Here is a 288,358-nt window from a genome sequence, read left to right as displayed (position 1 = left end):
AAATCTTTCATGTACATCGGATTGCCTTCCGATGGCTTGTAGGTCAGATAACTCCATACCCTCCAACATTTCTCCAATGAAAATAGGGACATCCTAAGGAAAAGCGGGACATTCCAGGATCAAATCAGAAACTGGGATGGCTTCTCTAAATCAGGGACGTCCCTAGAAAAAAGGGACATTTGGAGGGTCTGTAACATTGGTGCTGGTCTATCTCCTATTGTGAGAAAGACCACTGATAGACACAGCAACAGATGGAGGAAGCTAATGGTGGCTGAGTTCGGAAGGAGGGAGGGAGACAGTGAGTTGTTGTTAGGCATTGAGAGGACACTGGCAGAGAAATATAAAACAGTAGAGAATACAGTAGAGAATACAGAAGCATCAAGAGGAAGCATGAGATGATGTGTCAAGCTCTATGCCTTTCCAAATGTGTTAACAAACTGTGTGTAGCAGAGGGGAATGATGATAGGTGTGTGCAGAGAGTCAGAAAAAGAGATAATATTAAGAAGCTGGGACAGGACAATGGATACTGCTGGGCTTAAAACAGTGGGGAGAACCTTTGAGTGCTGGGGAATGAGAGGTGTGTACAACACCCTGATAGGAGGTGTGGAACACCATTTGCTGCTCTGCCTGAGGCAGCAAACTGTCTAGGGCCAACCCTGACTGGAACCCCTTCAGAGCTTTGTAACTGAGCAAAGCGATTCAAATCAATGAGATCCTGTTCACTTTTAAATATGAAAGAAGATACAGAAACTGGGGGGGCATGACAATGTAGCTCCACATGATACAGAAAGATTTTGCTGTGTGGGATCAATAGAGCACACATCAGCTGGCAACACCCAGAACAACTTGGAATATTAATGCACTTTCTAAACCACATAACGTTGAAAACAACAAAGGATCAGTTTCACACCTACAGAGAAGACACAAAAATGTGCCAGCAGCAAAGGAGTCGGCATTGTCAAAAAGCAACCCAGGTGGCACTTTTGTTGCAGCAGGATTTGGAAGTGAGTGCTGCTCAAAAATTGCTGAGAGCTTCCTGGTGGAAGCTAGAGACAGGCAAGAATAGGCCCAGCAAGAGGCAAAGAATCTGGGTAGGAGGAAAGACATGTCAGAACAGGAGTAAGCCCAGGGCTTGTGATGAGCCATGGAGATGTGCTGAATTTATGTGCATTCCATTTCAAATATGAACAGCTAGAACAATGTTAAACATTTCACAGTTTTACAGATAAGATACACTCACACTTGGTGTTATGTGTGTGTGTTGTGGGGAGGTTGCATATATTCCCCAGCATCTTCAAAGCTGGGTGGAAATATTGTTTTGAATTCTGATCAGTGGCTGTATGTGTTTCAAGTTGAGAGCGCGCACACACACACACACACTTAAGGCAGTGCATATGTTTCTCAGGGCAGTACATGTGCTTCTATTTATCCCACCTTATCCTCACAACAATCGTTTGAGACTAGTTCAGCCTGTGACATTCCCAAGACTCCTTTGACTTAGCAGAGGGTTGAATCCAGGTCTCCCTAGTATGAGTCAACTTCATAAACCAAGGTTTGAAGAGGATTTGCTTCATTAAATCATGGTTAAGACTAATGACAGGTTTTTTCTTCAGGTTTGGAGAAACAAGAAACTGAGGTTAGTCGAAGCAGAAAGCAAAAACTTCCAATCTACTATTTGCAGCTTTTACTGACGAAATGAAGGTGTTGGAAGGAACGGCAGCCAATGAGATGGCTGTTTCTTTCTGTAGCTGAAAACATACATAGTCATGCTCATCTGTTACCAATGAGTAATTATTTCAGCATATATTTTCAGCATTTACATGATCAGTTTGTGTACACTGTTTTATGTTCTCTATCTTCAGAGCTCAAAACAAAATTCCAGCTCCTCTCTTTAACCTTGCTTGTCGTATGAACAGCTGCAAGGTTAGTGTTGGGGGGGGTATCAAAGATCATTGATTTTCCAAAATAGTGCTCATTATCCATGATTTGGTGCCTTATTATGCTGGTCACAATGAATGTAACACCACAGAGATCAGCCAAGTTCACCCTCATATCCAATTAATGTAAGTAAGGGGAGAATCTAGCCTGACATTTCTAATATTAAACTAAATTGGAAAAACACACTTCTCACCCCCCCCCCAAAAAAACTCCAAACCTTTCAAGCTCCTGATGTATGAAAAGAAGGAAGAAGGAAGGTCAGCCTCACAGTTGTTTTAGCTTACCATTATTCTTTTGTCTTGACAAACATCTCTCTCTCTATTTTAAAGGAGAAAAGCAGTTTATTCCTATGTTGTGTGGGCAGTCAGTCATAGAAAAGTGGAAAGGAGAGGTAGGAGGTGAAAAGTAGCAAGGAGAGAGGCTGGATGGAAAGAAGTAATAATAATGGGGAAAATGTCACATTAAAATTTCAGAGCTGCTGCAGCAGCAGCTGCCTCAGCCTGGGGGGTGAAAGAAGCCAGACAATAGCAAAAGGAAGCATGTAGCATCTTGCTAGCATTCCTGTGGTCGGAACAAGCCTATGCAACCGCTGGAAAATTCCACCCTTCTGCAAATCTTGTCTGTGATTATTGTGGGCTTTACTTCTTTTCTTCTTTTAAAGAAACTTATATATGGCCTCAGACCTTTCCTGCTGCAATTACATTAGACCCTTAAGAAGCTTTTAGGTATTACAGGAGCACTGGGAGATCTCCAGTTCTTTGGGGAAATTATGATTGGCAAAATGGGATTCTCATGTAATAAATACATGAAAAACTATGAAGTCACAGTAAGGCTTCAGTTACAGGTAGAGCTGATTATTGCCTCAAAGAAGCAGGAACTTCATACCAGGAATTTCTAATGTTTTCTTTCTTTTCTTTTTTAGTCCACTGCTACTAGTCACCACTCTGCTGCTTTGCAGGATATCTTTGAAAGAAGTAAAGGCTCAGGAGTAAACCCTACACAAACCCAGAGTGGAGTCCCTAAGAAGGGTGGCTGGGGCTTTGTATGCCTCCTTCTGGAAAATCCTGCAGCCAAGCTGATGCCAAAGGCATTGCTCTGCTTTCCTTTGGATCACATCAGCAAGGCTGAGAAGGGGGTCTCACCTCCGTACACACTGCCCAGGCTTGTGTCTCGGGGAGGCCACTTCGGTGTAATGCCAACCCAGTTGTTTGACCTCACCCTCGGAGGTTCACTCCATTGTCTCTCAAGACAGATGGATGTCAACAACTGTTCACCAGAATTGTTCTGAAATGATTACTGCAAAAGAGTCTTAACATCCTCTAAACAATAATTTACAATGTTCTCTCTAATAGGTGGTTGGTTGTGTGCTTACAGTATTGCAGTCAATATGGAGGCATTGCAACACACATGGGAGATACCCACATGCTCAGGTGTGCCCCAAAGTATGTAGAAGCACAAAACATTTGTTTGTTCTAAACAAAAGTGGGCAAACACACGCAGAATGGGACATAACCTTCTCATTAACCTCTAGAACTCACAGCAAATGGAGTGTCCTTTAGAAAGGAAAGGCAGATGGGGAGGAGACTGAACTGACCAGCCTGAGCCCCAGCATAGAGTATCCATGAGTATCCACTCCACTCAGGTCCTTTTTCTTCATGAGGACATAAGTGGATAGAAGGCAACTCTGAACTTCTGGGTGGAAGGCTTGGCCACTGGTCAGGGATGATTGGAGTTGCAGTTCCAATAACATCTAAAGGACACTTGGCTTCCTACTCCTAATTTAAGCATCCAATTCCACCACTCAGAGCAGCAAAACAAAATGGAGAAGTGAACCCCTTTAACAAGGCTTAATATATGGTTGGCATTTGGGATCAGGTGCAGGAATTTTCAGGGGATTATAATATTATTATTTCTTCTCTCCCACTCTTTCTCTTATGAGAGCCGAGAGCAGCTAACAGCAAAGCTAGACCATTAAAAACAACATAAAAGCACAGTACAAAGTATAGCTGACAAGTCAGCATTAAATTATACAAATACAAATGGTGTTACTCTTATGCTTCAAAGCCGTGTTGGATCAAATAAGTCTTGAGTTGCCAACTGGATGCATATAATGGGACAATCTGATCTCATCTGGCTGGGAGTTATGGCCCATACGTACTTTCAACTTCAGATATCGCTCTGTTACCATTTCCCCATGTTCCTATCCACTTTCCCATATCTCCCTATATCAGACACATGTTCTCTCTTTGGTGGGGCTGGGGCTGGCACAAACCAGCAATAGGTGGGCCTAGAGCCAAAGTAGCAGGACTGGAATCAAAAGTGGGTGGGACCCAGTGGCGTAGCGTGGGGGGTGCAGGGGGTGCCGGCTGCACCGGGCGCAAATCCACGGGTTAGGGGGTCAAATTACTTGCCTTGCCCCGGGTGCTGACAACCCACGCTACGCCACTGGTGGGACCAGCCCCTTTTCTTTCTTTTTCTGCCACTCCTCTTAAACAACTTCCTGTTGTTTCTGACACCTTGTTTCATCCTCCTTGCCACACACATGGCATTAGGTCCTCAGGGTGTCCAGCCTTGACTTTTATAGAAAAGTTGGAGCTGTGTTTTGACTTCCAATAGATTCCCTCTAGAGGGAAGAAAACCCAACAACACTATTGAGTATTATGGGAGGAAACACTTATAGTCTTGTATCAAATGTAATTGCTCAAGAGAAACCTGCAAGCGAGTCTTTTTAAAGGATAGGGAAAATTGTTCAGCAGCATTTATCATCAAAGCCTCCGATTATAGCAGAGAAATGTTCAGCTTCCACAAGTAGAATCAGTTTCAAGATGAATCTGTTCCTTGCAGCAGGATTAAAAAGATTTTTAGGACATTGTGACTTTATGGATGGGGCCTAATGATGCACTGTGAGACAAATTGGCATGTGGACTTTACAAATGAGAGTATACAAAAGATATTTTTTAGCTGGGGAAAACACTTACACAGTCCTGCTGTTGAAAATGCTGTAGCAATCAGAACTGTGGCAAGGGATTACTGTAAAATTCCCAAGCAGTACTAAAGGAGCAAAATAGTATTATTATTATTTTTTAAAAAATAAAAATTACAAAATAAAAGAAGAGGCGATCCATCTGGGACATGGTCCTTTATTATCACTGTGGAAAGAGATCACATGTTCCTGCTGAGTGCAGGTTTAAACATACATGAAGCTGGGAGTGAAATAAAAGGGGCAATATTCAAAACTCAGGAACTCAGAATGGTCAAATTCATAGCACCAGCAAGAAAAAAATGGAGTACCTATTCCTTTGCACAGATAGTATTAACTCAAGACTATATGAGTAGGATAACCAAGCCATGGCTTAATGTGAACACACGAGTTTGCAGAAGAGAAGATTGCAGTGTATTTGTTCCTCCTGGTCATTCTGCTGCTGTGCTGAGCTAAACCATGGGTTTGCTTAGTGCATCATCTGAACCTGGGCTCATGGTTTAGCTCTCTCCAGATGAATCATGACCAGGAAAGCTAGACCATGAGCCCAGATTCTGATGATGTACTGAGTTTTGTTTTTAAAGAAAAATGAGCAGATCTTCAGAAGGTTGGTATATCATTAGAAAGGAGATTAGCACGTATGAGGATGTGACTGAGTAAATAGACCTTCCTTCAACTGGAAATCTATAGAGATGCTGCAGCAACACCAACAGTATCCTATTAAAAGTGAGTGGGGGGAAAAACTTGTTTAAACTATATTGAAACAGATTTCAGAAGCTTTAAATGCAGGGGCAGGAGCCATAAAACTTCTAGAAACCAAAGTAACATGCTGTGAAAAGCACTGCTCAAGTTTAATAGTGTCAGACCTCTTCCTTGTTGCCTTTGCCCAGAGGTAGATTGCCAACTGCACCATTTGGAAAATCTGGCACATTCTCAAAAAGAGGCTAAGTGAACATCTTTGATTGTCCCATCAATAAGTGGGACCGTAAAGCTGTGTGGAGATTAGTGTTACCATAAACCTAGTCCTGAAGGTCGAAAATGATCTTTTACAGCAACCTGATGATATATTTGCCACATTAACAACAGGTGGCAAACAGTTCAACAAGATTTATTAGTCACAGACCACTCTGCAAATGGAAGTGGAAGAAGATGCTAAGGCATACCTCACATTCAACATCTCCAAAGGCCTGAATCAGTACAAAAGGCTTGTGTTTCGTACCACATCACTTTCTGATATCTGGCAAGAGGTAGTGGATCTGATTCTGCAAGGAAACCCCAGAACACAGTGTTAGGTGAAAGGGTTGAATAATACTGAAAGCCTTGGTTGCCCAGGAAGGTGCATTATGTGACCCATGAGAGCAGCAAATAACCAGACTGTAGAATGGTAGCGGGTTACAATCAGGCCAAATCTTTACTGGCAGCAGCAGGCGGGGGGGGGGGTGGCATGGCATTGGGTCCAGGATCAGTTCATCATTCCACAAGCCCCATGTTGATGGAATAGATCCTTTAGGTTTGGACCGCCCCAAACCTGTTACATGGGAGTCGGCCAGTATTGAACCTTGCCGTGATGCAAGCCAGGCAAGCAATGTCTCACTGAGCAACTAGGGTGCACATTCCAACTAGGCAGATACCCTTACATGAGCTTGGGGTATCAGGTTGAGAGGGGGAAAAATCATTTCCAGCCCTGTCAACCAGCAACCCAAAATTGCTCAGTGAAGGATCTAACCCAAGGGTGGGTGGGCAGGAAGCTCTTGAGGCAAAATGGCCCAAACCTCCAGGGGAAGCAGCCTTATATAGGCTTTCCTCTCCTCCCCCTGTGCAAGGGCTCATGGGACAGCTTTTTCTCATGAGCCCATGCAGACAGGATGTTGGGCAAATTGCCTAGTGCTTTGCTGCAACTTATGGGCCACAGCGCCACCTGGCAAAGGTTTATTGGGCATGGAATGAGGCATATAGTACTGAAACATTTAGAAGAATATAGCTTATGAGACAACAGCAAAAAAATGTGATTGCCCCCAAAGTTTCATTAGCTAGTGATACATAGTACTATGTTGGCTTAACATGCCAATAGGAAATACCAAGCAAGAACAAATTCCACTTCATTCTGAACTGCAACCATAAATGATACTACCTCATGGTGACCAAACCACATCATTCCTCTGCTCACATAGAGCAGTGAAATATGACCTGTGGGCAATCAGCCTGCTTTCCCACCCCTACCCCAATCTTACAAAATGGAAAATGAAAACTGTGTTGAGAGTGACCTTTATAGACTCCACCGTGTGAATGGAGAGGTTGTGGTTGGGGAGAATCTTTGCAGCTTGCAGGCCTAATGTTAAACTGGTACATTAGAGAGGATTTTGTCAAGATTAGTATTTTTTTTCCTGCGAAGTCAATCACCCTAGTGACTCTTTTCCTTTTCAAGGAAAGAGCCTTTCAGAAGGAAGCCTGTAACAAGCAGGCCGGAACTTTACCCTTTGGGGATTAGTACGATTTAGATCTTTGAGAACTGAAGCCAAATCCTAAAGGGGGAAACAAGTTGAGGCCCACTTTTTTAACACTCCTAGTTGCGTGAATAATCCTGCTTCCACAGTTGTGTCCAACTGCTTGATTCAGGGCTATAGGCATGAGTAAGAGCTGGCTCACTTTAAACTCCTCCTAAGCCTATGGGAGCATGCTGTGTAAATCAACAAGGAAGGAGGGGAACGAGTATTTGCAAATGTTAATATATGATGATAGTAAAATATGTTGTAAGTATGACAGATAAGATCAAACAACAGACATAAAACAGTTAAATCCCAATACTGCTAGCAGTTTGGGGAGAGCCCAGGGGCTTCAGTGCTAGAACAAAAATGTAAAATCTCTCAGCAGTGTGACTTATTTTCAAGATAAAAGAAAACAAAGCATTTCCCAGTGTTCTTTCGTTGAGGAAAAAGGGGAATGAATAAAACCCTACCTGAGGATAACATACAACCATCCAAAAGGCTATTGAAGACTAAAACTAGATGTGACAGACCAAATACTGATACAATGGTCTGTTGCCATCCCTTCTAACTAGGCCGTCATTCTGATTGCTATCCCAGGTCTCAAACAACTTGTACTTAACAGAGATGTACAGATGGTTCAGATATTTGCAAATTGCTCTACATGGAGTATTCGCAGTCATGCCCTGTGGAGAAAATAATGTTTGGCCCACATTACCTAAAGCTGAGGTAGCCAACTTCGTCCCACCCAAATGTTATTGGGCTACAATGCCCAACATCCCAGACCGTTGGCTATGCTGGCCAGTTGGAAGTTGTGGTTTGATAACACCTGAAGAACACCATGTTGACTAACTCTGATCTATAGATATTAATGTCGTGTCCTGACAAGAATATGCATGAGTAACAAGGCGAAAATGTGTCACCATGATTGCATGTATTAATTGTGATAGGCATTGGTTGTAGGTATGGACATGCCATGTCAGATGTCTCTAGGGTGCCTCAGGCCTCTCCACATGGAGCAGTTTACAAAATATAAACACAGTTGGACATCAGCTTCAACCAGCATACATTCCAGGGTTCATGGACCATTAATATAAGTCCTCCTCTTGCTGCTCCGTAGGCTCACATGCTCCATTGTTGGAGCCTGAGAGCTCCATTACATGTAACTGAAAACAGCACACCCGTGGTAAATTTTCTACTCAACAGGTGTAATTTTTCAGTGGCAAATTGCCTGTGGTGTGCTTGGTCAGATCCAGCATGAGTCTTACACCTACATTTGAATACAGGGGGTATCTTGATATACAAACTAGCTCTTGATGTCCCAATCAATTGGATGGTGGAAAGGTGCATGCTGGGATCTCAGTGATCCCATCCTGCATCCCTTCTTGCCCCATAGCTAATTAGTACTGCTAATTGCACTCCAGCTCTTTGGAGAGCTCTAGAGAAATGCAGAGAAAGGTGCTGAAGGCAGTATAAATCCCATAGGATTTAAGTGCTGGCCATCTTACAGTGGGTCACAGGGAAGGCCTATGTAAGACATGTGTGGCTTTCCATGTGTTGTCTGAGAAATCAACAGAGCAGTTTACCTGTTTCCAGGTTGATCTCTCCAAAGGCTATGTGGCCTCCCTGACCTCATTAACTAGGGACATTCTATGTAAAGTTGGTGGCAAAAATGCCTAAAGGTTAGAGCTATGCCTCCCTGGTAGAGTTGGTGCATGTAACAAGCTTGAGGATTGGAAGTACACACCGGATCAAGGAATGGAGCTTTTTCCACACTGATGGTGATCCCCACAGTGAATGTAACATGTAGACCAGTTTGTATATGTTTTAAATTGCTTTAAAAACTTTAAAATTTTACTTTTCAACATTCCTGTAAGATTATCATGAGAACCGATGAAAGCTGACATTAATTAAACAGCCCCCTCAAAGCCATGGAAGGATGAGTAGAAAAGCATGATGTTACAACTAGTCATCTGAGTTCATCCTAGTTTGGAAATTTAAAGCCAGTGGTTATTTCACCCCCTGCCCATCTCCACCCTGCCCAAAGTTATGAGATACTTCAGGTGAAATAGCTTCAGTTCACCCTGCAGTGGAAAAATGAAACATTTCAGAAACATGAAAAGGTTTCTGTTTTGTTTGTTTTTAAAGAAAAATGGGCAGAACTTCAAAACAGGAGGTGTCCTAATTTTTCTTTTAGGAGGATGGTCCACCCCTGTCCTTAAAGATATGAATCAAAGCAATACTTTGAAGGTGTGACTAATGGGTTGCTACTTATATAGCAAACTATGCATTCCTTTGTTGTTCAGGGAAACCTCATTCCACACCCTCTAATAACTACATCTCCCAAGGTAACTGTAAGCAGAGACTGGGGTTAGATTCATGAGATTGCACAAAGTGTTCATAATGGATGCCTACTTGATTGGCACTGGAGACAAAACCTTATACCTCTAGAGCTAGTCTACCTATTCTGACAGGCTCACATGCATTAGTCAAACAATAGAACACTTATAACTTGCTAACCCCTTTCACCAGTCAACCTTTCTGCTGTCAGTGCCAGCCCTGTCTATCTAGGCATGTCCTAAGCAGTTCTATCTTCACAAAAGGGGTGAGGGACTGGAATGAAGGTTGACTTCAAGAAGACTGACTCCCACATGTGTGTATGTAGGATTTCAACCTTCGTTACTTTTCCCCACACACTCATTTCAGCTCTAGCATGTAAATAGCCTTACGTGTTGACACTATTCACACAAGAGAGCTATATGATTGTCTCATCTGATGTAGCCATTCCCATGTTGTGGGTGCTCCTGAGAACCTTTATTGCAGGCTCCCCTGAGGGTCTAGTTAGAGACAACAAGGCCATCCATTTTATTTGGTGCTAACTTCCTAACTCTCATAAGTTTAGAGAGAAATATGTGGTGGGATGGCTAAAAGATCCAATACAGATTTTAGGAAATAAAAAGAGGCTCATCCCTAAGTAGCCACTTTTGTTTCTGCCTGAGGAAAAAATGCAATAAAGTACTAGCCTTCCCTTGCCACGTGTGTATGTTTAAACTTTAACTCACACACACACATATATATATACCGTACACACACACACACACACACACACACACACACACTTGGGGCCTCTTCAGACTAGTGTTTGTTTGTTTGTTTGTTTGCAGGTATATTCTGCAACATGTCCCTGATGGAATAATGGTGCATTACTAATGGGTTTATACTAGATTGTCTGCACAGCTTTCACTTTATTAGTTTTTCTGCAATGTTTCCTGAATGATATCACATTATTGCCATCCGGAGAGGCACTCCTGTGCTGTAGTGCAACAAAAGCAGGAGAAAAACAAACAAACATGGAACAGTTGTGGTTTTAAAAGTGAGAGGGTTTTAGCAGGAAATACAGGGCATGCCCCAACTGAAAATGCAGTATGTCTACTCCAAAACTGTTGCAGGCACAAACAGTATTGAAAGCGGTGATATTATGTATCACTACCCTGAAACCATCGTGAGCACAAATAATCATGACTTCGCAATCAAAATATATTTGGAGGGGGTCTTGCAGAGATACCATATTGGTTGTTCAGTGAAATTCATGGGCATGTATCCATGAATTACAACAATGAGTTACTATGCAAGGAACATCTTGTTGCTTGCAAAATTGCACTCCCTACACAATATTGGGTCAAGAACAATCCAGTTTGAAAATCAGGTGCCTTGCTTCACATTCTGGACAAAAGAAACACACACACACACGCAGACACACAATGGAAATACAGAATGCCTGGATGCCATCCTAGGTTGCTTCAGGCATTGAGGGGTTATTAAATCAGCCCTCAGAAAGATTTGTATTGTGCATTTCTGCCTCTTCCACACATTGTGTGGGAGTTAATAAGTAATGGGATGAGCATGATGGGATGAGGGAAGGCCCATAGGGTAAATGATGGAGTGGTGTAATTTAACAAGTCAGTGAAAGGAGCTGTTAAATCATGGCTAAATTATGCCGGTGTTTGCCAGAAGTCTTTCCCTGTATTCAAATGCTTTTTCATAAAATATTGAAATTTCTTTCAGCAAAGATAAATGAAGACTCACAGCAGCCAAGCAACTTAAAGCATTGGACTGAAGCCCTTTCTCCTTTTTTAACTGCATGGGTGAGGCAGCGCCATGGTGCATTTTCAAGGAGCTGAATCTATTGGGGGAGGGGACCAGTCCAGGACAGAGAGATTTAGAAGGCATATATGTGAGAGGATTTCATTTATTGAGTCTCTCACAGCCTCTGAGTAGAGCTGAGCCAAAAACCGTTTTCTTGCACTGCAAATAATATACTCACCTCTGAATCCTTTGAAAAGTATGCCGTTCAGGAGTCAGATTCCATGACCAGACCACATCAGCCAATCAGAATTTCTGTTTCAGTGCATTTTATTCAGTACTTTTATTTGACTTCAATCCACAAATCAAAATCCTCTGGGCAGTTGATAAGAATTAATAAAATACCTAAATACAAATAATATAAAAACTCAGCAAAAGCAAGCAAACATAAAATACCAAAACCAGCAAAAAAGGTCATATAAAACGCACTCCTTTAAACCACAAAAAGCTATTTGTGCCCAAATCTATATGAACTAAAATTCATAATTAAAATTAAAAGACTTGGAAGAATAAAATGGTCTTCACCTGGGACTAAAGAAAACTATAAAAACTGGTATGCATATGAATTGCTTGATAGCAATACCCTTCTCCTGCAGAATGGAATTTTAATTTTTCCTATTACTGTTTTACACATTTTAAGTTGCTGTATATTTTAGATTCCTTCAGTATTGTTTCAGTCATGTGTGTACTCTGCCCAAGGACTATTCGGAAAAGAGTAGATTATCAATTTTCTTATTCTTCCTGGAAGTCTTTGTTATACTGATCTGTAAAAGTGGGCAGATATATGCAGAGTCTATTCTCTATTAACTTATTAGCTTTTCTTTGCTGTAATATAATGATTTCAAATGCTGCATGATGTTTTTAACAAAAGATGTTGAAAATAAATAAATATAACGGAAGTACCAGGTGAGCCTCTCTGAGGAGGATGTTCTACAACTAGGGTGGGATGGGGAAGACAAAAAGACCCTCATAATAAAATATGGATGAAATGAAGATATAACCCAGTGTTCACCTCAAGAAAAGCCTAGCCCTTCAGCTGCTGCTACTTGGTGCATATTTATATGTGAAATAAATAATTCTGGTATAGAATGGACCTGCACGGAAGTTTTGTCCGATTGCATCACGGCAGTGCCTTTCCTTATTTTTGTTACAGCTCAGAGTAAAAAGCAATCTCTGTCTTGCAAAGAATTGCTTTGGATTTTGAGACCTCGGGGAATTAGACTAGGCCAGGTAATTATCAGGATGCATCCAAGAGTTGAATTGAAATTGACTCAATGGGCAGAAAGCAATACAATGCATTGAGATAAGAAAAAGCAGAATTAGAAGAATAGCTTAAAAGAGATTGCCTGGCCTTTATCAGGCTTGCAGACTCTTTTGAATTTATTTGAATATATATGCTTTAAAGATTATGTTTTAAACTGTCATCTCTAAAATGCTGACCTCTTTGTAAATCAACTTTCCTTGTGAGTAGTATAAACTCCTGTGTACCTAAAAAGGTGAAGGGGGGGAGAGAGCCACCCCTCACTCAAATATTTATACACACACTTTTTCTGTTTTGTCCTCATTTGAATTTCACATTTGGTGGTAATGAGATTCAAACATTCATTGTTGGGCTAAATCCCATGAAAGATATCAGGAAAAGATGAGAGTGAGATGGACAGCTTGGGGCTCGCTTTAAAAAAAAAATCAAAGTAGTACAGGTTTTCAAAGCATAAAGTTGTCTTTAGAGGCTGCCATGGAAAGGATGTCAGACAGGTTTTTGTTTTTTGTTTTACTTAATTTATGAATCACTTCCCATGATGCATCCCAAAATGATTTATAATATAATAACATATATAAAAAGCTAATGTATTATGAAAACATTTAAAACTATTGCAGATATAAAACAATTATTTTAAATATATATATGTAATTTTTTTAAAAAACAACAGCATATATGATCAGTTCTCAGCAAGATTTTAAAAGGATAAAGATTTTAGAAGGTTTATTGAAAGAGGCAGGTCTTCAGCAGGAGCTGAAAAGAGAATGTTGTGTTTATTTATTTGTAGATTTATTTCATTAAATTTATACACTCTTTGAATGCAAAACAACCAAACAAACCTCAAAGTGGTTGATCAAAAGAATAAAACAATAAAATTATTAGCAAAAGCAATTAAAAACAACAGTTCAAAATATCCTAAAAATTAAAATCGGCAGTAAACTGGAAGCAGATTGAAAGACGTATGAACATTCTAGATGACAGGGTAGTCTTGTCTAGGGCCAGTTCAAGACATTTTGCTGCCTGAGGCAAAGGAAAAGACGGTTCCCCTACCCAAAGCACATACAGAAGCCAGTTGGATTGGCAGTTGAATCTCACTTCAATACCAGTAAAAGGAAAATATCTTCCACTGAACTTGAGGCAGCCAACTAGCATAGCGGGTACAAGGCAAGTCACATGCCAATCACAGTTCTACTCCTTCCCCAGTGGCGTAGCGTGGGGGGGTGCAGGGGGGGCCGGCCGCACCGGGCGCAACATCTGGGGGTTAGGGTTAGGGGGCGCAAGTCCATGGGTTAGGGGGCGCAAATCCACGGGTTAGGGGGCGCAAATTACTTGCCTTGCCCCGGGTGCTGACAACCCACGCTACGCCACTGCCCTTCCCCGCCCCTCAGTAGCTGCCACCTGAGGCCACTGCCTCACTCTGCCTCATTATAGGGCCAGTCCTGGACTTGTCTAAACAACAACAACACTATTATTTATATCTTGCCCATCCAGCTGGAATCCCCCAGACACTGAAATGAGTTTCAGTGAAGGCACCTGCCTGATATCAATAGGCAGGAAGTTCCAAAAAGTAGATGCTGCCACACTGATGGAGCGATTTCTTAGAAATGTGTAGCAGGTATTATATGTGAGTCTTATGCCAGTGTAGTCCAACTGCACTGGGAATCAGCCAGTTGAGTTGGATATATGCTGGATCCTAACTCACTCATCCCATCAGATCTGGGGTTTGGATTGTTCCCCAAGAGGCAAAAATATAAGGATAATATTGGGGTGCTGGATTGATGCTGATTAGGAAAGAGCTCTGGGTGCATATATATTCCTCTCATTCCCCTTCACTTCTGTATTTGAAATTGGAAAGACACACATTATAAGCCCATTCCTTCTCAGAAGGAAACTGCTTTTTTCAAAAGGATGCTCTGAAACTTCCTGTCGCTCAAGGAAGTGTAGAGCACAAAACAATCATTTAATTTTCCCTCTTTCCATCTCAAGCAATTACTCAACTGCAGTCAATGAGATTTTGCAACAGCTTGTGGCACAGTGCTGCAGGAACCAGAGTTTTAAAAAGAGGCTGGTTCCACACACACCCATGGGCATTTGCATTATATTGGGCCATTTACTTAGGAGAGAGCTTGACCTGAATTATGTACTTACACTTATTTAAACCTGCTATTGAGGATGATGGATATTTTGGTTCACTTTATAGCCGGCTTCAGAAATAAAGTTCTTTCACTTGGGGGCAGAAGGAAACTCGCAAGGATTTAATTTTAAAGTAAGTTATTTGGAAGGGGAGATCATCTATTATTGAAGGTGAAGTGCCAGGAGGAAAGATGGTGACAGAGATTTTAATTCTTTGCAAATCCTGCAATTTCATTACTTTCCTCATTGAATATTTATGTCGCAATGCAACATTAGCACTAGCATCTCTGGGCCTCCCAATTATTATTGCTAGATAACTTACAGGCCGATTGACAAACTAGTGAAGCCAGGGTGTTTGGGAATTGAGCCAGTTTAATCTTACAGGAATTTCCATTGATTGAACTAGTTTGTAGATCTCAGTCCTGGCTACTTTTGCTAGCAAGCGAATCATGAAATGATAGAGGCAGGGTTGCACTTTTAACATGATGTATTATTGTGTAGTAGTGGAATGATTACTTGCCTTCCCCTCACTCCATTCCAGTTATTCTTTAGGTTTTCGGGAATAAATTCTACAATTAATTATGGAATTGGAGTCTGCACAGTTTGCAGTTGCTTCAGCTCAAATGGCTTATGACAGGGGGCATCTGGAAGTTTGAGAACATCCTAAAGGCAGCTACCAGTGGCGTACCAAACCACAAAATGGCAGGATGGTAAAAGCTACCTCCAGTAAATAAAAATGGAGCCTCCTAAATTTGCATGACTCCCATTATATGTAGCAAAATGTGAAATTGATACACTCTCAGCCAATGCATCTCCTTTTGACTTCTACCACTAGGAAGCAGCAACAACAATAATGAAGGAGGTAAAAGGTGGTCAGGTGACAGCTTTGCCATAGTTGATGTCAGGAGCGCTAGTTAAGAGCAGACTGACATGATGGATAACAATGTAGGGAAAAACGACATGTAAGCATTAATGAGTCTGAAGAACTCACCCAAAGAAAATACACTATACAGGAACAATTGGCTGGGGGTGGTAGTATGGTGTTAATTTTAGTAGTGCTGTGGCTTTTCTTCCTGAGCTTAAACTTAAAAGAAGGGGATAGAGACAATAGAGTGGCTTTTAAATTGTTGGCAGGAAGGACTGAGTTGGTTGATGAGATCGTGAAGAAACCTTGACAATAAGATTTTAGAATTCTTGCTTCCCACATACACAATTTTCACACAAGAATTCAATGGTAATAGAGCTTTGAATTTAACCGCTGAGAATTTGTGTAGTGTTTTGATGAAGGTGGGCTACTATGCATGACTTACCATGGCAATTGTGCATATTTCATGGTCTTTACAGATTCCAAAATAGTTGAAAGCAAACTCCCCATGTTGCTCCAACATCCAATCCAAGGTATGGTTAAATTAGAGGGGGAAATCAGAGGGAGAGGAATTTGGAAGTCCCAACCTTCACTGCATTACTAGTCAAACCAGGTAGGATGCCAAAAAGTCTTGCTACACCCTGGTAAAAAGGAGATGTGGTTTGGGGTTTGAAATAGTAACAAAGTTTTATTAAATACAGTTAAAGGATCTGCACGCAGGTGGCAACTGCTAGGTGAGCTAAACAAAATAGTGTGAGATCCCATAAATCTGAGGCACTGGAACTATGCTTATGTCTCAAATTTTGCAACAAACTGCCTTGGCTCAGGGCCTCAGAATAGCTACTTATAGCTCATTCTTGCTGGCACATCAATTGCGCTGAGGAAATTCTGTCCTATCTGCATGCCACAAGCTGTGCCAAGAGAGTAGAATAAGTCAGAGGTGGCTCTGGCGAAGCATAATCAGTTTGCCTGCACTGAGCACCGAGCAGAGAGAGCACTGCAGGGGGCACAGCAACAGCGATGAACAAGGGAAGAGAGGTGGGCCCCCAAACCTTTAAAGCCCCCTGAACACTGAACAAGTACAATGTGGAACGTGGTCACAGTGTAATCATGGCAAATCTTGTTGCATGATTTTAAGCATTTTAATTATTAAATGTAGCAGTGGATAAAAAACTGATGAAGCCTCATAAACATAATTGGTATTTATTTTCCCACATGGCAACACCAACTGCATTATGCTTTTTCACACGTACCCATTTTGAGTTGTGACAAGTGTACTATTGATCTTTTGTGCTCTCCTAAACCTGCTTTTCATTTTAAAAATAATGCAGCTTGGGTTCCTAATAAGTTTTCTATGTATTATGGATACAGCCTGTGAAATATTAGCAATTTGTGCATGTTATGAATGGGTGACAGCTCTAGATAAAGGTCTGTTAGTCTGTGGTTTATTAGGGCAAGCAGTCTATCAGGGTCACACCAATCTCGGTCTGCCTTCAGCCAGCCCTTACCTGCCTGCATCCTTACTTACAACAAATAGGGGATATCTCTGGCTGCCATTGGCTTTGGTTCCCACTACTATTTGTCTTATTGTCTTCTTCCCTAGCAGTCTCCATGGGCACCAGTTACCACAGCTACTAGTTATCCAGGGAAAATGCTAGGGGCATGACCAAATTATTTCCAAAAGGTGTCTACATGTTGGATGGGATTTCTGTTCACATTTATCAATTGATTGCATAAGAGATAGCATGGATTACATTTGACATGCCATAACTGTTGCATTTTTATTCTTATAAACTAGCAGTATACCGAATGAAACATCAAGTTTATCAGGACAAAACTTAGTAATGGAACCCTTTATTAGAGATAGGACCAGAGCAGGCTCTACTATTAGACAGAGAAAGGTAGCCACCTGCTGGGGAACAGAAAGAGATTGCAAGGAATTAGCGGACATTGCTGTGCATGCCATGCAACCTGTCCTGCTTCCCCTAAACTAGCCTGTTGCACCTTGAAAAACACTATCCTGTCACTAGATTCAGCTTCCAGTCTGGTTGGCTTCTGTACGTAGAATGGGGAGGAGACGCCATCTTGTTATTTGCCTCAGGCAGCAAAATGTATTGGGCTGGCCTTGGACAGCTCTGAGAGTGAGATGGCATCTGTACTTTATGATATGTTCCAGATCTTGTAATATGAAAAATAATTGATGCAGACAAAGTGGGAAGGGGGACCATTTGTAGTTTGTAAGAGCTTTTACTGAGAGCCTTACATTTATTTAAATTCTACTAATGCTTACAATTGATTCTGTGGTGAATAACTGTGCGACAGAAACCCCAGGACTATAATCCCACAAAAGCCAACTTCTACTAACTGTTATGCATATTTATGTTAAACTGCTCATTTTTGTTTAATTACAGCCCATCATACTTCTCAAAATTCAGTCAGACTTTAACTATATCCTTAGGAACAAAATAGTTCTTTGATTACAGATAAATTAGAAACTTTTATTAATTAAACAGAGCACATTTATAGTAACTGCAGACAATCTAGGAGAAAAGAGGTTTAAGCCTCCCTCAAAATTCATTTCTCTCGCTTAGTTCTCTCATTCAGATAGGCACGCTGCATGAGTTTACAAGTTGTTATTTTTGAATGTATTAACACTCTCAGCAATATTCTTCTTGGAAAGATTTGGGAGGCAAAGATTAAAGCACAGATCTCTGGCAAATTGCTTATTGAAATTAGCTGTCTTTTGCGAGGAAAAACTGCTCAGATTCAAGCTAACATCCAGTCCTCCAGCAATACATTCTGACTTTCATATGAGAAAGTGCTTGCCTGCCTGCCGCTTAATTTTTATAAGCTCGAAGGGAGCGCATTTGCTTGGAGATTGCATGACAAGCAGAAACTGAAATTTAGGAGCTTTACAACATTTTTACTGGCTGATTTGATTTTTATCACAGCGACGTGTATTTTTTTTTGTCCTTACAATCATACTTTGTTCTGCCTTACTATTTCACTGGGACAAATCCAACTGAATTAGCCATTTTATATTACAGCTGTCAAAAAGAGAAGTGTACTTTGTACCCTAGTGAAGGAAATTTTACTGTGCCATCAGTGCTATTATGAAAGAAAGTCAGAACAATCATTCTCACCCCTGATGATTCATAGGCCTTAAATCCAAAATGGATTGTTCAGATCATTCAGGTTCAGTCTCTTGCATATCACAGGGTGACTCACTGTCAGTCGAATGCCATAGAGGGCCTGGATTTTTACAACTTGAATAACTCAATCTAAGATCAATAGATTTGTGTAACACATTTAGATCATATGTGTAATTTGCACAGTTTGCACAGATCTATACTAACAGCCATGACTTCCCTTCAGAGTATCCTAGGAAAGGCTGTTGGGAATTGTAGCTGTAAACTATAGTTCTGAGGGAAGTTGTAACTGTTAACATGGTGTAAACGTGCTTTAAATTATAGTGTGGATTTGATTATGGAAAAAAGAGTGACAGAAGGATGGAGGGAGATATCGGATTGATTAACAATTCATAGTTCTGGATTTTTGGATTTCAAAAGTTCTCTTAAACAGTAATATTAATAGGTGCAAAATATTACACTGAACTTAAATGGAGATGTTCTGAAGCCTCTATGTCCAAATTAGGCTTTACCAACTTAGAATCTTTACAACTCCCATCAGACTCCCATGGTTGTTCTGATTGGGGCTGAAGAGAGTTCTAACCCCAAACACCTAGCAGGCAGCAGTTTGGGGAAGACTGGTGTAAATGGTTAGTTCAAAATGTGGAGTGGATGGTGAGCTCAAATTTGAAAGTCGCAGAAATGTTGAACAAATAATTTGAGAGCAAATGGAGGATGGAAGTTATTTGAAAACGCTGAGTAGGGAGCCCTGAAATAATTATTCAGCACCACAACCTCAAAAATGCAATCCTCTTTTTATATTGATAGAAGAAGAAGAAGAAGAAGAAGAAGAAGAAGAAGAAGAAGAAGAAGAAGAAGAAAGATAACCATTTGCTGCAGCTACACAACTACACATTCAGTTCAACAGGGAATAATAATTATATTAAGTAGGAGGAAATATGCAACTTGCAGTGAACTGAAATAACTAGGAGTTTTAAACAACTATAGTGTAGGCAAGAGGTTCTGCTATGTGTTTTGTGCATGGATGTGTGCATGTGACAGAGAGCAAGAAAGAAGGATTTAAAAATGTTGCAAGAGGTTCAAGAAACAATTTGAAATTTATAATTCCATGAGTTCAGGTTTACGAATATTTCATTTTATCAAGGGGATCACAGAGTGGGATAGTGTATATCTGACTACAAATCTGGCCTTTCCCGACATCTTCCTTGGAAAAGCTCCCAATATATTTTCCCCTTAGGAACTTTAAATCATTACTGATTGCATTACGTTCTGCAAGGCTGGAATGCTTCGGAGCACCCTGCGGATTTTTAAATCAGTCACCTCATGCTTAATAGATAGCCCCATGTAGAAAGATGTGTAGGTAACAGTACTATTGCGTAAAAAGGTTTTTTTTTAAAAAAAGAAGGTAAAGGACCCCTGGACGGTTAAGTCCAGTCAAGGCGACAGTGGAGTTGTGGCACTCATCTCGCTTTCAGGCCAAGGGAGCCGGCGTTTGTCCACAGACAGCTTTCTGGGTCATGTGGCCAGCATGACTAAACCACTTCTGGCACAACAGGACACCGTGATGGAAACCTTCCCGCCGTAGAAGTGCCTATTTATCTACTTTCACTGGTGTGCTTTCGAACTGCTAGGTTGGCAGGAGCTGGGACATAGTGTAATATAGTGGCAACAAGAGTAAATACTGGGAAGATGTGTTGTGGGTAGTGGTTAATGAGCTGGGGTTGTGGGCAGAATCAGATTATATTTGACCCCCCTCCCAATCTGTTTGAGCACATCTGCTCCTCCTACCAACCCAAACACCAGCTCTGCCTTGATTGGCGTCAGCTGTCAATGGGCAAATGGGATGCCTGAATACTGCCTGCACATGTATCCTGTCCAATGTACATAGACAAAATGTCCATAGTAAACAACCCCCCCCCAAAAGGGAGCAATTGCATGATTGTTGCCTGTACACATTGTATTTCATGTGTGTAGGACATAACTGGACATGTCTTCACCATGTGAATGACCAAGGCTGGCAGAGGCAGGGCCAGTGTTCTGGATGGGCAGGGAAGGTTGGCCGGCATGGTCTTCTCCATGCAGTGGTCTTGTAAGGAGGAAAGTGCCTACCTGCCCCAGGAATAGTAAATAATGGGATAAGTGGTTGCTGTTATCATGTACCTTACACTCTGAAACATTTTGCAGGATCTGAAGAAGGCTGAAAGTTCAACTGACTCCTACTTCTTTTTTAATCTAACTATGATGACAACTTTAATACCGGCATTTTAGATTCTTCTTCCTGGAACCAAGCAGAAATAACTACACCAAACTTGGGGAATGTCCACCATATTCTTAAACACTAGCCAGCCACTGTGCTTACCAAAGTGTTGTTAAGTGGTATCTGAAGTCTACCGTAATTCTGCCCTAGTTCTCAGTCACAAGGTGGTGGAGTGGGGAGGTCTGTTGAAACCTATGCCTGTTCCCAGACTACAAATGTGCAATTAGTTTCACAATACGGTCCAGTTACAATGCCCTATCATGAAAAGAAAGCCTGGCAGTATCTCCCTTGGCAAAATTTGATTTGCCTTAGATAGTGTTAATTTAACCCTTCAGAGCAAACTGTCAAGTAGGGTTATTTTTCTCCAAAATCTGATCTCTAAGAAAGAACTGGCTTAGAATTTATTTATTTTTTTGCTTCCTTTCTTTCCTTCTACTATGTCTCTGGGCTTTCTTTAAATTCCCCTCTGCTATTTGCTGTGTCTGGGCAAGCCCTTCATGTCTGGTATGCACCTTAAGACAGAATTATCAGGGGAAGTGATCATTAGATAGCAGGTGGTAAAGTCTCTCTCTCTCTCTCTCTCTCTCTCTCTCTCTCTCTCTCTCTCTCCTCTTTCCACTGGTATTCACCCCCACTCCTACCTGCCACAGGCAGAGCCTGTGCAAAGACAGGCACCGACACCACCATACAAGAAAACATCTGATGATGCATGCAGCTGGAATACAACCATCCTCACCCATCAGTTGTTGTTTTTGTTTCATATTAAGACAAGCAAGATCTTCAGGGACCATGACTATGACCATACTTCTGCTGAGGGACTTCTGCTGGTATATCTCTGGCTCAGCCAGGGTGTGGGATAGCATAGCTCAGGCAGGAAAGTCCAAATCTACCAAATCTAAACTCTTATGTCCAGCTGGATCTTGGATTTGAATTGTGCTATAACAGTAACACATTGAATTTAGCTCAGTGATGGACTGGAATAATAAGCAACGTGATATACGTAGGACTGCATCTGAAGATGGTGTGGAAACTCCAGCTGGTGCAGAATTTAAAGGCCAGGTTGCTCACTGGAACAAGGCAGTTTGAGCATATTACTCCGATCCTGGCCCAAATGCACTGGCTACTGCATAGTTTCCAAGCCCAATTAAAAGTGCTGGTTTTGACCTATAAAGCCTTAAACACCACAGTACATCAAGGACTGCCTTTCTCTATATTAATGAACCTATCTTAGGCCCTTCTTCAGCTACCTCCCTCATGAGGGGTCCATAGAGTGGCGACACAGGAATGGGGACTTTCTGCTGTGGCTCCATTGGTGAAATGCTCTCCCCAAGGAGGTTTGCATGACACCTTTGTTACATATCTTTAGATGCCAGGCGAAAATATTTCTCTTCAACCAGGTGTTTGACTGATTAACCTTCTATGGCTTTTAAATGTGTCTGTGGGAGGGAGAGTTACTGGTTTGTTTTACTTTTGCTTAGTTATGTATTTTGTTTCTTCATGTTATATTTTTAAGTTGTAAAGCACTCTGTAATCTTCAGATGAAGGGTAGTATACAAATTTAATGAATAAAAATATAATACCCTGCCCTCATACTTCCATATGTTTCAAAGAACACTGGAGATATGGAAGTTGGATTATGTTGTGTGTTTGTGACATTGGGGGGTATAGCCCCTCAAGATCTTCTTAGCCCCAGCTAAAGTCTGTCCATTAATGTTTTTCTTGACACAAAAACAGGAGAAAAGAACTCCCCATAGAATTCTGCATCTTCAAAAGGGTCTAGTGTTTAATTAGAAGCAAGGTCTCTTCCTTCAATGCTCCTTTGGGATTCCAGAGGTAGAGTCAAAAACTGAATCTTCGTCTGAGAATGTTCAAGCAATTCCTGAACCAAAGCCTTGAAGAGCAAAGGAGCAGCTTTCATCAGACAAAGCCCAAAGATGTCAAAGATTTCCTATAGAGGGATCCAGCAGCTGCTTGTTAGGAAGGTCAGATGAATGTTAGCAGAAGTGGTGCAGTTAAGATATTTCAAAGCCTAATACCCATGTGGGTGTTCCAATTTGAATTTTGTAATTCATATTTTTGTTTTGGATTACAATTTACAAAACAGAAAACACAAGACAATCAGCTGGAATATTTTTACAAGAGCTATTCAAATAGGTTAACAAGATAAGACCAACCGCAGAGTTAAGCTGAGTAATTATCTATATGCTTCAGCTTGCATTCTAGAGAGGAAAATGAACCAACCCAGGTTTTGTCCTTTACCTTTTATTCAGTCTAAACAAAGGGCTTATCCACACTTACTTCCCCCTCCCTCCTGTGCTTTCCAAGTACTGTCCACACTTAATAGCTCTGTGTCTGAATGCCCTTTTCTTTTCTTTTTTGTTCTGTAGCTTTCCCTTTCTGTGGAAAACACAACTTTGTATTTGCTCCAATTCAGCTTTAGAGAGCGGGTTTTCTCAGGGAAAGCTGTGAAGCAAAAACAAAAGCAGGGAAGTGCTCAGACATGGAGCATTAAAATGCAAACTTGTGCCTGGAAAGAGTGGGACAAATGGTATGTGTGGATGAGACCAAAGATGTGTTATTTTTAAGTGGAACAATTAAATCCCTTCTGTTTCATTATCTATATATGAGTCAGAAAGAAAGGACATAGGGGGAAAGAAGGAATAAGCGGAAACTGACAATGAATGAAGTGGCCAGCCAAGTGTTAGGGAAGGAAGAAAAAGAAGAATAAGTGGGGGGTGGGAGGGAGAGGAAGATGGACTGAAGAAATAGTCCAATTCTTCAAGTGGTTGCTACACCTTCTGACCCCTTAACTTCTCTCACCCTTCATATATCCTAGTGCCTATTAGAATGCTCTCTTGTAGCCAGTACTGAAAGGCACAGGAGCCAAGTTGCATATTACAGTTGTCACCCTAGCAACAGTATCTCACACCTGAGTTTGACAGCAGGGTTGTATTACTGGCCTTTAACAAATGGATAATGAGGGGCACCACGGAAAACTTGAAGCCTCCCAAGCGTTTGTAGCAGTTTAGGTCAGCATGTGAGGCAGGGGTTGCAGAGGAGAGGAGAGGATTCAAGGAGACAGTGTGCGATTTCCCAGGATTGACTTGATTTCCTGATTGGTACATTTCAACTCATTTGTAGGCTTCTCCTGAAAAGTGCTAGTGAAAGGGCCAGACATCTAAGTACATGCAGTAATGAGTTCATGGAAAAAAGATAATGTATGCTGGAGTGTGGAGCTCAGGTTACCCCTCTTGTCACAACTCTCTTCATTATGAAAAATCCATCATTCTGGCTCCATTGAATAGGTAAACTAGCAAAGGATTCCAAGACTCCCCAGCACGGAGGCAGATTTTATCTTGCCTGAGGCCAGACTAGCTTAACTTTGGAATGCACGTTAAATCCAATAAGTGCAGGAGTTAGTTTAGTAAGTAATTTAAGAAGACAGTACACTCCCTCCTCCCTCCTCACTACCTGTCAAAGTCCTGTAGAGGAGAATAAAAGAGCTGTCGAGGCCTCAAACTCTCTCCCCCACCACCATAAAAATGCAAGATATAAAGTAAGATGAACACAAAAAGAAATGTCTGGGGTTTGATTTGTGGCTTCAGTACACATTCTATCATGCTGCCTAAGCTTGGTTTTGATTTGGATACTGAATAACCATGCTTAATAGTCACAAGAAATGTTCAATTTTGATTATTTGGGCCTTGAGCTTAAATCCAAGGGTGCTTTTCTAGAAGCAGGTAATCTCTTCAACTCAGGCCTTTTCTGACTTAGCAGAAGAGTGCTGTGTGAGAAAAATGACCCAAATCTAGAGATGGTCTTCCATTCGTACAAGATTATTTGAAATTGTGTCTCCTAAATTTCTATATTTTGTGAATAGCAAACCCTACAGACCAGAATACATATAGTTTAATATAAACCCATGTAGCAATGTGCATGCAGTTCTCATTGAAATGGAAACCACACACAGCAGTTGCTTTCAAGCATAGATACTTTGAATCTTCAAGAACACAGGATGCCTTGCATTCCAATGGGGACGGCATGTGCTCTAGCCCTTAGGTGCTACTTTCCCAGTGTATGATGGTCAGATGCAATGGAGGAACCAAGCTCCCACACCTGCTACTGGATTACTCCTTAACTTTATATAGATAGATACAATATTTCTTATAGGGCAATAACTATATCAGTAAAGGTCTTGTTTCTTTTTTAAAGGAAAAACTTATGTGACTTTTTCTTTTCTTTTCTTTTGAGGAGAGAATTCCAGACAACTGTAACTGCTCCACTGTGGAAGGCAAAAAAAGTAAAAGTGCCAATGTCCCCTCTCTGAACATATTATTAAAGGCATGGAGATGCTATATCCTTTACTTAGTAAGGTTTACTGAATGCTTTGTTCACTATTATCCATTTTAAGTCTGTGGGCCTATAGGAGAAATCAGCCAATACTAACCTCATTCCATTGCATTTTCTCCCTCTTTTAAGAAGAAATGTTCTCACTTTCTTTCTAGCTTTTCCTGCCTGTCTATAGCCTTAAGCAAGTTTCTCCAGATAAACCAGCCTATAATAGCATAGGAGGTTTTAACAGTCAATCCAATATATTAACTGCAGCATAAAGGGTGTTACTATTCAGCCCCAGGACTAACTGTCTCTCTGGGGTTCTTTTAAATACTCCCCCCTAAAACAACACTGTAAATGCCCATAAAAACTCACAAACCTTACTCAGAAATATGATGAAGAGGTAAAAGGGAAGTTATATTGCTTCTTTTAATTAGTTTGCTGCTTTTCCTCTACTCACACTGGGTATCAGTAACAGAGATAACAACCTGATCCTGTCAATAGTAACATCACACACAATGCATTCAATTAATATTTGTCCCATCCAATATGCTACTGTCCATTATTTTCACATACACCCCTTACCTTCTTTTGTCATCAATGTCATCTTCTCTTTCTTTGGCAAGTGGCAAAACTCTAAACAGTTCGGGTTGTATCTAAAGTAGTGCTACATGAACACTCTTGTCAGTGCACTCCCAAATCTGTTCTAGGGCTTCCCCCAAAATTAACTGAATACCACTCTTTGCATCAGCCTTCCTTGATCCAAAGTTATACAAAGTTAAGATGCATGTGGAGGAGCGGGGACGCAAACCCAGTTCACCAGATTAGGAGTCTACCGCTCTTAACCACTACACCACACTAGCAACAATTGGAAGGCACCAGATTAGGGAAGGCCACTTTACATGTTCTGGCTCAGCTCACCCACAACCTCACTAGGTAGCCTTAGGCCAGATTTAGTCAACTTTTTCAGATCCAGGACTCACTTTTAACCCAAACATGCACTTGGGGACCCATTTCTTAATCAGGTTAATCAATCTACTGTACTTTATTGGCATAGAAAAAGTGAATCATATACATGGATCAGAGCACAACACAGTTAACAAAACATAGTAGGAGATACTTTAGGATAAAATCTTTCTTAATCTTCTGCCATGTATTTGCATGGTGTTAGTGGTCCTGTTGAGACCCACCTTGGATCAGGCCTCAACTCACTAGTGCATGCCAGTGAGAGCCAGTGTGGTGTAGTGGTTAAGAGCGGTAGTCACGTAATCTGGGAAACCAGGTTCGTGTCTCCGCTCCTCCACATGCAGCTGCTGGGTGACCTTGGGCCAGTCACACTTCTGTGAAGTCTCTCAGCCCCACTCACCTCACAGAGTGTTTGTTGTGGGGGAGGAAGGGAAAGGAGAATGTTAGCCGCTTTGAGACTCCTGAAGGGGAGTGAAAGGCGGGATATCAAATCCAAACTCTTCTTCTTCTTCTTCATGCCAACCCATCAGCTGAAGACCAGCACCTTAGGCAAACCACTGCTTATCAGTCACTGGGCTCTTCTCGGTTAACATGGTGATAATAATTCTGGCGTATTTTACTGAATTGTGGTAAGAATGAATTGCCACAGAGATGGATGACCGCAACTATTTTCAGGCTCTCTCACTTTCACAGGTGTTCATTCAGAGGTCCATCCCAACTTTTCTCCAAATGTGTCTGCACAAATCCAAACAAAAAAATAATCTGAATGTTACTCAAAATATTTCTAGACATATTTTCTCTGAAAACAGTAGAGCAGAGTGTTTTTATTATTATTAAAAAGAGGGAGGGCAGTGGTTTTTAATTTTTGTCAGAGCAGCCTCTGGCTAGAAAAGAGGCTCAAGTCAAGAGCAATGAAGCACTCAGATGAATATACAAAGCTTAATCTTTTTCCTTTGCTCTTCTAGACAAAAAGTGTTGCTCCCTCCAGGCATACATTTCTGGAGTGCAAACTACAGAATCTGCAAACACCTGCTTCCTTTTTTCATACAAAGGGGTTGGAACCTCAGCTGGTATAACTCAGGGTTGTTTTGAAGGGGGTTTGGGTGATTTGGAATTCTGGATAACTTACTTTTGCTCTTCCATGTGAATACTTAAGCACTTGTACACTTGAGTTTTTAAGTGATACAGGATTGGATGGGGAAGTGTCTTCAGTGACAGCAGGAGAGCAATCTGTGTAAGAAATGTAGGCGTACAAAGCTTTTGACACTGAAAAGCTTTTGCACTTTTAAAATGAGCTATCCTTCATATGAGCATGAAAAGTCATTCTGCAAAATCTTCTCACTTGTGTATTATTAGTATCTTTGTAGAAAGGTCATCATTGTTAGAGATGATGACTGTCAAGGAGGGAAAGGGATACTCAGGGCAGAAATATTTCACAATTTGGAAAGCTTTTGAAAAGCTTTTGAGGCAAGGTTTATGATAGATCCATTCCCTGATCCTGGCCTCTATTGTATATAGAGACATGGTGAAGTTATAGACAAAAGAGTTCATGATGCTAAATGTGTCACTTGAAGTCAAGGGTATTCATTTATCAGATGTTCAAAGGGCAGGTCACAGCAATACAAGTAAAAACAAATAAAAGAGGTAAATCAGTTTATAAATAATAATAATAATAATAATAAATAAGTAAAACTATTTAAAACAAAAGCCACGTCATATTGATTAAATAAGACAGAAGAAGTACACCACACACACACACACACACACACACACACACACACACACACAATACCTGAATATGCAAAGCCAGGGTAAAGGAGTGGAATCTATATAATGAAGATGCTAGATGCATCTCTGTGGGGATGGAATAACACCCTAGTCAAAAATATTGATAGCTGCTGAGGGGTCAAGAAGAATGAGCCTGGTTGTTCTCCCACAAATGTCATCAACTGGGGTGTCCAGGGCAGTTTCAGTGTCGTGAAGCTGGGGCAAAATGGATCCAGATAATGGTTGTTTTACTTTAAATGCTGGTGTGATGGGTGGCTTGGAATCTGCCATTTGAGAAGGGTCCTAACCCTTTCCTCCCTTGCCACAATCCCAATTGAAATTGTCTCCATGCCATAAATTAGCTTCTCAGAAGGCAATCTTCTCTATGAACCTACGGAAGCTTGCCATTGGGGACAGTTTTCCTTCAGACCATGATGGAGGCTATTAACAGTATTTTTTAAAAGAAAGGAAAAGGAAAGCAAGCAAGCATGACACTTGGCCCAGAATCAAAAGCTTATTGGAAATATTGGCTCACAGCGTGCTGTGTAAGTGAAAAGGGAAACTGCTGGGAATTAACTGTGTGGAAACCCTGCAATATTCACAGTGGGAGTTCACATGCACTGTGGGAGAAATGTCCTCAGTTACTAAAAGACACTAAGCCCTCCATTCTCCTCTTAAGCAATAACAAAGAGGGTCAGAAACTTGGGTTGAGAGACAGCCCAACCCCCACTCCTCCCTCTCTTAACGAAGAAGAAGAAGAATTCAGTCTCCCTTCCAACGTTACTCCTACTCAGAGTAAACCCATTAAAGTTAATGAATGTGTCTAACTTAGGGTCATTCATTACAATGATTCTACTTTTAGTAGGACTAGCACGGGCCACAATCCTGTAGTTCCTTGTGTTACACATAACACTTGTGTTGGAGAAGCAAAGTAAACTGTAATTGCTTTCCTGGAGAGTCGGCCCTATCACAAGCTAAAATGAGGCAGCCACCTCAGCCAGCAAATGTCAAGAGGAAGGGAGTGACAAAACTGTCTGTGTCACATAGCCTGCACTGCACTCCCTAAGCTAAACCTGGTGCCTTTAAGTGCAGTGGAGCTGTCCCATTGCCACCATCAAAGCTAGATTCAACCGCCTGTCTGGTCAGATTTGTTACATGTCATGGGAGAGGCGGCATCTTGTCCTTTACCCCAGGCACTAAAATGTATTGGGCTGCCCCTGTTTCCCTAAGCCAACAACATTAACCCACCTTTCTCATAAGAAAAAGTGAGTGTACACTGCTGCAAGAGATATTCCTCAGTAGGGAGTCATTGAATCATAGACTTGTAGAGTTGGAAGGGACTGCGAAAGTCATTGTCCAACCCCCTGCAATACAGGAATCTTTTTGCCCAACGTGGGGTTCAAACCTATGACTCTGAGATTAAGAGTCTCATGCTCTACCAACTGAGCTGCCCCCAAGACATGGTCAGAGACTGCTGCTTGGACTCCCAGCATGCTGGTTCATGTGACACTTACTTTACTGACAGTTAGATAAGGAAAGGATACTTGATGGTTGAGAGTTTGCTCTTGCTAACTCGGCTCAGTTAAGACATTTGCCCATGTTCTCCTATACTGTGTTTTTTATAGGGCCATCCACTCCTGAACTGCTTGGAACAAAGAATATGAATGTCACTGCTTTGTCCTGCTACTGAGTGAATCTGGTTGGCCACTGTGAGAGAAGAAAGAAAGACAGTGATGCTGGAAGGAAGCAACCAGAATATTCTAATGATATGCTATGGGGGGGGGGATAATGCCAGAATGGTTAGATATGCGTCTGACATGCATCTTGTAAATCTCACTGTGTCTTGCCTACAATTCACAGTCCCATAGCTTACTATCACAAAGGTGTGTTTATCTTAGATAAATAACTTTTGGATGAAGTCTGCTATGGAGCACTTTAGAGCTATTGTAGGAGGGATTGCAAGCTTTGCAAATCCTGTGACCCTGCCTGATTGTGCAAGTCCAGACACAGAAGAGTTTGCGTGAGATGGTGAAATGAAATATACCTTGGAGACAGTGAGTGATGTCAGCTACCCCAGGCTCTGCTTGATGCCTCCTCTACAGCAAAGCTTCTGCAAAGCATGTCAATTCATGTTTGCTACTTAGACAAAGAAGGGAATTTAAATTCAAAAGGTGGCTTTCTTTTCTTTCTGGAGATTTAGGGATGGGCTGTTGCTGCAAAACACGAACATCTTTCAACTGGGCAGATTCAGAGCAGGGTGATGGGACTGAAGAATGGGAGGCCGAATTTTGAAGGGGAGATGAAAACAGCCATTTGCCTTTTCTTAATTAGACGTGAAAGGATCTAAGTGGATTTGCATCCCAGGCAGACTTATCCTATGCTTGTTTACTCAGAAGAAGGAACCACTAAGTTCAGTGGGTCTTACTCTGAAGTAATTGGACATAGATTCGAAGCCTCAGGCAACAATCCTTAGCAGTCTTACTAGACAGGACAATTGAACTAATTGAAGTAATGTCTATATTGATATTTAATTTCAGTCCCTTACATCTAAATAAAATTAATTACTTTTCAGGGAAATTAAATCTATCAGGAAGGAAACAGACCCCAATTCAGCATCATTAATAGAGCATCAGCAAAGGCGATGTGCAAATAAGAACAAAGGCTATGGAAGTGGGATGGTTTTGCAGACGGGTAGAATGTAAAGTGGAATTTCATAGAATATAGAGAATTGTGCAATGAATCATATGTTGAAATTTTTTAAAGGCCTTCAAATTAGCATCTCATTTCATATTTCATCTCATTACAGCTACTACCACTCTTGATGTGATTAACCCAAAATATAATTTGCCTGTGTTTAGTTAATCACTACTAAAAGTACAATGCTGTTATTTACTAAGAGAAACTTTCTGACACAGTTCAGATGTTTCCTCACCACAAAGCAGTCAAAAATGCTCTTGTAGTATAGTCTTAAGTACAAGTAAGCCTTCTTGAGCAACATGATTTGCTCTCTACTGTGTTTAGGATTGCAGCCACTATATATATATATATTAGGAGTGTGCACAGGCTCCAATATTCACCTTGCATCTATACATTCATTTATTTTTTAAAAAATCCTATCTGTTTCAGAATTATTCTGTAAACTCTCCACTTTGATCTGTAATTTGGCTCCTGAGCCACTCTTGATAACAAAGCTTTTTGTTCCCCCATTTGAAAGATGGCTTTAATTTTTACCCCTTTTGGTCAAAGTGGATACAATTTACAGGCACAGGAACCCTTCTACACAAATAGCTCCTGGGACTGTCTTGTTTTGATGGTAGGGTAGAATGGGAGGAAAAGGGATTCATTCTCCTCCATAATCCCTTTTGAGGGAGTGAGGGGCATTGGCCTTTCTTATCATGAAATAATTAAAAGGTGGCCAAATGGTGTATATCCTTGCTTATACATTTTTTAAAAAACTTTGCAGCTTATTTACAGAATACAGCTGCTTGTATTCTCCTATACGCCTGTTGGATTGTACAAGTCTGCAATAGGCCTTACACTGTGAGATTGTCTACAGCACTGCCTGCAAAGTTTGGGGGTGCTCTGGGTTTTAGTTTATTTTTTAAAAAAATTAGGCAATGTTTTGGACAACCTCTTGCAAAGCCTGTGGGCCTAGAAAAAGATATAAATATTGTATAGGTAAATTTGGAATTGTATAGGTAGAGAAAAACACAGAAACAGAGCACTCTGTGGCTGTGAGGGGCCTTGATCTGATGCAGGGCTATTGACATTATGCTTCAACTCAGGAAGGGGGAGAGAAACCCAAATCACCCATATTCACCTTTTTATTCAGTGCCAATGCACGCCCCTAGCATATATAATCTGAAACTTTTGAAGGGAGCTGTAATGATAATAGGAAATTGTGGTGTAAACAAACAGTGGTACTTGCAGAAGTGAGTGCTGGTGAGCCATGTGAAAGCTGAGATTGGAAATATCAAAGTAAAGCCTCTGCTGCCAGAACAGCATGATTTCTTTATTGGTACACTACATTCTTTCATTCTGGAAGATAAGTAGTGTGTTCTCATAAATGACAGCCAAACTGAACGTTACAAATGGCACAGGGGCAGAAGCTAATGCCATGCCTTTTAAAAGCTTATGAAGCTTTGAATCCTGAACTGCTTCAACAGTCATACATCTAGAGTGCAAGTGTTTGGTAAATACAGTCCCCATTGCAGGTGTAAAGACAAGAATTACCTAGAATCCCAAGTGCACAAACTCTAGGTGACTAATCAAAAGAAATCTGGAAGATCCATGGGGTGTTAATCCAAAATTACAAAGAAGTGTTTCAGGGTCTAGGCAACTTATTAAACCAATACTCCATTACAATATATATGCAGGTACTGCCTGTAGTTTATGCACCACAGAAAATTGTGGTGATGCTGAGGAGTAATGTTCTGAATAAAGTGATTTGCATTATTTATTATTTTAAATTTACTAATCAATTGTCACATGAAAGGTCTTCTTGCAACTTACAACTTATTTATAAGCATAAGTAAAACTGCATTATAAGCATATTCACACACAACCGCCCCACATGCAATTAATTTAAATATTACACAAAGCAATTTCTGACATATGTCAGGAGTGCTCTGATGGTGTTTCCTGCTTGGCAGGGGGTTGGACTCGATGGCCCTTGTGGTCTCTTCCAACTCTATGATTCTATGATTCAGTTTCCCCACCTTAACAGCAGTAGAAAGCATATAGTAGAACACTAAAAGCAAAATAAAATAATCACAATCCTTCAAAGTGTGGTGGAAAGGTAAATTTTTGCCTGGTGGTAAAAAGATGTCAGCAAAGGCACCAAGCAGACCTCAGTGGGGAACATTTTCCACAGACAGGGAACCACAGCTAAGAAGTCTTGCTTCCATGATGCAATGGTCAAAACATAACAATTATTCAATACAATAGTTGTGTAAAAGCCTAGCAAAGACCAGATCAGAATATATTTAGAACCAAAGGACACAAACAAAGCACTGCTGAGGAAGCATTTTCAATTGCCTACAGTAAAAGAAATCACAGTAAGTTACCATGAGCAGAATTCTGTACAACCCTCAATGCCAGCAGTGGATTTAGCCAATTCAGCTGGCAGAAACAGATTTACAAAATCACCATTTGAGCACAGGTCGACAACCTACAGCCTCAGAGTCACATGCAGCCTCACAAATTCATTGTATGGGAAGTGGTCATAACTGAGTGGTGGAGCAACTGCTTTGCATGCAGAAGACCCGAGGTTCAATCCCTGGTATCCTGAGGTAGGGCTGGGAGAGAACCCTGCCTGATATCCTGGAGACAATTGGACTATCTCTGCAAAATTGTATATTTAAGGATTTGCAATGCTCCTATCATTAGCTGAAACAATTTTAAATTTATTGAGTTTTGGATCTGCAAAATTGGTAAATAAACTATCACGAGGTGTTTTCTTGAAGTCTATTCCTTTTAGTTGTTCCATGCACATCTAAACATTTTTTTAAAAAAAAGAAGAAAAGAAAAGAGCATTGTTTGGGGGGCGGGAATTGTCAATGTAACATAGGCATATAGAAACACCCATCTTATTCAGCATCCTGTTCTCACAGTGGCCAGCCACTTCCCTGTGGGAAACCTTCAAGCAGAACCTGAGCACAAGCTTATTCTCCCTGCCTGTGGTTTCCAGCAACTGGTATCCACAAGCATTACTGCCTCCAAACAAGGGTAACAAGTGAGTCTCTCTACAACGGCAACACAGCTAATCCTGCAAAATTGGTAGCTGCCTCTTTCCCATTGTAATAATTAAACGTAGCTGCTTTAACTTCTCAAAAATTGCCTTATGGACTGCTATCCAGGAAAGAGCAACATCATAATGGCATAGTTACTGTTGCGATGTTTGGAATAAACATTGTTAGATAATTGGCTGCTCCTACAATTTTTGTAGATCAAGCTTGTTCTTTCCTTACTACAGCTGCAACCTCTATTTGATTTAGCATCGGGCTTTTGCCTTTCCTTGGTTAAACTTGTGCCCAACCTGTCAGACATGGCATATTTCAATTCTCCATTATTCAGTTTCAGAATTCACTCTCAACACCTAAGTAGAACTTATTCCAGTGCTTCATTGTTTTCCTGTCTATTCTGTTCCCTCACAAGGATTGCAGCTGTATAAGAAGTAACACTGTAAACAACTTAAAACTTTGGCAGGATTAGAATAATACAATGGTACCTCGGGTTACATACACTTCAGGTTACATATGCTTCAGGTTACAGCCTCTGTTAACCCAGAAATAGTGCTTCAGGTTAAGAACTTTGCTTCAGGATGAGAACCGAAATCGTGCTCCAGCGGTGTGGCAGCAGCAGCAGCAGGAGGCCCCATTAGCTAAAGTGGTACTTCAGGTTAAGAACAGTTTCAGGTTAAGTACAGACCTCCGGAACGAATTAAGTACTTAACCCGAGGTACCACTGTACTTGTAAAGTTCGAAATACAATGGGGGAAGTCAAGGGATTCAGAAAATCCCAAATGTGAAGGTGAATGATATGTTTAAATTGAAATGTACTGTGTAAAAATTAATTTATAAATATTTATATTAAAAAAGAAGTAACACTATCAAGATCAGGGGTCAGCTATCTTCCCCCTGCCACTGTGGATTCCCTCAGGGTAAACTATCAGAGGGCAGAGTCAGAGAAAGATCCTCTGGTTTAACTGATCTGGAATAAAGATCACACTGTTTGGATTTCCACCTTATATTAGAATTCCCAGTCCTGTGCAGATCTACTCAGAAGCAAAGCACTGCTAGACCATATCTGGGGAAGGGCAGGGAGAATCTATGCTAAAATAACTTAGGAAAAGGTTTGTTGAGTGAAATTGGCAAGCAGGGGAAGAGGTAAGCACAAGAATCCACAAATTTGAGTTGTCCTTGGTGGTTAAAATTGTGGGACTTCAGAAGCCCAGCATGAGGTCGAGGGTGAGCACTACCTTCCTCTTCCTGAGATAAAATAGAGCAGCCCCAAAACCCATCTCCTGGCTTTGGAAGTGTGTCTGAAGTCCAGCGTGTCTGACCTGAATTCTCCTCCCTTCAAAACTCAGAAGGAGGGCAGGAGGTTAATCATTTTCCCTATCAAGCTGAGCTTTGGAGATACCCCCAGAGGGGACACCAGTGTTCACCACAGAGAGCAAAGTACCGGTAAGTTAATTTGTTGGCTGGTTAGAACATCCCTGCCCATCTTTCCTAAAGATCCACTTCTCCTACTCACAAGAGGATTTAAAGAGAAACATTTATTTTGGAATCTCTGTTTTGTTTTATAACATATAGTTCTATATGTAATCTCTTTGAACAAAATGTGAATTAAGTAAATATATATAGGATTGGACTGTTAGTGTTTCACTTCCAGAGCAGAGGGCTGCAACACAAGTACAGTGAACTGTACTTGAACTCTGGGATTGTAGCTCTGTGATGAGAAGAAGAATACAGTGGTACCTCGGGTTAAGTACTTAATTCGTTCCGGAGGTCTGTTCTTAACCTGAAACTGTTCTTAACCTGAAGCACCACTTTAGCTAATGGGGCCTTCTGCTACCGCCGGGCCACTAGACCAGAATTTCTGTTCTCATCCTGAAGCAAAGTTCTTAACTCCTATTTCTAGGAGTCTGTAACCTGAGGCATATGTAACCTGAAGCGTATGTAACCCGAGGTACCACTGTAGTTTGAAATTCCTTACCAATTTGGGTTCATTCTTCATTTGCAGCTGTGTTACTTTGCAATGAATAAATATATCTGCTCTTTGCTCAGATATGTGCTGTTGTTCAAGGCAGCTTTACCAAACAAGTTAGGGCAATCCAGAGCTGAATGACGCTCAAAGCAGAGCATTCCCAAAGGCATGCCTTTAACTGGCATTGGATAAGTCAGCATGTGTCTTCATGCCCTCAGAAAGGAAAGGGTTTGGTTTATTCACAGTTGTGTTCCAAATTGCAGGTAGACAGCCAAGTGTAAAGCCGCAGCAGAACATATTATAGGGCGCAAATATACAGAAAGATTTGCGTGGATGAAAGGACAGGAAATCAAGTGAGTGAACTGTTGGTATCAGGTTTTATGCAGAATGAAGAAAGAGTAAATATTCCAAGCAGGAAGTGATGTGATGGCAGGGGGCTTGAATATAATGCCACTTAGGGTCCTAGAATATCCGCTCAGCTGGGGCTCCGGGGGAACAGCATTTGCCATGTGGCATGGATGTGACTGAGCCTGGGGGACTGCCATCTTCTGGCACAACTGGAGGAGGGAAGCTCCTTTCTTTGCGGGCCTGACCTGCAAGGCCAATTGGGGCAAGGGCAGGAGCACCCATGCCATATTTGCTGACTGTTGCGGGATTTTCCATCCACCCACCCAGTGTGTTTGGAGCCCATGCAGTGGAGGAAAGGGCCCATGAACCTTGAAGCAGTTTACTCAGTCACTGTATTTGGGACTACGGATGAATTTCCTCCTGCAAGCAAATTAGGCAGCTTGCAGGTTTTCACCCCTATCTCAGGGATGTGGATTGTGGGGTGTCCATGGTAGATCATGGTAGACCGTGGAGCCCCCCCAACAAAGCTCAACAAGGCTTCCTAAAAAAAGGTCAACAACTTTGACTTGGGGAGAGTAGATCTCAATCTCTTGAAGGCCGGGCATGCCTGACCTATCTCATAGCAACTGTCACAACTTTGGTGGATAAGGCATTTGGCTGGATACTTAGTCATGGGGATTCACTGTTAAAGGGGTCCAGGAGGGGTGATTCTGTCTGGGAGCCCACATCTATCAATGGGCCAATACACCTCTCCCAATGGCAGCCTATGCTGGGTCGTGGCACCTGGTTCATGTTGGGGGTGATTCCTCAGGACAGGGTCGACCCCATTGGGTTCCTGTCAGGCAGCATGTGGGCTCTCTGGTGCTGGATGCATGCCAAATGCATGCCCAATGACTAATTCAACCCAATACCAATCTCCTGTGTTCATTTTTTTCATCCTCCCTGCACTAGCTAGGGACATCAGGCACCTGTGGTGGAAATCAGCTTAATTTTTTAGTATTCTTTTAGTCAAAGTAGCAAAGAAATAATAATAAATAGCATTGCTGCCTCAGTGCAAGATACTTTTGTTTTACCTTTATACATAATAAACATTTGTTGTGCAAGTTTTTGCATATATTGTAAAGATGGCAAAGGATGGCTGAAATATACGCAGTGTTGCACAACTGGTATTACACTCATATTTCTTTAAGGTTATGATTTCTGCAGAAACCAACCAAGCACTTTCAGATTATGGTTTGTCCAAAAAGCAAACAGTTTGTTTAATTCTCATTGTTTTTCGTCAAATCCGCTCACAATGAGGGCAAATGCATTTATGTATTTAAAAGATTGCTATCCCACCACTCCACCTAAATAGTCCAAAATCATGTTAATATTCCAGAAATAACATCTAAGCAGATTTCTACATGGCTAGGAACTTCACATGCCATAAATTTAGAGATAGCTAATTTCACTAAGCTTTCTCTTCTCAATGCTTAAAATGTTTATCATGATTAATCTGAAGGAAAACTTGCTCTGCATTAGTTTGTTATTTTGCTATGAGGCAAATTCTAGTGGTTTACAAGACGAGCAAACTTTGCAATTTCTTGAGTGCCTCGGGTGATAAGGAGGTGTATTCTACTATGATTCAATTACTATGTGTGATGCATAGAGATGGGTTTTACATGTTGAATCTGCTGGCAAGATATTAAAGGCATTGGAAGGAGAACCAAACAAACCTGGCCAGTGAGGTCTGCTGCAAATTACTGTTACTTTTTCAAAATCAGTTACTATCAGTGCTTTCGTATGTGTCAGCTATAAATGCGCTCTTTCCCCACCCTCTCTCTCTGTGTTTGCTGTGATTAGCATTAGCCTGATATGATATTCCATCACCACCCCATATGGCAATTTTTTACACCCCTTCTTTAAAGGGTGCAAAAGAGTTTTCAAGGGGGGAAGTGCCAAGGGAAAGAAAATGTCTCTATTGCTGAGGCAAACAAGCCAGTGCTCCCTCACTCTCCTCAAACCGCACATAGTTGACCTGGGGCAGAATGTGAAATAGGATTGACATTCAGATGTGAATGGTATCATTCCACACAACATCTATTTCCATTGGATGTGCATACAGATATGCAGAGCTGCCCCAACTAGTCACACAGAACAAGTTTTGCCGTGCAATCTACAACTAACCTGAAACCTGTCTGCAGAGAAAGATTTCTTAGAAAAAGAAGGCCAGTTCGCAGAATTTTCTCTGAATATTCTGCACAATGTGTGCATGTGTGTAAGTCATCCTAAATATCCCAGAGTGACACTAATTCCAGGGCATTGCAAAATGGTGGTCAGGCTGCCAACACATACACAGCAGCAGCAGCAGCAACAAAATCTTGCTCTGAAAGAAAGCTGCACTTCTGCCACTGCTAATGGTGAGCTCCACCTCTAAGAAAAAATCTTGAAAACAAGCCTTATGAGGAACAGTTGAGGGAGTTGGTGGGGAAAGGAGACTGAGAGGAGATATGATATCTAAAGGGCTGTCACATGGAAGATGGAGCAAGCTAGGACCCAAACCAATGGCTTCAAATTACAAGAAAGGAGATTCTGACTAAACATCAGGAATAACTTTCTGATGGCAAAAGCTGTTCCACAGTTCCACAAGCTCCTGCGGGAGATTGTGGACTCTCCTCCCTTGGAGGTTTTTAAGCAGAGGTTGGATGGTCATCTGTCTTGGGTGCTTTAGCTGACCCTCAGGATCCCTTCCAACTCTACAATTCTATGATTATATCATTATCTGCCCAATTACTAGGACAGGGGCAATATTCTCCCTGTTTTGGAGTAATGGCAGCAGAACAACTACAATTGCCTTCAGTCATTTGCCCTCTAACACCATGATGCCCTCATGTTTACTGTGTGATTCCTTTTTTATAATATTTTTTATTAAATTTCTATTTTACAATATTTAAATACATCCTTGTACTCTTTACTTATTTGCTCATATGAGCTTATCGACTTCCCTCCCTCCCACCTCATGGTTTTCATAATTCATTTTTACATCATAGCATTTGTGCATCTTCCAATTTATGTTTCACTCCTTCCAATTATCACAATTTTTTAAATAAATATAAAAGGTAATAATCATTAACATTCCAAGTCTTCTTACAGCAACCCTGCTAGTGTTGTTAATTGCATACAATTGTCCTTTAGGTAGGTAATGTACAAATTTACTCCAGTCTTTTTGAACAGCTTGATCACACTGGTTTCAGATTTTCCTGGTCAGTTTTACCAGTTCTGCATAATCCATCATTTTCATCTGCCACTCATCTATCACTGGTTTTTCTTGTTGCTTCCATTTGGGGGCTAAAAGAGTTATTGCTGCCGTTGTTGCATACATAAACAGTTTTTGGTCTCTCTTTGGAATCTCTTCATCTACTATACCCAACAAAAATGCTTCTGGTTTTTTTTAACAAAGGTACTTTTGTACATTTTCTTTAACTCATTATATATCATTTCCCAATAAGCTTTTAACTTACTACAATTTCACCACCTGTGATAGAAATTTTCCTCCTCTTCTTTACATTTCCAACATTCCTTGTTTCTTGTATTATGCATTTTACCTAATTTAGATTCCTAACTAACTCAACTCAGGGATGAAACATGATATATACAGTAAATAAATTATTTGGCTTATTCTCAGTACAAATGTTTTATTGTGTTTTAATATTTTGTTGGAAGCCGCCAGGAGTGGCTGGGGAGGCCTGGCCAGATGGGCGGAGTATAAGTAATAAATTATTGTTGTTATTATTACAAGATGTCCTCCACACGAAGGGATGCTTCTTTTCTTTCCCATAGTCTAGTGGCATTGTCATCCAGAACACACTTTTGCAAAAGGTGCCAAATTCCCACTTATCAGCATTGTAGTTTGAAAAGTGTGCCTTGGAAAGTGCTAGTTTCTCAGTAGTGGAGAAAGGTGTGTTATGCTGATGAAATCCTGCACATTTCATCATGGGAGACAATAGGTTCTCAAGGAACCTGTTGTTTCCCATGATGAAATGTGCAGGATTTCAAAGAAGCAATAGCCACAATACAGTTACACTTCGTTTCCTAACAGCTGAATAATCACCTTATGTCACCATTACAGAGTCCCACATCCATCACAGTGCCACATGGGCAGGGCAAGGCCTGCAGACTAAAGCTTTATTTTTAGGCCTTGGAAGAAACATAGGAATTATTCTGTCCTTCTGTGTTCACCCTCAAGGCTATTTCAGTTCTTAGGGTGGATGATTCATCTAGCAAGCGTCTTTTTTATCCTAAAGATATTCAAACGCTAATCGATTCTGTCCTTTCCCAGGCCTTCTAGATTACTTCATATTCCACAGCTCTTTCACAATGATTTTCTCATAAGAGATGACAATGCAGGTTACCTAGTTTGCAGATTTGAAACTGAGATGCAGATATTTATTGTTCAGGTGTTTGTGCAGTTACAGATCATGACATACTGCCCCAGGAAAACCTGAACCTCCCGTTTTCTCACACAAGAGCACAGTGGCCATCATGGATGCCATAATCTCACACTTTGATTTTGCCCAGGAGCACAGGCTAGAAGAAACACAGCCTGGTTTTTGGCCTCATCTTGGAGGGGATGTCATGATAGTTATGGAATGGCTACACAAAAAGAGCCTCCTTCTGTCACGTTATTGCTGTGTATCCAGTTCTGTTCCCAAAGCAGGTGAGCTGTGGCAGCATCAAGGATCATTGACAGTGAGCAACTTGCTCCAACAAGGGTTGGAAATGAACTGAGGTTTCTGGAGCCCCTGCTTCCAATCCAACAGTGATACCACCCTTTCCACTTTCTCAGATTTTTAGAGGCCTTCTGTTAGTTATCAATTTAGGGTCTATCATGGGCCAAAGATCCAGAGAACTAGCTTGGTTTGTCATCTAGCCTGGTCAAGAGAACAGAAACATTTGCACACTGTTTAGTGATAGTTTGACTGGCATAAGAAAGACATTGCCCTAATAACACATAATAATTTTGTGTGGTAAATATTCAAGCATTAGCAATGAACTGCTCTGTGATTGTCATGGAATATCTATGGCAGAGAAGGGAACTCTCAGATTAGTGTCTGGATTGTTGTACTGCTTTCTCCAATTTAAAAAGTACTCAGGTAATTGCTATTCCCTCATTCAATAAAAGCTATTCTGAGGGACTCTGACATTTTCAGTAGCTGTGAATGAGCACTCCAGCTTCCCCACCCCCACTGGAATCTACTGCATACTGGACATGCAAAAAAGTAAAGAAAAGAATTTAAGAGGTCTGCTGGATCAGGCGAATGGCCTTAAAAGCCCAGTGTCCTATTCTCACTGCCTATGCAAAGCCCAAAAGCAGAAACAGGCTTTAAAATTGAAGGAATGAGAATGGTGATGGGGTAAGGTGTTAGATTCTGACATGCCTTGTCTCACTGCTTGGCAATCTAGGCTCCTCACTCCCCACACAAGGCCATACCTTTTGCACACCTGGCATACCAAATAGCTTGTAGGAACCCATTTCCTCATGAAGATTAAGATTTCTGGATCTGGGCCACTGCACAAAATTTTAAGTGGGTGAATCACAGGAACTATGGATGGGAGGGGTAAGATCTGAAAGTAAATCATGTCCTTCCATATATACAAGCGGCAAGGTTTGATATTGGGCTTAGAAGTTTCTAAAATAGTAAAGTCAACACCACATAATCCTGTTGAGTCGTGTGCTGTTTGGTTGGGAAGTTTACAGTTCCTTGGACTGTAGGGTTCTATCCCTGTGTTTAATTTTTTAAATGGTGAGATTGAATGTTAGATTATTTCATTTGTTGCTCATTACAGGATGGAACACGATTTTGTTGGCAACAGGAAAAAAACTGCCAACTTTGGGGAAAATCTTGAAAGTAATAGTCTAAATGATTACATGATTATAGCTCCGAGAGTAGTTGCAATCACTCAGGTGGCTGCTGTGTGGCATCTAAGCAATGTGGCATCTGAATTTCTAGGTATGCCTGAGGATTTCTGTGATTCAACTATCTTTTCTAGGAGATAGACAGCATGGGTGGGTAAAGAAAGGATGCAGCAGTGCTTTTATAATCATGTCCTTAAAATCCAATTTGAGAAACCTGAAATCATGCATCTTTTGAATTTATTTATTTTATTGTATAAAATATGCCTTAAAAATAAAACAAAAGTCAAAGAGGAAACATAACCTTCACAGCAAAAACCTGCTGGAATTATACACATACAGAGACACACCGCAGGTAGCAAAAGGCAGCCAGCTAATAGGCCATCTGGGCTTCATGGGGGAAAATGTTCCACTGTACTGATGCAGTCACTCTCACCCATGTCTTTTCATACAGGCCTCTCTTAGCAGTGGAAACACAGAGAAACGAGTTGTCACCCTTTTCTTCAGTTAGAATTTCAGTTAGGCGCATAGGAACCAACTCCTAGGGGCCAAGGGGTTTTTGCTCCCCCCTAAAATAAAATACCATAATAAATAATGTCCCCTCAGTTGATGGGCGTTGCCATTTAAATGGTGTGCACGTACAACATAATATGATCAATTATTCAGGTCAGGGCTTACCTCCCCCCCCCCCCACCCCCAATGTTTTGTTCAAGTTGGCACCTCTGGTTAGTCAGTTCTTCCTTCAGAAGTGGTGGGATAAGTTAAACATGCCAACATATATTGTCAGACATATCAGTACATATCAGTCTCGGTTCAGGTCAAATCTTGGTAAGGAGGCCAACAAATGTATCTGAACAGGCCTTTCTTGTTGTAAATTAACACTAGAAAGAAGTTCCAAGGCTAAGCTACCAATAAAGCTCTGTCTCAAATTGAGCTGTGTACAAACTTCCCACCAAACTAAATCAATTAGACTCTAATAATTGGAGCCTACGATTATAACCCCCTTTCTGCCTCTGCATGTGTGTTTCCTCCATGCAATGTGGATCTTTTGCATTGCATTATTATCATTTCCCTCTGCATGTAAGGAGATCTACTTTTAAATTCAGTTGTAGCTTCATGGTTGTTGTTGTTGTTTAGTCATTTAGTCGTGTCCGACTCTTCATGACCCCATGGACCAGAGCACGCCAGGCACTCCTGTCTTCCACTGCCTCCCGCAGTTTGGTCAAAATCATGTTAGTAGCTTCGAGAACACTGTCCAACCATCTTGTCCTCTGTCATCCCCTTCTCCTTGTGCCCTCAATCTTTCCCAGCATCAGGGTCTTTTCCAGGGAGTCTTCTCTTCATGGTAGTGCATCTCTATCTGTGTGTAGGGGGGGGGGACTCATAGTAAATATAAGCTAAAATCTTCCTCTGTGTATGAGGACCAGAAATGTTGGTAAGAATCTTTAAATAATTAAACATGACCATCCTGGCTTATCTTTAATTAACGAAGAAGTAAAATCCAAGCACCTTTAGGGCCCTAGGATATTGTTCTACAATTATATTACAACCCATCCTTAATTGTTTCACTTGAAAATTATTTATCTTCCTTCCTTCAGAGAATCCCTTCTGAGACCCTTAACACAGTCACCACAACTACTAGCTCTATAGGCTCTATTACCCTGGAGGTGTTTGGGGACTGCCTGGTACATTTAGTTTAACAATTAAAGCAGCCGGCACTGGCTTTCTGAATGAAATCTATATTGCTGTTCAGTTGCTCTGTTTTTTTTATGAGGCACAAGCCTCAGAAAATTGGCTTGTGGTTGATTCTATGCAGATGAGAACCAAAAAATCCCACCTCGCCTACGATTATTGAACAAGGATGCTAATCAAAGGGAACCTCTAATTGCTGCTCTTAAAGCAAATGGCTATAATTCGATGAATCACAAGCTCTGTTTGCAACCCCTAACAACCGGACTTGGCAGTCAGCAGAATGGAGAGTGATGTTTCAAATTTTCCAACTTTCAGCAAGTAATAAACTGCATGTCTCTTGGGGCCTTTCAGGCAACCTGGTAGATTCTTCCACAATTGGCCTTTCTATCAGCGTTGGTGAGCTATAGACTGATCATATGATGTGTCACCACCACCAGTATGCTTTTACTAACCCAGAGGGCTGTGTTGAAATAAGTCCACATCATGCACAGAGGCAGGTGGTATAAAAAATGCAAGCTTCAACTTGCCATTTAGCTTCCAGTGGTGGGACTAGATTATTCACAGCACTTTGCAGGGATATGTAATTCACAAGTTTTTGAGGCAATTTGCTTTTATGTGACCCAGGCAAATTAATTTAGCACACACATGTCACAAGTTATAATCTATAGAATGCAGAACATTGGGGGACAGTTTTGAGTTTCTGCAATACTTTTGGCAAATTTCACCCTTTTAGAAAAATCAGCTAATTTGAACCAATCCCTGGAAATGTATTTTTAGCAATCCAAAATGCGGATGTTTTGTTCAACCTTAAACACATATTCTGTGCACTGTGGCTTGAAACACAGCGAATCTATGTTCAAACCTCATCCCCCCTACTTTGTGCATGTTTCTAGAAACTGCTTTAGGATGACACAAACCCACAGAGCACATTCCTAATAAATAGCATTATTCTGTCTAGAATCAACAGCAAAAATGCAACATGCATATAAATCAACATATAGTACAATGAAAATGGGTAGTCTGTGGTTAAATGTAGATTTCAGAACTTGATCCTTTTGGATAGGATTCTTTTTCTTGTATGAATGTGATACATTCCTTGCTGTAGGGAAGTAGCAAAGTGTCACAGTTATATTTTAATAATTGTGTGGCACTGAAAACCTGCGGCAGCCACCCGAGTAACATATATATTCTTTTGCTAGAAGTAAGATTACAATTGCAATAGAATGGAACTGGATACTTCCTCACTCCTGAATAGGCAGCTCCTTCAGAAGACAGTTTTTCACCTGTCATGAATAAATTCAAGGCCTGGTTTGGGGGATGAAAAGCCTTCATACAATTACTCTCCAGCTGTTTGTTGTCTGGATTTACAGTGGACAATTCCAAGAGATGTTGTGGCCCTGAGCTTTCCTATATTACATGTGATCCTGCAAACCAGCAGCCAAAGTAAATAACTTGATTTCATTTACTGGACAAATGTAGAGGTCAAAACAAACAAAGCTTCAGGACCACACAAGCATATTTTCCCCAAAGGCGAACTGTGAAATGTGCTTGGGAGAGATGGATTGGTAAGAACGTTTCTTGATTGACATCCTTCTATAAGCAAATATCGTATACTGTGCAATAATAATTTAATGACATCTGGGTAATTTAATTCTTCACAGCTTCAGTGAGCTTACGGTTTAGTTTTTAGCAGGATGGCTTTGCTATCTATGTGCCCTGTATTCCATCTGTGTTGGCTGCTGTAATACTAATAAGTATAGACTGAACATCTAATATTTGACCTTTATCTTGAGCTAGATGGTTGAGAAGTCCAACCCAAGCCAATAGGTAGATTAACGTATATTTTGGGTTTATTGCAATTTAGGATGTAAGAAGGCATTTCATTGCAATCAGCACTGTTTCTATTCCACCACAGTTCCGCTTCAGCTAAAGCCTACATTGTTTGTCTCACTATGCACTATGGCCAAAGCTTACATACTTCATAATGCCTTTAATTACATAATCAATTTCAATGCATTTCTATGGGATGGAAATGTCAAAACTAATACAGGGGGAAATGCAATTATTTCCATAATTTTTGCAGACTAAAAAAACAAACAAACTATGAAAGCAACTACTGCTCATATTCACTTGCATGATTTCCATTCCTGACCTCAGATGACCATGAGAATTGCAGAAATTTCCGCTTCTGTTTCTGTTAATATCTAATTCAACGTAACAGTTATTTCTATGGGACTCTAAGAATTTGTCCAAGAAAACAATTTTGTACTCAGTTCTGGAATGTGGGATTAGCAGGACAAAAATGTCTACAGTCCAATCCAATACGTGTCGTTTCAGCGTTAAACCCCATTGATTTCAATGAGGCCCGCCCATTACATTTCTATGTCAGAAAGCTGGGAACCAGTGTGAGGAAAGGACTAGACATAAGCTAGGGGTTCAATACAATTGAGGGGTTCCCCACTCCCAGTGTCTCTCTACAACAGTATAGGTTTTGGGGACGGAGGAAGTAGAGGGACCCTTAATTCATAAGAAGAGTTTGGATTTGATATCCCGCTTTATCACTACCCTAAGGAGTCTCAAAGCGACTAACATTCTCCTTTCCCTTCCTCCCCCACAACAAACACTCTGTGAGGTGAGTGGGGCTGAGAGACTTCAAAGAAGTGTGACTAGCCCAAGGTCACCCAGCAGCTGCATGTGGAGGAGCGGAGACGCGAACCCGGTTCCCCAGATTACAAGTCCACCCCACCGCTCTTAACCACTGCACCACACTGGCTCAGACCAACCAATGATTCCTTCCAGTTTTAGCTAAATCATGCCTCCGACAATTATCCTTTTAAAAACAGCAGCTAAGGGAGCCATGATAAAGGTAGAGTGGCTGAGCCCACTCTGCCATTTTGTTATTCAAGCACTGCTCTGTAAGTAGTATGAATCACTTGTCTTATTTTGTCTTCACGTAATTGTTATACTTAGACTCCTTTGTAGGTTTATATGATAGTAATGTAAACCAGCAGAGCCAACATGTGGCCTTGAGATGCCCCTGAACTCCAAATCCCATAGGCCTCAGCCACCATGACCAATAGTTGGTCAAGAATGGTCAGAATTGTCCTCCATTGTGGTGCAGTAGTTAAGAGTGTCAGACTAGGACCTGAGACACCAGGGTTCAAATCACCACATGGCCAAGAAGCTCACTGAGTGACTGGGTGCCAGTCACTGCCTCAGTCTAACCTACCTCATAGCATTGTTGTGAGTATAAAAATGCGGGGGGAGAGACCACGTATACCACCTTGAGCTCCTTGGAAAAGAAGGTGGTATATAAATGTGTTAAATAATAATAATAATAGTCCTACAGCATCTGAAAGGCACCAACTTTGTGTTCATGGGTCCAAGAAATCCTGTCACGAAATAAGGACTAAACGTGTTGCAGATAAATGCGAGAGAAATCCTCACTAACACCGCAATTTCCTCTCTAATAGCAAAATCTCAGACTGAAAAAAGACCCCCTGCTTCACTGGAGACAGTCAGCTTGCATTTGCAGGCTCTTAAAAGGATCCCCTTCAAGAGCCACTTTTCTGCAGGTTTGGCTTTACTTAAAAAAGGTATGGAGTGTAGGGGAAAAGTGAGGTTTGCTAACAGATATGCAAAGGTGCACTTATCCCTGGAGGGTGAGGTTCTGGGTGGGTGGAACCAGGTAGAGAGATTCCATTCCCTATTGGTTAAGTTATTTAGGTAACTGGAACCCTCCTGATGCATAAGACAAATAAAGACTCACACTGATGGACACCACCTTGAATGGGCAGACATTTAGTCCTATATCTGAGCTGCTTGTTGTATTGTTTTTAAAATACTTTTAACATGAGTTTATTGCTTTCTTTTTCTTTTCTTTTTCAGTGTTCAATTGATTTCTCTTCCATTTCCCCTGCCTATCTGCATGAACATTATAACCTTGATTGAAATCTATTCTCTTCTATTTTTATTTTGCTTTTTTTAGAGCAAGTTTTTTTAAAAAGCAAAAGGTAATTTATATTATATTTTCTCTTCCTTTTTCTTTCTCTTGATTCAGATTTTTTGTTTGTTTGTTTATTTGTTTTTGTAATGGCTTAAAGTAAAAGCCGAGGTGCCCCAGGCCTGGAACTAATCAAAACTGATCAAAATACAGGTGAGTTACTATACAGTTTGATTATATTTGTTTGTTGTTGCTGCTGTTATCCTTTAATGTAAACATTTGCTGATAGTTAAGGAAAGGACAGAATAGGGAGTTATGTTACTGCAGAGCCAGGACTGGAAAGGATACACTGTGTCTCAAAGCCTGTATATACTTAATTGGAAGTAAGCCCTGCTAAAAAGGAGAGATGTATTTTCAAGTAAACATGTTGAAGCTGCAGAAAGTATAACATGAAATGAGGTGCAGGAAGAAAAAGAATATGGAATGCAGAATGTCAAAACTGTTGCATTTTACCTTTAGGAATCCATGCAGTCCCAATTTAATTAGCAGAGAATAACATGCTTATTTATTTTGTATATACACATTCCTTTATGGTGCTCATATAGATGTACCCCAACAGCCAAATTCCAAATTTCGTTGAAGGCAATGTACTGTGTCAAGCATCTGTGCATGTGTCCTTTTTCTCCTTAATTTTCATTTTGGGTACACTCACAAAACCTTTACTGTAAAGAGACTTGGCCTGAATGACCCAGGATTTCACCCTTAAGAAAGATTTTCAACACATTCCATCTGTAGCTGTGATGGTGGCGGGAGGCAGGGAATACCCCCCCCCCCAAAGTGCCCAAGATTCTGTGAAGAGATAATGGCTATGAGAAAGTCAAAGCAATATGAATTACAGCAGTATCAACTGATCACCAGTCTTGTTAATATTCTCTCCTTAAAAAGACCCAAGGTTTTAAATCTATATTTATTTGTCTAGGATTATAAAGTACCTTGAATTTAAACAGGGATAAATTGCTGTTTTCATTGATGTTAGAATGTAAGCAGAAAAAATAACTGGCAGAATGTCTTGATCTGTATGGGGAGATTCTCACCCCCACCCCCTGCTCTCTTCCCCCCAAGTGCTCATATGCTATTCCCACAGCATCATATAATGAAAAGGAAAGGAGAAAGACCTCCTTAAAACAGCTTTAAAGTTTTGGGGAATTGATCTTTCAGAAAGCTGCCTAAAACCAGCCAGTTCATTCAAGAATGGTTTGAATAACCACTCTGGGCTCTTCAAAGCCAGCCACATGAATCAGGTTAGAATCAAAGAATCATCGAGTTGTAGAGTTGGAAAGGACCCCTGAGGGTCATCTAGTCCAACCCCCTGGGGTGCAGGAATCTCAACTAAATAATACATGGCAGGTGGCCATCCAACCCTGCTTAGAAATCTCCAAGGAAGGCAGTCCAATTTGTGCAGCAAGCCCCTCAAACATAAAAGGTGGAAAGATTTTCGAATGAAAAAGCTTGGCATTCCAATGACTTGGCTTGATGTATAATGCATGGACCCTTTCAAACATTCATTCCATTATATAAATGAATGGAGGGAGGTTGAGACTGCAGGTTGTAGGTTGAGGTTGTGGACTGCTAGCCACCTCTGATATTCCCAAGATGCCCATGTTCATAGGAACCTAAACCCGCATTGGTTTTCTAGACACACATACACCTAAGCATACATTCATTTTCTATGCATGATGCATCGGCTGCAAAAATTGGAGTGTATAGTTTACAAGTAGAATGCCTACACATGTTTGGGTATATGAATCATAGAATCGTAAAGTTGGAAGGGACCCCACGGGGCTTCTAGTCTGACCCTGTGCAATGCAGGAATCTCAACTAAAACATCCAAGATAGATGGCTTAAAATCCTCCAGTGAAGGGAGAGTCCACCAATGTCCAACATCTCTGATAGGAGCATATGCTCTTGTGCGAATGGTGCCTTGAACACATAACAGTTAAAGGTTGGGGTCAGATAGCAAACACGGCTTCACCCCTCCATGCATTCATTTCTCCAAGGAAATGGACAACCTTGTGGGGCTTATTTTAGGGGATGACACTGGAGAGGCCTCTCATCAGGAGAATATGTATCTGTAGCACTTCAGACACATGGAAACAACTGAAAGTTCAGCACATGAAATATTGTCCTCTCTGAGCACAGAAGACAGCTTTTGGGAAGAAAGCTGTCTTCCTTTCTTTGAGCATATGGTAGCTCTGCCTAATAAATTAGAATATAGCTTGCATTAATGTGCCCAGGAAACATTGAAGATCATTCAGAGGACAGTTTTTAAGTTCACTCAGACCTTTCCGATAGAATTTGATTTGAAATTTGGATGCAAATGTATATAGTAATAGTTCTTTACCATCTCTTTTCAAAACTCTATTGGAAACTAATGCAAGATTGTCTAAAACAGCTCTGATTAAGGTCTATCAAACAGGTATGGTTTAGTACACTTGTTTAATGATCCTGCAAAAAGGAATTTTGGATGTCAGCTCCTTCTGTGGAATGTGCTTCATCACATCACCACAACACCCATCTTATTCTTGTAGCCATTATCACTTTGGTAACCTGCAGTTTGCTTATTAGGTAGTTATTGGCTGGGAGCATTACTAATGTCCTCAGCTTGGTTTTCATTTTATTCAAGTTTCATACACCCTAAAGGCTTGGCCTTGGAAAGGGTTAACGCTTTGGGAAGCAAGCTGAGAGTTTGGGGGCTGATCTCACCCAAGACCCGTAGAAACATGCCTAATGAAAATGCATTACAAAGAAGTCAGGTTTGCAGGGAGGAATTTCAGCAGACAGGTTCCTTTTGTTCTTATGAAGTTCCCAAAAACCTCCAAACAAGTCTTAACATACCCAAGGGAGAGGACTTGCAAAAGCAGGTCCGTACATTAAAAGAAAAGCCTTCAAGCATTTTGAAGACCTGTATCAGCACTTCTGTGGTTTAGTAACTCAGGATTTAGAATCTTTACTCGCTATCACAAGATCTCATTATCTCTGCAGGGGAATATTCACAACACAATCTGTTTCTACCAAAGCTACTTTTCTAAACATTTTTGCAACTCAATCCTATCCACCTATACTCAGAATTATGCCTCACTAGGGGTGTATTTCTAAGTAAATGCCAAACATTTATTTCTTAATGATTTAAAAATTTAAGAAGGAACTCTGTCAGTATAGATGGCTTAAATTGGCTTCATAGATCTTGGACCCATTTATTAGACACTATAAGGAACATTATTTGGAAACATTTAAAAAGAACCCAATCCTATACACGTATACTTGGAAGTAAATGTGCATAGGGTGTGAAAGAAAGATGATGTTGATGCAATTTCCTTGAGATTTAGGAAAAATGAACTCTGTCCTGTGCTCTGGAATGAATGCTCTATAGGACATTTGAGTTTGTTTTCTCTGCTTCTCAGTTTGATCTCTATGAAATGGTAGGAGCATCCCTTTTTTGCTTCACAGCTAGATTTTGGATGTAAATTGGACGGCAATCCTATGTACACTTACTTAGGAGCAAGTCCCATTAAATTCAGTGAGGCTCACCTCTAAGAGAACCACTTTGAGGTTTGTTTTTTACAATCAAATGGTCAATCATTTTTATGAAATTAAACAAATAAATATAGAGGACTGGACTGGACTGTTAAATCAATGATTGGGAATTATAAAATGTTAGTTAAGGTATTCGTAGATATAAGGTTTTCTTTCCTCCTATGTAAAGTGGAAATGATTATTTCTTTTCTCATGGTGATTTTTCTGACATCATTTTTAATGCACTTTTTTGGTCCCACCCTTTCTTGTGCTTTTCTGTTCTTTTATTTGTATTATTTGGAAAATCAATAAAGATGCACCTTTAAATGGAAGCTGCTATTCAACATCCGAGAGTGATTGTTAAATAAAAGTTTCCACAATTAAGTCCACAAGCTGTGAAATAAAGCAAGCTCGTCTTCCCACAAAGGATGAAAATGATGATTTGCTCTCTTTGAAATTCATTTGAATAGCGCCATTTTAAACTTCACTGTATGAATTACCCTTCTATGTCTGCGAAAACTTTGAATGTTCCCTTGTTCATGAATTTTCTTCCTTTGATTACTTTTCCCTGTAAGATCTTTGGGGTCATACCCACATTTTCTTCTGTATTTCCACAGGGTGTAATAAAACAGCAGTTTTATCTCCAGTGGGTTCCTCAGGCATATCCACAAAACAAAACCAACCCCTGTCACAGGTGTAACAAATTTTCTACCACAATAGCAGATTGTGAAAACAATAAAGTAGGTGTTGCTTTCAGTCCATAACTATCCCAATACTTCTGTCCATACCGCTCTGTTTGCATAAGACTGTGGTCTGCCTTTTCTATTACATTGTGTCACATGTCTATTACATTGTACACTGAATTCTTGTGCGACATTTTGGTAGCTTGTTGAAAATACAGAAGTAACAGGATCCATTACATGCTAGACCCTTTAGGCAACTGATATCCATGTGGACCCCTACCTATTGTGACTGAAAATGAGATACAGTAGTGTGAAAACATCAGCCACCTGAATTTACCCTAAGAGAGAAAAGATTCCAGGCAAGATTAGAAATAATCCATTAGGTTTTGCTGGGGGCTTGTTTGTACTGTTATCTAACTATTTGCCTACAGATGTTCATCCATTTCAAAAGTCGGTATTTCTGAATTATTATAAATGTGAGGACAAATGCACAGATGTGAAGCATCTGATCCTCAAAACTAGACGACAAGTCCAACAAATGAATAATAACCGCAAGCTTTCCCAGAGATATTGTAATGATCTCTGTTGCAAAGATAGCATACGGATAATCCTTTAAGTGCTTCAGAATTTCTTGCCTGCTGATAGAGTTCATGACAAAAGGATAAATCTAAAGAGGATGAGAATACAGAGAAAAACAAATCCTCTTCAATGTCCCTGTGTGCTAAACAAAAAGATGATGTACTGGAGGAATAGTTTGAAATGGGGAGGGGGGGAGTATCCAGGCATAAAGTATATTAAGTAAACAATAAGGGGGCCTGATACAAATCTTCCCCAACTTGCTGCCCTTTAGAAGCCTTGGGCAGAAATGTGCATCATCCATGATCATTGGCCAAGCTGATGGGAGTTTCCATCTAAAACATCTAGGGAGTGTCAGGTTGAGGGGGGAGAGCTGTACAAATACTGCCTTTAATGTTTTCCAGTGTTAATTTTCACTCAACCTGTGTCTGCTACTGACTTTTTTTCTCATGACATGTTTGTTTGCCCCAGTCACCAAGGTACACAAAGAAAGTTCCATGGATTCTGTTGTCCTTCATTCCACCGGAGTCTGTCTCATAACAAATCAGATTTCAGTGGAGTGAAGCGCAAGAGGCATGGAGTTGAATCAGCTGAGCATTCACACTGACGCCAGTGAGGAAGACTCTTTAGAGAAGAAAGAAACCTGGTTAGGTGAGCAGTCCCAGCAGAAACTGAGCATGCTGGGGGAAGTGGCAATGAAAAGAAGAGTGGCATAGAACATTTTAATTGCCTGTTTGCACTTTGAATATATTTGGGGAAAACATTTTGAAAATCTACTGACATCCTGTGTATTATTATTTTTTAAAGTAAAGGTCTATAAAAGTTTGCAAGCTGCTTCCTTGAGACTTAAATACCTTATGCATTTTGTATTTGAACTTGTCTTCTTTTTGCAATTTGCATTCTGTGAGGGTTTTGTTTGCTTTTCAACTTCACTTTTCCAATTGGGAGGCAACCAAGCACCTTCATACACTTGACTTTCCTTGCTTCAGCACTCTCAACTTTCTGGCAAAACTCTCTTCAAATATGAGAGCCATTTATTTTGTAAAAAAAGCAAATGTAAATAAGCTTTACATTGGAGGGCATTTCAGATTTTTCAAGTGGCGCACAAGATGTATAATTTTTAAGGTGTCAGTGTAAATTTTGCAAAGGTTAATGCAGTTAAACATTTTCGACATACACAAATGTCACATCTCCCACTAATCATTCAGCAAATGTAATTGCCTTTTCATAGCTTTCAACTCCCTGAGACACAGAGTGGGAAAACAAGGACAGGCAAATTTCAAACAGACCAAATAATGCCTTTGCACTGTCAGCATCCATTATTTGCCCTGAAAGATTTAGTGCTCAGTTCCAAAAATGTATAGGCCTGTATTCTTTTCTCCTACTTCCTTCCTAGTCTTAATTTTAGAGCAATTTTAAAAAAACTGAAAAGGCTGCAGCTTTGTGATATTCCTTAGAAACCCAGACCTCAGCAAGAATTCTGTCATTGCAGACACCCACTTTCAGTTTAATGTGAAGATGTTGGCACTGTTTTATTGAACCCATTGTCACATTGCAGCAGTCCAGCCTCACATATATTTGTGACAACTAAGCAGAATTACCAATCCTGAATGTCCCTCAAAGGCAGTACATCTGCAGGACCCTGCCCCTGCCTGCCCCAATGATACGAAAGCTCAAAATTAAATAGTCAAAGTTCTCAACTGCTAAATAGAATTAGGCTAGAGATACACAGGACTTGGACACAGATGCCCAGTATGTACATCTGATCCCTGAAAGCCAAATTTGCCTACTCTAAAGTCAAGCTGGTTCTCACCCATCTAGGTGGGGGAAAGGAACTATAGTCTGTGGTGTATTTGATTCTACGGTGAATCTCAATGGAGTATAGTTCCACACACATTAAAGCTAGTTTGCAGAGGGAATCTGCTCCTGAACTTCCAGTGGCAAAGCAGGTATATTGAGTCCTGATTACATGGACACAATTCTCAGTTGCAGGTATATGTGTGCGTTCCTATATGTGTGCGTTCATAGAGATAACATTTCCACAATGTATTTGACATAGACCACCATATTAAACTTACTACGGTGAAATCAGTGGGGCTAACTTCTGAGTAATGTGTTTCAGGTTAGGGCATATACATCTGAATGATCTGACATGAACTGCAATGTCACCTCACATCATGAAGCAATATTCATGTATTGATCTCTTTGGGTCCATAAAGCAACATCTGGCCCTAATTGTAATCAATGGGTGGTTTTAAAATGCTTGGAATTTCACTTGAAATGAATAAGAAATTGATTTGTCTCTGTGTTTCACATATTTACCATTTGTATTCTGGAAAGGTAAAAATCACTGACAATCTGCTTTTAGAAGAGATCTTCTTGAAGCCCATACATCCCTCAGCAACCTCCCCTGCCACTGATGATTTGGTATCATCTAAGCTCATGTGCTTTAAACCTTTGAAGACTTTACCTCTAGACACTCATGAGTGGATGGCATAATATTTGAGAATAGAAGTATCCTGAGAATAATGTAATCTATCACCCTTGTCATAGATTACCGTATTTTTCGCCCCATAGGACGCACTTTTTCCCCTCCAAAAATGAAGGGGAAATGTGTGTGCGTCCTATGGGGCGAATGCAGGCTTTCGCTGAAGCCTGGAGAGTGAGAGGGGTCGGTGCGCACCGATGCCTCTAGCTCTCCAGGCTTCAGGAAGCTATCCGCAAGCCTTGCGCGCCCGGCGGGAGTTCCCGCGGGCGCACAAGGCTTGTGAGCAGCAGTCTGCCGCCCGAAGCACGGGAAGCCCTCTGGAGGGCTCCCCATGCTTCGGGCAGGTGTGCGCAAGGCTTGGGGCTGCAGCCGCGGCTGGGGGGGGAAATAATTTTTTTTTATTCATTCCCCCCCCCAAAAAAACGAGGTGTGTCCTATGGGCCAGTGCGCCCTATAGGATGAAAAATTCGTTCCAATCCACAAACAATTAAGCCACCATACTCAAGTCAGTCACCACAACACACTTCACTGTGCCTTATACTGTAGGAAATTTTAAGCATTTATTTATTTATTTTTAAATTTCTATGCTGCTTTATATTTTTAATAAAAATAAAAATCTCAAAGTGGTTTACAGCATATTAAAGCAATAAAGCAATAGCTGGGTGATGTTCCTCCGGCTTCATGAGGAGCCTCTTCAGTAGGGCTGGGTGAGTCTGGGCCTCGCCCCCTAGGCCAGGTGTAAAGGGCCTTGCGAGTAACCGGCCTTCATGCCCCACAGCAGAGGGATGTTCCTCTGGCCTCATGAGGAGCCTCTTCAGTAGGACTGTTGTGTGTGTCCTGCTCCCTAGGCCAGGTGGAAAGGGACTTGCAAGGAGCGGCCTTCATGCTGCACAGCTTGGCAAAGAATATTCATATGAATATTCATATTTATGCATTTGCAACTCTATTGAAGGTATATTTTTTGCCATTAGAATCCACACACAGAGAAAGAATTTTCCTTGAATTATTACAAGCATACAGACAAAAATAAAACTTGAAGAGAAAATATTTGCCTGTTCAAAATGATAAATTGATATTTTGATTTGTGTGGAAGAGTAATATACCTACATGTTTTCAGGTTTTTAAAAATCTCATATATATATATATATATATATATATATATATATATATATATATATATATATAAAATACTTTTTTAAAAATCACTCACTTTCTGTTTTAGTCCTTTCTAAAATCAGCAGTACCCTTTATGCCCTGTGGATTTTCATCATTTTAACAAAGGTAGCATTTCACATATGCGTTATCTCCATGACACTTTTTTTTCCCCCTATAAGGCATCACAAACAGGCTACGGAGGGTCTTACAAGGTTGCCCTTGGAACTGATTTCTAGCTAGAATTAATTATGGGTTTAATCAGAGCAACACTTTGACTTTTGATCCACCTTTTAGTGAAGCAAGATCTGAGAACCAGAGATAAGCACGTACATGACTATGGATAGCATAATAATTTGTATATAATTACTCTCTAGTAATCCTAATGTCAGAGCTCCGTTCTTCCCAGAGAGTGCCCAAGCAGGATCTAAAAAGAGTTGGGTGGAATGTAAATAATAACCACAATTAAAAAGAAATTCCTCAAACCAGGTTATTATCATCAGAAAAGATGCACTCTTATCCACTAACATCGTAAAACATGGTGAAAAAACAAAGGTCTGCTATTGCTGCAGATGCAAGGGGGGGGGGAGAGACATTCAATTCTGTTCACATTCAAGGGTGAATGTATCAAAGTTGCACTTTCTGAAACAATATGAGAACTGAAACACAGCCATCCTTCAAAATTTGCAACTATCATAGTTTGCTATACAGTTCTCCAAAACAAATACATTAGGGGACAGTGCACCTAAAAACGAATATACTACTGAAAATAGCACACAAAAGTGCACGGTATTATGTACAGTTGTGTTTATTAGGAGAAATGCACACTGCAATACTGAGGAATTTTCATGTGAACATGTTCTTTTTAAACACACACAAATTGCTGCAGAAATATGAAGAACTGGTTTTTAAGGTTGGAAAAACAAGGAACGGCATGAATCGAAGCTGACAGGTCCTTCCATTCTTAGCGACGAGATCCTGACTTCCATATTGTTACTCTGTATGGCTGGGACTGAGCTGCATTACTGCTCACCTTTGCCCAAACAGTCCTATTCCTTACACCCAGCTACTACCATGGCAGCCCACAGGCCTAAGTAGATCACAAACCCAGTAGTCCCTTTGCTGTTCTGTTTATCTCTTTGCATGCTTCAAGTGGGCCAGCATAGATGCCCTTAAACAGACCCTCCAAATTCTCACTTCTTATTGGTTGCATGTATCCACAGTCACACACAGACACACACACACACACACACACACACACACATGTGCCCTGCCTCCCCTCCACAAAGATGGCTCTGCAGTACCTTCTATGGGGCTTAAAGGGAAGGAGTGGGATTGCAGTCACTTGATCTACTGCCCCATGGAGTCTTAAGGTATCTGCTATTCAGAAAATAGGAGAGCTCTTTCTTGGATGGAGTTACTTTCTTAACCTCTGTGTAGATATTGCTTAGGACACAGGTGACTAACCTCCGGTCCACCAGATGTTACTGAACTTCAGCTCCCATCAGCCACAGACAAAATGGCCAACGGTCAAAGATGTAATGAATAAATAAAAATTAAAAATTGTCCAGTATCACCGTAGAGACCAACTAAGTTTGTTCTGGGTATAAGCTTTCGTGTGCATGCACACTTCTTCAGATACTGCGTCAGACCAACACGGCTACCTACCTGAAGGTCAAAGATGTAGTCCAACAACATCTGGAGGTTAGCCGCAGGTTAGCCATCTCTGACTTAGAGCCAGACTAGATGAGACACCATCCACACAAGTAACAATTACATGAATAGCCTTTAAAATGTCAGTAGAAGACACTGGGCAGGGGGGAGATGGAATCCAGATCCAGCCCCTGTGCCTGCTATTTGCATTGGAAGAACTGCTCCTGTCCATTCTTCCAAGACAAATAGCAGATGCAAGGGGTCAGATTCAGATTAAGACTGAAGGGTCTTATCAAATTTGGCCCTTAAGAAAATATGCAGAGAAAATATTCCTGGGAGATCATATATGTTTCTGCAGAATAATTTACACTAATAAGCTACTTTCAGGAAGGTGACATGGGCAGCCTAGGGAGGGTTAGACCCAATGAAATTGAGAGCAAAACATGTATGTTTCACTGTGATTCAGAAGGAAGATGAGGAATTTCAGACATTTCAATTCAGTCGTTTGCCTTTGAGCTATTTATGCACATTGGTATTTCCATCCAGAACAGGGAGGGAATGAGACAAGGTGGTGGTGAGGTCCCTCCTTTGGTAAGGAATCCACACACTGGCAATTGCAGCTTAACCAGTGATACTTAATTTGTTTTCATTAAGGCAATAGCAAACATTAGAATTACAGAAACTGAAATCTGACACCAGTCCTAACCGCTGTTGTTTAGTGCTGCTATTCAGAAGTCTCCAGTGCTAAACAAAATTTGTCACTACAGCCTAAGGGGGACTTGATACTAGTAACTGGCTGAGCTCACATGTCTTTTTTTGAAAGCTTGACAACTGCTAGCATTCTTAGATCTAACTTCACAGAGTGAGCATTACCCATACAAACAGAAGCATGACAGACTTTTGAAAAGGCAGAATCCTTTCACAGAAGGTCACACAGTGTCAGGATTAGGGATTACACAAGAAATTGTGACTTTATTCATGTTGCCCTTTCATCTATTTTAAGTGCTTTTGATTTACCAGAACAGAGAATCATTATAGTTGAGCTCTTACTAACTATTACTCTTCCCTCCGCAGTTATAATTGCTGATAAGGATGATTATGATAAAGATTACAATGCAGCATTGTTCTTCAGGCACTACATCCTGTATATGCTCAGATGCATGTGTAGACCACTTGTGCAAGCCCAGTTAATGTCAAGGAATGGATCTGATCTAGTCATACTTCATTTTGTGCAGGGGTAGTCTCTAGGTGTTGTGGACTATAGCTCCATCATTCCTAACCAATTATGATTGGGGCTGATGGGAGTTGTAGTCCACATCTGGAAGGCATCATGTTGACTACTTCTGCTTTAGCATATGCTGATACTCTCGCCATTGAAATGAGCAGAGAAACTCTAATTGGTGCTGCTTCGCCATCACAGCACCAATGCCTGTCAACAAACTTCTAACAGTGTGGCAAGCATTCATTATAAGTGACTTGACACGTTGCTGACATATAATATTACAATGCAGCACACAAAAGAGAGTCGATTGAAAGAGCGGTGTGCAGTGGGAGATGTGGTGGACAATGGTCAGGTCATTTCTAACCATGTCTGGGTCACCTTGCCTTCTTGATCATCTCTCAACCAATGGGCCCTTGATTGCACTAGTGACAACTCCCAGGGTTTGAACATTCTGCTACTGAATGCCAAATCAGTTAAAAGAAAGAAAGAAAATCTGCCCTCAATATACTAATAAAATATTCATCCCATGACTACTTTGAAAATGAAACCCACAGTTGCCATGGTGACCTCAGATTAGAATGCCTAATCCTAGGCAAGAACTGAAGAATGGGGGCAACTTTAGGAGGCATCAGGAACCAAATGAAATGAGATCAGGGCCACAGGCTGCTCACCTGTGGCTTAGACTTCCCAGATTCTTCAACCTGCAGAATTTGAATGTTCTGCCCCAAGAGATTAATGGATCCAATGGTTTTCTGATGGCCCAGAAAATATATCAGAAGCATATCACCCCATTGCTGAAACAACTGCATTGGCTCCCTATGTCTATCTGGGCCCAATTCAAAGTGCTAATTATGACCTACAAAGCCATAGCGGAACTTTACACAACTAGGTTTCGATGGGAGGGGTTGTAGCTCAGTGGTAAAAAAGGTAAAGGACCACTGAATGGTTAAGTCCAGTCAAAGGCGACTATGGGGTGCAGCGCTCATCTCACCTCAGGCCGAGGGAGCCTGCATTTGTCCACAAACAGCATTAGGAGTCATGTAGCCAACATGACTTAAACTGCTTCTGGTGCAACAGGACAACATGATGAGTGCCAGAGCACATGGAAATGCAATTTACCTTCCCGCCTCAGCAGTACCTATTTATCTACTTGCATTGGTGTGCTTTCAAACTGTTAGGTTGGCAGGAGCTTGGACAGAGCAACAGGATCTCACCCCATTGCGCAGACTTGAAACGCCAATCTTCTGGTCAGCCAGTCCAAGAGGCTCAGTGGTTTAGACCACAGCACCACCTGCTTCCCTTTACCAGTTCAGTGGTAAAGCATTCAAAGTTCAATCCCTGGCATCTCCAGGAAGAGCTGGAAGAGACTCCTGCCTGAAACTCTGGGGTGCTGCATCCAGTCACTGTAAACAGCATTGTGTTAGATGGAACAATAGTCTGACTTGTTATATGGCAGCTCCCTTCATTCCAGTGTATCTGACAGACGATTTTCTACAATGTGAGACTGCCAATTAATTTAAATCATATGCAAAAGCTCTTTTGGCCCTCAAATTTGCTACTCATGAAGGGGAGAAGGCATTCTATTTCGACACCAATGGTAAGGTAAGCTGGGAAGACGTGAAGAATAGAATTTCAAGGTCCATGAGTAATTATCATTAAATTAATCCACATATGTATTCCCAAATGCCATGTACTTTCAAATGACACTTTGTTGATGCTGATCTTCTGAGCAGTTTTGAGTCCTTTCACTAGAAACAGATATACAAATGATATGCAGTACTTATGGCAAGTGATGTGTGTCATAGAATAATTAATGGAAGAAAGTGAACAATTGTATAGAGAGGTCAACCCTAGACAGTCTCAAGGGAACAACATCAGGCTTTAATGTCAGTGATACAGTTCGCCTTCTTCTAAATTATAATTCCTAAAACTCTGCTCAGATCTGTTCTGTGTTACTCCTACAAATGCTCAGATCACATTCATTTGCCCACGATGAACTGATTAGAGCTCCTTTGATTTAAACCTTAAATAAAATGTTACATTATGCTTGGCATTTCGCTTTATGCAGCGCTCCCAAGCAAGCTAGGATGAAAGGCCCCTTAGAAATGTGGGTTTGATTGATAGACTGATTGAATTAATTGCAGACATTCTCTTAATTATACACTTAATTACTGACACTATGTGTCAAAAGATTATGTGGCAGCACCTGCAGGAGACCCTTTGCAGCTCCCATCAAGGCCAGCTGTGCCAAATTTCGAGGAAACACAGTGCATTGCCTGCAGCTTATATAAAAGGGGGAAATCATATTATTTTAATAATATACAATTAGAGTTCACCGTTGCCATCCCCCAAATATGCACAATCTCCACTCTCTTTGCAGGGACAGGATCTATCACATCAAGAACAGAGAAAACACAAAGGGTGCTAATTATAGCTCCATGTGACGAGGCTTTTCTCTGGATGATTCTTAAGTAATTTGGACTGGAAGAGGAGGAAGAAACAACCAAGGCTGATACAAGATGTAGCAAAGTAGTTGCTAGATAAATGACTGTTGTTGGCCAGCCTGTGCAGCAAACTTTCTCTGCAATGCTATGTTTGAAGAATATTTCAAGTTTAACTGGCATGGGCGGAGGGGTTACCACAAAGATGCAATTCTGCAAACCTATGAGTAGAACCGATCTGATCCATGTGGGGTGCATCAGAATGTCTTCTGTGCAAATCATACACTTCCATATGCATACCATTTCCACTGGCAACAATATGGAACTGGAAGCCAAGCTCCTTCACTGCCTCTTAGTGACAGGAACAGCCCTACCATAAGACAGAATGAGGCAGCTGCCTCAGGAAACAGGTACTGAGGGCAAAAAGCAATAGCAAGGTGCTAGAAGACAAAGATGTGTGTGTTATATGGGCTGCCTTGCACCTTCTTAGCTAGCTTTCCTTCAGGTGCAATAAAATATGCTGTCCTATCACTGGTGCTGAACTAAGGTCGTATCCAGATCATGCATTTAAAGCACTTAAAGTGGTCTAATAGTGTTTAAAATGTATGGTGTGGTTGTGACCTAAGATATACTGCAGTGCAGTCAGGTTCTGTATGTGGAATATGGACGCCATCTTGTCTTTCACCTCAGGCAGCAAATATAAGTGAGCCAACTCTGCTTCTGCTAGCAACTGTTTCTTAGCCATGTTCAGAGCTTGAGGACTGGATCGATTTTGCAGTCCAATGCAGGACACATGTTTATATTTCCCCAACAAACACTTTTTGGCCTCATCCCTGCTTTAGGATGCCAGAGAGAGAGAGAACTGCAGATTGCTTCAGTTCTTTCCTTACAAAGCCTTCATGAATAGTGACAAATGTGCCCACCCTATCCCTGCAAGTGAGCTTCATTCACTCCAGAATGAACATAGCCGCTCCATGGCAGCGAGCTGCTGGGTCAGAAATGCAGCTTTAATGGTACACGCTTCACAAGAGGGGGGCATGTGACCCAGTACTGCAGACAAAGGCTGCTATGCTTTGAGTTATACAGGATGAAGAGGGGAAATGTTGCCTTCTAGCCCTCCAATGGAAAGCAGCAATGTATAAAACACCATGATCAAAGGCAAAGCGAATGACAGAAAATAGGATGAGATTGGAGGGGGAAACAAGATGAAAAGTGCCATTAACAAAACACAACACAGAAATTGCAGTGGTGTTTATGATGTAGCTTCCTGTCTCTTCACACTCACAGAGACTTGGAGCAGCTGTTTGCCTGTCTCATTAAGAGCCTTGTGAAAGAGAGAGCAGGGGGAGAAAGGCCCATACAAATGAATGACTGCCTGCTTGCCTGCCTGCCTCAAAATAGAACTGGAGCTATATTATTCTATCTGGGAATGTCTCTGAATGGTGAGCACTGCTTCAAAGACTCTGATGCATCTCTCAGATGCCCTTTGCCTTGGGTTGTGCTCCAAGAAAGAACAAACATACATAATTCTTGTGCAGCTTCTCCCGTCCTCCTTAGCTCAAACATTAGTTAGAAATATGGGCATAAGAAATTGCCATACCCTATACCAGACCCACTATTCTCTACTCTGAATGGAGTCTCAGGCAGAGTTTACCTCAGAACACCCTACTCAAGATCCTATTTAACTGGCAACAGATACTAAGGATTGAAGCTGGAAATGCTAGCATGCAGAACATGTGGCCTGCCACCGTAATTTCCTAATCCTAGGCCACTTTGTAGATAGATAGATAGATAGATAGATAGATAGATAGATAGATAGATAGACTTTCATCCTGAATTGCCTGGGAGTGGAAGCATGGAATTACACATCACCATTTGTTTATTGCTATACTACTTTTCCACAAAATTCTGCTCAAAGTGGCTCATAACATATCAAGCAAACAACAATACATATAAACATGTTGGGTTTGGTGTTTTTTTTAAAAAGACACCTCAACTAAGAACAGGTACAAGTAATCACAATGTCAATAAATAAAGCTATGAAACAATACAGTGGTATCTCGGTTTAAGAACAGTCCTGTTTACGAACTATTCAGTTTACGAACTCCGCAAAACCGGAAGCAGTGTCCCGGTTTGCGAACTTTACCTAGGTCTAAGAACGGAATCCAAACGGTGGAAGGGCACTGGCATCAGAAGGCCTCATTAGGGAAAGCACGCCTCGGTTTAAGAACGGTTTCGGTTTAAGAACGGACTTCCAGAACGGGTAAAGTTTGTAAACTGAGGTACCACTGTATATAAAAAATAGAAGAGCCTGTTGGATCAGGTCAAAGGCCCATCTAGTCAGGCATGCTGTGGAAACCTGAATGTCTATGGGAAGCCCCCGAGCAGGTCCTGAACAGAACAGCTTAAGTGGCCTTCTCATTTTTTCTGTCCACAAATAAGGCAGAGAAGGCCATTATTACACAGTTCTAGTTTCAAGGCTACTCCAGTATTACTTGACTCGGAGAGGCATTACTTCCAATGCCAGCATTCCTGGAGCAGTATGGAAGTGAGTGCATAGAAGCAGATGTCACTCCACGCTTGCAAAGATAGATGTATATAGTGATTTATGGTCTACTTTTTCATGTGTCTTCTGATGTCAGCATAGATGAGGAACATGCACCTATTTATTTAAAAGGCATTATAAGAAATAACCCAAAGATCTAAAGACCAGCTCTCTGAAATATGTGTCCTACTGGATAGCAGACTATACTTTGCATTAAATCCAGGCAGTTTCAAAGAGTAGGTTCTTTTACTGCTGCCAGAGAACCTGGTTGATATAAATCTCTTTCAGTGTTTATGCAACACAGCCAAAATGGTGACATATTCATTTACTCCTCTGATGATAAGCAGCTACTCGGTATGACTCCAAAAGCAAATGTTTATTGACTATAAGCTCTGTTGAATTAAATCTTAGGCTGGACCCTAACAGATCAAGATTCTGTTCATGACATACATGGGGGAGAGGCCTGGTCAACAACTTAGATTTCTGGTAGCCACTTTGTGGGATGCTGATAAAGCTGTAGATCGCCAGCTTCCATTCCCCATTTCAAAGTGGGCTGTTGACAAGACCTACAGCTAACATTCACAACACCCTTTTATCTGTAGCCTGGCATCTCGGATTGATACCAGGTTTTCCTACGGGACTGCAGAGCTTCCAGTTGTTGATCCCTAGACTAGAGTAATAATTACGTAAGGAACGAGGTAAGGTCCCAGTGAAATTGGATCTCCTTTTGTAGACTAATTATTTATAGAGATGTCAGCAGTGCTTGCTGGACTCACATACAGCTTTAGATGACCCTAATGCTTATTTCAAAGAAAATCTGGTCTGCCCAGTCCTCAAACCTGCTCTCTCATACACATATTTGCACTTCCAATTTCCACCCCCTTTCCCTTTATAAAACTTGTCTACCAGGGTAGCAGAAACTGCATGATGGAAGGAAAGAAAAAGATCTGGTCTCTCCTTCTCCTCTCAGACACTCTGGAAGCATACCCTCCAACATTTTTACCTTAGAATCCGGGACATGGCCCCACTCCTTCATGAGTCACGTGACCCATGTGACATTGCGGAGCCTCAAAATGTACATTTTTTGGACAAAACATGTGAGATGTGACCTTGCATGATATCACAGAGCCCCCAAAATGTGTGAGAGCACAGCACCCCAAACTGATTTGATAGGTATTTGTTAGCCCATGCAGGGAAACATTGATAACCATTTTCAATTGTATCCACTGTGTTCTTTTTCCAAAAGAGGCACATATTGAAAGGGCATAGATCTCAGGCAGTTTGTGAATATATGCATCTTCTTACTTGAGTTGTAAGCATACGGTCTGAACTTGACAGGTTCATACCTTGCCCACAAGTGCATACTCATCCTTCAACCTGATTATTTATTTATTAATATATATATATATATATATATATATATATATATATATATATATACTGCTATATCATAAAAATATCAGTGGGGTTTACAACAATGCCTATATAATATATAATAAAATATAATAATATACTTAAGAATTATGTTAAAATTTAAAATCAAAGACCATCTACTAACCAATAAGGAAATATATTTTCTTCATTGCCTACGTAAGCCTGGTGGCATGGTAATGTTTTCAGTGGATGTTTAAAGATTGAAGCAGAAGACACTTGTTGAAAGGCTAGCATGTAGTATGGGAATAACAAGGGAATATCTTTAAAGCTGAAAATGTCAATGCTGAGTCTCTACTTGCAGTGTTATCCAGAAGCTGGGTAGACCTGGATGTTAGTTAGTTGGCTGTGGAGATTCCTACTTGGGTAAAATATTCTTATCTTACGAAATTATTTGAGGAATTTCTATACCATTCTCCAATATAGAGTTCCAAGGGAAGTTTTAAAAGCATAGTATCTAAGGAATTTCAAAAAATCCAAACATTTCCCCATGGACATGCAAGATTTCTCAGGACTGTCCTTAGGCTGCCGCTAGATTTTGATCAAACTAAACTGAAAGATCATGGGTGTTCTTGGTGCAGACAGAACATCTGAGGAATGTCAAACCATGACACCACTCATGATGCTCACTTCTGAAATGACTGTAATACAGGGACATTTGTCCTTTAATGGAAAACCCCAAATAACCTATGTTAAGGCCATGTTGCTTAAAAAAAGGAAAGCCTGCATTTCCAGGCCTGCTGTGCAATTTTCTGTGAAATGGACAGAAAGAAAATGATGGGCAATATGCAGATGAGAGAGTGTTTGTTTTCTACCAAAATGAATGCAACTTGCTCATAACACCTGGAGTCTCGTTAATTTACCTGTGACATGTTGCTACACTTAATTGCCTTTGACAATTAGCAACATTTCAACACCTCTCCTAATGGCCCAATTAGGATCATGGTTGTCTCCTGTGCACTAGATAGGAGAAAATAGATGGGCCAGCATCCAATGTAAAAAACAAAACAAAAAACAAAGCTCTGTAGGTAATGGAAATGTCGCAAACACCAGCCATTTCAGTTCTGTTTTAGTCAAATTAAAGGCAGGTGTAAAACTCAGTTTGTTTCTTCCCATGGATATGCCTTTCTCACTGCAGAAACCTATGTTGGGAATGCTTCATTGTTCAATTAATTACTAGTGAAAGTGCTGAGTCTTTGCTTCTCTCCACTTAATGTTTTATCGATCACTTTGCAAAGTAAACAAACAATGTGATGTCAAATAAATCCCTTCTCCAGGATGGGGAGGGGGGTTACAAAGGGAGGAAACTGACCATTTCTTGAGCATGGGCAAGCCAGTGACTGTCTAATAGGAATGTTTACAAAGGAAGAAAAACACATCTTTCCCAAACAAGGTAAGAGATGGTTGAATTTTGTGGTTAAGAGGTGGCTGAATGGTGTCCTAAACTTATGTTGCATATTTCACTCCACTGTGGGTCGTAGTTATTCAGTTAAGTGTGTAGTTGGTGGAAGGATTCAAACGAAGCTGTGGTGGCTGGTGTCCATTGACACTAGTAGGGCATAAGGCAGGAGGTCAACAGTAGGTGGAGCCAGAGCCAATGACTATTGCAAAAACAGCCAATGGAACACAGAGCCAATTAATTCTAGTTCTATACATTCTAGTTCTCCTCCCTGCTGAGTTCTACAAGGACAACACCGAATCTAAGGAGGAGGAAGTTGACTGGTAGTGCCATCCCAGGACTGGTTGTAACTAGGAAGAAAGGCAGGCAATTGCTGGCTGAAGGCGGATTGAGGTTGGTGAGGCAGTGCCATTCAAAATGCTTGGGAGAAGGACACCATGTCTATTATTTTTCTCAGCTTGAATAGCAGTTTTTGCACATCTAGACCAGAGTGGGGATCTTGCAGCCATAGGATGCACATGGCCCACACAGTATATCATGCAGTCCTTGGTCTAGCATACTTCCTCAGTCTAACCTACCTCACTGTGTGGTTGTGAAGATAAATGGGGGGCAAGGCTTGTGTATGCCATCTTAAATTCCTTGGAGGAATTACAGGATATACATGTAATTGATTATCGTAAATAATAATGTCATTCACAGCAGATATTGTATTTCTCCTTTGAAAACAGGTGTAGGAGACTGAGCTTCCATTTAAATCTGAGATAAAATCTAGTTGTGCTCTGAACTTGCGAACCAAATTTAATTGCTGATATCTCCATCTTCAAACAAGGGATCATGCTTTAAACAAACTAAATGCCAAACAGTAGAACAAAGGTTTGTCTTTGCTTGGCAAACAATGCTTCTGGGATTGAATCAGAAGTGTTCAATCCTAGGGAAAGTTCAGGAGGTTACAATGCAATCCTGTACCATGTCTATTCCAAGTAAGAATGTGCATACAGTATTGCAGAAATTTACAAACTACATTTATCCTGTCTCCCCCCCCCTAAGAAAATGTTGGTGGATGTTTTTAACAAATTCAGAATATTCAGACATGTTTGTTTAAAGCTGGTGAAAGTTCCTCCAAAATCCAGAATAATTTACACACAAAGTATGAATTTGTGATGATCACTGCTAACTCCAGGAAATGACTTGAAATTAAAACTAAACTTGGCCCAGGATAGGCGTCAAGATACATGTGAGTAAAAGCAACTCTGTGACATTTGTAGTTGATCTGGTATGACCAACCCCAAATGTTCAACCATATAGTCAGACCCCCCCCCCAAAAAAAAATGAATCCAATTTTTACACTAATGACATTTTAAAATGTCATAAATATTTTCCTTCTGGCTTCTGAGCCTTGAAAAACAATGCCGCCAGATTTTTCAACAATTTCTCTAACAAAATCAATGGGCTTTAATCCCAGTATGGAGAAATCAATGGTACCTCACTTTGAGTCAATGAGCCATATATCCTACTGCTGTAAATCGGTCCAAGTTCATAAAAGTCATCATACGATGGCCTTGTCCACAGCACATAAGACAAAATTGCATATTATCATACTGTGATTTCTTTTTGGTGAACACCTGATCTTTCTCAGGCATGTATCTGTCTGTCTGATCATCTTACCCTCAGGATATTTATTACATGCTGGCTATGGTCCCTGAGTTTCTGAGCTGTGGTCTGCTGTCCTCATCACTTCATCACAGATTTTACTACCGACACTGCCCTCATGGGATGGACAAGAAACAGAGCATTGTTTCACTAGATCTGAAGCTAGCTCTAAATTTATGTTAGTCTGGGCACAGGCTGTGATCTCAGTTCTTCTCTTTTATCTTTCTTAATCCCCTAGCTGGCTAATTCAACCAGAAAACTGCTTGGATTGTCTATAACTCATGTCATAATGTTACACAGATATGGAAGTCCTACTGTTTGAAATGTGTTCAGCTTTGGTAAATCAATGCCATATCAATTATGTACCAATTCCGTTTGTCCCTTGCGGCATCAGCCTGTTCTGCCCAGCGCTCTCTCCCACCTCACTCCTTGTTTCCCTTTGAATTTGTTTTGACAACCAACCTTGAAGCCCTGGAAGACTGAGAGGCAGGGAATCTGTGCATCTGTAAAATACACACATAAATGAACATTAAAAAAATCTGCTTTATAATGAGTCAGATCATTGCTCTGCCTAGCCCTGGGTAGTTTATTCTGACTGAATTATAAATATTCTATAAATTCCTGAGTTATAAACATTTTATAACAGCTGAAAGAAGTATTCAAAACATAGTCAAATTCAAATATTTGAACCACTCCATGAGCTTTGCTGAAGCTAGTTCTTCTGGATTTCTCCCTCTCTCCTTTGTCACCTGACAGCATTCATTCCTTCAGGCAGAAGCACAGGAGGAGTGGGAAGCAGAACTACTCCATTGGCTATGCTTACATGAGGCTCCATCAGGTTTCGCTCTCTAACCACTGGAAGCAGCTGTTTTTTCAGACTGCAGGAGATGGATCAATGGGTAGCAGGACCACTCCATCAGCTCCATTCGGCTCCTTCTATCCTTATTCCAACTAGTCAAGCTCTCCTCAGGTATCACTATCAATACATGAGTCTACCTACCTGAGAGGGAGAGCAGGGGTCCTTGGCCCCACCCCTTCTCACACATCAAATTGCCATGCCTGCAATGGTGCCACCATGTGCCATCAGAATAACAAGGGTAATGTACTGGAGGTGTTGGGCTTAATAACACATCCCCTTTCTGCCCTCCTCTTGCAGTTGGAATTCTGTAGGGTAGAATACCTGAAAAAGGCTTATGTAAATTTAGGAACTAGTGCCTAACTTTGCTTGTTTTCCTTTTCCATTCTAATCCCCCTTTCCCTTTTGTTTCACATCCTTAAGACTGTAACCTTGATGAAAGGGATTGTCTTGTTTTTATTGATCTTATGTAAGCTACCTTTAGCTCACTGAAACATCAATTTACCAAAATTAGGGGTTTAGACATTTAATTTTGTTTGAATGTGAGAGTTAATTAATTTGTAAGTTCAGTACATCCTATTAAATTCAAACGTACATATACAAAACTCATATAGCCTAGAGAGATTCCAGAAACCATGCATAAAGATGAACAAAGTTAGGTCAGTGCCGTTTCTAATATTGTTAAGGCAATGCACACACACCACACACCCCGGATCGTCAGAAGAGGTAAACACAAGAGTTGTTTTCATATTTATTATTAATATATTTATATAAATAGTTCTATTTTAATAAAATAATAATTAACAATATAATATTTATATAAAATATTATAGTTATATAATCTTCCATAGCACATAACTAAAGGCAACATCGTTTAGTAACTGCTGTTTATGCTATCTTTGTGGTCATTGAATCTTTAAGTTGCTAAATATTTTCTCTGGGAAAGTTTCTGTGGGTTGTATCCATGGTTATAGCTACACCCCGCCCGCTCCCAAAGCTTATTGGTCCAGTGTAGATTCCCATCTATGGGAAAGGAAAGGAGGCTATTTTCACCAGTTCCCCTTCACATAGATACTCCACCACCACCCTCTCTCATGCAATTTTTCCCAATCCTCTAGAGCATCTTGGAGAAGGGGAATGAAGGCTGCAATGGAGGAATATGTGAAAATTAACTCCCTTTCTCATTCCAATGATTCAGAAGCCCCCACTGGATCAAAGGACCTTCCATCGTTGGTGGGACATAAGTGAATACAACCCTACATTCTTAAGATCTCCATGCCCCTCAGGTCCAGAACTCAAGGTTAGGTAGGCCACAGGGACCTGAACCACGTAATTCACTGGCTGGGACTAAAGGCTATAATGCTTTTAAACCTAAAGAGAATTAGCTGCTGAAAAAATGTGCAGTCTAAATACAACCCCAATGCCATTCTACATAGCTTGCGAACATTTCAGCCATCCCTCATGCTATCGTATAATCATGGGTCAAGACATCCAGTAGCCCTGATAGCTGCAGTGCCAGATACATAGCAAATAACTGAAGCGTTTTGCTTTAAAAATGGTAAATTCTGCTCACTGTGACTTGGGAGTGATGGTTCATCAAAGGCACTGCAAACTGAAACCAGCACGACAGCCAAATTTGCCCCCTGTCTTGCTTTCCAGAGCAGGAGGGACAACAAATTTAGAGCCTTGCTGATGCTATGCTGAGATGTAATATCAAGTTACATCCATCACAAGCTTTCTGCTCTTCCTACTTGGTGTGGGGAAGTTGCAAACAGCGATTTCTAGCTAATGGAGCAATCTGACTACCATATATTTAACATTTTAAAAAACCAAGCTTCTTCCTTCTGTATGGCAACCCTAGTCACAACAAACTCCATAAGGGCACTTGGCAAATAGGACTGTAAATGTTTTGTGCCTTGCACCCTGTGAAACAACCCATTTTCTGCTTAATGCCCATTTGGAATGAGTCACCTTTTTACTTGCTCAAATTTCACAGGGACGACTGAGCGTCTCAGCAGTTTGAACTCAATCAGAGCAAAGCAGCAAACCGGCCAATATCACCCAGTGTACAGGTCAGGGGGGGTTAGCCCTCTTTTAAGCTGCACAATAACCGTGCTTGCCCCCTATTTCTCTTCTGTTTTATTTATCATGTATCGTTTCTCCCAGTTCTTGGGCTCAGACAGATTTTGAGTTGTTTTCTCCTGTATAACGCACATCTCACTTTTGATGAGTTTGCTCTTTGGGGGCACAGCAACATCAAGCGCGGTGACATGAAGCTTCAGGGAATGCTTACCAAACGGGTCAGATGTGTGTGGATGTTTACTCTGATTTGGTCTATTTGATTGAGGGTGTTGCCTAAGGCAAGGCTTTCAGTAACAAGAGTTCCACCACATGGAGTAAAGACCTGGCTGTGACAAACAGTTTGAACAGCTTCTGACGTTTGCACTGATTCGGGAGGCAAAGTCATTAATTTCATTCTCTCCGTGGGAAGAGTAAGAAATGTTACTGCAGAAAAGGGAGTCAATTCTCATTTCCCTCACCCAGCCTGCATCCATACATTTCAATGGATCTGCTCCCGATTTACCTCTTTAAGAAGACCCTTAACTCACCAGCCATAAAACTCATTGGAAGTGTCTCCTCAGGAAAACTAATAGCCCAAAGGGAGTTTGGTTTATGAATAAAACAATGTTTTATTAAGTTGCTATTAAATTTCAATCGAATGGCACTCAGAATACATTGGAGCAGACATATTCCGGCAAGTAATTGGCTCCCCACATCTGCCTTCCTTTCTAATTGGACTAATTATGGCAGTGTAGGATCATGTTCGCTGCTCCACAGAAAGCAGGAAACCTTGATTTACAGCGAGAGGAGCGGCAATTAGAGGGAATTAATTCATAAGGCAACATCTAAATAAATCATATTACGAGTAGACAGCAATGTAATTATTGTGACTGGTGGTTCCCTTGTGGGAAAACATCACGCTTTCAACCCAAACGGAGCTCCTGAACTCTCCCAGGGACCCAGTGGAGCATCTCCAGGTTCGGTTTAGGTTACTGTCGCCTCTCAAGACCTAATTGATGCACAGTGTCGGAGAGAGGATGGCCTGGCACTGCTCCCCCAGCTGAGAAAAATAATCAAACCCTCAACATTTGCGTGTTTGTCCTTCAGCTCAATTAAATACATGCTCATCTAATGGAGATAATATATGCTGATGCTGGTAGACAGGAGACATGTGATGGTTGTTCTAGTATAAACCCCAGTTTGCTTTCTCTAATTTGTACATTCTGTGTGGCCAGGGCAGGGGGAAAGGATGTTATTAACAAATGCATAGAATGTTAAGCTCCAAGTTTGTAGATGATTGCCCCAGCCTTTCAGTTAATAATTCATCTTATTTCATATGCACTAACAGTCTGTGGTCCTACATCGTTGATGGAGATCAGGCACCTCTCGCAAGGCTAGCAAGCTGTGAGAGCTACTCTAGTAATGGTTAACTCCCCTTCATCTGCTTGTTATGATTATTCCTTGCTGTAGTATCGCTCCCAGCTTGTCATTAGGGGGCTTTGATGTACTTCTCGTAAGCGTCTCCCGTAAAGAATAATATCTTGTTCTCATCTGTGGCTTGTTTTCACACCTGAAAACCTGCCCAGTGCCTCTTTCTTGAGCGTGGATGGTTTCTTTGTCTGAGAAGCAAACAATGTCTCCCAAAGGCATCTGTGCCCTATTGATAAAGGGAAATAGGCTATGTATAGGCTACCTCAAGGGAGGTTGTGGTTTATATATGAAGGGAGCCTCAGGGGACCCCCAGCTGATATAGAATGGAATTGTACTATTCCTCACATTCAGATACATGATATGTCCTTTCTTCTGATCCTCTTAAAATATTTACACATGGGCCTACCTATTGTACATGTCATTTCTTTTCAAGTGACGCAAACCAACCACCTCTCTCACAATACATTTCTGGCAGCTTTTGTGCCATGCATTGTGTACCCAGTGCAACCTGGTCACATGTGGGAAAGCCTGAAGCTTGGCATACATCTGCTGCAGAATCCGGTCTAGCTTTGTAACATTGTAACTTTGTAACATTTAAATGTGTTTGGGATTTATTATAATATTTTCTTGTTTCCTTGTCTTATTTTCCGTGGATTTTTTTCACACACCACTCAGAAATGTGTAGTAGTATGGGAATGTGTTAAGTAAAATAAGATTCTAAGTAGTGTACCAAATGCATTGTATGTGGAACTGCAAATAGTACAAAAAAACTTACTTTGAATTATATCAGGTTCACCTGTATTAGAGCCACCTCAGATTGCTGCACTCTATAACAAGCCAGATGCAGTTTTCACTAAGCAAATTTTGAACAACAGTTCTAACAGTGACCCTCAGTTTAATAAAGTTTCATTATAGCCCCCAATGAATGGTCAGATGAAATTTTAATTGCCTCAAAATGAATGTGCTACAGAGCATTTCCACAAAATTAAGCCCTAAATAGCTAAAGCTAACTACACTCTTTGATTGAATGATGATTCAGGACCCATTTATGCTGTTTATGCCTTTTGGCAAACACCCCCCAATTTAGCCTTAATATAATTAATAGATAAACCTTCCTGCTTGCAATAAGTTCTGAAATTAGAAAGTAATCTTTTCATACCTACTTGGGATAATGAAATAAGAGCCATATAATCTGCATAAAGAAGCACTGGAATTTTGTGATTACCAGTTGAGTGGGAGGGGAAGGCGAAGGGAGCTCCTGAACTACATCATTTCTCTAAAGATTAAATTACAGAGGGGCAGGACTGCAACCCTGGTGTAAATACCAGATCAGAACGAGAGCCCCTGAATTAAGTTTGAGTTTTAACTTGAGTATAACAGCAAAGCTGTTATATAGGAAACAGCTGCCACTTATCTAATGAAGCAACAGTTAGTTTTTTCTCATGGACTCTGTTGGTCAATGGTCAGAGGCAGATGAGAGATGAATAAATGCAACATACAGGGTTGAATGCAACACTGCTGTATGAATGTTCCATTCATGCAAGGATTTCTAGCATGTGCTCCCCCACTGCACCCCTTAAATCTGTTATAGGGGTTCCCCTGACCCTCTACAGAATACCTTGGGAGAGTGAAAGGCACATACAGGGCTAGGTGAGGGAGGTTGTCCTGTTGTGTAAGCAGAAATTCTTGCACTGATGGCACATATAATCATTGAATACTATCCACAGCTTTTTGGGGTGTGCAATTATAACATATGCTTGAATAAGATAATTTTTAAAAAGAGGTCTGCTCCATTATACTATGCCCCTTGGGAAAACTATCTATTTAGGAGACAAGAACTTATTTGCTTCAACCCACACTTCTATACATTCTATCTCCCCCCCCCTTTTTTTTTTAAAGCATGTATTCTGGCAGAAACCATACAAAGACTTACTGGGTGATAGTTTTGAGGGTTACCCCAACTGCCTTTCTTAAAAATCAGGACTAAAATACTAGATACCAAACAAGACAGCAGTACTGCAGTTTGGGTTTCCTCAACTTGGTTCCTTCCAGGTGTTGTGAGACTACGACTATCATAATCTCTGAGGGATGACTATGCTAGATTGGGTTGATGGGAGTTGCAGCCCACAACATCTAATGGGTGTTACATTATCTACTCCTGGATTATAGATCTGGAGGGCAGCAATTGGGGGATACTATTCCAGATGAATTACATGTTGCAAACAAAATTACCACAGTTGGAACCCACAATGCTGGGTCAGTATAAAAAATGGCAGGCAGTAACACACAAGTGAGATATAAACCCATGACTTCCCGATTCATAGCTCATCAGTCTCCTAGTCACAGCTATACTATACTAGTTTTCAGTAGATAATTACACCAGTAGATAACTCTGCTGTCTACATTGTGAGATTGTGCAAGCAGGAAAGCACCAGTATGGAAATCTTGGAAGAGGGGAAAAAATATAATGGGAGTCCCAAGGGATTTTAGGTCACAGAATAATATGCTTTATTTACCACTGGGCAATGCAGGAAGAAGAAACCACTCAAGGAAATAAGGATATTTCATTGCACCATGGATAGTTTAGTTGGCACAAAAATGCATTGATTGCTTATATCTGCAAGCAGGCCCGCATTTCCAGTCACCAGGATGGTGTTGTTAACCTTTAGTGATGTGTTTGATATTTCCACTACAAATTAGTAGTGGGGGCATCCCTTCGTATTTCTTATAAATGTTAGGCAGTCATTTTGTGTTATAGTGTGTCACATCACACACATGAGCATGATGAGAATTAGCATAATATGATGCTATCGTTTATGTCTGGAGCCTGACATGTCATAAATCCCTCTCATCAGGAAAGCCAAGCTTCACATCTGAGCAATTATTCGCTTTTAGCAGACGCCTGATCCATTAGGAGTTGTGGTGCTAAATTGTCTGTTCGGATGGGTGGAAATGTATCCATCATGATTTGCTGTGCCTTTCTTGCAGGAGAGAGACACAGTCTTCAGTTACAGGGTCCGTATGCCACGTGCCACATGAGATGCTTCACAAGGACCAAATCTTAAAACTAGCTCTGAAATGTAGCTTCCTAAACCTATAAACCAAGAGTTCCAACTTCCCTCTGCTGCAAAACCTCCCTTAATTTCAGTGACAGTATAATCATAGAGACAATGAAAATGGGTGGGTGTTTGCAGCTGTAAGGCTGGGTTCAACCAATTCATTCTGCTAGTGGAAGCCAACACAAGGACTCCAGCTAGCACAATGGGGCTTTCTCACCTGCTGAAACACCTCTAGTGATATGTAAATAAAGCCCTACACTAGACTACACATCAAAAGTCCATCAGAGCGCCTGAAAATGTGGTTCTCACAGCAAAGGACTGTTGGAATCAGCATTCTCCTATAAGTTAGACCAATCCCATTACAGTCAGCAGAATGACAACACTACAAGTCTGGAAGGGGGGGGAAGCAGGGTAGAATCCAGCCTCCAGATTTATTTAACTGTCCTCTTCTTGAAAGGTAGATATTTTATACCATCTCCTGTTAACAATAATGTTCTCAACAATTACAGAATAATGAGATTCAGAACAGAACAAAAGAAAACTTCCAAAAATAAATACTCACAACAGTGTTGAGAGCATTTTCAAGGTAAATGGCACAGCTAATAATTCACACCCATGAATCTTTCATCATTGCTGAGCTGAAGGCTGAGACAATTGCTAAACTACAATTACCAACAACAGATTTGCATTGAAATAGGAATTGCAGCTAGTTCCATGTCCTTCCTCTTCCTTCCAAAGCAAAAGGTGGAGTACAGACAACAAATGAAATGTTAAAAAAATAAAAACCTGCATAACATATTTTAAAACATATTCTATGATTCTCATGACATCAAATATCAAACAGAAAGAGGAGCTCACCTAACTGAATACTTCCTGGGCAATTCTGTATATAACATAGTAGACATGCTTAAATAGATTGGGAGACTGGAGATTTGTTAATGATACTTTAGGTCCTGTGTATCTAAGTCGGGATAGGGAACCTGTAGCCCTTGCCCTAATATCAAGTGATGGGCAGCAGGGTGGGGCTTGGACAGAGACGAGTGCAAGACAGGGGAAATGTGGGGGAGATGAAATGGGTAGAGTGATGAAAGGAAAATGGGGACGATCACTTCACACCCCTGGCAACAGCATTCTGCCCCTCACCTGGCAGCCCCTTGGGTGGGAAGAGAGAAAGAAAGATAGAAGAGCATTGGCAGCTTATGTGTATTACCTGATCTGTTTCCTCATGCCTGCAACCTCTGAAATCCTGTTCAATGAAACTGTCATCTGCACATGTGCACTGATTATCTGAACTGTACACATCTCAGCTTAACCACAGCTTGCATTTTCAAAATGGATGGAAACTGGCTTGGGGGGAAATGCCTCGAACAGAAGTAATTCTCAAGAAAATACAGGATACATATTAATTGTGGCTAATGGCATGTGTACTTGGCTTCAAACACTAGCAGTGGCAGTGTACTGGAGCCAGAGTAAAAGTTCAACAGCAACAAAGAATGAACATTCCCATCTACATTGCAATGTTCTTTGGGTTGGGCCTGTTGATTTGCCTAGGAATGTGTATCCTCTTCCCACCATAGCCCATAACCTTGTTGATGGGAATCTGCACTCATGTTTTCCATAACAAACTAAAAGAAAATAAGAATCACAACATTTCAATATGCATTGAATACATATAGATGACTTAGTGGTTTGGAAAAAAAAAACACATGAAAAAATATAGCAAATTGCATAAGCTCCTGTTCTCAAACCAATTTGACATACAAAACTGAAAGACAGAGTGGAAAGCACAGTAAAGCTAACTCACAGAGAAATAATTTAACAGAAGTGAGCATTGTTTACATTAATTCCTAGATTCTCCAAATGCAATTAGGAAGTAAAATGTGCATAGATATTTTTTAAGCATCAAACTCAATTGGATTGTGACTCTTCTTTTCTTTCTAGAAAAGAAATCCAATGGATTCATGATCACATATTTATTATTGCAGTGTTCAAGAGATGAAAGGGAAGTCGGCACCACCGCATTCCTCTCCCCTTCAAGATTAGGAAAAGTGAAGGGACTGTGAACAAGAGGAGATTTTTTTCCTCGCCTCTGTTGTATGAAGCATATTGTTTTTCTCTAAAGTGAAATAATCTCTCCCCATAACAAGAGCACAACAGTCAAGTCAATGGCTTCATCTGTATTTCCCATCTTATTTTCTGCTTTATGATGGCAAATCACCTTTATTGACACTGCTTGAGCTGCTGGAAGTGAATTTCCCAACAAAGATATTACAAGCAAGATATTACCTGTTTTGTTTTCTTTCCCCCCAGGAACCTTAATAGCTACAGTTTAATCAAAAGCTGGAAGGGCCCATTGACGTTATGGTGTAATTCATGGCAATGATGAGCACTGGTCTGAAACATTTCACTGGAAAGGAGAAAGGTGAGCTTTGCCTGTCTAGTCACTGATGCTTTCATTTCATTTCAAAGCTTCCCAATTTGCTTACAAATTATAGTGTTTTTCAAAGCAATCAAACCACTGGAGAACACTTCTTCCCTGCTGTATATTAACAAGAACCACTGGATGAATCGCCGAAGAAAGCAAAACGTGGGTTGTTCAATGAATATTGAAATAACAGAGACAGTTTAATTATTCCAGTTGGTGAAGTTTAAGATGATTAAATGCTATTGCACAGAACTGATAACAGGGATGGATCACAAAGCTTGATTTCTTGAATGCAGCCCCACGTGCTTTCAAATGCCCAGCCTCTTGGCATCTGTGTTGTAAGAATTAACTAAGAAATGAAATGTAGCTACACACACTCAAACTCCTTTGGGAAATATCTCTTGTTGGAAAAGCAAATAACATGGTAGAACTCTGAGTTACTTGTTAGAATAAAATGTGAAGGAGAAAGCGTCATTAACCACCCTCTGTACAAATCCCCTTCCTCATTCCAACTACTTAAGATTGAAACTTCATAGTGTTCTACTTCTACCTCTTCCATCCCAAAAGTGTCACAAAATTTATGTTCCGTTTATAAGAAGTACTGTGGGAGAGGAACAAGCTTATACAGCCTATAATAATAATAATGTCATGTGGGAAAGAGTTGTCTGACTGGAACTTGAACAGCAGCCCTCTTTGTCTAGAACCTTTACCTGAAATAAAAATATCGGGCTGAGCCAAAACGACTCACCATTCTTTGGCTGCATTCACATGGCACTCCACTTGCCCAACATTTCCCTAACTCTTAATTTCTGCATAATAGTTGAGCTTCCATACAACATCAAAGCCACTTCTGGCAAACTAATAGAATATAGCACAAATTTAGTGCTCATTTTAATGTTATTTGATTTCAATAAATATCCATTTGCAGCCACCTTAACCTGGAAAATTGTGAGAATAAAGTGGCAAAATTTGGGGTAGTATACTGGCACATTCCTGCTGGGTTTTTTTTTTGGGGGGGGGGTTAATGAAGGAACAGAAGCACACATGTACGGAAAGGGAGGGGAGGGGAGTAGCAACATTTTACACTCATTGTTGTGTGACCGTGCCCAGTGGTGTGAATGAAATATAGCACAACATACTGGCACATCAGTCAAAAAGCCACAGTTCTGTAATGCAACAGTGTGAAGGGAACATTAAAAAACGGGAAAGAAGCACTAGCATTATAATCAGGAAAACCAATGTGATATTGCCCATGTCTGAATGCATCCTTTGTTAATTTTTTTTGCCAATGTGGGTGGTGCAGTGAGTACTGTTTTGGGGGGAATTTTTTCATTCCTTATGAAAATGTTTGCTTACACATTTTAATTATCTTCTCTTGCTCTCAGTGACATAATCATACAGCCAAATCTCATTGGCTGTATCATGTTTTGACAATTTCCTGTTCACTGTAGCCCTATATAGTACATGCATTTTGTGTGTAAGGGAATTGTACAATGACTGGGGAGCAGGAGCTGGCTTTTAGTCCTTCCCTGACTTTGTACACACTTTCTAAAACAATCTGTAAGGAAAACTCAACATTTACGCTTCTGCTCACATGGCATGAAACAGTGTGAACACAATATCACACCTAGCCATCGTTGCTTGTTCCTAGAATATGAGCATTTATTTACCTGGATATGGCCAGTAGGTATTCTGAAGTGTATTTAGCATAATGGTGATTTCACCCCTATAGTGGATTATGAACATTCATGGGCTGTAGAATGAGTTGTGATTGGAAAGAAATCCAAATGTGATGTTCATATCACACAGGCAAACCCTTGTTACTTTCCTCTTCCAAGTTCTCGTCACAACCTTCTGTCTCCTAATAGATGAGGGGAAGCAGTAGGACTTTCCCTCTGGGACCTGATAGAGGCTGTTAGCAAACTGCCTGCGACTCTTTCAAATCCTTGCTCACACCTCGCTGCCATCTGTTCCTTCTCAAGTCTTGTTTTCTGCTCTAATTAGAAAGCTCAGGACATTTTGAGACCAAGGGGCAGACAGGTGAAGAGGCACATCTGGACAGTGTCTCCTCAGATGAAATATGGCAATCAATATTGCTGCATGGTCTCATCATTTCCAGGTCAAGGGCAAATGGGAGAAGAGCACTCTTGGCACTTCCTCTTGAGTGTGTTCTGCGAAAAAGTCAAAGTTCAGAGGAGAAAGTCCAGGTTCCTCATCCCCTTAGCAGGTGTTTTCAAAATTCACTTTTGTTGGAATGTCCTGAGTTTGGCTCAGTCACCTTGCATCTGTTTGCTTCTGCATCTCTCACATTCAACCAACTGCTTTAATTCCCACCAGGAGAGAGGCTGGAAGCTTTAACAAAAAAATGTTGTGATAATTACCTTGTCTGCATTTCCCCCTCTAGCCAGCATGAGGTATGGAAAGGGATTAATCTGGATTAACTCCACCATATTATCCCAGTTGCTTGGCATCAAACAATTATATACAACTCTCTCTTTGCCCCCAAGCATGCCCAAGGCTGGTGCCTGATACAGAAAGGTGGGGAATTCACAGAATCAAAGAAAAAGAATCTACTCCTCCAACATCATACCCAAAAGCAAAACAAATAAATTCTGAAATCTACCACCTAAGTAAGATAGGCACTTACATAAGGTCTTGAAATTTTTCTACAGATCAAGATACCCTAAACTCCCTATGCATCTTAATGTATTGTCCAGCTGTTCTTATAATCATTTTCCCCAACACCCAACCTCCATTTATACCGTTTCAGCTTAAACCCATTATCTCTAATCCTCCCGTTTACAGGCAAAAACTGTTCTATTCTTTTTTAAGCAGCCTTTCAGATATCATTGAAAACCAAAAATTAAGGCTGCAAACCTACTCCAATAGAAATCCATACAACGCTTATATTGATTTTAATAGAACAGAATTACAATCTTTAAAATGACAGAGGATTTTCGTGTTGTGCATTAGGTTGTGCAAATTCATTACATTCGTAGCAGTCAACTTGGCATGTTTAATTCAAATCTGTGACAGACAAGGATTTGGAGTGACCTGTTACAAGAGAATGTTCCCTAAAGCATATTGAAACTGAAAGTCTACAATCAGAAACTGGACAAATCCAGGCCTCGCTCAAGCAAATAACATTTTTAGTAGTAATCAGTTCAGTCTCACTGAACACCCGAAGTCCTCAGTCATACACTCAGCAGGTAAAAACTGTATATGGAGCCTTGATAGCATGTCGGCTCTAGTTAGGCTTATTGCCAGGAATTTATTATAAGGCGATTTTCTTACTGTGTGATGAAGGAACACTGATTGGTCAAAAGTGTTGCCAGAGTACATGAAGGAACAACAAAGGAGAATCCTCAATGAACAGTATGTAGATGAGAGGTTAAAAGAGACTTTAAAGAATTATTATAGTAAATTCAAATATATTAGCCCTCTTCAGTTATTCACTGTTGGATATGTGAAGGAACCTGCAGGAATGCACAGAGCTAATTCTGCCCCCTCAATGATGCACACTGGCAGCACTGTGAGGAAATTGCATTTGAAAATTTATCTAAGAGGAGAGAGGAGAGAGAAATTTGGTACAATTCTCATGCTTGGGGTGGAAGGCTTTTCCTTCATTTCAACTACTTCCAGCATGGCCAAGGGGCGTTTGTGTATTTCCTTCCTCCCTTCCTTCCCCACATCTCTCTTATGGTCTACTTTCTACTGCCTCCCCAGGTGCCTGAGCTTCATGATGATGGTGATGATGGTGATTTTACTTCTCTTCCTTCACCCTGAGGTCCCAGAGTGGGTTGCAGCATTTAAAACAGTATTAAAAGCAATTTACAACCCTAAAAAATAAGGTGGGTCCCAAAAAATTCAGGGTAAAGAGGTGCGTCTTCAGTTGTATAATGAAGGCACCAGATGCACCTCTGTGGGGATGCAGTTCCACAAATTAGGGGCTGCCACAGAGAATGAAGATGGCATCCTTCCAGTCTGAGGGGCTGAGTTCAAGTCGGTGGTAGGCTGGTCCCTTCTGAGCCTTGGGGCCCTTCACCAGTGCATGACCTGGCCAACCACTCATACTAGGTCTGTGGGGTATGGACTGCAGAGTGGAAGGTATCCCACACTTATGGCAGAGCTACCAAGCATTACTATGTGAGCTTGCATGGTTAATGTTGTTGGGATTAAACAAACGGATGCTCCAATATTAGCATTATGAGAATATCCCCACCATCCTAACAGAACACATGCCTTGAGTGCTTCTTAGGGAAACCCACTGCTCACTAATTTGCCTATTTGGTTCACAATAACAAATTTACTAATGACTAATCAGCAAGAACTTTGCAAGTACAGTGTTAAAAAAATAAAAGCGAGATTCCTTAGAATTTGAGCTCAGAAGAAATGGCTTGAGGCTCAGCTTGACATTCAAGCTATAAAAAATGGAAAAGGTTCGGCTCATCGTACTTCCAGATTGAAACAAATGTTTTGATTGGCTGCAAAATGCAATGGCACAGGCTGAGCTGCAATAAATGTAGAGAATTTTGTTGAATCAAAGACTACAGGAAAGATTAGGTCAAGGGCTCTGAGCAGGGCCAGATAGATGGAGGATGGGATGTCAAAGATTATAATATCAAGGACTCAAGGCTTATACCCGAGGATGATTTATCCTTCAGTTTCTTCCCCATATAAACTGCTACTGGAATAATTCTGTGCTACAGGCTTATAACGGCAACCTGGTGCACTCTGCTTGCTCATGACTAGGAGTTGGGTGCTTGAAATTTACCACTGCAACCAGCGCCAGAGTTTCAGATTTACAGCATACTGAAAGAAAACCCTATTAATCTTTCATCCTTCACTCAGCTGTAAATTTGGATCATATTTAATTCAAAGGTTTCAAGGTCTCTCCTGTTCCTGCCATCATCAAGAGGCCTATAATATAAAACTTTCCTGAATGTGTGGGAAAATCAATGCAAAAAAAAAAAATGTTTAGCATTGAGAAGAGAATGGGCTCGTGTTCTTATCTCCTTTTATTCTAAGTTAGACCTGAGCTGAATATTCACTCAAGAATAAGTGAAAGCAGGACTTTTGCAGATGTGTGTGAATTAACACCCCCCTCCCCCCATGTTTAATTTTTCCTCATTTCCTCATTTCTTTTCACAGCAGTTCACAAACACTGTTCTCCAGTTCTGCTACAGCGTCACTACCAGCTTTAGCAACTTTTCTTCACTAGGTGATCTCACTCAATCATAGGTCATGTAATGAGTATGGTGGCATCACAATGCTGAGTAGTCCATAAGAATTGGCTATGAGGTCAATACAGTGCAGGAAAAATTACCCTTGCTCTGAATTGCCTTTGCCTATGAAAAATAAAAAGCATGCCGAAAGAGGCCACAAATACCTAAAAACCCACCAAACTAAGGGCCCACCATCAATTCATTCAGTTTCTTCTATATGGCTTTCTTTTGCCTTAAAAGTGTGGCTGCTTCAGAAATGTCAGGAAGACACAACCTGCTGCATCTTGCTTTATCAAGGTGCAGGTAAACTACAGGATTGTTTCCCATGGAAGAAAGACTCATCCTATTATTAAAAACTTTCTGGCTAAACATGTTTCTTTAAATGCATATGCCATGTTCTTCAGATAGCTTGTAATTGATGATCTGATTTATAGCATAGGTGGAGCTGGCTGACTGGCACAGATCCAAATGGTAGAAAATGCCCTATTTTTGCATGATTTCCCTGGAGGCAAACTTTAAACAGTTGCATTTACAAACAACTTGATTTCATATTAACCCAGATTTGTAATTGCTTCCTTGGGAAAATAAAATCAAGGTTTCTGTAGCTTCTCTCACAGAACCTCAGGGCATTAATGCAAGCAATTAAAGGGAAGGTTTTAAAGTGGGAGTGGGGGTTGCGAAGAGAGCAGCTGGAGGAGGTCAAACACATTGTGGGGGGAGGGACTGGAAGGAGTTCATAATATAGTTATTTGTGGGGAAATCATCACCAGAATTTCACAAACTAAAGTGATTATTTAAATGCTTTTCCTCCCCAGAGAATGCTGATAGTTGCCTTAAAAGAATCTAATATTAAGACCAGGAACACAGTCTAGAGGATTATCCATGGAGGTGTGATATACAGTGTGGAGCTTTCTGTCATTTCTGAATCACACACAGCATCCCCTGACCCACATTGCAAGTGGCTTTAAAAAAATCTCAGTATTTAAGCAGGGTTGGTGAACTTGTGGCCCTCCAGATGTTGCCGGACTACAACTCCCATAATCCTCGATTGCTGGTCATGCTGGCTGGGGCTAATGGGAACTGGAGCTCATCAACACCCCTGACTTACGGGATTGGGAAACTAGGCATGTAGTGGGTCCTGTGGGAACTTTGCAAAAATAAGATGGATGGATAGATAGATTAGATAGCAACATGCCCACACAAATTGAGGCAAGAGACCAGATGGGGGTTAAGGGTCACTCTTTATTGACTAGAAGGATCTGCAATGAGCAATAACATTGCCCACATACGTGTGGTTAGAATGATACAATCTAATGAACAATGGAGATGGATCTACCTTCCTTTGGACAATATCCACCCACCCCAGCTCCATGCACTGGATCAATGATCCTGGATCACTGGATTATTGCCTGCTCACCTAATAGTGAGAACATAAGAAGCGCCTGTTGGATCAAGTCCCATCTAGACCAGCATCCTTTTTCTCCAGGACTTAACCATCCAGGGGTCCTTTTCCTTTAACTTTACCTCTCACGGTGGCCAAAGATATCTGTGGGAAGCCTACAAGCAGGTGAACTACAAGGTCACCTGGCTTCCCTACCCTAGACCCACTGGCCAGCATTCAGTGGACTATAGCATTGAAGGCCAAAGGGCAGCTCCTTCCCCCCCCCCCATCCCTTTGAGTTGGCTGGTGGACAGATAGTTGGGTTACCTCAGGGTTCTCACTGGTCTCACTCTTGAGTGTGACCAGATGAATGAACCAGTCAGCCAAATGACATAACAGCAGGCCTCCTTTCATTAGAACAGAGTTAGCAAAAAAGTGCACCCCACAAGCCAACCTTTAAATAACCCCCCAAAATTCCCCACAAAGGAAGCTTGCCCTTTGCCATCGCTAAGTATTCTCTCTTTACACCACCACATCCCTTTCTTCCACATCCCATTTGCTAAGGGTTCACTAATATTAGTGTTGTTTGACCTTGCTTCTTTAGTATTTTCTATTATGTATTTATGGCTTTTTTAAAAGAATGTCCTGTGACTATTTGGTAAAAGGCAGTATAGAAATACCTAAAGAAGAGAGAGAGAGAGAGAGAGAAATATCTTTTTGCTCTATCATAAAGACACAGTCACTAAAATGCAATTGGAACCAATGGGATATGAGTTCATTGTTCTGAATTCCTGAAATGTAATATCCTGATGTGCTCACTTAAGGCCTATGTAAGTAGATTTTTCCATTCATTTCAGTGGTGGACTCAGCTCGGTTTACACTCCCATTTGGGAGTGAATGGGAAATTCTGTGGGCAGACAACCTTTGTTATCAACTCTGCTGTCCCATGAAAAACAGTCACACACAGAGAGATATTTGGCTGGTGTCTTTGTGCTGTGCTATGGAGTTAGGAAAGGTCATCATTCCTCACTGCTCCTACTCCAGGGTGACATGTGCCACTCAACAGCATGCTAGTTATAGCAAAAACTGGAGACAACTGCTAGTGTATGACAATGCTCTTGAACCATCCATGGAGCCAATTCCTGGCTCTCACAGTGTTCATCAGCTATTGCAGTGGCTCACCTTCTAACCCCTTGAATTTTATTGGGTATATATGGATCTTGGTTTGGTTTTGTAGCTAACAAATCTATAAAGAGAGAAACACCACTGAGCACAAGTAATTTGGCTCAAGCAAAGTGGCAACCAAATGTGTTATATATACATTTCCTGAAGCCCATGAATAAATGTGTATGCAAAGACGTGCTTTTTTAAAAAGAATGAACTGTGCTTTTAATGACATCTGTGCCTTTCATTAGAAAGTCACAGATGAGTACAAAATGACCTTGGTGCCCATTTAGCATATAATTGCAAAACTGTGAATGGTTTCACAATGTTGAAGATTAAGCATACCAAATCAGAACGTACTTTGTATCGTCTTCTTTTTCTCTCGAATAGAAGTAACTGCAGACAGGGAAGATCATTTTAAATAGAAATAAGAAGAACCCAAGCGAAAAGAAAAGGAATGCCTTTTGTTAGATGTTTAAAAGCGGTCAAAGAAAGACACGAATTAGAAAGTCCTTCTAAATTTCTTCTCTGTGGAAATGATCAATTAACTACAATTGTGTGTTCTTTCGCTGAAACCTGCTGGTGTGCTGGCAGAAATGTGCTCTGAATGCTCTTAAAACTGTAGCCAAAAAGGAAGAACTCTGCTGTGTTCTTGAGCATTTGGAGGGACTACTTCATGTGCACGATTCCATTGACAAAGCGGCAAGCTGAGCTGTGTTATTAAACAAATAATACTTTCCCCCTATTGGCGATGCTTCTGGAGACTTTATAACAACTTCTGTATGCAGGACAGTGTTGGTTTTGCCAGCATGATTTGAAGAACTGCTGGTACAACAGAGGCACAGTGAGCCAAACAGGCTTACATCATGCCTCTTCCATGTGCTCTTCTTTTGCATCTTTGACCACACTGTCCTTAGACTCATTTAGCCTCACTGACCCTTTAATATGGTTGGTGACATTATTTCATCAATGACAACAGCGTGCTACAACTGATGTGATGACCCCAAAGACAAGTGTGAAGAAAAGCCACATGCATCAACCCCACAGCCTAAAAAGAAGTGAGGTCAAATGAGGCTAAGAATATGAAGTTCAGAAACAAAGTGCTGGAAAGATGTAGCAGTATGGGAATAAAAATGGTGCCATTGCTGAACAACTCTGAAATAACACGAATATTCAGAGAAGTGTGTATATCAGTTCCATTTATTTCACTGGGAGACATTTAAGCAGGTGCCAAGGTCGTTAAAGAAGCTGCACATTCACAGTGATTATGTGAGTGTTTCTTGAGTCCTGGCATATTACAGATGACTCTCAAGAACAAGCAATCTCTCTTCCAGGACAGTATTTCATTATTTCAATGCATTGATCTAAACTCCATGGTTCAGGGTTGCACATAGGTTCCTGCATTTAATTAGCTAATCAGGATGAATTGGTTGCTAAAGTGTCCCAAAATTATCCATGAATCATAATGAAGAGTTGTTTTGCTTATGATCCTGTGTATTATTTTCCCCATGTGAAAGCAGTTGGCAAATTGCCCACTTGGCTACTGCACTACAGTATTTCTAAATTTACCTCGAGTAATGCCAATAAAGAAAATCAGGCATACAAATTAAAAGATTGTACATTTCTTATATTGTCCATCCAATTCCCAAAGAGCAGCTTTTCCAAGGGAGCTGGGTGCAATACATTTTCTAAGTGTCTGCATATCAGATCAGGACAGAGTGTTTAGTTATGTCATCCCCAGATTAGATTCGAAATGTAGGTGATGTTTCCCTAACTTCATAGTTTTCTGAAATTTTTGTTGACTCCTGCAAGGGGAGGGAATGAGCAAAAAACACTCAGAATGTGGGTATTAATATGGAAGCTGCAAAATATGTGCCCAGCTGCAAATATTCAACATGCTTACAAACCTACATCTTCAATGTCCCAAGCCATCTTTTTTCACATCTATAGCACCGTACTTACACTAATATTTTGTCACCTACGTAGAACCACCTTAACAATGGCTCACTTTGAGCATGACTGAAGTTGGGGAAGAATTTTCAGCCCCAGGCGATAGAAAGTGAGACATGAATTCTACTAAAGGAGAAGAATCTTCCAACAACTCCCTTCTCTGATTTAGTATATCTTTTCCCAGACATTACTAAGTGTTATTTTTCAAGGACAGCGAACCTGTCCACTCTCTGGGAAGACCTTCTTAGAGCTATTAGACACATTCTATCTAGATTTAAGAAGCCAAGTAACTATAACAACTTAGACAATTGGAAAAAAAGAGGCTTCATTGTTTTATTTTACCTGGCACATGTCAGTGTTGCTCCCTAATATGCTTTTATTTATGCACAGTGATTAAGTGTGCTCTCAGAATGATTTTAGAAGCAGTCATAGTGTCTGGGAAGGATAATCAAAAGTTGAACTAAAATTTCCCAGATGATGTATTTCTGGAAAAAAATGGTGTGATTTTTCTTTTTCTCACCACCACCCACTAGAAAATGGGTCTGCAGTGATAGCTTTGAATATTTTCCACCATTTTTTGTGGCAGTGGCTACAAAATGCTGCAGGTCCAGGACATTGTGGAGAATGCAAAACAACACAGTTGTCTGCTGTAGCAGCAACAACAAAAACTTGGGGGGGGGGGAGAAGCTATGCTACTGTCATGGCTAATAGTGGGGCCCATCCATTGGATAAATTTGGTGAAATAGTTCCCTCCACTCCATTTTTCTGTCCACAACAGGATGGAGACTTTCAAGGGATCATTTGTGCACAGCTCTAGAATACTCTCCTGCCTTATATGTTAGCTTAGGACTATGGATTTCCTCTCCCTGAAGGCTGGCTCTGAGCACTAACCCATTGGATCAGACATATTTTATCATTATATCAGAGGACATGACCTTATATTAGAGCCTCCTATAAATAACTGGGTTGGATCCAAATTAAGTTGGGCACACTTAGTTCCCATCAGCAATGATGGAACAAATGTCATGAGAAGTGCTTTGATGGAGCAGATCAAAAGCCCATGTAGTCCAGCATTCTGTTCCCAACCACCTATGGGAATGGATGCTTATGAGAAGCACAAAAGTAGGACATGTTTGTCCCCTTCTATTGGTATTCAGAAGCATATTGCCTCTGGTTCTGAAAGTAATGTATAGCTATAATGACTATTAGCCATTGATAGTCTTACCTTCCATGAATTTGTCCACTGATTTCAATGGGAACTAAGTGCAACTAATGGTATGGATCCAACCCACTGTTCTTTCCTCTCATGTCAGCAATCCTGTTTTGCTTGGTGAGTCATATTCAGTCACCTGAGCTCTATCAGCTCACAAGCAGGAGACGTTGTATACATTTAGACAAGAATTATGTAGTGGAAATAAGAGACAGCTGTGTTAAATAATAGCAATAACAATGGCTTTCATTCCTTTCTAATGTGCATTCAATGCTTATTCATGTACAAGAAAGACTTTCAAATCATTTGCTGAACAGTTCTACCTTCTGTTCGCCATAATGTTGACGTAAACCTGAAGTAACCTCATTATCATCAATGGAGTTAATTAATTTCTACTTGCAAACCACACAGAAAGGGAACAAAATGCTTGCTATGTTTTAAATACATTTAATATACAAACACACTATATCCTAAATTCACATTTCTTCAGCTAGCATATTCAAATGGGATATTTGCTTAATGTTATCACTAGTCCCTGTTCTAAGGCTTTGATTCAAGCTTCTTCATCCTTAAACCTTTACTGTTTCATAAGCTAGTCATCATGAGCCAAAACAAGACAGTTCAGTTCTCCTACTCCCCATGTTAACATCTTGACTTAGAAGGTACGGAGAAGTGTTTTATTACTGAGGTTCAGTTCATGCCTGGCTACAGGAATATGGAAGCTGCTTTACCATGGTCCCACACCACTGATATCAGACATTATTTACTGAGGACTGTATTCAACACAGCCCTAAGTAACAGTCCCACCATTGAAAGGAATTCCACATGTGCAACAGGATTCACCCCTCTTCTCCATCTGAACATCCCCTAAATCTGTTCTGAGGTTACCCCCCCCAAACCCCCAGAGCAGATGAGGAGAGAACAATATGTGTGTGCGTGCGTGTGTGCGTGCGTGTACAGGGCAGGAAAGAGTCCTGTTGTGCAAGGAGAAATCTTGATGGTTACTTAGCCAGAAAAAAGAAACGGCATCTGTCACCCCTCAGTTACACAAATAGTTCCTAATAGGAACATAGGAAACTGCCTTATTTCTACAAGTCCTACCCCTCAACCATCTAGCTCAGACTTTGATTAGCGGGGGCTAATCAGATAGAAGAGTTTCCCAGTTCTATCTGGAGGTGCCAGGAATTGCAAAGCACTGCCACTGATTTAGGAATAAATGGCAGTTTATTCCATTTCCCCTAGGTGTTAATTTCCACGTTATATTTGAGCTTTCATGTGATGTAAAAATGACCTCCATTGGTGCTGATATTCATGTTATTTGACTCCATAAATAAATCCATTTGCAAGCCCATTAACCTGGAAAATCCTGAGAATTCACACAGTTCTTTCCTGCCATTTTCCTGGCTGAATGATGGAGGAACAGAAGCACACATGTGTGGAGACAATGGAGGAATAACAACATCCAATGACAGTCACTGTTGTGCCACACCACACCCACTGGTCTGAATGGAATTTAGCAAAACATCCTTTTATATCAGTCCAAAAGCCACATAACACAACAGGTACAGAAGTGCTAGCATGATAACCAGGAAAATGCAATATTCCCCATCTCTGAATGTACCCTACATCTCCTGTTTTAGAGTTTTATTTCATTACTTTGTCTTTTTGATGATGTCTGGCACCGCCACCTACAATGCCTGATGTTGCCTCCTTCAGCAAATTTATTTTTATTTGTGTTTCAGATGCTCTTCACAGGATTGCACCCTGAACTGCCTGGCTCCAGTCATTAAGTATTGCAATGCTATTGCATCAATGATTAGAACCATTTTCAAGTACACTGCTGATACACAGTTGATGCAGCCATAAGAAACATTCTTTCTAGAGCACCAGGCTTAGTCAGGAGGACGGTACCGATTATAGGGGGCAGGAGCCCAGGCATTTTCTGACTTTAAAGAATTATTTTAAAACACACCAGTATGCTTTGCATATTATTAAGTTATATCCCAAGTACCTAGAGAGCACAAGGGGGCACCTTTTCTGGCAGTTTCTGTGCATCTAAATAAGCAATTATGCCAATAAAACAAACACTGATTTAATGTCCCATAAAGCATGGAATGGTGACCATTAAAACTAGGCATTATGGACAATTTACAGAATTATCTGTAGATGTACAATAACAAAGACACTGAAAAAGATATACATTCACCCTTGAAATGTCACTGTTTTGCAGTTTCTTTGTTCTAGCAAACAATGGTAAACAATGTTCCACTGACCTCCAGTGGGGACAGTTGGAAAATGCATCACTTTCATTCCCAAGGTGATGAGGAAAATGTCTTCTTCTTCTTTTCATTTTCTTTTTAACCCTCAGAGTAACACTAGCCAATGCCATGTGGGTAGAGATGCACTCTGCAAGCCCACTCGCACCTGTACCTTACCTTAAATGACACAGTTCTAATCCATTAAAACTAATGGTGTGGATGATTTCAGGCCATTACTTCCCATAGCAGTGACAGCAAGTACACAAAGAGAATCCAGAAGACTGTTTCTGCAAGGCATTTACATGATGGATAGGAGTGCTGGGGACACTGTTCTGAGGCAGACAAGTGCATTAACATAATGACACATATCTCTTGGCTTGCTGTTGAGCTAATGCTATGACAATACAGCAGTGTGGTTCATTTGCTGCCCTGTGCAGTTATATTTCTGTCCAAAACAGAAAGATTGCACTCAAAATAAGTTTCCATCAGGTTATCCCAAGCTATGACCAAGTTTTCCATCTACAGTAAATTGTATGGTGGCCTTGAGGGACTTACAGAGACCAGCAGCAATGGTAAACTTATTTAAAACTAAATAAGTATTCTCTGTTAGTCTATTGTAGCAACACAGGCACAACACCTGTCATTGCTTTTCTGTTATTGGACTACAACTCCCATTATCCCTGACTATTGAGCTGGCCGGCTGGCTGGAGCTGATGAGAGTGGGAGTCCAGCAACATCAGGAGGTCCACAGGTTCCCCACATCTGATCTAGGTGAGATCTCAAATCCTAGAGGACATGGTAGTCCATGATGTAGCTTCTTGTTATGGCTGGAGAAAATTGAAAATAAGCAGCATTTTGACCTATTCATTCATTTACTCACCAAGATCAAGACCTGAGACCAGAAAGGCACTTGGTGTTATGGCCTAGCTGAAAATTCACACTTCTCCAAATTTTGCAGAACAGCTTTCCAACCAAAGCATATGTACAAAAATGGGAACATTGGGAGAAACAGTGCATAAAACTGTGTCAATTCATTAAAAATACATAAAAATGCTGCTTGCAAAAATGTATACACTAGGCAAAGTTGCATTTAAACTGAGTATATTAGAATATGCACTACAATGCTGATGAATTAAAAATGATGATATTTTTTTAAAAATCACAAGGTGATGTAGAAATGTGATAAAGTGAATTTAAGATTGGTATTTCTCCCTGTTTCTAATTTGTCCAAAGTTAACAGATTCACCCATCCCTAAAAGATACTCATAATTTCCTAGAAGGCACCCACAATTTATGTGCTATTGACTCGCAGGTGACCGTGTATATATGTGGCACTGGGGAATAAATAAATAATTCAGTTCTAACCTGAAATGGTGGGAGAGAGCTGGAAAGTCCTTGTGGCTCACAAGGAGACCCTCCCCAGAGCCCGAAGGGGACAGCAGTGAGCCAAAACAACAAGTGCTCCAAAATGGCATGTGGAAGCTCTTGCTACTGCTGTACTACCCCACTTAACAGCTGTTGGGCAGGAAGCTGCATGTGCTGCAGCAAGCTCTCCACTTATGTGAGTTTCATTTATGCGTGTGGAGGCCTGGAATGTAACCCCCACTTAAATGGGGAGTTGCCTCTACTAGAATGGCACCAGATGCACTACTAAAGGAATGTACATATTATCTCAGTGTAAACCTTTCAAAACAGGTTGTATCCAAAAGGATGCATTTTGGCACATATATTTCTTTAGCCAAGCATTGCACCACAAAATTTGGAGACGTTCAAAATCCAAATTATAATTTTATTTCAATCTGCACATCAGTCTAGTAGGCGCGGATCATGGTAGTTTGCATCAGAATTCACAGAAATGGAATCCATCACACATCCCTAATCTAAACCTGACTTCATTGTGTATGGGTAAAGAGGAAATGAATCCAGAATAGTTTGGATAAAAAAGTTGGGAGGGTATGATACCTCCTTCTTTATTCTGACAACACAGACCAAGGCATTTTGCCCGCCCCCTCATTCTTATTGTTTCGTTGCTACCTTATTAACAACATTGGAAGAAAGGTGCTGAGTTTATTTGAAGCAGTGGTGTTAACAGAAGAGTCAACATTATTATTAATAATAATTATTTTATGAACCACCTAATTTTAAAGTAAAAAATAATAATACCTCAGGCCACCATCTGGAGCTGAAGAGAAAGAGAAGACCTGTTGACACTTTAATAATGATAGGCTCTGGAAAATCCACTGAAAAATGTGAAAGATATTTCAGCTATTAATATATCATCTCAATTAAAGTTGCAAGAATAACCTTCAGAATAAGAAAGGGAGAAAATGTTAGAATCACACTACAAGCTCTCACCTTCAATAAGACAGGTGTGTAACTCATCACTTCACTGCTATCTCTTTTTCAGAGGAAAGAGAAGCAAAGCAATAAGCAGCTATTTACCTCCTCCTTCGCTGTCAGCCGAGGAACACAAAGTCCTGATTATGGAAGTGGAGCAGTTGCATATTTCCCTGTGACGGGCTCTGGTAATGCTTGAAGAATAGGGTCCCTAGATTTATTTGGGGACACAATCTGTGGCGGCGGCAGCAGTTCAGATAGGGAGGGCACAGTGTGGGCAGTGAGAGGGATGGAATAAACATTCCATGCTGGGATGCCTGGCTACATGGGCACCCTTGCTCAAATTTCTGTAAAGAAAACTAAAAGACACCTCCCTGCATCTCGTACCCTTCCGGGCTTCCTCCTCTTCCTCTCTTCACTTGGGGGAAGAAGCAATGGTGGACTTGGATACTATGACACCCTGTGCAAGGCCAAAATCTGGTGACCCCTCCCCCAACCCTCTTGCAGTGAAATGCACTGGTTCCCCACCCATCCCTATCCCCATGATGCACAGGAACATCAGTTTAATCACTTTTTCAGGATCATCTTTTATACTTTTTAAGGTTTTTTTGTATTTTAGCTATATTATTTTAATTTATATTGAATATATATATTATTTTAATTTATATTGAGCCCCATTGAGTCCCGGCCTGGGCAGGACAGTAGTAGTAGTAGTAATAGTAGTAGTAGTAAGAACAACAATGATATTGTTGGATCACAAAACTTAATTTCACATATATGCTCATGGGGTCTGAACTAGTGGTGACTGAACAGGAATAAGACCTTGGGGTAATGGAGAACTCAATGAAGATGTCAACCCAACACCTGTGAAAAAGGCAAATTCCTTGATTAAGGGGAGGGAGCGACTCCCCTATGAAGAAAGGTTGCAGCACTTTGGACTTTTTCGTTTAGAGAAAAGGCAAGTAAGAGGTGAAATGATCGAAGTTCATAAAAGCATGCATAGCATTGACAAAGTGAATAGAGGCAAGTTGTTCTCCCTCTCTCATAACACTGGAATTTATCTTTTCTTTTTTCTTTTCTTTTATTAAAGATTTTCTCGTTTTACAGAAGTATGTGTAATGTCTCTCGTATTTTTTCAATGTAGCATTTTTAGAAATCCATTTCATTTGTTGAGACATTAGGGGGAGAAAAAAAGGGGAGGGAGGAGATGGGTGGGGGTGCGGTCGGATGGCGATGTTTCTATTATGCTTAATGTATGTAGGGTTTGGTGTCAGCGTTGCTTGTGCTGTTCACTTGCATTCCTTTGGTGGTGAGAGAGGTTGGGGTTGGCCTAGGGTGTGGTTGTTTGTTCGTGATTGGCTGTGGTGATCTTTGTTTTCATGTGTGAGTGGGGTGGGTGGGTGTTTTGGATCAGGTTAGCCATATTGATTTGTATGCTGTTGGTGGATTATTGTCATTGTCTTGTTGGGCTGTGTATGTGATAAAGGGGAGCCATACCGGGGTAAAGGCGTCTTCTTCTGTTTGTAACGCTGGAATTTATGAACATCCAACGTAGCTGAATGTTGGAAGCACATAGCTTTGGAACTTGCTCGCACAGGAGGCAGTGATGTCCACCATAGGCACCAATTCCAAAGGGCCCAGACCCCTTCTGGTCCCCCCAAAATATTGGGAGGATGCCCCCCCCCAAAAAATTACTGTGCTGAGCCACCCCAGCCTCCACTGGACTAGATGGCCTGGCACAGCAGACTCCTCTTTATGTTCTTATGATCAAAGTTCTTGGTACCAAAGTTTCTGTAACTCTTAGCCCTCCGCTACCACAGAAACATAGTGGCAGCTATGTAGCCAGAAAGAAGGTGAAGTCCTGTGGTTTATGTACAAAAAGAATCAACAGCAAAGTTTTCTTTACCTTGAACCCTGCCTGGTACACTTTGGGAACAGCGGTAAACTTGTTTGGAACAAATCCCTGCCAAATTGCCAGGCTAAAAAAAGAAAGAGCTGAACCTTCGAGCTGCGCTGCATCATTCATCATTCAATCCAGGCTGGTTGTTTCAAGATACTTCAATGTCACTGAACAGCAAATGATGCAACAGGGGCATATTAGCTAGAAAACAGCAGCATCCATCCATTGGTATCTATTCTCAGGATGTACTTTACCCTATGGTGTACAACTTTTTGGGCCACATTGTATTTATTGCTTTCTCACTTCAAGAGATTGAGGTTATTTTCTATGTTTAAAAGAAGGAGCTCTGTAATTTCCTCTGGCATTTGTTGTATGCACAATAACTACTTCTCACCAAATAGCTCACAACGTGGGTGTGTAAGTGTGTGTCTTCTAGCTGCACTGAAATTATCTGTAACTTTAAAGTATGAAACTTGTACAGAACTTTAGGAAACTTTAGAAAATACCAGACTAGCTCATTGCTAGCATTTTTGCACAGATAAAGATTCTGAAAATCAGACCAAACATATGTGACTACAGTTGTAATTGTATATAAAATCATTTGATTACAGCTGGTTGTGCTAATGCAGTCCAAATTTAAATCCTGGGTTTTGATTCTGCAGAGTTTGTTCAAATTCCAGTTTTCCATAACACACACACACACACACACACACACACACACACACAATCCCACTATGAACCAGAGTTGTTCTAGAGAAGTCATCAAAGGATGTGGATTCAGCCACACTGCTATAGAAACTGTTCAGATCATATTTACCTGGAAAGATTTTGTTTTAGCATAATTTTGGCGAGAAGCCAACACAAATCTGAGAATCAAGAGCAGGTAATATCAGGTGGAAATATCCAATCAGATTCTGGAAGGATCCCTGCTGTTCCAGTATCCAGAAGAAAGAGGAGAGAGATTGATAATGAATAACTAGGGCTACCATTTTATTAAATGAGATCTGCAGCGATTTCTAACTGTGCAAGTACTGGCAGAGGTGGGAGACAGCTAGCAGCCTCCTCATCAAGAGCTAAGCTATGGGGGTTAGCCTGAGCCTGCCCTAGACTGGGAGCACTTTATTACTTGTCCCCTGCCCAGCAGGTCATACCTTTAGGTCTTGAAGGACCTTCAACCTAACATTCCCCCAAAGTCCCATGGCTTTAGTGCAAGCCTCAGAGGAGGTCCCTTTCTTGCCCCCTGGACCCCACAGCTCAAAGGGACCAGTCTAAGGAATCCTAGCATCTTAAAGGTGTCTCAGGGTGCTCATCACTCTCATACTACTCTGCCTTCCCCCATATAAAGAATAGAGTGTGGGAAGGGAACCCCAAGTTTCCCATGGCCAACAAGGCTACAGACAAAAAGTCCTATTCACCTCCCCCTCTTACCTCTACTGCCATCCCAGGGCATGAGGGTGGGTGCTTCAGGGACTGAGCAAGAGGGACAGGAAGGGACAGTGCTGGGGCTGGTATGTGGAAGCTTCATGTGTCTGCAACACTACCCCCCATCCGATTCACTGCTGCAAGGCAGCATCTTTCTCTTCTTTGGCTTCCAATATATCCTTTGGTGGGATGTGCTATAGAATGCACTGAAACTTAAACTAGACATTTGCTCAGCAAAACGTAGTCTTAACTGCATGTTGATTGGGCAAGAGCACTCCTGAGTGGATGGCAGTGACTCAACTCCTCCAGATCTGTCAATTATTTCTTGCAATTATTTTCTCTCCATCTGCTCTCCAATACAATCCCCCCCCCCCAACTGAACTCACTTCTAGTTTCAGAGTCTGACTGAGGGGTAATCAGTGCAAAGAAATTTTTGCAAGAAAGAATTAGTGGGTTAAGCGCCCCACAGATATCTGCTACAATGACCACTCCCCACATTAAATGGGGGGCGCCCTTTGCATGGTCACACACAGCCCCCTGGACTCTATGCGGCACCATTAGCACAGGCTTGGCTTCACCTTCCCCAGGTGGGATACCTGGAGGTCTCCACCTACCTCAGCCAGTTGCCCAATCCCACCTGGGGAGGCGTTGCCAAGGTGATCAGGCCAGGTAGGGGGAAGGACTACCTGCCCACACAATAGGGGGAGGATCTTACCTGGGAATTGTCAGTTGGCTCCAGAGCTTCTCCCACCCTACCCACCCTCAGTTAAGACTTCTTTTGCAGGTTAACCTTTCCTTCACAGGTACGTGGGCGCTGCTGAAGGGCCGGAAAGAAATTCTCCTGCATTGGCAGGTTTGCCTTTCCCGTGGCAAAACGTCAGAACTTTGGCGGTATCAAGCCTTGGGCAGAATCCTTTAGTCTATCTTCCCTAAATGGGGGGGCATGCAGCGATGACCCACATCCCCCTCCTCTTTGCGGCGGCAATTCCAGGGTTCCCTGTTAAAGGGGTCGTTTGAGGGGAGGCTTTGGCTGTACGCCTAGAGGTTGTCATTGCTCTCCCCTGTGACGACAGCATAACTTGGGTGGGCTCTCTCTGCTTGAACATATGTTCTCCAGAGCCAGCCCATCCCCCCCCCACTGAATAATCCTGATGTTCCCCAGATCCCCGGCGGGGGACTGGGAGGGATAAACATCCAATGCCTGAGCCAAGATCTACCCACATCTGAAACATAATAAAGTTGTGGCCAATTTTAATCCCATAGCACGTTATCTTGAGTCGTTATTCCACAGAGGGACCACCCAGGGTCTGGGGGACTCCACCCGTCCACACAAATGCCTTCCAGGTTTCACCTTCATATTATAAGAGAGAGAAAACAAACTGATTTGGTGACCTGTGTTTCATCATCATATTTAGTTGACCTCTGTGTGTAGGAATAATTTGGACTAAAGTCTGTACATTTTGACTCAAGATTCTTGAGGAACCACCAAACAGAGTTCATGGTACTTCACTGTTTGGATATTATATTGCTGCTTCCCAGCATGTGTTAGTGCAGCAAATTCCAGCTCTAAATTAATTAACTCATTAGACTGTACTGTGCTTTATTATGATGTTTGGTGAGTCCTCTTGGCAGCCATTGGGGGAATCTCACAGTCTTGATCCAGAGGTGCTAATTTATAGGACAATATTTCATCTTGGCTCCATTGATCATGAAACAAAAGGGCCACTGTGATCTCATCAGTCTAAGTAAAAGTGACATAAGAGGATTTTATCAAATGAAAGCAGGGACTGATGGATGGTGATCTTTACTAAGTCAGGAAAAGTATTGATTCTGGCCAATATATTATCTTTCACATTAATATCTCACAAGCAAGAGCAAGTGGAGACACAGCAATACTATTAGTGTTTTCTGTGTGATGAAGAATAGCAAGTGGCAAGATTTCAATGAGGGCTGATGCACAGGGACCCCAACTGCCTTCTCGTGGAAATGCTAGTTTTCCCTTGTCTAGAGCCCAGCAAAATTCCAGCCATATCCCTAATCTTATCAGAAAAGTAGTGATATTACACCTTCTACAGAAAGAAATGACATGGCATAGGAATAGGTTTGGTATTACAGACATTGAATCCAAACAACAAAGGGGGCAATATCCTTTTAAAGACCTATGGGCCAGATGTCCAACAACTGCAGCACATCCACCCATCTATCTCATCCCCAACCCATAGATAGTAATCCATATATAATTATAAGGACTTAAAGCTAATTTCCATTGCAAGGAAACCCCAGTGTTTGCCAAGAACTATTGGCGTTTACTCCAGTGGAACTAGATCACCTTATGTTTAACCAAGTTACTTTATAAGATAACAGGATATCTGTGCTTACTTTCAGCTTTCTTCTGGATAAAATGCTGTATTTCAGGAAAATGCTTTTGAACACTGCATCAAATCTATTTACAAAATGGAATATATAACACACAAAAACATTCCATGCTGCCATCTGCTGGATCTTTGTATGCAGCAGATATAGGACAACAATTGCTGTTGTTTTCATTGTTTCAGTTTGGGGACCTGCCGTCCAATTTTAAGAAACCCTGGCCTAAAATAACATGTTGTTCTTAACAGCATGAAAGTACTACAAGTGCTTCATTTTTTTTATTATCTCCTGCAGTGCCTGGAAGGAACAGTCTCTACTATGTAATAAGGAGAGCTCAAGCATGGCTTAGGAATGGAATATTAGGAGAGATTGGGGAAATGGACTATTTGTCAGGTGTTCTGATACAATTAAGCAAGAGCAGATGTTATTGATAGCAGAGAGAGAGAGCAGTTGGATGCATTGTAGCGTGATTATGGAATGGTAGGTAGTTTGGGACTTAAGAGAGAGCCAATATAGAATGGAAAAGTGAAAAGCCTTTTGTGAAAGCTTTCACAAGGTGCCAACAGAAGTGTGAGGAGCATGGAGAAAGGTGAACGTGTTAAACCATCCAGAGCAAGAGTGATGATTCCTGCTCTGTACTCTGCATTGGCTTCATGAGGTATTATCAATAATATTGATTCACTGGGGGAGCTGAAGATGGACATCAATGCCCATCAACTGCAAAATACTCTGACACAATTGGCAAAAAAAAAAAAAAGGTTCAGTTACCTGGATGGATAGTGGACTGACTTGAATTCTGCTAAGATGTTGAGCATAGATTGGGAGACCCACATGCAACCCCTGTCAAGTTATTAATCTTACTAGGACTTCTTGCTATGCAGCTCTCTATCTCTCAGCGTGTCTATCTCAGGGGGTGCTGTGAAGCTAAAACACCACTCTGAGCTCTATGAAGGAAGCAAAAGATACACATGTAAAAACAACAACTGATTACCTTTTAAAAGAAAACATCCTCAGCACGAAAGGCAACTAAACTCCCAGGCTTCATTACAGGTGGCCAATTTAAAAGAAGCAACTTGGCAGGCAGTTGTGATCATACAGGTAGGTGCAATAAGCTTGACAGTTAAAGGAACTTTAAACTGCCTGCAGCTCTAGCAAGGAGTCGGTTAATAAAAGCCAATCTTTGAGCATCTCTAATCATGCAAAGCTGTGGATGGCTTTTGTGACTCCTCTCTTTTCCATGCTTCATTGATAAGGAGATTGAGCCAAAAGCATTTCTGGTTTCAAGGTGGAGAAGTGAGTCAAGGTGTTTTTTCTGATGTGCATCTTCTATGTGGCAGCTAAGGAGTGCTGGAGCTAAATGGCCACAACTTTGATTCCCTCCCCCCCCCCCAATTGACTGCTATAATGTCGGTTAAAATGGGAGCAATAACAGGGGAGGAGAGGGTTGTGATTGCTACCTAGCTCCTTGCTCCGCTTGGTGGTTTGTCCTGGCTTTCCATGACACAACTTCCCACCTGGTGCTGTTGCTCCCATTTGAATGCTCTGACTACAGGGGAATCCCAGGTCTCATAAGATTTGAGCTGCCAAGATCTCACAAATGCTGCAGAACCTTGTGAGATCTCAGTTGACTAGCTAATCATCATAAGCAATGAGTAGGAAAGGCTCCAAAGCCAGCCACCTCCCATTGCTTTGCAAATATCTCCTCTTGTGCTGCCAATAATACAAATAAGGGAGAGGAGCATTCTTGGGAGGAAGCAGAGCCCTCCAAGAAGGAAAAGTTAGCTGCATGGGTATACATGGAAGACATGCAAGCAATCACAAAGATGGGGGAGGGAGAACATTCATTCGCTGAGAACCTTATCACTCTGCTAAACGTCTTTACTGGATTTCCCCTGATTCTAAGCATTTCCAATAGAACACCAACTTAACCTTTTAAAGGGATTTTTATTGATAGTGTTACACAGCTGTTCCTGGTTCCTGGGGGTTAAGGGAAGAGGGAGGGGGCAAAATTAAATTACTTAACTTTGTAGTCTTACTTATTGGGAGCAATTACTTCCATTCAATTCTCAAACCCGAGCCCTCCAGAGAATCAAGCATTTTAGCTGGGGGAATGACCAAGGGGCCGAGTCCGGAGGAACCAGTTTGCAACTTATTTAGAGGTTTCTAATTAACCCACTAAGTGTATAATGCAATCAAAGCTTCTCAGCTAGACTTAATTATTAAAAGCTATTAAAGAAAAGAAAGTGTGTGTGTGCATGTGTGTGTGTGTGCATGTGTGTGTGTGTGTGTGCTGACGGATGTGCCTTGAAAACCTATGTGTGTCCATATCCCCAAAGCACAGTCTGTCACCGAAAGAAATGTGAACAGTGCAGTGCCTTCTAGGTAAAGCTCACATGAAGAATGGGCTGCACAGTGCAAGGTATTTGCGAGGATGCATATGAATCTCTTACTGCCCAGCAACAGAGCCAGGCTTTCCACATCCATTTTTAAAGACTCATGCACTCATAGCTTATAGATGCATCAACCTAGATGACAGCTACCACACTGAGACTGGCTTAAGTGTAAAGAATACTGTTCACTATATTCCGCCCCTGTTGACCTTTTGCCTGTCTGCAACATTTACTTGGGCCCTCTTAAGGGATATGTGCAACGTTATGAGACACTCATGTAAAGATAAGCAGCCACAGGTAGACATTCATCATGGCATTCCTAGATACTGCATAGGGATGAGTACGTTTTAATCCATTTCCCACTTTTGTAGGACTGTCAACTTACTAAAGAATATTAGTTGCATAATAATTTGTCATTTAATTATTTCATAATTGAGGGATACATTGAATATTAATGCAACATTTGGATGTGACTTTTTGAGCCAGTGCAGGAAATGACCTTATTGATTAAAATGTGTCCTCACTGACTAAAAATGGCTTCCATGGATTGATCAAGTAAAATTTTAATTGATTAATCTAGCAATGAAACAAAGGAGCAGGCTGGCACACAGAAAGGAAGCACTTACAATGAAACAGCATTTGTCCTTGGAAGTAACAGCAGCCTTCCCAGCTTGCTTTTTTCCCTAGCCAGCTGCAAAAGCTCAAATTTCTTGCCCCTGGGCTGCCAGACTCAAAATTCACTCCCCGCCCCCCACTCTTATTCCACACATCCACACAGGCAGAATACTTGTCTCAACATCCATCCTAGGACGTAGGTGTAAGCTGCATTTCTACATAACCTTGATTGCTCATCAATGATTAGTCATTGTGAAGGAGGAATGATGAATATGACAAGTGTCTATTCAAATCTGGAAACTGACAAGTAATTACTGGAGCGCAGCGTGAAAAAAGTACTGTCTCTGTAGCATTTTCAGACTTCCTGGAGTCTTTAGTGGACATCATAATATGGCACTTTATTGGTAGTTTATGAAATATAAGTGGGACCTGCAACAGAGTGCTGCAGTATAGAGTACTCCTGTTCAGGGTTTTGGCCAGCTAGCCACGTGCACTTCCAGGATGTTCCATTATATCCCCCACCTCCTGGTTTTCTATTCTCCTTCCAACAGTCAGTCAGCACTCCACGGCCACAGAGCACACTCAGTTTGCATTGGGCTGTTTCGGGCTGCCCACTCCACACATTATTTCCCCCTAAACATGATATGCACTTCTACAAATATTGGGGAGTTCTCTATGCCTGATGACACCTCCCTCATGTATGTGGAAGGGGCTATGCTGCCTGCATAAGCAAAGGTACTCAGAGAATGTGTTTGCTAGTATTAGTCTTAACCAACAGGATAACATACCTTTTTCCATAATCGATTTTCCATAATCTTCCATATCTATTATCATGGCAGGGGGAAATGAATGTGCTATCCAAGTAAGGTTGAACCCGGGCATTTTTTATTTGACTACAATACAACACAAACCGCTACAGGATCACAGCTCAAGCTCTCGTGAGTCAGATCAACTTCAGTGCAGCAGCTCACAGGATCAAGCCACAGGAGACCACAGCAGAGCGCAAAGGGAGAAAGAGATCCAGCTGCAAGCATCTGATCTTACTGTGTGAGCCAGAAGCCTTTCAGATCTGAGGTCACTGCCCTGCATTTTCAAGGGAGGCAAAGTCTGTTTGCATAACCACTTTGGCACTCAGCGAGTCACCATAAATTTATCTGAGAGCCATGTCTGCAATGGCATATCAAAAGCCACATCTTGTAGGCATGTTCTAGCAAATGCACGAGGGGCTGTCACTGACTGATGGGGTTGAAAGCCAAACTAGGCAAAGCTGTTTCTGCCACCACTACATGCCGAAAAACATTTGTGTGGGTTGACTCCTCTCAGCCCAGCTAATGGATTTTTGTTTCTTCTATATTATTCCTGAAGAGCCTCTCCTTGGTTGCACAGTGTCCTTCCCCAGGCCTTCCGCCGAGGCTGCGTGCCAGAAGGAGACATTGTTTGTGCTTCTCGTGTCTGCATATATTTAATGAGAACAAAATGCTGCAAATATTTATTAGTTGATCCGTGCACGGCGGCCAGCAGGGCGTCCTCATTTTCATGCAAATGAAGGTTTCCTATTCAGCATCTCAGAGTTATAGCTGTTCCATCTCACCAAACCTGCATGGGCCATACTAATAAAAAGCCAGGGCTGGGGAGAGATTCATAGCTTGGCTCCTACCGGGAGCTAATCATGAGAGCACAAAAATATAATCGGAGAGGGGCAGGCAGAAAACCGAGGCTTGTTAGAAAGGCAGCTCTGTGCCTTTCGACAGCTGAGTTCCTGTTGTACGTCTCATGCTCTCTGGAATGCATTGTTAGCAAAAACCGAGAAAGAATTGTCACAGGCCAAAGGCGGGTCAGGTGGCGGGGGAGAGAGAAAATATTGCATTATAAATTCATCCAGTTTTTAAAAGTTTTATTTCAGCAGTGTTCAGAACTTACAAGGGGGAAATCCTCGAAAGGCCAAGCATCGTAGATCGAACGTTGGCATCTTAGCCTGCAAGCTTCTGTTATGATTCATTCATTGGTTTAATTAATTTGCTAAGCACATATGGAAGGCAAAGCAGCCAGTTTTTGCTTCAGGCAAATTAACCAGACAAGTCGTTTGCCACGAGCAAGGAGCCGCAGCAAGTGGGGGAAAAGGGCCACTGTGAATGCCGCAGTTGTGAGTATTGGCCTTGAAATGCCCATATGTCCCAGGATTTGCAGTGCCAATTGTCTCTGGGCACTGCATAGTTCAAAAACATCTATTTCTGCATTTTTGCTTTTGATGTTTTTCACAGTGTGGGGGAGGTTTCAATTGTTTTGCCTAGCAACATTCCAATTAACATTAAAAAAAAATTAAAAAAATGTACCTGAACATTTCTCACCAGGAATATTAGGAACCTGGGAAGCTGCCTTTTATCGGATCATATTCTTTTAATCCATATCACTGTCTGCTTTTTCTGACAGTGGCTCTCCAGGGTCATAGGCAATGGTACGTTTCCTCATCATCTGCTACTTGAAGCTCCTTGAAGAGGGGGGTGGGGATGAGATGCTACATATTGAACCTGTGACTTTTCTGCCTGCAAACCTCAGCTTTGGCACTGCGGTGTTTTGTTTGTATAAGAGCTAAATGTTCAGCCTTGAGCAAATTTCTCCTTAAATATTTTATACCCTTTTGCCACAATGGACAATGAGACAAATCATGTCATTTTTGCTGGAAGAAGAAGTTGTAGGGTAGATTGGTTGGATGCCTGCCTTAAGATCAGTCCTCAGGAGAGACACACTGACACTTACAGGACTGAACAAAGAACATTACATTCATCTGGAACAAAAGGCAGCAAATATAACTTTCTAATAAATAAATAAATAAATAAATAAATACCTAAGTCACTGGTGTTCTCCACTGCATAGAAAGAAATTCAATCTTCATAGCTATAAGAAACTACCGTGCACCCCTTAAAAGGACCAACTCAGTATGTGTAGTAATAAGGTTTGATTTTCTAGCTTTTACTTCCTTACCATGGTACCCCAAATGAGAAAGGAATGGAGAGTGGAAAGAAAGCAGTTAGGAAATGAACAAATATTGAATCTTGAAAGGTTACATTCACAAATGAACTGCAGCTGATAAACTCTGTTCCATTTTCAGAATGCAAAATGTAGGCAAACATGTGGTGAGAATACAAGGGAAGTCAAGCTAGTAGGCAGCATCTGCGGATGAAATTCATCAAGGGCCGTCACTGGTGACATGTCTAAATCACATTTGTATGACATACCAGGAGCTCCTGCTGCTCCTGCTTTCTATTAGAAGAAGCAGTTAAGAGCCAAACTACTTGCCCAGATAATATGTGAGGACGCAAACCTTCTACTGGTCTCATTTGAGAGCTTGCTTCAGCCAAACATACAGAAACAGCAGATGTTTGAATTATGTATTGATAAATTGCAAGCAGTGGGAAGAATCTGTTCAGACCCCTGTGAGTTTCCTGGAAAATATCATATTTGGAAACATCAAGATACTCACAAGTGTGTCTGTGTAAAATGTCTGTAATCTAGCTGAACAGAAAACACTGAACTGAGCTGAGGTCACAGCATCTGGATTTCAATCTCATGTAGGCTTTTCTTTAAAAATTTTAAAAATCCTGTTTTTCATTTTCCCTCTCAAAAATTAGTGTTAATTTACATTACCACTTTCTGGTGCAAGGCTCATGGCTCCATCTTCCTGGGCATCCTTGGTCATACAATGTAACCTCTGTTTTTGAGCGTCTCAGAAGCCGAACAATTCGGAACCCAAATGCCAAAAACCCGGAAGTTTTCGAATGTGCCTCGGAAGTCCAATGGCTTCTGAGGCACGTTTCTCCATTTTTTTCAATGGATTTTGCTGACCGCCCATTGATCCTCGGAAGTCAAATGTTTCAGAAGTTGAACGATCTTCTGGAACAGATTACATTCGAAAACCAAAGTTCCACTGTATCCCTTTAGGACTTGCTCAGGGGCTTGTGGTTCCAGTTCTTGACAACAACCTCGGTGAAATGGGCCTGAAAATTTATGTCACCTCTCACTTCCCTTTTGCATGAGAAGTGATTTCCTCTCTTCTCTTTTTCTGAGCTTCTCAGAAATTGTGCTTTCTCCATTCCCCTGGAAAGTCTGGGAGTTGGGTTGGTGGGGACATGATTCTGGCTACAAGAACTTCAAACACTGCACTGCAAGGACAAATACCATCACCTAGGAAAACAAATATGAATAAATGTATTTGATAAAAGGTCGCCTGTCACAGTACTGATCTCACTGGCCCTTCTTGCACAGTCTGGCATAGGGTCATACAGTTTATTTAAGTCAAATGAGAGCACATCGATATGAAACTCAACAGGAGCTGTCCCATTTGGCAAAGTATTATAATGCTGCAATAAAAACCACAAAGCAAACTGGCACTCCATTTCCTTTAGCTCTCTCTAGAGGACTGGCAGATCAGATTCCATCCCATTAGAACACTTTGATTAGTGAGATGCCATTTCAGGTGTCATTGCCGCAACAGTAACAAGAGCATATTAAAAGTCATCTTTCATGTCCATAAGATTTTTTTATGGCTTGATATACACTTCTAGTAAAGTCATTTAATCATATATATAGGTAGGAGGTAATATGCTTCTGTATAAGTGATACATCTACTCCACATTTGTAACTTAAGCATGAATAATGCCTTGTCCAATCCTAGCCCTAGGAAGAATAGGAAAGTAATATGTAATTAATAATAGAGGATTTTTATTTAGTACTCCATTGGGAGCTAGAATTTCCAGCACTTACCTGGACGATATGTAGCACAAGTATGTAATCTGAGGGTTCCCAGTCAAAGACGGATCTAGGGGAGATTATGGGGTGCCACAGCAGGTACTATGACATCCATAGAGGCAGGGGGCATCAGATTTTGGTGTTGCACAGGGCACCTCTGAAATTTGAGATGCCAAGGTTCACAACTGCCTAGATTCAACACTGTCACTAGAGGCAGAAGTGGCCTTACCAGTGAGGAGCACCTATTGCCAGCTTTAGTTGGCATGCCAGCTACAGCCATTCCTAGATAGGAATGTCACAGTGATCTAATCTGAGGTGCTGGTAGCTTCAAAATTAGATTGCCTCTTGGCAAATAGAAGGGGAAGAAATGGAGGCAGTGAGAGATTTTACTTCCTTGGGCTCCATGATCACTGCAGATGGTGACAGCAGTCATGAAATTAAAAAACACCTGCTTCTTGGGAGAAAAGCGATGACAAACCTAGACAGCATCTTAAAAAGCAGAGACATCACCTTGCTGACAAAGGTCCGTATAGTTAAAGCTATGGTTTTCCTAGTAGTGATGTATGGAAGTAAGAGCTGGATCATCAAGAAGGCTGATCGCTGAAGAATTGATGCTTTTGAATGATGGTGCTGGGGGAGACTCTTGAGAGTCCCATGGACTGCAAGAAGATCAAACCTAGCCATTCTGAAGGGAATTAGCCCTGAGTGCTCACGGGAAGGACAGATCCTGAAGCTGAGGCTCTGATACTTTGGCCACCTCATGAGAAGAGACGACTCCCTGGAAAAAACCCTGATGTTGGGAAAGATTGAGGGCACAAGGAGAAGAGGACGACAGAGGACGAGATGGTTGGACAGTGTTCTCGAAGCTACTAACATGAGTTTGACCAAACTGCGGGAGGCAGTGGAAGACAGGAGTGCCTGGCGTGCTCTGGTCCATGGGGTTACGAAGAGTCAGACACGACTAAACAACTAAACAACAACAACAATGTACTTCATAGCTCTAGGGGCTGATCAGTTCAATAGCTTCAGCTAGTGTAGAATGTCACAGCTGGTCTGTTATGTGAGATCATCTACTGCAGTGGTAGCCAATGTGGTGATCTACAGATGTTGTTGAACTCACAGTTCCATCAACTGCAACCTGCATGGCCAATGGTCACAAATTCTGGGAGTTGTAGACCAGCACCATCTGGAGAGCATCAGCCAGGCTACGTCTGGTCTACACAAGTCTTGAAAGAGTACCACTGCCAGCCTATATGTTGTAAACCAAGTGCAAGGTGTTTATACTGACCTGTAGTATGCAACTGGGGACCTAGATACCTGATGAAGTTTCTTCTTCCATATAGATCTGCCCAGGCATTAAGATCTATGGTGGAGCCTCTTCTTCTTCTTCTTCTTCTTCTTATTATTATTATTATTATTATTATTATTATTCATAAATACATAAGAATAAACATGTGTACCCCACCACCAAGTGGAGTCACTCTTATCTATATTGCAGTCAATTGAAATTCTGTATGTGGTAACATGACAGACATCGGCACCTAGATGTGGCTGGCAACAAGTCTTAACAATTTTTGATTCCACCTTAAGGCTTACTTAATTGCCCAGACTCGGGCATAGCCAACATGCTGGTGGTGTCTTAGCTTGTATAGTACCCCAGCTTGCTTTGAAACGTAGTGTATATTTGAATGTAATATACCGTGCTCTGGGGCTGCTTTGGCAATGAAGTGTGATTAAAAATGTTTCAAATGACATGAAAGGCACTGGACAGACTCAATGAGCTGAAAGGGTAGAACCCAAGAATTGCCATGTCAAACCTGACTCACTTGACAGTGGCTAACCATCATGGTACCATGTAGATATGCTGCATTTGTTTGTTGTAGAGGAAGAAAACACGTTATCAAATGGTACATATGCCCTCTTCACCAGGCATGGGCCATCTGTGCTTTATGGATGCATGCAGCCTTAGGACTATTTAAAAAAAACAACTCTGCAAGTTATCATTTCATGCCCCTGGCTAGAATGAAATAGCTACATGTTGTTGTTTAGTCGTGTCCAACTCTTCGTGACCCCATGGACCAGAGCACACCAGGCACTTCTGTCTTCCACTGCCTCCCGCAGTTTGGTCAAACTCATGCTGGTAGCTTCGAAGACACTATCCAGCCATCTCGTCCTCTGTCGTCCCCTTCTCCTTGTGCCCTCCATCTTTCCCAACATCAGGGTCTTTTCCAGGGAGTCTTCTCTTCTCATGAGGTGGCCAAAGTATTGGAGCCTCAGCTTCAGGATCTGTCCTTCCAGTGAGCACACAGGGCTGATTTCCTTAAGAATGGATGCGTTTGATCTTCTTGCAGTCCATGGGACTCTCAAGAGTCTCCTCCAGCACCATAATTCAAAAGCATCAATTCTTTGGCAATCAGCCTTCTTTATGGCCCAGCTCTCACTTCCATACATCACTACTGGAATAGCTACATAGCAGAGGGAAATTTAGCCAGTACAGTTTTCATGGAATGGGGATGGAGTGTCAAGGAAACTGCCCCTGTTGAAGTTCTTCTCAACAGTCAGATGTTAAAAGCACAGAGTTTTTGTCAGGAAGAATGTGGGCAAATCACATTAAATATTATATCAGTGACTTTCCCATATCCGCCATTGTTTCATTTCTCCACGCATATTAATCAAGAAAGAAAAAAAGATCACAGGAAGATGTGATAATCATTTTTCCTTTCTTTTCTTTTCTCAGGGGGACCTTGCATCTTGGCAAAAGGCTCAACAGCTTGAAGTCAGGAGGAGGAAGTGTGACGTGTTTGAATTCCAACACCTGAAAGTGAGTTTAGACCTTTAGTGCCTAAATAATGAATGAGTTGTGTTCTGGGTGGAATTTGGTGGCATTAGATGACTTGAATGATAAATCGGGTGGTGAGGAGGCAGGTGGTCTGCTGGCTAGCATCACAAAGCTGATATGCGGCTTTTATGAGAAAAGGGTTGGCTCTCAGAAGGATAAATCAGTATAAATCTTGGCTGCTTAGAAGTTATAGCACTTGGCATTGCCATGTGGAGACCCTGCAATAACTCAGGCCCTCCTAATGAAAAGTCTGGTGCTGGGAGATGGATTTACAGACTGCTGTGAACCGCCCTAACTCTTGTTTTTATTTTCCTAATAGTAAATTAAATTAAAGATGCTATAATTCACCATGGTTGTGGAATATACTGATTGTCAGTCCCAAGGGAAGTGCTAATAAACATAGGAAATTTGAAAATTGGCTCGGAAGGAAACGCAGCACTCCTCTGCCATTTTTGAATCTGAGCTCCAACCAGTGGCGTAGCGTGGGGGGTGCAGGGGGTGCCGGCCGCACCGGGCGCAACATTTGGGGGGGGCGCTTGCACTCGCAGCTCTCTGCCCCTACCTGGCTCACTCACTCTCTCTCACTGCAGTGCTGGCTGTGCAAATCCGATCCGAGCCGCTGGGTCACCGCCCACTGTAGAGGGGATGGGTGCCAGGCGTGCGGTGCAGAGAGAGAGCGAGGGACTATCTGGGGGAGGGACAGTACAGCGGCCGCCCAGCGCAGTGCTGAGCGCGGGAGAGAACCACACCAGACCAGACCAGGCAGCAGCAAGAAGAAGCTGGCAGCGGCGGCAGGTTAGGGGTTAGGGGGCGCAAATTACTTGCCTTGCCCCGTGTGCTGACAACCCACGCTACTCCGCTGGCTCCAACTAAACTTCTTCAGCTAGGGTAGAATTACACATTATGGGAAACACTGGGTGCTGCCAGTAGTGATCTCTCCCCAGGGAGCATGTAATGCACCTTATCTTGTGTTGTGATATCATTACAGTGAGTGTTTCCCTATCTCTGTCTTGTGTCACTGGCTGCTGCTGGCAGGAGCAAGAAATGTTCAGCATAATGACAAAAGGGTATTGTGAGTTAAGTTGTACTTGTTGTTGTTTAGTCGTTTAGTTGTGTCCGACTCTTCGTGACCCCATGGACCAGAGCACGCCAGGCACTCCTGTCTTCAACTGCCTCACGCAGTTTTGTCAGACTCATGTTTGTAGCTTCGAGAACACTGCCCAACCATCTCGTCCTCTGTCGTCCACTTATCCTTGTGCTCTCAATCTTTCCCAACATCAGGGTCTTTCCCAGGGAGTCTTCTCTTCTCAGGAGGTGGCCAAAGTATTGGAGCCTCAGCTTCAGGATCTGTCCTTCCAGTGAGCACTCAGGGCTAATTTCCTTAAGAATGGATAGGTTTGATCTTCTTGCAGTCCATGGGACTCTCAAGAGTCTCCTCCAGCACCATAATTCAAAAGCATCATTAAGTTGTACTACACATGATCAAATGAGACGTACACGACTGCTGTTTTCTGAAGTGGGTTGTTTGTTTGTTTTTAAGCAGGGGTGTTCTTTTTGTTTCATTTTTTTTGTTGTTTTTCTCCTGTCATATAACTGCCCTTAGAATAAATGTGAAGGAAAATAAGTATGAATTGTCCTCCTACGTCTGTTAAATCGCTGTTTCCCAGAGCAATAAAAAATGTAAATACCCAAGCAGAATGCATTAAATTAATAGGTGTCGTTGTTAATTGATTGCTTATGTTTATGGATTTGCAATGAACTGGATTTAAATCACAAGGTTGTTTACAAAATACCATCTTAAACAGGGGGGAGCCCCCTGGGCAATTCTCTTAAGTGTGATAAGGCTTTTAGGTGACTTTTTAACATTAAACAATTTGCACCTCTACAGTTAATCAAGAGATATTTGTGTATATTGAGCCTGGAAAAACTGCTCATTATTATTATGGCACATCTGTGGAGGGATGACCCAAAACTGCTCATTATTATTATTATGGCACATCTGTGGAGGGATGATCCCTATACTGCAATTGCAGAAATGTCTGGGATGGTGTACAAGGTTTCTCAACTTCCTGAAGGGGTTATCCTAGTTTGCGTGTTGAGTTCCACAGTGCCACCCCAAAAAAATTCACACTTCACACCAATTTTTTGTTTAAGGTTTTTGGCATAATTTTGGCCATAACTTTATTCAAATACAAAAAATGTGAGTGGTTGCTTAGGCATTGGTTTGACTATCTGTCCTTGCCCCCACAGGACAGAGCTGGCACTTCCGGACTCCACCGGAAGCCAGCGTGGGAAACAAGTATTGGGTGAGAAATGAGGCTGGGAATCAATCCAACACTTCTCACCCTCATGTTCCGGTGGGGCTTGCACGGCCCAAGCCCGGCTCCACGGACAGGACGAAAGAATGGCAAGCCCCTGGATTCCTTTAACGGAATTCCCTTTCCACATCATTTGGAGGGATAGGCACTTACCCCTCCAAGAACCAATTTAACCAATGCCTAACCGCCAACCTTACAAGTTGTGACGATTTGCTACATAGTAGGCAAAAACCAAGTGGCACAGCCAATCAGCCAAATGGCAAAATTCCTACCAGGCCCCCGCTCAAAGGCGGACGACCCCTTGACAGGCATAGCAAGGTCAATAAACCAGAAGCCACCCTATAAAAGGGAGGGGGGCGGGTGATCCGATGCAAAACGGCCAAGAGGACGACCCATCGTCTGGGCACCTATATTTATATACTCTGACTCCTCCTCCAAATTAGCAACACTCAAAAATCCCCAGCAACCCAATTAACCCTTTAAGGGTTTGGGTTCCACCAAAATTTGCCTAGTCATGAAGCAGTGGCCTGTTCCCCAACCGCAACACGTGCTCTCTGCTAGTGAGAACACGCTTTATGGGAACCAAACTACCCAGGATCAGGTATAACATTGGAAAGTCCCCCCTCCCCCACTCTATAGTTGTCTCCAAATTCAATGCTTTATTGTTCCTATAGAAATGAATGGGTAGCAACTCTCTTAGATGTGAGAAGGTTGTGGATTGGATTTAGAGACACCACTTGGCTTAATGCTAAGTCTGTCTCATGTCCTGGTGACCCAAGGGATAAACTGGTTTGGGTACATCATTACAACTTTGTTCCAAACTAGTTTGTCCCATATCATTTGATGGAAGCCAATAAACAACTAATCCAGCTCCTATCTGCATAGTCCTACCCATTCAACTTATTCTCACATTGGGTTGCCAAATGGATGGCAAAACCCAGGGAAAGATTGCCCAGCTGCTGTAAGGCTATGGCCATCCAGTTAACATAACTCCAGAAGAAGACAACATGGTGGGGCTGCACCACTCACCTGAAGGCTGTCACTGAAGCATATCAGAATGGGGAAGAGGCAGGGGTGCAGTGATGGTGAGGTTGGTGAGGTGAAAATGCAGCAGCAGTAGCGTCAGATTGGCTCTGCTGGTTTATTTACACCATGCTGACCTCACAGCCTCTCCATCCCGGGATGCAGAACGGACTCAGCTAGATGGAGGTCAGGTCAATGGCATAGGCCCACAAAACCATCTGCTGCTGTTTGACTCAAGCAGGGTGCACGACTTGTGGCTATGTCTGAGTTTCATGTCAAGTAGAGCACACAAAGGAGAGCTCTGCTGGTGGGAATTATGGAGACTTTGCACAAAACAGGTTGGCTTCACAATACACATGGGGAATTTGTGCAAATTGTTAACATACCTCAGCCTAGAATCCTAACAGGTACCACTGCCTCAAAACTGAAGGCACAGACATCCAGCAAGGAATTTAGCTCCTCTACACTAACTTTGGTTTCCAGGACAGAGCATCCCACACAGGCAAGCAAGGGAAGGCAGAAGACACGCTATAATATGTAACTGCTGCATCTGTCTCCCTCTTTGCCATATGTGAATACTATATCTTGTTGAACTGTGCTGCTCTAACACACATACTCTCACACATAAAGGCACAATAGCAAAGAGTAGCATCCTCCACACAAGGGAAGCCATATGGAGACATGCTCTCTGTTGCTAAAGGCCAAGCCCCCCACTCTAGCCATTTCCATGCCTGGCCAAACACTCAGAATCACTTTTGCCTTGCAGGATGGCAGCACAGATGCATGAACAGACAGCCACTGTGTGTGTGTGCGCGCACACACACACACAAAGTGTTTTATTAGAGCTGCCAAGGGAGAAGTATACTCACAGTCACAATTGTAGCAGCAATGTCTCTCTAGTCCCACCAAAATGGGAATATAGGATTACTCTGTGAAAATAATTAGCTGGGATTATAGCCAGAAAGCTGCATTAAACTAACCTCTAGTCTCATCCAGAAAGGCACTTTTATGGTCATATGGTTTTTTGAGGTGCAAATGTTAATGTATTATTATATCTAGTGGTTGATTAATGGATTAGTTAAATTGATTGAAGCTCAAAGTATGTCTGGAGATTAAAGCTCCAGAAATACAAGGTACATGATTTAAAGCAGTGGGTTCAAAAATGGTATCCGTGTTCAGTATGACAAAGGTTACAATAATTCTAAACACACTTACTTGGGAGGAAGACTCAATGGCACCAATCTTCTCCTGGTCCTCAGTTGAAGTATGAGCACCTGTGGAGGCTGCAGAGTGCATATGGCAGGTGAGTTGATTTGCAGAATGAAAGAAGAGGCAATCAAAACAGCCCCCAGCCACCTCAAAAATAAGGTAACCCCCCCAAATACTCCACCCATGAGAACTTTCCCAAAATGTTCAGTCTCCTTTGATAATGACCTCAGCTATCTCTTATACTAAAGAGTAGAATGCTTGCTTAAGAAAGACCATAACATTACAACAGTGCTGGAGGTTTATTTTATCTTATTTTTTAAAGTGTTGAAGTAGAATTTGAGACAAAATTTGGTGGTGCCATTAAAACGAGTGGTGCGCCAAAATCAGCCCTATGGGCAATAACAATAATACATTTCTTATAACCCGCCCATCTGATGGGGTTACCCCAGTCACTCTGATGGCTTCCAACAAAATACAGAGGGAGGAGAAACACATCAGACACTAAAAGTTGTGTATGTTTTTTTTTTTTAACCATTCTCAGCAGTAAATGAGAAAAGACGGTGCATTTGAAAATTTCCAGAAACCCTTCCCTGTTACTTCTACTTCTTAAGGTTACGCAAGTAGTGACCAGAGAGAGACAGAGAAATACTTTTTTTTATCATGGTGCCCCACCTTAGGCAATGCTCACTCCATTGAAGCTTGCCTGGTGCCTTCTCAATGTTTTTTCAGACTTTTTCTATTTTTAGAGGCCTTTTAAAATACAGGCTGACAAGATCTTTTTAAAGATAGATAAATATTTATTGAACCCAAGCAGACATGCTAACTGCCAGCAAGTAGCCTGAATCAAGCAACATGTAGTAAGAAAACGATCCTCTATACAGTATGACCCTCTCTTAGCAATGAGAAATCACTAAAATTAAAACATCATTAACGTAAATGATGAAATGGGGCACCTTTAGGTATTCCTCTATTTTATTACATTTAATATTTAACACATTAAATATTTATATTCTACCGTAATGGAAGAAACCATTTCTAGCTTCTTCTTCTTTTTGGTTTCTACAAAATAAAACCCCTACATCAGTCTGAATTGTGCACTTGGGGTTCAGTTCACATCCTACTCAAGTCAATAGCAAATACCGCAGAATTGGGGGGGGGGGTGCAAGGAGCATTGACAGTTACAATAAGAGTATCTGCAATGAAGCAATGCAGCAATGCTTTAGTTATTAAGAGGAATGATTCTTAAAGGACACGGCGAAAACATGTGGAGAGAAGGAAACAATTCTCCTGAAAATTGGAAACCCCTCCCATGTTTGGTTGTGTGCACTGATTGGACAAGAGCCATGAACAACGGATACCCATACTCAGCCAACCTCTGAGTATTGCACTCCGTTCAGTTCAGTACAATGCCCCCATTGGGTTGATCCATCTCTTTCAATTGCCAATGCTGAAGGTCAGTGGTGCGATCCTCCATTTTTAAAGAGTTGCTGCATGGTTTTGCTACCCAAAAGCTATAACTGTTATTGGCAACCACAGTAATAGCCATAGGACAAGTGGGAGACAAGAGAATATATCCTAATTTCCACTGATTATACCCCAAACACCAGACTGGAGGCAGTAGTGCAGTCAGGTAATTTTAGACTCTGGGCTTAATGGTTTTTTGGGCAGAGGACTCTCTAGATCAGGGATCATCAACCTGGTCCCTGCCGCCCACTAGTGGACGTTTCAGGATTCTAGGTGGGCAGTAGGGGGTTCTACAGCACAAGCTGAATCTTCCTTCCATCGAGCACTGGTTGGCGGTAAGGAAATTTTACCATAAAGAAAGATGCATTAGTGGGAGGTAAGTATAAAACGGTTGACCACCACTGCTCTAGATGGTAATGTCTGCTACATACTGTAGCTTACTTCAAAATGTGGTAATTGTTATGTACTGAAGTTCTCAGCCTGGGCCAGCAGGGGGATACTGTAGATAGTTTTCACTCAGGTCCACATATGCAAATAAGGAATTGAAAGTGACGTACAGTGATTGGATAGTTAGAGAAAGTTGTTACTGTTGCCTTGTAGTTGGGCTCTATATAAGCAGGTTGGCTGAACCCTTCAGCTCAGTTCTGTTCTGGCCTGTGAATAAACAAGAGCTGTCTGAAGACAGATATGTTCACCCACAACTTAACAGTAATCCAGCCTTACTGCATTCAGAAAGGGGGGGGGGGCTGCTCATTCTTTAGAGGCTGACCCTTTAACCAGGGTCTTTAGAAGTTAAATCTTCAAGTGGAGCATTGGTTGCATCTTGCCCCTAATGCACCCTAAGGCATTATGCAATGCACAGACTGTCATCTCACAGGTTGGGAAGCCTCATTTTAAACTGATACGATATAGCATATTGCCGTACAATTATGTTTTTCCAAGTACCGTATATCCTCTTTAGCCCAAAGAGCACACACTCTCTTGGATCTGAAACCACGGTGGTTCAATTCATTATAGAGTTAAAACAAACAAACACAAAAGAGCAATAGATTAGTGGTACAGCACATGCACCACATGCAAAAGCTTCCATGTTTAATACCCAGCACCCGCAGGGTATTGAGTTGGGAAAAGATTCCTGTCTGAAACCCTGGAGAGTCATCGCCAGTCAATGTCAACCATACTGACCTAGGTGGATCAGTCAAATGACTCAAAACAAGGCCACTTCCATTTGTAAATGCACCAGTTAAAGCAGAGTCTATAGGAATGGATACTTGAGGAGGATGAGGAAGCTTAGGCCCTGAAGTTGGCACTGGTATTCGAGACTTAACAGTAGGCTTTGTCTTCATATGTGAAATGATAATTTAGTAAAGCAGGCAATTGCAGGAGCAGTGCTATTGTTACTACCTTTAAATCAAAGTTTAGCACCAGTGTCATTGGCTGTAACAGCATTGTTTTAAAACAGTCTTTTAAACAGATTTCCTCTCATTATTATGCATCATTATTGTAGAGGCAGTGTTATTTTTTGGCAGTTGCCCACTGGGGAAAATTGGAGTAAATGCTCTCCACCAGCACCATTCACAAAAATCCAATAGTGTGGTCCCTTTTTAAAAAACCTCCCAACTGTTATACACTGCCCTGAAACTGAATTTTTATTTCTGATGCTGGCAGTCACATGAAATCACAGGCTGTACTTGTGAATCTTTGGCGTGCTGCCAAGCCTACACTATTATCACTATGGCGTCAGTTCTTGCACTCTTTCGTGAACAGTGTAGCTGCACCACATTCTTCTCTGTAAATAACAGCAACATCTCATCTGATGCACCTTCTGGAATTGTGTTGCTTGCAAGTGAGAAACAACATTAGGTTCCAACGGGGACTGCAATTTCCTTTGAGGCCAAGGGAGGGAGCAACTTACTAAGAAATCTCAGCTGCTCGAAGGTCACTGGAACCTGGTAATGCCAAGAAACTATCACGCCACTGAGTGGATGTGACAGATAAATAGGGCCCGAGATTCGGTTCATGCTTTTGGGACATCTGTTTTAAGGCTTAATTAATTATCTGTCAGGTTGTAAAGGAATTGATTAAATCCTAAATTGCATTTTAAATCCTTCATTAGTATTCTCTGTTGGTGTTTGGTCCTGTAATTATTTTTCTATTCCCTTTTTGTTTTAATAGTGCCTAAAACTTTGTTCAGCTAATAAAATGCCCAATTAATCAAGCACTGATTTGGGAGATATTTTCAAGTGTGTGCCTGACTTATGTTATAGTATTCCCTTCAGAGAGATCCTCATGGTTCACAGGTAATTTTTACATGGGAGCACATTTGCTTTGCTTCCACCACTCCGACTTCTGAAGAAGGCTTGACCCTTTCTACTCAGGAACGCAGGGCAATCTATTTTCCAATGATCACCATTACTGCCAGTACCTCCTTTCTGTGAGATGTTCGGGAAAAGACAAAATGAGGATCTGCAGGTTGTGTTTACACTATGGGTCAGGAGAAGGGCTGTATTTCATTAGCAGAGCATCGGGGTTCCATACAGAAGGTCCCAGGCTCAGTCCTGGGCTTTTCCAGGTAGGACAAAGAAAGACCCCCATCTGAAAATGCTAGGCAGCGCCTGCCAGTCAGTAATACTGAGCTAGATGCACAAATGGTTATAACTCAGTGTAAGCATATTCCTATGTTAAACGTCTTTAAATTGTTTATTTATACATATATTGTGCCACAACTAAGCTACTGTTAGGAGCAGCCCTATTCCCAGCACCATCGTTAAGGGGTGTGTACTGGCTGCCAATTAACTACTGGGACAGGGTTTTACTGTTGATATATGAAGCCCCAAACTGCAGAGGACCTGCTTATCTGAGAGATCATCTTTTCTCATTTTGAATTTTAATGATGTTAATTGATATTTTTTTTAATTCAACCTTGGGAGGGTATGCACTTCAAAAAGTGGGTTCCAGTACAACTGTGATTTGCCCTGGTGGTTCACAATCACTAATGCAAAACAAGCGCCCCCACTTTGCCAGTAAGGAGATAATAATAACAACAACAACGTTTATTCCCCGCCCATCTGGCTAGGTGTCCCCAGCCACTCTGGGTGGCTTCCAGAAAAATATGGAGGGGGGCATGTCAGACATTAAAAACTTCTCTGATTAAAAACTTTGCCTTCAGATGTTTTCTAAAAGTGTAATTCTTTATCTTCCTGAGATCTAATGGGAGGGTGTTCCACAGGGAGGGCACCACTGCTCAGAAGGCCCTCTGCATGCTTAAAAAGGAAAAAAGGAAAATAGATCTCCAAACTACAACTAGCCTTTGCTCTTCACACATCTTAGAGATTTGCCAAGAAAACATCATCATCTGCCCCCAGCTGCTCAGTGCAGAGGCCTCCTCACCCGAGTAAGGAAGGCTCCCTATCCAAAGTCCCGCCCCCACAAGCTAGGATTTAATTTGATAGTTTTATTGATTGTCCATCACTTGTCCACCACCTCAGATGTCTCTGGGCCCAGAGTACTATTTACAACCACTAGAAGCTAACAAACAGATAAATGACTCTCTTCTGTTAGTTGGGTTTTAGGGTTAGGTGACAAAATTCACATCACATTTGCCATTTCAGATCCCATCTTGTTTTTCTACTTTTGTTTCAGGTCTAATATCTGTTAAACCTGGCAAAAGTGAAGTCTGCAGCAAAGGGTTGTATCTTCTGTGGCTTGTTGAGCCCCTCTCATACCTGTGAGCCTTACATGCTGACAAAAGCCGCTACGGTATGTGTGTTCCGTCCATCATAATGACTTTGTTCAAATTGTTTTGCAAAATATCTTCCCTTGAGCCAATCTGCTGCCAAAGTATATCTGGAACAATTGCACAAGACTGTGCAAGGTCTCCAATGTAATCCTTTGTTCATTTTCTCATCAACCCCAGCAGTGAGTTGTGTGGCAACAGTTCAGCAAAACAACTCCACTGTTTTCCCCTTGAATATCCTGTGATGTGAAAGGCATAAAAAACAGATATAGGCTCCAGTAGCTGCAGCAGTTAAGCTCCTCTGCTGTTGCCATATAACGGTAAAAGGATCTTATTGCATTATATGTCACTCTTAGCATGAATTAATGAACTCATATGAATGAGACCAGATTTACGCACACTCATGTTTGCTTTATCATCCTCTGGAGTTGTTGATTCTTAACACGAACACAATGTCTTATGAGCAGGATTATCTATATCCGTTGAAAAACCATGATATTTGTTTTTCTTAGGAGCGTGCAGTCCTTCCCCACCCCCACCCCCATCCTTACAGCAACTGTATGAGGTAGGGGCTCAGAGGCTAACTCCTCAACCTGGTCCTCAAATAAAATTGAAAGCATGTCTTTCTTTACCTCAGAATTTATTTCTGCATCATGTATCTTATCCCTAAAATCATTGCAACAGAAATTGCAATAATAGGTGCTGGGTCACTGGGAACTAATAGCAATGACAGGCAAAAGGAAAGAATATACATATCATACCATTGCACTTGGTATATAATATTTATACACACACAAAAAAATATTCTGCGTGATTTTCTATAATACTATTATATATAAAATATGGGTGTGTGTTAGGGTACTGTAAGTTGAGTCATTGCTATGTGCTCAACAACTGGCCTTTCACCAGGTTAGTGCACATATTCTGTCAATGAAGAGGGGATTGTGAACATTCTCTGGTCAATATACACAATCTCCAACAGACCTTGGGGAATGTGCATATCTCCAATATATTTTGCACATGCCATTAATTTCTGTGGAACTTACTTCCGCTCTAGCCATTTTCATACCTTTAGGAAATGTGTGCGTCAACAGTTCTACATATAGAGCCTATAGGCACAGGATTGTATGTACATATGTTGTGTTAAGAGTTAACCCTTCTGATGAATGTGTAGCAGCAGTGGCGTAGAGGCAAATTTTGAAGTGCCGAGACTCTGATCTTGCCTTAAAGCTCCATGGCCTCACTTTTTAAAAATCTAACAAACACAACTGCAGGCCAGATTTCCCATTGTGTGACCCTTTTAACTCCCCAAGCCGGGCAAATCAAATGTTGTTTCTTTACAGGCACATAATTAACCCCTTGAGTATGTAGGCAGCTAAAGCTAAATAATTATGGTATTTAATTTTCCAGTAGCTGATGAAAATCTCTTTTAGGCTCCTAATTGGCTGCCACCTCCTATTAGAGCTTACTTTGAGCATTTGAAATAATCGACTTGGGAAATACGTGACTTGAGCAAGAGGATAAAGCAACAGCTGATAGAATGGGATGCAATATTGTCTGGGCTTATGAATAAAATGAAATGCATGGTGGGAAATGTTTGTATTCCATATTTTATCTGAGTGATCCAGGATAAAAACATATGGTGAGCCTGCTGGATCAGGCCAAGGGCCCATCTATTTCAGCATCCTGTTCTCACAGTGCTCAACTAGATGCCAGTAGGAAACCCACAAGGAGGGCCTGATCACTTTCTCCTCATGTGGTTTCCAGCACTGGCATTCAGAAGCATTACTGCCTCTGACCGTGGAGGCAGAGCAGAACTATCATACCCATCATGTCTCCAGATATCTCATCAAGCCAGATAAAATCAAATCAGCTTTGAATTTTGACACAGATCATGCTCCGTTTCCAATGCAGGGATTGTGCAAAAAGTAAATCAGTGATTCAGTAGATTTGTAGTGGATTGGCAAGGCTTTCTGACCTCCAGCTGTAGTAATTCTGATGTAATTTGTACTTGTTTATCTAGATCCCTCCACTGTTCAGGTCCCAGGGTGATGTGATTAATTCATTCCATCAGTATTGTAACTAAGCCTCACAAAAGTTACTAGCTTACATCACCATCACCACTGGACACAGGGGAGCAGTGGTGGGGGGGACAGCAGCAAATAATGTTCCTCTAGCAGTTCTCCAATTTCTAGGTTTGGTGCATAGAGGATGGAGCCCTCCATATCTCCTACAACTGCTCGCTCACTCACCTGCATGTCACTTATAGTTACCAGGCTAGTGCTTAAATGCAAGGATGGGTTCCACCTCATCAGACACTATTTAGTACCTGGCTTTGGTTGGTGGCTCTTAGGCACTCTTGTAAACAATAATGTAATCCTGAAAGCCTGACGTTGACCTGAGGATATAAAGAAAGCAGACATAAACTGAGAAGATGAGCGGTTGGTATAACAAGGTCTTGAATTTGATCATTAACATAGTTAAAGCAAGGGGTCCCCATTTCTTGACAGGTACTTCTTTTCATTATGCCTTCAGTTGCCCTTCTGAGTCTGGTGAGATGCACAGACATTGCTGTATCCCAGATATTATTTTCTCATATGCTCAGGGGTATTTCAGTCTGGTTCTTTCAATACTGAGATATCGCTAATCATGCTGCGGTCAGTAAGAAACCTACTGTTGTGCAGGGGTGAGCCCAAATCTATGTCCAAAGATAGGAGGGCTAAGGCAAGATTTGGAGAAAGAGGTTGGCTTGTAATTGTAGATACAATAGAGAATGCTCTATTCCAAATGTTTTTAACATGGGGACATTCCCATCAAACATGAATAAAGTTGCAAACTTAGTATGTAAAAGTGGGGGGATTTCTTGTTTAGATTGGAAAAACAAGAAACTGAGAAGACTGGAATTGATAGATTCACCCATTCCTACTTATATTAAAAACCTATACATGCCCGATCAAAAGTAAGTACCTTTGAGGTCAATTGATTTACTTCCATGTAAGGGGACAGAGGATTGAGGACTTTGATACCCAATTAAGCTGTAAATAAATGCATCAAGTAGCTGAATTAGCAGCATGTGTTTATTAGGAGCCAATTACATGATCCCTTGGCAGTTTTTAATTAATGATTGTCAGCCCATGGAAACTAATTGGCTAAGGTTAAAATGAACATGAAAATCTCTTGGTAAAGTTAACTGCCTAAAGTTACTTTTAGTCGTTCATTGTTCTAGCAAAAGAAACCACTGTATAGCGAAATTAGGTAAAGGAGCTGCAGATTTTAAAAAACAAAACAAAACCAGCAACTCACAAAACCAGCTACTTGCAAATTAAACAGTACTATTTGCTATGTGATCATACAGAGAAGAAGACGAGGACTTTATTACCATGGGGCTTCATGTCAGTAGAACATTCAGCTCAGTTTTTCTGCTTACCAGAACCAAGTAATTAAGGTTCCACGGGCCTCATATCCAGGGGCAGGAGGTTCTGCTGTGCTTTTTCTGATGTAGAACAAAGAACAAGACAATAACTGGGAAATTGCACCTTGCATATCCGTTTAGAATGAAACCGCTGTAAAAGTCTTCTCTCTACTTGTTGTTGTTTCTTTAAGTTGCATTTCCCCCTCAAATGCTACAGGCAGGTCATTTCAAAGGACACTGGTGTTGGACTGGAAGGTGGGTTGTGGAAAAGTAGGTGACAGTATAGTAACTAGAGTTGGAAGATTGTAACCTCTGTTTCCTGGCAGAAGCTGAACTAAGCATGGCTCCTTTTAATTGTTCATTTCAATCTTATCCCACCTTTATTTCAGGAGCTCAATGTAGCATACAGGCATCCCCTGCCCTCTACTCACATGAGACCACGTATGCATGTAGCACCAGGAAATAAATAAATAAATAGAATCATGCTAGGAAATGTCAGGATAGAGCTGGAGAGTCCTCGTGAGGAGACCCTCCCCAAAGCCCGAAGAGGATGTCAGTGAGGGCGAAGGAAGTCTCAAAGAAACCTGAGGTGCATCAGAGCTTTGTTTAAGCTGCTTTGCCTCCCTGCCTAGCAGCTGACATGTGGGGCAGTGCAACAGCAGCTGCCGCTTTTCTGCTCATCCGCCAATTTTCTGCCAGCCCCAGAGCTAGTTGCAGAGACAGTTGTACAGAAAGAGAGCTGGAGATGGGGGCAGAATGGACATTAAGGAGCTTTTTAGAGGGTGCTCCCCACTTTATGCCATTTCACTTAGGCACGCAGGGGCCTGGAATGTAACCCTCACATAAGTAGGGGGACACCTGTTTTTCTTCCCTGTGGTAAAGTGAAAAGCTCTGTTAGATGCCAAGCGATTGCACTACTGTGCATACGACTACTGCTTAAGTGTCCACCGTATCTTTTCAAGGGGAGCGGACGTGGAAGAAAATGGAGCCAACCAGTGACTTCCTTGCCCTGGACCTACCAGGTCCAGTGGTTAACAGCTGCCCACTTTTTCCGATTCCTTTTAGCTTCTTGCACCCAGAGTTCAGGGGCTGGCCTCTGGTCCTTTTGAACAGCAAACCTGCTTCTCATTTCAGCAAGCAGCAGAAAAGGCAATGAAGAACTATGGGGTGGGAGGGATAGATAGGGAGCAGGCAGGACTTGCAGCCTTCAATCTTGCAACCCTGTAAGGAGCCTGGTGAAGTGGCTGTGCACCTGCTGTGCCTGCCCAGCTCCTCATTAATTAGTGTGGGCTGGTATCTGCTGTGCTACTGCTGCGGCTTCTGAGAGGCTGACAACAGTAGCATGGGAAAGTGAGGATTTGCATTGGAAAAACTCGGACTTGGTTTCCTCTCGAGACATCTTGCATAAGAAGCTGAATGTCAAAAGCTTGGCTATCTCTGGTTTACACCATTGTCTTCCATTATTTCAGAGGGGAAGAGATGTTTGTTGGCTTGTTTTAGCAGATCCCATTGTGGGTTGCTTCTTTCCAGTGTACTTGTGAGACACATGATTTTTCCTTCTGCCCTTCCAAGCAGTAGCGTTTTCCCTCCCAGCTGCATCACAATGGCAAATTTACCTGCTTCAGTTTCCAGCGTGGGAGCTTAGAAATAACAACAGGAAGACAACTTATCCCCAGCTGTTGCTACAGGTATTGTTTGGTGCTGATCCATTATTGAATTTCATGTTAGAGACTAGCAAATTGGTGGGGATTGATGTAAATGATCTTTGAACTTCAAGGCTGAAAGATGCTTTGTGGCTACAGTCCTATACACGTGCACCTCAGAGTATTAGACACATAAAGGATTGCATTGTAAAAGCAATCCATTTCCGTTAAAACAGTTTTCCAAGCCGGATTTAAGCTATTTTGCTGCTGCTTACTTTAGTGAGCAAAAATCCAAGCAGTTTTCACTTACTGGTTTATGGGTCATACATCTTTCCATTAATTAGCTAGTTCCATAATGAGATTATCTGCAGGCAGCTTCAGTATCTTAAACTCCATAAATACTATTTTAAGTCTTTTCTGGACACCGATGTAGTCAGATATTAGTCTGAGTAATATAGTTTGTCTTTCCATTTAGCAATACCAATTTACATCTTCCAGCTATTGCTATGTTCACTAGTATGTGAGTGGATGTATACACACACATACACACAATATATTGCCTAGGAACAGGACTTTCTTAGTCAACATTTTAGGATTGTGCTGCTAGTCTGGGTCCAGCCCATAGAACTGGCATGGGATTCTCTTGCACTACAAAAATATTGTTTATTTAAAAAATGTACGCATTCTATGTTTCCTGTTTCTATAGTTCTATAGAAGTTAGAGCATTTCCCCCAAGTGCATAAATAATCAATGTATGACTTGGTATTGCAAGGTGGATCCAACAGAAAGTCCTCAGTAACCTCTCTAGGTTGTTTCCAAAGTAGCTCCAAGCAAATCCTTGCATGAGCAGAACAATTTTTACTTGAGCCATGATATTTCCCCCCTCTCATTCCCTTGCATGCCCCTTAAATGTTCTGGGGTTTCCCCTCATCGAAAGCAGATTCAGGGAGGATGCAGGACATGCACAGGCAAGAGAAGTGGGGGAAAGTCCCATTGCACAAGTTGAAGTTCTTCTGCTAGTGCAACTATTTAGTTGGATACCATCCTAAATTTGGAAATTAACCAATGCATACAATTGCTCCCTTTTAGGTGCCCTGTTGCCTTTCACAATGGATGCTGATAGCCATAGAAGCATAAGCTAACCTGTGACAACAACATTTGTTTTGTGAACACCCTTGATTTAGGGCAGTCTAGGGACTTGTATACAATTTTCGCGTCCCTTTGAAAATATGAAACAAAAGCATGGCTTTGTTTTCCCTGAAGTTATGGCAAGATTCTCTCCCCCCCCCCTTTCTATTTGTTCCAGCTCCTTTCCCCGCCACCCCCTTTTCTTTTTTCATTTCTATAGACATCTCCATCCACTTTGATCCAAACTGTATTCCAGACATAATCATTAAAGTTTTCAGTTCTTATAAGATCTAATTACCCACCTACTTTCACACATTTTTAGCATTGGCTGCAACCGTATCACCAAACTGTCTTTGAAAGGCTGCCAAGTAGATGTCAAACAGAAATGGTTATCAGCCAGCATGAAATGAAAGCCGTCTCCTGTGCAGATACCCTTGTCAGAATTTGGCAGTGTAACTGAGAAGAACACATCTAGGGACATGAGTGGAAAGCTTATGTCATTTATGCAAGGAAAGAAACTACAAAGTAATTCCATCACACCGAGTCTATAACATCCTACAGAGGCAGAAACATTTTAATCTAGCATATTAAGGCCATAACAAACTCAAACGGGTGGAAAGGGGGCTGATACAGGCTAGAAAGAAATCACCAGTTTTTAACAGTACAGAAAGGTTGGAACAAATGCCTCCAAAGACATGATTGCGATATATATCACTTGAAATTAAGGCCTGAATGCTTGTTTGTTATTTTATTTATGGCATTGTTAATCACACTCTTACTCTCGGGAGTTTAGGGAGATATAAATGCTTCTCCTGTTTTATCCTGACAATGATTCAGGAAGTTAGAAAAGTTAATGACTGGCCCAAGCTCACTCAGTGAGCTTCTATTATTATTATTATTATTATTATTATTATTATTATTATTATTATTTCATTATTGATAATAAAAATAATAAAAATCATTATTAATAACAATCTGTTTCTTGTATCCCATACATCTGACTGAGTTGCCCCAGCCACTCTGGAATGTTTCCAACAAAATACAAAGGAACCCAAAAAAACATGAAACATTAAAGCTTCCCAAAACAGGGCTGCCTTCAGATGTCTACGAAAAGTCATATGATTGTTTATCTCTTTGACATCTGACAGGAGGACATTCCACAGGGTGGGCACAGCTTGGATACAGTGGTACCTCGGGTTACAGATGCTTCAAGTTACAGATGCTTCAGGTTACAGACTCCGCTAACCCAGAAATAGTACCTCAGGTTAAGAACTTTGCTTCAGGATGAGAACAGAAATCGTGCGGCAGCAGCAGGAGGCCCCATTAGCTAAAGTGGTGCTTCAGGTTAAGAACAGTTTCAGGTTAAGAACGGACCTCCAGAACGAATTAAGTACTTAACCCGAGGTACCACTGTACTGCTAAATCAAGTGACAGGGAAGGGAGGAATCTTCTCAGAAAGGTGCACAAGAATTCAAAGTAAAATTAAAAAATTAAAATGCAAAGATCAGAAGAAGATAAATCTGGTATCCAAAATGAAACACATGAGGATGTCTGCCTAATATACAAATCTAGGTGCTAAAGGCCTCATTCATTGTGGTTGCCAAACGGATGTCATAAGGGACACTTAGCAATGCCTGAGTGGAGGTTCTTGCTGGTTCTAGGCCAACATTCTGATTACTACACCATGCTGCCTCTGAAAGGCCTCTCACTTTTTCAAGCAGGAATGTCTGCTTGCAGAATAACTTTTCCCCATCTTAGAATTCAGCATCTTAAGCAACTTTTCAGTTTCCCAGCATGCAATAATTTTGCATGCAGAAGGGCTTGCATGAATGCACTCCTAAATAAGTACCTGAGTGGTATGTGTGGTTTTTTTTCAATCAACAAGAAAGGAACTTAATTCATATATGGCTTTGTTGACTGGAGGGGGGGGCGGAACCAATTCTCTGCTACTTTTCAACACTTTTGTCTTGTAGAATACACAGAGCGAGCATCCTTCCTGCCAGCAGGGTTACGCAGCCGCGATGCAAGTCTGGTTCGTTGTAAACATGCTTGGTTTCATTTCTCTCGACATGATAGGGATTCCAGGAAATCTAGCCATCCTCTATGCCTTCCTCAAAGCCACCTGCCGGCAAAACTTCACACCCAGTGAAATCATCCTGGGCAAACTTGCACTGGCCAACCTCCTGGTGATCCTGACCAGAGGTGTCCCACTCACCTTGCAAGCATTTGGCATCCACACCATGCATGATAATTTGACCTGTGGCATCACCCTCTACGTCTATTGTGTGAGCAGAGCCATGAGCATCTTCTTAACTTCCATGCTGGGCTGCTTCCAGTGCCTCCTCATTGCTCCATGTCCTCTCAGATGCTTGCGGCTAAGGCACAGCATCCTTGCCAAACTCCCTTCCATCATGATTTCCCTTTGGTGCTTCAACCTCCTGGTCTGCTGTACCCGTTTGCTTTACTCCCTGCCTCGCACCGGTACCAACTGCACCGAGGAAGAGATCACGGTAGTGTATGACTTCTGCTGTGTGGTGTTCCCTAACCAACTCTTGTACTTTGGAAATGGAGCGGTATTTGTCACTCGAGACATTTTCTTCCTGGGGTTGATGAGCCTCTCGAGTGGATACCTCCTCTTTGTTTTTTGGCAGCATGGGAAACTGATGAGCCGCCTGCCCATGCTACAGTTGAAGCATTCAGAGATCCGAGCAGCAAAATCAGTCATGGGCCTGCTGGCCATGTACCTTCTCAGCTTTGGACTGGACAGTGTTTTCTGGATGGTCAACCTTTGTGTAGCCCCAGTCTCACTGAGGTTCGCAGATGCCCGCATGTTTTTTGACTCCTGCTACTCAGCTATAAGTCCCATGTTGATTATCCTAACCAACAGAAAGATTCAGGCAGGCCTGAAGTGTGCTATTGGGAACATTCCTGGAAAGAGAGAGCTACCAAACGCAGACATGTCTAAGAACTGTCAGGGTCAAACAAATGGGCGCATTAAAAAGTCTCGGTCTTAAATGCATATGTGTGGGGAGCTCATAAGATCCTCCCCACATATAGAGGGAGCAGCAGGACCATGAGGGCTAGCCACTGTTATGGTGGCAACCATGCTCCCCCAACACCTGCTTCTGACACATGTTGAAAGGTGTTCTAGGCACATACCAATGTATGTGTCTAGAGTTCTTCCTGAATGGGCCAGAGTCCCGTGGTGCTCTCTGTGTGTGCATCTGATATACATCCAATACACAGCTATTGTGGGAGTCTGGGGGCTAGCTAGCCCATTAGGTCTCACAACCCCCTCCAAGCAACTTTTCTAGGATAAGGCCTATGTGACCCTCCTTACAGATATAATCCAGTGTTATCACCTCCATAAGGATCAAGCAATGGGAGAAAGAAGGAAGGAAGGAATTTTCCTGGGCCTTCCTGCAAAATCAGATCCATGCATCCTCTCAAGTTGCCTTTCTGTTTGGGGCAAGCATTTTGTGTTTGAGATAACATGATACTTCATCCACTAAATTGTAATAATAATATGGAATATGGTTGCCCAAATGTCATGAGCTAATCCATCATGTTATCAGTTGCAAATTATACAACTCCCCATCAACATACACAACTGGCTGCTTGAGAGCGTTTTGCTTGCACAAAACTTAGACTCTGCCTGCCCTTTACTGAGCATTTGTTCTGATTTGTTTATGGGGTGTTGAGAGAAAGTAACAACAATGACAACAACAACAAGTTAGCATTAAATGGGAACAGAATACAAATGAACAGTCTGCAACAATTCAGATAGGCTTTGATGTTATTATTATTTCTACTTTTTAAGCTGAGGACAAGTTACCCAAAAGAAATCAGAATTAATAACAAAATGCACTGTCATTTAAATAATAAAATCACAAACTGGGCAGTTGGAATCACACTGTCTTGCAGGGTAGGGCACTGAAACTAACATTTCCCTGGAAGAAGGTGTGCAAGGGGAGATGATTAACAGAAGTTTGATACCAGTTGTCAGAGAGAGATGTTAGGAGTTTTAGGACTGTTCTGTACTACTGCCTGTTTCTCTACCAAGCCCTCTTCACAGGGAATTCTGGGAACCATATCTCCATGAGGGGAGTAGGGGTCTCCTAACAACTCTCAGCAGCCATAATAACCTCAAGCTCCCAGAATGCTTTGGAGAAAGCCAAGGTTGTTTAAAGTGATGCCACAGTCCTTTAAATGCATGGTGCCATTGTGGCTGACATTTGACCCTGAAATTCCTACTGTTTAGGGATGAAGCCCCAAACGACAGCATAGGATCATGCCATGTTTGGGGGCAGAAATGAAGCTGGATAGCTCCTGGGTCAGTTCTAGAATTCTATTACACAATAATCATTGTGTGGGGTTTTTTTCTTTTCCCAGAGTTTGTCAACATGATCTAACAAAACCAATCCAGGGGAGTGCTTTATAGCAAAAAAAAAAAAGGTAAAGATTTTTGTGATGCCTTAAATTTTAATTTTATTTATTGTGTTAACAGCTTTTATCTACTAGAACCTATTTTGCCATGCATCTGATGAAGCACACACACACAGCCTTTGTAGAGCCACAATACTATTTATTGTATATTCCAATAAATTGCATTTTGGTTGAAAATAATATATATATAAACCTCTCTTGTTTTTTGCTTGGGAGGCAGACATAGGAGGCTAAAGTGAAGCCTCTCTGATCTGTGGCTGGGATCTAATGAGCTCTGTTGGCATGTCTAGGCCTGCCAGGTGTTGTTGGAGTCCCATTATCCCTAACCAATGACCATCCTGGCCAGCACTGATGGGCCTTGGAATCCAACACCTGGAGGCTCTCATGTTCCCCAATCCTGACCCATGCCTTGTCCATCCTCACCCCCAACACTGAAGTCCATGTAACTGCAATTCTTCACATTCATCTTCTGCTACATTTACAAGCAACTTCCCTTGCCCCTTTTTGTTCAGTACAACAGCTGTGTCTTATTGCTTTATATATATATATAACAGCAGCAGTAGGACTTTCACATCAAGCTGCTTTTTTGCCTTCTCTGCCTACTTTAAGCACTTCACAGTAGCTTTGCAGCGCTGTGAGTCAGTAATCTACACATCGCTTCCAGGCAGTTGTTATCATCATCTCAGGTGGTGAACTTGGCCAAGAGATAAACTAGAATAAGAAGATGAATAGCATCATTCTAAATTTTGCCCTGGATTTCCAATACACTTTGTAGCAGTAAATAGTCTTAGCATCTGAGTTTGGCCATTCCTACCAAACAATAGTTACCCTTCTATTTCGTCTTGTCTGCTGTGAAGGAACGCAGCCTTGCTGTCTATACAAGTATGCACTGAGTGCCTTCGAGTCAATGTTGTCTCTAGGTTGTCTGGGAAAGTATGCAAGACAAAAACCTGGGCATACAAGACAAGAAAGTTGTAATGTGTTCTTAGGTAAAGGTAAAGGGACCCCTGACCATTAGGTCCAGTCGCGAACGACTCTGGGATTGTGGCGCTCATCTCGTTTTACTGGCCGAGGGAGCCAGCGTACAGCTTCCGTGTAATGTGGCCAGCATAACTAAGCCACTTCTGGCGAACCAGAGCAGCGCACGGAAACACCATTTACCTTCCTGCTGGAAGGTACTTGCACTTCATGCTTTCGAACTGCTAGGTTGGCAGGAGCAGGGACCGAGCAATGAGAGCTTACCCCATCGAGGTGATTCAAACTGCCAACCTTCTGATCAACAAGCCCTAGGTTCTGTGGTTTAACCCACAGCGCCACCCTCTATTTATCTTAATCAATAGGATTGACTCTCACTAGTTGTGAGAAGTAGTGTGAGACCTCCAGAAATTCCAAATGCCTTCCTCTCTGTGAGGGGTTTAACCTAATTAAGACATCCAAGGCGCATCCTAATCCAATTTATTCAAGAGTCCTGCTGGAAGATGTTCCATACCTGAGGAAAGAGGCCCTGCCAAACACTGGTGGTAATAATAATAATAATAATAATAATAATAATAATAATAATAATAAATAATTGTACCCCGCCCATCTAACTGGGTTGCCCCAGCGTCAGGGACTGGACTGAAGAGGACGAGGACGAGGACGAGGAATGGTGGAGATCAACCCCCCTCCCCCTGACGCTGCAGAAGGAGAGGAATGCAGTATTGAATTACAGCAGGGCTTTGAGGAGTGTGAAGGAAGTCATAGCTCAGAGACAGGTGAACAGAAGAGTTGACAAGTGTTAGAAAAAGGGGCGGGGAGGAAAATGTGGAATTGGAACCAGTTGACATGTTGTCACTGGAAAGTATTTCCGATCCCCCTTCCCCCAGAACTCGGTGTTCATTAAGGGTGCAGGAACAACGTAATCAATGGCAACTGATCATGGGTGGCCACCGTAAGGGAAAGTGCTGTTGCTAGGAAGGAAGAGGGGGTGGAGCCCCAGTTTGGAGCAACGCCATTGTTAAGGCTTGTTGCGTTCTTTTGTCTCTCGCTGTTAGGATTGAATAAAACTCATTAAAAAGGAATCTACCTTGTTTTCTCTGTTCTTGCTGCAACTGGGGGAGGAATAGCCTTCCTGAAGCCTGGACAGAGCCTTGACACCCAGCCACTCTGGGCGGCTTCCAGCATATACAAAAATATAGCAAAACATTAAACATTAAAAACTTCCCTAAACAGGTCTGCCTTCAGATGCCTTCTAAAGGTTGTATAGGTACTTGTCTCCTTGACATCTGATGGGAGGGTGTTAGTAAACACATTATAGGGACTTGAACATCCACTGCTCCCCATCAAGATTAGGACCACACATACCTTTGCACCAATTACCTAAGGTGAGTAAATTTATATCCTACTTGAACTACAGATATGTCTCTTAGATAAGGTGATTGATTTATTGCTCAGATAAAGCTTGGAGTCCAGCCCGCTCCGCCTGTGCACCCCCTCGGCCAGGCCTCGGACTTCAAAGGCCACATTCCGATGCTCTGAGCAAAACGCAAAGTTAAGCAGCAGCGGTTAGAGAAAGCCCCAAAAACTCCAGTGCCTGCTTCAGTGTGCTCAAACAAAGTCCACTCAGGATCTTAGCAGCTAAAAGCAGTTTTATTTACAGCAGACTATCCATTGTCGAACAGCATCGTGAAAACACGTCCACTCTCCTCAAAAGCGAAAGTAGAGAGTCAGAACAAAGACTTGAGAGACTCGGAAATGACGTGGAGTCTCCCCCCTCCCAACAGTAGGCAGGGCGTACACTCTGAGCTGTTTAACCCTGTAAGCTCAGGTTCCCTTCACAATGTCTTCCTCTCTGGGAAGTGCCTCCCTCAGGTGATCTAACCTGTGTGGGCAGGCTCACCCAAGGGCAGGATTCCAAGTTCAATCCACAGTTCAGTCCATAGTTTTGCAAAACAGCCAATTGGATGTTGCTCCTTTAAGTCCTAAGAAAACCACTGCTTCCTGTGGGCATTCTGAGGTCCAATGCACTGGCAAATATTAAGATGGCCTCACAAATTTCCTTCCTCTATCAAAAACAAAGCCATGCTTTTCCCCATCCCCTGCTAATATTATTATATGAGTCCCTTTGGCAGTCTTCAGTAAGTGGCTGAAAGTGGGTAAGGATAGAGAAGGTCCTCCTTTCCCTTCCACTCTGTGAACAAACACAAACTCTGGATTACACTCCCACCACTTCCTTAAGATTGCCTAGTGCCACCTTAACTGAAGAAATTCAGACAACAGAGATTGGCAGCTGGGTAGAAGTCAACCGGGGTTTGAATTTTGCTCTGCTATTCAGATTGTCCCAGGGTTTGGGAAATCTGAATTTACAGGGAAAGAGATGGGTTCTGGATGAGGGAAAGATCACGAGAACAATGCCCAGAAATGTTGGACTCAAGCAGCCTCAAACTCATGGTAAACCCTCAAGAGTTATCCACTTCTAAACCTTAGTGTTTGATTCTAGTCTGTTCATTCCTGGTCTGCATCAGCCTGGATTGTTCCACTCCTAGATAGTTTGGTTCCCCTTCCCACCTCCTTCCCAATGTCCCCTAATTCTTCTCCGTCTTTGTTATTTTTATACTCAGTTAGTTATGGCTCCAGGACAGCTGCCAAGCGTACTTATCTCCCTTCATTGCAAAAGTCATTTCATACCATATGGGACTCAAGGAAACCTATGAGGACTCAGCCTTCCCTTGGTCTCCCATCATTGCCTTTTATCTGGCTGTTTGTTGAGAAGATATACCTTATCAATGAGCTGGCATTCCTCCCAGGAATTCTTAAGGAACCACTGCAGGAGGAATCCGATCTTATGCCAGAAATTTAGGTTTGCATTATTAAAGTAGATTAAAAACCCTCTGGTGCAACAAATCCACTTTAACAAAAACACAGACTTTTTTCTTTTTCTTTTTACAATGAAGAAAGTGATGGTGAGTGAGAAAAGTGTGGGATAATGACTAATTAACAGGAAGACAAATGACCTCCACACAAACAAATGCTCAATGATAAGCAGACATTACCACTATGTAATCTTTGGGAAACGATGAATGACAATAAACAGGTTATCGGGAGAAGCCTAAAGTAACCATTGGTGTCCAAGTGCTAGGGAGAACTTCCTGATTTACGGCAGCTCCTCAGATAATATTTTCCCCCTTCATCCCACCTAGGGAAAGGTAATTTCTGCCATGTGCTGGATTTATACTGGACCATCCACAAATAATTTAGCTTTCTTCGTTGTTCTGCAATGTTTCCCCAATGTTATCACATCTTTGCTGCCAGGAGGGCCACTTGCGCATTGTTAATGCAACAAATGCATGACAACCCACCATCCCTAGAACATTTCTGATATAAAAAGTTGCAGAACTTCTCTGAATTTCAAAATGCGGTTCTCCAGCCAACTAATCTGCACAAAAATGCATATACTAGAGTAAATTGCACATTAAAAAATGGAATAATAGGCAAACTCACATAAGGGGGGAAATGTGCATATTAGGATCAATTCACAGCAACTCTTCAGGGTTTCAGGAAAGGGTCTCTACCAGTCCTATCTGGAGATACCAAGGACCTTTTACATGTGTTCTGCCATGTACCTATGGTTCTTCCTTTTCCTGTGCTCTTAAATTCACAGAGTATTTTCTGAGCTGGAATCTAACAAACTGTTCCACTATGCCTGCTGAGAATTGCACCTCCAGTGATTGCAAACCAAGTTTAGCATTCTCTTCTAAGTAATTTTTGCCAGTGGGAAAAAGCCTCTAATATCAGAAAACAAATTAAAAATTAAAAAAAAATACACCTCTACAACATGATTAAATGCAGTTCACTCAAAAAAATATAATCCAGTCAAAAAATCAAAATCATACTGCCAGCATCCTAAAATTCTTATAAGCACTGCTTCTAAATATCTAGTTTGGTTCTGTAAAATACAGGCTTTTTTTTTTTTTTTTTTGTCCCCATCACTTTATTGCTTATAGTCCACTGCCCTCTGCTGGTAAATTGTGTTATTTTTTAAAGTTAGGCACACACAGGTGTATATCGAAAATCCAAGGGAAGCCAACATAAGCTGATATAATTCATTCTGTTCCTATTTGTGTGCATAAGATGATAACAATGTGATTCACCTGTTTGAAACCTCACCGGGTGACATAATGGGGCAAGTCCACAGACACCCTAGAGAGGCCAAAGCACAAACCAAACTAATCCTTTGCTGCATGTCCCCCTTTTTCAACCTGAGGGCCACATTATTTCATGGGCAGGGCCAGAGGCAAAACTTGGCAGAGTGACATGCCAGGGCAGAGGTTTCTGTGTACATACACACCTCTGACCATTGCCCTTCCAGGTAAGCGAGAAACATTAACACACTTTAAAAAGACACAAGCTCTTGTCAAGAGTGCAAAGCATACTGGAAAAGGAATGTGGTCCAAGGAGAGTTTTGAGGGCCAGATAAGCTTGGAGTGGCCCATTCAGCAAACCAGGCCTCAGTGTTGCCCACCCATGCTATAGCCTCAAAGAAGTGGCTACATCAACACATCCTGTAGTTCTGTGGTAAGGTGCATGTACTATTGGTGGCCTTCTCTCTCTCTCTCTCTCTCTCTCTCTCTCTCTCTCTCTCTCTCTCTCTCCGCACACACACGCACACACAAACTTGTTTTTTGTGGTTTTGATTTATACAATTTAATGGCTATATATTTTTTTAAAATCCAGTAATATTTTATGGCTTGGATCATAAATGTCCCTTCCTTAAATGGAAAGGCTCCTTCCCAGTTTCTTCCATTTTGATCCAATCAGTAGAAAACAGGGAAGTGGTTTTTTTCTTCCTCCTTCTTCAGCTCACCGTGCCAGTTCTCACACTGTTTTGATGAGTCCTCAACCCTTTGAGGCAGTAAAGTGCTGCAGGGGAGAATTTCACAGGAACTCCGGACCCAAGCCTTAGGAAAAGGTTTGCAACTGTCTTCACAACATTTTGTGTTTGCTTCTCATATCCAAAATTGTGGTGCCCAGGCCATGCCTTCCTACCTGCAGTTTTAGATGCTGCAGTAAGGTTTGTTTTGTAGGCAGGATACAAGTTGCTTTTCAGACAGTAGTGGCACTGGCTTCCCTGTGGTCCTATCATTGGTAAACTAAGTGATACATGTAGCACATGGGTAGGAAAACTAAAGCCCGGAGGGCGGATCCAGCCTAATTGCCTTCTAAATCCAGCCCGTGGACGGCCCAGGAATCAGTGTGAAATATACTTGAAGTTGAGTGTGAATTTCATGCTCTTTATTCAGCTCATAGTAGCGAGGAATGGAAGTTCCCCCCAAACTGTCTGTTTTATATACACTATTTACACAATAGGCCCCACATGATTGGCTAATTATGGGATTCTACTGTAGGCCAATCAGGTTGCAGATTCACTTCCACCTGGAGCTGGATTGGGTGGCTCCTGCAGACCAATCAGACTGCTGCATTCAGGATCCTATTGTTCTAGGACCAATCAGACTGCTTCATTCAGGATCCTATTAAACTCAGTACATAACACAGTGTGTTTTTACATGAGTAGAATGTGTCCTTTTATTTAAAATGCATCTCTGGGTTATTTGTGGGGCATAGGAATTCATTTGGGGGGTTTTTTCCAAAATATAGTCCGGCCCCCCTACAAGGTCTGAGGGACAGTGGACCGGCCCCTGCTAAAAAGGTTTGCTGACCCCTGTAACACCATCAATGGGCATCATTTGCAGGAACTTAAGGTCCCTGCCCAGAGGAGTCTGCAACTGGAAACAACATCACCAGACTACTGGACCCAACATTTCAACTGTAGTGCAACATTTGGCCACATTATATGTTAAGGGTGGGAATTATTGTTGAGGGAGCGTAGTCTTCTTGAGAAAGCACCCTAATCTACCCCCTCAGCTATGATGACAACAATCTCATATATATATATGTGTGTGTGTGTGTGTGTGTGTGTGTGTGTGTTTTTAACATATTAATTAACATTCATACAACAAAACTTCACATCTTATACAATGTTTTTTTGGACTTCCGTCAACACCTCTGATGATTTTCCGTTCTTATCACTTATTATGCATTTCTTAATTTCATATTACCTTTAATTATCATTAACTAATAATTCTCCTCATTATCTTTTTTCAATATTTCAAATAATTCACCTTACAAAACTTCTTGCAAACCTACTAGCATAATCTGTCCATCACAATTACTTTTCAAATAGTCCGTAAATTTACTCCAGTCTTCTGATGACACCTGAGGCCCTTCTTTGTGTGCCTCGTCCACAAGAGGTGGAGCAACACAAGAACGGGCCTTTCTTTGTGGCTTCCGCTTGTGGAATACTCTCCCCAAGGAGGCTCCTCTGACACCTGATGAAAACATTCCTCTTCTTCCATGCATTTGGCTAATTATACAATCTATTACCATTCAAACTGTGCGTCTTTGCAAGAGGTGTAGTTGATTTTGTTTGTTACTATGGTATGTCTTTTTGTGTTTTTATATTGTAAACCCTGTGATCCTTGGAAAAATTAATGATGATGATGTCATTCTAGTACATGGGGCTGGGGAGTGCATTTCCTTCAAGGCAGAGAGGAGCAATGAAAGTACATGTTTGTCATGTGGGAAAGGATAGACTACTTAAAGTCATCTGTTGTTTTCTTCTGTAAGAACCACTCTGGGCCAGGTTAAGATCAACAAGTGGAACCCCATTAGTCTTGCCACAGCCTGGTAGTTATTAGCTTGTGGCAATACATAGATGGATGAGGCTTTTCACTAGTAGTTCTGGGGTGTTACAGCACACTTCCTGCTGAAATGTAAAACTATATTGTCCATGTTGGTATTCTGATGGCTTTTGAAGATGCACCTGGTCACACAAACATTCCCTTGATCTCTCAACCTGAGCCTCCTGTTTTCTTTGATGTTGTTTCAATGGGACCATTTTATTGCATATTTTAATTATGCCTATATCTTAATAGGATTTATCATGTACATTAATTACAGAGGTTTATATTTTAATCTCTGTGTAATGAGTTTTTCATACTATGAAAACTGCTTAGAGGTCCATCTTGGCATTAAGCGGTATATTAATTAATTAACTATAATAAATAACTATGAAAGGCCTGCGTGAGCACAGGTGTTGAACGTGCCCATTCTGTAAGTTATTTTCATGGAAAGTAACCCCTTCTAAAAGGCTGAAAATAGTGTGGCCATGTCTGGAGGGTGGGAGTTGTGTGTTCGGAATTGGATGTAAATATTGGCCAGGCTGGATGTGTTCAGGACCATTGACATCCTGCTATTGCCTTTGGTGCTACATAATCCATGACCATCACCAGGGACAACCCATCCCATTTCATCACCTAAGATGAAATGGGAGGGTGCCACCCCCAATCAAAGCCTTGCTTACCAGGGTCACGTGTTGGCAGCTTGTGGAGAGATCTCACAAGAGTTACCCAAGATCTCCTGAGATCTCGCCGGAAGTCACAGTCCCCATAGCTGCAATACCACAGAGGCAGCAGGGGCAGTCAGGATGCTCACGGGAGCACTGCTTCACAAGATGCTGCTGTCTGAGGTGACTGTTTCAGTCTGCTTCATGGGCAGGCGGGCCCTGACCATAGCAGGAAGAGAGGGTAGCCAGGAGCAAAGATACTGGTGTTAGCATTTCACTCCTCCGTTGCTGGATGTGTGATTGTTACATCACATGTCAGTGTTTACTTTCCAGGCTTGGAAAGTGTGAGAACGGAAGCCAGTCTTATCTCTTTCGCTGTACTGTACTTTTGTACTGTTTTCTTTCTCTCTCTCAGAGGAGAAGTGAGAGGACGTCATGGTTGCTTTGTCCTGTATATATTGCTTAATAAATACTTAAAATGCACACACCAAAGCTCCACTACGTTTCTGCTATACTCTGCTGAGTGAGTGTGCACATAGTATTTAGATCTGTGTCGCTGGTGCGCACTGGGACTGATTTGTGAATGTCCTGGGCTGTGCTTCATCAGGAAGATGCCCGGAGAGGTCTGTCTCATTCTGGGGGCTGCATGTGCCTGCCCCCCCCCCCGGCATGTTCCGACAGCTAGCAGATGAGGACAGCCAGGAGAGAAGCCACTATGATCCACAATGCACAGACTCCACAGTGGCATGAGGATCACAACTGCACCAGAGATGAGGGAACAGATCCCTTAGGCTATCTCCAAGTAGCCAGGAGGCAATATTGACTTCACTTAGAGAAGGGGTGGGGAAGCTTATGATAAATGTGACTCTCCAAGACTCTCTTGTCTGGGCTTTGGGGCTCTTCCCACACCACACATTTCCTCCAGAGTCCCCAGATCACACCATAGCTGTCAACTTACACATTTGAAAATAAGGGACCAGCAGCCTCGAAAATAAGGGATCAGCAGCCAAAATAAGGAATTTTGCGAGCACAAGTATGTTCAACTTCTGAGCCCCTCCAAGCCAAAGGCAGAAAGCCCAGCCAGCAGCCAAATGAAGCCTCAAGCGGTGGCTCCCACAGCGCAGCAACCCGGCAAAGGGGATGCAGCAAGAAAAACCACCATCACCTCCCCGCTGGGAAGTGCTGAGCAAAGGCGAGTCCCCAGGCAACGCGGCCGATTTGATCGGCACAAGGCATGCAAGTTCCACCCTCCAGTTGTTCTTAGACTCCTTATTGGATGAGCAATGCAGCCAAGCAACACAGTTGGAGCCTCCCTCCTCCCTGGCCAGCGGGGAGGGAGGGAGAGGAGCTGCTTCCTTTGAAACCCGGGAAATTTAAGGGACATCATCAATAAGGAACAGCAGCGGGACACGGCGCTGGGATAAGGGACTTTCCCGTCAAATAAGGGACGGTTGACAGCTATGGATCACACCCCTAACTGACCCTCCATCTTACCCTCCTTGAGTGTTTTTGTCAAGAATTTTGATAATGCCTCCCGCTTTTCTGAATGGAGGGTAGAGAGGGGTGCAACTGCACATACCTATGCCACACTTTTGAAGAAGTAGCTCTACCTGTGTGAGGAGCTAATAATCTTAAGATTCTAACCTTTATAAAAGACTGTTTGCACACACACACACACTTTCCTAGCTTTCTGAATCTTTACAGCAATGCTTGACTACAGATGGCCAACTCTTTATATGCCTACAGTTGCCACACAGGGAGTTTTCAAGTCATTACCATGCGGTAAGTGGTCATTTGATCCCTCCCAGAGTGAAATCAATGTTCAGCTTCAAAAGAACTCACTTTCTTCTGATGTGATTTATCCATCCTTTGTGTTCCGCCCCCACATCCCCATCCGTGCAGCAACCTCACAGCGCAACCAGAAACTCATGTCTCCCTGGTAGTCCAATCAACAACATCTATCAGAAAACTAATGTTTTCTGCAGGATACCGCCCACCACCCTACATTCAAGTGAGAAAGCAAAGCATAATATATACATTAAGTGTGGGAGAGGTTACAGAGAGGGGGCAGGAGTGAAAGAGATTGATGGGTTGTCTTCAGAAACCCAGCAAAATGACTAATCAGTATTTGCTCCCCATTTCAGAATGGCAATTGAAAGAAAATTATCAGGCTCTCTTTAGCATCCAAAGCCACCCACCTTCTTTTGTTATTGTTGTGAGGGCAGTCGTTCCTCTTCTTGCTAGCTTCACACAGTAGGGCTGCTTTTCAGATTGCTGCCCAGTTCACCTCTAAATGCTGCATGAGATTGCTTTGTAAGAAGGACAAAGCAGAATCTTGCCATCCAATAACTGGGAAGACAATGTCTCCTGCGATGCTTGGGGTCTTGCCCTCATGTGTGCTTAATGTATGCTTAGGGCTGAAATGGGATCAAGAGAAATAATGCGCAACTGAATATGCTTGACTGGATTTGAAATGCCGCTGTTGTTTTCCACATGCCAAACGCCTACGGAGTCAATAGTGGGAAGTAAAATAGAAAGATGGAGTTTTGATCTGCCATGCACGTGCTTGACTTCTGGAATGCCCGCCCATCAGATGTCAAGGAAATAAACAACTATCTCACTTTTAGAAGACATCTGAAGTCAGCCCTGTTTAGGGAAGTTTTCAATGTTTGATGTTTTAAATATTCTGTTGGGAGCAGCCCAGAGTGGCTGGGGCAACCCAGTCAGATGGGTCGAAGAAGAAGAAGAAGAAGAAGAAGAAGAAGAAGAAGAAGAAGTTCGTTTAAACAACTTTGTTTCCATATTTGCCATGTTACATTGATAGGGGGGGAAAACCCTGACAAGGAAAAGCAGATGCAGTTGTCGCATTAGCAGGAGGACCAGGAATTTAGGACATAAATTTACTACTTTGGATTTATTGTTCAATATTATTACTGTACTCATACTGCAGATGGGAGGGGGGCGGCAGCTGTAGCTGAGAGAATGGTGACTAGCCTGAGCCTATCTACAAGTTCTTCCTCACACATACACACATGGCAAGAACTATTTGTTGTTTTTGCACTGTTCATTACACTTGCATTTAGAAGCCCCCCTTTTTTAAAAAAAATGCATCTACCAACCAGTCCTGTTACTTTATAGCTGTAAGATTTAAGTCTCCAAAAATAGGAGGGCTGCAAAACATGGTCAAAGCAGTTGTTGTTCTTGTTGTTCTTGTTGTTGTGTTGAAGATAGCCTTGCAGATTCCCTTGTGTTGGGAGAATGGGTCTTTGTATAACTAAAGAGTTGGCCAAGTACAAGTGAATTGTTGCCATAGAAACCAATGGTCAAAGATGTCATTTGGAAGAAGCATAACATGCATTATGTTGTTACATTACGAAGAAAATCTCCTGTTTTTGTGGAATCGGAATCCACTCATTTTTCAAGCCACAACTCCTTATAGCCAACAGTGCCCTGTAACTGTGGAGTTTTAAGCCACTTGAAACACTGTGATGCTCAAGGCTACAATATTATTGTGTCCATATTAAAGGAGGAAACCAAGGCCTATACCATTGACGTCACAAAACTTGGTCCAAAAGATCTCTGGCACCCCCATACACTACAGCTCTGGCAAAGAGTGGGTAGCCCTGCCCACCTGTCAAAGGGGCCCGAAGGTCAGGAGAGATAAAGATCCCCATACCTGGTCTGAGATCATTAAATCCAAAATTATCTAACTAAACAACTGCTCAATGGTGGTGGAGCAGTATTGAGCTATTGCCAACAATACCTCTTTTTGCTAACAGCTCGTGGCCCTTTTATATTTTCGTTATAACAAATTCATATTGGTTTTCAGGAAACTTCAAATCCCTGTGAGCTTTCTTTATGAGACAATTATCATAGTCATCATAAATACGAAGTTATGAGGAGGTTTTCAGCTAATTATCAGCCTAATTAAAAACAATTCAGTATTCTCGGGATTGGAAAACTAGTCAACTGTGGGGCTTTTAAAAAATTACACCATCACACTTTGCAAAAGTCTTTTTCAATATGGTTGATGAATGAGAGTAATAAAAAATAAAACCCAGAAAATCACATTTCTAGCGCTCCCTGTGTTGACAGGAAGCCAGTGTTTAAATGTGGGTGTAGTAATTGGATTAATAAACCCTTCAGCTCTATTAGCAATTATTAGCATGTGAAATGGGTACAGTCAGGAGATTTTATTAGGTGGGGGGGGGGAGAGAATAAAGAGACTGCATAGATGTAAGGCAGAAGTAAAGCTGAACCAGAAGTTCACAAACTCTAGAGATGAGGGTAGCTCGGTGGCAGTGCACAGAATTTGCATGCAAGAAATTCTAGGTTCAACCCCCACCCCACCCCAGTATATCTGGGTTGCTGGGTGTGATCAGACAGCCAGTGATGCAAAGGGTCTTTTGCAGAGAACCAATACTATTCAAAATAGTTGAGGTCACATGATAGAAGTTCATAAAATTATGCATGGCATGAAGAAAGTAGAGAGCAAAAGGTTTGTCTCCCTAAACACTAAAACATCCAGTGAAGCTCAATGTTTGAAGATTCAGGACAGCTAGAAGAAGAGACTTCTTCACTCAGGACATAGTTAAGCTATGGAACTCACTGCCACAGGAAGCAGTGATGGCCACCAACCTTGATTGTTTTTTTAAAAAGGATTGGACAAATTCATGGAGGATAAGGCCAGGGCCTTATTTGGCACCCGGGCAAAACCGCAAAATGGCACCCCTGCTAGGGGAAAAAGAGTGAGTGAAGATCTAAATCGGAAACAAGGGGAGACTAAAGATCTGGGATCTATGGCCTCTGTGGATCCTGCCACCCGATGTCACCTCACCTTTCCTCATGGACGGACTGGCCCTGGATAAAGCTATCTACAGCTACTAGCCAAGAAGAAGAAGAAGAAGAAGAAGAAGAAGAGGAGGAGGAGGAGGAGGAGGAGGAGGAGGAGGAGGAGGAGGAGGAGTTTGGATTTGATATCCCGCTTTATCACTACCCTAAGGAGTCTCAAAGTGGCTAACATTCTCCTTTCCCTTCCTCCCCCACAACAAACACTCTGTGAGGTGAGTGAGGCTGAGAGACTTCAAAGAAGTGTGACTGGCCCAAGGTCACCCAGCAGCTGCATGTGGAGGAGCGGAGACGCGAACCCGGTTCCCCAGATTACGAGACTACCGCTCTTAACCACTACGCCACACTGGCCATGCTCTGTCCTCACAGTTGGAAGCAGTAATGCTTCTGAATAGCAGTTGCTGGAAACCACAAAAGGGGAGCATGCACAAAACTTGGCCCTCCAGCTGTTTTGGGACAACAATTTTGGGACTACAATTCCCATCATCCCTGACCACTGGTCCTGTTAGCTAGAGATGATGGGAGTTGTAGTCCTAAAACAGATGGAGGGCCAAGTTTGGCCACCACTGCCTTAGACAATACTGGGCTAGATGGACCACAACAAAATAAATGTTCTGACCTGTTTCCTGTAAGACAGCTTCCAACATTCCTAAGTAACCAGAACTACAAAATTCAACACATTTAGAAGATGGAAATAAAACCCATCGACAGGAGGTTGAGCTCTAGTCTAATTAATCTAGAAACAGGGTTTGGAGGATGAAATATCCTTCACCCAGCTTTGCATCTTGCGTTACGCACATACAAAGCAATAAATTGTCCATGCCAACAGCAGTACCAGATTTAGGGGGGTGCAGGCCCTCTAGAAAGCTGAGGCAAGCAAGGGCCCACAGCCCAGCCCAGGTGTGACTCACTAGCTCTGGGAGGAGGGGTGTGATTCCTCAGGTGGAGTAGGCTTGGAGCAGGTGAGGGTCACCTGCCTCATCAAGCCCAGATGCTGCAATCGGCATGCAAAGTACACACAGGAAGCACAGTGAGGTGCTTGGTCTGCTCAACTACCCATGTTGATGGACCTTGGCTAGGATGCTCCTGGACTTCTGCAGAACTTTGCTTTGGGTTTGACTATGGACTGTATCCTGACTGCTGGACTTCAGACGTGGCTTACTTGGATTGACCCTGGACTGTGTTTCCTGACCTTTGGACTTGTGTGGATTGATCCCTGGACTTTGAACTTGACCTACTGACTTGCTGCCAGGTAGGCCAGGGGTTTGGGACGCAGCCTTACCACCCCAGATATTCAAATGCCCTATAAAACCTATGCCAATAAATTGAGAGTTAAGCCTTCCCCTTGTGACATTTCCCTGATTGAGAGCACCCTCCAGAAGCTACAATCAGCAAAACCTGGGAAAGATTAATACATTATTGTTTCCCCCTAATGCTGTATACTTGGGAGGCAACCTAGACTGAAGCAGGAAAAGTTAAATACAAATATAACAGAAATCGGGAGCAACTGGTGGGGTGAAATGGTGGTGCTTAAGTGACCTCCTGGCACCAGCTAACAACTTTATTCCAAGAGGCCTTTGGGATCTGACTACTTTTAAGGAAAGGGCTTTTAAATAGTGCTGTGTTTACTGTTTTTGCTATCTGTATTTTAATATGTTTTGAGGGTTTTGCATTATTTTAATTTCATTATAGTTTTGTTATTTAAAAACTATTATCTTTTTTTCTTTTTTCTTTTTCTTTTTGCTTTCTGAGTTTTACCCATGTTTGCTTTAATTTTTGTAAGGTAACCATTAAGGGCGCAGGGATGGTGAGTTATAATTTAGCAATGATGATGAAGATGATGATGATGATGAAATTGAAACTGGAATCTGACAGTTGCACTCAAAAATGCATGGATGGTGAAGCTGGGTAGACCATTTTGTCAAATACTTTCCAGGTAGAAATTCTCTAACTGTTCAGGATGCGCTTGAAGGAGCAATTATTATTGGTGCAGCAATAAGACTACTAGCTCATTTGCAAAGTTAAGTAGGATCCAGTATAGATTGAAACTGGATGGGAGACTGTGTGTTGAGATTTCCTGCATTCATAGAATCATAGAATCATAGAATCATAGAGTTGGAAGAGACCACAAGGGCCATCGAGTCCAACCCCCTGCCAAGCAGGAAACACCATCAGAGCACTCCTGACATATGGTTGTCAAGCCTCTGCTTAAAGACCTCCAAAGTAGGAGACTCCACCACATTCCTTGGCAGCAAATTCCACTGTCGAACAGCTCTTACTGTCAGGAAGTTCTTCCTAATGTTTAGGTGGAATCTTCTTTCTTGTAGTTTGGATCCATTGCTCCGTGTCCGCTTCTCTGGAGCAGCAGAAAACAACCTTTCTCCCTCCTCTATGTGACATCCTTTTATATATTTGAACATGGCTATCATATCACCCCTTAACCTCCTCTTCTCCAGGCTAAACATGCCCAGCATCATTTTCTCAGATATTTCCAGGACTTCTCGCAGCCATGGCAAACTCCCTCTCTCTCTCTCAACGACCGGAGAGGAACAGCCAGGAAAGCTCCTCCCAGCTTCTAAAACTGACGTCAGAATGCTGAGGCATCATGGGAACAACTTAACCTCTTAAGTTCCAACTCCCATACCCCCTCTGCCACACATTCTGACAATACCTGTGGAACATCCACGTAACTCTCAGGTTCACACTGTGCGAAACTTACCAACGCACCTGTGGCTTGGTATCTTTCCGGTGGAACACCCTTCGTTGTGCGACTGGATCGCCTGGGCACAAACTCAGATGTTACCTCTGACTCACTGCCACCAGGAACTGTGTCCTCAGCATCACGGGATTCCCCCTCTGACTTAAAGCGTTTTCGAATTCTCTCCATTACACTCACAGGAGAACTGGGCTCACTCTTGGCCTCCCTTTTAACAACTTGTGGAGATGCCCCACCCTGCTCCAGACCTTGGTCAGTGACCTGATCATCATCAGCAGACTCAGCCTCTTCTTCCTCCCCCTCAGAATCTTCCTGTTCTGAATCAGAGAGACACTCTGAGAGAACATCACGCTTGACAGCAGCTTGTGACTTTTCATCCTGCTCATAGAACTCAGCGTGTTTGCTGATCAGCAGTTTACTCTGATCACCTGATGGGAACGCAAACCTCCATGCATGCGCTGCTGGCTCATACCCACAGAAGATCATTTTCCGGAACTTGGATCCATCTGGCCCCTGCAAAACTTTAGGCACTGGCACAGATGCACGCGATCCAAACCTGCGCAAAAAATGAATCTGGGGTTTCCTGCCATGCAACAAGCCAAACGGTGTGTCACCTACCACTGAATTGTAGGTCCGATTCCAGGTGAAGCTCACATACCTGATTGCCTCCAGCCAAAACTTTGGTGGCAACCCAGAATCCTTCAGCAACACCTTTGCAGTCTGGACCAGAGCCTCACATCGTAGCTCTGCCTCCCCCCTCTGATTGGGTGAAGTCACTGTGTGACGTATCCCTTTCTTGCGAAAGAACTTCTGCAAAGCAGAACCTGTAAATTGAGCACCTCTGTCACTTGTGACAGCTTGCACTTTGGTGGCAAACCTTTGTTCCACCTCCTCAATCCACCTTTTGATCAGCTGTGCTGCATCATCCCTGGATTTGAGACCATGGGTCCAGGAATTCTGCGTAAAATTATCCTGCATCGAGAGCAGAAACCTTGACCCTCCCAGACTTGGTTCTTTTACAGGACCAAACAGATCTATGTGAACTAGCTCAAAAGGTTTTTCGGTTACCCTATCCACCTTTGGGTAACTGCACCCTTTTACCTTTGCATGTCTGCATGCTTCACAATCCATCGCACATCCACATTCTACAATGTGGCAACCGTTAGCGACCTCGGGTAGCGTCTGTAGTTCTTCTACAGATCCATGAGCTGTCCTAGCATGCCAAGCGTGTACACATGCATCATGATTGGGAATTGTAGCACGCAGTGCTTGTGCTTTCTCAACCTTCCCCTCACCCTCCAGAGACGTTTCAAGAATGAAAAGATCATTCTGCCCCTTTTTAACCTTGGCAAGCATTCTCCCTCCTTTGGAGATTGTGCACACATCACCCTGAAAACAAACCGTAAATCCCATTTTCAGTAGATAAGGCACAGATAAAAGACAGTGGTTCATCCCAGGAACGGTACAACACTCCAGCGTTTCCTGTAAAATACGAAAATGCAGATTTACAACGTTAGTCACACATTTTTTCTGTCCATTTGCAAACAGCACAGATTTCCCGGCAGGAATTGCCTTGCAATTCCACCCCTCGACAGCAGGGGTCTCTGGAATCAAGTTGCGATTAGCTGCAGAGTCTATAATGAAACGAAACTCTGAGCCTTTCTCACAGCTGTTTTCAAACAACGCCAGACTAGCCGTGATCTCATACGTCTCTTCCTGGCACCTGGCACGTCCACCAGCCTCAGTCCCACGCCTGGTTGTTTTCCCAGACTTGTTGCCATGGAAACCCGACTGATTCCCATGGGAGTTGTCCTTGAAAACATCCTGCCTTGCCTCTCTGCTCCGGTGGGGGCAATTTCGACGCAGATGGTCTGTTGAATTACAAATGTAGCACCGACGAACGGAAAACGCCTGAACCGTGCATTCCGCGGGCTTGGCTCCGCCTCTGCACCCCGAGCTCCCTGCGCCAGCTCTGCCCTCTTTCTTGCGTTTCTCTTCTTCGTCCTGCAAGCGTCCCGCCACGTAATGCAGCGTCAGCTGTTGCGGATCCTGAGACTCCAGAGTTAGACACAGATTGTCATAACTCTTGTCCAGAGAACTGAGCAAAATGTACACTTTCTGCTCCTCTGGAAAATCGACACCCAACAGTCTCAGCTGGTTAAACACGGCCAGCATATCAGTTACATGCTTCCTGATGCTATCCCCAGGACGTAACTTCATCTCAAACAAGCGTCTGGTGGTGTGGATCTTTGCCCCAGCCGTGGTTCTGTGGTGCACCCGTTCCAACGCCTGATAAGCCTCACAAGCATTTTCCAGGCCCTCAACCAAAGGTAGCTGCGAACCATCCAGGCTAAGCACGATTGCTCCCAGGGCCCTCTGGTTCCTCCTCTGGGAATTTCGGGCGTCTGCTATCTCAGCTGCTGTAGCTCCAGCCCCTGGTGTAGGAAGTGGCGGTCCCTGCACGGCCTCCCACAGACCCTTCGCCACCAGCCATGCCTTCAGCCTCCTGCTATATTCTTGCCAATTCTTTCCGTCCAATTTTTCGAAAGGTACGGAATAGGAATCGTGGCCTTCTGCCATGGTCTCCCGTTCTCCCCAGGGGCCCCAAGCTGTACTCACAAAAACACCAGCTCTTCCGGCTCCTGCTGCGTGGAGAAACGATTTCCGCTGTTCTCAGCTCTTGGCTCCACAGCACAGGCAAACCTTTGCGTCTTTCAGCTAGCTGCTTGCCTCAGATACAGACCTCCGCTTTCGCCAACTCCACTGCCATCCGAACGCAACTTCAAAGCATTCCAGCAGCCTCTAGTGACAAGTTTACAAGCGGTAATTTAGGGTCCATAACCTGTAGGTGTTTTGATTAGTCCGTGACGTGCTAATTGATTTATTATCCGCAATTAGCTCTTTATGGCAGCTTCGGCAGGTCCGGCACACTTCCTCTGCACGACTCTGCTCCTTCTTCTCCGTCACGCCCAGCAGAGTAAAACACAGCAGCAAACTGTCACTTAGTTTCCCACAAACACACAGAGCACAGTAATGTCCATTTACAGCTCTTTTATTGCATCATTTTCTCAGATATTTCCAGGACTTCTCGCAGCCATGGCAAACTCCCTCTCTCTCTCTCTCAACGACCGGAGAGGAACAGCCAGGAAAGCTCCTCCCAGCTTCTAAAACTGACGTCAGAATGCTGAGGCATCATGGGAACAACTTAACCTCTTAAGTTCCAACTCCCATATAGCCGTTCCTCATAAGGCATCGTTTCCAGGCCTTTGACCATTTTGGTTGCCCTCCTCTGGACACGTTCCAGTTTGTCAGTGTCCTTCTTGAATTGTGGTGCCCAGAACTGGACACAGTACTCCAGGTGTGGTCTGACCAGAGCAGAATACAGTGGCACTATTACTTCCCTTGATCTAGATGCTATACTCCTATTGATGCAGCCCAGAATTGCATTGGCTTTTTTAGCTGCCGCGTCACACTGTTGGCTCATGTCAAGTTTGTGGTCAACCAAGACTCCTAGATCCTTTTCACATGTACTGCTCTCAAGCCAGGTGTCACCCATCTTGTATTTGTGCCTCTCATTTTTTTTGCCCAAGTGCAATACTTTACATTTCTCCCTGTTAAAATTCATCTTGTTTGTTTTTGCCCAGTTCTCTAATCTGTCAAGGTCGTTTTGAAGTGTGATCCTGTCCTCTGGGGTGTTAGCCACCCCTCCCAGTTTGGTGTCATCTGCAAATTTGATCAGGATGCCCTTGAGTCCATCATCCAAGTCGTTGATAAAGATGTTGAATAAGACCGGGCCCAAGACAGAACCCTGTGGCACCCCACTAGTCACTCTTCTCCAGGATGAAGAGGAACCATTGATGAGCACCCTTTGGGTTCGGTCAGTCAGCCAGTTACAAATCCACTGAGTGGTAGCATAGTCAAGACCGCATTTTACCAGCTTCTTTACAAGAATATCATGGGGCACCTTGTCAAATGCCTTGCTGAAATCAAGGTAGGCTACATCCACTGCGTTCCCTTCATCTACCAGGCTTGTAATTCTGTCAAAAAACGAGATCAGGTTAGTCTGACATGACTTATTTTTCAGAAATCCATGCTGACTATTGGTGATCACAGCATTCCTTTCTAGGTGCTCACAGACTGTTTGCTTAATGATCTGTTCCAGAATCTTCCCTGCTATTGATGTCAGACTGACTGGGCGGTAATTATTTGGGTCCTCTCTTTTCCCCTTTTTGAAAATAGGGACAACATTTGCCCTCCTCCAGTCTGCCGGGACTTCGCCTGTTCTCCAGGAATTCTCAAAGATGACTGCCAGTGGTTCTGAGATCACATCTGCCAGTTCTTTTAATACTCTTGGATGCAGTTCATCTGGCCCTGGAGACTTGAATACATCTAATCTAGCCAAATATTCTTGTACTATCTCCTTAGTTATTCTGGGCTGTGTTTCCTTTGCTGAATCATTTGCTCCAAATTCTTCAGGTCGGGCATTGTTTTCTTTATTGGAGAAGACTGAGGCAAAGAAGGCATTGAGGAGTTCAGCCCTTTCTGTGTCCCCTGTTTGCATTTCACCATCTTCTCCTCTGAGTGACCCCACTGTTTCTTTGTTCTTCCTTTTGCTACGAACATACCCATAAAAACCTTTTTTGTTGCTTTTAACCTCTCTAGCAAGCCTGAGTTCATTCTGTGCTTTAGCTTTTCTGACTTTGTGTCTACACGTGCTGGCTATTTGTTTGAATTCCTCTTTGGTGGTTTCCCCCCTTTTCCATTTTTTGTACACATCCTTTTTTAATCTTAATTCAGTTAAAAGTGCTTTAGATAGCCACCCTGGTTTCTTTAGGCATCTTCCATGTTTTCGTCTCATTGGTATTGCCTGATGTTGTGCTTTTACTATCTCCCTCTTAACAAACTCCCAGCCATCATGAACTCCCTTTCCTTTTAGTATTGCTGTCCATGGGATCTCACCCAGCACTTCCCTAAGTTTTATGAAGTCGGCTTTCTTAAAGTCAAGAAATTGAGTCCTAGTATGCTTGGCTGCTACTTTCCACTGTATAGTAAACTTCAGAAGAGCATGATCACTCGCGCCTAATGATCCTTCCACATCTACCCCACTAACCAGGTCATCAACATTGGTTAGGACCAGATCTAAAATGGCTGTTCCTCTTGTTGCTTCTCCCACTTTCTGGACAATGAAGTTGTCTGCAAGGCCAGTGAGGAATCTGTTTGACCTTATGCTCTTGGCTGAGTTTGACGTCCAACAAGCATTGCTGGGGCTTGGACTAGATGACCTTGGGGGTCCCTTCCAGCTCTTATGATTCTATGATTCTATTATTCTAACCTTAGGTAGAATCCTTATCAGAGAAGTGGTGTGCAGGCATAGACTCCTTGAAGTCTACTCTGTATCTTCCTCTAGAGGGCAACATTTCTCCATACATTGAGAAGGCTAAGTGGTAGGCGGACACATCATATAATTTAAATTCCAAAAACTATCTATCTTCATTATAGCTCTGAGACACAGGTATAATGTATTAAGCGGCGAAATGAAATTTATGTGGGCAATTCCACTTGTGTTTAAGTGGAATCCAGTCAGCTGTGTCTTTTTTAAAAAGTCACATTTATGGCAAAACCCCATAGGCATCATGAAGATGAAGTGAGATGCACAAGCAAGTTCTTTTCATGAAGCTCTTTAGCATACTGGCTTGTGCCGAGAAAGAAAGAAAACAGATGCTCTCTGTTCGTGTTATCGCTGTCTTGCAGTAATGCAGGATTTTAAATACTAGGATATAGGTCTGAAACATGCGGAGCAATAACAAAAGGAGGTATTCAACCAAGTTCTGATCAGAGTAAAGGTAAAGGTAAAGGGACCCCTGACCATTAGGTCCAGTCGTGACCGACTCTGGGGTTGCGGCACTCATCTCGCTTTATTGGCCAAGGGAGCTGGTGTACAGCTTCCGGGTCATGTGGCCAGCATGACTGAGCCGCTTCTGGCGAACCAGAGCAGCGCACGGAAACACAGTTTACCTTCCCGCCAGAGCAATACCTATTTATCTACTTGCACTTTGACATGCTTTCGAACTGCTAGGTTGACAGGAGCAGGGACCGAGCAACGGGAGCTCACCCCGTCACGGGGATTCGAACTGCCGACCTTCGGATCGGCAAGCCCTAGTCTCAGTAGTTTAACCCACAGAATTATGGAAATCTATGGACCTAACTTAAGCCTGTTTATTAATTTCAGTGGGTTGACTCTTGAGTACAATTTAGCTGGAAAATGACCACATGGTGCCTCTGAGCATGTTCCAAGTGCAATTCCTTCACCACTAGCTAACACCTACTGGCACCCTTTTGCATCTGCAGTTAGCATGCCAGACTTCAAAGGGCTAGAACAGGGGTTGGCAACCTAAGGCCCACGGGCCACAAGCGGCCCATGGGGGTTGTTTAACCGGCCGATGGAAAAAAAAAACCCCACCCGCTTGGTGACCCCTGCCGCAGAAGCTCCTGCAGCTAATGGGAAGCTGCACATGCCTCCTCCGCACCAGAAATAGTGTTTGCACATGTACGCACACACACTCCGGCCCACCATGGCGTCTGCGGGACCGTGAACCCACCCAAACCACAAAAACTTTGCCGACCCCTGGGCTAGAAATTCAGTATTGTGCTTGTGCGGTGGTTGTTATTATTTATTCAATTTCTATACCACCCTTCATCTGAGGATCACAGGGCAATTCACAATGTATATATGCATAATGTAGTAACGAAAACAATACACCCACCCCTGTTAAAAGGCCATAGATGGTTTGATTAGCCAAAGGCCTGGGGGGAGAGGAATGTTTTTGCCTGGTGTCTATAAATATATGATGATGGCACCAGGCAACCTTCCCTGGTGAGAGCATTCCACAAACAGGGAGACATGCAGAAATGGCCCATTCTCGTGTTGCTATTCTGCAGAGCTGTCATGGAGGAGGCACGCACTGAAGACCATCATGTCAGTTCATATGGAGAGAGGTGGTCCTTGAGGTGTGGTCCTGAGCCATTGAAGGTTTTATATGTCAAAACCAGAATTTTGAATTGGGCCGGGAAACTAAATGGCAGCTTGTGCAGCCAGGCCAAGATACAGTGGTGCCCCGCAAGACGAATGCCTCGCAAGACGGAAAACTCGCTAGACGAAAGAGTTTTCCGTTTTGGAGGTGCTTCGCAAAAGGAATTTTCTATGGGCTTGCTTCGCAAGACAATGTCTTGCGAGTTCCTGCGGTTTTTTTTCCCTTTCCCCCCTTTTTCTAAGCCGCTAAGCCGCTTATCAGCTGATCCGATCAGCCGATAAGCCGCTAAAAGCCGCTAATAGCGCTAATCCGTCAATGGGCTTGTTTCGCAAGACGAAAAAACCGCTAGACGAAGAGAATCACAGAACGGATTCTTTTCATCTTGCGAGGCACCACTGTATTTGCTGCTACAATTATCTGGCCACTGTTTCCAAGCTTATATCTTGCAGCTGATTGTAGCACCTTTTAGTTTGAATTGCATAGGTTTGCTGTGTGTGTAAAACTGGGGTGGACTTCACGGAGGTGTCCACATTCCTTTTCTGTTATGAAAATCTTTCTTATGGCTCAGCTCTATAATCTTGGTGTCTTTGTGCTGGGACCTGATTTCCCCCCTCTTAATCTGATCCATCTGACCTTGGAACACAAACAACCCTTCCACCTTGGCACTTCAAGCAGCCTCTGACCATGTGCAGAGCAGCTCTGCAAAAAGCAGACTCCAGAGGTGCTCTAGCAAATTTATCAGAGCAGTATTGGCTCCTCCCCACCTGCTAAGCATCTGGTGCTACTTCAGCTGCCTGACAGCAACCAGTTCCTCACAATCAGGTGGTAAAAATAAGAGGACTCTTAAAAGGTAATGAGCTTCTTTTGACAATGTGCCATTCTAGGGACCAGCTAAACCAATTGCTACTGGCATGCAGAAATATAAATTAATGACTGTTGCTATGTAGCTTGGAGTGTGCCGATGACAGGTATTCTGGAAATGTAAAAGACCACTTTCATTGCTGTTTTAGAGGCACTCACAGAGAAAGTGCATTCTGGTGCTCATTCACTCCCCTTTAAGAGCTGCCTAGCTACTATCTCATGAAAGGAGCCTCCTGCTTCCCTCCCCTTTAATCTCACTTTATTGTTAGCACAGTGCCTGCCTTTAATCCCTGCAGACCTGTAAGAGCAGAGCAGCCGAGTCAGAGAAGAGAAGTTGCTTCCTTTTTGGTCTTGAGGGGTAAGCTGATTCTATTTACTTGACAACCATTTCTGTCTTGCACCTGTTTTGTCCAAAGTACTGGGGGGGCATTTTGGCCAGGCTATTTCCAAGCTAGATTTGCCTCTGTGTGTCTTCATCATGAACATACAGCTTTGCAGATTTTGTTGCTTGGTGTCATACTTTACCTGATACTTTTATTCTGGGAGAACTTAAGCACGGGGTGCAGGGGGATATACTTTGCAAACATTTGTGTTTATATGAAAATTAATAGTGAGAGAGATTTTGAATGCCATTTCATTACCGTCAGCCTAATGTATTCCTTTGGCATCAGTGGTGTTACTGCATAGCTCGTCGTCGTCTTCTAACATGCAATTAGCAAGGCTATATTAAGTTTCCCCTTCTTGCCCTGTTCTCTTAACAATGATTATGACTGCTAGAAGAGCTTGATTTGAACGACGCAGGAAATGAGCTGAATTATATTGTCAAATAGTTCTGATTACATGCATCATCTCTCTCTCTCTTTGGTTATACGGGCTGAGGTTAAGAGGCATGCTTTTGCCTTCCTTTGAATCTTAACTTTGTCTCTCAAGCAATGTTCCTGCAGTTTTTCTAATATATTATTAGGCAGCAGACCCAAACGGATCTGCCAGTACTGTAATATATAAAAACCAAGCACATTTTTTTTCATATGAAGGTCGTAACACTTGTTCTTAGATTGTAATGGATGGCACCTCATTCTGTGGATCAAAGAGAAGAAAACAAGTCTAGCTTATATTTATATGGGGGGGTGGGGGGGAGGTAATACTCCCCTTAGACTTAAATAATGCAACTTCTTTCTGTCTGCAAAGCAAATAGATCTATTGGTTAAGTTACAGAAGAGAGCAATTCAGCAACTCTGCATGTTCTTATTGTTGGGTGGCAAAAATATATGAAAATGTGTGCTGCATTTTACCTGCTTAAGGCTCTCCAGGGAGCAGTTGTCTTGTTTTATAGAGCAAACTTTATACATTGTAAATCAAGGGTAGACACTCCTGTGCTTTACAAGCATTTGATTTTACAAGATGTATGACATACATAGTATGTGTCTATTCTTTCTCTGACTTACAGGTCTCATCAGCAATGTATTGAAAGTCTTTCCTCTTCCCTTCTCTCGTGTTTTTCTTTCCATTCATCTTTCTTTTTGTGACAGAAGAGGATAATTTATGTTGTGGTTTTGAGCATCTGATTCCCCCTTTCCAGTAGTATATATCAGTAGTCTTTAAGATTTAGGCTGGTTTTAGAGCAATTTAGTGGAAGCATGGAGCAGGTAGAGGGAATATTCACAACTATGGGTACTCGTACTTGTAGCTGTGCAAAGTTGCCTTGACATCACAAGTAAACAAAAGCTGTGAGCCCATCATTTACTATTTCCATAATCACAGAAGTTTGAAGAATGGGTTTCAATTTGAACTAGCCTCCAGCCCTTCTCTTTAAAAAAAAGTATGGGACTGCCTGGTGTCTTGTAATAATAATAATAATAATAATAATAATAATAATAATAATAATCATTATTATCATTATTATCATTATTATTGTTTATTATGGAGGGAGCTCCACTGAGTGCCATGGGATTTGGCTCCTAGAAGAATTAGTTATATACACTTATACCATACACAAGAGTAAGCCCCAATGAACTCAATGAGGTTTACTTCTAAAAGCAAACATGCATGGCATCTGGTTGCAAAGCAAATCTCAGGAAAGAACTCCTAAATTACCGTAACACAACTAGAAATTCCAAAACTATGTAAATGCTAGAGAAATCTGCAACAGGGTAAGTTGAGAGTTACAGAGATTGCACCACTAGACTTTTAAGACATTGGTAAGCATGTATTTTCTCTTAAATTTCTGCATACTGGAAATGTTTCATTAGGTTATTTGAAAAGCCTACACACACTAACCTCAGGAGGTTGAGCAAAGAGAAATCAACACTTTAAAATCTGGTTCTTCTGTTTTTATGTTACCCAACAGATGGGTAGCCTAAGGAGGGCAAACATCAGGAAAAGAAGGGGAAGTGGTAGAATTTAGGTGCAAAGGGCATCTGTTCAGTTAACGACTTTATATTTTAGCTTTGGGATCCCCCCACGACTGATGAAGATGTTCAAACTGTGTACAGTGAACACATAAGAGGGATTGTGAGGATGGGCCCCCACTCTACATTTCTTCAGTTGAACGTTTGCATATGTGTGTACAGTTTGTGTGTAGGACATTCTCTATTCAATTAGAGAAACCGCTTTACCAGAGTTCCTATTGTGCAGGTGAAGCTCTATGCAGGTTCAACTCTATACATGCAATCTGTAGATTGAATTGAAAGTGTGAAGACTGTTCTCCCACCTCACTGTATGTTCAGTGGACCGTTTGAACATCTGCATGAAGTCCCCATCCCCAGAGTTGAATATAGTGTGACGGAGGTATCATTCCACATCATGTCCTTCAATCTTTGGCTTTGTGCATGGTTTAACTAACCCAGTGTGGAAGCTAAAGCCCGGGCAAAAACTCCTGCTAGTGCAACAGGGTTCCCACATCTCTTCTCTTTATATGCACCCTCCAAATCTGCTCTGGAGGCTCCAAAGAAACCCCAGGACAGCATGCAGAAGGGATATTGTTCCATCTGGCAAGCGAAAATGCTTACACTAACCGAATACTCATAATAGTGCCATGCTGAATTCCACCCAAAAGCTCTATCATACTACCTTAAGCGCCTTTAAAAAAGGGGGGTGGCCTCCAACTGCCAGAGAGACTTGATGGTGCCCAAGCACCATTAATGAATGTAGCACATACTTGCAAAATGGTTGACAAGAGAAATTGTTGATGGAATGGAAAATGAGATTCTCCCATGTGATCTGCTATCACATTCTAGGGTTGCCTTATTTCAAAAAATAAAATCCGGACACAAAAGTTATTTTTGCCCAAAGTTATTCAGCTTCTTTTGCAAAATCTCAGAGGAGGAAAAAATGTTTCTGAACTATTGGGGGGTGCCAAAATCATACATCCAGATTTCCCCAGACATTTCAATGATTTTTCCGCCCGGGTACTGTTTGCAATGGCCAAATGGGAACCCTATCACATTCCATCACATGTTCATTACGCATTTGTAATATCCATAAGGAGAATGAGGCATCGTGTGGACCTTCCTAACTGTTCAAGGCACCATCAGCTTGGTTCACAGCTTCCCTGTTTGCTTGCTGATGACAGGGGCTTCTTGATTCCTCATGTCACTGCAGTTCATTTCAGTGGCTTATTCAAGCTATCTTTTGGAAGCTTAGCTTTCACATGGTGTCCATGTGAATTCACTGATCACAAGGTGAAGCATGCTGACTGGAACAGCTCAGCTGTTTGTTTGATTTATGCTGTCTGCTGAACAGTCAGGCTCCTCAACTGAATGGCCTGAGAGGAGCAAACTTCATGGTTCCCTGTCCCATTTCTGGAGCAAGGACAAAATCATCACATTATCTGGAAAAGGTGTTATATACAAGAGTGAAACTTCAGGTGCGGCAGATTCTATTTTCATGCTTCTATTCTTGTGCTTCAGAAGTCTTGTCTAAAGTAGAGAGAGGGGAAATTTAGACTTTGTCATTTTATGACCCATCAGCTGCCCACCTAAAAAAGGTTGGGTACTGATAAGAAATCTAATAGTTCAATCTCTTGAAAGCAACATTCTAATGATTAAAAAACTTGTCGTGACTTTGTTTGTTTTGAATATACTGCTTTGAGCACTGACATAGAATCATAGAATCATAGAATCATAGAGTTGGAAGAGACCACAAGGGCCATCGAGTCCAACCCCCTGCCAAGCTGATTGCTGAAAGTTTTCTGCTGTTGTTTTCCTCAGAGTTGTTTAAACAATTTTCAGAAAGTCAGTTTTAAAAATTAGTTTCACCCAGTCTTCATTGTGGATTACATGTCTCCTGATAAATATTAGCCAGTCTTTCCTGATGTTTCATGAGGATAGCAATAATAATAAAGACATGCATATCTGTTTGAGAAGAGTTTGCAGTCTTACATTGCAATTCTATGCACGTTGACTTGGAGGTATAGTTTGAGTTTAATGGGAGTTAAGTGAATATGAGGTGGTTCTGTACCTCAGTAGAAGAACATACACTTTGCTTCAGTAAAGTTATAAGTTCAATACAATTAAGAAACTTGTATGCAAGGAACAGACGGGACTAAAGCTTGTGTGCTACGGGGGGTTTTTTTGTTACTAGCAAGAAGTGTTATTTTTGTGGCTTGGGTTTGATATGAGAGAGGCTTCAGACATGATACCCCCTCACCTGGAGTCTCAGGTGGTACAACCCAGTTCATCACTTCAGGTGGTTCATTCTGCTATCTCATTCTTATGCACCTGTCAATCAGGTCTATTTTGGCCAGCCCAGAAAGAATTGCCAGAACTTTCTGGAAAATAACACTGTTCATTGTGCAGGCACTGCATTTTAATTTGTTAATGTACAATGTTGACAGTGCCAGATTCAAGTTTTATATTTTTGCATTGAACCAACAAGTTTTATTATTCTAAAGAAGTGCTGAACCAATTCAATCTTGCCCAAGAGCCAACAAATAAGAACAAAATACAGTATTGCATTCAGAGTGGCTCTTTGGCTCAGTACTGATTAAACTATTTGAGGAATGAACCATCGGATGACATTTACCCTCCACATTCATTTGATCCTGTCAAAGTTCTTTTGATTAGGTGAACACTGACTTTTGCAATACAGTTCTGTGATGTGGCCCTGTTTTCAGGGTGAGGAGGACTTTCTCTGAGTAGGATTGTGTCTTTAAAATCCAGGTTTCAAATATCTGAATTGCCTCAAATTTCAGTGACAGCAAACTTTCCAGTGACTGTGTGACTCAGCCACGCAGTATTACAATTTGTGGTGTTTCTTGTGCAGATTGTTAGGTAGGTCAAGGACAATGCCAAATAAAACTAGACAGCTGCAAGTATTGACAATAAAGATTTCCCTTTTGAATCTGTCCATCAGCATGCAGATAACAGCCACTGAAAGCCATCTTTTACCGAGACTTGCAAATTAACAGCTCACAGGGGAACATGCACACTTGCAAGTGGATAAAGGCCAACTCACATTTTGGCTTTTAAGGAGTTTGTAGACTGAAGCTGTCATTCTTTAGCAGCTGAGTCAATTTCTCTTTCAGTACACCTGAATTAACCTTTGAAACCCAATGCTGGGGCACTGGAAAATCATGTCACCCCATTAATTAAAGGTGGCAAATACAGTTTCAGTAGGAATTGAAAATCTTAACTACCTGTCACAAGAAGTGAACTTTTGGCTTCTTTAGCTATAGCTATTTCTCCCTGTTCAGAACGTTCCTTTTAACAAAAGATTCAATTAGGACACCGGTAAATTCAGCCATGGGCCTGGAGGCTCTCCCTCCTTGATTCTGAAATGTGAGAAATGGAGTGTGCTTTAGTCCTTGAGGCAATATTGTTCTTAGCATCAATTCCTAGTCTTTGGTTCACGAAAAAGAGAGAAAGAGAATTCTCAAGTGCCTGCGCTTAATAGTGCTCCCAGAAATCTGTTTTGAAGGACTAACTTCTTAAGCAAAGGCATAATATTTTCTTGGTACATTTACATTTTCTGTTCATCATATAAAGTGCTACTGGGTACTTGACTCAATGTGGTGGATAGATTGCTGAGAAGGCCTGGATTCAGTTATCTACTGAGCTATGAAATTCCATGGGTGACCATGGGCTTGTCATTCTCTTGTAGCCTCACAGGGTAAAGATTAAAAGAAAAAAGAATGGGACCACATATGCTGCTCTGAGCTCTTTTTGAGAAAGAGGGGAATTCTAATTAATCAATGCTTTATAGAACTAGGTTGTAAGAAGGAGCATCTGTTTGCATCTCAAAATGTGCAGAATTCCCACATAAGTAGGTATATTGTAAACCCAGATGATACAGAAACCCCCAGTTTTTATTGATCAGCAAACAATTATGTTTTGGGTTTTTTCAGATATTGGTGCAGTGATGTCAGTTTTTAGAAATCAGTACAGAATACTCTAAAGCAGCCTTGGCCAACGCAGTCACCTCCAGATGTCTTAGACTACAAATCCCATCAGCCCCAGCCAGTATGTTCTGGTTGGGGCTGATGGGGATTGCAGTCCCAAGACATCTGGAGGGCACCAGGTTGGCAAAGACCGCCCAAGGACATAGTTCTTAAAATAGGTGCTGTCTAAGGAGGTTTCTAGTGGAGGCACATCCACCTTCCTTGCTACTCAGGTGGGTAAGGGCAAAAGAAGGCACAACTATTAAACGTGCAGGAGCCCTGCCTTATTTTCACCTGGCTACCCTACTGATCTTTCAAAATATTATTGTTTGCCATTAAAAAAAAATAGATGCACCCGCACTCATTATCCAAGGAATTGGTTAAGGAAAATACTGTTATCCAAATCCTGGCAAGGGTTCTCATGAAGAGTAAATGTCTTTCTAGGGTTTTATGTCCTGCCCCAGCTTCATGCCAAAGTAATATTGTCTTGTGAGTTCTACTTCAGGGATGGGGGAGCCTGTGGCCTTCAAGACGTCGTTGGACACCAACTCTCATAGGCCCAGCTGGTGCAGCCAATGTTCAGGGAGTTGATGTCCAACAACATCTAGATATGTGTTTCCCATTCATATTCTAATGATTTGATACATTCTGGACCTTTTTGATCAATTGGGCCATATAGTAATTTTTCGCTAACTTAATAAACTAAGCATTTGGGAGCATTCATGGCCAGTATCTTTCTTTAATTCCTGCTTTGAATGGAAAGTGTTAACTCTGTCAAGTTAAGGTTTGTTTCCACTAATTCGTATCTTGGAATAATTGACAGGGGCATTCATTCTGGTGGCTGTAGAACTTGTCTGGTTTTCTGTGTGCTTGCTCTGAATTCCATTGGTAGGCTATTAAACTAAATGAGCGTAGTCAGAATGAGATCCTACATCTCTAAGAGCAACTATAAACTACCATCATTAGCATCTAAACTACTGTGTTAGCATCTAATATCCCAAAGCTTTCCATTTAAAATGAAGATGTGCAGGCAGCCACCCTAATAGAAATAGCAAGCATAATCATTACGGTGCATTGTGATGGGATTGAAAGGGAACAGTTTCCATGTGATTATTTCCAAAATTGATTCAGTATGGTAATTGTAACATGTCCTGCTCTCTGCGTATAAACAATGAACAGGTTTAATATCTTTTGCAATGAGAATCCAACCTTGTCTATCACAGTGAATAATAGGACTCAGCCATTAATAGAAATTATGCTTGTGTTTCACATGTACGTTTTTAGTGGCTCATTTCTTGAAGGATGTGCGTCTTCAGTAAGAATTGTAGGCTCTCAACTCGGCTAAGAATCAGCTCTCTCTTTAAAACTTTAGCTTTCAAAGTTGTGTTGAAACCCCTGCTTGGGTTTATTTTAGTCAAAACTTACCAGAGCACAGCCTGAGTGTGTGATGCCTTCTTTCAGTCTGAAGACAACAGCAGAAGAGGGTACCTCAAGAGCAAAACACCATTGTTGAATTCAGTAACGGATGGACCTACTGCACTACTAAACTTCAGAGACAATCATTTTGTTTATCTTGATTGTGATGGGCACAATGGTAGATTGGCAAGCCTTAACTTTCAAATGTTTTAACAATCAGTAGCAACAGCAAAATGCTTTCTCTAAAAAATAGGCTTTTTTTCTTTTTCTTTTTCTTTTTCCTTTTACTAATGTAGCTGAGTCCATAGACTTGCAAAACACCCCAGCAAATAATGTATGTGGTAGAGGAAAACTGTCTCTTCCTAAATTTACATTTTGTACCTTGCTGTGGCCGGTGGGTCTTAATGCCACAGCTACCTACCAATTCCTGGTTTAAAATATTGGTGTGTGATAGCTACAAGTAGTTATTCACCATAACTACCGGTAGGTGTTGCCATGATAATTCACCTCATGCATTAGCAAAATGTATTTTTCTTCCCTTTGTGTCTGGTTAAAATTAAGAAAAGCAAGTCCTATCTTGCAGGAATCCTGGGTTGAGAAATGCTGAAGACTGCTGGTTTACAAAATTTGTGAAGGTCAATTTTACCATAACCAGTCTAATGTTATAGTGGATATGGGAGACCAGCCATTAAAAAAAAGTGGAGTCTCCTGCTCAAGAAGAATGACTTAGTATTCCTACACATTAAGTTCAATGGCTGTGAAGCACGATACCTTAAAACAGAGGTGGGCATGCTTGAGGCTTGTGGAATCTACTGGATGTCTTTTGTTTACTAGATCCCCAAGATTCATCAGCTAGGTTTGAGCCATAGTGATGCAGGTGGGACACGAAGAGGCTATTTAAACAGGCTCTGTGAATTGAAACTCAAGAGAGGTTGTTTCCTGCCCTGCCCCATCCCCAATGCATTTCATTACTATTATATGTTGCTGTTTGCACCAGAGAGGAGCCAGAAATGTCTTCATCTGATGTGTATTACCTGTTTTGTTTCCCCATACTAAACTCTAATTCACTGAAGCTATCTGCACATGTGCCTGGCGTGCTCTGGTCCATGGGGTCACGAAGAGTCGGACATGACTAAACAATAACATCTGCACATGTACTACAGCTGCCTGAAATGTATACATCTCAGCTTAAGCATGGCTTCCTTTTTTCTTTCTTTTTTATAAATTGGATAGAAGCTGGTTTGAAGGGAAATGAATCAAATAGTTTTTCTCCAGCAGCTATGGGATACTTATGGGTTGTGGCTAATGTCACTTAAATTCAGTTGGCTTCAGGCACCAGGGGTAGGATGAGCTAGATCTGGAGTAAGTGGTAATGTGTACACAGCCTAGGTGTTAGGCCCAGGAACTTGTATTCATTACCAGAACTGAACACTCAGCAGTTTCACACAAAGATCCCTCCTATTTGGCTTCCACCCCCACCCACATTTTCTTAATTTCAACAGAGAGAAAGAAAGGGTTATTGCTATTGTTAAACAGAAGTCAGAAACCTTTGCCAATCTGCCCAGACTCGCCAGGGGATCTACCAGTAGATTCGGATCTACTTTTTGCCCATCCCTGCCTTGGAGTACCACTGATGTGAGAAGCAGCCCAATCACCATTGCCCAAATTAGGCTAGACTTCATCACATGATAGTACAGAGTCCTTTGTGGGTTCACATAATTTCTAATAGTTTAGTCTTCCTCAGGCATGTGGTTTGAAGAAAGGCTACAGAGCAGAGAAGGGGACTGAATTACAGAAATGGGCCACAGGCTATACCAGAGCCTATTGGAAAATGAAATAGACCTGCCACACAAAGATGAGAATGTATTGGAGGGTTAGCATTAGTAACTGTGTTCCAGCTGCAAAAGCAGCGACTAGGTTTTGTTTTGTTTTAATCCCTGTAACAGTTTTTACTTCTCTGACACCATTTTGATTTCCTGTCAGAACTCTCAGCTTCAACTCTGGAGAAAATGGGCTGCCAACAAGAGGAGGAGGGCAGTTCCTGGAAAAAACAAACCAGCAACATCAGAAAAACATTCATTTTCATGGAAGCACTTGGATCGTAAGTGTTCATTATTCTTTTTATTTATCTTTAAAAGCACTTATGCACAGTCCTCTCAAGGTGCAAGTCAGCACCCAACTGGAGGTAGACCACTTAGGTCATGGCCTGATCCAAGATGGGTTGCAACAGGAGCACTACCGCTATGCAAATACAGGGCAAAATATTAAGAAATGGGTCCCTAAATGCATGTTTGGGTTAAAAGTGAGTACTGGGTCTGAGAAGGTTGAAGGTACCTGAGGTAAACAACAACAGTAACAATGAAACCGGTTAAAAACAAATCAGTTGGCACGCTATAATTAATAATAATGCTCACCCCACTGTGAAAGAATTTTCAGAAAAGATAACTTCACACAGTACAGCAGGGGTGGGAAATGCTTTTCAGCCCCCATTCTCTTATGGGTAATCTTCTGAGGACCACATCCAGAACCAGAGACAAAACTTAGTAGAGCAATTATTGTAACTAATAAAATAGTACATTGTGGCGCTGTGGGTTACACCACAGAGCCTAGGACTTGCCGATCAGAAGGTCGGCAGTTCGAATCCCCGCGACGGGATGAGCTCCCATTGCTCAGTCCCTGCTCCTGCCCACCTAGCAGTTCAAAAGCACATCAAAGTGCAAGTAGATAATTAGGTACCGCTCCGGCGGGAAGGTAAACGGCGTTTCCGTGCGCTGCTCTGGTTCACCAGAAGCAGCTTAGTCATGCTGGCCATGTGACCTGGAAGCTGTACGCCGGCTCCCTCGGCCAATAAAGTGAGATGAGTGCCGCAACCCCAGAGTCGGCCACGACTGGACCTAATGGTCAGGGGTCCCTTTACTCTTTACCTATAGTAGGCAAGTTTCTGCAAATTAACATGCCCCACTCTAGCCTCATTCCACACAAGCAAGAGTCATTGTCAGAGCTCATAGACACATTTCAAAGAGGAAAAAACACTCAAGGAGAATGCCAAGCTGTTGGAGACAGAGGGGTTTGGAAGAGATCTTTCTTGTAGCAGAGTTAGTACAATTGCAATTGCCCCAAGCACATTAAAATTTGGTTAGATTTACATCTGCTCTCATCCACCTTCAAGCAAATGTTCCCCACAAATAACTTGAAAAAGGTAAAGAACCCCTAACAGTTAAGTCCAGTTGTGAACAACTCTAGGGTTGCGGTGCTCATCTCGCTTTACTGGCCGAGGGAGCCAATGTTTTTCTGGGTCATGTGGCCGGCATGGTTAAGCCACTTCTGGTGAAACCAGAGCAGCGCACGGAAACGCCGTTTACCTTCCCGCCGGAGCGGTACCTATTTATCTACTTGCACTTTGATGTGCTTTTGAACTGCTAGGTTGGCAGGAGCTGGGACTGAACAACAGGAGCTCACCACGTCGCGGGGATTTGAACCACCAACTTTCCAATTGGCAAGCCCAAGGCTCAGTGGTTTACAGCACAGCGCCACCTGCATCCCACAAAAAACTTAGGCTAGGATAAATCAGACACCGAGCTTTGCAAATAAGTGAATGTTTTGCTCAACGAGTTTCCAGAAGTTGCAGCAAACAAGTCCCCATTGGTCAGCAGTAAAATGAAGGTAAAAAGGGTTCCAAATGACTTAAAAGAAAAGTGCATAGTTTACTTCCAAAAAGCATCATGCAATCTTAGAGCGCAGCCTGTTAAATCTCCTTTTGGAGAGATCAGTTCACCTGCAGGGAGCCATGGCTGCATGGCTTCTTGCTTGTTCCAGGAACCATGAAAGGGAAAAAGAAAGGGGGGGCAGAGGCTGCTGATAATCTGCTAAGCCACACCCACTCTAATTTAAGATCAGGGTTCAGATTAACCCTTTCATGCACACAAGTGCGAGTCAGTAACTGTATATTACAAAAGAAGGAAGGCTGGTGTGGGGTGTGACCTGGGAGGAGAGAGTATGGCTGAGGAAAGGGGGTGCCCTAAGGAGAGTTCCATGGAGAAACATAAGAGTGTATAATGGGTGTCATTATGGCCATTGGACTTCCCTCAATTTGAACACAACCCACCATTAGCGTGGAAAGGAAACCCCACTCTCACTCTCTGATAACAACAAACATGACCAAAGAGGCAGACAGTCAGCTACAAATTCCCTCTGAAAACCATGTGGATCAGACAGCAACTATACCAGTATAAATACAGCACAGCCCTAACTCCCAGCAGCCTCAGCCAGCATGGCCAATGGTCACAGATGAGAGGAGGAGGAGTCCGGAGGGCCACAGGTTCCCACCTCCCCGTGTGATGTCTAGTTAAGTTATAAGATGCAGTAGAAATCTTTTGTACAGCTTGCAGTCATCATTTCTTACTGCCTGCTTCATTCCAGCTGAGTGTTTACGGAGTCATTTTACTTGCTTTCCCCCTTTCTCACCCCCCCCCCCCTTTTCCATTCTGTTTGACAAACACAATCAGTGAGTTTCATAAGGACCTGTGCCCCAATTGCAGCTGCCACAGCCTCTTGATTATGATTACATGGCTGAGTGGTCAAAAGATTTCTCCTTCACACATTGCATCTTCTTTAATTCTGCCATGGCATTTAAGTGACTCCAATATTGTGCCACAAGTGTCATTTTTCTCCTCCCTCAAGCCCGTGAGGGGTCTGCTTGTCTTCGCAATTATCCCTGCCTACCAAGATTCATTTTGTTCATAATGGATTTTTAAAAACACTTTACTCACTGCCACTGTGTCAATTTGCATTTTCCCAACAGGCTTCCTTTTTTTTTAGGTGTCTCAACAATGTCCCAAATTGCCTTTAGAAAGCCCCAGCCCTTATAAAAACCTTTGTATTTCAACTTTTACTTGCATCTCGACCAGGACAAATTACTGAACTGCTGATTTTCCCCGTGAGCAAAATTTGCATTTGGATGTATCCTAAAATGAACAAGAGGCACTTTAATCTTAAAAGCTATCAACTGCTTGAAAAGTATTTGTTGTTTTGAAATACTTATGTAGAAACAAGGTCTAGGCAGGGTTGGGTATCCTGTATGTAGACTGGGCCCTCTGTGGCACTTACGAAAGAAGATGCAAGTTTGCATAAAAGTTGCATATGCTTTATGTCACATGCGATGTTGTAGCTTCTCTTGCTGGTTGGGGGGAGCAACCTCAAATACATCAGGGTCACAAGTGAAGTAGTAAGATGTAGGAATAATGGAGACGACAGGAGATTGGATGCAGGTGAGCTGTGCAGAAGCACGCTGGCAATCTTGCTCCAAGCAAGCTGCTGGCTAGCTCTGTAGAGGCTCCTTTTATTAGCAGAAGTCAACAATTGGAAACAGTAGTGAAACCACCCTGAACTTAACGTATTTCCATCTAAGCACATTTCCAGCATTAGCAAATACACGTGTCAGCAGGTGTTTCCCTAAAATGTTCCCCGATACTTGATTACGTCTGTGTCCCCGGTCATGCTCCAGCCAAGTGTTATGTTTAGTAAATAAATCTGTGAGAGGACAAACAGGCGAAAAACCCTGTTTTCTATCCAAGAAGGCAAAAGGTCAGGGAAAGCAGGTGCAACGCTCCTTGACATACTGTTGCATGTCAGGTGCGAGGTTTGCCTTCGCAAAGCAGAGCATTACCTCCACATCAAGATGTCCAACAGAGAGAATATGAACAGCATACCTTCCAACACAATGTGGCCCAAATCTGGGACACCATCTTCCAGGTCCACACTCCTGTGTTAGTCACGTGACCTGTGCAAGATCACAGTCCCCAAAAGGCACTTTTGGGAGCAGCTCCATGCCCCAAAAAAGTTCAGCTTGAAATTGCAAAAGACTGTGGTGGCCACTTTGGCCACTGTCCTTTCGCAAGGAAAAAAAATTGATGTCCCTTTTTTCTGGGGCACTTGATGGGTATGCAACAGGTGAAGCTTGCCCCATATTTGTAGTTCCAAAAGGCTTATTCCGTTTAATATATTTCTGTCCCCTAGCTGTTAAAGGCATAAAAGTCCTGCTCGCTTCTAATACCAACCCGTAACCATGCAAAGAAGTCAAGTTTCATGTGTTGTCAATGAGTTATGTTACTGCAGGTCAGGTATAGGGAACTTGTGGCCCTCCACACGCTGCTGAAACTGCAACTCCCATCATCCCAAGCCATTTGCCATGCCTGCTGAGGGCTGTAGTTCAGCAGCATCTGGAGGGCCAAATAGGTTGTTTTATATCTAAAAGCTGATTGTTATTTCTGGCTAATCAGAAATCGGCTTGTAACTCTCCTGTTACGAAAGTCAATTGTTGCAACAGGCAACTGAAGTGCAAGAGGCGAAGGAAATGCCAAAATAAACAGCCCCTGTGCAAAGTACCAAGCCTCCCTTCCACTTTATAACAAAGCTATAAACAGCCAGTGGCAGTGTAGGCCTATAATGGAAAATGATACAAGAATTGTGAGCAAAACTGATATATAATTGATACGGTTAAATGAAAACTTCATTTGCTAGAGAGAGAAAAGCAAAACCCTATTTCAAGGATTTGAAACTGATAAATTTACCTGACTTTGAATAGTGATGGAACTGGAGCTTTGGTTTTACAAGAGTATGCAGAGGTCTGTTCCTTTAAATGCTTTAAAAATATATTGGGTGTATAGCCTGCCTTTTTCACTTATGCGTTCATGAACACATGTTCTAAGCTGGTGATGCATCGATGGTTAGTCACCCCAGGGATGAGATCAGTTATCCAGAGCCAGTACCCTGCAGTGCAATACAGAAGGAAGGCGAGAGAAAGCTTTTGTTTCCTCTGCGCCAGCTTGTTGATTCAAGTAGTCTAAATGTGGGGCTGTAATTATCTTAAACTGTTTAGAAATGAAAGATAGAACAGATGCCGGAGCATCTGAGCTGTGGGCTGCTGATTTCCTACTGTCTTCAGTTACGAGGAAAGATGCTGCTAGAAATTCTGACTCCTTCCCCGATGCAGTGGGCGTTTCGGTGGGGAAGCGTTACTGAAAAGGGCAGGTAAGAGAATAAAATAAAGTGCAAGATGGAGACAAGAGCACCCAGAATCTCATCAAAACGCCACCATTCCGAGCTGTTCACACGCCACATGTGTGTAGGTGCGCTGTGAAACCGTGGAACTTGCTGGTTCTTCATTTGTGATCCTAAGTTAATAGACTTCTGTTCTCTTTAAAAAAGCAGCACATTAATTTTCCAGACCTCATAAAAAAAGAAAAAGAAACCAGGCATGGTGAGCTGAGCACAGGCCATGCTGAGGATCAACATGGATTAGACAACGTTCTCAGAATTAGCCATTAAATACATAGCATTAAAAAAAGTTGGTAGTGGGTGTGGTGGATCAGTCATCTGGCCTATGGGCTGTTAGGGGGCCTTTGCCACAGATGCAGTCCTGATCTAGATCAGAGCCCCCATATCTACTATTTGCATTGGGAGAAAACTTCCCTTGGTGTGACTATGAACTTTCGTTCCAATGCAAATATGAGGCACAAGGTGGCCAATTGGAATCACAGGGTTGTATCCAACGGAGTTTTACTCAGAGTAAACCCACTATGACCAATGGGTCCCAAGTTCATTGTGTTCTTTAATTTCAATGGTTCTACTCTGAGTATTGGGTGCAACCCCTAGAAGGTGGCAAAAGGTTAAAGGTTAAAGGCCTCTACAGTCTTGATTTAGATTGCATGAGGTAGCATGCTTATGACTTGGTGCAATTGCTAATTGTGGGGATATCATTTTGTCTGGCCTTGCCTTCAAATACCCAAAGGAAACAGGAATGAATATGGCTTATTCTGCACAATTCTTAACAGTAGTATTGGTAGCAGACATTATGCCACCTCCACCCCCAAAGTACTGTTTACGTTTGAGGAAGGTTCAGCTGTGCTGTGCAAATTATGGGTTGTTGAGGGCAAGTATCATCTAGGAACTGGCATGTGTTCCATCCTGATATCCATGAAGAACAGTTTAGCCAAAGAAGTGAATCAATAATGAGTATACATCCTATCTTCTTTCCCTATACCTTTTTGTTGTTGTTGTGATGCACAACATCAATATGCCAGTGCTAGTCACAGTTTCAGCCATCCACTGGTATTTCTGGGACAGCCGAATTGGCAACAGAAATACCTGCAAGGAATACCAAATGCAAGTTGCCCCATGCAGATATTTCCCAGATAGACCCTCTGTCTCTATCAGCCCATCTGACTACAACCCACAAGCCCAGCAGATTAAGCACTGCTGAAAGAAACTACAGGGTTTCTCTGAAGATCATATCCATGGAGATGGCTTAAAGAGAGCTCTTGTTGAGGAGCAAAAGAGAGTGGATAAGAATCTGCTGTGCTTTGCGGTGTCCCTGCACACCACCATCACTAACCAGTGTGATCACTAAAAAGGAAGTAAGAATAGGCTGCACATTCTAAGACCTCCCAAGCCATTGGCTGAACTGCTGTGATGTCATGTAAGCCTAGAAATCAAAGAAATTAGCCTCTCTCCACCAGTGGTTGAGTTACTGTTGTGTCATGGGATGCTTACAAGATGAAGAAGACAACAAGGCATACATTGTCTTTAACTGCTGCTCCTTCACTGGCTAAGACTCACAGATTCCACTGTTAGTGGAAGAACACTAAGAAGGAGACTGTCCCTATAACGACCTTTTTACATAACCTGGTTAATGATATTATTCTTATTGCTCTTATGTATCTCCTCCAGGGCCCTTTTGGCCAAAAAGCAGAATAAAAAAGTTTAGTACCTGAGGAGTTCAAGATGTCTCAGAAAAGGGCCTATAGATAGGATCTGTTTGGTCGAAAAAGCAATGTTAAGTGTGTATGTATGAGAAAGTGTGTGTATTTGCTTGCAGGAAGAGACAGAGGGACTACAAAGAAGGTACTGCAAACATACCAAAAAGTCTTCAGGGTTGTTGTTTTTAAAGTCTCTAGCTTTTTTTTAAAATAATATTTATTGAGATTTTACAAACATTAAAAAGTTTCAAAGTTTAGACTTAACAAATAAGAACAAAGAATAACCTTAAAAAGGGGGGCGAAACTACAAAAGTACAAAAACAGAACACATGAAAAATACAAAATAGAAAACAGTTAACAAAAAGAAAAAAAAAGAAAAAAAGATCAATAATTTCATATCTTATACTTCCTTTACTAGTTTCCTGACCTCCTCACACCTCCCTTTTTGTATTCCAGTTCAGATATTTAATTCAGCAAATCCTTACCCTCTGTCATTTATCTTTACTCAGTATCTTAACCTATTATAACCATGTGTTTATAACCATTGTCAATCCATATTTACATATTCTTGATAATCTTTTTACCAATACCACTTATTTTCCATCCGACATCATTTTAACATTCCTTAATTTTACAGTATTTCTGCAAGTAGTCTTTAAATTTCTTCCAGTCTTAAAGTCTCTAGCTTATTTAAACTTCAGTTTACTTTTGCATCGTTGCAGCATTAAGATGAGGTAAATAGGCAGGTGGGCGTACTGAATGGAAAATGAAGCTGAAGGATAAAGAATATGACATTTTTTATCCAGATGGCTTTGAATTATGTTTCTCTTTGAAAATGACACTAAGGTCTGTGAATGAGGGAAGAGAAACCCACAAACATTGCAAAAAGTTAGCCAGCGAGGCAACATTAAAAATGCTTTGGAGAAAACGCTGACTTTGTCTCCCAGAGAACATTAGGGATCCCTTCCCAATAAATGCACCATGCGGATTGTGGAATGCATTTCCTCATGGCTGAAGGACAGCTCTGGGAGAATCTTGCTTCAGAAGTGTGAAGCTCCTGTGGAGATGTCAGTAGAGTAGCCATTACTAGCTGCAAGGGCTGCTCAGGTGGTGATAATTAATCACGACTGACCTGTAAAATAGACAGCACTATCTCGGCTGCCCATGTGTTTAGCTGCCTGCAAAAAAGCCTTTAATAAGATTGCAAGCTTTAAAAAAGTTAAAAATACACTTCCTGCCATAGACCTGAGAGCTGCAGTGGGTGTTCATTTATCAGGTCTTAATTAAGCCTAGCTAGTAGGCTGATCAAGAACTGGACAACTAAGGTCAGAGGCCAAAAAAGAAAGTTTCTGCTTTGGCTGAAATAACTGGTCATTTCCCACCCATTGTTTGACTGCAGGATTTTGATGAACCTGCTGGTGCATGATCCATATAGGTGAGCAGCCTGGCATACACAATATAAAATAACACAAGCAGAAATGCAAACTGCATCATCCTATAGCTACTCCAGCCATGACAAGGAGTTTTCAACCTGGGCTCTGTCCCAGGGCGCCAACTCTTGCATCTGACATGAGCTAATTTTATGCAAATCTGTGGCCTCTCCTGACATATTTATTACTGTTGATTTTCCTGCGTTTATTCATTTATTAAGTGTAGATGTTGCCCTTCATCCAAAGATCATAGGGTATTTTATTCTGAGCTTCTTTGCAGAGCTGGCCATGTCAGAAGACGTGCAAGAGAGACTAGATGGGTGTGATGCTTCTAGTGTTGCAGGGGCAGGAGGCGAGAGAGAGAGAGGGCATCTCTTGAATTATCCCATCCCAGCCTCTGTGTAGTAAAGTTGCCCTTGAATTTGGGGAACCCTTGAATTTGGGGAACCCTTCTGCCAATGAGCATGCAGATTCTATCATTATTCCCTCAGCACAGCCTGACCACTAATGCAAGGATGTCCAGAGAAAAACAGTTCCTACCATTTCCTAAGCCTTTACCTACAACAATGGATGTGTGCTGTACTGAAATGCCTGACCAAAAGTGTGATGCGCTGGAATCAACCTGAAGCCCATCCCATTCTAGTCCTATAGTCACTTTCTGAATCAATGGAGTAGAAAATAGCAAGGGAAATCAAAGGGCCAAGACACCAGCGGTTGGATGTGTATTAGATTTGCCTTGGTAGTTCAGTCAGTAGAGCATAAGACTCTTAATCTCAGGGTGGTGGGTTTGAGCCCCACGCTGGGCAAAAGATTCCTTCATTGCAGGGAGTTGGACTAGATGACTCTCACCGTCCCTTCCAGTTCTACAATTCTGTGATTCTAGATATGCATCCAACCCCTCCTTCCCCCTCATTGAAAGCTGCCATGTTGATGCCATCTTCAAACATATCAATCCGAGTCTTCGTTCTAGGTTTATACATTGCAATGATACATTATCAAGAAGTTTTTTGTTTAATCTTTGCAGCTGTTGTATTACAGCCCTCATAAATACCATCACTCTACACTGCTGTTTTCTCTACATTTCCTATGCAATCACTCGATGGAGAACTTCAAATCCCACTGTGTATTTATGCAATTAATATACTTGAGTTTGCAGCCAACCCCCCAGGTCTAATTACTAATGCCATCTGCATATGAAAGGAGTGTTGATTTATTACCATTTTCCTTGCTGGCTATTGATGTGAAAGTGTTTTCTGCATGTGTTCTGTGATAGAAGTTAAACCATGCCTCTGAAATCGATTTGCCTACCTTTCAATCTTTGCTTTCCTCACAGAGGTGCTTTTTCAGAAGTTTTCCTGGTGAAGCACCGAACGACTGGCAAGCTTTATGCCTTGAAATGCATTAAAAAGTCACCTGTTATCCGGGACAGCAGCCTAGATAATGAAATAGCTGTGCTGAAGAAGTAAGTATAGTTGGGACACCAAAACAAAGCCAGGTGCTGTTTCCAGAGCCTCACAAAAAGGCTACTAGATATGTATATATGAAGCACTAAAGGGCATCAACAAAAAACATGTCCCGTGAGGGACAGAAGAAGTCATAGCTGAAACAGCAAAGTTTCATATTTGATTTAATGCACTAAAGAAAGAAATGCTTTAGATATGTTTTCTAATTTGTTCTTGCCATGTTGCAATCCAGGAACCAACAGAATATAACAGCTAAAATTTAAATCAGCCTTTAGATGGCACATGTTAGCTTAGTGGCATGGTTTTCAAAGTGGGTGACAAGCTTTCGTGAGGGCTTAGAAACACCATAGACTTGTTGTGATTCATAAATGGAATAATTTAGCATCTCAGAGTGATTTTGCAATACAATTCAAACCACATACAAAACAATATCATTTATGAAAGCCCAGCCATACAGGCAGGGTATAAGAAAGTAATTTTGCATGCATGCAGATATCAACTGGGGTAGAGGGTAGGATCCACTTTGAAGGCTTTTTGAAAGAGAAAAATTTTCAACATCCAGCTATAAGGCAAGAAAGACAGCACCAGATATGTTCCAAAGAGCATGCGCCACCACACTAAAGACCTGGTTTTAGCATTATGCAGAATGGACTTCCTGATGGTCTTTTGCAAATGAGGGTGATGGACCATGATAACTAAATAAAAACTCTATGTTCAGAGGCAGTGTTCCTTGAATTATTATATAGCATAGTCAATCAATGGGAGATAGTTATTTCTTTCACGCCACTCATTCCAATTGTTCATCCAATAATTGCAACAAAAAGGTGGGTTATCTGATCCCTCAAATAAATATTTACACTATTAAGGTGTGGTAAAACTTAGAGAGGAAGGGAGGGAAATATAAGAGCTGTTTCTGGGGAATTCAACCTTTAGTTGCATCATTAATGAGATAAGTGCAAGGAGGTTTTTATTTGAATGATTATTTTTATTGGGTGGAATCTAGTGTTTGCAAGTGGAATTTCTCCATCCTCTCCTTCCTCAGCATTCCTCCTTTATTCTGGTGGTTCCTCCAACCTTCCAAAGTCGATTCTGAGGGCATGTGGAAGGGTTATGGGGCACAGGAGAGGGTAGTGAAGGCCAGTTATGCAATCATTTGATGCAACCCATTATTTTTTGTGATGGTGATTATTGTATTGTATACTTGAAAGGGCAATTCTGCCCTAAGAAGCAGTATATAAATTAGGTAATAAATAAGAATGGGGGTATGCTTCCCAAAGACTGAGTGTACATAGCAAAACAGGCTTCAGAAACTGTGTGCTTTCTAAACAGATAAACTCTTCTCCTTAAGAACGTACTGCGGGGGGTTTTGGTTATAGCTGGGAAGAAAATTTCTCTTGCTCTTAGAATTTCAAACAATTTTTTTGTTGTTGTTCCTTGAACAGAAGAGACTCACAGTGCTTAGGGAAAAAAGGATGCTTCCCACTTTCCTGTGTAGAGCGAAATAAGTACATCGAAGTAATGGTGCTTCATTCTGAAAGGAATAAGTGTTGCACAAGAGAGGAATTGCTTTTAGTTTGACATTTTCTGACACTTGCTATGTTGTGAAACATTTCTATCTTTGGTTGCAGAATAAAGCATGACAACATAGTGACTCTGGAGGACATTTATGAGAGTACGACCCACTATTATCTGGTCATGCAGCTGTAAGTAGAGAAATGTCAGTGAGTTGTTGTGCTGTAAGAGCTGCATCTTTACCACATTTTGTTTAAGGCTTTCTCTGAAGTCTGACAGTCAATTTATGGAATATTAGTTGGGCAGCTGTAGAAATGGTTTTACGGTTTTTCTATTTTGAGTCTTGTATTTTCTCTTACTGCACACTGCTTCAGTAGCTTCTGGCTATGAAGTGACAACATGAATGAGGTCTATCATACACATCTTTGCCATGAAATCCATACAATATCCCAGAATTGCAGATGGTACAATTGTGAGCCTCATTTTCATAAACCCACCCATAAGTCCACTTCTTTCCCCTCCATTAATAACAGCTTGATAAGGAGATATACAGAGCAGGAAAAGGAAAATTGTAGGTGGGATTGAGGGAGGGATCTGGAACAGAAGGGAGAAGAGCACTTTTTAAAAACTATTCAGCTTTAAAGAGATTGATCCCAGTGACATTAATATCCATGTGCAGGCCACTTTTCACATTTATTCCACTTGAAGTGTTTTGGTCAATGGGCTGTGGGGAGTGTCTTCTTCAATACAAGTGACCCATCCATAGTGGGCAGTTGAATTCTAAAGAAAATCTTCAGACTCTACCTCACCCCCATTTTTTTAAAAAGGCAACTAAAGATTGTAGCCAACGAAGTCATCCGATTAAGAAAAGTACTTCCATTTGCACAATGGAATTTTCCCTCCCACTCCTTCCCCTGCAGTTCCCCCAAATTTGTTCTGGAGTAGATTTTGTGGGGCAGGGGGAGAGTAGAGGGAGAGGCAACTTTTGTTGTGCAAGCAGAAGTCTTCGTGCGAACGGAGTGATTTGCTTGGATGCAACCCTGAGGGATTAAAAGAGAGATTTCTGATTTGATTTCATACTGTGACCATTAAAAAAAGAAAATAGGTTAGTGTGTCAGCAATCAGGTTCCGAAAGCCTTGCTGGATTAAAGGTTGATTCTTCTAATGAAGGTACTTTGTGACAATTAAGTACTAGTAAATCAGATTGCTTCACAGAAGACTTGAAAAAGATTTGTGAGCAAAGTTGGTTGTTGTTGTTACTATTTTCTTATAATCTGCCTGTATGACTGGGTTGCACCAGCCAGTCTGTGCAGCTTCCAACAAAACTACAGAGGAAAGGGTTGGGGACGGGGGATTTCAAGCACTGAAAGGATTAAACGAAAACTGATCCTTGTTCTTCAAAGAAAATATGGCAGAAAAATGCATGGTCTAGGTTCAGTATGTTAGTACATCCAGTTTTGATTACTACTGACTGGGTTTTTATTTACAAATCCTATCAAGACCCAGGAAATGGGAGGCAGAACTTCCATTATCTAGCTGCATTTTCAAGTTTCTTCATCATAGGCTGATCAGTGAAAAATGCAACAAAAATGGGAACTCTGAGAAGGAAGCGGAAGCAATTGCATAGTAGAAATAGATATTTCGTGACTCAAAACATTTTAGGCATGTCCCCCCAAAGAATCATGGGAACTGTAGTTTACCCTCACAGAGCTACAATTCCCAGCACCATTACAGTCTGTTCTTTGTGGAGATGTGCTTTAAAAATACAGTGTGGATGTGACCAGATGTTCACCATTTAGATATGTTGCTTCTCCTTTTCTTATGCAGCACATCTAAATGTTGAATCTTGCTTCTCTGAATTTTCCTGAAAAAGCGCCAGTCAGGTCCAAAACTCCTTTGCTACCCCACTGATTTTGCTTCCAAGCTACTCAGTGGCACGGTGTGCTGAACTTGAAAGTAGAATTTGAACGGAACAGCCTGAATATGTGATCAGACATATTCATGCAGTTCAGTAAGAGCAGTTTTATGATTTGTCTAATTATCTTCCTCCACAGTGTGTCTGGAGGAGAATTATTTGACCGTATTTTAGAACGAGGTGTTTACACTGAAAAGGATGCAAGCATTGTAATTCAGCAAGTCCTGGGAGCTGTGCATTATCTTCATGAGAATGGGATAGTCCACCGAGATCTGAAGGTAAATTCCTTGAGATACTTTTTGTCTACATTGACTAGCAGTGTCATTCATATATAATCCTTACTACAGTATTTTTGCTTCAACATCATCAAATGATGCTCAAAGCAGCTAACAAATTAAAACACAAAAGCAGGTAGAGTGGTTTTTTAAAATAAAATAACAGTCCCAAGCCCCAAATTGCATATTTACAGTCATTTGCCATACTGTCATCTAACAAGGCTAAACGTCTTTTTGAATAATAATGTCTTTGCCTGCAGAAGATAAGCAGAGACTAGACAGGTTTCCATTAACAGGGAGTTCCAGAACTTGAGAGCAACCACGGAAGAAACCCTTTCTTTAGACATCTTACTTTACTTTATACTCTCAACCTTTATCCCTAGCCTGAAAATCTGCTTTACCTAACTCCTGAGGAGGACTCCAAAATCATGATCACAGACTTTGGTTTGTCTAAAATGGAGCAGAATGGCATCATGTCGACAGCGTGTGGGACTCCAGGATATGTTGGTAAGCAAGTATGTTTGCTCTCTATCACTGAAGTCATCATGCATGACAACAGTATATTCACTTCCTGCCAGCAGATTTATCTATTTGAGTGTGGTGAACATAAATATGATATTGAGTGCCTAACCACTTTTATATTACTTCCTTCTCCTTTGTGTGTGGCAGTTATTTAAAATGAAAATTGCTATCTCAACTTGCAGGTTGGTGACTGGATCTTGAAATTAGAATGTATTGATGCATACGCAACATCTTAATCTCCAACCCATTGCTCCTGTGTGTATGTTATCTGAATGCATGGAGTGGTCCCATGTGTCTGGCCCCCACAGCCCCATACATATAACAGCACGTTTGAAGCCTTGAGGGCATTCTCTGTGTGACTGGGAACCCTTTGGAAGATCAGTCACATTGAGTCTTCTTTTCTACAGTTTTATATACTAGAGTCGCTTCGAAATTGAACGTTCTGTTTATTGAACATTCGTCCTGATCTGTTTGCACAAAGTTTGTGGGCGGTTCTACAACATCAGCTGCTTATTGGACATTAATTCTGGTTTGCTGGTAGAGAGGTTATTTAATGTTGCATCAATGGAATTTCATTCCATACTTTCCACTACTTTATCCTGTTGCTTTTCTTACTGTAAAAAGTCAATTTAAAATAAAAGAAATGAAAAGAGAAAAGAAAGAGAGAAAGAGAGGAAGAGAGGAAGGAAGGAAGGAAGGAAGGAAGGAAGGAAGGAAGGAAGGAAGGAAGGAAGGAAGGAAGGAAGGAAGGAAGGAAGAAAGAAAGAAAGAAAGAAAGAAAGAAAGAAAGAAAGAAAGAAAGAAAGAAATGGAACTGCACAGGAGCTCCAATTACAGTCTTAAATTTGCCAGTATACCAATGAATCCCACCCACAAAATAGTAACAGTCTTGAAGACTCTCTTTCAGACATAGCCAGTGCCTAGATGCTGAGCATAGGTAACCCAGCTCCACGTGTTCATGAATGAAGAGGATTATTGATTTCAGCGGAATTTTGTTTAGACTTAGCATGCATAGAACTGCAGCCTTATTCCGTAGGCAGCTTGGAGATACACTGCTTAAAGTTACTGTCTCACTCCTGAGCCAAATGTAATTTCAGGGGATTCAAGGCTGCCCTATATTCTACACATAATTTAAGATGTGTTACAGATGGACTATAATTTCCTCCTCAGACTTTCCAACTTGCATCATCACCTGTTTCAGGTGTTGGATTTTTCCATTCTACTCTGCATCATTGAAAGGGATTTTTGTGCCGATTAGAGGAATGTTTGCTTTCAAATTGCTCATTTTATTGCTAACCCAGCTTTCCTTTTCATTTTCTGCAGCTCCAGAGGTACTAGAACAAAAGCCATATAGCAAAGCTGTGGATTGCTGGTCCATCGGAGTCATTACCTACATCCTGTAAGTGTCATTCCCCAATAGTCTTGACCCCAATAAGTTTGCAAATGTCCACCACAGTTTTTAGCCCACAAGATGTTTTCTTGCCTGCATGCTTGGCTGACAGAGAAAAAAGCAGAAGCAAGCATCTGTGATTCATTGATGACCTGAATGAAAAGAAGAATCAACCCACTTCCCATTTTAAAATATTCTGTTCAGTAGCCTAGTATGCTCTAATACTCACCATAAACAGATATACAGCCAACATTACAAACCAACATTTACAAGCCAACATTATAAACACAGGTTTTCCATCCTTATTATGGGTTTTTAAAAATCTGCTTTCTTTCTTACTGTGTGCATTCAATGCATTCAAGGCAGTTTTATAATTTAAAACACTAAAACAATAAAATGGCACCATCATCTTTGGATATTGGTCTCTTTAAAAACTGAGGAAATAAATAAATATATTTTTTTATTTATACCCCACCCTTCCCTGTTTAAAAACTGGGCTCAGGGCTGCTAACAGCAAATATAAAACATTGATTAAAATACGACTTTAAAACAGCATAAAACAGCATAAAATACAATATAAAATGCAGCATCAATATAATAAAATTCAAAAATTCAGGGGTCATTTTTTTTGGGGGGGGGACCCCAGTCAGTAGACATCAAATGATCATCAGGGCTAACTGGCCAAGTTGGTCCTACTAGGGTCGGCAAGGAGACCAGGGAAGAATTTAAATGTGGGGTCCCAGAAAGGGTTTCTTCATAGAAGAGGAAAGGGGAAAGGGAATACAGTGGTACCTTGCAAGACGAATGCCTCGCAAGACGAAAAACGCGCAAGACGAAAGAGTTTTCCGTTTTTTGTGTCGTTCCACAAGACGAATTTCCCTATGGGCTTGCTTCACAAGATGAAACGTCTTGCGAGTTCTTGCGAGTTTGTTTCCTTTTTCTTAAAGCCGCTAATAGCCGCTAAGCCGCTAATAGCCGTGCTTCGCAAGACGAAAAAACCGCAAGACGAAGAGACTCGCAGAATGGATTAATTTCGTCTTGCGAGGCACCACTGTAGAGGATCAGGCTAATTCAAACTGAAGGCCAGGTGGAATAGCTCTGTCTTACAGGCCCTGCAGAAGGAGATCAAGTCCTGCAGGGCCCTAGTCTCGTGGGATAGAGCATTCCACCAGATCGGAGTCGTCACTGAAAAAGCCCTGGCCTGGAATTCTCCTGTTCTGCCTTTACTTTTTCTCTGCTCTGTTCCATCATGACTGTGCTTGATTTCCAAAAGACCTTGGCTGAGAAGCTTACAAGCTAAAATGCTGTAAACCAGGGGTCCCCAACCTTTTGGGTCTAGGAGGGCCCAAAGAAATGGTGATGTGCACCACAAAATATACATTTCACAGAAGAAAAATGGACAATGCTCAGAACTCCCCAACAACACCCTCCCCCTAAAAGGCAAGATGCTCATACCCTAAATAAATAAAGCACAGACAAAAAAGAGCAGGCAACCACCTTCCACAACCAAAGAAAAAGAAGGCTAAACCCCTAGCCATAATTGCTATGCTCTTCCTCCATGGCTGGAAGCATACCTGCCATACGTAATGGAAGGAAAGCTTCCACTGGTGCCACATGACTATGTTCCCTTCTAATCTTTTCAATGATTGTTTATATTTTTTTCATAAAAATCTGACTTTGACTCTTCTCTGGAGCCTCCCCCCTCCAGTAAAAACACACCTGCTATAAAGGGGCCACAGGTAAGGGCTCCTGACAATCAGTTCACAAAATGAAGCTTTTGTGTCACTAGTACAGGCCTCTGTTCTTCTTCTTCATCACCCATCCCTCCTTGAATATACATTAAAGGTCAGCCATGTGTACAGTAGCAGCATCTAATCTAGTCCAGTATACCTGAAGGAGCGTCTCCACCCCCATCATTCTGCCCGGACGCTGAGGTCCAGCGCCGAGGGCCTTCTGGCGGTTCCCTCATTGCGAGAAGCAAAGCTACAGGGAACCAGGCAGAGGGCCTTCTCGGTAGTGGCGCCCGCCCTGTGGAACACCCTTCCAGCAGATGTCAAGGCGATAAACAACTACCTGACATTCAGGAGACATCTTAAGGCAGCCCTGTTCAGGGAAGTTTTTAACGTGTGATATTTTATTGTATTTTTGGTTTTTATGGAAGCCGCCCAGAGTGGCTGGGGAGGCCCAGCCAGATGGGCGGGGTATAAATAAATTATTATTATTATTATTATATAATCCAGGTGGCCTCTCTCCTTTTTCCAATCCCCTTTAGCCTGTGTGGATACCCTCCTTTCTATGAAGAGACAGAGTCCAAACTGTTTGAGAAGATCAGAGAAGGATACTATGAATTTGAGTCTCCATTTTGGGATGATATCTCTGAATCAGGTACATTCCACCCTTAGGGATCTTATGACCGATACTCGTATATTTCATAATATAAACAAAAACTTGTATGCTATAAGGATTCTGTAAATCTCTTGTAGTTATTGTTTGACTTTTATAAACCTTCAGCAGAAGGTCCCGGGGTGGGTTACAGCAATGTAAAATACAGCATTAAAAACAGCTTTAAACAAATTACACACACACACTGCTGTCCTGGAATCTAATCCTGTAGACCCTGGAGTTCTTATCTCTTAGGAAAGTGGGTAAATCTCCATTTCTAAAATCTAACACAGTTTGGAATGCATCAGCTGCTACTAATGTTCTGCTACATTTATTAGGTGAAACTGATCTATTGTCTAGAATTCAAACTGAGAATTCCAAATATTATTGGATAAATGAGATGATCCTTTTTCACTCTCTGACCTGTTTACCAATGGGTTTTCAGTGTTACTGTGGCCAGGAAACATAGAGATATTTAATGAAATACTGGGCAATTTTGCAGAGACATTTCGGTCTCAAAGCTTTATTGACTTCAGCTGCCCAAGAGTTCAGCCTATGATATTCTGGGATGGACCTGCTGCCCTCCAGATGTTAAATTCCAACTCCTATCAGCCAACATGGCCAATAGTTGGGGTGGGGATGAGAATTGTAGTTCAACATTTTCAGGGCTCTTGTTCTGGATCAGAGATGGGAACATCTAGCTCAAGGGCAAATTTAGGCTCTCCAGGGTAGCCAGCTTGGCCTGTGCAGCCATTTTTGGACAGCCCCCTCCAATTGTCACTCACTTGGCATCATGTGACAACAGGTGCAGAACAGATAAAGTCATAGCCGCCAACAAATTATTGGGACAACACCTGTGCAACAGAGCTTGCATTTGATGCCATCTAAATTTGTTGCTGAATGCAAGCCCCACTGGGAGTCAAGAAGCAGGGCTTGGCTTGTAGCCAAACAACGTCAAAAACAAGACCTACTGCTGAGGAACAATTGGGAGCACATGGTTTAGGTTGTGCTTCCAGTTGTTCCTTTGCAATGGGGTATGCACTTGATGCTTTTTAAATTCAGTACCAAATGCAAGGCCTGTCGTCTTCTGGCGGGCTCCAATCCACCTGACATTGGTATATGATGCCACATTGGAGAAGTGGCCAGTTTTTGATCTGGCACACCAGATCAAATACACTCCTGTGTTAATCAAATTCAAAAATAGTAGGCTAGGAAGAAGACTTTAATAAAAAATATTTCGTCAGGATACAGCTGGTCACAATTCCAGGATATGGAGTTCAGCAGTTCCTCAGGAGGCCTGCCTATAGAATAGTTCCCCAAGAATATATGCATTTTGGCTGCTATAACCTGTAATTTAGTGGAAGGACCATAGTTCAGTGTTTCATAAGTCAAATGTCCCACATTCAACCCCTGCCATCTCCAGTTAGAAGGACCTCCGGAAACAGGGCTCAGAAATGGCCTGGAAAGGTTCTGACAACCAAAGCAAACCAGCATTGTACTGTGGTTTGATCGATATAAGCAGTGCTATTTTTCTGAGGGAACTCAGGGGGATGCATACCCCTAAACATTCTGTGAATCTTTCTACTTTTGTCCATTTACTGTATTTATTTTTCCCGATTTGAACTATAAAATGGTGATTTTCTTGAGTCAAAATGAGAGTACCCCTAAACATTTTTTTTAGAAAAAAAGCACTGGATATAAGGGAGCTTCACAGACATTCGCAGAAAATATTTTACACGTGTAAGGAATTTGTCAACTAAATTAGCATTCCATCCAACACAGGCCATGTATTTGGTTACAAACCAAATGAACCATGAAACATGTGGTGAACCCCGAAACAATGAGCTCTGTGGTGCATTGTTTTGCTTTCCTGCCCTTTGTGCTGAACCCTGCCTCTCCTCATTCCTTCCAAACAGCCAAGGATTTCATCTGTCACTTACTGGAGAAGGATCCGAATGAGAGGTTTACCTGCGAGAAAGCCCTCAGGCACCCCTGGTAAGATCAGTGCTGCTAGTAGAATAAAAGCATGCAACTCCGTATCGTAGACAAATTGTAGTGGTCATGGCTCATAAGACAAAATTACCTTCTATGAGATCTCAGTTTGCCGGAACCTGCAGGCAGGAAAATATGAATAGGGAATTGTTTTTCTTTGTTAAGAATGTACATGCTGTACCTTGGGAATTGTAGTACAGTATGTGCTGTAAAGTGAGAACTGGAGAGGATTCTTACCGCCTTACTAAACTTCAGTTCTGAGGATTCTGGCAATTAAAATAGTATAAAACTGGTGTTAGCTTTTAGTGTAGCTTGTTGAGGTTGTTATGGTGAGCCTTCTCAAGCAAGGGAGCAATTGAGCTGAGCCTCACAGGGGCAGACAGGCTTGCGATGTGTTCTAAGTTCTCCCCAGGATGACCATTAAAGCAAGTAGACCCTTCAAAAAGCTAAGAATTACTCCATCAGCCCTGTGTACTGAACAATATAAAGAGCAGTTTTGTTTGTTTAAAAACATTTACAAACAGCTTAATATTTCAAAAACCTCTAATCAGTATACAACGTTTAAAATGGCCAATATAATTTACACAAGAATGCAACCTAAAACCAATAAAACAGGAATATAAAAGGATGAAAAAACAAATGAAACAATAATTCAAGGGAATATAATGATCATCTGAGTGGCTTCCTGCTCAAACCAAGTCCTTTGAGAGGAGCATGTTCACACAAAATAAGGTATGTTGGTTGCACCTCCCCGAGTAACTGCTTGCAACCTCCAAAAATATTGTTCAATGTTTGTCTGTCAAAAACTGAAAAAGAATTATATGATCTTATGATTCTATAGTTCAGAAGATCCACAGATTGTACAGTTTCATTGAAGCAGCCCCAGTCATTCTCTGCTCTAGTTCCTATAAGTTAGATGAGGGTAGTCCAGTGTGTGACTCAAGGGTCACTTGTGGCCCTCAGGGCATTTCCTCAGCAACATTTGATGCCCCCAGCCCAGCCCTCATGCTGCCTTCCCAAAGCCTGGTAAGGGGGGGGTCCTGGGCTTTGGGAAGAAGGTGTGAGGGCTCTGACAGGGTCATAGAGTCCTTCTTCCCAAAGCCTAGTTAGTGGTTTTCCAGCTTTGGGGAAAAGGTAGAAGGGCTCTTGGACCCTGGCTGAGCTTCGCGCCTCCTTCCCAAAGCCCAGCACCTCACTTAACCAGCTTCAGGAAGGCAGTTCAAGGGCTGGAGTAAGGGCATGTCAAATTTTGGGCTCGCTTCCCCCCACCCCCCAGTGCAACAAGGGCCGTGGGTTCCATGACAAAGTACTCTTGTGGCCCATTTGGTATGAAAAGGTGGGTCACCTTGAATTAGATCTACCATTGGCATGAATGTTCACTGTGAGGACAGCCAGGGAGGGGGAGAGGACATCCTCCTCTGACCATGCTCAAACACTGAAGAATTTGTTTATATTGTGCTCTATTGCCTTTTCCCTTTTGGGTTTAATTACCACTGGTTGAACATACAAAGGCATTAGCTAACTGTTGCAAGAATGTAAAATGCCTCACAAACACCATCTGCCTTTCTGCCTGTTATTCCTCTCCCTCTGTCTGCAGGATTAATGGAAACACAGCTCTCCACCGTGACATATATCCATCTGTCAGTGCACAGATCCAGAAAAATTTTGCGAAGAGCAAATGGAAGGTAAGTTGCTTGGTGCTGCTATCCAAGCATATTACGATACCCAAGGACATTCAGTTCAGTGTCTAGCAATGAATAAATACCCCAAAGAAAGATTTTCCAGCTAAGACACTCCTCCTGGAACTCCCCTAAGCATTAGTATTGGCATACCAGAAGACTTAATATGGATTTGGCCCTGTCATGTTGTACAATGTCCCTCATTAATGGCAGAATTGTCATACCAGAGAAATAAAGGACTGACATTCATTTTAGGAGTTTAACTTTCCCCTGTGTTAGGCCTTTATGGCAGCTGCTCTATATACCAATTTTAGATTGGTATCCAAAATGCACTTTTCACTTCTGAGCATGTCTGCATAGGATTGCATTGCCCTTGTGCAAAGTGGTTTGTAACCTTTGCCTTTTATTTATTTGTTCTATTTAACACAGTTGATAAAACATTTAGTCATTACAAACCTTTGAGTACTTTTGCGATAAACATGAGAGGCAAACCCCATATCCAGTTTTTGTTAGCTGGCGCTGATGGCAATTACTGTAGCCCAGACATATGGAGGGCACTGGGTTGGCAAAGGTGCCATATTCAAATAAACATGGGATCTCCTTGAGGGAATGGAGCGGGGAGAGCAGGAACCTGATGTCTGCTTCCAATGTCACTCCAGAAAGAATTCCAAGAGCAAAGTAGCATCTGAACAGACTTAATGTTCAGTAGTCTGGTAGGCACTCGTACAAAACTTGCTATCTTCTTCTTTGCTAGCAAGCCTTCAATGCTGCAGCTGTCGTACACCACATGAAGAAGCTCCATATGAACTGCCACCACCCAGATACCAAAACCAAAAGCAGTCTCCCGCTCATAGAAGTGCAAAATGCATCAAGACCCAATACTCCATCAGTTGCCAGCCACGAAGAACCAAATCAAGAGGCCAAGATGCTGGTGCCTGTGCTATCATGCCAGAACACTTTGGAGCTGTCTAATCAGCAAAGCAAGATGGCAGACAGCAAGTGTGTGGATCACCCGCCTACCACACCCCTCCCTGTCACTTCCAGCACAGCCACAGAAGACCACCAGAGCTCTCCAAACGGACCTTCATTTAGCTGCAACACAGCATGTGGAACACATGAGAAAGTGAAGACGGCTTTTTGCTCAGAGTCAGTGCTCCTCAAAAGAGGTGCCAAACCCCAGTAAGTGTCCATTCCACCACATGGAATTGTTGAACAGGAGGCCGTAATTGTCAGTGAGGGCGCAATCTTATGGTTCCTGTAAGGGCATGCCAGGGGTCATGGAAGAGATCAGGTCTAACTTACTCAGGGGACACGGGTGGCGCTGTGGGTTAAACCACAGAGCCTAGGACTTGCCAGTCAGAAGGATGCGGTTCGAATCCCTGTGACAGGGTGAGCTCCCGTTGCTCGGTTCCTGCTCCTGCCAACCTGGCAGTTCAAAAGCATGTCACACGTCAAAGTGCAAGTAGATAAATAGGTACCACTCCAGCGGGAAGGTAAACAGCGTTTCCATGCACTGCTCTGGTTCACCAGAAGCGGCTTAGTCATGCTGGCCACGTGACCCGGAAGCTGTACGCTGGCTCCCTCGGCCAATAAAGCGAGATGAGCTCCGCAACCCCAGTCGGCCACGACTGGACCCAATGGTCAGGGGTCCCTTTACCTTTAACTTACTCAGTTTTGGAGACCTCAAACACAGGAGAAGGAGATCTCATGTTAGATCCTCCCTTTTTCACTACTGGCTCCTCCAAACACCAGAGCTCCAATCTCAGCATGGCCACAAAGGACATGCCAGGAAGGGGCTTGGACCCAAAGGCTCCTGAACTGCTTTAGTTCTCTGATGCATCCTCTATCTGGGGAATAATTTAGTTATGCTCCTGAATGTGACTACATCTCTCCCTCTACTTCCTGCCCTCCATTGTTTCCAATGGGAGGGAAAATGTTAAGCCAAAAGGGGGGGGGGGATATGGGAATGTAGAGCTTTCCTCCACTCTTATGTCTACTGTGGGCAAGCTGTTTGAGAGAGATGCTTCTTTTATTCATTTTTCAAAGGCTTAGCTCTTGCACTACAAGGCCACCCAATGCAACGCACAATGCAAATATAAAAATGAACACTATATTAAAGCCAACTGTACAAAAAGAAGTGTCACAGAAAGACCATTGCAACAGTTTCCCCCCCTATTCTTTCTAATGGCCAGCTTTGCTGGTGGCAACATTTGCCTAATCCATGTGAACCTTGGAGAGACTTTTTGAGAACTTTAATAAAGTCCAAAGCCTGCACATTGTGGGTAATTCTGCCCAGTAGGGTTTTAGGGGGGTGGGGTCAGGTTTTGAACATCCAGTGTGCATTCAGTATGCATTATACCTCTGTGCTAAATGTGCTCAACCATTTTGGCCTTCCTTGATACATTGTGTGAACCTTTCCATTATGCTGTAGATGGGTTGTGATTGCCAAACCAGTTCAGGACAGCTGGATGCAGTAGGGGAGAGACTTGCTTTGTCCATTTGCATTTTTGCCACCAGGTCCCAATTGAGATGCTGGCATGTGCTCCCACAGAGCAACAATTGTACCTCTGACCATTTTTGCTTCATCTTCTTTGGCTTATCTTGAGATTTATTGCAAACTCACGGATTCTGATTCAAAGGAAAATATGAAAAGGCAATTTCCCTTGCCTTGAAAATTTCCTGAGGGTGTAATATCAGGCTTGAAGTAATTTGCTTTCACACACAGAACCCCACAAAAATATTCGCTTTTGTTAGGAAACCATGCTGGAAATGATTCCCTTTGCTATTCGTTGACAAAACCAGAATGCACTGATGGCTTTAAAAAGTAGAGTGCTGCGATTTGGTGTCATCAAATCATGAAAACCCATCAGATTCACAGTAACTCCTAAAAGTATGACAGCTTTAAGAAGCTTAAATTAGTTTGTTCTCAGGTTGCTCTATAAGGTGGATATAAAGCCTATAATGACAGGAATGTTCACATTAAATTTATCCATATTTTATCCCAGATTAACAACACTCCCACATAGAACAAGCAGTGCATGAGATGTTCAAATGTACTTTATGGTCTTGCATGCAAACCCAGCCTTATAAGTACTTCATTTTTCAAATTAGGCTTTTTTTAATCCACTTACTTTTGAAATGTTAAGGCAAAGGTTTTTATCCAACTAAGTTTTCCTTGAAGTAGATGCACTGAAATGAGTTGACCTAAATTAGCCTTGTCTATTAATTTCACTAGGCCTACTCTGAGTATGATTAACATTGGATACAACCCAAAAATATCCAAATCTAGCAAGGGAAATTAATTAGCAGAGGTAGACTTCTGCACCTGTGATATATGTATATGCAGTGAAGCATATGGGTGTGTGACTTCATCTGAACTGAAGCCCTCATCAAAACTCCCTTGTACAGGCTGGATACATCTGTAATTTGGTTGTCAGTGTGTTATTACACTCTACGGGGCCTCAGTTTTGTATGAAATGTGTCTGATAGGATTCCCAAATTGTTGAAAGTTAAGCAGTAGACTATTTCCCCAACTGGCTGTCAGCTTGATTCTTAACCATTTACCGTATTTTTTGCTCTATAAGACTCACTTTTTCCCTCCTAAAAAGTAAGGGGAAATGTGTGTGCATCTTATGGAGCGAATGCAGGATGCACAGCTATCCCAGAAGCCAGAACAGCAAGAGGGATTGCTGCTTTCACTGCGCAGCGATCCCTCTTGCTGTTCTGGATTCTGAGACTCAGAATATTTTTTTTCTTGTTTTCCTCCTCCAAAAACTAGGTGCATCTTGTGGTCTGGTGCATCTTACAGAGCGAAAAATACGGTAATCTGCTGTAAGGATTTTATGCTGATGTGAGTTTCAAAATCATGCAGACAGTGGCGTAGCGTGGGGGGTGCCAGGGGTGCCAGCCGCACCGGGCGCAACACCTGGGGGGGGCGCGAGTCCAGAGGGAAGGGACAAGCAATCGAGGCTTGGTTGGGGTGGAGGGTCGTCGTCTCCGCCACTGCTTCTGTTTTCCGCTGCGCTGAGGCGAGCTGGGCGCGGCCAGGCATTCAAGCGCAGCGCTTGGCCAAGCGCTGCAGCCTGGGGAGCCGGCGCCTTAGCGCCTCGCCATCGGCGGCGCAGCCGTTGCCCAAGCTCGACAACTCGTGGAGGGCGCCTCTCTCTCTCTCTCTCTCTCTCTCTCCCTCCCTGGAGGGGAGGGGCTTTCCCTGCTCTTTGTTCCGTTTGAGCAAACACAGCAACGAAACAGAGCAGGGTGGGCAGTAAGACCCTGAGGCAGAATGCAGGAAAGCAGCCGCTTCCTCTTTTCAGGTTTCCCTTCTCCGGTACCTACCCACCCACGTTTATTGCGAGGGAAATCTAGCTGACTGCAGGGAAGGGGTTGGGTGCATGTAATGTGTGACAAAGGCATCAGGTGTACATCTTGGGTGGAAAGGGTATAAGGGTGGGGAGGTAGAGTGCATTTGAAAAAACCAAAACATTGTGGATTTAAACAAGGAAAATGTAGCATAATCTACTGTTTGTAAGGGCCCTTTGGGATTGGTTTTACCCATCTCAGACAGTTAGCTCATAGTGTAAATAAAGATGGCTGTTGTTTACATTTTTTTAATAAAAGCATCAACAACGATCCTTTTGCACGGTCTGTTGTGCTGTGTTGCAGAACTTTTTGCAGTTGCAGGATTAGGGATGGTGTTCTGTGCTACAGTGGCGTAGCATGGGGGGTGCAGGCTGGGCCGGCCACACCGGGCGCAACATCTGGGGGGCCGCGCTCCACGGGTTAGGGGGCGCAAAATCCATGGGTTAGGGGGCGCAAATTACTTGCCTTGCCCCGGGTGCTGGCAACCCACGCTACGCCACTGCATGCAGAGGGAAAGCAGTAGTTTACTTCTTGCACACTTTATTGGTGAATAGATCCTTGAGCCATAAAGCTGCTGACCTATAGATGAGCTGATTCATATGTAAGTATTTTTAAACAATGCTGCCGCTGTTTTCCACACATATAATTCACTCTTGTTTTGTTTTCAATGTTCTCTTCCAAATCTCAGTCATTTCAACTCAGAAGTCCTTGTTCCAGTGAAAGCCAGTAACCACTCCTATTTTGGCACTGGGCAAACTGGAGTTTGTTTGGTGATGTGATTGGAAAATCAGCCATTTGAGTCTTTCTCATACATTTACCAGGTAAGTGTGTCTAGATCCAGACGTATTGCAGGGCCGTTTCTAGAGGTGAAACCTTGATGATCCGCTTCCAATTCCATTCTCTCCTGTCCTTGCTTAAGTGAAAAATGTCTGTTTAGCTAGAGAAGTTGGCTTAAATGTGCATGTATACCAAAGCACTGGAGAGGGGAGTTCATGTAGGCTCCCCCCCCCAAATTGTGCCCCACTCTATTCTTTCATGCCTAGTTTGATTACATTGGGCAGCCTTTGGAGGGCAGGAGGGTGCAGTGCACTAGAAAATGCACTTATATGAGCAGTAGAAAGTTCTTTGGGCACATACTATAAACTCTTTGGTTTAATTTGCATTATAGTCCATTGGAGCCCTAGGGTGCTTGTTTTAGTATTTATTTTGTTTACAAATATACAAGTAGGGAGTAAATGAAAGGAAACAGCAGGCACCTCCTCAGCAAGCCATCAGGTCCACTATCCCACATCAGATCCCCAGAAAAAAGGCTCTGCTCCCTTGCGCTCTACCTGCTCCAAATTGCTGGCATGTACACACACACCCAGTTGCTTCTCATTCTCCTTAGCTGGAGGGTGTAAACTTCCACTATGCTGATGTGTCTCATAAGAAATTGTCAGGTACCAAGAGACCCTATGGCTAGAGATTTCTAGGATATGAATAGTCAGCCAGTCGCCGTAACACCATATATGTCCCCTGAATGAAAATATCCCCAATCTCACTCTGATAAATAAGTCTTTAAGTCAAGCTCCCCTATGAGAGTCTGTCCAACTCATAGCTAGGGGTGTGTAAACCCACTAGTGTCAAAAAGCTTAAAGCAGGGAACCTCAGATCCAGGGGCTGAGTATGGCCTTCTAGGCCTTTCTAATTCACCATTGACTCATGGTGGTCAATGCCTCTTGAGTGCTTTTTCCTGACTGGAATGTGTCCTTGAAGTGTGATGATACCTGTGGGTTGCCTGGATGGTGGTTAAAGAGATGGGTGTAGAGAAACTTCTGACTTCTAATGAATGAAGGTGCCTGCCCCATGCACTGCTTGCATGCAGCTCCCAGAGGTTCCCCATGAGGAAATGTGCCCTTTGGGATGAAAAAGTTCCCCACACCTTAAAGCATGCTTAACTCTATATTAGATTATGGCCAGTGTGCCTTCTTCTGAGAGATCCTTAATGTTAAGTATATAATCTCTGCCAAGTGGAAAAGCAGTTTGAGATCCAGCAGCGGTTTTGGTTCTTGGAGGACAAACACTTAGTTTTATCACTGGTATTACTGTGTAGTTTTTGCTGAACCACTATACTCCATTTCAGCACCCTGTTTCAGTGGGCAGAGCTTTTAAAAACACCAACCACAAGATAAACAACTGTAGCACTTCTGAATTTTGGGGAACTATGTTACAACTATGGGAAACTATGTTTCATCTCTTTCAGAAGGGCTGTTGGATTCATCTCTTCAAAGCCACAAAATCAAACATCAATTGTGCAAGAAGAGAGAAGAGGAGCCTGGTCTGAGCTCTGCCAGGCCGAAGTGAGTTCTCAGTTGCCTGTGGCCGTTCATTTAAGTGCTACACATTCATAGGCCTGAGCAGTGCTTTTTTCAGGGGGTACTCCAGTACCGGCACCTCTTTTTTGTTGTTAAAAAGTATGGCACTTACTGTAACAACTTCATGGTGAGTACCGGCACCTATTTTTCTAGGGGGGGAAAGCACTGGGCCTGAGGACTTCTGTGATGCAATTGACTTGAAATGGTAGAGGGGTCATTAATACCAACAAGAAAACATTTCTATGAAAGGAAGGCAGGTTTTTGCTAGCCATTTCAGTGTACTTATCTACATCCTTGCAAAAAGCTATCTTTTATGCGGGGGCGGGAAGTAGAGGGCATGTTTGCTTTGTATCTATAGCCTGTAGCTGTCCAGTGGAATAACAGAACACTTGCCAGGAGTTCTTCTTTTGTGCTGAGCCCATGTGGAAAAGGTGATCAAGTCTGAATGCATTCTGTGCTGGCTCGCTTGTGTAGCTTTCATTACAGCTGTGGTAGCCAATGAGATGCCCTCCAGATGTAGGTGGGCAAAAACTTCCATATTCCTTGTACATCTTCCAATGGATGCAGAGGGGACATACATGGCCTCATCAAGAGAATAGGAATGCTAAGTTCTGCTTCCAAGCCAGTGATTCTACAATATGTACCATGCTTAATAAAGCTGATTGGTTTTTAAGTGTTTGCTGGTTATTGATGGCAAAGGAAGCGGTCTGTTAATTCATTCTGGAGGAACTCATTCTGAACTCCAAGGGCAGATTTTCTTCCTGCTGTCTGCAGAGTGTTATGCTGTCAATAAAGCAGGTGGTGGCTAATAAGACAAGATGTCCTTGTAATATAAAGTCCAAGATACAGCAGTGCCATTATTATTGCTGCTCACAATCACTATTCATGACTGTGTTTCTTCCCTAATCCAAATCCAGCTTCAGTCCCCCTTGTTTTAGTGCAAAAGTTGCAAAATAAGTACACATTCTACATAAAAAGGAACCATCTGCAAGTTTTAATTCAAAACAGTAATTGTAAACTATAAAAAAGACCTTGAAAGGCAAATAAATTAACCCACTGACTTCTTTAAAAGCTAGGGCTCTTTTGGTTCACAGCTAGCTCCTCCTCCTGATAAAGTTGTTTTATTTGTAAAGAGGGGGAAAGGCATCAGGAAGGGCTGTGCTAGTCCGTGCATGTGGCGTAATATTCAACTCGACGACTGATATGATCGCGAATGGCTTCCACCTTTTTTTCCAGGCCTGCCAGCTTGGCTGATTCAAGGAGAAATGCAGTGTTGCTATCTTGAAGCTCTGTTTCTATAGCTGTGGGTTGAAAAAGAAATCAGGTACATGCACGGAAAAGAAAGGTTTTTGTTTCATCTCCAGTTCTTTAACATTATATATGTGTGTGTAGGCTGTTGCTCAGCAGCAGCCATGGGTTTCTCATTCATCTGATCAGAGTGAAACTAAGCTGTTATATAATATGCCCCCTGTTGCAGAGTGTGTGTTAATCTCTCAAGGTCACACTTTATCTCTGGAGATCACTGGCTGATTTCTTGCATCCTACCCTCCCCCTTGCTTGCATTACCAAGCATGCGCAGCTCTTTGTGCACAAATTCAGCATTACTTTTAAACTTCCTAATGCAAAGAACAAGCTTCAGTCCCAAGAGGAGGAAAGGCATATATATGCATGCAGAAAGCAGAAGACAGGTTCCAAGGATGGAAAAAGGACCTTGAGCACAACAAATCAATTAAGTGCTGCCACAGTTTGATGCAAGCATTCCTGCAAGTTCTGGATAGTAGTACATCTATTTTAGAAGACAAATTCCGCAGCTGACTTTTGCTTGAGTCTACACCCTTGAGCCTTGCAGACCACATTTTCTGCCTATCCTTAACACACACACCCCCCCCACTGAGCCTGCCTAAAACAGTGGCAGGATCTGAACCACAATTTTTTTTTAAAAAAAATTGCTGCTCTATCACATAGCATCCTGAATCAGTTCCTTCCGATTAGGGGCAAACAAGTTTTGGCATTGACGTCAGCAGACACTGGTAAAATATGCTCTTCGTGTTCTGCATAGGAAATTGCCTGCTGCTCTATTTAGTAATATCAACACTCCTTGCTGCATTTAGCAAACTCTGAGCAGGAGTAACTGCCTGGCAGCAGCCAGCTGCCAAGTCTCTGGCACAGAGAGGCACCTTCAGTGAAAGCCATTCATTAGAGGCACAGCTTTATCAATGGAAGCAACGCCGACTCCCCTTTCCAGCAACATCCCTGGCTCTGAGCCAGCCAGTTACTCATGCTCCACCTGCTACAGGGGCCAAGGCATTTAGTCTACACACTGGCTGCTTCCCAAAGCGTGTCGAGCAAAGTCATTAGGTTTGAAAGCTTCAAACTGAAGTGTTCAAATGAAGCATCGAAAAAATCTGGCACTTGGCTTGGCAACCAGTTGTTAAGATGCAAGCCTGTGAGTGGCTCTATAGGACACTGTGTTTACATGACACCCCCACCCCACCCTTCAGGGGACATAGCATCAAAAGAAAGAGCGGAGATACACGGGGGTTATTGCAGTCGCCGTTCGTTTCACCTTTCCACAAAACCCTGAAACTGGACTGGCAGAGATTTTGCTACTCCAGAAATGCACACAGCCTCCATTTTGGAGAACATGCTCACAAGGCCTTATAGTCTTCAGCAGACTCCCATCACCCCGATTACTGGCCACACCAGCTAGGACTAATGCAAGTTGGATGTCATCAACATTCAAAGGGCCAAAGGTTCCCCATTCCAGATTTGTACCCAAAATGAAACACCTTCAATACTGCTTTTGACTTTAGTAGGATTCTACTTATTCTAGAGATAAAATTAATCCAAAGAGAACCTTTAGTTCTTTACAAATCCGTAATCCTGTGTGGTCAGGCAAGGCAGAGAAAATTACTGTGAGGTCAGTTATAAGTCATGCTCTCCTTACCTCCCATTTTGGCCATCATACTCAAGGCTTCTGTGAACAATGTGCTGGCCTCCTTGTGGGCATTTTGGATCCGAGCCCCTTGCTCTCCCAGGTTTGATCCTTGTCCCATCCTCCTCTTAAGTTCTGCATATTTTTGTCTCACCTGTTCAAATCTCTGTGAAGAAATTGAGGGAACAGGCTAAAGTCACATATCTGATGGCTCCATCATGTGGATGCCATAGAATTTCCAATATCCCAACCTCCACTACAATATTCCCCAATGTTCTGGAGCAGATCTGTGGAAGGTGCAGAGGGTGCAAAGAGGAGGAAGAGGGAAATTCCATTGCTCAAGTGTAGCACCCTGCTTGATTCAGACGCCACACAAGCACAAATCCTTGCACTAATAGAACAAGTGCATTGAATATACCCCTGTATAACTAGATCAAAGGATTATGAAAAAAGATGAGCTGAGGCTGACAACTGCATGTGATATGTAAAATGCTCTTTAAACAACCCAATTCTATGAATTCCATCAGTTCCTCAGTGGTCTGTTGTTTAGGGCTATAATTGAACCAAGCATGGAAAGCTGGACAAGCAAAAGAGAGAAGGTATGTATGATAGAGACACTATATTATAGTGAGGCACCATGCCATCGTCATGAATAACCACCAAACTGGGATCAGAATTCAAAGCAGCTCCCAAAAGGTATTGGCCAGGGCTGCTTGACTAATATTGAACCCCAGAGCATGCAAACAACTACAGGAAACACAGTGATATGTTTTCCTTGAATCACAATGTGACAGCTTTAAAATGAAGGGGGGAAGAAACATTGTAGTGTCTGGAAGCTCCCATTTCCCATACCTGCTGAGTGCTCCTTGCTTGCTCACTGGCTTCTCCTGCTTTTTGCTGAGCATCAGCAGCCAACAACAGGTTCTGCTTTGCATTAAGCTGTAGCTGGGCAAGTCTCCCAGTGACACCATCCAGCTGACCAGTGATGTCCTGCACACGCTTCTCAGCTGGATTAAGGACAGCCTGGATCTGAGCATCCCAAAAGAGGAAACATTTAGCAATGAAAATTCTTGTCCCTGAAAAAATATATTCATTGCAAAAACTTTATTCTACTCAAGAATCTATGGAAATCACCAACTTTTTTTGGACCAGCAGGCACACTTCAAATATTTAGACTGCTATGGGTGCTAGTTCTAAAATGGTGGTTGTTAGGACGTGGCAGAATACAAAATGGCTGGCAGAACACAAAACTGAAGCGTGTCCAGTCATTACTGATTTCTGCCTCCTGCTCCCCCAAGAACCTCCTGCTTGCCATAGGAAGTCACCCATGCCCTGCTAATCTCAATGGTGGAAATTGCACAATATTGATTACGTACACACATACATACACACACACACACACACGATGCTGTTGTTGTCTAATAAAAACAGAGCATTCCCCAGAACTGGGGAAAATATGTGTGTACAAAAATATATTCTCTTGCACGAAAAAATGCAAGACGGCCAACAACTGCCCATGTCCTCCCAGTTGGCAATCCATGTCGCAGGAAATAATGAAGACACTTAGCTTATCCAGACTTGAAATGGATAACTGTTTAGGGTTAGAATAGTTGACATTACCTGGACTGTGCAAGGGAAGGGAAGTTATGATGCTCTGAGTCTGAAATCAATCTTTATAATGTTATGCCTTTAAATAGGTAATGTGCTTTATTGTTTCTGTCGGGGAGTGTGTAGGTGTTCCACTTTCACAGAACAACTTCTTTTTTTAACATGAGTCATCGACAGAACAATAAAGATGTATTTGGGCCTGGAGGATCACAAGTCCTGCCAGCTTGCTTTAGAGTAAGCCATTCATTTGGGGGCTTCAGAGCCAGACACTCAAGTATCACTCGCCTCATTAAGGCGGTCTTGGATGAGCCGGAGGGAATAGCCAGAGCCACTGATGGTGTCCTCAGCCTCCTGAAGTGCTGTGTTTGCTTGCTTCAAATTCTCCACCACATCTTCCACATTGGCCCCAATAGCATTGGCCCGATTCCTAGGAAAACGTTAAATATATATTTATTAAAAAGAACCCCTCTGAATTCCCATCACATATTGCTACATGAAAAACAGACAGACTGGGCCAGTAAGAAGTGGGAAGTGACAGAGAGGATGGACTACAACAAGCATCTATAAATAAAGGTTGCATCCACACCATACATCTAAAGCACATTTTACTCTCAAAGGATCCTGGGAACTGTAGTTTGTTTAGAGTGCTGGGAAGTGTGGCTCTGTGAGAGGTAAACTACAGTTCCCATGATGCTTGGAGGTGCTTTGGACGTATTGTGTATGTGTGTGTGTGTAATATATATATATATATATATATATATATATATATATATATATACAAACTAGAGAAACGCCATATATATATATATACAAACTAGAGAAACGCCAGAAGCCCAGCCACCCTCCACAACAACCCATGAAACAAACAGTACATAACATATCAGACAGGATCCTCACCTCAACTGAAACCAAAGTACTCTCCAAAGGTTTCAACTTTGCAGTCGCCCCGAGACGCATCTCCACGGAAAACATCATATGCGGAGTCGAAGCTAGCCTAACCAAAATCAACCCAGATGAAGCCAATAAAATCAGACTTGAAGTCACCAACATCCTCTGCTCCAGCAAACCACCCAGAAGCAATTTACACAAAGAAGAACAGAAAGCACTCACCAACCTGAGGAAAGACAACAACATAATCATTCTCCCAGCAGACAAAGGTAATGCCACTGTTGTGATGAACACATCGGACTACCAAGCAAAACTATCAAATCTACTCCAAGACCCTACCTACCAACCTATAAAAACAGATCCCACCACCTATCTGGAAAAAACCACCAAATCCAAAATAAAAGCCTCTCCTATCAGTGAAGAAATCCAGCTAAGAATCATCCCCAGAGAAAAATCATCCAGATGCCCCAAACTCTACGGTCTCCCCAAGATACACAAAGAAGGAACACCACTCAGACCAATAGTCAGCTCCATAGGCTCACCTCTACAAAATCTCGCTAAATTTCTCGCTAAGCAACTTCAGCCCTATGCAGAATCCATCGCTTCACACGTTACAAACTCCTTCCAGTTCATAGAAACAATAAAGAAGCAAAACCTACATCCCGATGACCTACTTGTGAGCTTCGATGTTGTATCTCTCTTCACACAAGTGCCCATTAATGAAGCCTTGACAGCCATTCAAAACAAATACAATCCCCCCGAATACATCCTGGACCTGACCAACCACTGCCTAACCAACACGTACTTCATCCACAATGGACAAAGATACAAACAGATAGAAGGAGCACCTATGGGATCACCCCTCTCACCGGTCATCGCAAATTTGTACATGGAACACTTTGAAACCAATGCTTTAGACAAGTCAGAACACAAACCCAAACTTTGGCTCAGATATGTTGACGACACCTTTGTAATTTGGCCACACGGGAAAGAAAAACTAGATAGCTTCCTCACACATCTCAACAGCCTACACCCCAAAATACAATTCACTATGGAAATAGAAGCCAACAACCAACTTCCCTTCCTTGACGTCCTAATCTACAAAAAACCTGATGGCTCACTAGGACACACTATCTACCGGAAAAAAACACACACCAACCGCTACTTACATGCACAATCACACCACCACCCTGCACAAATAAACTCCGTAGCCAAGACTCTCATCTCCAGAACCAAACGCCTGGCTGACAAAGACCACTTGACAACTGAGTTACAGAATCTCTCAAATGTGTTAATCGCCAATGGATACCAGCAAAACAGGGTTACGAAGCTAATCCAAAAAGAAACACCCCCCAAAAACCAAGACACAGAAGAAAACAATGGCATGGCCCTCCTTCCTTATATCAAGGGCACTACAGATAAAATTAGCAAAATCCTCCATAAACACAATATCAAAACAGCCTTTTGCACCAACCAAAAAATAGCCAATATCCTCAGAAACCCCAAAGATAAAATCCAGTTGGAAAACCAAGGGGTCTATGAAATACCCTGCAAAGTCTGCCCAGCCACGTACATTGGACAAACAAACAGACGAATAAATGCACGTATCGCAGAACACAAGAATGCCGTCAAAAAAGAAGAAAAAACTTCCTCTCTTTTCCAACACATGAAAGAAACAGGACACGAAATTAATTTTGCAGATTCCAAATTGCTCTTTAACATGGAACATCACCACAAGAGAATAATCATGGAAGCCATCGAGATAGAGAAACACCCTCACAACATGAACAAGCGTGACGACACGTCCCGCCTGCCAGACATCTGGAAATTAGCCCTCCCCACAAAAACCGACACCAGAACCAGAGGCACACAGAACGCCATCACCAATCAACCACACCAGACCCAAACCCAGACCCTCTCCACAGATAAATTACAGACACCATCCAGTAGCCAAACCATAGTGGCACCTCCGGATGCTGCACCCCCCTGCAATCCCTACACAGATCTGGCTGGCACAGGGCACAAAACCACAGCTCGCCCCTATACACGAAGCCAAGCCAGAGCACAACTAAGTGCAGTACAGCCATCTTCTCAGAAAAACTCTTCACAAGCTCAAGAGGTCAAGACACGAAAGCTTTAGCAACTAATCCACACCTAATGACCCACCTAAGTGGTACTCAGAATATCACTCAAGAAATCACTCAAGATATCCCTCAAGTAATTAAGGAACAAAAGAAGAAAAGGCACACTAACCTGGGAACTTCCTCTCTGCCCAGAACGTTGGAGGCTATACACCACACCCCCTCAACAGTATTTATAGGAACTCAAACACTGAGATCCTGCTCTGTTCCAGTAACAAGAAGCCGAAAGCACCAGCCTGAAGATGACGAGTGAGACCTCGTCGAAACGTCGCCTAGACACCCCAACTCTTACACGGGAAGACACCCGAAGACACCAAAACCTGCATTCCTGTACCCGTGAAAATCTACGAAAGCAAATATCTCACCTCTACGGGGAGGAAACCTTCCAGCTGACAAGAACCTACGAGAAACTAGAAATCCGAAGAGCCACCATCTTATGTGATCTCTTGTTCCTACGCAACTGCCAAGACAACAACTTAATTCCCACATGCTTCCAACTTAAATTCCACTCTAAAACCCCAGCTACCGAAAGGATCCTGAAACGAACTGAACTATCCCTAATCAGAAACGAAATACATAAGAAAAGATACCTACTAAACCAAACCAACAAAGATCTGCTCACTCTTCACCTCAAACTCTGTAACAAAATCCACCCTGCACTCTGGGACAAATGCAAACAACTAGCCGTCTGGAGAGCTGAAACTGAGACCTCACATAAAACAGACAGACACACCAACAAACTCCACAAACTAGAGAAACGCCAGAAGCCCAGCCACCCTCCACAACAACCCATGAAACAAACAGTACATAACATATCAGACAGGATCCTCACCTCAACTGAAACCAAAGTACTCTCCAAAGGTTTCAACTTTGCAGTCGCCCCGAGACGCATCCCCACGGAAAACATCATATGCGGAGTCGAAGCTAGCCTAACCAAAATCAACCCAGATGAAGCCAATAAAATCAGACTTGAAGTCACCAACATCCTCTGCTCCAGCAAACCACCCAGAAGCATATATATATATATATATATATATGCTTTCGTAGCCACGTACATTGCCCAGCCACGTACATTGGACAAACAAACAGACGAATAAATGCACGTATCGCAGAACACAAGAATGCCGTCAAAAAAGAAGAAAAAACTTCCTCTCTTTTCCAACACATGAAAGAAACAGGACACGAAATTAATTTTGCAGATTCCAAATTGCTCTTTAACATGGAACATCACCACAAGAGAATAATCATGGAAGCCATCGAGATAGAGAAACACCCTCACAACATGAACAAGCGTGACGACACGTCCCGCCTGCCAGACATCTGGAAATTAGCCCTCCCCACAAAAACCGACACCAGAACCAGAGGCACACAGAACGCCATCACCAATCAACCACACCAGACCCAAACCCAGACCCTCTCCACAGATAAATCACAGACACCATCCAGTAACCAAACCATAGTGGCACCTCCGGATGCTGCACCCCCCTGCAATCCCTACACAGATCTGGCTGGCACAGGGCACAAAACCACAGCTCGCCCCTATACACGAAGCCAAGCCAGAGCACAACTAAGTGCAGTACAGCCATCTTCTCAGAAAAACTCTTCACAAGCTCAAGAGGTCAAGACACGAAAGCTTTAGCAACTAATCCACACCTAATGACCCACCTAAGTGGTACTCAGAATATCACTCAAGAAATCACTCAAGATATCCCTCAAGTAATTAAGGAACAAAAGAAGAAAAGGCACACTAACCTGGGAACCTCCTCTCTGCCCAGAACGTTGGAGGCTATACACCACACCCCCTCAACAGTATTTATAGGAACTCAAACACTGAGATCCTGCTCTGTTCCAGTAACAAGAAGCCGAAAGCACCAGCCTGAAGATGACGAGTGAGACCTCGTCGAAACGTCGCCTAGACACCCCAACTCTTACACGGGAAGACACCCGAAGACACCAAAACCTGCATATATATATATATATATATATATATATATATATATATATATATATAATGCATGCAGCAGGGACAAAACCTTGAGCTGCGTTCAAGCAAGATAAGCCAGCAAACTTTAATTCAGAATCTTAGGTGGTTACCGAAGTGAGTGCTAGTGAAAAATGTTGCCTGCGTAAAAGATCCCATCACTTTATGCTAGCATGGTGAGAGCTAATAACGTAATGTACAGCAGCTACAATATATGATCTGTCATCCAGGAAATCCTTGGCTCCCATCTCCATTCCAAGGACAAGTTTCTGCAAGATGCTAACCTTCCACACTTGCAGGGATACTCTCAGCATAAGCTGCCAAGAGACATCAAAAAGGACGAGGAAGTGGGGGACTGACCACCTTTAACTCACTGGATCTGGCTGGGGATAAGTTTCACTGAAGCAAGTCACTGTGCCTCACTCAGCTGCCTCTGACCCCACCCAAGTAATTGAAAAGTTTAGGGGGGGAATCCTATACAAATAATTCAGTGCAAATACAAAAATTGTGCACATAGTAACAACAGCAGCAATTAAGTGAAGAATACGAACTCGGAGCTACCTCCCCATGCTGCTACAGCAAGCACTAAACCCAAGTACACTAGTTGCCAGAATTGTGGAAACCTTTTGGGGAAAGTGTAATTTCGAGGTCTGGTGGCTCATAACACCACCTTTTTTTGGTTATTTGGCTATATAACCTTTGATAGAATACAGAAAATTGAACAAACTTTGTTGCATTACATTCTTCATTAAATTATCTTTCCATCGATATATAATTTTATGGTATTACTCTAAAAGAAAGTGGTGTTATGAGAGCCACCAAACCTCGGAAATACACTTTTTCCAACAGGTTTCCACAATTTTGGCCACTAGTGTAGGTGGATTGGATGCAAGGTTAATGTCTGTCCAGAAAGGAGAGCAATGTTCCTGTATTCAACCAATAGAGTGGGGTGATGCTTCAATGATGTGGCTGGCATGCTTCTACCAACAGATCTCAGTGGGTGCTAAATGAAACCACATCACATATATAGTGTCTTATTTGCATTGGTTTAAAAACTTGAGGTTTTGCACACACGTCCCCGGGAAGCCTCAAGAAGGCAAAGAATCTTGTACTATCTATAGGGCAGGACCTTTCTTCTGAATAATATCTACAAACAGGTTCCATCACTCTCCTTACATGATCCAACAGTACTAAAGGCCTCTTTACCTGGCTTCTTCTGCCTGCTGCTGAAGCTGTCTGGCCTTAGCAACATCCCCAGCCGTTTGGGAAATGAATGTCTCAGGGCACTGCAGCTTAGCTGCCAGGCTCTGAATCTCATTCATTTTCCTGAGGACTGTGGCAGTGTCAGCGGGAAGGCGAAGGGAGAGGACGTAATCGCTGACCTGCTGGATGGTAGCAGCATCAGTATCTGGATCTGCAAAGATAAGAGTGGAAAAAAGTCAAGTCGAGGCCAAGTGAGAGTATATATCTTATTCAACAAACCAGAAGCTTCCTTGAAGCAAATCAAACACTGGGTTGCTAGGGAAAGCCAGATCTGCTGCTCTTCCAAATAAAATTACAGGACAAATATTGGTGCAAAGACACACACATCTCATCTTCACCTATGTTCACTCGAAACTCTTGTCCTTACTGTTTTTTTTTCCTTGGAGATGGAAGGAAACACTGTTGTCCAATCATGGCTATGGTAAAATCCAGGATTTGCCCAGTATTTCAGAAAACAATCTGAAGAAACTGAACTCAGGCAGGCCTCCATCATATGAAGAGGAAGGGGTCTGGAGAAGGGAGCCTCCACAACATGTCGCCTCCACAACATGTGGCACAGGCTAAAGCTCTGTGTGATCAGGGTTTGAAATCATACAAGGAGCCCAAAGGCATAAAGCAGACTCTGAGATTCAGACCTTCTAGTTGTGACACCTGGAGAGCAGTGGGGACACAATGCAAGGAGCATGGCTAATGAGCATGGCTCCATTCTCCTGTGATTATTAGAACCACACAAAGGCTTTTTCTCCTGAACAGGGCTTGTGTGAGTCTAGGAATTAAAAGCATAACTGAGGCCAGTTAAGCCATGGGATGTTGATGGGCTGGGAAATGGAGGGAGAGAATGAGAATTGGCCTGTGTGGGTGTGTCAAACTGTTTATAGTATCCTTGAGCTCAGCATTAGGAAATGACCCTCTCTATCCTATTTTATACTCCTCCAAGCTCTTTATCAATCCTGACTCCTTTGCAACTGTATAACACAGTGAGAGGAGGGTGGAAAGAAAAAGTAGGTCCTTTGCCACCTCCAACCAACACTCAAAGGGTTCCTGTTGTAGACTGTACAAAGCACTGACAAGGAGCATTCCTGTTAGGATGTGGGTGATACACTAGGGGGGAAATGTGTTGTAGGTTCCCAGTGGTTCCTTATATTAGCAAAGCCAGAAATGTTCAAAAAAACAAGCAAGCAGATTGAAGAGAGAACAGAAGGGTGCTAAAAAGAAATTCAGGAAGCATCAGAAGCTAACAGTTAAGGGGGAAACTAGGCATGGACATCAAATTGTCACCATTTTGCGGGAGGGTTTCAAGCGCATACTGTACATTTAAGTTCACACAATCCAATTGGATTAACACACTTTGTCACCCTAGTGCAACAAATCGACTTTATAAAAGAATCAGCCGCTTTGCAGTTTGGAAAGTGAAGGAAACGCAATGAAAAGGGTGGGATGAATGAACGATTAACAGGAGGATATAAAAACACCCCACAAGCAAATCAGGATAAACACAGGACAAATTCTCAATGTTGTATAACCATCTCACACGCAAATCAGAACAAATGCTCAGTAAAGACTGCATAGAGTCTAACCTCTGCATAAGCTTTGTGCAAGAAAATCCAGGTGAATTCTAAATAAACAGGCTGTCTGGAGGAGCTCTTGGTTAACATTCCAGTTGTGTAGACATTCCCCTTTTGAATCTGGCCACCCTAGCTGTCAGCAGCACTTCTTATTCTCTCTACATGTAGACATTTTTCAAAGCAGCAGGAGTTAACTGGTCCATCACTCTCTGCATCTGCCACATCTGAGATGTCTCAACATTTCATGATTTATTCTCACAACCAAAGTATCCCACCCTCTCGGTATTCTCCCCTAGATACTTGTCAAATCACAGCCTTCATGCTTGTCAGTATGCACTGCTCAGGGAGAAGTCTCAAGCAAGAGATGGGGATTTAGAGAGAGCACTATTCAAATAGGCAAGTTGTTATATATAGGCTTCTAACAAAATAATATTAACTAATGATAATGCATGACTTTAAAAAAAAAGGATTGAGGAGCACATTTTCACGCTAAATAATGCCTGCAATTTAAAAACAAATGTGTTAAAATGCATAAGGAAGAAATCACCCAAGAAGATGATTGGACGATTAAATACTCAGAAATATAGTCCACTGTATTCAGCAGAGCTTACTCTAAAGTAAGAGTCCCAAGGGCTAAAGCCTAACAGTGAAATCCCATATCTATCCACTCAGGAATAAGTCCTATTGAAGTTAGCTGGCATAGGTTTGTAGCCTGAGGAATTCAACTAACGCCTAATCAGATTAGACCCAATTAAATTAATGAACTCAAGTTAGTCATGCCTATTAACTTCAGTGAGCCTAGTCTGAGTAGGACTAGTGGTTAATATCTTCTTCTTCTTCTTTACACATTGGTCTCCCCTGAAGAAGATTCTGGGCAGATACCCTTGTCTGAATTTATTTTTTTCAGGGGTGGGCAACTGAAGAACCACTAAGTCAATTAGAGATGACAGGACAGGAACTTCTAGCAAAGCAGTACAAATTAGGTCACAAATTCCAGATACTCTCATACACCCAGGAGCTCAAATGTGAAAATGTTCACCTCCAAACAAAAAAATAAGCCATGGCACCAAATCAGCTTCCTTATCATGGGATTGGTTAGTAGCACCTATGTGTTGCTGGGGAACAGGGGTGGGTGGGAAGGAAGAGCCAGGGATAGACTCTTCTCTGTGATGGTCCCAGATCCCTGGAACAGCTTCCCTAGGAAAATATGCATGGCTCCCTTCTTTGTCTACAGTTACCTCACTGAATTACTGTCAGCATTTGCATCCTAGAATTGGTAGGAACCTCAAAGCGCATCAAGTCAAACCCTCCTGCTTTGCCCGAAGTTGTGTGAAACTGTAATGTCAGAATGCCACCGATATCTTTGAAGGTAAGGCCCCCATTGACCAAACTTTTGCAACTAGATCCTGGGCTGGCATATCCTTTCTCTTAAATGCACTCCTGCACTGCCAGTACAACTTTTCTACCACATGCCCTTTACTCAAAAGTAAACTCCCACATGTTTAAAACTTGGGAAGTAGTCCAGCTCATAACCATTTGGATAAAGCTTTTGTGCGTAACCACTATGATGCACAATGGATTCTATTTCCGTACCAGCGGGCAGGAGACACAGACAATCGACAAAAGATATTGAGCAAGGAAAATACAAGCAGGAAGAATGGTTTTGTAACAGCCATCCTCGAATAGCGGCAAATTTGCTGTATGCTTTTCATCTGCTGTATTTGTCTCTGAAGGGCTTGGAGGAAGTCTTGCCTGCTATCTAATGTTTTTTCCTTTCCCCAGCAACAGCTAGCTGCTATCTATCTGGCCTTAGCATACATTTTAGAACTATTCATATTCCTGTAAGCATGAAACTTTTTAATCAATGAATTGGTCCAATGAATAGCACTTGATCATTTGCTTCATGTAGGTGTGTTTTATGAGAAAGCTGACCATTTTAAAGATAATGTAATGGCAAGTAATCAAAGACAGAAGTTTCATGCATAGACTTACCTGACAGGAAGTTGCGAACCTGGTAGATGAACTGCTGGGTGCGATGGATGTCTCCCTCTATCTGGGCCCTAGTTGAAGTCATTTGGTCTCCCAGGCTCTGGGCATTAGTCTGAATTTGGCCAACAGCTATTTCTGCAGCTCTGATCTATGTCAAACAACATGCAAGGCAGAGTCAGTTTCTAAGATCCTAAACTGGTTCCAGACTCAAAATAAAAAAATTCCTTCCAGTAGCACCTTAAAGACCAACTAAGTCAGTTCTTGGTATGAGCTTTCGTGTGCATGCACACTTCTTCAGATACACTGAAACAGAAGTTGCCAGATCCTTCTATATAGTGAGAAGGTGAGGAGAGGTATTACTCAGAAGGGTGGTGGGAATGGGAGATGGGAATGGTTCCAGACTGTCATTCATCCATACTTTCAATCTCCCTGTTTCTTAATTACCCAGTGCTTCCTAGTATTTCAGAAACAAAAAAATGTGTTTTTATAGTGAAAAATGTAGACATTGAGGAAGAAAATGAATGGTGCCATTGCCTTCTCTGCAACAACCAACAGGCACTCCAATTATCCCTGAATGTTAACGAGGCTGGCCAGGGCTGATGAAAGCCTGAGTCCAACAACTTCTGGAAGACACCCTGCCCTGTGCAGTGTACCTGTCAGACAGGGCACCCTCACAAAGCAATATTCGCCAGGTGGATCTCCCAAACTGAAAAGTTACCTGGGCAGAGTTTAAAATTGAAGGAATGCTGTTTGATGTTGGGTGTCGTGACAAACATGTTCACATGTTCACAAAAAGCCACACAGCACAAGTCATGCATTTTCCTTGGCAATTGCAAAAGAGCTTTCACTCTTTATCTCCCAAGAAAGCAAAGGTAGGAGCTCTCCTTTTCCTTTCTACACACACACACACACACACACACACACACACACACACCATCTGTGTAGTCTCCTGAAGTCGGATATTTAAGTTGTGGATATCTTGGGAGGTTTTTGTGGCAGTTTGGATGGAACTTCCAGAAAGTGAGAACACTCCAGTACAGCTCCGACCAGGGCCACATCCAGTTGTGTTTTGCTGTGGACATAATTCTCCAGGACATTCTCCAGGGCTGCAAATCTCTGACCTGATGCCACTGCAAATCTAAACATAGAAGCCACACAATCAGCTAAGTTATGCCTTCAATAATACAAAACCCCAAAATGATTCAGGGAGTTACTATCTTCATGCACTTATGGTACAGCACATCCACTGATGCACAGCACCCAGCTTTAGATGCCCAAATGGAGACAACATAAAAGGCAATCAAAGAAGAAGGTTCTATGGGATGGCCAAGGCCCTTGACATGTAGAGAGCTCACTGCTGGTTGGAGATGACCCAGAAGACATTTCCCACTGGGAGGGGCACACAGATAGCTCAAAGGACTGCTTGGGAGTCAGTGGGGGTGGGATGGGGAAGGGGAAAAGGAGTCACAATGATACATGAAGGGAGGAGGGCGGGTCACTTTTTTCCAGTCTGTGTCCGTTTTGCACCTGCTCATTCTTAAGTCCATTCCATCCAATTTCCTGCAGCTAATTGACAGCCAGTGCAATTCTTCCAGCAGCAGGGTAACATGATAGCAAAAGGTGACCAGAGCAGCCTCCACATCTTACACTAGCTGCAGTTTCCAGGTCAACCTCAAGGGCAGCCCCAAAGAGAGAGCTGAACATTGCTGTTCTGCTTTAATACTTCATACACAAATAATGCTTTGGATTCTCATAAATATTAAGTAAAATTTCCCAGAAAGGGATTAAAAGCACTGCCACAGCAGCAAGCTAAAAGAAACCATTTGCAGCCCCACGGAGCCACAAATGGACAGGGCAACTATTGTAAGCCCTACCTTTTCTTACTACATTCCAGTCACACAAAATCCAGAGATTTCTACATACACACTATATCTACATATTTCTCCATCCTGGCAAGCAAAAGGCAGGCCAGGCCAAAGCACTCAAGGGGCGCAGTTCTTGGCTGATGAAGGAACATGGCCTGGAAAGTGTCTCAAGGGACAGAGAGTCAATGGGTACTGCCTTGGGTATTTGGGTTGGAGGTCCTTCACCCTTACTCCAGGAGGAAAGCAGACATCCTCTCCCCACCCCAACTACGAACAACTGTAGGGTTCACAGGAGATAAAGAGATCCAGAGGCAGTTGAGATTCCTGATATCCCCAACTCCTCCACACCCATAGATTTCATTTGAGAGCACTTGCGCTGAAATGCAGCAAGATTAGATGGGTGATTTTTCATTTAAACTGGAGATGCTGGCATCAGTCTCCATGGCAATAGTAGAACTGCAGAAAAGAGGAATAAAAAAACCCAATAACAATAACTGACTTTGGCCCCAAACAACCTTCCGCCTCATTAGTCTGCAGCCATTATTGGGCTGCAGTCAGAACAATAGGAAGCAGTGTTCACTGGGTAACAATTTATGAGGCAAATTGAGCAATGATGCTATGCAGTGGCACCTTTGGCAGAGGTTAACTGCTGGCTTCACCTTATTAATGGCAGGAGTCAAGTTTGGAGAGAAGGCCATTTCAGCCTGCAGAGTCTCCAGTCCCGACCCATGGCTTGCAAGATCACTCTCTAGCTCCTCAGCACTCTGCCTGTTTTCCACAGACTGGGCCAGCAGCCTGGAAGAGCCAGCTATGCGCAAGCTGGCATTGGAAGATGTCTGATGCGCAGAGCTGAGTGTCTTGAAAGCTCCTAGGGAAACAAAGGAAAAAATGATGTTTAGATGGCTTAGTGACTCACAATGCAGCTTTCCTTTCCAAGGCCTCCTGGTATGGAGTTCTACCTTGAAAAAAGGAGGAAGGAGGATCTGCCAGAGCAGTGAATCACAAGGACGCCAGCTGAAAAGCACTTGCCAATCGCCATTCACATGAAACTGCTTAATGGCTGTTTTTCTCTTGCATTAGTGTTTTGTTTTGAAAATGTATTATACAAAGCTAAGCTGTACTGTACATGGTATGGTAGAGATGTGCCTCTGCCACCTGCAGCTCCAAGATTCATATCAGAACTCAGCAAGCTGAGGTATGTGGTCCAACACACCTCCTTCCTTCCATCAGGGTTCAGAAAAGGTTCAGAAAAGGAGGCAAAACTGAAGCTACTGCAGTAAGTGAACATGTAGGTTTGAGAAAGTGCTGGAGGATCAGTGCTGCATCCTCCTTAGCCTTCCAGAGTAAATATATTACAGTGGTACCTCAGGTTACATACGCTTCAGGTTACATATGCTTCAGGTTACAGACTCCACTAACCCAGAAATAGTGCTTCGGGTTAAGAACTTTGCTTCAGGATGAGAACAGAAATCATTCTCCGGCGGCGCGGCAGCAGCAGGAGGCCCCATTAGCTAAAGTGGTGCTTCAGGTTAAGAACAGTTTCAGGTTAAGAACGGACCTCCGGAACGAATTAAGTACTTAACGCGAGGTACCACTGTACATCCAGAGTTGCCATCACACTTCACCTACAGCAAAATCCGGAAGCTAATTTGGAGCTTCCTAATCAAGGGAAACATCCAGTGATTTTCAAGGGAAGCAAAAAAAAGTTTCAATCAGACTGGTGATAATTCCCTGGAGGGGAGAATGTTCTGCACACTTCTAATTAGAGCACCAAGCAGGAACAGAAACAAAACATACATTTCTTGAAATGGCCTACTAATACCACTGGGGTGTGTCTGGAAAGCCTCAGAGCAGCACTTTGCTGGTAAGAACTATAGACTCTGTGATGTGAGTGAGAAGAATAATTAGAAACGCCTTGCAGATCTGCCCGAGACTGGAGCCCGGGGTCAATTCACAAACTGAAAGTCATTCTTTTTGATGTAGAGTTGTTAAGTTACTTTGAAGCACTGCAAAATCTGTTTTTCTAGATATGCTAGTGGGATGAGGCTACACACCCTGAGCGGTGGGGCCGGTTTCATAACACCTTTAACACAGGGGGGAAGAAGAAGAAATATATTCCATCCACAGTAGGTTGCCATTTTTAAGCAGCTGAAAACAAAAGTGCTGTGTGCAAATGACCAAAGCTTCCTCTGAGGGTCACTAGGAAATGTGCTTTTGTGAGAGTGCAATGTTGTCTCTGATATAAGCTCCTGTGCTTGGATCCACTCTTACATGCAAAGGGGGGAGGGTTGGAAGAGGAAAAATGAGAAGTGGGAAAGATTGAGAAAGTCTGACTTAAGTTGAAGATCTCTCTTCTTCAATTTCTTTCAGGCAGGACACAAAATCCACAATATGGCAAAGCCGTCCATTAATCAGATAATTGTCCGTATTTACAGTAGGAGATACAGCCGCTTATGTATGAACTGATGAACGTAGTGGTTGAAACACAGGTATTATACCTGAGACATCTGTGCTTCGGCTGGCTTCAAACTGAGCCTTCTTGTTTTGGTACTCAGTGATGATCAGAATCAGGCTTCTATCAAGATTATCCATATCTATGGATAAAGAGGATGCTTCATCCCTGAAAGGTATTTCATGTCTTAAACCTTCAATGGTCTGCCTGGAATTAACAAAACAAAACAAAACAAAACAGGATAGTTGGTTTTGGTTTCCGCCTACATCTTGTAATTATTCTCTTTCTTTCATCCAGTGATTACTGCCCTTAAAACTTTCATGCCAACATACGCCCATAAAATCAGTGGCACTTCTTTGAAATAAAGCTTGAAGATTCTGACTCATATATCAGCAGCCGAGTACCCACTGGTATCAAATATAGGACAACAAATATAACGGAAGGGACAGAACAGAATTTTAATTTAATACTATTATTTGTTTGCTAATTTTCTATACAACCCTCCATCTGAGGATCACAGGGCAGTTTATAATAATTAACAGACAAGGACTGAAGTGGATGAAGTAATTAAAACAATTGATTCAAACATATAATCATTGAATGGGCAGCTGGATACCACCTTGAATGTGCACAGTGTTTCACAGATTTTATACTGTGAAACAAATGAAAGCATGTCATTAGTATTCTGTGCCCCTATGAAAGACTAAAAGACTGACTTCTTCATAGACTGCCAGTGAATCAAGGGGCTCCTGCAGACGATCTGCTTATTGAACATTCATTCCACTTTGTTTGCACAAAGTTTACACAGAGGTTAGACTATGTGAGTTCTTTCTTGAGTATTCATTCCTATCTTGTTTGCAGGGCAGTAATGTAACAATGCGGGACGCGGGTGGTGCTGTGGGTAAAAGCCTCAGCACCTTGGGCTTGCCAATCGAAAGGTTGGCGGTTCGAATCCCCGTGGCGGGGTGCGCTCCCGTTGCTCGGTCCCAGCGCCTGCCAACCTAGCAGTTCGAAAGCACCCTCGGGTGCAAGTAGATAAATAGGGACCGCTTACTGGCAGGAAGGTAAACGGCATTTCCGTGTGCTGCGCTGGCTCGCCAGATGCAGCTTTGTCACGCTGGCCACGTGACCCGGAAGTGTCTCCGGACAGCGCTGGCCCTCGGCCTCTTAAGTGAGATGGGCGCACAACCCTAGAGTCTGTCAAGACTGGCCCGTACGGGCAGGGGTACCTTTACCTTTTAATGTAACAATGAGCCTTCATCCTGATTGGTTGCCTGGCATTCATATGTCTTACCCACATTTTTAAGTACATTTCCTTGTCATTTTCCTAGCCACTCTTTTTCGAGTTGGATTTGTCTCGCTAGAGCAACAGAGCACTTTAATCCAACTTCACAAACCTCCATTTACAATATGCACTTGAATCCCTCTCACAAAACAGTGACAGTCTGGAGGCACCCAAGGAAGGATTGGCAAGGAACTAGGGCCCCTCTCTAGGTCCCCGGCAACGCAGGAATCTTTAGCGCAAGGTGGGGCTTGAACCTGCAACCCTGAGATTAAGCATCTCATGCTCTACGCATTAAGTAGAAGAGAGACTGCTTAAAAGCAAAGCATCAGAGATTGTTATCTGCATGCTTTGGACAATGCTTGCTTGCTGCCAGTAAGTAGAATGCAATTCCTGTTCACCTGATCGTAGCAATGGCATTGGCCACCTGATCCAGCCCTTGCTCCGTCAAGAGGGGGTTTCCCAGGATCCCTTGGATGAGCTGCACTTCGCCTTCTGCTTCTAAGAGGCGGGTGCTGAAGCCGGAGCTCATTGTCCCCACCGGAAGCCGCTGGGTGGAATTTTTCAAGGTGGCCTGGCGCAAGCCAAACCTATGGAGCTCATCATCATAGGCCTGGAAGCAAGGGTTGCATGCCTCACAGTGGTCGTAGTCGCCACAGTAGCCCCGCTGGCACTGGTCACAGCGGTCTCCAGTAAAGCCGGGACGGCAAAGACATCTGCCTGTCAGCTTGTCACAGCCCATTTCCTCTGTGCCCTGGAAGTTGCAGTTGCAAGCTGTTGAAAGAGAACAAGAAGGGTCTGGATCCCTCAAAAATAGTCACAGGCTTTACTTGCTGGTTACAGGCTGACATTTCCACAGTGCATCCCTCTGGCTGCTCACTCTTCTCCCCAACAGCAAGCTGTTAGAGAAGGAGGGAGATAAACTACAACCATATCGGGAGGGCCACAGGCTCCTCCAGACCTGAGTTAGATGGAACAGCAAGAGGGCAAGAACCATTTAAATACCCAGTGGTTTACAGGTGAGTGCAACCTGCATTCCTTACCTCTACATCCTGTCCTGACATCTCCATAAGACTGGTCCGGACAAACCCGTACTTCAGGAGCAGAGCATGTCAGGCCCCCATAGCCTTCTCTGCATGGACACTGCCCTGTAAACTGCAAAACAAGAGAGAAAGATGCCAGGGAGGAAATCTCTTTGACGTAGAACTGCAGAGTTAGGCCTGTTGGTCTGGAGAATAATTGAGTTCCAGAAGGGATTTACGAGGAAAAGCTCCAACTTCGGCCTCAGCTGCTTGTTTTTCATGAGAAAGCATTCGTGGTAGGAATAGAAAAATCCGTCTATTTCCGTTACAGGTTAGTTTCACATGTATTTGAGCATTATGTTCAGTTTTAGGTCTGTTACATTCTATGTTTTACAGTGTTGGGGGGGGGGGTTTAATGCAAAAGAAAAACTACATTTAAATGGTACACATGTTGTACTCATCCTTCCCCTAAAATACATGGGATTGCAACGAATGCTATTCCTACTCAGAGGAGGCCCATTGAAATTGATGGACATGACCAACTTAGGCTTTTTCATCTCAATGGATCTACTCTGAGTAAAAGTCAGTTACCAGCCACAGTCCTGTATGCTTTTTAATGCTCCCCCACAAATATGCATTGTTGTATGCATTTTTCCATAAAACATAAATTTCGTGTGCATTTTTAAAAACTGCCTCGCAAAATCCAGAGAAAAGTGTGATCTGATGGACAGCTGCATTTTAATCCACATAGCCATCAGGGACCAGCAAATGAGGCCACTTTGCTTTAAAATGAATTTTTCCTCCATCCCTAATTCAAACAGGCAACAGCAACCCCCATGCCCAGATATACAGCCTCAGTTAGTAAAATCTGCAGAAAGCATTACCACCCAATACCACCGAATGTACTAAGTACTCTCAACGGTAGCCTAGCTACTGAGCAAAACAGCTTCCCCCTCTCTCTGCAGGACTAAGAAGACAATGCCCTGATCGTGGTGCTACAAAGTGCAATGGCCCAGAATTTCCCTCTTCCCGCCCACCTCTAGAGCTGTAAGCTCCTGCACTGCTGCTTCGTGGGCAGTACCTGGTTACATTGAGGGCTGCGTGAATGCTGAGGGTCACAGTTGCAAGCCTGGCAGCCCTGCCCACTCGCAATTTTCCAGTGATTGGCGGCGCATTCATCACACTTGTCTCCCACCACATTGGGGAGGCAAGAACAGCGGCCCGTCTCGTCGTCGCATGGCACGTTGCGGCGGCTGCCTAAAACGCTGCAGGCGCAATCTGGAAAACAAAGGAGCCAGCATTTGTGTCGGAACTACTGGGGGATGCTCCTGGGGTTTGCGCAGGAGGTATCAGGTCTCCTGTGAAGCTGTGGGTACAGGGTGATATAGAAATAAATAAATAAAATCAAAGCTGATGAAACCCTTCAGTCCACCAGTAGCAAAGTCTTGTTCTAAAATCTTCAGTGCTGGCTCCAGGTTTTGAAAGTCATGCCAATGGCAGGTGGAGCCAGGGTCAAAAGAAGGTGGGCTAATGAATGTAAATGTGACCTTTCTGCATTTGGCTATTTTCTATATACCCCTCTCTGTCTTCCATCCAGCCAAGCAAGGGGAACGTCCAGAGGGCCAGATAGGGAGGGGTGTTGGGGGCAGATTCGCCTCCAGTCCCCAGCTCTGCTATAGACTTCCTGCAACACATTGATCTGGAAGAAGGAAAGGATCTCCCTGGAAGTATTGGTGATCCCCACCCATCTGGCTGCAGACCAGATCCTGGTGCTGTTGGAGGAAACTGATTTTCTAGACCATTTCAGTCAATGTTTGGGGCTGGTTTTAGCACAGAAACTGCTTTGGCCACCCTTCGTGACCACCTCTGTTGGGGGAGAGACAGGGGAAATGTATCCTCATGTCCTCAACCTCTCATCAATGTGTCCTTGATGTCTCACGGGCTTTCAATACCATTGGCCACTGTATCTGGGGCAGATGTCTGAGTTGGGGGCAGCACCACTTGCAGTGGTTCCAGTCCTACTTGGATGGACATTTCCAGAGAGTGGTGCTCAGGGAGTGCTCTTCAACACTATGAAGCCTCCAATGTGGGGTTCCTCATGGTTCAATTTTATCCCCCATGCTGTTTAACATCTACATGAAACTGCTGGGTGGGGTCACCCAGAGCTTTGGAGTACATTGTCAGCAATATGCTCTGCTTCTCCTTTACATCTGCAGATGCGGCAGTGGGCAGGTGCTGGCTCCCCACTTGAGGAACGCTCTCCCCAGGGAGGCTCACCTGGTGCCTTCATTACACATCTTTAGTTTACACATCTTTAGTCACCAGGGGAAAACATTCCTCTTCTCCCAGGCCTTTGGCTAATTAAACAATCTATGGCTTTTAAAACTGTGTGACAGATGGGATATTGTTTTCATTTGTTATCCCTTTTCGGGCTATTATACTGTAAACCCCCCTGTGAGCCTTAGATGAAGGGTGGTATAGAAATTTACTAAATCTATCCAGCATCAAATTAAGAATGAAGGCTGGTTGCTCTTCATGCTTGATGTCACCACAGACATTGCAATTATCAAAGCATGCATCTCAGACTGGAGCTGAGCATCATGAGACACCAAGGTCTGCATTTCAAATTAAGGAGATGCACTCTTTAGCAACATCACTAATCAATTACAGTTTTGAACTGAGGCTATGACAGACAGTGCCCATTACCACTCCAGATACTAGTCATATCCAAGCAGATATTGTTCCATGAATTTAGATTTGTTTCCTCAGCACAGACCCTTCCCCCGCTCAGCTGACCACAGGAGGTCAGGCTTCTAATGAATAATGGCAGGAACGTACAAAACTGCCTTCTATTGAGCCAGCAAACTAGTCCACCTCACAAACTGACTGGCAGTAGCTCTCCAAGGTTCCATGAAGAGAACATTCCCAGCTGGAGATGTCGGGGACTGAACCTGGAACCTTCTGCATGGAAGCATTTGCTGTGCCACTAGGCTACAGTCCTTCCCCAAGGTGATTCTGTCCAGCTATTGCTGTCATGTTCTGCGGCTGTTCTCCAAGATCAAGCTTAGCAAAGCAGCTACTGCCACCTGCTGGGAGGCAGCTGAAACCCATCAGTATAGCCACTTGCAGAGGCTACATTTCATTTTAATCTAAAGCAAGGCAAGGTCTGCCCAAGAGATTGCGGCGGATAAATGAAGGTGGATCTAGAGACGTGAGATTGGTTATCTAAGCCAAGCCTCAGTTGAAACCATATGCCACAAGGGACCTGCCTGGAGGATAAGCGTTAAGATCTTCAGATCTGTGTGAAATTGAAAGAAAAACTCTTTCCCTCTTCTTCCATCTTCCTAGGGCTATGTTTTGAATGTTTCAACCTGCTCTGTTTAAAAAAAAACATTTTTTTTAAGGCTAGATTGCCCTTACATAGTATGCTGTTGTGGACTGGTTGAATGCAGAGAAATGATGGGAGAAGTCAGCTGGGGAACCCCCAGGGGAAGGCGGCTTAGAGCCAGGGGACTAGTGGTGGGACAACAATGAGTGGTTAGAGGGAGAAGAGGGAAGAAGACTGGGAGGAGGAGGTGTTGGAAGGCGAAGAGGTAACAGGGTTTGGTGAGCAGGAAGAGTCTGTGGCAGAGAGAAGTTCTTTATCAGGGGAAGAGGAGGAGGAGTTTGGATTTGATATCCCGCTTCATCACTACCCTAAGGAGTCTCAAAGCGGCTAACATTCTCCTTTCCCTTCCTCCCCCACAACAAACACTCTGTGAGTTGAGTGGGGCTGAGAGACTTCAAAGAAGTGTGACTCGCCCAAGGTCACCCAGCAGCTGCATGTGAAGGAGCGGGGACGCAAACCCGGTTCACCAGATTACGAGTCCACCGCTCTTAACCACTACACCACACTGACTCTAAAGCAGGAAAGCAGGGAGGCCAAGAGAGAGAGACAACTCCAGCTGGTGAAGAGGCATGAGTGTCTCCCCCTCCTGCTGCAACAAGCTCCACCCCCCACCCCACCCCTGGTCTCCCAGAACCAGGAGATAGCTCACACAGGTGCAGTCTCAGTTTGCTTAGGGGAAACCCCAGAAAGGAGGGGACTTGGGCAGCAGTTTCAGCAACTGCTTCAAGGTGGCAAGACCTACCAGAGATGAGTTTCTATGCTCATTAGACCTGACAGCCCTGTGCAGATCCTGTTTTTTTGCTAATAAAGAGTTAACTCAACTTGCCCAGTGTGATTGACTGCTGGCTTGCTGGTGGTGGCTGTGTGAAAATGGTCCAGGTTTTGCTCACATTGAATTGTTCTTCTCACAGCTTATGTGCTGCATTCATACTAGTGCAACAGCACAAGCAGAGCTTCACCAATATTATGGTCTCTTGAGTTACAGAGAAAGGATTACCAAAGAGGGTGGATCCCCCATGAAGACACGTGTTTGACTTATTTGGGGCCTTTGAAGTAACTAAATAGGGGTCATGTGAGAGCTTTATAAAATTATGAACAGTGGAGAAAGAAATGCTTGTCTCTCAAAACATGAGAATGGCTATAGGTTCCAAACAAACACAAGGGAAGAATTTCTTCACCCACTGTACAGTTTTCATGTATGGAATGAATTGTAATGGGATGTAGTGATCGCTACTAGTTTAGACAGCTTTAATCTACATATTTATCTATCTCTATCACAGTGTATAAAGGGCCCTCCCAAAGAAATAAACATTTGATTGTTAATAAACAGCAGGAGGTGGCTATCTCCACCATGCCCACATCTAGCATGGCATGGTTGAAATTTGACTAACCTCTGCAACCTTGGGGGTTAGAGTTGGTTAACTGGGTGAATCCAGGCTTGCACAAATGACAACGGCCTCCTTGCACATTGTCCTTACAGACACAGCGGCCCGTCTGGGGGTCACAACTGGAGTTAGGAACAGTGCCATCTGGGTCACATTCACAAGCTAAAAAGAGAAGACATGGAATCAACAAATTTTAAAGGTACAGGCCGAAGCAAAAAGGTGTCATCAAAACCTGAGCTTTGTGTAGGGGTTTAGCATTGCCTTGTTCCTCATCATTTCTTTCTCCCACTCTTCATTTGCAGACAGGGTTGCCCATTCAGGATTCCTGTCTCTCACTTGAAATTGGCACAAAAGATTGCGGAAAACAAGCCCGTTCATTTTTCTCTGGTCAGCTTTACTGCTCCTTCCTTTTAAATGCATAGGAAAATGCACTTGGAACTTGGAACTTGAGGATTCTAGTTCAGGGGGGAGCAAGAGGAAAGCCTCATCATCTCCTCCAGTTACCAAAATAGAGACTCAGAAAAAGAATTGTGAGTTCCAAAGATGGGACACAAGGAAGGACGTGAAGAATCTGGAGGCATATCTACATTTCAGATTCAACTTAAAATACAGAAAATGTTTCTTTTGAGCACCAATCTTACAGGGGAATTCTCTCTACCATTGGAATAAGGCAGACTACATATTCAAATATTATCTTTTAAAAAAGATTATGCAAAAACTCATGAAGAAAATGCTTAAGCACCCACTTACGGAGACAAGCTTCTGGGTGATCAAGTTCAAAACGCTTATTACGGAAAAACTTGGTCTTGCAATGTTCACAGTTCCTCCCTGCCGTATTGTGCTGGCAGTCTTCACAAACGCCCCCACTCACACCCCCACTGGCTTGGTACACGGCTGGGTCAAAATGACATTTGTTAGAATGACCGTTACAGTTGCACCCTAGGAGAAAAGAGACAGAGCCATTTCTGAAACGAAGTTCAAGGAAAACAATAGTGCCTATACTTTTCAACTTCACCACTGGGTGGCGCTTGGGCCTCCCTCTTCAATTAGTTCTACAGCAAGTGTATAAATCCATAAGGTATATCACATTGTGGGTCCACACAGAACATGCAAAACAGCCAGAGTGCAAGGTTTAGGACTTTAGGGAACATCAATTCACCAGCACTGTTCTATACACACACTGCAATTTCCCCAAACTTGCCTGTTTTCTCCAAACTGATGGAGGAAGTTTGACAAGAAACAGTTAGCTTCTTTGCAAATGGAAATCACAGCTCTCCTCTCATCTGCCTCAGCCTTTTTAAAGATGTTTGCTAGTAGATTCTTTTAAACACTCCTTCCTGTACTTCTTACCTCAGCTTCCCCTTTCCCTGATCACCTCCACCCTTTTAGGAATCTGCAGATCCCATAACTGATGAGAAACCCAGTACTTTTTTCTCTCATTTTGACTCAAGAAAATCAACATTTTACAGTTCAAATCGGGAAAACTAAATACAGTTAATGGACAAAAGTACAAAGATTCACAAAATGTTTAGGGGTATGTCTACCCCTGCATCCCCCCCCCCCGATAAAAAAAAGCATTGGAGAAACCACAATATTTCCAGTGGCTACAATGAACAAAGTATGCACAGTCAAACCTCAGTTTTCAAACGTCTCAGCTGCCAAACATTTCAGAAGCCGAACATCGAAAACCCGGAAGTGAATGCTTCTGTTTTCAAACGCGCCTCGGAAGTTGAACGGCTTCCGAGGAGTGTTTCTCAATTTTCCCCGTTGAACTTGCTGACAGCCCTTTGATCCTCAGTTTTCAGATGTTTCAGAAGTCAAATGGACTTCCGGAACGGATTACATTTGAAAACCAAGGTTCCACTGCATTTTATAAACTCCAGTTATCTTTCCAAGACAGCTTTGCTCAGTTAAAGTGTGGCCTGTTTCCCTAGGAAGTTTGATAGAGGCATACGTACTGTGACATTCGTTGGGGTTGCCATCTTCAGCGGCTCTCCATGGATGGTCATTGTAGAAAGCCGCACACTGTTCGCAGTTTGTTCCAGCAGTGTTGTGCTGGCACACACACTGTCCATTCACCTAGAAGATGCAAAGAAAGCTTTACTTTGCGGGTATCATAGATCAGCCTGCTCTTCTACGGTATGCTATGAATTCTCACATTGTGTCTCTTCTGATTGCGGGGAGGGACATATTCTTCTGCATTCGTGCCAAATCAGAGCACCTTATATCAGAAGCAAAAGAAAAGAAAAGACCATACTGATGATCCCTGGAACTCCCAGGGCTGAAAAGCTTATCAGAGTGAATACGGCTGCCATTTTAAAAAACCATACTGTGTAATCCCTCTTCTTTGTGTGTACTGCCTCTCACAGTTCAGGCTTAACTCTGAAGTTCCTGTCTGTAAACTCCTGTTCAGTCCAAGCTGCTCCAGGCCAGACAATAAAGGAAGCCATGTTGCTTTTATATCTAGATGCAAACCACCTATAAATCGAGGTGTGGGGGTGTGCTGAGGCACCCTCTCCCCCCTGCAAGAAGCCTGTCACTTTGTTTGGCTAATATTATTTGCACTCTCCTGGGCACAAAAGTAAGAGAAAACTCCCTCTCATCTGCCCTTTGCACACATTCCTCTGTGCCCCAATGGAGCCATATCCCATCTGAAGGGACCACAGAGACAGAGCATTATTTTCTTTCTCAAGTCCTTTTTGCTAGGCAGGGGTGATTCTGTCTCAGTTGCTCTTTCTTTTTCCCAGTCTTAGGTTCAGTTTGCCTCATTTCTGCAACAATGCATGTTCCTTTCAAGTCCACACAAAAATTAAAGCACATATTTGTGTGCATTTCTCCTCATGTTGTCTAATAATGCACATGCTTGCATTTTCTTTAATATAAGAATGCACTTTGGTACATTATTTTCACTAATATGTTCAAGTCTGAGGCACACTTTCTGCTTGCATGTGCCTTTTTGCAGGTGGTTTTTGCTTGGAAAACAGCTTTGCAACATTCCGAGAAGTGCACGTTTCAAACGGTTGCTGCGTTCTGCTGTGATTTGGTGTGAAGCGTGAAATGGTGGATAGGTTCGCCTCAAGATGTGAACAAAATGGTTTTCTCCACCATCCCCATTCTCTGCTTCTGCCCATTCTCCTCTCCAAGAGCTATGATGAGGAGCTATGATGTCTACAATGAGGAGGGAAAATGAGCTACAGAATGAAGGATGTGCAAAGGAGAACATGTACACCACTCTCTGTTCTGCCTTCCCTTTCAGCCCTCTGGGCAGCCCCAGAAGCCCAGTTAGAAAGAAGCTAGTAGCTGCCTTACTAAGCCCAAGGGCAGCTGGTCATTGACCTTTTAAAGATAGTCAGAAATGCAATTTGAAGCAAGCTGGTTGGCCTTAGTGCTATGCCAAATACCTTCTTTTTGTGGCTAAGGCAGAGAAGATGGCAAGACCTTTATCATCTCGGTCACTTGCACTCTGCATAATACAAGGAAACACTATCTGCTTTCCAAAAGCACAGAGGGTTTCTGGTGTATCGCTACAAACCTGTAAGGACAAATTTAACCGTCGAGAGAGGTCAGGTTGCAGAGCAGGCCTGCGAGAATCTAAGAATAGAACTGGGAAGAATAGAACTGATATACATAGATCTGTAGCAACCTTTCCCCGTCCTCACCCTCACCATAACATTGTGTCCTGCAGAAGCAGCGTCCAGGGCAGCACAGCGGTCTGCATGTCCATGGCAGAAGCAGCTCCCTTTCACTTGCATCTCATTCAAGGCATAGAAGGCACTGGGTGTGCGGTACCCCTGGTGCACAGGACGCGACAGCTGGGTGAAGTTGATTCTCAAGTTGGTGAATTGGCCCAGAACTTTTGGAGACAAGAGAAAGAGCAATGAAGGGAAACACAGACACAGTGAGATGGGACCTAAAGGCTTTAGCTCCTGGGACAAGGACCAAGTGAGAAAGGGAGATGTGAACTCCGTTGGATGTGGTTTTCCTCTTAATACATGGAAGTCCAAACAATATAACTGTTAGGTCCCAATAACCACATTTAACAAACTGAGCCCAGCATCAGCAACTGTGATCCTTGGGCAAGTGCCTGGGCCTCCCAGGACCAAACATCACTGGCACCTGCCAGGCCAGGTGGGCCTTAAAAAAGCACACACCACTTACCACCTGGCACTGAGGAGCACACCAAAAGTCTGAGTGAGGCTGTCAGGGCTGGAGTCAGATGAAGGTCAGCACAAAAGACACATGAACCTTAAATCACTTACCCCATTAGTATATGAAGGAGTCAAATTTATTTAAATAATTTTTACCCTGCTCTTTAGCTTAAAAGGCTCCCAGAGCAGCTTACAAAGCTCATTTCTAAGACCTGCCCTCAGGCTGATGATCTAAAAAATAGGACAAACAAGGGAAAGGGGATGCGGAAGGAGGAGCAGGAAAGTGAGCTCAGGCACTGGATTTTATAAACCATCCACTTGGGTGCCTAAACAAGTTCTGCTCCCTGAAATCCCCCAAAAGCTTCCCCTACCCCATCCCAGCAGACACAAATAATATGTACATACTGTTGATTTTTTGGCTTTGAGGTGTCCTCATCCCAGATGCAAGACCAATGGGGTTGAACTCAACCTTAGAAGAACAGAGGAGGAAGAAAAAGATGGCAGTCAAAGCATGAGATTTTCTATCCTGTCATTCTAAAAACTATCAACGGCACTTCCCAGTTAGGCAAATGCTTATTTACATTAGCACTAAAATGGCGATTTTGCACTGAATTACTGCTACAAGGAAGACTATAGTCTCTTCACCCACCAAAAGAGGGTTGTGTGATACTTTCTCCCTCCCCCCTCCCTCTCTTTGCCAAAAAGTGGCAGCAACAATTAAAATCCCATGAAACAGATTTAAACCACAATACTTTTTTTCCTTTTAAAGAAAGCCATAACACAAGCTCTCTTCATGCATTACTCACAAGGAAAAGCAGCACTGAAACAAAGCACTTGTGGGACTGCACATTAAACAAAGTTGTACAGCTCCTCCAGGCTGAATTATGTGAAAACTTCTGGAGTGAGAAGCCTTGTCTGGGTAGATTCCCTGCATGATTTAGAGCAGAGGTGGGGAACCTCCCCCGCCCCCAGGGCGGGCAGATCTGTCCCCTGCCCTACAGGCCAACTTTGATAAGTACGTGGGAAGACCTACCTGACAATCACCTGATGTTGCTATGATGTCAGATGATTGGCAAGTGGGTTGTCACACCCACCCGCCAACGTTTTCATTGAAACCGCTGTTGGAGGGAAAGCATCTCTAACACAGAATATCACCTCATTAATGTTACTCAACAGCTTCCCCACACACACCAGAGGGCAGTTTTTCCAAGTCAGGGGGTGGATTCCTGAGCTCCAGCATGTCTCTTAATAAATTGTCCCCAGAGACCTGAAGCCTTCTGTTCCCTAAAGCAGCTACATTGGAAGGAGCTACCAATTCTCCACAAAAAGGGCTTGCTGGACCCTCTGACATTGGTTGATCTGCACCTGGAAGAGTAGAAGGCAGGTGCCTTCACAGTGCAGCAAAGTCACTCTGGGGATGGCTGTTGTCAAACTAGTTAGGTCCTAGAAGTCTTAAGTCTTTTGAAATCCATTAAGCATCACATTTGCTATACCTTCCCCCCGTTCTGCGCTTGAGTCTGGATGTCCTGGCAACGCACATCCTTCCAGGTCTGAGGGAGACCTCTAGAGATCCGTGGAAACGAAGTGGCACAATCTGTGGACAAGTACTGATAAATCTTCCAGGATTTGCCAAAGTCTGTAGAGTGCTCAATCACCATGCCAGTGGGCAGAGGACTCTGGAGGGACAGAGGAAAAGAGGTATCAAAGCAGACTGGACTGGACATGCCAAAACAGAGGAAGATATACTTCGAAGGAACAGGCCATTTCTCCAAGGCAGAGCATGCAAACCATCCCAAGTGAAATCCCTAGTTCACATCTCTAGTTAAAAAGGCTCACATAAAAAGACTGGGAAGATCTCTGCCAAAGAAACAGATGACATGGGCTCAATGGACAAATAGTCAGACCTGACATAAGGGTCTTTCCAGTGCCCCTCAGTGTTATTGTGCTTCCTCCCCCATAAAATTAAAATTAACACATCACAATATACTTGGTGCAATTGTACATGGAACAAAAATGCTTAATGTTGTGCTTGATTCTGAACTTAACAATTGATTTTCTTCTTGAAAATCTGCAGTTTCTTTAATGTAGGTTTTTCCTCCTTTCCTTGTATCTTTTTGAAAACGTTAACAAACAATGAGTTGGAATTGGATGCAGCCTAAGCCAACAGATCAATAATAGTGTATGCCAGAGGTTTTCAACCATTTTGAATCCACAGCTCCTTGGTCAACTACATCCTTTCTGTGGCGCCCGTATGGGGCTCAGGAACCCAGTTATGTCACCCCTTACCTGCAGAGCTGGCAGCCTCTCACCCTTTTTCGAACACCGTTCCCTTGTGAGGTGTTCCCCCAACCTCTTCTTGGGAGTCCTCTGGGCACCTCTGCTGCCGCCCCTGCTCTCTGAGTTGCATCCCTCCCTGCCCGAAAGAGATGTGCCTCCTCACACTGCCCCACAGAGGCATAGGACTTGTCTGTCCATTCCCAAAAGCAAGGGCTGGTGGACTGGCTGGCTGGGCTCCCTTGCCCAACTTGCTTGCTTACTCTGATGCCGCCTCAGCTCCTGGCAACCAGCACCCCCTGACCAGCCCCAGAGGCACCATTCGCCTGCAGAGCTTGTAGCCAGGTCTGCTGCAACAAACAGCTACACAAGCCTTTGGGAGGCAGAGAAGCGAGAGGGCATCAGAAGAGAGAGGGAAGGAAAGAAGGAATGAGGGCAGTGTTGCCCGCGGCACTCCTGACCACCATTCAAGGCACTCCAGAGTGCCATGGCACACTGGTTGAAAACCACTGGTGCATGTAACATATCTGAAGTCCTGATAATATTCAGCTAAGCTTCCAAAGGCCATCTGAATTCAAGTTTATACCCCCAGTAAATACAGTGGTACCTCTGATTACATACTTAATTCATTCCAGAGGTCCGTTCTTAACCTGAAACTGTTCTTAACCTGAAGCACCACTTTAGCTAATGGGGCCTCCCACTGCTGCTGTGCCGCCGCCACGCGATTTCTGTTCTCATTCTGAAGCAAAGTTCTTAACCCAAGGCACTATTTCTGGGTTGGCAGAGTCTGTAATCTGAAGCGTATGTAACCTGAAGCGTATGTAACCTGAGGTACCACTGTAGTGTAAGAGTTATTATTCACATACCCTGAAATCCATCAGGATGCTATCAAGTTGGAACTTTTTATCCAAATCTAGTTGGAGAAAGACAGGATTCTCATCTAAAGAGACAGAAAAGAGCAGTTTTTAGAATAGCAGGTTGTGAAAACAAAATTGCAAACAGATTTTCCCATTAGTCAGGTCATCCATTTCCCCTTTGCATTTAATCCACTGAAACCCAAGCCCTGTTTGCTGAATCTACACAACCCTTGCCCCACTCAACTTATCATTACTATTCTGTGCTATCCAACCAAGACATTGTTCAGAGCACGTCCACACTGTTTGTTTGGTTTTCTTGAAGGCCCACTAAGCAAGGCAGAGGCTTACCATTCTTGGATTGCCACCAGCGCGTATTTCCTGCAGAAGAGAGGACATTTTCTACCTGGTGACTGTTGAATACATGAGGCTTTCTGGAATCACATCTGCAACATTTCATTTGCCACTAAAAAAGAACAAAAGGTGACTATCAGATTAGGGTGCCTAGGAAAAGGGATTTCCATGAGGCCAACACCTTGCTAAAGCTAAGCAGGTCAGTGTCTGGCCAATGCCTGGATAGAAGACATGGGGGGGGCGAGGTGTGATGGGCTTCTATGAGATATGTGGGATATAAACATAAAAACCTTTATTTCAATTTAAGTAAATTCAGAAGTCAGGTGCACGGCCATACAGTGCACCTTGGATAACCCAGAAAGGAAGAAACTGTTCACTTTGATTTTTTAAAAAAAAATTAAATAGAACTTTATTGAACAATCAACATCAACCTACACATCAATACACAATAATATAAAACATACAACCTACATACACATACTTTACAAAAAAGAAGAAAAAGGAGAAAACAAGAAGACAAAAGATGGAATAAATAAAATATACTTCCGATTATTCTCATTGTACTGTTTATTATTTTGTTATTTTACCCACAGTGCCTTGTTATTATTTTATTTTTTCAATTCTTTACAAAAAGTTCTATTATTTGTCACCAATATATTACAAGAATCACTCAAGGTCTGCCCGGAAATTTTTGTTATCACAACAATTTTTCAAGTACTCTTTAAATACTATCCATTCTTTATTCAACTTCTGCATCGAATATCCTCTAACTCTCCCTGTCATTTTTGCCAATTGCATGTATTCTATCATTTTTACCTGCCATTTGATTTTTGTGGGGAATTTGAATTAATAAACTTAGTGATGGTGGTGTCTCCTGTTGCTGCTGAGGACCCTCAAGGGTGCAAAGCAGGAGTGTTTGTTTCCTAGCTCTGATACCAGATATTGTTTTGATGTGGTAACGCCAGTGATTGAACCTAGAACTTCATGCAGGCAAAGCGTGGAATCTGCTATTGCACTGTGGAAACTTTTCCTTTTCATGTCCATTATTTTGTTAATGTATTTTTATTAAAGATTTTCTTGATTTACAAAGGTGTGTGCAATGTCTCTCTCTCATTTTTTTCCATTATAAAAATCAAAATTTCACCAAACTTTGGAGACAGAAGGTTGAGGACCACATACACACACAGAGAGAGAAGTGCACACAACCATATAAAAAAGCTTAAAACTGAACATAACAAAGGTGTCCCAAGAGTCCAAGTAAGGATGCCACTCAAACCTCAAGAAAAGGAGAGCGTAGTTTAATAGATCTTAGCACTTGGTGTATTTTTACTGTATTTTAACCAGCCGAGTTTCCTGGAACTGTTTTGCCTTGTTGCGTACCATCCTTGCCTGACTGATAAAGGGCAGTATAGTAATGTTTTAAATAAAATAAAAATCAATACCGATTAGGCACTATGTCCTTCTTCTTGGGTTGTTCAATATCTCTGAGATTACGTTACTGGAACTCTAGATTCAGGAGACCAATGCTAAGTAGATCTAAGAGCTGAAGCTATGCCAGATAGATTTGACATCCTTCTTCATGGGATGCTTTGGGGGTTAAAGTTTGTTACTTATTGGCCAAAAATATACTATAGCCCACTGTACAGTAGAGATAAAGGAAACTCTAGAGCAGCGGTTCTCAATCTGTGGGTCCCCAGATGTTGTTGGACTACAACTCTCATCATCGCTAAGCTCTGGCCTTGCTAGCTAGGGGTGATGGGAGTTGTAGTTCAACATTATCTGGGGACCCACAGGTTGAGAAAGGCTGCTCTAGAGTGTAAAGCCGGAATGGGGAGTCTCTCACGGTGTTGTTAGACTTCAACTCCCATCAGCCCCAGGTGGCATGGCCAATAGTCAGGGATGTGGGAATTGTAGTCCAGCAACATCAGGGGAGTCACGTGCTCCCTATCCCTGATGCGGAGAATGAGGTCCAAGGGCACGAGCAAAAGGGTAGGAGGACATGGGTTGTAACCACTGCTACACTCTGAAATTTGGACAGCTTGTCAAGAAATGTCAAGCTTGTCAAGAAACAGATTTTTAAAAACAAAAAACAGAACATGCCTTGAAGTTATAGAGCCACTTTACTAGTTGCCTAGTTTAAAGGATGACAGAGTAGAAAAAGAATGGGCTTCAGATCAAGGGGTGAACACCCACTGTTCAACTATGGTGAAAATTGACTTCTTTCCCCCAGTTTCACATGTGGCCACTTAGTATTTGCTCAACTTCAGATCCCCCTAAACACAAAGGAGAACAGTACATTCTGGCTCACCAGTTTATATCCTTTGTTTGGTACACAAGATTAAATTTGCACCTTCAATTTAATCAGAGAAGTCTTCAGACCGCCAAAAATGTCCCTGTGACAATATTTGCCATGCAGCAGAAGGTTAGCCACAAGTACCCAACTTTGCAGCGGTTGGTCAGGCTTTTGTGGCGGGATGTTTCATTTGGGCAAACAAAGGAACCTTTATCTAAATCTCAAGATAGTTTGAACCTAGACCCTTTAACACCCTCTCCCCCAAAAAAGAGTCAAGCAGAGGTTAGGCAGCTTCAGTCGGTGAAAGGTTACTGGGTGGAAAGTCAAGCCGAGCAAATGTCATCCCTCAGCTGGAGTGAGTAATTCAAGAAGCAGGCCAGGCCTGGATATCCCCTAATGGTTTTGTGCACAAATGGCTTAGAGAGACTTCAGTCCCAACTTGGCAAACAAATACTAAAAGATGACAGATCCGGTTAAGTCCTGACTCTTTAAAGATTTTTTTAAAAACAACAACAACCAGGCTATCTAGTGACTTAGCAGATGCCTATTTATTGATTATTACATTTTTATATCCTACCTTTCGTCCATGGAGCTCAAAGTTCTCCACCCATTTCATCTGCACAGCAACCCTGTGAGGTAGGGACTGAAACTGGCCCAAGGTCACACAGTGGGCCCTGCCTCCCCTCTAAAAAGAACTTTTTAGAGGGGAGGCAGAGGCAAACACCTGGAGGGTGCAGTTATAGAAGTCTATGGCCTTTACACAGGTGCAGAGGTTCAATATAATGGACCCTCAGCTCATTCATCATTGCTCAGCAATACCTGTTACAAGGTTCATATTTAGGACAGGAACCTTTCATCTAGCATACTCTTATCTAACCCAATCCGTTTTAATTTACTATCAAAGCTGCCCCAGTTCCCTCTGAACTCCATACCTATGACATGTCCCGCAATACTATGGAGTTTCCTGTAAGGAAAGACGGACTTCTGCTATAAACATATTTTTTTGCCACATTCTATGCACTGGAGCAGCAGTTCTCAACCTGTGGGTCCCCAGATGTTGTTGGACTACAACTCCCATCATCCCTGAGCTCTGGCCTTGCTAGCTAGGGGTGATATACCCCAGCATCCCCTACAACAAGGATAGCCAGCATAGTACTGTCCAAATGCTGCCACACTACAAATCCCACCATCCCTGACCATGCTGGCTGGAGCTAATGGGAGTTGGACTCTACAGTGTGTGGAGGGCACCATGTTGTCTACTCTGGTCCTATAATATCACAGAGGATGCTGGGATGCAACTCTTAGCTTGCACGTGGTCTTGATGATCCAGGGTTTTGTATGCTGTTTCCAGCATTCCAGCACGATGTGCAATGAGCTCAAAAATGTGCAGGTACCATCCAGCACAGCCTCCAATGCTTCATCTCTTCCTCTGGTGCCAGCAGCTTTCACCTGGCCACAGGTGAAACACAGACCGGCTGGAGGAAATGGAGCAGGACAATAGCTGAAGATTGCTCCCATCACTGGTTCCTCCTTACAGTTTTAAACCCCTGCTCCTGCCATTGTTGTATGAGTTTCCCTCAAGGAAACGTGAATAAGGTATGTACTGAAACACCAAGGGAGATTGTCCTTCTCCCAGGCTCTCTCAGAAAGATGGAACCCTTTAAAATCTTGCCTGTTTTTGCTTAGCACAATATACTGTGCAAAAAGTTTGCTAGAATTCCAGCAGGACCTTGCGTTCCCTCAAATCAAGATCATGCTAATGCCAGATGTGCTGCCTACCAAGTTTGGATGCCTCCATGCCGAGACACTGAAACACTTGGGCCCTGAAATAATCATTTCATGTGGCAACCCACCACAGTGTCGAAATTGTGCTCTTTTTCAATATTTGGGGAGGCTAAAATTAACACTGGGGGCAGACGCATGGGACGTTTGCTTTCTTGAGCAAGCTGTGTAACCTTTCCACTGCTTTGGAGGGTATTTTCTGTCCATTGTTGAAACTGCAGCTTTCATGAGGAGGTGTGTGTCTCAAAGTTCCTCTGGGAAGATAGGGTCCCTGCCCCAGAAACTAAAACTATGGATTTTATTTTGGCTGAACTGAAGGTCACCCTGCTTTGGAAGATCTCTACCAAGCGCTTTGGCTGCCAGATATAATGGACACATCACAATTGGGAAGGCTGACATTTGACAGAAATGCACAAATCCCTTACTCGCCACTTATTCGGGGTCAAGTGTGGCTGTGGCTAAATGAACAGGGCACAATCTCTATGATCAAGAATATAGGCTTATGAAGGGTAGGCTCAGGAAACAGTATTCCCACTGTACTGAGGCTATGGGACACAGGAATTGAGGGCAAGAGGATCAAGGAGGTGAAACAACTCAAACTGTGGAGGGCTCAGTAGCCTAACCACAGAGGCCACAGAAAGTTGTGTTTTTCTTGCAGCTGACCAGGAAGGAGAGGACATGAAGCTGCCGGCTAGTCCCCTTGCCAGGAACAGAGAAGCAAGGGCCTACTCATGAGAAAAATGGTGGAGATCTCCTGAACCAATGTCCTCTACTCTTCCCTATCACCAGGAGATAAGGAATAGTGGGGAACATTTGTCAACTTCTTTCATTCTGTTGCCTTTGGTAACCAGTTGGAACCAAGAGATCCCATGGGAAGGGTGCACTATAATATCTCACTCATTGCCTATTCAGTCCTTTACATTGCCTATTTTCTCTCCAAGTGTTTGCCTAACCCAGAGATGGGGCACCTGGCACCCTCCAGATGTTACTGGGCTCCAACTCCTATCAGCCAGTGGCCATGGATGACAGGAGCTGTGGTCCACAGGTTCTCCACCTCAGATTTAACCTATGATTAGAAGAACTGCACAGTGCACTTGAGCCTCATGCCAGGCTATTTGTTTCTCCTATGCAAATTTATAGACCTAGCAGTAACACTCCTACCAGCCTACTTTTAGGAGTGAGGAACCTTTGGTCCTTCAGATGCTGCTGACCTACAACACCCATCAGCCCTAGCAAACATGGCCAGGGTGAAAACGTATTCATGCTCATGCAGGTACCTTGACCCTAGGTTGTATGTCCAGTTCAGTTGTAGTTCAGCAGCACGCAGAGGGTGAGGTTCCCCACACCCACTCTAGATCCATGTTTTCAGGACAGGCTTGAGTGTTGAACCTAAATTCAAGGGAAAGCAATCAGGGGAAGGGAGATATGGGAGACGGAAATGGCATGGAGAAGGAGGGCTTCCCCCAGGCCCCAAACCTCCCCAGTTGCAAATCACAGCTCTAATTTGCAGTGCGGGGGGGGGGGGGCAACAACCAGGCTTTAAAGATCTGAAAGTGATGTAAAAGGCTTGGTTTTCAAAGGTTATAAATTCCACGCATAGAGTCCACTTCTGAATAGGGGGAAAACTGTGAAAAAGTATTCTTGTTCATGCAGGTACCTTAATTCTAGGTTGTATGTCCAGCTGAGCAGATAAATGTCTGTGAGGTGATGAGTCAGAACCATCAAGACAGTTAGATCATCATGCTTGCAGCAAGGAGTGGATTACCATGGACAGATCCATGGAATTCATCCAGCTCCACCCTCATAATTCACTACTTTGTCTTCCAGCTGAATGTTGGGCCCCTATTTTTTTTCTTTTGCATTGAGATAACACTGCATCATAAGATACATAGTCTTAGAGCAAGTTCAACACTGAGCAAGTTGCATGGCTGCATATTTTGCCCCATTCACCCCCAGCACTTTGGTCTGACCGGGATTCAGGTTCTTTTTCTATAAAGGTGGACATGGATTGGACAGCCCTTCAAATAGAGGAACTTTCAAAAGGAGGGCTCTGCGGGGCATATAGCCATGCTCCCCAGCATCTGAGATGTAAATAAATTGGGCAGGGGGTGAAAGAGAGCTCTGTGGGGTTTCACCAGTTTTTACACTGTCCCTTTAAGAGCAATTTGAGCTGCAGCAATTTAGCCTGTGATAATATTTAGCTCCATGCTATGAAAAGACTCCAGGGCTGATTTTCTATATATCAGATGCCAGCAAAAAGCCCAGGAGGGACAGACTAGGCCAGGGTTGTTGCTGTTGTTGTTCTTTTCTGGCTAGCTGGCAAATCAACTGCTGTGGTACTGCAAAATAGGCAGCCAAGAGGAAAGCATATTTTAAAGAACAAACAAACGTCCTGTGTAAAAATGTGGCAAAGGAATACCCAGTAAGGTAAGAACATTTCAGGAAAAGCTGAAATTCCTGAAAGCCAGACATGAAGCAGCAGAACTATACTCAGGATAAAACAGCAGGGCTGTACCCCCAATTTGGCTGAATACCAAACCAAACTGGGGCTCTTCCCAATTAAACCCTAATTAAACATGCAGTCAAGCAGTGAGGAGAGAGGCAGGAGGAGGAATGAATGCAAGCAGCTTTAGTCCAAGTCCAAAGTTCATACAAGCTCCTTATAGCAGTTTTATGTGTGACTGTTTGGGTGCTTTTTGCATTATGTGCCTCTCTGTAGCAGATCACTTGCATTATAATGCAAGGCAAATAGCTGAGCTGCTGCAAAAAACACTCACCCCCACCCACATTGTGCACTTCCACAGAGGCCTGTTTCCTCAGATGAACTTGCACATTGTTTATCCCAGTGACCTTGGAAATGAAGGAAGGTCATTCGCCTCAAGGAGAGAATATTAAGTTGACTTAGTGAGTAAATATATGTATAGTCTCTCCAGTTAATGGAACATGTGGGTGCATATTAAACCAAAGGCGGAATTGCAACATCTCAGCAAAGCTACCTTGCTTCCTCTAGCATGAGAAAGCCCATGTGTAAACCTTGGTGCTTGGTTGGGGCACTTCATGGTCACGTATTTGGCCTTATCTCTCAATCCCAGCCTGTCAATAACCAGCTTCTCAAATTGAAGTTTTCTATGGCCTTACATTTGTGCTATTAATGGAACTATTCACTGTTGGCTTCAATGTGTCAGGGAGGAGCTGGGATGCTACTTAAGACTTTCAGAAAAAGAGAGTGTGAAAAGATCTATCAAGAATTGGCAGGATCTGGACTGTGAGGAATTATATTTCAGCCCAGAGCAAGGTCATCCATTAAAGCTGGGTTACACAATACTCTTTTTATATGCCTAAGTCCAGTGAAAATATAGCATCAAGTCGCATCATACAAGACAGCTCCAAAAATAGAGCTCTCAGATACTTTGCATCTCTGTGAAGAAAGGGGAGTGTTGGCCAAGAATGCCATCCAGGGTGTCAAAGATGATGTTATATTATCCCATTAATTCCCTCCTCATAGCTACCATTGCTTTTTTTTAAAAAAAAAGTCAAGGTACTAACTAGTTTCCCAGCATGCATGTTTATTATAAAACGTGTGTACTGTCATGCACACATACTTTTTGCTGAACAGAAAATTATATCCCTGTAGGAAAAATGTCATGTGGCAACAAAAGCAGTTCTCACTGTATGAAATGGACAGAGGCAAGAGAGAAAATTACACACAAGATTTCCAGGAAATTGATACTAGCCCCAGGAATGTACAATATCTGCTCAACCCTGAATATAGCTGGGTGCTTATAAAGTGATACTGAGTAATTTGAAATATTCTTTCAGTGATAAGCATGAATTCCTAAAAGCTCAACATAACAAATGGCAGAAGTCTCTCCCCCCCCCCCGCCAAATATATCATGAGGTGCTGGAGTTCTTAGGCTGGAGCATGAGAGAAACAGTTATTGCTGTGCAAAATGTATAGCCATGTTTCTTTGTTCACCTGCTGTCAGCCAAAACTGCAAAACCAAGCAGTGAGTGAACAGGAACCATTCTAACAGGAACCTCTTAAACACTCCACCACTCCTGCATTCTATCAATGACATGTTGCAGAATACTCCTGCAAATAAACAACAGTCCAGAGGGACCCCCTGATCCAACCTTGGGGAACCTATGGCCTTCCAGATGTTGTGGGACTCCAGCTCCCCTTAGCCCCAGTGAGCACGGCCAATGGCCAGGGGTGGTAGGGGTCTACAAATGTAGTCCAGCTACAGATGGAAGACTACAAGCTCCCTATTGTCCTCTAGTTCTAGATCTAGTTCCATGTTGTCACTGTCAGAGGAGCCATGCCTCTGAATATGAGCAGCTGGGAATCACAGGTGGGCAGGATGCTGTTGCACTCATGTCCTGCTTGCAGGTGCCCCATTGGCAACTGGTTGGCCCCTGTGGGAACAAGATGCTGGACCAGATGGGCCACTGGCCTGATCCAGCAGGCTATGCTTATGTTCACCAACTATACACCATGCATTCTTGGTTATTCCACTACCGTAAAAAAGATTAAACTTCCTGACACATACCTGTAGCCACACAGTCTCGTCTCAGCCCCACCTTGAAACATATCGCTCATGCACAGTGCCTGTGGAAAACTTATTTTGCAGCTTTGGCATGCCCATTTAGAGATACTGCCTCTAACACAGTGATGTTGACAAGGCCTCACTTAAATTAGAAGAATGAGCTTGGCCCGTTCCCAGTATGTTGCACAGAGAATGGGGAAACAGCCTGTAATCTTAACTCAAGTACCTTTAAAAATGCTGGAATTGATCTTAACTCTGCATGCCGTAATGATTTCAGCTCCGTCTGGAACCAATCCCATGAGGGCCCTGTTATGCGATTTATAGGCTGACATTTTTAAGAGATGCCGTGCAAGGACACAAGCGCCGTCCTTTCAAGAGCAATGGACTGTATAAATCAAGCTGTTTAAATCAACATTATACCATTTAGTTTGCTGCTTTCCCCTGATTAAAAGCCAGATTTACCAGCTGATCTAATAATCAAGTTAACAGCATATGCCTTAAACAAACATATACGAGGCAGGAGCATTTGAGGGCAGCAGGAAATTAGTAACAGTGCACACTTTGTGTATGTAAACCGCTAATCAATGTGCCAGAGTGGAATGACTCACACAGTACATACTGTAACAGTGCATGCATATATAGTCACCATATGAACTTTGAAAGGTAAATTTGCTTGGTATCAGGCTTAAAAACAGCCATATCTTAACCCAAAGACTTTGCTAGGTGTGTGAGGCACCTCAGAAGGGCTTCGCCCTGAAAGGTAGCATGGCATTATCTGAAGTAAAATAAGTCATACAGCTGCAAAGGATGGGACTTAAATAAGGAGAAAGGTAGCAGTCCTGATTCCCTGCAAAGTATCAACTTAGGTTCAGTCACGCTGCATGAGGTGAGGCATCACCGCTGCCCCATCCTCCAGCTGCAGTGGTGCTGCCACTCTCTGGGACCACTCTCCGGCACACTTGCACCTGCCACTGCTGCCAACTTGGTGCCCCCCCCCCCGCAACCTATGTGCTCTGTCACAGTTCTGGTGAACAGCAGTGCCACCACAGCCAGGAGGGGCACCAGGACAGCTTAAGTGCCTGAAGGTCTTTTGAAAAACCAGCCTATCTTAATATTATCATTTATACACATAAGTTGTTACCAGTTTTTCAGTTCCTTCAGACAACTGTTCTGCTCAGGATGGCCCTGTGTCCTCTTTTAGAGAGGGCAGCCCTCTGTTTGTAAGAGCTGTCCAATCCAAATCCAATTTAATGTATAGATAAAGAACCATAAGAAGTGAGAGCAGGGGCATTGAAATTGACCATCAGCTGAGCTTTCAGTACTGGGCAACTGACTGAACATGCAGAAAAGATCCCCAATCACAATCTCTCCACTATGGTGAGATTCATTCTATTTAAATTATAGTAATATTTCTAAATATACATCTATACATATCAATTAGCACAGGCAAATTTTATGCAAAACTGTTTTCTCTTTTCTCCTCTTTTATTGGTGATGTTTAAGAGACACACCCACCCACTCACAAATAGTTTCACCTATTTTCATCTCTCTGACTACAACTCAAAAGTCAATCCTGTGCTTATCACGTTCATACCCCATCACCCTTCCAAGAAGCTCAGGGTAGCATAACATTTTCCCCTTACAGAAACAAGTACAACTGAGAACAAACTGAGTTTGTGACTCGCCAAAGGTCTCCCTCTGAGTTTAATGGCTAAGCAGACTTTTGAAGCAGTGCTCAGTTTATATTTCGGTTGCTATTTTTTTATATTGTTTTACAGTTTTTAACTGCTGTATCAATTTGTTAATCGTATAACATGATTTTCGCTTTAATTGTCATATTTACCTTATTTTTTTAGTTGTTGCTTTATTAACATAGTTTTATAGACTGATTGTTTTACTATGATTTGTTGATTGTTCTATGAGATTTATGCTGTATTTGTGATGTTCTATTATGTTCTGTCATGTTATCGTAAGCTGCTTTGGGATTCATTTGAATGAAAAGTAGCATAGATATATAATCAATCACTCAACGAATCCCTCATCATCCACATCCAACCACAGCAAGTCCAATCAGCAAATTCTACCCAATGCCAAAAGCAGCTTTTGGTGTGTACCCTAGTATTTTCCCTGACTGGACAGAATCTGAAGAATTAGTAGCAAGTTGCAATCAAAATCTAGAGAGTGGTGCTGCTTGAATCTGATGAAGCAATCACCCTAACTCCTATTTCATTTGGCAAACGTGCAAGGGCTCGTCTCAGAGACTTGTTCACTCAGCCTTTTCTCCCCCTTCTTCATAAGAAACTTGGGGTGGGGGGGACTGATCAAGCAACAGATTGGAGAAAGCACAACACACCAGCCAGCCATTCTTATGTGAATGCTGGGCTGAACAGTGCTGTCTCCTTACCACTCCAAAGAAACACACATGAAGATTATGGGCTTCTGCAGAAGACCAACAGCCTTAACAGATGACAAACGGAAAGGCCAGGAAATGCCGGCAAGGATTTGAACTGTACAGGTTACAGCACATCCCTGTAAAAAGGTGATGCAAGCAAGGAATGCCCTAGTGGAAAGGTTTGTTGCTGTTACTGGAAGCTCCCAATTCTGTGCTCTGGAGTATGCCAGTTGAAGCCATGTTTTCCCACAAAACAAGTGAAACTTGAAAAGGCCTTCAGAATATCCCTATCTGCATGCCTCAGTTCAATAGTCATGAAATGGAAATATTAATAACCTATATGAGGTTTCATGAGACACAGGTTTGTTTGTTTGTTTTTTTATAAAAGTGGGTGTTTAAAATGTTTCAAATGTTTGTTATCTCTGGATAATATCCAGCAAAATTGACACCCACAAATTTGTGGCTTCTGGAGAGGCTGGAGAAATTGAGGTTGCTTTCACCCAGCTCTGACATTACATTTTTTTTTAAGATTCTGCCCTTACTTCAAGCACCTTAGGGCAGTGCACATGCCCCCCCCCCCGCCCTTCTCGTGTTTTCTTTTCACAATAACCCAGCAAAGAGGGTCAGACTGAGAAAGAGTGACTGACCTAGGGTCACCCACTGAGCTTCATGGCTGTGTGGGGATCAAAACCCAGCTCTTCCCAGTCTTAGACCAACAATCTAACCACTATACCATTCTGACTTATGATAAAAGCCAAGGAAGAAGAACAAATATGAATAGTTGCTTAATAGCTATGTATAGTACCACCTCTACCAGTCTTGAAAAGTTGCTGTAACTCTTTTGCCGTAACTCACCTGGTTTTTTTATGATTTATATTCTTGTCCTCAGCCTGTTTACTCAGAAGTAGGTTCCACTGAGTTCCATAGGACTTGTTTCTGAGTAAGCAGGCTTAGGGCAGTAACCAGGGGTCAGCAACCTAAGGCCCATGGGCTGAGAGTGGCCCACGGAGGTCGTTTGACCAGCCCACAAGCTGCTCCCAAACCGAGCCACCGGCTCACGTGCTGCGCTAAACCAGCGCAAGGCGGAATGGGGGCTCGCTTCCGCGGCGCCAGAAGTCACATCTGTGCAGATGCCGGAAACACACACACACACACACACACACACACACACACACACAATCCAGCCCACATAGGGATCTCTGCAGGACCGATCCAGCCCAGGCAAGATAAACCTTGCCGATCCCTGGGCAGTAACTGAAGTATGTTAGGCCCCACAGACAGTACCTGACACTTTCCTTGGCTTACCGTGTGTGTGTGTGTGTGTGTGTGTGTGTACACACGGACATAGTTCTCTTATCCTGCCATATCTCAGATGATAAAAGCATCTTCTCACTCTTTGTGATTATCGTGTATTAATAGCCCCCTCACTGCCAGGCAAGATAATGGTGAGAGAGTCTGATGTCCTTGACCTAATGCAAACAGCACTCTTAATAACCAAGGCCTCTCATATAATAAACGCTGAGGAAAGTTAGACTGGCGAGTTCATGTATAAGCCTCCAAGATTATCTGCCTCACCATAAAAAACTGGAACTGTGGAAGGCACTTCACATAAAGATTGAAAATGGAATATTTCAACCAGCCTCTTAGCTGTTTTCCCTCCCTGCCGCTGAAACTATCCAAAATGCTATCATACTGTAATATTTTAATGCTCCCACCACTATTTGAAAGACGGTCAGAGGCACCATGCCTATTACAGAGGCACCATTACAGCAGGTACCAGAAGGAGGTTAATTAAATGATTTCAGTCAGCTCGATGATCTGCCCCCAGAGCTGCCACTTTTTTCTGGGAGGGCTCTCATCCCTTTAACCCTAACCCTAAGTAGTTAGAGTGCTGAGTGGAGACTGAAGAGACCTGTGTTCAAATCCCTGTTCAGCCACAATCCACACTGAATGCCCCTGTGCCAGCCGGTACTTCTCAGCCTAAAATCTACCTCACAGGGTTGTTGTGAAGATAAAATAAGGGAGATTTTTATCCCACTCCTTATTGCATTGGGGTGAGTCACAACAATTTAACACATAATACACAATAAAAACAAATTCACTTTAAGTTATAGCCAGCTACCGTTTAAACTGGATGTTTGACTGGTTTTTACTACTCTCTAAGATTAGAAACTGCTTTAAAAACCTTTGTTAAAAAGTGCAGTTAAAAGGTTTTTTTCCTTAATTAAGGAGCAGAACAGACAGAATTTCAACTGAAGAACACCTCCTCATGACTCTGTGTGCTAGAAAAAACATCACCAGTTAAACCTCTGCCTGTCCCATGGCTGTTAAATGCATAGCAGCCTTGCCACTGGCAACCTTGGCAACACATTTTTATTGACCCAGAATGAGAAAGAGATGGAAAATAATGTAGGATTCTAATAGGACCCAAGATTTATCTCTTGGCAAGCCAGAGTCTGAGGTCAAGCACCTCCAAATCACTGATCAGGATAAATGCCCCCTTTTGCATAATTTGCAATTGTGGAAGTGGAGGCTGCACTTTGCCTAGACCTGGGTGAGAGGCTGCCTCTGTGGGGGTACAAAGTATAAAGGTTAGAGGGAATCACAGCCAAAGCAAAGGCAGCAGACGAGAGGCTCGGGATTGGAGTGCTTCCATCAGCACGGAACTTACCAGGATTGCAAAAGACTCTGGGACACAAAACACACACTTTGGGACACTTCTCTGATTGGCACCAGACTCAGACAGTGCACATTGGCCAGCAGGGCAGAGTGTGAGGAAAGCAAGCAAGCTAATGCAGCCCCTCCTCCCATACCCTGTGCAGAGGTTGCAAAGGGGGGGAAAAGGGACTTTAAAACTTTTCCACCGTTTGGCACAAAAGTGAAGAACGTGATACACAGCCTCATTAACAGTACACCAGGAAGCTTGGGGCCCAAAACAAGGAGGAAGGGCAGATGGATGATGAAACTGTTGCCACTTTGTCTTCACAGCACTGACCTATTAAACTGCAGAGCTGATACAGAGCAAGTGGCTGGTGCATGCCAAGTCGGAAGACGGTTGCCATGTCCCAGTCCTCTCAAATCCAGGGGGCATCATTTTGCGTGCAAAATGGAAATGTACCTGGTGGAATTCTTCATTTCATGGAAAAAGTGGTTTCTCTCCTATTGATCTACAGTCGTACCTTGGAGTTAAGTACTTAATTCATTCCAGAGGTCTGTTCTTAACCTGAAACTGCTCTTAACCTCAAGCACCACTTTAGCTAATGATTTCTGTTCTCATCCTGAAGCAAAGTTCTTAACCCAAGGTACTATTTCTGAGTTAGCGGAGTCTGTAACCTGAAGCTTATGTAACCCAAGGTACCACTGTATCACTGAGAGCACAGAAAAGTGTGTGTGTTTGGGAGACCAAATTTGAAGGTAACATCCAGACAGTTCCTATTATGAGTCATCTTTAGTGCTGAATGTGAGCACAATCAGTGCCAGATTTACGTATAAACTAAACAAGCTATAGCTTAGGGCCCCACTCTCTTGGGGGCCCCCAAAAAATTTAAAGGGGAAAAACTGGATGCACATTTCCAAAATCAAAGATAAAAAACAAATAAAATAAAACCTACATACAGCAACAGTGTTTTGTGTTGTAAAGGCCCCTATGATGTAACTAATAGGTTCCACCTGCTAGCCTGCTCCCTAAAATATCACTGGTTTGCTCATTTCTATATATAGGGTACCATATAGCATATATTCAACACAAAAAACAGCGACAATTTGTTGTTGACAAAGGACAGCTGGACATATAAAGGGCCCCATTATCTTCAGTAGCTTAGGACGTCACCAAACCTACATCTGGCCCTGAGCACAATACTGACCTGCCGTGGTGATCAAATTCCTTGTAAACTACCTGGGTATTACTGCACAAAAATTCTTCTCATGCACAAAGGTAAAACAAGTTTGCCTTCTCAGCCACAGATGGGCCATGACCGCAACATTTGATTCAGGCCTCCTTAGAAACACCTCATAACTCTGCCTTCCTGTTGTATCCATTTTTAACCATATATCCCTGTGAGCCAATACATGCTCAGAGAAAAAACTAGAGTTGCTATCAACACAGTTTCATTTTCCACCAATAACATTTTGTCCACTTGTTTGGCACTTAATCAAAATAAAAGGCAAGAGAATTATTGGGTTAGCTGGTGACATGGAATAACAGTGGTGGCAGGGGAATACAATGGACAGCCCCTAAACACAGGTAAAGGTTTTATAGCCTTGGTGAGATCATCTGATTTTCTCAAGGTGCAAGACTCCACAAATGCATGGCCTTGTTTACACAGGGCCCTAGTACATAATTTATCCATGCCGTGGGGCACAGGAACAAGCTTTAGACTTACAAGCTTTACCCTACCATACTCTAGCATTTAATGAAAACTGGGGCTTTTTTCTAGAAACAACAATGTAATTACCTGTAGTTCCTTTTTATGAAGCCCACCCACCATAAAAATGGTAAGGAGTAGATTATGCATGTAGCCCCTGCACATGTAGAGACTTACAGAGGCTTGGGTTCTCATTAACTGTGAGCCATTGTATGATTTCAAGGTGCCTTCCAATGTCCCACTGCATAGCTGTCACATGTGAACCAGCCCTGTGTGATCCATACATGATGATCTGTTGGACTCTTAAGAATGCACACACAGACTTATTCAGTGGCAGATTAATAGGAAACCAACAGAAACAGGCTGCTTAGAAAGTGAGACACCAAGACTCCTATAGCTCCAGCTCCACCCACCTTAGGAAAAGGGAAGAGATAGGTGATGATAGATAGATAGATGATAGATAGATAGATAGATAGATAGATGATAGATAGATAGATATAGATGTAAATTGACCAATGTTTAATGGATTAGCTCTTTTAACTGCTGAAGTTGACACAGCGAGGCATCAATAAAGATACTGATAGGGTTGCCATTTTTTTTCCTAGCAGAAATCCTATGTCTTGATGAGACCATCACCTGCCATCTGAATTTTTGTTTGTGGCGACCAGAGAGAGTGCTATTATAACGCCCTTTTCAAAGAAGGCCCACCTAAAGACCTCACTGCTATCATTCAAGTGCCATGGGAAAACATTTCTAATTTCCCAGGCTTTCCAGAACTGCTAATGTAAGCATTCTCTAACTCAGACCTGCTTGATACTATCTCCTTGAATGAGCCATTTTAGTTTCCATTTGCTAAATCTGTTTGCACACATTATTTATTTATTTTTAAATTACAACTCTGTTGGGTATCCTGAGAACATAAATTTATTTGGAATGTGCAGGATATAAATTACGTAATTATTATTTTTGCGAAAAACCACCTCTGTGCTCATAGGCCCTAAATCAAGAAACTCCTACAGGTAAAAATTGAATGTCTCTGACATTCAATGAGCAAGGGCAAAACACACAAACAAAAAGATATGAATACATGAGGAGTTAACATGAGGAGACTAAATTTCCCCTGATGCCGAGGCACATAGGGACTGACCAAATAAGGGCACCAATCAAAGCAGAAAAGACATACAGAACATGTTGCTTGTTGCAACATGTAACTTGGCCCCTGTCAGATGTGTTATGGAGGAGAACTGAAGCCTATGGGAAATATCTAATGTTTTTACTCCTTGCCTTTAAGCCTGATTAAAATTCTGATACTTCTCTGCAACCAGGCATTGCATATTCTGGGAAGTTGAGGAGGCCCCTTAGTGTTTAAATACTGCAATTTCTGTTCAGCGGTGAACACGAAATGACAGCCAATGTACCTTTCCTGTGCAAATAAAAGCTACTTATGCCATACATACTTCCCCATATGGAGTGCAGTAAGTTTCCGGTTGGACAAGTCCACAGGTAGAGGAGGCTTTCAAGTGATGGATTCTTCCTACCAGAAGGTCTCGCACAGGTGGGTAACAAGCCCCATGTGAGCAGGTAGACTGGGCAGCCAGGAGGTGTGGTGAAGCTAGAATGAAACAAGAACCAAATTTCAGTTAATAAAGACAAAAGGAGATTAAAAAATCATCATAGCAACGTAGAACCTGCTGGTTTCCCAGAAGCCGTCAGAGATAACGTAACAGCTGGTGTAGTATGGTTGTGAATTACCGGTAACTAGAAATTAGAAGCAATTATGTGAAATCTCACTTCCTGCTGTGGACTCAATGGCATCAAGGTGGTCACTCAGACGCCCATCCTGGGAGTAAGCCCCAGTTGACTAAACAGGGCTTACTTCTGATTAGACATGTACAGGACTGGGCACATTTGCCCCTCATCTGCAATATGTACAGGTCTCTTCAATACTGACCACCTTAAAGGGTTGTTGTAAGGATTACTGAGATAATGTATCTACCTTAAATACTCAAAAGCACTATTTATGCTATTATGTCAAACAGCCACCGATCTTTTTAACTGATACGAGTAATATGCTGATCATTCATAGATTCATAAAATTGTAAGCATTGGAAGGGACCCTCAGGTTCATCTAGTCCAACTCCTGAAATGCAGGAATATTTCACTTGAATCCATGGCCCTGAGATTAATAGTCTCATGCTCTACCAACTGAACTATCCCTCTGAGTGTTCTCTTGCGTGTTTTCACCACAGTAACCTCACAGCCCCTTTCCCCCTCCTGGTAAAAAAAGGTAAAGGGCAAAGGACCCCTGGACAGTTAAGTCCAGTCAAAGGCAACTATGGGGTTGCGGCGCTCATCTAGCTTTCTGGCCGAGGGAGCTGGTGTTTGTCCACAGACAGCTTCCCAGGTCATGTGGCCAGCATGACTAAACTGCTCCTGGCACAACACTGTGGTGGAAACCAGAGCGCACGGAAACACCGTTTACCTTCCCGCCGCAGCAGTACCTATTTATCTACTTGCACTGGCGTGCTTTCAAACTGCTAGGTTGGCAAGAGCTGGGACAGAGCAACAGGAGCTCACCTCGCTGCAGGGAATCGAACCTCTGACCTTCTGATTGGCAAGCCCAAGAGGCTCAGTGGTTTAGACCACAGCACCACCCGCGTCCCCCTCCTGGTAAGCAGCAGCGACTCACCTGCCAGGAGGTCAGGTAAGCGCCTCTGCCCTGCTACACAGTCTGCTACCGCAGTACATCTATACTTTCTGCCCCAGCCTACTACTCAGTAGCATATTTTGATTTTGGCAGATACCAAGGTTGGGGTTGTCCCTATCTTAACACCAAGTACTTATTGTGAGTGGTCTTTAGTAGAATGCATACAATTTTTAACCAGTTTCAGTTAGAGATTATATCCAACCATCTTGGACAAGTGATTTCACCTCTGTGCTGTTCACGAAAAACAAATCTCAAAGACTTCATTTTCTTTTCGGTAGATGCATGCTTAGAATGCCAACACTTACCCAGGAAAAAAAGAAATATCCACATGATGCTGAGATTTCGCAAAGTTAAAAATTCACCTGAAATGAATGTAAAGCATAAATTCAGTGGCACAGATGAAGACACAGAAAAGGACAATCCCTCAACCCATTAACTTATCTCTGATTACCAGCTTTGCACCACTGGTCTGCAATTATGCCATTTCACTGTGGTTGCATCTGCAATGTAAAGAAGTGCAAACTCAATGCAGAAGGAAGCAGATGGAAGGGATAAAATGCACATTGTCACACAGGCCTCCTCTAGCCAAGACAGCTATCTAGTCCCTTCAGTGGTGGAGACAGCTTTGTGCAAGATAGATAGACAGACAGACAGACAGACAGACAGACAGACAGACAGACAGATAGATACAGTGCTTTGGGGGGGCATATCCCTAAACATCTTGTGGGTTTGGCCTCATTGAGGGGCAGTATTTCAATATGAGTAGGAAAATGAGAGTATCCCTAAACATTTTTTCAGAAAAAAGCACTTGATAGACAGATAGACAGACAAGCACATATATATAACACAAATGCCTTCTTCATGGCAGTGAATGGGGAAATGCAGTCATGGAAAAACTGTCAGCTGCCTGGGAACGTATCAGCATTAACCCCCTTTAAATTCAGAAACAATGATTTATGAGACACAGCTCATTCCTAACGCTGAAGATGCAAATGGAACAATAGGATCAGTAATAAAAGTTTTCTGTAGTGCTGACTGTGCATTCAGTTGCACTTTGACATACATCTAATATAAGACTGACAGTGCAATTCATATGGCTCACATCTGCATTTCTGTGCACCCTATGCAAAACTAGGCCAAAGTTATGCACAGCCTAATATTCACTGCCCAGCTTGCTCGTGTGAGAGACTGATTCTAAAATGTGGCTATTTCAAAGATGCCCTCTTTAGCTTAGGGACATAATAGCTTCTTCTCAGTTCACCTTTTGCCTATTTGCATTTGCATAAAACCTCTTTGAATACATAAAAGATAAGACTCTCTCCGAAGCACTAATCAACTGCAGCTGAGTTCTTTCATTCTATTCTCTCTGGGGAACAAAAAAACCTCCTAAATTTCCACATGGACTTTGGAGAACCTTATTTTTCAGAGACTGACTAATTTGCTGCCTCTGAAGCTCTCTTTTACAAATCAGTCTACAAACACATGGCAAACAGATAACTCTTAATTGTCAATCGACACAGCAAGCAAGCTACTTTCTCAACTTTTACCTGCAGCGTGTGCTATTGTTCCCAGCGTTTATCTTTATTTTATTTTATTTTTATTTTTGTCTACTTCATTCTGGATAGCAAAATCCCCCTTAACCTTTCTGGAAATGTTGCAAGCATCCTAGAATAACTGATTCAAAACTTGACTAAACAATGCAAGCTTTGTAACTAAATCCTCACAATCACGAATCGACAGCCTGCTAGAAGCACAATAGCAGTTTCTCAACTAAAATACAGAATTCCGTTGTGCCACAGAAGCTGTGCCAAGTGGGATAATGTACAGCTCCCAATCCCACACTCTGTAGAACATACCTGCTTCTTCTCTGGGATTTTTCCTCCTCTTGCTCGCTGGGGTCAACATGAATCCCACACCTGGCCTCTTGTGCTTTCAATCTCCGATTTTAAACACGCCTCACCTGGGGAAGTAAGCTGTTGTGGGTGTAGTAATAATGATACAAGGAGTGATTCAATGATCTCTTCAGACAGACACACCCATTTACAATATAACTCATTATACCTCCTAGACAATGAGCACATGTTTATTCACCGATGTGAACTATGGATTTTTTCATCCACTAAGAAAAGGACATAAATTCAAGAAAATATGTCACAGTAACTTTTAAAACAGCAGGAAGAGAGCAGTTTGGTTTTGCTTTGTTGTACCCATAAGTAAGGGAATCCATAACTCCAAAGTAAATCTTTTCAAAAGAATATTGGTTTTCTAAAACCACCCAAGAGATGGAGGAATTTGGTGCAGTTAGGATTAATTCACACTTTCCAGAATGCAGAGCTTTCCTTCTAAAGTCACACTTCTCAAAATGCAGTTCTGCATTATACAAAAATGTGTCTGTTAGGGGAATATGTACAATAAATTGCACATATTAGTGAAAATATGCATTATATTAGGGAGAACTGCTTATATAAACAGGAGAAATTTGAACAAAAAGGCTGGTGAATTTTCAGGATGGGGGAAGTTTTCAATAAAATAAAATAAAATCACAAGCTGAGGCAGAAATGTGGAAAACTGAATCTAAGACTGGAAAGATGAGAAAGTGAAAGAAAAGAAAACTGACAGATTTGTGCATCCCTATCCAAGGCTCTTCCTTTGAGTGAAAGGTCCAAAATGAAATAAATGAAAAGGAATTATGTCCTCAGGAGTTTGGTCTCAACAAGGTTACTCTGAGTCAAGTAACTCTTGATCCAAAATGAGAGATGGGTCACATTTCACTTATTTAGGAGTAATATTTCATGTGAACAGTGCTCATAAAATATACAGCCACATTTTTTCTGGCAATCTCATTCAAATGTCCAGTTCATTCAAGGAAAAGAGCAATGGATATGGTGAAAATAAAAAGGTGCATTTCTTTAGGTGACTTACTCAGTATTCATTAGACTGAATTTCATTTCTTATTCATTTGAATTACGCAGGCTAATGGCACACAACTCTTTGAAAAAGAAGCTCTGCCTCTTATTGCATATTCAGTTGGTCAGATAGCACTATTGTGTCCAGCGTGCATTTATTTCTCCTGTGGAAAAATATGGTGAGTTCTGGCATCTCTTTTTCTAGAAAAATAGCACTGTATAATCCAAAAGCATTTTTGGGTGGATGGAGGGCAGTTGTGCTTTCTAGAGCAAAAAGGGGGTCAGCTGCAGGGGCGGAGGAAGGGGGGCGGTGGGGGCAGTCCACCCCGGGTGTCACCACTGAGGGGGGTGACAAAATGCTGGGCGGCACTCACCGCGGGTCTGCAGCACGCCCAAGCCAAGTGTCTCTCCTGGGAGTGACACAGTGGCTTGGGCACCTGCAGGCTCCACGCTGCCCCAAACGGTCCGCCCCCCACCTCCCCCTCAGCTGTAAGGCTGCTGAGTGGGAGGAGACAGGCGGACTCCTTGGAGGCCCCCTTGGAGCGTCCTGCCCCGGCTCACCCCATGGGTAGCTGACCCTGCCCCCACGGACACAGGGCACATGCGCCACCCCAGGTGCCCAATCAGCTTGCTCCGCCACTGGTCAGCTGTTTTGTAACAATTACATTTACATTTTGTGGAACCTAGGAAGGTACCTATACCCAGTCAGAGCATTTGTACATGCAGCGAGGTGTCAGGTATTAAACCAGGGACTTCTCCCTATAAAACATTGCACTCTGCCACCCTGGGATATTCTGATTTCCTCATAACAGCTGCACCTATTAGGTCATCAGGTAGGATAACTGAGGGATTACTGATGACTGTGTGGCCTTTCCCCACTCCACCCTCTGAAAAGCCAGCGCCTGGAAAAGCCCCGCATTTCAGTTCATTTTTCTGCTTTCAAATAGGGTTGAGGACTTCTTACTGCCGCTGCTCCTTTGCCTTTAAGCATCTGCTGGATATGCAAAAACTAAGCATAGGAAGATAACCTTTCCCACTGCTCCATCTTGTGCTGGAAACAGCTGTACTTGCTTAGGTTTCTGGGTGTCACATCAGAACAGAAAAAGGCACAGGAGGAGAACCAGCAAACAACAACAACCTCTACTCTAAAAAAATTCAGGGCCTCCCATATATGAGCAGTTGGAATAGAACATGGATAGGAACAGAACTTCAAATAGCTTATCAAACGGCCCTCTAGTTCTCTGGGGATATATAAAGAAGTAGTATGTTCAATTCAGACTGTGAGTTCAATTCAGGTCTGGCACTGAAAACAAATTTCTAGGCTCAGAATGTGCTCAGAGGCACCCTGTTAATTCTAAGTGGATGTCTTTTGCATATAGTTTTAGCTTGTGTATCTTGGTGTTCTAATAAAAGAAATAAAGTAAATGTTCCCACCTCTGAGGCAGATCGTGTCCTCCCTAAAAGACGGCACGTGTTGTGGTGAGACCTGGAGACGGACCTCCTGTGTTGTGGGTGGGTTGGATGGGTTAGCCACAACACCCGATTGGAAGGTCCCTTGATGTTGGGTTCAATCTGGCCAATGGGGCGCAGTCTAAATGGATTGAGGGACCTATATATACCCATGCATGTGACCCAGAGCTTCCTCTTTTTCAGCCCATGCATTCAGAACACCCACCTCCCTCTCACTAATTTTAGGGCATTGTGCGACTGACCTTGCTATGCCGTCATGTGTCATCTGTCGCTGGGACAGGGGCACAGCAGGAATTTCCCCACTTGGCTGATTGGCTGTTGCCATTTAGGTTTTGCCTGCAGTGTAGCAAATCGTCACAACTTGTAAGGTTGTGGATAGGCACTGGTTCTGGTGATAGGGATGGGAGAGCGCTCTTGCCATCCCTATGTGAAGGGTATTCCATTAAAGGAATCCAGGGACTCAACTGGTTTGGTCAACCCTCGAGAGGGGGTTGTGCCCATGCCTGAGTCCAGGGGAGCATCTGGGTGGTGAACATAGTCTGTTCCCAGCTTTTCGCCTACACAGGTGTTCACCATTGGCTGACCTATGCTGGTGCCCTGGGTCAGCGCTGCCTGCAAGGGTGAAGAGAGCTAGTCGAACCAGAGCCTGTGCAACCACTCACCTTCTGTAATCAATAAAGTTGTGGCCTAAATTCTGCCAAACACCAAAACTAAAATTTGTGTGAATTTATTTAGGGGGGAGGTCTCTGGGTCTAAACATGCAAAAGACTCTCAGCCTGGAGAGCTGAGCTGCCTTCCCTCAGAGTTGACAATACTGAGCTAGATGGACAAGGAGCCTGACCTGATATGAGACCATTTCCTAACCCGAGCACTACATTTACAGCAACCAGCAAACACTGGTGCTTTACTCTCAGATGCTGTTGTGTATTATTTTATCTGAGCCACATTTTACAGCACATAAGAACCATTCTCTGTTCTCATTTCCAAAACGTACAGGACCAGAGTGCTTTCTCAAGCATTTATTGATTTGTCACCCTGACCTAACTCCATTTTCAATGAAAATCAAGATCTATAGCTCCAGGGTTTAAAAAAAGGGAAGATGGTGAACTGTCTCCTAAAGCTACAAGATTTGAAGGCTTGGTTGGGAGTTTTCTCCTGCTCTTGGGTGTGGCAAGAATGCTGGTAAGTGGGTAGAGAGTCTGGGTGTGCCTGCTTTTGTAGGGCTTGCTCAGACTCCAATTACTAATGCTGCGGCGCCAAATTTTTTAGTGTGGAATCTTGATTCAACAAACCACCTTGCAGTCAACAGCTCTCAACTTGTCAGGAAAGATTAGCAGTTAGAAAATGAGAGAGAGGGGGGGGAGCTTGTTTTCTTTCAACTTGGTGCATGAATATCAGATGTACATGTGGAAAAGGAATTTTAATAAAGAGATCTAATCTACAAACACCAGTTGCAAAAACTCGGTGCAAAATAAGAAAATGCCTCTCTTCCCTGTAATACCTAGTCATACAGGAAACTGAAGGGCGGAAGCAGCAACTAAACAGCAGACTTGCATATCAACCCATAACACCGTCTCATACATATTCACAAAATGGGCTAGAAACTTGGCATGGCTTTGCTGAGCTCCCATAGGCTAAGCTGCTGCAATTTAATAGGATGCTCTAGGGTCTCTCCAGAAGATCCCAGAACCCGGGCAGTATGAGATTGTCATCCATGTGTTTGCAACTGTTTTGCCTTTTTTTTTTTAAGGACTCTGTTGGAGGAGCTAAGAAAAACAAATCATACCCATTTATCCCTGCAGCAATCCACTTTTCCAAATATAACCCAATGCATGTGAACAAAGACCTTGAGAGAAATCAAGTTTCTGATCACACTGGGTATGAATCAGTACTTTTAAATTATTGCTTCCTGTTTTGAGAATTAGCCATCAAACACTAAGGAGATTCACAAGATGATAAGCTGACATGAAAATGCCAACTTGCTATAAATGATCTCCTGTTGCAGTTCAGTGGCACTAAGTAGACACTCACCTGCAGGTCAAAGTTCATTCTCAACTTTGTCTTCCTTCCCTTCTGCCATTTCCCTTCACAAGGAAGGCAGCATGGCCCTGAACCCCCGTTGATGGAAATCCCATGGGGGGAGTGTGCTGTGGCTCTCAAGTCCTGCTTGTGAGCTTCCCACAGGCATCAGGATGGCCACTGTGAGAAAAGGAAGATAGATTAGATGGGTCTTTAGCCTGGTCCAGCAGGGCTTGTCTTTGATTCCTATTATCACTTAAAGCGCTATGTCAACCAGTCTTGATAGATCCTAGGTTTGTGCTGGAATGTAGCATTATTCTGTACCATCTTGGCTATGGAAGACCTGCTTCCTGCTTAGCAGACTTTTTCCCATGTGGCCTGGGAGGGAAGAGTCGGGACTGACTCCAGCTACAAAAGCTGAGGCTGCTGAAGAGGCCAGAGACCATCTGGGCTGTATCTTAGCACAGATCCAGGTCATCAAGCCTGAGTTTCTACTGCTGCTGCCCACCATGAACCACTCTTGGCAGGATTGGCAGCAACAGCAGCAGATATGCTCTATGCTTCTGCAAAAACCGGTGCCTTCTTCTGCCCCATCTGTGATAAAACATGTCTCTCCCTTATCTGTCTCTCCAGTCACAGCAGGTGTTGTAACTCTCCAATGGTTTGACTTTGCCCCTGAAGGTTCACTCTTTCATTGTCTCCTGAGACATACGGATGCCAACATCATAATTTTCTATTCTCTTGCCAATTATGCTATTTTAAATGTGCATTTTATATTTTACTTCCTTTAATAATGTTTTCTTTTGAAAGGCATAGCTAATTTTCTTTTTGGGTTAACTTTGCTGCATTAAATGTGCATTCTGCACTTCATCTCCTTCACACTGTTTGATTCTGGGTTGTTTTCTTGTAGTTTTTTTCTTCTTTAAAATATAAAGTAGTATAGAAAATCATCATCATCATCATCATCTCCACAGTCTTTCCCATGAAATAATTTGAAAGCGTTATTGAGCCAAACCTTCCCTCGTCCTCAAAAATAAATTGTTCTGGGACTAATTCAATAGTGTAGTGTGTTTTTAAAAAAAATATTCCTGACCCTGGATGCGGATTTCAGTAATAAAAGCCAGCAGTTGGTGATGAATATGAAATAATCCCCTCCCCAAAGGAGCAACCAAGAAAGTTACATAACAATATTATTTAAGTTCATAGCTTTTGATACAATTATTCACAGAACAAGCCTGTTAAATAATACACAGCAGGCTTGAGTTGTTTCTTTTTAAAAAATGTATTTGTGCAGCTTAAATTTTCAGTTGATTAATATAACATAAAGAAAAGAGAATCCCTTATGTAAAGGTAAAGGGACCCCTGACCATTAGGTCCAGTCACGGACGACTCTGGGGTTGCGGTGCTCATCTCACTTTATTGGCCGAGGGAGCCGGCGTACAGCTTCCAGATCATGTGGCCAGCATGACTAAGCCGCTTCTGGCGAACCAGAGCAGCACACAGAAACGCTGTTTACCTTCCCACCAGAGTGGTACCTATTTATCTACTTGCACTTTGACGTGCTTTCGAATGTACCTAAGAGAATAACATGATTTTTAAAATTGTTATTTAGAAGCAAAACATCTATATAGCCTCTTCAGTACAAGATATAAGAGGATGCAAATGCTATCTTGGAAAGTGTTGTTGTTGTTGTTGTTGTTGTTGTTGTTGTTGTTGTTGTTAGTAATCCACCCTTCTCCTTAAGGTCCCAAGGTGGGTCACAACATTAAAAAGACAATATTAAAAAGAGTTTTAAACAACTTACAATCACAGGACTAAGGCAGGTCCTTAAAATGTACATCTTAAATGCCAAAAACCAGGGTAAGGGGCTTCATCTTCAGCTTTCGCTTAAAGCTGTGTAAGGAGGGAAGAGACAGTTCTACAACTTAGTAAATAAATAAATCATATTCATATTCATAATCATAATCATAGTAACAATAACTACTGCTACTGCTACTGCTACTGCTACTGCTACTGCTACTTCAGTATGATCAGGTTCTTTGTAGATATACTGAATTGCTAACAGTCCAATTCTATGCAGGTCTCTCTATGCAGAAGGCAGAGAACCTCTAAGGGCACCCCACACCTTTTCTCTTGTGGCGGCATCTCTACTTGAGGAAATCATAGGTGTTTCATTGGCTCCTCTGCCCTGAACTGTTTGATTATTGGTGGAGATAATCATGAAGCAAAACTTCTGAACTGAGCAATAGAGATTTATTCATTTGTTATAATAATAATAATAAATATTATTTATATCCCGCCCTCCCCAGCTGAAGCCGGGCTACAACAATGTAGAACTGTTTGTTTGTTTGCTTGTAAAATGTGTGCCTTAGCCTTCAGCAATTTCCATGCAATTCACAATCAATATTAAAAACAAAAACAAAAAACAGAAAATAGCTGTTTTCTTGAGGGCGGGTTTGGCCAATTTTTAACGCATTTTTACAATGGATATGCAGTGATCTTCTGCAAGTTGCCATGTGTTCCAATTTTCTTTTAATATTCTCTTGCTACTTCATCTTATCTGCATTGGGGGAAAATGTGAACCTCTTAACTGGACAACTGACCTCAAGTCTCGCCTACTGGATATCAGCTGACCATAGTCTAGCAATATGGGACTCTGCATGACAACCAATGTATTGCTGCACGGCTAAAGTCCCATCTGACTAGACGGATACACCATTCTGAGCTTGTCTATACATTTACACACAAAAAACCCCTACCCTAAGCAAACAGGACTGGAATGTTTCCTGTTTGGGCTTATTGACCAATATTGCAGTCAGAGTGACAGCCAAGGCTGACATTGCTGAATTTAAATGTCTACTGCAATGACTACATTCCATTTACTGGAAACAAAATGACAGAATTCAGAGAGAAATGAAAACTGGGCAACAGAAGAAAAAGGATGGTTGAGATACATGCAAGTGTCCCCACACCCACTAGTTTTCAGCTTCTTTCAGATCTCTAGAGAAAGGAAGTTCAACAGCTGCGAAGCAACCATATCTTCAATTTCTGTAAGAAGACGTGCAGGAGCTAATTGCGAGCAAGGAACCAGCAGTCAGCATGGTTGGGTATCTAACAGGATCCACATGCAGCTAGAAACTCAGATATATAAGCTAGGTGCCAAATGGCTCCTTAAACCAGAGTTACTAGTTGCCATTTTGGGGTCAGATGGCTCAAAAATTGTATTTTTCAATACAGCCTTTGGGTTCCTGAAATTCATTCTGATTGTTCAGATAATAAAATATAACAGATAGAATTCTAGAGGATGTGTTGCTAGTGTGTGAAAAGAGTCAGGATCCAAGGATCCCCAGGTATGCAGCTCCAAATAGTGAAGACATTGGGCGTCATCCTGGTCCCCAGGCATCTTCACTTGGTCACAAGTGGCTGATAGCTAGGTGCACAATGAACCTGGCACCTGGTGAATTTCAAATGCTAACTAACAGGTAAGCAGAGACCCTCAGAATTGCAGGAGAATGGCATCAGCATGCACTGGCTGGTTAAAACAGAATCCCTGAACTAAGTGTCCGCTCTCCCAATAACCGATGATTACCAGTTTTTTCCAATGAATCCAGGGACCCCCTTTTTTTTTTTAAGCTGAGTAGCAACAGGGAGTCAGTAGTAGGGATGGTGAGGCAAAAGACCCTGGGCCCAAGCACACATGCATATTATATAAAGGTGCAAAGCCCTTCATTTGCACCCTGTGAAACATAAATGCACAGAGTTTTTAAAAAACGGCAACAGCGTGCCACCCACCCGTGACTCCCGAGCCTCCCCCAATATCCTCCCCCCTTTGTTTTGACTGATCGGGGGAGGCTCGGGAGTCGCAGGTGGGCATCTGTTGCCCAATTTTTTTAAAAAACTGTGCATTTATGTTTCACAGGGTGCGAAAGAAGGGCTTTGCACCTTGCCCGGCAGAGAAACTGTGCGCCTTGCGCCCCTCCTGGGCAACGGCCACCCACCCGTGACGCCCAAGCCTCCCCCAATCTGTCAAAACAAAGGGGGAAGTGGGCAGGAGATCTGTACCACCACATGTCCCTGGTTCCCCTTTGGCAGTGGTGGCGGCAGCATGCAGCTCCTGAAGCCATCCAAAGCCAACTGCGCTACCAGGCTGGCTCCGGGCTGTGGAGGCGGCTGCTGCCACGTTTCCTGGGGACAGATTTGCAAATCTGGGGACTTTCTGGGGACAAAATTTGTCTGGGGACAGATTGCAAATCCAGGGAATGTCCCCAGGAACCGGGGATGTCTGGTAACCCTACAATAACCATCAGAATAACCAGAGTCCTTTTCTTTCCCCGTCTCCTCTGAACGCAGTCATTTTTTGTCTGCAGCATCAGCCACCTGTGTTATGTAATCTCTGTTCCATGCTAGTAACCAGCAAGTCATTATCCTTCAGGAACCAAAGTCCACGTACTGCTGACCTTTGCCCATACTGAAACCATGTGGAACTGGGAGATGTGGCAATGGTCTCTTATGCCTTGTAAATAGACAAGGGTAAAAATAACACTGTGCAATATTTGGAAAGTGTTGCTGTCTGGCTGAAAGAGCTGCTAGACACAATGTGTGCCCCCAACAATGTGATCTTACAAGATGCACAGGAATGGCACCAAGCATATCTGAAGACACTGGAAGCTGCCTTATACTGAGTTGGACCATTGCTCCATCCAGCTCAATGTAATACTTAAAAATGATAAAAAGTTGGGATTTCAATATGAAATTTCAACCTTTCAGAGAGAAATAATAGAAAATGATAAGAAACTAATATCAAAAATGTACAATCTGTTGCTGGAATGGGAAACGAAAGATGAACAGGTTAAATCAGTCATGATTAAATGAGCAGAAGGTGTGGGACACAATATCCAGGTGGAGGAATGGGAAAAACTATGGAAGAATGAGATGAAATTCATGCATCTGTGGCAATTAAAGAAAATTATATGAAAATGATGTACAGATGGTATCTAACTCCTGTCAAATTAGCAAAAATGTACAAAACTAAAGAAAGCAAGTGTTGGAAATGTAAAGCAACAGAAAGGACATTTTTCATATGTGGTGAGACTGTAAAATTGTTAAGAAATATTGGGAAATGATTTATAATGAAATGAAAAAGATGTTTAAAATAACCTTTGTTAAAAAAAACCAGAAGCTTTCCTACTAGGCATTAGAGGAGTGGATTTACCAAGATCACAAAAGAATTTGTTTATGTATGCAAGTACAGCCATATGAACATTATTAGCACAACATTGGAAAAAAGAAAGTGTCCCAAGCTACAGAAGATTGGCAAGTTAAATTAACAGAATATGCTGAAATGGCAAAATTGACAATGAAATTAAGAGGAAGAGACAACAATGAATTTAAGGAATAATGAAGGACTTTATTGCATATATACAGAAGCAATGTACACAGGTTAATACATTAGCAGGGTTTTAAGATTACTTTAAGATTATTATGAATGGATAATAAGTAATTCAAATGGTTAAAATTTCACAATGGACATGCAGCACGTTGATATACAATGAAATGCAGAAAGGGAATAGGGGGAAGTCATACTGTTTTGATTTGTTATTGTTGTTTCTTTTACAGTATTTTTGCTATTGTTGAGAAATTAATAAAATGTTATGGGGGGGTTGGGGAGATCCATACAGCTCAGTACAGTCATACCTCGGGTTGAATGTGCTTCGGGTTGTGTGCGTTCGAGTTGCGCTCCGTGGCAACCCGGAAGTAACGGAGTGCATTACTTCCGGGATTCGATGCTCGCGCATGCGCAGATGCTCAAAATGATGCCATGCACATGTGCAGAAGCGGCAAAACACGACCCACACACAGAGAGATGTGCCGTTTCGGCTTACGTTGTGTTCAGGATGCGAACGGGGCTCCAGAATGGATCCCGTTCGCATCCCGAGGTACCGCTGTATTGTCTACACTGATCAGCAGTGACACATCAGGATTTCAGATGGGTGACTATCCCAGCTATACTTGGAGATGCCAATGATGGACCTTTTGCATGCAAAATGTGTGTTCTGCCACTGAGCCATGGCTCTCCCCTTTGAAAATTCCACAAGGAAATATTCTGAGGCTCGGCAAAAAAAAAGCACTGCATTCTTGATTTCAGGATGTATCCAATGTAGCACTAAGAGTGCAAGGATTTCTGCCTGCAGAATGGGATATCCTCCCCCTGAACATCCCCCCCAAAGCTGTTCTAGAGGTTCCCCCATCCCTCTTGGAGCAGATTTGGGGAGGTTGCATGCATAGTGGTAGAAGAGAAACTCCCCCTGAACAAACAGAAATCCTTGCACTGACAAGATAGGAAATTCTGCCCTTCGTGTTCCCTATTCTTTTGCAGCCTCTATAAATACGGTAATTGTTTTTGAGGAATTTTCCCTACTGAAATTCCTACTTCAATCTGGCCAAGAGAAACAACAGCTTTTTGGGACTTCTGCTCACTGCCATTCTTTCCACATTCCTGACCAATACTCCTAGGTTGTCCCACTCCATCCTTCTGCTATTGGAATCCTTTGTCCACAGCTTCCCTCCTGTCCTGCATGAGCACCTGCAGAGCCTTGAGTATTTGACTACAGACTCTGACACAAACTGGGAAAGGATTTCTCTAGAATAGATGGACCCCAAACCAATCATCTGAAGGTAACCTTGCACTTGCTTGACAGGGCTTCTGCCCCTGTAAAGGTAAAGGGTAAAGGGACCCCTGACCGTTAGGTCCAGTCGTGACCGACTCTGGGGTTGCAGTGCTCATCTTGCTTTATTGGCCAAGGGAGCCGGCGTACAGCTTCTGGGTCATGTGGCCAGCATGGCTAAGCCGCTTCTGGCGAACCAGAGCAGCACACGGAAACGCCGTTTACCTTCCCACCGGAGCGGTACCTATTTATCTACTTGCACTTTGAAGTGCTTTTGAATTGCTAGGTTGGCAGGAGCAGGGACCGAGCAACGGGAGCTCACCCCGTCGCAGGGATTCGAACCGCCAACCTTCTGATCGGCAAGTCCTAGGCTCTGTGGTTTAACCCACAGCGCCACCCACGTCTGCCCCTGAGCCTGCCTTAAAAAACGCCTTCCTGGTGAGAACTGAATACCATGGTGTAACTGTAACTGTAACTGTAAGCAAAGGCATAGCATGGCTCATATGCTTGTCAATGTCTCTTTAAGGCGGCTGATGGCCTGACCAGGATGCCCCACGTCACCAGGACTACACTAAAGACTATGGAATGTTTACAAACACTAAAGATCAGTAAGGAGTTTGGCTGGGCCATATAACTTTACAACACAAAATCCTTAATGAAACAACAGATCAGCAGCCAGCTCAGTGCTTGCTCTCCGCTCATGTGTCTGCAGACATGAGCAGCTCCAGGTCCTATTGCAGCTATAAAGATTATGGAAGGACACTTTCCTCACCACGGGCCTTTGTTCGCAAAGGTGGCTGATAAGGAGCTGTGCCATTTATCCCAGTCCTGGGAACTTGTGCTCAGCAATGAGACAAGCCTCTTCCAAACAACCAGCCCATGCGCACATCAGAAAGAGGATGCAGCTGGGAAGGCAGGACCTTCTATTGAGCAGCTCCCTAAATTCAGCAGTCACCTGCATTATACCGCTGGTCCAGCACTAAACTGACTGTGTTATTTAGCCACCTGAGTACTCAACACAATCAGGTTTTGACTGGTATATATATACTGGCTTTCATGGAGATGTAAACCATCTGATAAATATGAAGTCTAAATAAGGTGTGGATTTTTCCATGGTTTATTTCCAGTGATAAAATACTGGCTTGTTATGTTGCTTCCCTCATCCTGTGGTTTGAAATCAAAAGTGGTCCTCAAAGAGTGAGCCAATTGTTCATCTGCACTGCGAAAATGTCTTTGGACTCCAGGGATGGTCAGGGATGATGGGAGGCCACTGTGAGGGGCAACTTCTGGAAGGCAGTATGTTGCTGACCCTTCATCTAGCTTCTTTAGAAAGATATGCAGAAGGCACCTGGTTCAATTCCTGGCTTCTCCAGATTAGGAGACCCCTTCCTGAAACTCTGGAGCGTCTGCTAGCTGAATGGACAAATATTGAGCCAGATGCACTGAACTGTCTGACTCAGTATAAGGGAGTTTTCTGTATCTTGTGACCACATGAAAAATATAATCAACCAAACAAAAAGAAGTTTGCCCACCTCACCAACATTGTAGCCACAGTTGCTCAAACCTGATCATAAACTACTTTAAACACAAACACTGAATCATTTTGTTTTGATGACTTGTATAATATTTTTCATTGTGACTGCATCTGCAGCTAGTACGCATATTCTAAAGGCAGCCCTGTACCAGGGAAGTTTTGAATGTTTGATGTTTATTATGTTTTCATATGTGCTGGAAGCCACCCAGAGCGGCTAGGGAAACCCAACCAGATGGGTGGGGTATTATTATTATTATTATTATTATTATTATTATTATTATTAGCCCAATGACCACCCTTGTGGTTGCAGCCAAAAACTGGGATGAGAACCCTGTCTTAATCTGTGCTCTTAAGATGAGAAAATATGCCACCCTTGGTGAGCCAAATTTACTTAACTGTTTCTTGCAGCAACCTCACAATGATGTTTATCTAAGTAAAGCAGCAATCTTACATACACTGAACTCAGTGGGAAATACTTCCAAGTAAACTTACATAGGATCCAGCTGCGGGAATGAAGGCAGGCATTAGTTGGTTGCAGCAATACTGCACCACACCAGAACAACTAAGCACAGAAGCAGACCTTACTACGACAGGCCTGTTTGCAAACAATGCAAATATGTTTAGGATAGCAGTGCGGGTGATTATTTTTGTGACTCGGTGTTCACTGCATTGAAGAACACAATGTTCTTGTGGCAAGTATTATCCTGAGATCCTGAACCTCTCAGACTCATATACTGTACTCTCTTTTCTTTCTGCACTCAAGCATGTACCCAGAGACAATGGAACAGACTTCAAGAAAAACTCAGAGGCACAATCTTTTACTGGCTTGCTGTTCCATCTCAGAAAGCTTTTATAATATGCATGACACCATCATTCATTTTCTCAGATTCTCTCATAATATTAAAATTCAAGGCAATCCAATGAAGCTGAACATTGGAAGATTCAGAATGGAGAAAAAGAAAGCACTTTTCCACACACAAACTATGGAACTTGATGCCACAGGATGCAGTCGAAGACCACCACTTGGGTGACTTCAAGAGAAGATTAGACAAATTCATGGAGGGAGAGGGCTACTGATGGCTACTAGTGGCAATGGTTATGCTTCTCCCTCCACTACTTCTGTTCTCCTCAGCACAAATAATTGGGTAGAACGCCCTAAAAAAACAAAAAAAAATTGTAGCTCTTCTTTTCAGAGAGCTACAATGGCAATTCAATAAAATGGAAGTGCAGATAGTAAAGTTGGGAAGGACTTTGCTACAAAAGTTAATGAGAGAGTCGACTATGACTGATTGAAAACTAAGAGTGAATGCGACAAGAATGGACTCCAGTTTTATTGAACATTTACTGCTGTGTTTTCCAAGCTTGGGATACACTCAGTTGGATTTTGAGCATCCCAGGGAAAAGGAGGACAGAGGTCACGTACCTTACAAAGTTGTGTAAGAGAGGGAATTTCAGCAGTGCCTGATCCACATTAGGGTTTTTTGTTTAGTTGGGTGGTTGTTTTGCAGTATCACTGCTTCTTGCTGCTCATGAGTCATGATCATCACACACTCACCAACGTGTAGTTATTTCACTTCTTCTGCCCCTTTATCCCAGGATTTTTCAGACTTCTTTTGCAATTGCTTTTTGCATTCGATTGGCTATCCTTGAGCTCTTGATTTGCACTTGAGTGAATCAATTGCCCCTTCAACTACAAAAATGGTACATGACCTCTGTCCTCCTTTTTACCTTGCTACCTTGTTTGAGTCCTGCTCACAAGTCTTTTACACAGAAGAACAGCTATACAATATATCAGAAGAATGATCGGGCCTTACAACACAATCAAAATCTCTTAGCACTCCATTCACCCTTTTCTCTAGTAGGCAAACACCCAGAAATGGGACTGGGCTTTCTGGGCAATAATGAAGATTCTCTACACCTATCAGCCACAGTGTGGGCTGCATCAAGAATCCAAATGCTTCCTTATTAGTCTTTGCTCTGATATCATGGGCTAAGAGAGAGGCAGAAGTGGCTTGCCTAATGAGGCAGAGCTGCAACACTAGCTTCTGGCAGGTGTGTGGCTGTCAATTACCGGGAAAAAGATGGGCAAAGGAAGAGAGAGGATGCACTGGTGCACCAGTGGAGTCAATCCGGCACTTCCACTGGTGCACCTGTGCCATGGCAACATACCCACTGCCTGGTCATTCCCAGTAAGCAGCAGCAACTCACCTGCCAGGAAGCATGCACTGCATGCTCCACCTCACCAGGTAAGCCACTTCTAGAGAAGGGGAAATCAATGGGATCTCCTTTCCAACAGGCATAAATCAATGGATACATTATCATGGTTGTTTAATGTTTCAACAAGCACATTTCTGTCCCTCTTGTGTGTCACCCCCCACTTGAGAATCGCCTGCCCTACTTAACAGCATGATGACAGTGTGATGCTATATAAGGCCCACTGAATTCAATGGAACTTGCTCCCAAATAAATACATTTAATATGTCATCTCAGCTTCATTCAGCCCTGTGTTCAACCTATGTTTGAAATGCCCTTTGTCAGATGCCCTTCTTTAACTATTTACAGCCCCTCAACCAGGACTGCAATTGAGGAAGTCTACTGGAAGAGAATAAAGGTATCATCACTGGAAGTAATGAATGAGAAAGCAACAGATCTGAATAACACTACCAAGATTTATTAAAAAAAAACCATGGTGGGCACTCCCACATGTACCACCACCAAGCCCACACTGCCACCTATTCTATTGGATACAACAGAACTCTTCTTTCAATAACTCTTCTTTCATAGGGGACCCAGTGGAGGCATCTGCAGACACATGGGTGCCCATGGGGGCCACATTGGTGACCCCTCGCTCCCCATTGCTTCCTTGCCTTCCAACTTTTTTTAGCTCTGCAAGAAAAGAAAAACCTAATAATATTCATGAGAGGTTCCTAGCTGATTCCATGCTCTACAAGCTGTTAACAAAGCCTGAGGAACTCTCTTATTCTTCAAGTCTTTTCCTGCATGCTGGTGTAATCTTGCAAATGCCAATTGGTGAGACAGTATCTAGGGGGCAATTGACCCAAATTGGTGCAGCCCTTAAACCTTGATAAATAGGAATAACTGGGTAATGCATCAGTCCTTCAGGGGGGCTTCACGGCAGTTTGATGATGGGGGTCCAGTTCATTACTAAGGCACAGTCTGTCAACCTGAGTGTTCATGACTGAACACTTCAGTCCCAAATTACTTGGGCAGAAATCCCTTTGTACTCTTCCTGTATCAGATTGGTTTATGTTGTAACATGTAATTCAATGTGCAGTCTCTTGAGAATGTACCTTGTTTTATGATGTACTGGCTGTGAACCTTGATTTTTTATGGTCAAGGGTTTGTACTTTCCTCTCTCTTTTTCTTTATTTTATTTCATATTTCTTACTGGATTGTTTTAACTTCATAATAAAGTATTGAAGCAGAAAAAGAAGACGAATGTGCATGTAGCTTGCAAGCTTTAGCCCAGCAACAGCTGGCGACAAATTATAACATAGATGTTCTGAGGGGTCTGCCCTTTTCTTCTCCCTTCTCCCAATTAACTTCCATCTCCAGGGCCCACCCTGCGACATCACTGGGGGCCATCCTAAGGGTCTGGGATGCTCCTGACCTGGCAACCCTATTCAGAATCCATTATGCTTCTTGCACTAGTGTATTGCATGAGGTTTTGGATTTCTACCCTCCCCACCACTGGATAATTAACTTTCATATTATGTTTCTTTCTAACTTTAGCTTGAACGTAAGATCACTGGTGTTGAAAGCAGACTCTACACTCAGACACCCAAGGGCCACATGAGGCAGTGGATAGGCCAGAGCCAAGACCAAATATGGAGAGAACAGTTTTGTTAATGAGAAAGGCATTTTCAGAGAGAAAAGTACAGTAAGTGCATTTAGATCACTATGTGTGAAAAACACACGTTTACTACTCTGTGAATACGATATGTAATAGTTGAGCAAAGAAGGGTTTTCACTGTGCAAACAGGGCAGTTTTAAGGATTTCACATGGTAAACTTCGTAAGACCAGTGTCTTATCTTTCTCATGACTTAAAGCCACCCTCCCAATTATTGCTAAATTCTGAGTCATTCATACCCTGTGCACCCAAACTGCACGTAGCAAAAGGAGTTCCCACTTCCTCACAGACATGTGTGCTTTGACACAAGTTACTTCTAGGACTGGGCATTACTCAACAGGCTGAGTGTAGAGAAATCACTTCCAATAACTGACTACAAACTCTACATATGAGCTCCCTTGAATTCTTCAGCATCTTATCCTCACAGCGGTCAGGCTGTGTTTCAAAGAAGCCTGAGACTTGCTCAATAAGAAATATTAGTGGTGGCAGGCAACTTTCCCCCGAAAGGCAACTTGATACTCACTTCCTCTGCAATGTGGTGTTCCTGTAAGTATGCTTGGTGCATATTAGGCAATGATGAGATCCAAGGAATCGGGCCGGGGTTTTATGTGCACCCTACAACAAACCACAAAGTCTTCTGCTATGCCCAGAGGTTCCCTGGCAAAGCACATTAATGCAGAAAGCAGGGCTGGAGCTACAGCAGGTGGCAATCCACAGGCAGGTGCCAAGGGCACTGTGCTGCTGACACCACAGCCTTCAGCCACCTGTTCCACAGCTGACGATTTTAGACCAAGCGCACTCATAACTCTTGCGATACTAAGGGTAGTAGACCAGTGGAGTTTAAATTTAGCTGAAGCCAATAATTAAATATCCTACATCAAATCTGTAATTCAACAAATTAACCTCCAAGTGCAATGAAGCATTTGGAACACAGGATGGAACAGAAAAAAATTGCTTTAGATTAAACAATTTCTGTAGATTCAAGGTGAGCGCCTGTCCAAATCTGAGCCCCATACAATAACTGTGCTGGGGGTTTAGCTTTAAACACTTCAGGTCTGATGGTATATGATTGCCACCTTTTATATGGGAAAAAAGCATGTCATAATCTTGGTGCTTTGAGGCGCTTTTCCCTTTTGCATATTTCTGATGTGATCCCCTAGGCCTGGCGCTTTATTATTTTTTAACTGTGAAATAAGGTTATTGACCTCAGTTATAGATACTGGAGGCCAGTCTGGTAAGTTTTCCAAAGAATCTGTTGTTTGGTTGACCTCATCATTTTGCCCATGATATCGAGTGAACAATAATATTGCATCCATTCATTGGGTCCGATAGTACACACTGGAACATTAAAAGCATTCTCCAGCAGGCCTGATATTGTATGCCAGAAGAGGCAGCAAAAAATGCAAAAAAAAATTAGCCGTGGCAATTAGAATAAGATCTATTATTTAATTATTGATGTAAATCTCCAGAATGTATTGTGTATAGTTAAGTTTTCACCTCTGTCTTCAGTACATTTTATTTTATTTTATTGCTATGGCTAGTGGCTGATGCAAAGAAAGATTCTTCTGACTCTCTGTTCCACAGTTCTGAGTGCCATGTGGTTGCCACGGCAACTGCCTACAATGCTCCAAAGAGGTGCTGTGTCATTCCAGGACATTGTGGGCAATTACAATAGCAGCCATCTGGCCACCATCAGCCTCCTTATCCTCTGATAAGCACACCCCTATGGTTGGTGCAAATACACAGGAGGAGGTTAGAACCCTGCCCAGCCACCAGTTATTGTAGTAGCCTGGCAGAAATGGTACTCTGAACCCTGCAAGTTGTTCGGGTTATGTCCTGAACTCTGTGGCTCAAATGGTTGGCTGTATCTAGCTAGGTTAGAATTTGGTACAGTATTTGATACCAATGCAAAGTGTCTCTTTAATGCTTATTCCTATTAAATATCCATATTAAAAATCCATATAAGGGTCTGACTGGAAGATTAAAAAAGCATCATGACTCAACAGGGCCTCTTCCAACTCTACAATTCTATGATTCTATGATCAGGAACTCTCATGTACTCAGGTGCCTCCTAAACATGAAGGGATTTCATGTGCAGGTATATACAGAAATGGGCCTAAATGGTCACTCAGATTCTATGAGACACTTGAGGACCAACCTAGATAAGATGTAGGAAATACGTCAACAGATCCCCAAATGTTTCTGTTTTTCTTAAAATGAGTCTTCTGAAGAGTAAGGGTGTTATACCAGCTCCAAAGCTGGCCCTAGGATAAGGCAGAGCAAAGCAGCAGATTTTGGTTTGTCACAAAGGGGAAGCAATTTGCTGTTTATTTATTTTTATTTATTGCATTTCTTGGTCGCTCTATCTTGCCCAAGGCACTCCACAGCAACATAGAAACAAACAGAGAATCCACGCAGATACATTGAAACTAAGAGGGAGGAACACTGAAAACATCTCACCCACAAATGCCTGGTTATTCAGGAACGTTTTTGAATTCTTGTTGCAGAAGACACAAATCCATCACATAGAGATGCATTTGCCTGAACCAACCTGAGCAAGACCCCTGACCATCCAACTGGCCATTACCAGCCGGGGTGGATGGGCGTCAAGGAAGCTGGCCACATTATCGCAACAGTGCTGGCCATAGTCATCAAGCCTCATAAACTGAGCTTAATAACATAAAATGTGAGAAGATGCTACATTGGACGCCTTGACCGGAGTTACAATTCGGGAACATCCAATGCACTAAGGAGCTGGGAGACTTTATGCTCAAAGCGCTATGCTCCAGGGGCCCATCCACCACTTTTGGTATGACCCAGCGAAGGCATTGAATTGCCTTTGAAGCTTTCACTGTCAATTGGTAAACAAAAATATGTAACCTAACATGTGTCCAGACACCTTCAGAGTGAGTTTTCCACTACCTGCACTCCAGCATGTGTCACTGTCTGCAGCTCCTCAGTAGAACAAGCAGCAATGTGGGCTCTGCAGCAACAAAGAGAACCCTTGGGAGCCATTTTACAGTGAAACATGGAGCACCTGGTCTGTCTCCTGGGAAATTCCCCAGAGCATCCGGAAATTCCCCAGAGCATCTACCAGATTCCATTAATCTCTAGGGGTGGACCATCCAAATCAGTTCCCCACTCCTGGGACCTTTGGATGGAAATGGTGTGAAACCAATGGCTATTTCTCACATTCAAGTATTTAAAATGTGCATGCAAAAAGTTGGAATACGGATGCAAAAACCTTATGTTTTACAAGCTGTGCAACACAGATACATGCAACCAGTGGCGGAGCTTCATGCTCCAGCACCGGGGGGCAGAGAGCAGGCGGTAGTGGGAGCACACCCTGGGGGCAGGGTGTGCTGCCTGCAGGGGCAAGGCGCACGTCCTGAGGCGGGGTGCACCACCTGCGGGGGCATGGCGCCCAACACGGTCAGGGAGCAGCCGCGATGGCACCCTGCCAGGATCGCACTACGGGGGTGGAGTGCTCCCCCCCGCACTCCTCTTCCTCCTCCAGTGCATGCAACTGGTGGTCAGGACTGGCTTTGGTTCCCTACCCTTGCCGCCGGATAATGTGTGAAACAGAGAACAGGCTGCAATCAATGCTTTAAATTCCAGGTTGCTTACATTGGTTCCCAGACACAGCTGAAACATTCTGCAGCATGTAAACAGCTTTCTGGTCTGACTGCTTGATTAAAAAAAACAACAACCTCTTATCTTGGGCTCCAATTTGGCACCAAAGGTTACTGTCGATTAACATGTTTAAAGTATATTTTCCTCTTTGTGGACTGAAAAGTGAGCATTAACACAGAAGATAACTTCCAGGGATAGGAAATTAAGTAGGGAAAGTTTGAGGACAATATAATTAGTGTCAGACAGGTGGTTTAGAGATGTAACCCATCTGATGTGGCAAAGCCCATGCTAATTCTTTAAGAAGGTCTGTTCAAGGAGAAAGGATTTTTCTATATATGCCTGTTCCTTAGGTACCCCAATGCTTTGCTGTCTGAGAATAGCAAGGTAGAAACACTCTCCCTATTAGTAAAGTTAGACATCCCAAGCACATTGCTGGGCACTCAAACTGATAAGAGGCAGAGTGCCCAGCTAAGTCCTGTGAGGCTAGCAAGGAAATATTGTTTTGAAATCAGATCCTTGTCTCAACCGCAGGAAAAATGTCTGGGTGTATAAGCACAACTGAAAACAGTGCAAGCAGTTGAGGGCAAAGGGCAAGCACAAGACCAGGGCACATTGAATGCTGGGAAGTGTGCTCACTTTTTACCTAGCTGCTGCATTTGGGTTAAAAGCGGATTGGCTATCTGAGACAGTGATCAAAGGGATTCAGTGCTTCCTCCTACACTTGCTATTTAGTTTTTTAAAGCCATCCACACAATGCTAACTGCATCTTGCCCAGTTTGACCCTTAAAACAAATGCTGACAGTCACATCAGGGGGGGGGGGGAAATGTGAGAAAATGCCTTGTGTCAGCACTGGAGTTGATTGTGCATCTGTCCCATCCTCCAGAGACACAGCCTTTCAAAATATAGAACGTATTTACTATTTATGTGAAATGGGTTAATAGCAGCTTGAGGTTAGAGAATGTATTACCAAAGTTTATGTAACCTGCTTTATGTTGCTGATGCAATGCTCATTTGGAGATGGAGGTGAAGAAGTGTGAAAGTGGCAGGGAGAGATTCACTATCACCTTCACAGAATGTGCATCCCTTCCATTTGCATGGACAGGCAGAGTCCCCCAAACCCTGAGCAGCCCCATGTGGAATAACGACTCAAGATAACGTGCTATGGGATTAAAATTGGCCACAACTTTATTATGTTTCAGATGTGGGTAGATCTTGGCTCAGGCATTGGATGTTTATCCTTCCCAGTCCCCTGCCGGGGATCTGGGGAACATCAGGGTTATCCAGTTTGTGGGGGGAATGGGCTGGCTCTGGAGAACATATGTTCAAGCAGAGAGAGCCCACCCCTGTTACGCCGCCGTCGCAGGGGAGAGCAATGACAACCTCTAGGCATACGGCCAAAGCCTCCCCTCAAAACAACTTTAATGGGGAACCCTGGAATCACCACCACCGCAAAGAGAAGGGGGGCGTGGGTCACTGCTGCATGCCCACCCCCATTTAGGGAAGATAGACTAAAGGATTCCACCCAAGGCCTGATACCGCCAAAGTTGTGACGTTTTGCTATGGGAAAGGCTAACCTGCCAATTCAGGAGAATTCCTTTCCAGCCCTTCAACATAGCATACCTGTGAATAAAAGGTTAACCTGCAGAATAAGTCTTAACTGAGGGTGGGTAGGGCAGGAGAAGCTCTGGAGCCAATTGAGGATTCCCAGGTAAGATCCTCCCCCTATTGTGTGGGCAGGGTGGTCCCTCCCCCTACCTGGCCTGATTACCTTGGCAACGTCTCCCCAGGCAGGATTGGGCAACTGGCTGAGGTAGGCGGAGACCTCCAGGTATCCCACCTGGGGAAGGCGAAGCCAAGCCTGTGCTAATGGTGCCTCATAGGGTCCAGGGGGCTGCGTGTGACCACGCAAAGGGTGCCCCCCATTTAATGTGGGGAGCGGTCGTTCTGACTCGCTGCTGGGGGACAGTTGGTTTCTGCATAGTTTCCTTATTAGAGAAGGGAAAGCCCATTGCGTAAGGAAAGTTTTGTAGAAAGGGGAAAGGAAATAGTCGCATGCAGCATTATTTTAGTTTAAATCCCTGTTAATAGTTTCACTGCTGTGTTCTTTTTCAGATATAGTAGTTTTGCCGGGAGGGGATATTTTATAAATGTGGGTCTGTACCTATGTCTGTATTCAGATTTAAAACACATCTCCCTCTACATCTCCAACTGATCAAACTCAATCTGCTTGGGAACAAAAAAAATTAGAATGCTTCTGGAGAAAAGGAATAACTAAACACTTCAGTCAGATCTCTCTAAAACAAGAAGAAAAGGAGATGCAAGAAAGAGAGGACATCAGGCAGAGTAATATTGTTTGAAACTTCACAGCTGCATGGGTCTCTTAATCTCAGGGTCGTGGGTCTGAGCCTCACATTGGGCAAAAGATTCCTGCATTGCAGGGGTTGCACTAGATGAGCCTTGTGGTCACTTCCAACTCTACAATTATATATATTGGCAAAAACCAATAAAATGGAAATATGGTTAGGCAACCCAATTCTACGGATTGGCTAAAAAAGGTGTTTGGACTTGTAATAATATGTTGGATTTCTTAAAGTGTTTCAGCCACTATACAAAATCTTTCCCTCTTATACATTGAGTGTTCACACTTGCTCCTCAGTGGGTCTTATGGCCACACAAAATGATGGAACAGGAAGTGGTACAATAGGATCATGGGGTACATCCACACTGTACATTTAAAGCATATCTGAAGCATGTGGATCACCCAAAGAATTCTGAGAACTGCAGTTAACTGCCTCACATAGCTACAGTTCCCAGGGGGGAAATGGGTTTAATTGCTTGACATGGAAGTGATCCTTCCTTTAATCACTTTCCAGTATGGAAAAACCATAACCACCAGTCCTACAGCACCCAAGGTTTAGCTTCAACCAGAATTAGAACTCACCATGGCTTGGCACTGGAAAATTTGCTTTCAGTGCCAGAGCTCATCCCTAGAATATGTGGAATAATAAAACATGGCTTCTGAACATGAGAATAGTGATTTTTTTTTCCACTACTGAGGAAGCCCAGCCAACTGCTGCCACACATGTGGGGTGAAGAAGTAGGATTCTCAGATCATAAATTGTAGCCTGAGTCCCCTAATCTCAGTTTAGAAGTGAATCTCTGCCTGCAAACTGTTAACAACTTCTGGAATCATTTGTGAATCACTATTCTGTCTAAACTCTTTGAGAACACTGAAGGTAAATTGGGATCTGTAGGTACATTGCTAGATGACTTGCAGTGGATCAGCAAGGGTTTCTAACTCCCAACAGTTTAACAAATGCAAAAGGTGGGTGATGTTTTGCTGCTCAAACCTTGATTTGTATTAGCTCAGATGTAGATTTGTACCTGTAAATACAGAAAATATCGGTGTATAGCTCATGGGGTACAATAAATAAATGGTTTTATCACCTAAACACTATTTTGCACCTGATTCTACAACTCCACACACCAAAAAAGAGATATTGTGTTGCACCTGGCACCAGTTGGTGTACCTCAGCATATTTCTAAAAACATGAAATGTGGTCACGCCAGCTGATGTGACGACCCTTTCAGGCATACAGTGCATGGAAGTTGGGTGCTGTGGGCACGACCATGATATCGGCCGTCCTCCACACTTTCATTTGGAAAGCCTAAACCAAGCTCTACCCTTCCCTGATTCACTTTTTTCAACCCTTCCTTATCTGGATAAAGCAACAAGGTCTCTGCTGCAATGAGAGACACTTTTGCAACAGACTGCATGCATTCGCAACCCCTTATTATCCAAATAGACAACACAGCTAGTGGGTGAGAGGTGAGAGGGAGGCATAAAGGCTTACGCAAGAGTGCCCAGCGGCTTTAGGGACAGAAATAGAACACAGATCCCAAAAGGCCGAAAACCATGCCCTGTGTACCAGAAGAGCAATTTCTCCAAACCATTCTCAAAGCTGGCAAGAACAGAAACGATGCTAACATGGGTTGCTTGCCTTTCCCCTTAAAAAAAAACATGAGTCAAGCACTGGAGGAAGGGGCTGGAAGGATCTGCTCAGAGGTGGCTGGTCCCCACTCTGAAGGGCCTTAACATAAAGAACCTACATACAACCAATGTGGCGTAGTGGTTAGTGTGACAAGTTTTGGTCCCATCTGCACCACACAAAGAAGACAATGTTATACCACTCTCCCAAGAATCCTGGGAACTGTAGCTTATTAAGGGTGCTGAGAGTGGTTAAGAGACCCCTATTCCCCACAGAGACCTACAGTTCCCAGAGTACAGGGACTGGTTGTGAAACGACTCAAGTGTCGTAACTCTGTGAGGAAAATAGGGGTCTCCTAACCACTCTCAGCATCCTTAACAAACTCCAGTTCCCAAGATTCTTGCGGGGTGGGAGCCATGACTGTTTAAAGTGGTGTAATACTGCTTTAAATGTGCAGTGGACGCTCGGGTTGTGAACGTGATCTGTGTGGGATACACGTTCCCAACCCGCAATGTTCCCAACCTGCGTCTGCGCACGCACAGGTTGCGATTCGGCACTTCTGCGCATGCACAAAGTGCGATTTAGCACTTCTACGCATCCGTGACCGCCGAAACCCAGAAGTAACCCGTTCCAGTACTTCTGGGTTTCGGCAGTCTGCAACCCGAAAAAACACAACCTGAAGCGGCTGTAACCCAAGGTATGACTGTATAGTGCAGATGGGGCATATAAAGGCACAGGTTCAAATCCCCGCTCAGCCATGAAGCTCACTGGGTGAAGTTGAGCCAGTTAATCTCTCTCAGCCTAACATATCTCACAGGGTTGACGTGAAGATAAAAAGTGGGGGCAGTGGAACTCCATGAGTGAAAGGTGGGGTACAAGAGAAACACACCCACCCATATATAGGTCCCTTAAAACTCTACAATTCTATGATACAGTGGTACTACGGGTTACATACACTTCAGGTTACATACACTTCAGGTTACATATGCTTCAGGTTACAGACTCCGCTAACACAGAAATAGTACCTCGGGTTAAGAACTTTGCTTTAGGATGAGAACAGAAATCACGTGCCGGCGGCGGCACGGCAGCAGCAGGAGGCCCCATTAGCTAAAGTGGTGCTTCAGGTTAAGAACAGTTTCAGGTTAAGAACGGACCTCCAGAACGAATTAAGTATGCAACCAGAGGTACCACTGTATATAGAAACTGGGTATCTAAGGTATGGCAGAGTCTGCAGACTCAGTTTGGCTCAGGAAAACCAGGGTTCAAAGCTTTGCCTATCCACAAAGCTACCCCAGAGTCATTAGAGGAGCCACTATCCCAGTGCATTGACTGGGGCTGATGAGAGGTGCAGCCCAGCAACAACTGGGGGGCATTTGGTTGCTGTTGGACGCAGCGTGTGTTACCTGCTCTTAAACCATTGCGCTTGGGGGCCGGTTAATAACCCCAATCACTCAACTGAACGAAACAAAGCAAACGAAGAGGCATATAAGCCAAGTCACCGGTTAAGCCTCCTTGCAAAGCCTTCATGCCCTTTAGCGCAAGACTGTTTTATTAGAGTGGGGGGAGTGAAGGTCATCCTAACACTGGCACCCGCGCACGTCTCCGCCTGCTTATTCCCTGGCTGAGCAAAATGGGCTAACCCCCCCCCCCCGACCTTTGCAAAAAGAAAAGATCCCGTCTGAGGGCCCGCCGCTTGCTACGTGACACACAACTACACCCCTCTCTCCTGGCGCAGGAGACGGGCCTCCCCCTTCCCGTCTCCTTGCCCGGGTCACTGGCAGCTGGCGCCCACCCCGACCCTGCGCCTTGCCAGCTCGCGCGTCCCGGGAGGGTCCGGCCCCCTAAGCCCTCCGTGTGCTCGCGGCGTGCTCGGCGCATGTACAGCCCCCTTGGCCCTCCGCCTGCCTGGGCGACCTCTTGCAAGCTGACTGGGGCCAGGGGCGGGGCTTCGCCCAGCGTGGGGAATATAAAGGCCTAGGCTGCGCGCTTGCAAAGGCAACAGCTGAGCAGCGCCGAGTGCCTGGTCGGATCTAAAGAGCAGAGAGAAAAAGCACCGCTGTTGCTTAAACAAGAGATCTCTCGAGGCAAAGATTGACAGCTCTGTGGTTCTGGTGAGTACGACGGATTTCTGTTTTCTGAAAGCAAAACCAGGATGTTAAACGACAGGCGCTGAGATAGGTCGATAGCTGGCGGCTCAGTTCACCTAGATCCAGTTTGGGATGAGGTTGTGCAGAGCGCGATTTGAATTCCTCGAATTAAAGGTTTGCAAGCGTGGGGCTGCTTGGGGGGGCGGGATTCTCCGAGCCCCCATGCTTTTTGCATTGGTAAGCCTGGTGCATGCGTCCTGCAGTGAGACAGGTAGATAATCTGAACTGCATTGCAATTGCAGAGATAATGTGGCCATTGTAAGTTGCACTTCTGTAAATGCTGTCGGTTTCTTCAAAGTCAGATCAGCTTGTGGGGGTTTTTTGGCGAGGGGGAGGCATCCTTTGAACTGCAACTGATGTCCTTTCTCTTTTCCGTTTTGCTCTGCAGGTCTCTGTGACTCGCTGTGTCTACTCCCTCAGCTAACGATGGAGACGATGCAGGAGCTGATTCCCTTTGCCAAAGAGATGCTCAGCCAGAAACCCAACGGGAAGATGGTCAAGCTGTACATGCTGGGCAGCGTGCTGACGTTCTTTGGTGTGGTCATTGGCCTGGTGGAGACGGTCTGCAGCCCCTTCGCCTCTGAGAGGCAGGAGGAAGAGGAGAGGGAGAAGGAAGAGGAGAGACCTGCCACCCCCCTGACAAAAGAGGAGGCTGTGCCTCAGAAACAGGAGGGTGTAACACTGGTAAAAAGCAAGCAGGTGCTAGCAGTGAGAAATTTGGTGAACCGGCAGCATGCATCATAAGAGCGCGCCCAGCGCCTGCAAGAACATGGTGACATGAAATGCACAGGACATTCCTTGCCCCATTCCTTCTTGACAGTGTAGTTTCCAGAAGGCAAGAGAACTGTGACTTGTATGCGAGATGCAAATGGACTCTATACCTAAAACCAAGACAGTTTTATTTTGCTGCCATGCAGCAGTTTTAACTACACAGCCATTCCAATCTACGTACCTGTTCTTTAGGTATGGATATGTGAAGCTTGTAGCATCTTGTACCCACCTTTGTGTGGGGTGGTTGTTTTTATATTATTGTTATTATGATAACTATGCATACAATTTACATACATTTTCATTTTAAATAAACTATTTTATACCTGACACTATTGGCTTTGGTCATCTTGCATTGGTGGGGGATCTTTCATCATCATTTTCTGGGTTTTGTAGAACTTAGTTTTATGAAAGTACGCTTAGGATTGGGGCAATTGGTCTGTGTTCCTGAGCACTCTTGACTGAGGGGGGAAATGGTATCCACTGCTACTGAAGCAATCAATGAGACATTGCCAAGGAAAAATATGTTTGGGGTTGAGTTTAAGTGTCTGAATTCTGAAACCTTTCATCAGAATACAGGAATATTTGGCTGGTAATTTAGGAACGGAATACTACAACAAGAATGGGGAATTTGGGGCTTTCGATAGGGCATAGAACTCAAAACTCTCATAAGCCCAGCTGGCCTAGCAATATATGGTGGGGGGAAGCACATGTTTTCCATCCCTGTACTAGGGAATCTGAATATATCAGGAGGGGGAAATGGAGATGTCCCAATAGCCTAGGGTTGCCATATTTCAAAAAGTAGAAATCCAGATGCAAAAAGTTGAGCTTTTCTTGGGAAAGTTGTTGAGCATTTTGGGGGAAATCACCCAAAAAAGAACACTTCCTGGTTCTGTTTCCAAAAACCCACACATTTTGCCAATTTTTAAAAATTGAAACAATACAATGTTTAAAAATCATGAAATATTTGTCAGTTAATTTGGTGTTTCAAATTCACTAGATCATCTGTGCCTTTCCCAGGCTGGAAACTTCATTAGGCAGTTCCTCTTTGCTCTGTGCTTTGTCATCTTTTGGCTTTAGCACGTAGCTTGCTCTACAAAGGGATCTTCTGGAGTATACTTCCTCAGTCATGGTGCTGCCTTATATTGATAATACACTTTACATTGTTACATTATAGTTAACTTACTAATTTGACTACACTCCATCAGAAAATAGAGGAAACATCATAGATAATTAGGTCAAGTATAATTTAATAATTAGATTCAGCCTAATTTTAGATTTAGGAATTTCCAATGGGTTGGTTTTTGGGGTTGTTTGTAAGAAATGAGGTGTCACTTCTGCCATGTACCCATCAAGTTGGCCTGAGTCACCAAAGTGCTGGATCGGACTAACTCGCAGGCACAGTCCACTCAGGTCTGTGTGGAATTCAAGGATGACATCAGCCTTTTGATCATCCATATTCCATAACATCCAGTCTGAGAAGGGGATGTGCTCACACTTCTGGAGTCTGAATGTGAGGCCCACTGGTTGTTCTGAGGCCTGCTGCTGATTGTAGCCCAATGGGGTCAAAATTCCCCTGTGTGACATGTTTGTACAGCTTGGTCAGAGAGAGATAATCCACCCTGTGTCCTTCCAATAAAGTTTGTCTTCCCCTCCACCAAAAAAAAGACCCCAAAAAAGGGCCTTCTGGCAGTTCCCTCACTCTGAAAAGTGAGGTTACAGGGAACCAGGAAGAGGGCCTTCTTGGTAGTGGCGCCCACCCTGTGGAATGCCCTCCCATCAGATGTCAAGGAAATAACTATCTGACTTTTAGAAGATACCTGAAGACAGCCCTGTTTAGAGAAGCTTTTAATGTTTGGGGTTTTATTCTGTTTTTAATGTTCTATTGAATGCTGCCCAGAGTGGCTGGGGAAACCCAGGCAGATGGGTGGGGTAGAAATAATAAATTATTATCATTAAATTATTATTATTATTATTAATGAGGTGTCAGTACTCATACACTGATAAAGTGCCATCTGTGCCAGTAAAAAATGGCTGCCATGGGCAGCAAAAAAGCGGTGCTGGTATTCTCAACCAGTGAATACTGTCACATACACAAACAAGTTTTGGGATTTCTATAGCCTCTCTGTGCCCAGTGAAATGTAATAGCTGGTGCTCTCAGAGGATAGTTAAGAGCCCACTTTGTCAATGAACAGATTTTATAGAATTAATCAAGTCACAGGTCATGATGCTACTATAGTATTTAAACAGTGATGGGCCACTTTTTCCCGCTGAGAGCCACATTCATTTGGGGATACTCCATCCAGGAAGGGGTGCATACCAATGGTGGGTAGAGGAAGATCAAATGATGGTCTATATCAATTAATTGAAAACAACCCTGCTTCAATTCTCAGACAGACCTGCATAGGACTAGGAATTCTATCAGAAGTAAGCCCCACTGATGGGATTACTCTCAAATGTGTAGACAGAGGATTTATTTTATTTTTAGTACAACAGACCAATATAGCTACTGTAACTACTTTCTGACTTTACTATAACAGTAGTTACTATTGTTACTATGATAGTTGTCCCTACAAAAACATCTCAAAGCAATTTGCAATTTTGTTAAAAAAGAATACAATACTAAATTGCAATGCATCAAAAGATTTACAATATTCTTAACTAAAAGTATCCAGCTTGCAATAACATAAAAACACATCATACCACACCCAGTTAAACGAGGAATGCTGTGTACTAATGCATGCTACACACCAGTGCTATTTTTCTAGAAAAAGAGGTGCCATGAATGCCTCCCTTGTTCTCTTAGAATGGCAACGGTGCCCACCTGAGAGATGCTGGAAGTTCCAGTGAGTGCCAGCTGGAAAAAAAGCCCTGCTCCACTCACATTAAACCTGTCAAGCTGTTATTAGGGAGCTAGGGGAGTAAACGTCTCTTCCCCTGGCCATACAACCAGGAAAGGGAAAAGGAATGAGTTTTTTTGAAAAACCTATCTTCTTTTTATTTTTATTTTTTGTTAAATAAAATACTGCCCCTTCCAGGTCTGAAAAATGCATAAAAAGGAAGCACGGGTGAGTGGGGGCAAGGGACTCTTTTAAAAGCTAGGGTAAATAAAGAAGAAATTAACAGGAATGAAGGAGCTCTCCAGGGGATGGAAGAGTGGAGCAGCTTCAGGTGGTTCTGGAAGTCACATAAATTAGGTTGGAAGCTGTTGCCTTCAGGCTGCAGGCTACCCACCTGTCTATGAAAAGGAGTGTGCATAAACAACCTGCTTGCTCAGCTGAAACAAATAGCATATTTCTGGTTCACTGCTCCCTTTGGGGTCAAGTTGTCCTTTACAGTTCTTTAGTCGGACACGACTAAACGACAACAAAAAGCCATGATGGGGTTTCCACAAGCAGCTACGTTGTAGTGCAAAGAATTGAGAGGTGTGGTTTAGATTTGGGTGCCATAGACTGAATCTTATCACCACAGGTGTCTGGAGAAGCCAAGAGGTTAGAGAGGGAGAGGCTCTGTTTTCTCCTTTTAAAAGCAGCAACAACAATAACCCTAGGAAATGATTGATTGCGGGGGGGGGGGGGAGGTACTGTACTGCCTATGGCTCAGGGATGGGTGAGAAGAGGGGATAATGTGAAGTAGCACTGGGAGGCACTGGCGAGTCCTTTTTCTGAAACAGGAGGAGCAACCAAGCGACCTGTCTTTTATTTTCCCATAGAAAGCTCCTGGTGAGAGTGTATTGTGGAATCAGAACTGCTGATTGAGAAAAGCCTCCACACAATCTTGTTGCTATCAAAATACTAACCTGTACTTCAGTTTAAATTTAATCCAGATTATTTTCTGATCAGTAAACACCGCCTGTTCTACACCTCCAGTCATTGATTAGTGCATTATTTGGGATAGGCAATTTGTCATATGTGTGGTCATTATCACCACTCTCATTTCTTCCTTACCAGAGCACAACCTAACCATTTTGTTTCCAGCAGCCAATATTGTAAGTCTATGACTTTTTCCATCAATTGCTGCATGCTAAAGGCATGCTCAAATTTCAGCAACCCTGTTTGGAGTAGTTGTTCTGCCGTAATCACAATCCATATATCAGACTTTTAAAAAAAAATAGTTCAGAGATTTCTCACAACACCTCTTTATCACTCTTAAAAGGTAAAGGGTAAAGGGACCCCTGACCATTAGGTCCAGTCGTGGCCGACTCTGGGGTTGTGGCGCTCATCTCGCTTTATTGGCGGAGGCAGCCGGCATACAGCTTCTGGGTCATGTGGCCAGCATGACTAAGCTACTTCTGGCGAAGCAGATCAGCGCATGGAAACGCCATTTATCTTCCTGCCGGAGCGGTACCTATTTATCTACTTGCACTTGACATGCTTTAAAACTGCTAGGTTGGCAGGAGCAGGGACCGAGCAATGGGAGCGCACCCCGTTGCGGGGATTTGCACCGCTGACCTTCTGATCAGCAAGCCCTAGGCTCTGTGGTTTAACCCACAGCACCACCCGCGTCCCTGTTATCACTCTTAGGCAATCCTTAATCAGGAAAATATCACTCTTGCATAAGACTTCAGTATAAAAAATAAAAACCAAATGGAAATGGGTATTATCATCCCACAAAAAAAAACTTTATTGCAAAAAAAGAATAAATGCTTTGTGATATGTCCTGCTCCTGTAATGGCAAAACCCACACAAGTTTTCCTGTCCTGGGAAATCTTAGGATGTCAGCCAACAGTCCCATTTGAGAAACTACTTTGTTCCCACCAAGTCTTTCAGTGCTCATTTCCTCAGGCAGTCAAGATCCAAGATAATTGCATTCCCTAGCAGCTAGCATACAAATGAGAACAAACTTCACCCAGGATAAAATTGCAATTGCCTTCCTCAAATAAAGTCGGGAGCAAGATTGGAGTTCAGTTAGCTTTGCAGCTCTCAAAGAGTCCCATGCCCTAAAAGGCATGTTGCAATCCCAGCCACAGACACAGCACACAGTAAATTAAAAACAAGGCAGATATTTCAAAAAATGTAATTAAGTTACTGATCCCATCTGTTCTGGCTGCACAGCCCACATGTTGGTGGAAGTTGATTCAGAGACCCAAACATTCACACACCACCCAAACCGACTTTAAGTTTAAGAGTGTGTCTGCTTTTATGGGATGTGGGGGCATTTCACTCCCCCACTAATCACCCTAAAATGAGCCCATGTTAGTCCCCTGCCCATCTCTCTGACAGACAAGGAAGACAGAGGACAATGGATTTCAAATAAGGAGAGCAACAGAAAACACCACAAATATATTTTGAAGCATTTAAGACTGCAATCCTAAATACACTCACTAGGGAGTTGTGGTCATCCATCTGTTTCTGGAGACAATGGAGAAGTGTGCCTCTCGGGGTGAAGTCAAACTGTTGGAAGGTTGCAGCACCTGCCATGGCTGTAGCAACTAGTAAGGGAGAGACATGTTTTGTTGCAGCTGGAGCAGATGAAGGCGTCAGGTTGTGCTACTAGGGAGTAAGGTTCACAAAACATGATGAGGTGCACTTCTGAGTAAAGATGCATAGGACTGCTCTGTAAAGCTTGTGATTCTGAAATGGCAGAAGTTCCATTTCAACTGGATTTTGTAGCTCTCATATGACTCTTCCAGTGGAGCAAGAAAACCTGTTTAATAATGTGAAATGCTGTGCCCGTGGCTGAAATGCCATTGATAGCTGTATGTTTTTAAAGTAAACGTTTGCTTCTTTACTGGCATGAGATTTTCAAATGGAAACTCAGGATTCTTGCACCTTTAATGGTTATGTAGAAGAAGGATTTCAGCAGTTGTAGCATGTCGGGCAGCTTCTAAAGGCACAAGAGCCTTTTCCTCTTTTGAATCTGGCCAGCCCACTGGGGATTAGTTAAAATACTCTGCATGGAGAGTGTCCAGCAAGGAAGCTATGAAAAAAGAGTTATGAGGTCGTGATGACTTTCAAACAAATATGGGAAAATAAGTCTGACCTCTCTTCCAGCACTCTGGAGTGACAAGTGGCTGGCCCAATTCCATGCTTGATTTAAGAGATAAGAAAAGCACCCTTCCATCAAGTGTTCAGCCAGCCTGCCAACTTCATGCTTCTGGGCCTAGAGAATGTGATCTCCAGGGAGCATAATTAGGGAGACTGCCAGCACAACATGGTCTCCTTTGCAAACAGAGACTCACAAACAACTGCTGGTTTTAAATTTTTGCTTTCACATGTTAACACTGGCAGCTGGGGTCTTAAATGCTGGGTTAAGAAGATCAGTTCAAAGGGAATACCCCCCCACACACACACACACACAGATCCAGAAAGAAATGCACCTCTTAGACTGAAGGGTAGAATTGATACACATTTTTCAGGAAAGGACCATGAAGCCAAGTGAGCAGGGCCCCAGTTTCTGTCTGTGGAGCTTTCCTGTAAAATCCATGTGGATTTTTCATTCTGCATGTCATTCTTCATGGGTAGTCTGACGTTGCTGCTACAACTTCTTTTCCAAGGATGCTTCTAGTCCAAAACTCTGCATTGATCATTTGAATTCTATATACATGAATGCTATATTTCCATAATTTGTTCTGTTTCTGCAAAGGCAACACAGGGCGTTGAACCCCCACCCTCTAGTCCCTAGTAGCTCCGCTCTTTCCCACCTACCCATCTGGCACCTGAAACCTCACTACTCACTATGCGTTGTTCATATCTGTACCATTTGGGGCTAGAAACCTGGTTTTTAGAAGACAGCACGTTAGACATAATTTGTTTCAACATCTGCCTATTGGGGGTCAAAATGTTTGAGGAACAAGTCGTCTACAGGAATTTGTACTACTTATGTGACTTCAAGCTAGCTAACTGGTGCGGGGCAGTGATGAATGGTAGGAAACCAGAGTCCCTACTGCTTATTAATGTAGTGTTTGGCCCCAACCCATTCAGAGAGGTAATGGTGTAAATAATAATTTTAAAACGCAGCTTGCTTTGGTTTTTCACTGATATTAGAAGTTGAACGATGATTCAAACCTTGCACAGTGGTACCTCGAGTTACAAACGCCTCAGGTTACAAACGCTTCATGTTACAAACTCCGCTAACCTGGAAGAGTTACCTCAAGTTGAGAACTTTGCCCCAGGATGAGAACGGAAATCGTGTGCCGGAGGCACAGCAGTAGCAAGAGGCCCCATTAGCGAAAGCACACCTCTAGTTAAGAACAGTTTCAGGTTAAGAACGGACCTCCGGAACAAATTAAGTTTGTAACTAGAGGTACCACTGTACATCTGTATTCACCAACGCTTATGATCTCCAGAGAATTCCAATATTTCAGCCTTGACGTCCAAAATTAGTTTAGTACTTTGGAACCAGCTTCCAAACCCCAAAGTATGCATTTGTATGTATGTATGACATGACATTTGATTGACTGAAATCACACAGTGAAAAAGCTTTCAAATTTAAAAAGAGGAGAAACAGAAGTAGAGACAAATAGATGTGTAAAAAAATCTGTGAAAGAGTGGAATGTAGCAATGTTACTATGGATTTTTTTGCCACCACTCCTAAAGAGGCAACTTTTGCAGCGGGGGGGGGGGGGATGCAAAAATTGGATACAGTAAAGTAGTAGTAATTTATTGTTAAGTGATGATCCATCAACACAGTATGTCATATCTGCTCCAGTGAAAATGCCCAATTGCAGAGTATCATACTTTACCTCCTAGAATACACATTAGCTATTAAACCTTGTTTCCACTGAGCAAGGCTATTGATATAAAATGTAGCAATAAAGAGACATGTAAATTAGAAAACCCACTCTCTCACCCCTGCCACCTTATTCAAAAGCAACACTGGTCTTGCCTAAGGCTTGATTGAGCAGAGATTAATCTAATGAATATTTTCAACTTCACACACTTAAAAATGGCAATTTGATTCTCGTCAGGATGAACGGGGCAGAGCACTGCAGCCTATACCGTTTTGGAAGCAGTTGTGCAATGTCATCGTTTATAAGCTTAATGCAAAGAGATATGTGTAACTGTTGGAATAGCACCCAGGTGGCTCAGGCAGCTAGAATAGACAGGATTATGTTAGTCCTTCCGTTCAGCACTGTTTCTGCCTCCTGACCTGTTGTAATCTCAGAGGTCAACACTCTCGTAATATTACCAAAAGAGGTCAATCCATCCATCTTACTTTGTCAATGTGGCATTTAATAACCAGACTAATGGGAAACGTGCTAGAGAGTAAATTGTGTTTGGGGGGGGGGGGAATCCTAGATACAATAATATGTGTAAAGTTTTCAAGCATTTCAACCCCCTTCCTATAAAATCTCTGTGTGTGTTTTTTAACTAATAAAAAGATGTGGGCGCAGCTTCTGAGGGCAGAGTACAATATGTGTTTCAGGCCTATTTTATATATAACATCTTATGCAATCTGTTTGGGAAATCCAAACTGGAAAGTTGTTTCTTAACAGGGCGAAAACTGAAACGAATGAGCCATTGCTCTGACCCAGTACAAAGTAGGTATTCGTGCAGACTCCAGGACAAGGGGAATCCTGTACTTCAGCAAACATAGCTACCATTACTCTAGAGCTTAAAGCAGGAAAGAGCCATATCTTAGTGGTAGATAGTGCTCTGCATGCAAAAGTTTCCACGTTCAATCCCCAGCATCTCCCTGTAGGGCTGGAAAGGACTGATTTCTGAAACAGTAGACTATAGTGAGCTAGATGGACCATTTAGTATGACTGTAGAAGACAAATTCCCAAGCTCATAGTATAACTAGTTGCAATCCTATGCTCTCTCAGAATAAAAGCCAAATGCACAATAGCAGCTATGATGTGGAAGGGCAATGTAACCACAATGGCAGCTGCTCTCATAGTGTTCCTATGGACCCTTGCCTCACATCCTCAGCACAATATTGCTCTTAACAACACTAGCAGAACTGTATTGACACAAGAGCAAAAAAAAAAAAAAAAGACCAACAATAAAGTCATTATAGCATTGCTTCATTTATTAAACACTCCATTCTGCCAAAAGAACCCACTCTACTATGACAGTGGTACCTCGTGTTAAGAACTTAATTCGTTCTGGAGGTCCATTCTTAACCTAAAACTGTTCTTAACCTGAGGTACCACTTTAGCTAATGGGGCCTCCTGTTGCTGCAGAGCAATTTCTGTTGTCATCCTGAAGCAAAGTTCTTAACCCGAGGTACTATTTCTGGGTTAATGGAGTCTGTAACCTGAAGCGTTTGTAACCCGAGGTACCACTGTACTAATTTTTTATTTATACCCCGCCCATCTCAGCCACTCTGGGTGGCTTCCAACACACATGAAAATAATAATAAAGCGTCAAACCTTAATAGTAACAATCAGATTGTATATAAAAAGTCACAATAACTGTAAAATAAACAGGTTATATCAAATAAATCAATATTCAATGATCCTACCACATCACATTCACCAGCCAGTAACTTTATATTAAAAAATGAGATTGGCACGGCTTGTTTTTGAGAAACCCATGCTGGGTTTTAGTAATCACAGTATCCTTTTCTAAGTGTTCACATACCGACCATTGATTGATCTGTTCTAGGAGCTTTCCTGGTATCAATGTCAAGCTGACCAGTCTTCTTTTCCCTGCTTTTTGAAGATGGGGATAGCATTTGCCCACTTCCAGTCTGCAACCTCAGCTGTTCTCCATGAATTCTCAAAGATTATAGACTGAGTCTCCTTTAGTACCCTTGGGTGCAGCTCATTAGCCCCTGGATACTGCAATTCATTTAAAGTGGCTAAGTGTTCCCTTAACCACCTCTTCCTTTGTGATTCCCCCCCTTTTAAAATCAACCTCCCTCTTTGTGCATGGATTGTGCAGTTTTCATTATATAGGGATCCACAGTCAGAGAATGAATTTACTGTTAGTAAGTATGATTTCCAAACCATCATTTAAGCAAGGAAAGAACGATGGTGAAGATGATTAAAATTTGTTAGTTGTTTTATCTTGCCGAGGGCAGCCCACAGAGACTTACAACCAAACAAGCTGAAAGAATAAATCTCCCACATACATACATTAAAACCAAGAAGAACAAAGAAATACATTAAAACATCCCACCCGCTTCTAAAAGGTAATGGATAGTTAAAGGCCAAAAGTTTGGTTATAGAGGAAAGTTTATGACTGGTACCTAAAGATATATAATGATGGTGGCAGGTGTTCCTCCACAAACAGGGAGCACTGCAGAGAAGGCCCTTTCTCATGTTACCATCCTCCACACCTCTCATGGAGGAGGCACATGAAGAAGGGTCTCAGATGATGAGCGGAGGGTCCAGGATGGTTCATACAGAGAGACGCAAACCTTGAAGTATTGTGGTCCAGTGCCATTTAAGTCTTTATAGGTCAAAATCAACACTTTGAATTGGGCCTAGAAACTAACAGGCAGCCAGTTCAGTCAAGTGATGATAGTTTATTGTATTATTTCCAAATTCCACCCACCCTTTTAGACCTCTCTCAAGGGCAGGGAGGCTGTTTATAGAAGGAGATACTGCTATTTACAGGCTCGAAGCATCAGGTTCCAAATGCCACCAAGACTAAATGTAGAGGGGTGATGTTTCTTTTTTAAAAAGAAAGTATCAAGAATAGTATCCAGGAGTGGCTGCCAGATGCATGCCTACACGAGTTGGGAACGCACATGGCAGGCAGAGAAGTGTTTCTGTGATAGCTGCAGTTACATGCCCTTCAATAAATGTTCACAAAAGAGTGGCTCCAGAAGATTAAGTTCCCGACCATAACATGAATGTGTTCACTGACAAATTACTAAGGGGACAATTCTACCATCACCGTGCTAAATAGTGGAGGAAGGTGGTATGGCACATTAGGAACTTCTCTGCAGAAAGGATGCTGGCAGATAGAGGAGTACCATCATTGATGGATGGAGGTCCCAGCTGGGTGGAAAGGAGCTGTTGGTGGTGGCAGGCAGAAATCTCCGAAATGGGTGTTTGGGGAGCAAGGATTTTTTAGGACTGAAGTTGTTGAGCTTTTTTTAGAATTTTACCCCAGGAAATAAACTGCCACAGGGGCCAGATTAAACCAACCAGTGGGCCTGATTAGGCCCCCGAAACAGACTTTGGACATGCCTGGCTTAAATCATAGCACCATCATGGCAGAACAAAATGCCGTTGGCTTCTGCCGCCCTGATCTATTTACATGGAGAGCAAAATGGTTGCAAAAGTGTCCAGTGTTACTCAGTGTGACACTTGCCCAATAAACAACTTTCCTAACACAATGAAAGTGCATTCCACTCCCTATAATAGAATCTTGCCCTCTCCAAAGAGCAGCGGCGGGCATTGGCTTGCTTTTCTAGATGCCTAAATGATTGTTTGATGGCCTCAATTGAACCTTTCATAAAGAATTCCTGGTGGTATTTGGCAGCTTGGGGGAAGGATCCATTTGTTGCTTGTGGTCTCGGAAACACGTGTCCTTGAAAGAGCAAAATCAGCTTCCCAAGGTTTGAAAGCAGCTTTGAAGTGTTCCTAAGGGGTCGTGGTAGAATTGTAAAAACATGCGTAAGGGCAAGGTCTGAGTGCACATGAGGCAGTCATCTTGCTGGTGCTAAGCAGGTTTGGAGCTGGCCTGTGCTAGCATGGGAGAGCTTCTGAAAACCCCATCTGTGCCACCTCAGGCTCCATGATAGAAGAAAGATATAAAATAAAAGAAACATTTGGATCCCAGGACTTGGTTATTATGCGGATAGTGTCATTATAGGGTTTAGTCACTAGGTGGCACAGAATTTCTTTGTATCTGGCTGGTGTCAGAAATTTCCTGTGCCTCTCCTGTTCTTCTTGTTTAAGGTGGGGTCGAGTATGTGAGCCCAAGGCTGTGGTACATAGTGGCATTGTGACTTCCAAACAAGTTGCACAGTGCAATGACATGCAAGGTGTTTTGTGCTAGATGCTGCAAGGAAAAGAGAGGAGAGCCACGCAGTGGCAACAGTTCCCTGTCTTTTAGGCTATTCAGAACCTAAAGCTGTTGGACTTCCAGTGAAATTTAAAGCATCCCAAATCTGAGACCCAACCGTGAACGTGCTCTCAAGCTTCCTTTACCATGACATGGAATCAACTCGCTTTGGCTAGGTGTGAATAGACAATTCCCCAGGTTTGTGCCTAGCATGTTAAGATCCAGTTTCAACTGCACCCTTTCCCCACAGCTGACGCAAAATGTGAAATGAGAAGAAAGAGACAGATTTGATATACTGCTTTCTGCCTGTTGAAAGTGGTTGAAATATACAAGTATCTTAAACCGCATGGTATGCTTAAAAAAATCTTTTGGATCAGTGACTCACTCTGCATGAAATCCAGAAACAGGCATTGCCAAAATCTTGTTGATAAGATCAACAGCTACAGTCCTTAATGCACTTACTGTAAAATAGTTTGACTGAAAATAGTTTGAATATTCAAGTGAGAAATGGAGTTCTAGGCAGCCTTTGCCAACTTGATGCTTTCCAGCAATTTTTGAAATATATTTTAAAATAATTAAAAATTGTCCAGTAGGACCTTAGAGACCAACTAAGTTTGCTCTTGGTATAAGCTTTTGTGTGCATGAAGCAGTGTGCATGCACATGAAAGCTTATACCAAGAACAAACTTAGTTGGTCTCTAAGGTGCTACTGGACAATTTTTTTATTTTTTATATATATTTTGACTGCGTCAGACCAACACGGCTACCTGCCTGAATCTAGCAGTTTTTTATTATCCAGCCAGCATAGGCTGTGGCTGATGGGCATTGGAGTCTCACTGAGTTTGGAATTCCTTGCTTCAGTAGTGACTTCTTCATGATGCTTTTTTCAAGGGCATCTTGATGTATCTTTTGTCCCAACTGTCTGGACTAGATCTTGGGGTTTTTCCTCATGTTTGACTATGTTTCCCAGCTCAATTTAGAAGATGTTTGTGAAGGATAAAGGAAGCAGCAGACGTAGTGTGTAGCATACATGTGAGCAGATGTCAGAAGACCAATTGCTTCGTGAAACTTTCTTCTTTTCATTTGATGATAGGCTAAGGAGTGCCCAGGAGCCGGGTGTTTAACAGCCAGAGACCCCAAGACAGTCATTGTATTGTTCATAAACAACAAAATACCTTTGCTTGATCTATATGGTCTCTGTACATGTGCGGCAGAGTCTTGTTCCATGTCAGAAAGGAAATGAGACCTGCTATGTTTAAACACCATTGAAGCTGCTAATGAAATGATCTTTACATCAGAAATAAAAATTATGCAGCAAGCTAATGGAATTGGCTTGTCAGTCTTTCTGACAAGCAGTTTCTGCAACTCATAGTCTAATCAATAGAGATACTTGGGAGTAAGTCCCACTAAACTCTGTGAGAGTTTTCTGTTGTTTTCTGTTGCTTCAGCAGAAGTTGTTCTTCCTTATGTCTAGTAAACATACCCCTGCCGTCTGGTACAACAGAAACCAAGTGTGATAGATATTTTGCCAAGATGTTGGGACAAATCATTCTTTGGAAATAAAAAAGCTCATGCAGGCTATTAAGAGGTCCTCCAGTGAAGGGTCTCGTTCTGGAGATTCTGTCTAGAGATTAGGAAGAATTTATTGAAGGTACATGCTGTTCGCCAATAGAACAAACTGTGTCAGAATATAGTGAACTTTTCCTTCATTAGCTGTCTTTAAGTAGAGGCTGGGAGGGCCCTAGCTCAGTGCTTTGCATGTAGAAGTTCCAGGTTCAATCCCAGGTGTAGCTGGAAGTGTCTCTTGCCTGAAATCCTGGAGAGCAGCTCATAGTCAGGGTAGACAATACTGAGTTAAGATTGCTCAGTGGTCTGATCCACTATCAGGTAGCTTCCTATAATCCTATATCCCTGTGATGGCTACTTGTCAGGGCTGCTGTAGTAGGAGGGTTTGATCCAGTGAATCCAGGAGGTTGAACCAGTTGACCCTTAAGATACCACATGAGCATTTTACATGCAATCACATTGCCTCTTCAAACCCTTCATGGATGCTTTCCATGCCATTTAAATGCTGAAATCCATAGAATCTTTCTGCCTCAGTTCCCCAGCTGTAAAATGGGTAAAATAAGGAAGGTGCAAATGACTTTGTAAAAAGTGTCCTTCCGTTTCCTACAACTGTGCCAGGGGTGTGGTGCCATTTTCAGTCTGAGGGCCACATTCCATTCTGAGCAACTTTCTTGGGGCCACATGCCATTCCTGGGTGGGGCAATGGGTATAAATTTTTACCTTTGTACAACAGCCTAGTTTCTGTATGCACTCCTGCACCCTTCTTACTTCTCTATCTTGTCTCTAAGCAAGAGGACACATTCCAGAGTTGGGAAAACAAAGCAAGGATAATAGCAGATGTAGAGGTTGTGAAGCAGAGACAATGGTGTGTGTGTGTGTGTGTGTGTTTGTGTGTGTAGAAACCTCTGACTTTGCATGGCAATGGTAGCATCCATTGCTCTGCTTCTGGTCCTGCCCACCAGTTCCATATACCTCCTGGAAGGTGTCCAATACAGTGGTACCTCAGGTTAAGTACTTAATTTGTTCCGGAGGTTTGTTCTTAACCTGAAACTGTTCTTAACCTGAAGCACCACTTTAGCTAATGGGGCCTCCTGCTGCTGCCGTACTGCCGGAGCACGATTTCTGTTCTTATCCTGAAGCAAAGTTCTTAACTTGAAGCACTATTTCTGGGTTAGTGGAGTCTGAAGCATATGTAACCTGAAGCGTATGTAACCCGAGGTACCACTGTACTGAAATATGGCCCTTGGGGTGAAAAAAGCTTCTTCATTCCTGTGCTAGAAGGTACACTGAATTTTCCACAAGTATGTGCTGATTCCTCCAATGCAATGCAAGCCCCTTGAAAATCTTCCCTAGAGGGTTGAGGGTTCCCTAGAATTCCCACCAGAACTGCATAGTATATGGTATAGAGCAGTGTTCTTCGTTATTGGGCCCCCAGAAAACCCCCTTCATTCCTAAATACTGGCTAAGCTGGCTGCAGGTGATGGGAGTCGTAGTCTCCCATCTGGGTACCCAAGGTATAGAGGGCTACCTATATATTGATGAAAGTGGGGTGCCTGGCCTTGCGCTAGTGGAAGCACTTCTACCAGCACAAAGCTACCACTGGCTGCAATGCAATGTGTGGGGTTTTCATAGGAGACCAGTGAAACATATTATCTCCCCCGCTCACCTTCTGAAATGGTGCAGCCCCAAGAGGGTTTGGCCATGAGCCTCCTCTGAATGTTTGAAAGAGCTCATCAAGCCAAAATCAGGAGAGATCAGCCAAGTAGGAGGCGTGCTAATCCCTTATGTAAACAGAAGCACTTGGAGAGGAATGATTCAGTGCAGTGCAGCTTGGTGCCAATAATAAAAAAGAGATAATATGTAAGATGACATACAGGAAAAGAAATAGGTTTTGGAAGTGTGCTCTAGGCTGTGATGGGAGTACTCATCCTGGGATGGTAGAGTCTTCATTTGATGTGTTTTACTTTAACACTGTATTGGAAAAGGCAACAGGCAAAATCCTGGAAAATACAAACGGGTGTCTACCAGGGATTGGCCCCAATTACTGTTTCATGGC

General features: G+C 42.7%; 4 protein-coding genes and 3 long non-coding RNA genes across 9 annotated transcripts; 6 read left to right on the top strand and 1 right to left on the bottom strand.

The window, feature by feature from the left end:
• The first annotated feature begins 14,975 nt into the window (after window positions 1-14,975).
• Window positions 14,976-25,573, top strand: LOC310709464. Its single transcript, XR_014527539.1, has 2 exons — window positions 14,976-15,075; window positions 25,464-25,573. It is a non-coding gene; the product is annotated as an uncharacterized lncRNA (long non-coding RNA).
• Window positions 25,574-47,629: 22,056 nt separating this feature from the next.
• Window positions 47,630-55,803, top strand: LOC310709270. Its single transcript, XR_014527438.1, has 2 exons — window positions 47,630-48,073; window positions 54,514-55,803. It is a non-coding gene; the product is annotated as an uncharacterized lncRNA (long non-coding RNA).
• An 11,498-nt stretch (window positions 55,804-67,301) lies between these two features.
• On the top strand, window positions 67,302-82,343 carry LOC310709271. The gene is made up of 3 exons (XR_014527439.1): window positions 67,302-67,416; window positions 78,391-78,502; window positions 82,232-82,343. It is a non-coding gene; the product is annotated as an uncharacterized lncRNA (long non-coding RNA).
• A 45,923-nt stretch (window positions 82,344-128,266) lies between these two features.
• On the top strand, window positions 128,267-129,259 carry LOC310709798 (olfactory receptor class A-like protein 1; the record flags this gene model as incomplete). Its single annotated transcript, XM_083509838.1, has 1 exon — window positions 128,267-129,259. One exon carries the CDS (start codon window positions 128,267-128,269, stop codon window positions 129,257-129,259), a length of 993 nt encoding a protein of 330 aa, XP_083365964.1.
• A 25,315-nt stretch (window positions 129,260-154,574) lies between these two features.
• CAMK1G (calcium/calmodulin dependent protein kinase IG) lies at window positions 154,575-193,021 on the top strand. 3 transcript variants are annotated; one of them, XM_083508985.1, is made up of 13 exons: window positions 154,575-154,885; window positions 164,303-164,420; window positions 173,839-173,967; window positions 175,597-175,671; window positions 177,535-177,673; window positions 178,054-178,177; window positions 179,516-179,591; window positions 181,855-181,967; window positions 183,881-183,959; window positions 185,554-185,641; window positions 186,390-186,814; window positions 190,683-190,815; window positions 192,237-193,021. In XM_083508985.1, the coding sequence occupies exons 2-12, from the start codon at window positions 164,329-164,331 to the stop codon at window positions 190,771-190,773; spliced, it is 1,431 nt and encodes a 476-aa protein (XP_083365111.1). In that variant the 5' UTR covers window positions 154,575-154,885; window positions 164,303-164,328; the 3' UTR covers window positions 190,774-190,815; window positions 192,237-193,021. The 3 variants fall into 3 exon arrangements, with proteins under 3 accessions (XP_083365111.1, XP_083365109.1, XP_083365110.1); XM_083508983.1 differs by lacking the exon at window positions 154,575-154,885 and adding an exon at window positions 158,087-158,392; XM_083508984.1 differs by lacking the exon at window positions 154,575-154,885 and adding an exon at window positions 169,197-169,348 and having other exon boundaries at window positions 164,314-164,420.
• Window positions 193,022-193,319: 298 nt separating this feature from the next.
• LAMB3 (laminin subunit beta 3) lies at window positions 193,320-250,285 on the bottom strand. Its single transcript, XM_083508816.1, has 25 exons — window positions 250,235-250,285; window positions 246,750-246,897; window positions 245,684-245,800; window positions 244,133-244,189; window positions 242,578-242,732; window positions 225,740-225,854; window positions 225,401-225,474; window positions 223,754-223,936; window positions 222,666-222,729; window positions 221,778-221,965; window positions 220,071-220,191; window positions 218,863-219,051; window positions 218,119-218,274; window positions 214,421-214,617; window positions 213,361-213,472; window positions 212,719-213,091; window positions 211,082-211,242; window positions 209,243-209,451; window positions 207,653-207,856; window positions 206,722-206,866; window positions 203,108-203,315; window positions 197,177-197,318; window positions 196,136-196,312; window positions 195,296-195,449; window positions 193,320-193,649 (listed from the first exon to the last, which is right to left on the bottom strand). Exons 3-25 carry the CDS (start codon window positions 245,730-245,732, stop codon window positions 193,510-193,512), a joined length of 3,573 nt encoding a protein of 1,190 aa, XP_083364942.1. The 5' UTR covers window positions 245,733-245,800; window positions 246,750-246,897; window positions 250,235-250,285; the 3' UTR covers window positions 193,320-193,509.
• Window positions 250,286-271,895: 21,610 nt separating this feature from the next.
• Window positions 271,896-273,161, top strand: G0S2 (G0/G1 switch 2). Its single transcript, XM_083510017.1, has 2 exons — window positions 271,896-272,027; window positions 272,452-273,161. The coding sequence occupies exon 2, from the start codon at window positions 272,490-272,492 to the stop codon at window positions 272,805-272,807; it is 318 nt and encodes a 105-aa protein (XP_083366143.1). The 5' UTR covers window positions 271,896-272,027; window positions 272,452-272,489; the 3' UTR covers window positions 272,808-273,161.
• The last annotated feature ends 15,197 nt before the right edge of the window (window positions 273,162-288,358 follow it).

Source organism: Podarcis liolepis (genome assembly GCF_965112155.1).
Source record: "Podarcis liolepis genome assembly, chromosome: 6".
Classification (NCBI taxonomy): domain Eukaryota; kingdom Metazoa; phylum Chordata; class Lepidosauria; order Squamata; family Lacertidae; genus Podarcis; species Podarcis liolepis.
The sequence above is the reverse complement of the archived record's forward strand: the minus strand, read 5'-3'. Positions and strand labels throughout refer to the sequence as shown.

Bases quoted from the DNA above. Each gene is read 5' to 3' on its own strand.
- CAMK1G (XM_083508983.1), top strand. From the start codon at position 158,251: ATGCTGTCTGCTGAACAGTCAGGCTCCTCAACTGAATGGCCTGAGAGG. The intron at 177,674-178,053 runs GTAAATTCCTTG...CTTTATCCCTAG, and splicing joins TAGTCCACCGAGATCTGAAG to CCTGAAAATCTGCTTTACCT. The intron at 186,815-190,682 runs GTAAGTGTCCAT...TCCAAATCTCAG, and splicing joins AAAAGAGGTGCCAAACCCCA to TCATTTCAACTCAGAAGTCC.
- LAMB3 (XM_083508816.1), bottom strand. From the start codon at position 245,732: ATGTTGACCCCAGCGAGCAAGAGGAGGAAAAATCCCAGAGAAGAAGCA. The intron at 225,475-225,739 runs GTAAGCCTCTGC...CTGTCTCTTTAG, and splicing joins CTGGTGGCAATCCAAGAATG to ATGAGAATCCTGTCTTTCTC. The intron at 211,243-212,718 runs GTGAACAGGAAT...TGTTAATTCCAG, and splicing joins AATGCCATTGCTACGATCAG to GCAGACCATTGAAGGTTTAA.
- G0S2 (XM_083510017.1), top strand. From the start codon at position 272,490: ATGGAGACGATGCAGGAGCTGATTCCCTTTGCCAAAGAGATGCTCAGC.